The 283,804-nt window shown below is 47.6% G+C and overlaps 14 protein-coding genes and 1 long non-coding RNA gene across 25 annotated transcripts in view; 9 read left to right on the top strand and 6 right to left on the bottom strand.

Annotated features, from left to right (window-relative positions):
- LOC118103160 (zinc finger protein GLI2-like) overlaps positions 1-8,073 on the bottom strand; it is a 22,456-nt gene extending 14,383 nt beyond the window's left edge. Inside the window, exons 1-5 of the mRNA XM_047339206.1 lie at positions 8,069-8,073; positions 7,542-7,606; positions 7,154-7,259; positions 1,698-1,900; positions 339-521 (exon numbers count right to left, since the gene is read on the bottom strand). Of these exons, the coding sequence (XP_047195162.1) occupies positions 339-521; positions 1,698-1,900; positions 7,154-7,259; positions 7,542-7,606; positions 8,069-8,073 (562 nt within the window). The remainder of the gene's footprint in view (positions 1-338; positions 522-1,697; positions 1,901-7,153; positions 7,260-7,541; positions 7,607-8,068) is intronic.
- An 89,007-nt stretch (positions 8,074-97,080) lies between these two features.
- On the bottom strand, positions 97,081-104,872 carry LOC118103647 (inhibin beta B chain). The gene is made up of 2 exons (XM_035150789.2): positions 103,881-104,872; positions 97,081-100,504 (listed from the first exon to the last, which is right to left on the bottom strand). The coding sequence occupies exons 1-2, from the start codon at positions 104,272-104,274 to the stop codon at positions 99,729-99,731; spliced, it is 1,170 nt and encodes a 389-aa protein (XP_035006680.1). The 5' UTR covers positions 104,275-104,872; the 3' UTR covers positions 97,081-99,728.
- A 2,334-nt stretch (positions 104,873-107,206) lies between these two features.
- LOC118103551 (ras-related protein ralB-B) lies at positions 107,207-110,589 on the top strand. Its single transcript, XM_035150627.2, has 6 exons — positions 107,207-107,407; positions 108,137-108,166; positions 108,437-108,596; positions 108,680-108,888; positions 108,974-109,148; positions 109,515-110,589. Exons 3-6 carry the CDS (start codon positions 108,483-108,485, stop codon positions 109,620-109,622), a joined length of 606 nt encoding a protein of 201 aa, XP_035006518.1. The 5' UTR covers positions 107,207-107,407; positions 108,137-108,166; positions 108,437-108,482; the 3' UTR covers positions 109,623-110,589.
- Positions 110,590-111,753: 1,164 nt separating this feature from the next.
- Positions 111,754-113,297, top strand: LOC118103511 (fas apoptotic inhibitory molecule 1). Of its 2 annotated transcripts, none has more exons than XM_035150544.2 (4): positions 111,754-111,944; positions 112,237-112,461; positions 112,582-112,631; positions 112,705-113,297. In XM_035150544.2, the coding sequence occupies exons 1-4, from the start codon at positions 111,797-111,799 to the stop codon at positions 112,849-112,851; spliced, it is 570 nt and encodes a 189-aa protein (XP_035006435.1). In that variant the 5' UTR covers positions 111,754-111,796; the 3' UTR covers positions 112,852-113,297. The 2 variants fall into 2 exon arrangements, with proteins under 2 accessions (XP_035006435.1, XP_035006436.1); XM_035150545.2 differs by having other exon boundaries at positions 111,758-111,944; positions 112,233-112,461.
- Positions 113,298-113,479: 182 nt separating this feature from the next.
- Positions 113,480-198,557, top strand: agap1 (ArfGAP with GTPase domain, ankyrin repeat and PH domain 1). Of its 6 annotated transcripts, none has more exons than XM_035150533.2 (21): positions 113,480-114,235; positions 114,977-115,150; positions 147,829-147,887; positions 147,966-148,053; positions 149,846-149,860; positions 150,645-150,730; positions 151,176-151,317; positions 151,976-152,110; positions 157,523-157,650; positions 158,782-158,937; positions 159,443-159,535; positions 168,904-169,008; positions 172,862-173,030; positions 174,810-174,974; positions 176,315-176,476; positions 180,537-180,614; positions 184,621-184,775; positions 185,458-185,548; positions 185,633-185,855; positions 197,385-197,640; positions 197,889-198,557. In XM_035150533.2, the coding sequence occupies exons 2-21, from the start codon at positions 114,988-114,990 to the stop codon at positions 198,096-198,098; spliced, it is 2,679 nt and encodes an 892-aa protein (XP_035006424.2). In that variant the 5' UTR covers positions 113,480-114,235; positions 114,977-114,987; the 3' UTR covers positions 198,099-198,557. The 6 variants fall into 6 exon arrangements, with proteins under 6 accessions (XP_035006424.2, XP_035006423.2, XP_035006425.2 ...); XM_035150532.2 differs by having other exon boundaries at positions 114,973-115,150; XM_035150534.2 differs by lacking the exon at positions 149,846-149,860 and having other exon boundaries at positions 114,973-115,150.
- Positions 198,558-202,862: 4,305 nt separating this feature from the next.
- LOC118103510 lies at positions 202,863-215,694 on the top strand. Its single transcript, XR_004694887.2, has 4 exons — positions 202,863-202,889; positions 203,227-203,283; positions 203,384-203,431; positions 215,385-215,694. It is a non-coding gene; the product is annotated as an uncharacterized LOC118103510 (long non-coding RNA).
- gbx2 (gastrulation brain homeobox 2) lies at positions 203,861-207,183 on the bottom strand. The gene is made up of 2 exons (XM_035150541.2): positions 206,266-207,183; positions 203,861-205,299 (listed from the first exon to the last, which is right to left on the bottom strand). Exons 1-2 carry the CDS (start codon positions 206,780-206,782, stop codon positions 204,770-204,772), a joined length of 1,047 nt encoding a protein of 348 aa, XP_035006432.2. The 5' UTR covers positions 206,783-207,183; the 3' UTR covers positions 203,861-204,769.
- On the bottom strand, positions 215,004-217,937 carry si:ch211-207l14.1 (E3 ubiquitin-protein ligase RNF126). Its single transcript, XM_035150542.2, has 4 exons — positions 216,943-217,937; positions 215,924-216,148; positions 215,743-215,841; positions 215,004-215,668 (listed from the first exon to the last, which is right to left on the bottom strand). Exons 1-4 carry the CDS (start codon positions 217,225-217,227, stop codon positions 215,561-215,563), a joined length of 717 nt encoding a protein of 238 aa, XP_035006433.2. The 5' UTR covers positions 217,228-217,937; the 3' UTR covers positions 215,004-215,560.
- A 695-nt stretch (positions 217,938-218,632) lies between these two features.
- LOC118103505 (oocyte zinc finger protein XlCOF6) lies at positions 218,633-226,440 on the top strand. Its single transcript, XM_035150540.2, has 12 exons — positions 218,633-218,781; positions 222,807-223,009; positions 223,103-223,171; positions 223,333-223,428; positions 223,633-223,731; positions 223,898-224,021; positions 224,093-224,390; positions 224,476-224,522; positions 224,611-224,735; positions 224,810-225,332; positions 225,480-225,935; positions 226,110-226,440. Exons 1-12 carry the CDS (start codon positions 218,778-218,780, stop codon positions 226,346-226,348), a joined length of 2,283 nt encoding a protein of 760 aa, XP_035006431.2. The 5' UTR covers positions 218,633-218,777; the 3' UTR covers positions 226,349-226,440.
- Positions 226,441-226,665: 225 nt separating this feature from the next.
- f2 (coagulation factor II (thrombin)) lies at positions 226,666-232,056 on the bottom strand. The gene is made up of 15 exons (XM_035150536.2): positions 231,875-232,056; positions 231,183-231,263; positions 230,963-231,042; positions 230,840-230,864; positions 230,355-230,420; positions 230,125-230,233; positions 229,912-230,048; positions 229,451-229,744; positions 228,884-229,000; positions 228,646-228,772; positions 228,385-228,552; positions 228,140-228,313; positions 227,630-227,808; positions 227,293-227,363; positions 226,666-226,891 (listed from the first exon to the last, which is right to left on the bottom strand). The coding sequence occupies exons 1-15, from the start codon at positions 231,942-231,944 to the stop codon at positions 226,751-226,753; spliced, it is 1,839 nt and encodes a 612-aa protein (XP_035006427.1). The 5' UTR covers positions 231,945-232,056; the 3' UTR covers positions 226,666-226,750.
- Positions 232,057-233,449: 1,393 nt separating this feature from the next.
- On the top strand, positions 233,450-237,283 carry fbxo3 (F-box protein 3). 3 transcript variants are annotated; one of them, XM_035150539.2, is made up of 12 exons: positions 233,450-233,640; positions 234,080-234,169; positions 234,400-234,563; positions 234,720-234,834; positions 234,923-235,127; positions 235,223-235,268; positions 235,357-235,441; positions 235,541-235,663; positions 235,745-235,860; positions 235,951-236,058; positions 236,204-236,277; positions 236,364-237,283. In XM_035150539.2, exons 1-12 carry the CDS (start codon positions 233,537-233,539, stop codon positions 236,499-236,501), a joined length of 1,368 nt encoding a protein of 455 aa, XP_035006430.1. In that variant the 5' UTR covers positions 233,450-233,536; the 3' UTR covers positions 236,502-237,283. The 3 variants fall into 3 exon arrangements, with proteins under 3 accessions (XP_035006430.1, XP_035006429.1, XP_035006428.1); XM_035150538.1 differs by having other exon boundaries at positions 233,451-233,640; positions 236,408-237,283; XM_035150537.1 differs by having other exon boundaries at positions 233,452-233,640; positions 236,204-236,286; positions 236,408-237,283.
- Positions 237,284-238,127: 844 nt separating this feature from the next.
- On the bottom strand, positions 238,128-240,670 carry LOC118103657 (chromosome alignment-maintaining phosphoprotein 1). The gene is made up of 3 exons (XM_047339072.1): positions 240,530-240,670; positions 239,490-240,401; positions 238,128-239,403 (listed from the first exon to the last, which is right to left on the bottom strand). Exons 2-3 carry the CDS (start codon positions 240,370-240,372, stop codon positions 239,033-239,035), a joined length of 1,254 nt encoding a protein of 417 aa, XP_047195028.1. The 5' UTR covers positions 240,373-240,401; positions 240,530-240,670; the 3' UTR covers positions 238,128-239,032.
- Positions 240,671-243,508: 2,838 nt separating this feature from the next.
- nhsl1a (NHS-like 1a) lies at positions 243,509-256,957 on the top strand. Its single transcript, XM_047339205.1, is given in 13 exon segments — positions 243,509-244,850; positions 248,058-248,168; positions 248,688-248,836; positions 249,515-249,589; positions 249,939-250,167; positions 250,244-250,375; positions 250,463-250,752; positions 250,833-251,633; positions 251,786-251,840; positions 251,885-252,399; positions 252,402-254,433; positions 254,523-254,610; positions 255,153-256,957. Coding segments are annotated over 13 exon segments (5,778 nt in total). The 5' UTR covers positions 243,509-244,165; the 3' UTR covers positions 255,769-256,957.
- A 5,475-nt stretch (positions 256,958-262,432) lies between these two features.
- On the top strand, positions 262,433-272,836 carry alkal2b (ALK and LTK ligand 2b). 3 transcript variants are annotated; one of them, XM_047339077.1, is made up of 6 exons: positions 262,433-263,456; positions 264,311-264,618; positions 268,258-268,311; positions 268,901-268,981; positions 269,651-269,722; positions 271,347-272,836. In XM_047339077.1, the coding sequence occupies exons 2-5, from the start codon at positions 264,321-264,323 to the stop codon at positions 269,713-269,715; spliced, it is 498 nt and encodes a 165-aa protein (XP_047195033.1). In that variant the 5' UTR covers positions 262,433-263,456; positions 264,311-264,320; the 3' UTR covers positions 269,716-269,722; positions 271,347-272,836. The 3 variants fall into 3 exon arrangements, with proteins under 3 accessions (XP_047195033.1, XP_047195032.1, XP_047195034.1); XM_047339076.1 differs by having other exon boundaries at positions 262,434-263,450; XM_047339078.1 differs by lacking the exon at positions 262,433-263,456 and adding an exon at positions 264,107-264,222.
- Positions 272,837-279,650: 6,814 nt separating this feature from the next.
- Positions 279,651-283,804, top strand: part of sh3yl1 (SH3 and SYLF domain containing 1) — a 9,890-nt gene continuing 5,736 nt past the window's right edge. Inside the window, exons 1-3 of the mRNA XM_035150775.2 lie at positions 279,651-279,971; positions 282,923-283,033; positions 283,318-283,431. Coding sequence (XP_035006666.2) covers position 279,971; positions 282,923-283,033; positions 283,318-283,431 — 226 coding nt within the window. The 5' untranslated portion in view covers positions 279,651-279,970. The remainder of the gene's footprint in view (positions 279,972-282,922; positions 283,034-283,317; positions 283,432-283,804) is intronic.

Raw genomic sequence — 283,804 nt, 5'->3', positions numbered from 1 at the left:
AGCCGCTCGCCGGACACGGAGACGTGGCCCGGACTCTAACCAGCGGACCTGGACCCCCCCCCCCTGGTGGGCTTCTCTGCTGCTCGGGCATGAAACTGACCTGAGGATCGCACACCAGGAGGGAGCAGCTCTATCTCCCTGCTTCAGTTTCATACTTAATATCTGACTAATCAGTTTTTAGTTTGACCTTAATGCTGCGTTTAACCACCGTCGACCAAAGACGAGTCAGTCTCAGCCCATTTCTATTATGAATCAATTAATTAAACCAAACTTACTTGGTTTCATGAAGCAGTAAATGTGTAATATCCCCCCCCCCCGTGTTGGAAGCGGTTACTCACCGTCGATGGGGGTGATGTAGTCGGACAGGTGGGCCCCCGCCGCGGCCCCGGCCCCGTGCATGAGCAGCTCGCTGTAGGGGCTGCGGTGGCTCGCCATCAGGTGGTAGTACTCTGCCGGGCTGGCCCCCGGAGGAGGAGGGGGGAGGCCGAACAGCCCGCGCTCCTTCAGATGCTCGTGGGCCACTGGGGGGGGGGGAAGGGGAGGAGAGAAGGAAGGAAGAAGTGAAGAAGACGAGGGAGAACAAGGGGGTGAATTCCTGCTCCCTCCCACCTCACGCTGAGAATCTGCCTGAATGGAGTGAGGGGCCGGGGGGGGCCACTGATGTGCAACGGCCCATGTAGGCGTCCCCCCCGACCCCCACTGTTCCCCTCAGTCCCACAATAAAACAAGCAGAATTCTATTTCTTTAAAAAGCCGCTGGAGGATAAAGTGAGAGAAAAACAGTTTAACAGTTTAAACCAGTGCTGATTGGAGAAGCTGAACCAGGTGAAGGTGGCGTCACGTGGGAGAAGTCGCCTGAAAACCCGACGGCCTCCATTTCCCAAACCCAACTTCCCGTCTTTCATCGAGCTATTTGCATTCCCCCAGCTCCATCCCTTCTGCTTTGGGCGCTGCGTTATCGCGGCCGGATCTCAGACGCTTATTTAAGTTTAAAAGCGCCGCCACATTAGCGCTGACAGACTGTAACAGAAGATTTATACTCCGTCCCGCCGCCGCGCTCCAATCTGTTATTGTAAGTCACCGCTGAGGAAAGAGTTGTCATCACGTCCTGGTGAATTTGGATTGGGGGGGGGGTCAGAGTATTAACAGCACTGTTGTTTCTTTTATCAGATTTTCTTTCATTTGTCTCCTCGTGGATTTAAAACACGTGGGAGAAAAGGTCCACATCTGATTCATGTGTTCGTGTAGAAAACAGAAAACTCTGATTTAAAAACACAAACTGCTGCGAGTGGGTCACAATAATTATCTTTACTCTTAAATGAGTCTTTAAACAAAAGCTGTGAAAAGATTAAAACAAGTTTATAGAAAAGATGCTTTTAAATGAATTATTATTAAAATCCTGAAGAGGTTAAAAAACATACAAGAATAATTAAATTACGATAAATAAAATCTGTGGAGTGTAGTGAATGAATCTGTGTCAAAAGGGATAAACAAAGTGATTTATGTATTTCTTACTTTTCTCTAATTATATATAAATAGAAATAAAACAATAATTCTCAGGTTGAGCTGCTCACAAATCTTTTCTACACAGTTTTACTTTGAAGGATCCACTAAAGAAACTTTAGAGTCAGAGATTCTTGTGTCACAGAGAAAAACATCCTGCAGCGCGTCACAGGTTAGAACCCCGGTGGTACTTACGGTCGGCCGGGCTGAGTCCTCTGGCGGCGGCGATCATGGACAGCGTGGGGCTGCCGTGCACGGAGCGCAGGTAGTGCTCCATGTGGGGGTTGACGTACGGGTGGGGCGGGCTGAACGGGGAGTCGCCGGTCGCCACGGCGCCGGGCGAGAGGCGGATGAGGGAGATGTCGGAGATGACGGGGCTGCCGGTCAAACCCACCGGGCTGCAGGAGAGAGAGAGACAAACATGATGATGCGTTAAAGCTGCTGTAACATCACAACGTGCCCAGGTGCCCTTGAGCAACACACTGGGCCTCACACATTTTCATATTCCATTTCTCGTCAGATTCATCAAACGCTTCTGTTCTGTGTGTCATTGAATCGGCTTCGCTGACGACCTCACTTCCTGTGTGGCGTCAGGGTGAGTCTCGCTCTGACTCGACCCCCCCCGCTCCTCCGGCGAGCGTCTTCAGTAATCCATCCTCCAACCTGATCCTCCCAGCTCCGCCTCGCCGTGTACACAGAGTGTGAGATCACGTCTAACACGGTTCCGCTGGCGAGCGTTTGATCTGCCGGCGTCAGAGGAAGGGGTGAGGTCGGGGTCACGGGGATGAGTTGACAAGAGAGGAGCGCGGGGGGGGTGTCGTTTATCGTGTTGGCTCGTCTGAAGAGAAAAGTTCAGGCTGGATCACGAGACTTTTGTTGGAAGATGATCAAAGATGAGACGGAGACGTGTTGACGAGCGCCGGTGACTCATCAGACACTTTGTGACGTCACACACATTCTGTGATTGTTTGGTTTATTGACCATGTTCGAATATTTTCATAAAATACGACTTTAAAGACGATTCAATCTTTTCAGTTTTCTCAGATTTCAAGAGATTTCAGATTTTCTTAGTGATTAAAGTTAATTCCTCTGATTTTTCAGATCATAAATCCTCAGATCAACAAATCACTTCTGCCTCAGACTTGGTTTCATCTTTAAATATAAACTTCATCATCCAAGGTTTTATTTCTCAGCCGTCGTTGTTGGATTTCATCACAAGTTTCTCTTTGTCTGAGCAGAGAAGATAAAGACGTGTTTTTCCCCCTGAAACAATAATCAGACAGTTTCTCCGAGTGTTTTTAATAATGGATGCTCTCGCGGTGTAACCGCCTGCAGGTGAACGCCGTCTCCACTTTGTGTTCCGTGATAACGAGCCGCTCCGCCTCGTGTGGAGAACATGAATATTTCTTTACAGCTTTGTTCGGGAGCACAAAGGAGACGCTGCCCTTCAGGAAGTGATGGAGTCGTGTAATGTTCAGATTCTCAGAGAGGGGTCCGGGGTCCGACGCAGCTTCCAGGGCCGACACAATGCTCGACCCTCGGAGCGTGTCGCGTGCGCGCCGGGCAGCGGGATGAAACGGGAGGAGCCGGGGTGGGGGTGGGGGCGGAGTGGATTCACACGCTCACACGTTGAGAATCAAAGTTATTTTCTCACGTTATTTGTTCTAACGTCCAGAACTGAGACGTCTCTGATCTTCTATTTATCTTATCGTTGATCCAAACCTAAAGGTTCCTCGTAGAACAACACAGGATCTGATGACTTCACCCTTTAAAGTGAGAGCGTGTTTAGAGTGACTCAGTCCTGACGTCTCTCACACCTCTGGACCTTCTCCCTCCTCCTCCTTCCAGATGTTAGCATTTTGTTTTTAATGAGGTGAACGACTTTATGATTCAAACACTCACAGAAACACGAAGATCCTCGGTTACAACTTTCTGTGAATATCTCTGCAGCTATTGAAATTATTTCAAGGAAGGTTTTTTAAAATACTGATTCATTTGCCTTTTTTATTTTAAGGTTTTTCAGTTTGAACTATTTTAATTATAGAAAATATTTAATGTAAATCACTGTGTTTAATGGTTTAGTGAAAGTTTTATCTGAGGAGTGGATGTGAGACTGAACAATGTTCTCCTACATACATATGAGGTGTGTTTCTCTTTGTTTGTGCGAGCTGTGTGTGTCTCTCTGTGTGTGTGTGTGTGTGTGTGTGTGTGTGTGTGTGTGTGTGTGTGTGTGTGTGTGTGTGTGTGTGTGTGTGTGTGTGTGTGTGTGTGTGTGTTGTGTGTGTGTGTGAGACACCAGAGATGAATTACAGTGTGACAGTGACTCTCGTCTCCGGTGTCGGGGCTCAGGGAGCTCTCTGATTTAGATAAATCACGCCGTCCGGTGCGCGGCTGAATAAACTCCCACTGTTGGTTTATGAGTCGACTGCGTGAAGCGGACGCCTCAAACTTAACAGGCACCCCCTCATCCCACCCCCCCCTCCTCACCACATCCACGAAACCCCCGAACGCCCCTCCTCCTGCAGAGGAAGAAATGACCTACATACAAACAAACAGATCACAGCGCCGCAAATCATGGCCTCCTTTTAAAAAGTCATTTCATCATCTCGTCCTCGGAGCCGGACGCAGAAGAACTTCTTTAACACGGTCTGAATTTTTCATGCCACCTTCCACGCCGGATCTGAAACACGCTTCTTTTTGATTTGGAGAGGGAGCTTCACAAGCAGCGTCGGCTCGCTGACGTCCACAGATCTGTTCGCTCCCGGTCTCTTTTTATTTTAGAGCCGACGTGTCAGAGATTCAGTCCAAAGCAGCAGCTCGTGATGTCAGAGAACTTCATCTGCAAACGTCTACGTTCACAAAAAGCAGAAACTAGTCGGAGTCTAAACGGTGAACAGAGTATTAACCCTCATATCTGTGTCTGCACCAGAAGCCCCCAAATATTGGCTATTGCCCCAAGAGGTGAATTCATAGTCAGACGATAGATGAAGAACTCAGATATCTCATCGACTCACACAAGCAGATTGTGTAGAAACTGTGTAAATGTGCGTTTAATCCGATGAGCATGAAGCAAACCACAGAAAGACTTGAGGCACCTCTCTGACTTGGTGGTAGATGTTACAAGATGTTGTTAAGATGTTAAAAGTGGAGCTGCTGTTGTTTCTCTGTTGACCGGCTCCTCAGGGTTTGAAGCTTTAACAGCAAAGTTCTCAGAAGTGTTTCGACTTGTGTTTGAACTTCTCTGCAGGGAGCTGCACACCGATGACTCTGCAGTTTGTGAAGAGCTCAAAGTGAAACGCTGAGGACAGAGGAGACTTCATACAACTGTTCGTATTCAGGGTAAATGTTCTTTCTTTGACCTTCATGAAGAACTGACGGCCCTGGAGCTACGTTTAATGTTTTACGTTTAATTCCAAACACTGGAGCAAAGAGACAAACACGACAAACACAGGAGTAAAGAGATTCCTCCATCTGTCTCCTGAAGGTCTAGAGTTTCATCTACGACACTAGAAAAGGTTTCAGGACTCTTGTGTCCAGGCCTGCGACCGATCCCGTCCCCGTCCCGTCCTCGCTCCGTCGACCGAGCAGGAAGTTGTTCCTCTTCCTGGAACTTCCTCGCCTCGCTGTCAGCTCCCGGCGACGGCGAGGGGAGAAAACCCGTCCCCGGTATCCGGCAGAAGAAGAGAAAAGAGGCTTCCCCTCGGCTGCTCTTTATGACAGGCTTGACAAAATAAGCAGCGCTCTCATTACGGTATATGCAAACAATGATAAAGGGGACGGCGTGGAGGTGTCATGTTAGACAATCAAGGAGGGGACCTCTGACACGCTGCCACGGGTGGATAACAAAGTGCCGCGCCAGGCGACAAATGACACCGCACTTAATTTGCTGCGCAATGTTCCCGTAATTAGGTGAATTTGGCACAGGCAGGGGGGAGCGACAGCTAGATCAAGGTCTTGATGAATTAGGGGTCCACTGTCAAGATCAAATCACATTAATCAAGGTGGCCGAGTCCGCAGACAGCCGCCCCCCCCCCCCTCCCCGCCCTGCACTCTCCCAGCCGGCGTGATGAATGGCTCTGCTTCCGCCAGGCGCAAAGTATGCATCACCATCAAATCTGTGAATTTAAATGTAAGACACTATTTGGAGAATTCTATTGACTTTTTTTGTCCGGGCGCCAGTTTTTCCTCTGGTGATAAAGTAACTTTGAACTGCAGCAGGAGCCTCGTCGCTCAGTTTGAAACGTGCAGCGACTCTGCTCACACATGTATATAAATATATATATATAATAATCTGTTTGGATATGCTTTAAAAACTAACTTTTGAAAGATAACAGCACTTTGCTTTTCAACAACATCAACATGTTCTATCACAAAAGTCTAATTTCTCCATATTTATAAGCATTTTAATAAAACTTTCCAGATGAGTCTTTACTTACTAACAAAAAGCATCTGTAGCTTTGACTCTGAAGCTTTCAGTCGTATCAAACATCCTCATCAGCAGCTAATACCCGACTCTACGTCCAAAAACTGAGGTTTAACAGCAAATACAAATCATGTGAAATAATCAAAGCTCCAGTAAATCATAAGAAAGGGAACAATATATATATTAGTTCTGTAAATTGCACGTTGTTCTGTAAACCCTCCTTCAGGGTCGGCGTTTGAATAAAAGAAGAAGTGGATTTTCCAGAGGTTCAGGAATAACAAATGTGTGAGTCGTGTATCGAGCCCTGTTCTCTTTATGTTTCTTTATAATGGGATGGCGTCTCTGAACCCGCAGCAGGTTGAAGCTGGACTCACACCGGCGCCGCAGCCTGCACCGTGACCTCTATACACCGGGAGTTTAATTACCGCACTAGCTCGGGGGCAGCGCGGCTGCACCACACAGATTAGTCCCCACAACAAGCCATTAATGAATATCAAGAGGTGTATTATGTCATCGGTGATGGATCCGGCCCGGCACACGGCTGCTAATGGAGCGAGTCACCGAGACGCGGTTATTTATTTCACCTCTTTATTTACTCAGGAGCAGAAAGTAACTCGGGAACAGAAGTTTTTAATCTTCAGCTCGAGATGTGTTTTATGTTTCTACATCTTAGGAGGAAATGGTTATTTTTTGCCCCATAATCATTTATTTAAAGGTTTATTTGCAGAATATTCAAGATTAAATCATCAGTTTCCATATTTTGGATTTGCTCTCACGCCAGGGCCACGTGTTTGCTGCAGAGCTCGAGAAGATCCTGTTAAGTTTTAACATCTAACTCGTCTGTAACGATAAGTCAAAGTGTGTCTTCCTCTTCCTCATGCTCACAATTCTCACACTTTCTTTGATAAACTGCCTTGCTCAGTGGCACCTCAGCTTCTAAAGCAACTTCAGACTCCTCGGTGCATCCCGGGGGTTTGATCCCCAGATGGTCGGAGGCTTGCCCACATAATCAACCAGGGGCGTGGGGGGGGGAACTTTCGAACCAGCATTGATTATTCACTTTGGACGTCAGCGTGTTGTCATCTGCTTTTCATACTGAACTTGGCAAACGCTCGGCTCTCGTCAGAGAACTCGCGCTCGCAGTTAAAACCACGTCTGTGACTGAATGTGAAACAACCATTTGCAGAAAACTGTGATTCACCCGACAGGATAAAGAATGTCCACCTACCCGTGCATGGCGTGCAGAGCGTGCGGCTCGTAGTGGTAGCGTCCCTCGTGGTGGCGCATGTCGATCGGGATCGGCGTGTGGAAGGTGGGGAACATGTGGTGGGGGGCTGCGAGGAGAGACAAGCACAGAAGAAGGGAGTTAGACGGGCGGGAGAAGGAGGGAGGGAGCAACGTGAGTTTCAGAGTAGCTGAGCACTTTCGTGTAAAGATATTGGCACTATCACACGAGAGAAGTGGAATAAATGAATAATCAAAGTCGTCCTAAGAAATCCTACATCTTGAACATAAAAGATATCCAACCGGGCTTTTGACAAAGACCTGCAGCTACACGCGCTTTGAACTAGACGGGATGATGGACGGTGGAGGGAAGCTGCTGCTCCCACTCAAACCAGGACTGACAGCGCTGGGAACAGCTTCCTGCTCTTTCCTCTTCCTCTTCCCGTCCACACAGGAGCTGCTGACACACTCGCAGAGGACAGACGTACAGACGAGTCCACTGTAAACGTCTGATTCTTGATTTGCTGTTTATTATTCTCCAAACTGAGACTCTCGTTCTGTTTGTTTTAAGGTTGGAGACGCAGCCTTGTTGACCTTCGTCTGTCTGATCCACGGAGGTGAGAACATTACGGGAAAACAATGCAATTCAGGTTTAGCCACATGCTACAGTTTCCATCAGCTTAGTGCATTTTGCAGCCTTGTTCCCAGTTGTTATGCTAAGCTAAGCTAAGCACGTCCTGGCTGCAGCTCCTCACTAACCACAATGATGAGCAAAACATTTTTTGTTTTGTATTAAAAATAGAAAAAAGGCCATTTTAACAGACGATAACTGTATTTTTTTGTTTGGTCCATGTCCCATCTGCTAACATGGCAGAGGCTGTGTTCATGACGCACTGCTGCCGGCCACCAGGGGGCCGACCTCATGTTTAGTCCTCCCGCTGCGCTGTGTCTGCGTCCTGAAACGACGGAGCTCCGGTTCTGGTTCTAATTTAGCTTTAACGAGCTCTGTGTGTTTTCATCGTGCGTCGCTCTGATGCTTTTTATTCTCCAGCGCAGCCTGTTCCTCTTTCCTGGATTCTTCTCGGATGTGGGAACTTTTTACCAGAAACATCCGAACTAATTAGCTGCTGCGATAACACGAAACCACCGAAGATGTCGTGTCTTTGTTCAGCGCCGTGTAAACGCAGCCGTCGGCCTCGCTCACTCTTTTATGGAGTCATGGTTCTTGTTAACATTTTTCTCAGGTTTTTATTTTGGAAAAGCTCCATGAGGGCATCGCCTCACCCTCTCTCTCCCTCTCTCTCTCTCCCTCCCTCCCTCCCTCTCTCTCTCTACAGCTCCGTCATTGTGTCCTCCCTCGCTCGCCCTCGCTGCAGAGCTCAGATCCGTTAATTGTAACCTGGTGTCGAGCTGCCGGATGAAGACGAGAAGAAGGAAAAGCCGGAGAGAGGAGGGAGAGGTGAGCCACCTGATCTCTGGACTGCATTAAAATTCTTCCCAGTCTCACACACACACACACACACACACACACACACACAGACACACACACAGAACACACACACGCTGTCGGGGGAATCTTGCCGGGTGACCTGGGACTTTCGCAGCGGGGGTCAGGGCCACGGATCATTATCTGCTCTGGGCTGAGCGTCGGGAGGGGAGGAGGCCGGGGCCTCCCGGGGCTCCCGGGGGCCCGGGCCCGGGCCCTGAGTGAGTCAGCATTCCAGGCCCATTCCTCTCACTCTGCACCCTGACAGCGTGACAGACGGGCCCTGCTCCCCGAACGCACTCAGAAATAGACCCGTTTATTTGGCTCTCGCTCGGCGCAGCGCCACCGAGGCCTGAGGGGACGAGGCTGGATTCCTTCAGCTTCGTTTCCACGACGCCATCGTTTTCTGTCAGTGGCGAGCGGCGTTCGGTTTGGGAGGAGACGTGATACCGTGAGAACGTCTCTGAATCCTCGTGTTCTCTCTTAATAAGCTGCAGCTTCTCAAACAAAAGACTGAGAATCCGACAAACCGCAGGATTTCAAGACCTCAGATGTTTGATTATCAACAATTTACAAGATAAACTTCTGTGAAACCCACGAACTGGACCGATCGTTTCATCGTCATCAGTTCATCTCGTAACTTCACAGAACTTCAAACGACTTGTTTTAAAAGAAAAGAAATTCAGGTTATTTCAGTGAAAAGCAGCCGATCCTCTCGTCTTCACTGGTTTTACAGTATTTCAGTTTGAATTCCAGCAGTTTGTTCATAAAACTCGTCTGTTGTTTGTTCCGTGTTCTGTGAGTGTTGTCATGGAAAAATCCTCCTTTTTATTTGATCCGACCCAGTTTAATAAAAGAAAAACACCTGAAGTTCAGAGTCTCCGAGCTGCAGCTGTTCACCTTCATTCTGTCGAGAGCTTCACAGAAGAGTTTCAATCTTTAGCTGTTATCTATTCTTTTTATTTCTATGTGTTCAGTTTATCTTTGTCTCTATATTTTATATCTCTATTTCTGTATCTATTTTTCAATGATCTATCAATTTATTTAAATGTTTTTTTTAGTTCTTTGGTTTTATCCATCTCCTTCTTTCCTTCCTTCTAATAAGAAGGAACCAAATCACCTTTCACTGAAACTAACTGTGAGCCGGACAAAGTTATATTTAGTCGTTAACACAAATTAGTGTTTGTTTAGTCAAAGTTTTCTTTGGCTAAGATCCAGTGCATTTATTAAAATCCTGGTCAAACAGGAATAAACGACGTGTTCCAGAGTTTATGTCTCTGAGGTTCTAGTTCAGACATGTGGAACCTGTCGTCCAGGCTGCGGTTCCCTCTGCGGGCCCCGGGCCCCGGCCAGTCAGCCCGGCCCCGGCGTCCTGACCGGGGGATTGACCGCGCAGGCTTATTCCATCACCGAGACAGCCCCATTGTTCTGCCGCCACGGGAAGAACAAAAGGCGAGCGCTCACGAGAGTTCAAGAGGCGCATTTACCTGATTCCGTGGGCCCCCCCGGCCCCCAGCCCCCTGGGCGCACGCCGTGGCCCCGCTTAGGCTCCAGCCATCTATTAGTCTTTGCTTGATAACATTTGTTTTAGCGTCTGGTGGAGCGCTCCCGTTGGCCGACCACAGTTTTTCAAAGTCAGGACCCCCCCCCTCCTCCTGTACGCGCTCAGCAGAAGCCGTGTTTCATCGCTGCGCAGCGTTAGCGGGAAGTTTAGTGGGAACTACATTAAGGCCGACGAGCACAAAGACAATGAGCTGCTGCATATTTTAAAAGTTCCGCGTGAATTCAGTTTATGAGTAGATTCTGGGAAGAAGTTTGTCTGTTTTGATTTAGACTTTAAACACATGAAGAGGCCTCGCCCTGGGAGACGCCATATTGAGGCTCTGCTGGTTTGGATTAATCGCCGTCATCGGTGACGTGAGGCGGCGTTGACACGAAAGCCTCAGGTCCTCGAGATGCGAAGCTGAAACTGCACTTTCTGGTATCTCAGGAATTTCACTGGAATATTTCCAAAGTATTTAAATTTGGATTTAAACTCTACCGGCTTGTACATGATTTTATTCCACATCTGCTCTGTAGTTATCTGTGACGTCCTCTGTGACCTCGACGCTCGGATGATCACATGGTTGCACCAGTAAGTCATCCTGCAGTGGAGTGATTCACTTCTTACTGGACGATGTCAGAATCCAGATCCTGGCAGGAAATTACAGCAGAGAAGTTGACTCACGTCCTGAATACACAGACTCGCACTGAGCTTCTTCACGTGATGACAGTAGAACATCACTTCCTGTTCAGTGGAGGACTTTTACCAGAACGCAGAGACGCTCGTGGTCTTTGAGGACTAAAGACGACCTTTAACTTGACCAAGGACACGTTTGATTTATCTTTAATCAAAAGTATAGCGTTGTGTCTTCATCCAGATAACTTACACATTTCTAAGATCCAAGGATTCCTCAAGTTAAAATGTTTCCCTCTTGTTCACTTGTTCACGTGTCTCCTTTAAATGAAGGTTCAATATATATATACTTTTTAAACCTTGCATAGGGAAACTAACAGGAATGATTCAATAAATTAATTAATAATAGATTAATAAATGTATTATATCTCATTTTTGATCATCCCTCCATCCAGTGTCGCTGTAGTGGCTCCCCCCCCCCCCCACAGCAGAGTCACTGTTATCAGCGTTGGACAGCTTGGCTCAGACCACATGTTAATAACCTCCATGCATCACCGGGCTGAAGGTGAGCGCGGCGGCAGCGGCATTAAGCAAACGAGTCAGGCGGCGGCGGCGGCGAGGCAGCGCTGCTGAAGGGCCTCCTCTGCTCGCCGTGTCGGCAGCGGCGTGTTGTTAGCATGCTGTTTGTGTAATTTAGGTACTTAAAGGACTGCGAGGGTTCAAAGACTGATTGCACCGTCGAGTAATCAGCCACCTCCACCACACGGCTGATTTATCACCCTCCGGCTTAATAGCACTGCTTAACACACAGGTTTGTCCAGATTAAGTAATTACCTTAAAGCAAAAGTTTATTATCTCCTCGACGGGCCGGTGATGAAGGTTCGCTGTCGCGGCGGAGCAGAGAAAGGGCTTGTAGCTGGTGAACGAGAGCGATAATTAAAATACAATGAATTAAATTGTGGCTTCTGGGGCTGTCACCGTGCTCCCCAGCTAACATCCATATTACCCCGCTGGCACCCTTTCCAGGGGGCGCCTGGGATTACGCCTGGGCCCGGACCCGTGCAGCAGCTGAGTGGGAAATTACTCCAATGGGCCATCAGTAAATTAAACAAAGACCTAGTTCTTCCCCAAAATGAGGAGGGAGGGGGGGAGGGGAGCTAAGAATAACACCTGAGTGCACATTAGCTGTGGAAGCTTCTGCTGGTGATGTCTTAATGAGGCGGAGGCCTCTGCAGATACAGATGTTGGAGCGGAGAGACGCCGAACACGGGGGACTCTCCTCTTCCTCCTCCTCTTCCTCCTGGTGGTGATGGATGCGTCGCAGGTGGAAGCAGGAGACGCTCACCTCACCGATCGTCAGCGGGGGGTCGGACCTCCGCTTGGATCTACAGAAATAGATCTCCGCTGTGGCGTCAGCACTCGGCCGCCTCCCGTGTCGATAAACACTCGGCTGCTCGCCCGGCTCAATCTGCTGAAGCAGGACCGACTCTATTTTTTGACCCTGCTCCTCCCCCGGCGCCGCTCTCTCCTAACGGGCTTCACGTTACCGTCGGCCATGTTTGTTTGACATGGTGATGGAGCGCAGGTCCCTGTCGGCCCGCCCCCCCCCCACGGAGGCCTTTGTCTTCACGCTGTGGACTCGGCACAAAGCCCGTCGTCTTCTCACACACTTCAAAATGACCTTTCCCCAACAATCCTCCTCTGCGCTTCTTCTCTTCTTCTCCTCTGAGAAGCTTGTGGGCGACGGCTTGAGAGGAAACAATAGAGAGAAGCAGAGGAACCTGAAGGGAATTGACTTTCTAATCCTCATCAGCACTTTCCCACTGCTGAGGACGTCTCTGCTGCATAAATCAGAGACGATGCAGGTCAGGAGCTTAAAGCACTTTTCAACGTGTTTGACCAACATTTTACTGACATTTGAGACATTTCAACGTCACGTTTTCATCCCAAGTGCATCAGGAAACTCAATCTGCACCTAAAACTGATTTACAGATGCAGAGCACAACGACATCTACAATCTTCTCCTGCAGCTCTTTCTTTGTGCTCTTGAGCGAGGAGCTGAAATTACAAGACCTGGACTGTGATTTGTTTTGACGTCTCTCGTCGCCGAGCTCTCTGCCCCCGCTGCGATGACACGTTATAAAAACGGTCCCGTAAACAGCCTCCTCTGGAGTTCACCTCAGTTTGGTTCTGAGACCTCGCTGCCTTGTAATCCAGCCCGGTGAACCCGAGCGTTTCATAAACAATAAGTTCTGCCGCCGAGGTTCAAACAGAAGGAAAAAGCCAGTGTAGGTGAGATTACAGCCTCTGAGAGTCGGAGCGGCTCTGACTCAGGTTTCTCATAAGAGGTGAAGACACGTCTCCAGCTGTGTCCTCGGACCACGTCCACACTGAGGACACAACTCGGACACTGCAGCCACATCTGCACTGGATTTATGTCCAGAGCAACAACGAGGCGTCTCAGTAAAATCATCTTATTTGTGAATCTTACAGATTAAAACATGCCTATAAGCTCTGTGGGTCGATTTATGAACCACAGCAACGAGTTTGACTGAGTTTTGACTCGAAAGCTTCACGAACATCTGGCTTCTGTCGTCGGTGTGAAAAGTTGTAATCAGCTTTATTCCCAGGTCACATGACTCTGCAGTGGTCACGGCTGTTTATCGGCTGCCGCTCCAATCAGCGGCGACGGAAACACGACGCCCGAGTGGACGCGCTCCTACTGCTGATCTGTCCCCGTTCAAACGTCACTTGAGTATCGTCTAGTTTGAGGTTAAAGATATTTTAAAAACTTAATCTCCGTAACAACAACCATTGACCTGGTGGTTCTGGTGACTTTGGGACTTTGAAGGCGACGCGTCTACTGGCAACAGGGGAGGAGTCAACCGCCTCTTTGAAACGTTTAATTACCTGAACCGATGGAACGAAGATAAGCTGACGGTTGAAAAGCTCAAACTTCCAGCAGGTTTTTCATTTCAGTGAAAGAACAAACAGTTCAACCACAAGACCTTGAAACAACTGCTGGGATCCAATCAGGAGGAGAGTAGAAACTAAACAGGGAACACGATTTCCAGAAGCAGCGATTGAGAGTCTGTTGTTTCGCTCGCTGCCAAAACACCAGATCCTGCTGTCATGAGGCTGTTAGTGTGTGAGTGAAGACAGCTGCCGCCGCGAGGAGGAGGAGGAGGAGGAGGAGGAGGAGACGTTTCACCAGGTTTCAGAGAAGAGCTCCTGATTAAACATTGGTTCTGGACACATTTTCTTAGCAGAGAGTCAAGGAGGCGATTATCCAAACTCCTCTTCCTCCAACCATCACTCAGACGTCACCAGGATCCCAGACGATGAAGATTTCCTCTTCCTCTTTTAGCTGAATTTGTTTCCAGATAGCAGCTAATTCCGGTTCCAGATTTTAGTTTGGAGCCACAATCATAGATATCAGGCTCAAAATATTCCAGATTTTCCTTCATTTGGTACGTCTCGCTGAGGGAATCGAACCTGTGACCGAGCTCCAGAGCGGTAGTGGTCCAACCCAAACACAGCAGTAGTAGTATCAGCTCCTGGTGAGGAGGGGGAGTCGGCCTCTCTCCCTCAGTGGGCCACCTCTGACCTGCACTATTCAGCCGCTGAATGGGGACGGCGAGGGCCACAAAGCCGGCAAACACTGCCGAGTGTAATGATAAAGTGCTCTGCTGGGGGAGGAAGGAGGAGGAGGAGGAGGAGGCCTCACACAATGAGAGCATGGCGCACAATTAAACGCTGACTCTCACCTCGTCCCGTGTCAGCGAATCAGAACGAGACAAAGAGCAGGAGAGAGAAATCCTCGGTTTCCAGCCTCCTCTTCCTCCACCTTCGTCCGCGCAGCATCGCCACAGTGATTAATATTTAACGAGTCTCCTCGTGCGTCGACTTATTAACAGAGAGTCGGTGTAAACGGGAGCAGCGTTAATACACACAGTTTCCTGACCTTGTTTCACGGCCTCGTTCGCTGGATAATTAGCTCGAGCAAACAATCGCCACAGAGACGAAGCACACGAGGACACAATTAGTCTAAAGGAGCCGTTAACCTCCAGAGTCAATTAGCGGCTCGGAGGCGACGGAACTTCCAAATAAACACGTGCATTCTGTACATTTACATCGTAGACGTTACGATCTAGTGGATTATTGTCTCAAATGTTTCGGCACGTGCACGTTGCATTGGTTGGAAAAACACATTTTGACACGAGTTAGCATCGGATAACTTACAAGAAAGAGATCTTATAATATCATAAGATCTGCATTCTGTAAACTATGAGGAATCTAGAAAGATAACGAGCTTCGTGTCGTCGCTGCTACGAGAAAACTACGTCATAATTATCCTTATTTGAGAAATTACGATCAAACCGACTCATATTTAGAGATATATTCAGATTTTCATCTTATGATTGTAAGATGCTTTTTAATGTTCCTCCTCTTGAGAACATGTGATGCTGGAAACGTTGAATATGCAAAGTAACGACGAGGTAAAAAGTAAAATACTGTGAGTGTAAATATTAAAGAATAAAGTCTAATCTGCAGATTTACAACCTCATGCAAACCTCAAGTAAAGACTGAGTTTTCTAAAACCAACTTGATTATGTGTGAACAGTTGTGATCCTTCATCACTAAGTGTCCTGATGGATCCTCCTGACGGCTCGGAGCTCACAGGCGGGGGGGAAACCCTTGATGAGGAAACAGGAGCTCGGCTGAGGGGGGGGGTCTCTGCTCCAGCCCAGTGTGAACGGGGGCAGGAGGCCGCCTGCCGAGGTTCCTCATGTCGGCCCTCGGCCCGGCTCCGGCTCGTGTTACCGGGTGCGTTGTCGGGGGGGAGGCCCAGCAGACGAGCTGTCAGCTGAGATCGAGTTTCCCCGTTTCCACCCACGTGCTGCACGCACATTATCCTGCAGCCTCCTGGCGCTGCTGCACACGCAGGCACAGATTGGATTTGTTCAAACAACAACAACACACACACAGTCTGTGGATCAGCTGCCAATCATCACTGACAACTGATCAATCCCTGTGTGTTTGATCTCTGTTCCCCCCCCTTCAATCATCCATAACCAGCATGGGGCTTCACCCGGAAAGTTAAAACCGTCCTCGTTACTGGACCTGCCGTCAATTAATCAATTAGTGGGTTGATTGTTTGTCCCAATGCACCAACGTAAACACCTCGACCCTCTCGGACCTTAGTAAGTTAATATTAACACAACTCTCTCACTCGTGTGTTTCACTTCTCCGTCTCTTTCCCAACTCGGCGTTGGTCCAGATCTCTGATTTCCAGCTCGGGCTCTTTTACTGCGTCTCTGATCGCTTGGCGTGAGGCGTCTGACGGGGGGACCACTTACTCCAGCGTGTTTATGAGGGGAAACGTTCCTCGGTGAGGTAAAGAGCTCAGTGTTTTAACGGTTGCTATGGGCCGGTGGCGTCGCAGCTCTGAAACCCGACGCCGGTCGCCGTCTCTCAGACCGGAGCTTTTAAAACCCCGAACGTGACGAGCCGACGCTTCGTAAAGACTCATAATTGGCAGACGAACACGGCGCCGTGTGTTTATCCTCACGTGCGAGCTTTGATTTCCACTGTAGCCCGGCTAATTAGCTGTTATTGCTAATCTCCAGCTGCTTTCTGTGATACTTACAAGGCAATTAGTCTGCCTCTTCTCATTTCAGCCGGACTCATTTAACGTGTTGTGGCGCTCAGACGGCAGCTGTGCGGCGTTCCACAGGGCGGAGGTTCTCGCCTCGGGCCTGTCACTACCTCACTCCGTGGCCGCTTCAAATGCTTGGAACAGAATTAGAGAAAGAAACATGGAATCTGTGAGTTTTCTTTGGAAGCGAGAACAAACACAAGCTGTGTCTTTTCATTTCTGTGCACGGGGAGGCAACAGAAGTTCTCGTTGGTTTGACCTTCACCTTCTCCTCCTCCCCAAAGCAAACACTGGGATTATTAACAACTAATTTAATCCCAGTTTCCAGATTTGTTTTGGACAACTATCCAGACACAGATTTCCTCTTCAAGTTCATGTGTTGCTGTTTCGCTGTTTTCAGACATTTTCCAGAAGTAGAATCTGAGTGAGAACTAGAGTCAGCGTCTGTGGCTCCACAGTTTCTGCTCCTGTCAGCTGGTGTTTAGACGAGGATGAAACACTTTGACTTTGCTTCAGCTTTAACTCGTTTAAATTCTCATCATCTCGTCGTCTTCTTCCTCTTCTTCTGCGTGAACTGGTTCAACCTCCTGCTTTGTTCGTGCAGGTTTCAGGACAGAAGTGTGTGAACAGGAGGAGGAGAGAGAGAATGAACCTGACTCATGTTTATGTTGAGGAGGGGGGGCACTTTATGTGGTTGGTATTTGGTTGGCGGGACGTCGGGGGGGTTTCCATCAGCTGGCAGAGTGAGGAGGAGAATTACCCACTGAACCTAACCCAGTGTGTGGCCGCTCCGCTCTGCGCCCGCTCTGGTTAAAACCACAACGAGCTGCTGAAACCAAAACCGTTAAACTCCGGTTTTAAAGTTCCTCGTTTGTCTGAGCTGCAGCGGGAGAAGGAGCCCGAGTGAGAGCGGAGTGATGAGAGGCTCCGAGGTCGGTGTCGCGGTCGGTCGGATGCACTCATCAGATCAGTAGCACATGAGTAGTCAGAGCGTCGGCGTTGCCTCGGCGTCCGAATCCTCTCGGAACAGATCTGCCACCAACCGGGGGACGGGGGGGGAAACCAGTTAACCAGAAGCTGCTGGGATTCTTTGAGGAGACGCTAAAATAACAAACAGGCTAATTTGAGATGACGTTTGTTTTTTAGGACGTCAAAGTTTCTTTTAATGACTGTTTTACTCCCATTTTAATATCGAGCGTTAAAGATCAGATCAGTTAATAAACCAGTCAAACCTGCAGTTCGTGTGCAGCTGCTACAAACTGGGGATGGTTCACTGGTCAGCGGTTTGTTTCCATCCACCTGCAGCGTCTCGTTCTGCTACGAACACGCGTCTCACCGTTTGTTTTACTGGTTTATTTAATCCTCTGGTCCGTGAGCTCATTACGATCTGGCCTCCGCACTGACACACACACTGATCCCTGTGTTTGCTCAGCGGGTCACAAGTTAAACCAACACACACACACACACACTCAGCATTTCCACATGTGCACTGTTTTCATTCTGACTCGTGCACATTTGTCTGGGCAAAAAAATAAAAGTGTCTGGTACCAGCCGGTGTCCCACGGCCCCGAGCTGTTTACACAAGACGCCCCCCCCCTCCCCCCCGTGTTTATTATATTTAAGGCTGCGTTCAGACACTGAACTGAGAGGAAAAGTTCAGGAGAGTTTTTATTTAACGTCAGACTCACTGACATGGAGATGTTAACGGTTTAACACAGTTTGGTCCACGAGTTGTTGAAGTCATCACTTATAAACCGATAAACTTTACAATCAGCTCGAGATAAAAGCTTTAACTCACAAACGCACTTTTTACATTCTGATGATTAACTTTTGTAATTATTTACCAGCCTTTCACAGCCTTTATCTTTGCTTTTCATTGTTACGTGAATCTTGTAAAAAGTTGTTGTTTAAAACCTCTAAAAGCTTAAAAAACCACACATGTTGTGTATTTAACTTTAAAACACAATGAAGTCAGAACTTCACAGCTCTGGAAATGTTCAGCGCTGCATCAGTGGGAAGTGGGAACGGGTTGACTTCATGTGGACGACGTGATTTAACTGCAGCTTCAGGACGCGTCCTGCGAACGCTGATGTCAGAGGCTAATTAACGATACGTGTGGAGCTCACGTTGGATCTGTGTCTCGGAGGAAAACCACCCGACAGATGATTCAGGTCTGAGGTGACGAGTGAGTCAGGATGTGTTTAAATACGTGTGAGTGACTCAGAGGAGAAGTTCTGCTCGTCTTCACGTTGATTAGTGTAAAATGTCTTCATGCTCTGATGTTTAGAAAACTGCCAAAGCCACAACAGACACACAACAGACGCACAACCGGGACGGAAGAGAGCAACAACAGATTAAGTTTCTGCGGTGAAGTGAGACGTCATCTGGGAAAACCAGGTCAAGCCGGTCGCTTGTAAACGATACTCGAATCACGCAGCTCAAGTTAAATCTACCTTCTCGAATGACCTTCTCAGCCACCGTAGTTTCAACGTTTACAGTAAATAAAGGTTTTGCTACGTCACCCTCTTTACTCTTCACTTTTACACTCAACACGCAGCCCTGTAGGAGCCTCGTATGTCTCCTTTAAACACGCCGCCTGTGAACGCGCCGCTCGCTGGAAGCAGACGAACCTGGGAGCTGCCCTCGGCCCTCAGAGGCCAGCTCTCCGAGGGGCGGGGGGGGCTCATTTGCAGTCCAGGAAAGGAGGGGATACCAAATAGAAAAGAGGAGGTGGGGGAGTTTGGGCTTAATCCTCTAAAACATCCATATATCGCTCGCTCCCCACAGTTGTAAATCTCCAGGAATGTAGCCGGTTGTTTTTGGAATCAGTGGCGGCAAACCTTAACGGCTCTGAGAGATTGATGTCTGTAGCCCGAAGCTCGCGGTCGCATATTTCAGCGCCGGGGCGGCTTCAGTCAACCGGGGAGAAAGCTCACTTTGATCCTGGTGAGAAGACACCGACGTCTTCACGTTCACGGAGACAGACAAGGAGGACGTCCACTTTCTGCTCGCGGGCTTCTAGACACCACAGAGATAATATCAGCCCTGATTTGATCCTAATCTCTACTTCTCCTCTTTCTATCACTGTCCTTTCAAACATAACAAACCAGAACATCAGTGGAGCTCAGACCTTCACCAACAGTCACTGAGATCCAACCAAACCTTACAGGTCAGCCAGCGAAACAAAGCTGTACCCAATAAGCTTTATTTACCACTTTTAAATTCACTAGATCCATGAATAATTCCCTGAGGAATCAGTTTAGATCTTAAAAAGAAAATCTTGCAATGTAAAATTCCCTTTGTCCAGATCTGCACTGAAACGTAATTCCTTGACATGTTCCTGACGTGTTCTGCAGGTTCTGTACGTGAGAACAAATTGTTTTCATTGTTTAAAAACGTACAAACTTCCTCTTCACTTAACGAGCAGATGTGTCTCCAGCGTTTAAAGAACTTGTTTGACTGGCGAGTATCTGGGTCAAGTTTCCTAATGACTCTTCTCCAGCCTGAAAACAAGTGCTCAGATCAACCGAGAGCGGACGAGTGTGTTTATCTGCTCATCGCGTCTATAAATACAAGAAATATAAAGAAAAGCATTTTTCCTTTAATCTGATGTGGAGGTTCCAGCAGCTTCTTCCTCTCAGACTTCAGATGAAAGCCGACGAGGGCATCTTGGAAAGTCATCAAGCTAAATGTTTACAAAGAGCAGCAGAGATGTGGGGGCGCCATTAGTCCCCTGAGGGCGTCCGCAGGAGGGTCACATGAGGAAAGGCCCTGGGATTACTGCTACTGTGCTGTCTGCAGGGGCCGAACAGGGGCCACACAGGCCTGAACAGGACCTGAACAGGGGCCACAGGGGGGCCTGAACAGGGACCTGAACAGGGGCCGGACAGGGCCACACAGGGGCCTGAACAGGGACCTGAACAGGACCCAGGCCTGAACAGGGGCCGAACAGGGCCACACAGGCCTGAACAGGGACCTGAACAGGGGCCGGAACAGGGCCACACAGGACCTGAACAGGGCCGAACAGGACCTGAACAGGGCCTGAACAGGGGCGGCCGGAACAGGGACCTGAACAGGGGCTGGCCACAGGCCTGAACAGGGACCTGAACAGGGGCCGAACAGGGCCGAACAGGGGCCACACAGGGGACGGAACAGGGACCTGAACAGGGACCTGAACAGGGCCACACAGGCCTGAACAGGGACCTGAACAGGGGCCGGAACAGGGGCCTGAACAGGGGCCACAGGCCTGAACAGGGACCTGAACAGGGGCCTGAACAGGGCCACACAGGCGAACAGGGGCCTGAACAGGGCGGCCTGAACAGGGACCTGAACAGGGACCACACAGGCCTGAACAGGGGCCTGAACAGGGCCACACAGGCCTGAACAGGGGCCTGAACAGGGGCCAGAACAGGGGCCGAACAGGGCCGAAAAGGGCCAGAACAGGGCCTGAACAGGGGCCACACAGGCCTGAACAGGGACCTGAACAGGGCCAACAGGCCTGAACAGGGCCGCCACAGGCCAGACAGGGCCGAACAGGGCCGGCAGAACAGGGCCACAGGCCTGAACAGGGACCAAAGGGCCTGACGGGCTGCACACATCTGACTTGATTCATACAGAAAGTGAGGGAATCTGAGCAGCGACTGGTCCGAGCAGGTTTTAGAAACGTCTCTTTTCCACCTTCACTCTGCTCCATGTTAACATTCACTGTCGCTCACTGGTTGTGGTTGTTTCCGTTGTGTGGCTCTTGTTGTTGTGTTGTGGCTGTTTACTGTTAACGTGCTGGTGTGAGACGCCTTGGTACAGTGTAGGAAGTGATGTCACAACACTGTACTATGATGCCATAACAGGATGTGTAGTGATGTCATAGTGCAGTGACGTAGCCGGTGTTTTTTACCACGTCTGTTCGTCTAAAAGAAAAAGTATTTAAAAAATGTCAGTCAGCTGATTGTAAATCTTCTGTTAATATCAGGGTCTGTTTTTCTGCTCAGGCCTGATGGAGGCCTCCCTGAGCGGGGCCTCATTTAGACTGAGGCAGGAAGGAGAAAGGAACCGCCCCCTCCTCCTCCTCCTGCTCCTCCTGCTCCTCCTCCTCTTCTCAGGAAGATTAGTGGCGTCCTCTCCGACTCAGAGTTGGAGCCTTTTCTCGGACACATTTTTCTCTGCCAGCGGGCCTGACCCCCTGAGTGCTCCCTGTGCAGCTCGCTGCTTTGCAGCGCATCCAGTCGACATCAATTACTCACTGTCGGCCGGCCGCTGATAAAGAAATCTGTTCTTATCACTAACCCACCTCTTAAAATACTATTTACACAGCCGGGCCTGGTCCCATTCATCTGGAGGAGCTTCACTCTCTTTGTTTCTCACGGACGCAGCTCAGGTCCGACTCACTCAGCTTAATACACTGAGCAGTGGAAACAGGACTTCAGGAAATACACAGGTCCCGTTTAGACCAGGGCTATTTACTGATCCGCTCTGATGGTTCGTTCCTGCACCAAAGATTAACGTCAACATTTTTAATTCTACGTTAACGTGAATAATAAAATTCAAGAGTCTGATTTCCCCTCAAAGAAACACACTCCTCGTTCTCTTCTGTTATTTAACTCTTTGCTTATATATATATTATATATTTATTTTTAGTATTAAACATCATTAATCTAAAGCTAATTTCAGACTAATCACAAATATTTGCAGAAGCAATAAGAATTGATTATTAATTAATAAAGACATTTTTCAATATCTATCATTATTAATCATTAATAAAATAACAGAACTGATAGTTTAATTACAGCTGATGATAAAATCGTATGATCAAATTATTATTCTCCTGAAAGCCGATAAAAACACATGAAAAGCTTATTTGGTGTTTTTGGTTCATTAAAGAACTAAAACATGATTTATTGTTTCGCATCATTGATAATATTAGATATTTGTCAATGAAATAAATTATGGATTAATTAACATTAATTATTTTACCTCAGCCAAGGAGGGTTTTATCTGCGTTTGTTGGTTTGCAGGATTAAACTAAAATTACAGATTTCCACAAAACCAGGTGAAAGGATTCTGTCTGGTTCAGGAAAGATATCATTAAATATTGTTGCAGATTTTAGAATTTATTTCACTTTCTTTCACATTTTTAGACGTTTTCCTACATTTCATTCTCTTCATGTGCAGCTTGGTGCAGATCCTAATAAAACTCTAGTGAATTTAAATGTGTTTCATTGAGGTTTACTTAGTTTTAATGAGATATGAGCGTGACTCTGTGACTCTGGAGGAAAAACACAGTGAGAATCTCCCTTCTCCTGAAAAAGGTCCCTTTCTCCTGGTGTCAGCTGCGACACACCAGTGAATACTGAGGCTGTTTAGGTCCGCCACCCCCTCACCCCCCCACCCAGGGTGCCCTGGGGCGGCCGAGCAGGTCCTAAGTACTTAGGGTCCCTCCCCGCGGACCCGCCGCGCTCAGCAGAAAGACCTGCGAGGCTGCGGGGGGGCGACGGAGGGAGGAACCCGGGGAGGGAGTCGGGGGCGTCGGGCCGCTGAGCACCAAACATCAATCTCCCTCGCAAATGACAAACTCACTCTGGGCAAGATGTATGTCATGAGCCACCAAAGCCAGTTAATCAAATCATTAGCGGCACCCAGCAGCTTCCTGTGGCCTAGTTTACAGACGCAGACGGAGAGAGGGACGCACCACGAGCAGCGGCTCCGCTCGGGGATCCTCTCTGGAAGGAACCGGCCTCGCGACGGGTTGAAAGGCCACAGATTCCTCACGCGCTGGAAATTTGGTTTTCAAATCAGTCGGGATAAGAATAAACCTTTCGCAACATTAAAATGTAAGCACGTGACGCACAGATTTCCATTTGTCTCTGAGCAGCGGAGCGTCTCCTCGCCGAGGTTCAGAGTTCAGAGCGGGAGCTGGAGATCATGTGACCGAGGCTTTAGAATCGCTCCTCAATGGACTCGGACGGAGATCGTTTCCAGGGTCACGAGTGACCTTTGACCCTCGACTCCTTAAAGAGCTCATGAAGAAATCCAGGACAAAGCTGACGGACATCATGTGGGAAAAGCTCCTCAACCATTAACTAACCACACTTTGGATTCATTTATTTATAAAACAGTTCATACTCTGTTCCTGATTGGACGGATGTCAGGAATGTGCGTGACGCTGGGAGCCAATGAGGATCGAGTTGATCTCCGAGCTGTTTCCTGGGCTCGAACTCAAAGAAGAAAGAATTTCTGAAGAGGCAATAACTCTAAATTTAACCAATCCGAGGAAAATCAGATTCCGTGCGAGGCGTGGTGAAAACACGGGGACGCTTTTCTCCTTAATAAAGGGCGACTTCAAACCTCCCAGGTCCAGATTAGAAATTGACACATACATCAATAACAGTCGTCGGATTCTTTTGTGGTTTCCGTGAATTTCTCTGTGATATTTTCGCCCTGAATACGTTCGGTTATTACGGATGGATTTAAAACCATAAAGGTCCCGGAGCCGGTGTAAATCTGAACGCTGAGGCCCGGCCGCCATGAGCAGACAGATGTGGGCTGTCACAGGAAATACAAGCGCTCATTTGAATCTATTAACCGGGCAGCAGCAGCGGCGCCCGGCCGGCCAGGGGGGGGGGGAGCGGGGGAGGAACCGGGCGGCACCGAGGCCAATTCTCCGTAAACGACACCGAGCTCGTGTCCAGAAGTCGTCGTGCCAGAGTTTGGTTTTATTCTAAAGTTCCTTCACTTCCAGAAAACAAGCTGGTGTGAGGATGGACGTGTGGAGGGGGAGGCGGCTCCTTCATCACGCCGCCGCCGCCGCAGATAGCGGCGTCTGGAGCACCTGGGTCCATTCTAATTGACTGGGAGCGCGGCGTCTCCGCGTTTTAAACAAAGTGACTCGCACTTGAGCTTCATTATATGCGCACCCCATTTCCATAGGCCTCTGGGAACGGGACCTGGGCCGCTCGCGTTAAACAAATGACCGCTCCATGATAAATGGTTCTATTAGCAATCCAGATTGTTAAACTGTGATATAACAGATCGGAGAGCGGCGCCGGGGCCCATTCGTTTTCCTCCCTGCTGCACACACGCGCGGCTGTAAATAGCCGGTTTTTATGTGTAAATAACATATTAAAACTCGGCATTAGCCGTGTCCTTTGATAGAGAGGAAATTGTTGTAAATAAATAACGCGGGACGGGAATATAAAACAGGGCGGGCGGTGATGGAGGCGGGTGGAGGCTCAGAGGTGGGCATGACTTAGGTGACAGGGAGCGAGCAGCCAACAGTAAACCATGCTCCGACAATAAAAGGTGCGGAGCCGTATATTAGGGTGTTTGGGAATAAGCTCTCAGGTTCAAGGACCTTGTCTCATCTGCCTCCCGCCGCAGCTGCATATTCACTTATCAGGGGCTGGCAACTGGAATAATAATGCATATTACTGCCATAAGTAATTGCTCTGTCTCCACGCCGTGGCAGACGCTCCGGGTTTGTCGCGCTCGCGCTCGCCGCCGATATCTGATTGGTCGGGACGGAAGCGGGTGGCGGCCGTGAATCGCAGCGTCTTGTTTGCTTAAGATTAAAATACGGCGCCGCTCCGCGGAGCTGATAGGGAGGAAGAGTTATGGAGTCACTTTTTTATTTTAGCTACGGGAAGATTATAAAGTCGGCAGCTGATATTGAGAGTGGTCACATGTAAATGTACGAAATAAAAATATACAACAGGGCGTGGAAGTTAAAGTGAGGTTCAGTCTGGGGTCAAAGCAACACGCCGACCAATCAGCTGCCAGGGAATATGCTCCACTTCTGCTCCTGATTTATGATTCAGAATGTAATCTGCTATTTTTATAATATATAATAATATATTAAAAGTTTTAAAGAGCCGGTTTAGTCACATTCTGCGTTCAGACATTTTTAATCTAACTTTATTACTTTGGTTTCCAAGACAACAAATAGAAACAGAACTCATATCAGCATGAAAAACAAGAAGAGATTTCAGTTTTATCAAATATCCCAACATGACGGTTCTGCCTTTAAACAACATGCATGTTCCCAGTCACATGTTCCCAGTCACACGTTCCCAGTCACACGTTCCCAGTCACTGAGGCATCATGGGATTTGCGCTGCTTTGTTCAAATATTGACGAAGGCCGAGTCCAGATCGTCGCCGGCTCCTCGTGTGAAACCGTCCTACATTGATATTCTCTAATGAACCATTAATGCTCCATTTCTTCATCGTGGCAGGACACCAACTTCTTCATTAAAGAGCCGAGAACTCGCCGCCGAATCAGCCGCTGGATTTCCATTTCAAAAGTGAGCCGTCACTCTGCATCAGTCGCTCTGACGCCGCGTCGCTTTTTTATCTCTCGCTCGTTCACACCTTTCATGCTGGAGGTCTTTTAACCTCATTACACTGAGCTTTCATCACACGTTCACGCTGACATCATAAAACAAGCGTCCTCCTCCGTCGTTAAATGTGGGTCACGGCGGTTTTTTATTCTGATCTGTAGATTATTTGTTTAACGCTGAGGTGGAATAATCTTCAGGTGGAGACGGAGAAGCTGCTTTTGTAGCATAAAGAACAAGTGAATTGTGGGAAAAATGCATTTCTGTTTGTGCTGCTCACGTTTCTTGAACTGTAAGAATTATTTCTGCAAAATCCTGGATTACATTTGTGCTTATGGCAAGAAAACAGTGGTTTGTAAAACTCAATTTCTACAGAAACACTAAACTTTATGTAGAAAACTCACAAAGAACCTTGAACATCAGATAAACTTGACTCTACAGTAGATTGTTGCGTGAAGTGAAGACTGTGATTCTTCCCTTTGTTCACAATCAAGTGTCAACAGAGCCGAATCTCCCTGTAAACCCAAGTTACTTTCTGGCGAGTGGTGGAGTTTCCATCTCTGCTCGTTCTCCATCAATTAATGAGTGTTTCTTTGTACTGGCAGGCCACCAAGTCCTTCATTAATGTGTAAAAATGTCACTAAATCACACGTTTAATTTCCATTTCAAGGGCAGCCCATCACTCTGCGTCTGTGTCAGCCTGTGAAGCTCCGTGTCGTCCTCCCTCCACCAGCCCGACGGCTCCGAGCCTTTATACTCTGGAGGTAAGAACAAGGTCTTTCGGCCTCATTATGCGGAGCTTTCATCACACGCTGGCTGACATCTTTAAAACATGTCTCCTCTCTTTCTGCCTGTCCCTCCCCGGCGAGAGAGGAAGGCTGCTGCTCTTCATTTAGTTCAACAACACAAACACTGGTTCTCACCTGCCCCGGCCCCCTCTCCTCTTGTCATGTTACCTATTCATCAGCGTTTACCAGCTCAAATGGTGCCACACTCCTCGTCTGTCCTGATCCCTGATAGCGAGGCGCCGCGCATTAACCATGCTCTTTTAAGACCCGGCTCTATCACGGATTCCTGTCAGATTTCTACTGTAAGTCACCTCTGACTGCTGCTCGCACCTTATCAGGCCCGAGGAGCCACGAGCAGCCGCTCCCCTCGTGACACCTTATCTTTGAAATGTATATTTCATCAGTCCTGTCGGCTCCCCCTTTGCCCCGTGGCTCAGCACCTAGGAGACCTGTGCACACGCCTGGACTGCACACACCTGACACACGCCCGGACACACACCTGACACACGCCTGGACTGCACACACCCGGACACACACCTGGACTACACACACACCTGACACACGCCAGTCACACGCCCGGACACTTTCCCATCAGCTGCTCTGGAGGAAGTTTTAAAAAGCGCGTTACCTCTCGTCTCCAGCAGGGAAGGCTTCTTCGGGAGGTCTCCGAACCCGCTAACATCCATTTTGTCTTTTTTGTCTCTCGACGCCGAGGTCTCCATGGCCGACGGGTCTGGAGGAGAAGGAACACAGAAGGAGGCGTTAATGGCGAGGGAGTAAAGGGCACTCAGGGGAGAGGAAGAGTTTGGGATGAGGACTCCTTTAAGTGAAATTTATAAAAACAAAAAGCTAAACGATGATTAAACAGATATTTTCTGTGTCTCAGAGGAAACAGATCTAGTTTCAAAGCTCCGTCCCATCGAGGCTCTGAATTGTTTATCTCTCCTGATTCTGTGATTTTATCCTGAAGCAAACTTGTTGGAGGATTTTGTCTTGAAAGACATCTCGCCGTGTGGGGGCTTCCTGTCTTCCGCGAACCGGCGGCCATTCACGACTCAATTTGCTTTCTGACAGCGCGGCGGCGGGGGTCGGGGGAGGAGGTCCGGGGGTCAAAGGGCACGGGATGAGGAGGTGGGGGTCTCAGCTCAGTTTATTTGACTATTGACCTTTTCGCCAGCGCCATTCAGACGAGCTTTGTGAATCCAGCCGTCGGAACAATAAGAGTTTATCTTCAAAGCCCAAACTGGTCAAGAGACTTTTCTTCAGGTTCCTCACATTTTCTCTTTAAGACTCGAAACATGTGGGAACCTGATTTTCTCTCAGCGCAGATCTAAAGACGTAGAATCTGCTCTGAAGCATCGGGCGCCATGTTTAACCACATCAACATAACGATAATAACCTTTATTCATACGAGCAGGTTTAGAGAATTCATTTTAAAACCATCTCTGTCACATGTTCACCTCCACTGGTCATGTGGTGTAAACAGGAAGTAGATTGTCTCCTCCGCAGTCGGTTGCTTAGTTACGAATAATGTGTAGAGAAGTTTTTGATGATGTCACGTTGAAGTCAACTTCCTGGGCGCACAAGTCGGACGTTAAATATCCAAACTGTTGCCAGTTTTCAGAATGAAAAAACAAGTCTCTGATGGCGTAACCATAGCAACAGATACAATGCTCCCTGCACTCTGACGTTTGATGGTTTAAATACATTTACGTGATAATAATTCTTAGTTTTTTTAGTTATTTAATATTTCTAAATTCATTCTTATGTATTTATCACATGTTCACTTGTAGAGTTTTAATTCTAAGAGCTTCACTCTAATGTTGGACTTGAAACCGGCGGCTGGACCGATCCCTGAGGTTCTTCAGGAAGCTGCTGGTTTCAGGCCGGACACAACTCAGCCAGGTCACCCCCTGACTGACAGCTCGGCCTGGTGTCTTTATAGCTGCGGACGAATCAGGGCAACAGGTGTGAGGGGCCGGGAGTGAAGCCTCATGGGAAGCCCCCCCACACACGGTGGAGGTGATATACGAGGCACATAATGGTGGTCTTTCACGCCTGCACTCCTCTGATCTGTCCTCACAAATCATCATTAGTCAGCTCGAACATTTGCCGTTCGCACGTTTAGCCGCTCGGTGATCGGTGTTTGGTGTTCGGTGTTTGTTCTGCGGCCGGAGGTTTGAACGACAACACTCGTCTGTTTCCACGAGGAGCCGGAGAGGACGTGGAGTTTCATGGAGAACAAGGAAACTACTTAATAAGAATAATTATCCATTCAGTTATATCAACGTGCTTTATACTGTTGCTGTCGTTTCCTAAGCTTGAAAGTTACAAACAGAAACTCAGTGTTTAAACTTTAAAGACATCTAATAATAATAATACATTTTATTTCTATAGCGAGATTCACAAGATGCTTCACAAAATATATTATAGGATCAAAGTTAGCAAATCATAGAAAAGCTCGAAATAAAAGAACATTAAAAACAATAAAATGTGAAGTAATTATTGATTTTAATTGATTTTTATAATATAGATAATACTTGTGTTTTGTCCTTATAATAATGATGTAGAATTAATACAATTAAATGTTTAATTATGACTTGTAACTCCTATTTGAATGTGTGATTATATATATTTTACATTTATACTTTATCAGCTTTTTAAACTCTTTTTAAACAGAGTAATGTTAAAGTGTTAATAACACATAAGAGGTGATATTATGATGATGAAGATGATAGATATAGTGCAGAGGACGTGGATGCAGGCGAGTGTCTCTCTCTTTAAGTGAATTGACTCAGAAGCAGCAAGTCAATAGCTCAGTTAGTGTAATTAAGCGTCTCCTCCCACTCCGGCCCGGCGGCTCCTTTCAGGGGCCTCACAATGATTCATTTGAGTATAATGGTCGACAAAGACTTCCTTACAATAAGGTTATTTAAGGGAACTACTTCAGAGCTGAGACCCCCCCCCTCTCATCCCCCCCTCAGCTTTCTGTTGAGTCATTGTTCTGTGTTGATTCTGTCGAGTCATCCCCCGCTCACTTTAAACCACTCGGAGAGAAACATGGACTCTGGTGTTTGTTCAGGAAACACAGTTTAGTTTCCTCCCGTTTCTCTGAATAATTTAATACGTGAACTCAATTTAAAGCTTCATCATAAATGTTTAGTTTTGTTTCTGGAGTCGTTTTAGATTCACCTCCTCTGTTCTTTTAAATAAAGTCCTGTTTCTGTGCAGGGCGGCTGCGGACGCTGACTTCACCGGGGGAAAGCACCAGAAATATCCACGTAAGTTCCTGACACGCTGTAAATGAACCGTACGTTATTCCTTCAGAGGGCCGCGACTCGCAGGAATCAAACGGCGAGCGGCGAGAGGGTTTCCCCCCGCGTCAGGAGAACAAATGGCTCCTCCTCGTAGGTGTCAGGGCTCACAGGGGCGCCGTTTGGCTCATCACCGGATATTACCGGCAGCCACTGTCCCGCTGAATTATTGGAGCCGCTCTTGTCAAGCAAACAAACGACCGTGTCTGGACTCAAAAGGTCACAGCGCAGTGAAATCACAGTCAATTCCTCGCCGCGCCGCCGCTTTCCAAGGGCCACTTGCTGGAATTTATGGTCGGGCCCTGCACCTATTCTCCTTTTGAATAATAGCTATCCCGTAAAAGAAGCCCGGGTCGGTTGCGAGTCGAAAATAGAATGCGGCCTGGACCGAGCGGGGGGGTTGTTTATTGTGCGAGCGGCGAATGCACAAATAGAGGCTAACAGTGACATTTGAATTTATTTATTCGACTTCCAGAGACTTGTTCCTCTTAACTTCAGGGGAAGAGGCAGCAAGAACCCAAATCTACCGACTGAAGATAAAAGCAGAGAGAGAGAGAGAGGACGCTTCCCCACGAGGGACAAAGTGATGAAGACGAAGAGTCTGTCCTCGTCTTCTATTCCTTTGTCTTTTAAATGATTACAAACAGAGTTAAAGTTCAGTTTCTATCCTTCACTCTCTCTGGGCCTGGATGTTCAATATCCTGTGGCTGATCTCACACAACAGCAACCAGATGTGGCGGCGGAGTTCACAGGAGGATCCGGTTTGACCCGGACGGAGGACGCCTCCCACCTGAGCGCCGCACAGAGCCCCGACCCTCTGCTCCTCTTCGTGCAGCAGCAGCACTTACAGGTGAGATGATTTCTCCCTGAACCAACAGACGCATGCAGCTCGGGAAAACTCAGAGGAACAATGAGTCGGACGTTTGTTCTCACACACAGAACCTGCAGAACACGTCAGGAACACGTCAGGAACACGCCAGGAACACGTCAGGCTTCAGTTCACGTCTGAAAACAGCTTTTGTCGATTAATCGAACGGCTGAAAATGTCATGTCAAACTTAGAGATGTACATTTAATATTTTAAACGTTCATGGTTTGAAATGACCGAAAGAGAAATGTTCCATTTAAATTAAATTCCCACTGAGAATAATGTCTGCCTCAGCCGGTCTGACCCGCCACCAGCCGCCGCAGCAGACGTGATTTAAACCTGTGAGGTCGCGGGTTTGATTCCTGCAGTCAGAAGCCTAACACGTGATCCCTGTTCTTGCTGCAGTTGTCTGCCCTCTTCACCACGTGTCCCTCCTCCTCCTCCTCCTCCAGCTCTGCATGCTGGCGGCGTGAAGTCCACGCTGACCGCCGAGGCCCAGCGACCACTTTGATCCCTGACCCCTCGGCCAAATGCTCCGGCTACGGCGCGGCCACTCGCTGTTTTACAGCTGCAGTTTGGAGCCGACGACTTCCTGCTGACGGATCCTTTAATTCCTCGACACCCACAGTGAGTCCTGTTTGTCCCTTTACTCTGTTCTCCCTGCAAACAGCTACAGAACGACCACGGCCTCTCGAATTAGTCCTCATTAAATTCATTATACTTTTCATTAAACACAACAGTTCTCGTGCTGCAGGAAACAGCGTCAGGTTAACTTTTAAAAACATTTCAGTAAAAGGATTTAAAGAAATGATTCGTTCAGAGCTGAGGCCTCTGGTGTGAAATATAGATTTTTACAATAAGTTTCATCTTGATGTCCAGGAAACTACGAAATGAAACGTCAGACGTGTGAACATTGACTTTTCACCGTGTTTAGAACGAGCTTCAAGTTTCTCTGTTTATTTACCGTGACACAAAACAACACTGATTCACAGTTTAGGAGTTTTCTGAGTGTTTCGAGGTGAAATCAGCTTCATGTCATCACGGCTAAAGTGAAGCGTTCAGGGAAACTCCCTGCTGCTCGGAGGCACGGCTGTAGTGTGTGTGTGTGTGTGTGTGTGTGTGTGTGTGTGTGTGTGTGTGTGTGTGTGCGCCTTCAGGGCAAATTCATGACGTGTGTGAACACCTGCAGACAAAAATACTTTGAGTAGAATTTGAATTACACACATCCTGTACTACACTACGACAATATACTACATCAGTGTTTCCCCTCATAGTTCATCCAATCAGCCGTGGTAGTGAGCGTGCACGTGCACACGCATGAGTGTCGCTCTCACGTGCAACAGCTTGTGAGTGACAGGTTCACAGACGACAGAGTGAGAGAGAACTGCACTGAACCTGCAGCTGAAACTTCATGGAGGATTCTGTGGCGTGGACAGTGGAAACAAACAATGACTCTGTTGTTTTTATGAGAAGTGTCAGAAATGTTTTGGTTGATTGTGAAACTGCAGTGAGATGAATTACAAGATGACGGCTGCTGCAGTGGAGATAATTAACTCTGCTGCATTAATATCTGTATTTAAATCTTAATATTAAATCTTAATATTAAAGATCGAAGATTATTACAGAATAAACACAAGTGACAGGATTTAAATCTGTGACTGATGAGAGGGAACTTTACTCATAAAGAGATGAACTCAGACTCCAGCTTCTCAAGGTCTTTACTGTACTTTACTGTACTTTAACTGTTGTACTTTTACTTCATGTGTGAGTAGTTGTATTACATCAAGAACGTGAACACATCAGTAAAAAGAACCTGACGTTATATTATAAATAAACTTCAGCTTCAGATTCCCTGTGAGTAAATAAAGTTCAGAGGAAGTTTTGACTTTGGGACGTTTTCTACGTGTCGGCCCTCAGCTGTCAAACTGCATCAGGGGCCACAGGCTCCTGGGATCAGAGCTAATATCCAGTGACATGGTGGAAACCTGCAGGGGCCCCGTCACTAACAGCGTGTCACAGGCCCTCCGGGGGGGCGGGGGGCCCCGGGATGGAGCCTGTCCCCGGCCCCTGACGGGTACCCTCCCTTCCTGGAGGGAGGGAAGAAGAAGAGGCGAGGGGGCCTCCGGGGGCCAAACGCATTCCTCCTGACCTCCAGGTCTGATTGAGCTCACGGAAAGACGGGGTCGGAGGTGGGGGATTGATTGCTAAAGAATACCACATGGCCCCGCAGGGACGCCACATGCTAAAGGGTTCTGTGCACGGACAAAAAAGAGCAACAGAGCTGTTTTCCCGTTTGTGGCGGCGGACGGTTGATGCGTCTGCGGCCTGGCGGCTTCCACGGCGAGGAAACGACCGAGGCTCTTCATCAAGGAGCAGCCAGGCAGCGCCGGCGCCGCGTGAGGCGGGCGCGGAACACGAGGACGCCATCAGACGAGGAGCTCAGCGGCCTGTGATGACCAAACACAGCCGAGAGACCAGAGGCGCGGTGCTGCAGTGAAGAGCCTCTCCCAGATCTGGGATCATTCGCTTTCACATCGTGTCAAAGTGTCGTCGCCGGCGTCTCTGTGCACAGCGAGGGGCCCCCGTCACATCCTCACACACACACAGACACACACACACACACAGACACACACACAGACTCACACACACGCACTCGGCTGTCAGGCCTGAACGTGGCGTGGCTGCCGTCCCTTCAGGAGTTAATTAACAGATGCATCAAAGCCGATGAGCTCTGTGTACACAGCGGAGAGGAAGAGCCACGGGCCCCCGGTGGCCCCCGGACCTTTGATTTGTCCTGTGTGTGTGTTGCATTAAACACGGCTCTGTTTTCATCATGTGTAATTGCCGCTGCCTGGTCGCTGCTTCCCCCCCGTCAGAGGAAGTTTGTGGTTTGGAAAGTGACCAGAGTTCGTTTCTCTCTGATTTCATGTAACGTTTTTGTGTCGGAACCTTCTGATCCTGGTTTGAACTCCTGATCCACAGAGAACATCTGGAACAGCTGCCAGACACTGAGGGTTTATTTTAAATTCATTACGTCAATCAACTGTCAGATTCTGATTTTTCCTGATGGATAAATAGAAACTTCTCCTCTTTTCATTAAAGCATCTTATTCCTTATTCTGTTTGATTCTCTGGTTCTGGTTTGATTCTATTTCCTCTCGGACGTTTATTCAACAAATTATTCATCCAGACTAATTTATATAAAGATCTTTATCAGGTATATTTAACGGATTAAACCTAAAAACACACAAATTCATGAGTCAATATTTAAAATACGTTTCACTGATAAAATGGAAGTTTGTTTTTTATCCGAGCTTCAGTTTGAAACCTGCAGATATTTATAAGATATAAATATTCACATTAAGGAGAATAAACCTGAACACATGAATTAACCAGTTCAGTAATAAGTGGATTAATTGGATGAACTGTTTCTTTCCTGTTATTCATCTGAACTCGGACTCGGATGTAAACTTTAATTCACCGGAGTCCGATGCACTGTGAGAACTCTTAGTGTGAAAAGCTCCTGGTTCTGCAGGATCCTCTGTGGAACCCTGAAGCCTCTCTTCTCAGCTAGCCCACCAGGAACAACGGCCCCGGGGCCACACGGAGTAATTGGTGTGGACTTGTTGTTTTGTGGGATAAGAGACTTTTGAGTCCTCACAGCAGGACGTCCCACTCACTTCACATTCACACGTAGGGCGCCCTGCGAGCTGCTGCACCTCCTTTCTCCTCCCGGCCCGTCACGTGCACGCTGCAGATGATTCTCCGCTGCGGTCGTTAAACCTGCGGATCATTAACGGACCGGGAGCCACCGGGACGCGGGGGGGGACGGGGGGGTTGTGTGTGAGAGATGACAGCCAGGGAGGAAGGCCGGCCGCTCGGCTCAGGATGAAAGTGACATCCCCATCACAGGTTCTGTGGAAGCCCCCATGTCATGGTGAATAATGTGAGGGGCCCCATTATTCCCTCACACCCCCTGACTGCTGGAACTCTTCATTCTGCACAATGGCAAATGCACTAAAAGTTTTTTTCTGATGCAAATGAATGCAAGCGGCCTTTCACTATTAAAGCTGCTCCTCGGACCGAGAGGGACGTGAGGAGGCTTCGTTCCATTTACACAAAATAACAGATTCAACTCTTTAATCATCAAGAATTAGTTCTAACGTTTTTCTTTGGGAGGAAATAAAACTAAACTTGTTTATTCCTGCTTCTTTTAAAGAAGATTAAAATAAAGGAAATTAAACTTTTAAATCCTGCAAACATCTTCGTTATTTAGGATAAACCCAAAGTTCCTCTTCGCCCGAGCTGCAGAGTTTCAAACGGGTTGGAATCAAAGAGAAGCAACGTTTCTTTACGTCAACACCGAGTTTCTGAACCGGAGATCATCTTTAATATCAGGTTGCAAATTCCTGAGATTCCAGCATCGGTGTGAAAGTCCCAGGAGCTGAAGGAGCTGTGGTTTGTTCTCGATCAGGAGACCCAGGAGTAAGGAACCACACACATCTGAGGAGGACGTGAGGAGATTCAACGAGCAAGTGATGTTTCTAATTGTAAAGAGAATAAAGTCTGAAGTGAAACGGGAGGACCACGGACCCGCCGCAGCTGGGACTCGATCATTAACAGAGTTTATAACAGTTTGTGGAGCACATGGTTCAACTCACCCGAGCGTCCTCCGCGTCCTGAGCGGCTCCTCTTCCTCCTCCTCCTCCTCCTCTTCGTCAGGCGGACCGGGCTTCTCTTCTGTCAGAGGAGAGGAAGAGCATCAGATCCCTCACAGGAAAGTGGAAGAAGAAGAAAGAAAACCATCAAATCCCGTCCGCGGCGCTCGGAGCGCAGCGCGTCAACTTTACACACGTATTCCAGAAAGAGACACGCGTGCGTGCGTGCGTGCTGAGCGCGGGCACGACAAACTCCACGAGGAGGGAAAGTTTCTCTCGTGAACCCGCGACACGCGCCCGAGGAAAAGACGCACGAAGGTCCCGAGAAGTTAGAGGAGGAGGAGAAGAAGATGAGGATCAGTCCACTCCTCCTTCTCTCTCTCTTCTGGTTCTCTATAACTCTAACTCTCTCTCTCTCTCCTGTGTGTGTGTGTCTGTCTCTCTCTCTCTCTCTCTCTCTCTCTCTCTCTCTGTCTCTCTCTCTCTGTCTCTCTCTCTGTCTCTCTGTCTCTCTCTCTCTCTCTCTCTCTCTCTCTCTGTCTCTCTCTCTCTCTCTCTCTCTCTCTCTCTGTCTCTCTCTCTCTGTCTCTTCTCTGTCTCTCTCTCTCTCTCTCTCTCTCTGTCTCTCTCTCTCTGTCTCTCTCTCTCTGTCTCTCTCTCTCTCTCTCTCTCTCTCTGTCTGTCTCTTCTGTCTCTCTCTCTCTCTCTCTCTCTCTCTTTCTGCTCTCTCTCTCTCTCTCTCTCTCTCTCTCTCTCCCTCTCTCTCTCTCTCTCTCTCTCTCTCTGCCTCTCTCTCTCTCTCTCTCTCTCCCTCTCTCTCTCTCTCTCTCTCTCTCTCTCTCTCTCTCTCTCTCTCTCTGTCTCTCTCTCTCTCTCTCTCTCTTTCTCTGTCTGTTTCCTAACTCTCTCTCCCCCTCTTCTTCCTTCTCTCTCTCTCCCCTCTTCTTCCTTCTCTCTCTCTCTCTCTCTCTCCTCTCTCTCTCTCTCTTCTTCCTCCTCACTCTCTCTCTCTCTCTCTCTATCTCTCTCTCTTCTCCCTCTTCTTCCTCCTCTCTCTCTCTCTCTTTTTCTTCTTCCTCTCCTCTCTCTCTCTCTCTCTCTCTTCTCTTCTTCATCTTCTTCCTTCTCCTCTCTCTCTCTCTCTCCTCTCTCTCTTCTTCCTCCTCTCTCTCTCTCTCTCTCTCTCTCTCTCTCTCTTCCTCTTCTTCCTCCTCTCTCTCTCTCTCTCTCTCTCTCTCCTCTTCCTCCTCTTCTTCTTCTTCCTCCTCTCTCTCTCTCTCTTCTTCCTCCTCTCTCTCTCTCTCTCTTCTCTCCTCTTCTTCTTCCTCTTCTCTCCTCTCTCTCTCTCTCTCTCTCTCTCTCTCCTCCTCCTCTTCCTCTTCTTCCTCCTCTCTCTCTCTCTCTCTCTCTCTCTCTCTCCTCTTCTTCCTCCTCTCTCTCTCTCTCTCTCTCTCCTCCTCCTCTTCATCTTCTTCCTCCACTCTCTCTCTTCTCTTCTTCTTCCTCACTCTCTCTCTCTCTCTCTCTCTCTCTCTCTCTCCTCTTCCTCCTCTCAAACCGTTCCCATCATTAAAACCACATGTCCATCTACAGCAGAATATCACGTCCACACAGTTGATCAATAACCTCGTATTGATTATTGATCATAAAATCTGTTGAAGAATCATCTTGGGTGTAAATTTTGAATCGTGTGAATTATCGGTTGTTGGAAATAATTTATTTTCCTTTATCTCAGATTTGTTTTAATGTTTTCCTCTTTTTACAATAACAGCTGATTAAATAATTTGCTCTCGTTGTGTTAAATCCAGTTTTAATGGATCTGAATTATTGATATTCATTCAGTAATTGGCTGATTAATTCCTCCTGATTCGTTTATAACTTTATTTTGATTGTTTCCAGTTTGATATTTGAGATTCATTCACTTTTTATTGCATGAATTAAATAATGTGTGAGAAATGTTTCATAATCACTGGTTTCAGAGATTTAAATTAAAGAGAATGAATCATAAATTCAACTCATGTAGAAGTTAATTAGAATAAAGTTATAATAATATAATTTTGTTTTAAACCTAAATTTAAGTCACATCAATATAACTCATGTATTTATATAATTACAATAAACATATATAATAAAGTTTAATTACAGGTAAATAATAATTAAACTCTGTCCTGAGCTTCACGTGCACGTTCATCATCTGGTTTAAATCTCGTCTCATTTCCAATTGAACACTGACATCTAGTGGCAGCTTCAGTCCACTGCATGCGGACGTCCTGACAGACAGAAAAGAGATGAGGTACAGAAGTTGTGTAGCTGATTTAATGTTGTGTGAATGTGTGTAGATATTGTGTAGCTGTTGTGTTGACTTCTCTGATGATTGACAGCCTCACAAACTTCAGTTATTTACCTGTTACTTGTGGAGACACTTTTTGTTGAGGTGTTTAATGTCCAATCGTTCGCTCTCATATCGTTATCATATAAACAGAAACAGAAATATATGTTGATGTCAATACTTTCTAAAAGGTTTTATAACAAGAAAAGATTTAAGAAGATATTTAAAAAAGAAGCAGTGAATTTAAATGTATTTATTCAGAACATCAGCTTTAATATTTTGTTGAATTGCTCCTGAGTTAAAATGTTCACATACAAGAAAAACATCTACAACGTGTTCTAATCTATGTTCATCAATATAAACCTTTTATATTAATAAATGGTTTTCATTCATAAATTAAAAAACACAGCTGCAGCTGCTTTAAATACATTTAAATATGTATTTGTATTTCATCATCTACAGCTGTAGACTTTAATTTGCATGTTTTCCTCAGTGGCTGAACGAACCTGTGGTGAAGCAAAGTGATCCACTAGCGCCACCTGCTGGTGTGAGGGGGGAGTCTCCTCTCACCAGAAACACTTCAGTTTGATTAAAATAAGTTTTCTGATGAATTCACTCAAAGTCTCAGATGTTGCTTCAGAGTCTGAAGCTGCTGAGACGTGTTAACGAGTCGTTTCTTGAAGAAGAGATGAAGAAGAATTTAAAGATAAGGAACAAGTCTAAAGTTTTCATTTCCTTATCGATCTCTTATTCATCTAATAGTCTTTATGTGCAGATTGTTGCACTTCCACTAATTCAAAATAAACTCATATCTTATCAAATCAACATTAAATAAATGTTTTCATTCTCCTTTACATTCTGAAATCATTTTGTATTTAAAGTCCTACTTTCTGGTTTGTCTTCTGACAAACAGAACGTGAATCATCTGTTCACAGATACAATCTGTGACCCTGAATCTTCAGAGGGAATAAGGAACGTGCAGCAGCTGAAAGCAGAAACGGACCATCTGCAGCCGGGTCATCGACTTTATCAGCGTCAACAATGAAACAAGTGAAATTAAATGAAAATAAAAGACGTAACTTCTATTAGAACTCGTAGAAAACGATGGTATCACCGGTGTCGCCGACATGTGGAAATAATTTCAGCCCAGAGCAATAATAATATTGAATATCTTTTAAAACTGTTGCGTGAGAACAGCTTCCCTCATCTCGCCATCTGACACTGATGACTTCCACAGAGCTGCGTCTGTATCTGTCCCCACTGTGGGAACGAGAGGGGAGTCTGTCTTATTAAGACTTTAACTGCGTCAGAGACAAAGTCCTCAGCTTCAGGTGCAGGAGATCTTCTGTTTCTCATCCTCCAAAGCTTTTCTGACGGGAAACTGCTTCTCAAAGCCTGAGGCCGACGCTGAAACGTCACGTTGGAATCAGACAAAACAAGAAAAATCACTTTTTAAATCAGCAAATTATATGAATAATGATCAGAAACAATGAGAAATGAAAGAAAGAGACAATGAATACATAAATAGAATAACACACAAACTTAAATCAATATAATTAAACATTTTATGATACAGACTAATGAAAATAATAAAGAACAATACATAATATTAGAAATCAAATCATAAACACTAAAATAATGAACTCAGATTAATTAAGATTAATTAGAAATACAAATAAAATACACTCATTCTAATCCAAATAAAAATCGTTATCTTTAACACTCTGGAATAAACTGAGGGGGAAAATAACTGAAGTACGTCAGAGTCTAAGATATGAGCTCGTGTTTTGTGTACTCGTGGTAGTACTCTTAGTTGTGGTAGTACTCTTAGTTGTGGTTGTACTCTTAGTTGTGGTTGTACTCGTGGTTGTACTTGTACCTCGAGTGGGTGTGTTTCAGGATGTGATGGGTTTTCCGAGCCGCTCCACATCTGTGCCACCTCAGCTGTGACTCATCTGCTTTGGTCTTCAGCGAGTCGGCCTCAGAAAACACATGTGGGACGACCCCCGACCTTTAATATCCGCTGAGTTTATTTGCTGCGTCCCCCCCGACCTCCCTCTCCGCCCCGGCTCCGTATTAAATCAGATATGCTCCACCTCCTACCTAATCCCCACTGACCCCAGGTCCTCCTGCGTCTCTGTGCAGCGGCAGAGTCATGTTCACCCTCTGGTCAGAGAAGAGGAGACGAAGAAGAGACTACAGGTTCTCTGAGGTTCTGTAGATCTACTCTGAGGTTCTGCAGATCTACTCTGAGGTTCTATAGATCTACTCTGAGGTTCTGTCTAGAATCAAACCTCAACCTTTCTGAGGAAATCCTCAGAGACACTTTTTAATATCCTTGAATAAACGTCTGTAATTAGATCTTTTCATGTGGTAAAGTTTGATTTATTTGGTCACAAACACCTTCAGCCCTTCATCGTTCTTCATGATGTGAAACTAACAAGTTTTAAACATCACATAGAACCTGTGGCTCTTTCTCAATTAACAATAGATGAGTGTTTGTTTCTCCATTAACCTGCAGGAGACTCGAATCCCTGTCGTCCACCTCCGTCCTGCATTCATCCAAACCAGCCGCTCTGCAGGGCGCCGTGTGTGTCTGTCTGTGTCTCTGTGTGTGTGTGTGTGTGTCTGTGTCTCTGTGTGTGTGTCTGTGTCTCTGTGTGTGTGTGCTCGCTGGCTGCGGGCCAACAGAAGTCAGTCTTTTAGAAACAGCCTGTGTCCTCTGGGACAATGAGTTGGACCGAGTGTCCCTCAGTCTGAAGGAGCTGATGACACAGATTCATTCAGTCGCAGCAGGTCCGAGGACGATGGTCACGAACACGTCTGAGTCGCTCACACACAAACATCTCGTCTCAGAGTTTCTACTGAACTCTCAGGACTTCTGCTCCTTCCTGAATAACACAGAGAATGAAAGTTGATTTATTTCTGCGTTAGAACTTGAAGCTTCTTTACACCTTGATTATATTCATTTTATTCTTTAAAGCAGCTTTATATCACTGATCAACAGTAACAGCGCCCCCTGCAGCCACACCTGCTCATTACTCTGTTTGGCTCCATGTCTGAGCGATGACGTGGTTTTCATGGATCTTTATCTGCTCCGGCGTCTTATCACCGCAGATCTCCTCGTGTTTCCAAGTTGACGTCTTCGTCCTCTACGTGTACGACTCCTCGTCTTCTTCCAGTTCCACGTCCGTCTCGTGTTAGAAACCTCGTCAACACGTCCACTCGCTCACTGGGAAGCTTCCAGACGTGCTCCTGCTGTTTCTCACATGCAGAACCAGAAGTTAAATACATGAACTCAGGATCATGTTTGCATTTAAAGAACCGTGACGACGAGACGGTCACAAATTCAAATGGCTGAAGTCTGCGAGGAGCCGGGGGCCTTTGTGTTTGTGCTTCATTCCTTCATTCTTTGTCTGAGCCTCGTCCTGCTGCTCCGTGATCCGACAGTCTGAAGACAAGAGGTCAATTAGAGGAGCGGCTCCGCCCCCTTCTTCTTCTTACTGTTATTGTCTGTGGACGTTTCCTCCGCTCGTCCGTCTCCTCACTTTGAAAAGGTCCAGCGTGCTCAACGCTTCACCGAGGATCTGCAGACGTTTAACAAGCGGTGAAGTCACTTCCTTCAAGACGTTATTAAAAAGTCTAAAGTTACAAAGCTCTGAAACTCCTTCTCCTCCTCAGGCTGGAGAGAAGTTCACTGCTCAACTGGTTCTTCATCTTTTCTGTGATTCACTTGTGAGTCGTTCTTATAGAAACACTGTTATTGTTTAGAATTATTAATGAACCGATCAATTCCTCCTTCGATGTATCTGCTGCTCGTCCAGAAATCGTACATGTGCTGAGTAACATTCTGAGTTTTCACTTGAATTCCTTGTGATTTAAACAGTTTGAACCCTGAAACGTCCGAGTTGAACTGGTCTCGTGAGTTTAGAGCCGTGAAGCGTTTGTCTAACACGAGGCGGCTGAAGCTGACGTGAGGAAACCATGTTAATCACTAAGTGTGAGTCTGATAAACAGCATTTAGCTGAGAGGAGGTTTGTGTTCTAGTAGATTTCTCCCGTCCTCCCGGTGGTAACGTCCCGGCACTGCGGCCTCCGGCCTCACACATGATCCTGCTCAAGTGTCCTCGAGTTCGACCCGACCTGCTCGGATTGTTCTGTTCGAGAGCGTCGGCCGCATGCAACGCTTAAATCATGTAAATTCCCGTTTGGCTCTGGGGGAACACGAAGACGTGGCTCTGTGCACAAAGCGCCGGCTCCAACGGCCCCTGAGCCGATTGGCAGATAAGTCTCTTTGTGGCTGGCAGCGCCGCAGATGTGTGTTTAGCTCCGTCCGTTCTCATGTCTGACATCGTGTATGGAAGCACTTGTCTCAGCCGACTGGACGCACGTGGCCCTCTTCAAAACCCGGTGACACGCCAACAATGCATGTCAGCGCCGCCGCCGAGGACACGCTGAGCCAAGCCGAGGGAAAGTCACACTCAAGTGATCTGAGAGGAGATGAATGTCAAGTGCAGAGTGGGGTCCCCTCGTGGAGGTCCCGTCACATCTGACCAGGCCGGGGCCCCGTTCTCACAGGGGCCCGTTCGCCTTGCTGCGCCGAAGATTAGTTTCATGTTTAATATGTAAAATACAAAGCTTCATTACAGGAACTAAACTTTCTCAAAAACCGTTTAACTCCAACTTGCTTTAATATATAAGTTTGAGAAGTTTGTTTCCCCTCAGATATAAAATATATCTGTCGAGTCAACAACTTTCTAACCTCGGAGAATAAATCCTGTAAATCTGGTGCCTTCTGAAATGATTCAACCAGACGAGACAAATATGAGAATTCTAAATCTTAAAAACTAGTTTAAATATCGTGATCATCATCTGAAATACGTCAATCGAAAGGAAAGTGACAAACGTGTAACTTTAGCCACTAGGGGGCGTTTAAATCCAGACCATCTCAAAGGGGATCATGGGAGTTGCTGTCGCTACCACCTGATGTTTTATTCTCGTTACAATTAGAAAACGCTAACAGCTAACAGGCTAGCAGCTAAGAGTCGTTTGAAGTTGAAGCACAAAGACGACAACAGGAAACGTCCTGTTGAATTTCAAACATCTAGTATAATGTGAGAACACAAGTCAACAACATATAGAACATTAAATACATTAAATCATATCTTTTAAATGTTGTTGCTGTTCCGTCACCTGATCGACACGTTAGTGCTCGTTACAGGTTTGTACTTTTACGTGTTAGCGTAACTGAGACACGTCTAAATCCAGAAGATCTTGATTATTAGAGAGATCAGTCCTCTGATTACTTTTAATCAGGATCAATGAAGAACCACTGAGCTGTAATTAGAGTCTAACGGTTAATTAACCAGCTCCTCCTCCTCCTCCTCCTGCTCCTCCTCCTCCTCCTCTCACCTGTGTGTTCATACCTGTGTGTGTTTCTTCTTCATGTGTCACACACACACACACCAGCAGTAATCACTGCATTGTGTTGTAATTAGATCCGTGTTCAGACCTTTCATGACGACTTCCCTTCAATCAGGCCTCGTTCTACCAGGACCTGGACTCTGCCGTGTTATTAGCACCATTGTGCCGGCGTGCCGCATGGTGGGCCCTCATTCATCTGGACCCAGGCGGTGAATGGGGGGGGGGATTAGGGCCCCGGGATGAGGAGGTACGGCTCCTTTGTGCTCTGGCGTTGGGAGCGTTGGGAGCGTTGGGATCTGCAGCAGCAGGGCAGCTTCCGCTCATTGATGCTCGTGGAGGGGCCCAGGGGGGCCCAGGGGGGCCCACGGGGGCTGAGGGCCCCCACAGCCAAACCTGCCTGAGGATCCTTACCACCGGGTGTCCCCTGCCTTGTTTCAGTGTCACGGGGCCACACATGAGAGACTGATGATTCTATTATCTTACTGTGATTCATCAAGAGGATGATTCTCACAAGGTCACGTGACGGAAAACAGCCTCTGGGGTTTTAACGAAGATGGAGCAGGAGGTTCAGTCAGAAGGTCACTAGAGAAACGACCAGTACGACCAGTACGACGCTGAGCAGCTTTACTGGAGGAACTGGAGGAACTCATTCTCACAGTTTTCCTAAAGCTCTTCTCGGTGTAACTGGTCGTCAGGCTCGCAGAAAGGTTTCGTAAAGGGTCGTGGTCCTGCAGCGAATCAGGTGTGATGGAGAAACAGACTCACAGTCCAGTTCTCAGGTCGTCGCCTGTTTCCAATGTTCTGCACCTCAGAGGAGCTGAATCCTGACGTTTGTTTGTGTGACACTCAGAGGGCGAGGAAGAGGATGAGGAAGAGGAGAGGATGAGGAAGAGGACCACCTTCCTGCAGTGGGCATCAGTTCTGTGAGATGAGCTCCAGCAGCAGCTTCGGCCACTAGAGGTCAGTAATCAGCTGTGAGCAGGAAACCAGGCTCAGCTCAGATTTAATGACGGAGGACGATGAACTTGGAAACTTCAAACTTTAACTTCTGAACTTGACTTCACAAACGTCCTGGACATTGTCATTAGATTCTTTCATCTCTGAAATGTGCGACAGAAGAAGATAAATTGTTGAAAAAAGATTCTTCAGGCAGATATGAAACATCCTCACATGTAAGAATAAACATAACTTGTCTTTATAAACTGTAAACATCATAAACACGAAGCTGAGCTGCGAGAGAACAACAAAACACACGAGCAACGTTTGAAAATGACAAAATGTCCATCAAGCTGCTTTTCTGGAGCTTTTCTGGAGAATCAGTCAATGGAAGTGTTGGTAACCTAGCAACACTTGGACCTGCTGGGAAATGTCAGTGAACAATGACCTTTGACCTGTTGAACTCTTTCTTCTCCTACCTGAGCGACCCCTAGTGGCAGACGTCTGGAGCTTTGGGAGGAAAATAGTGTTTTTGTCTCTCGATTTCAATTTGTTCTTTTTTTGGAGAGTAAATATTTACGTCTTTGAAGAATTTTAAAATTGCAAATGACCTATAACGACTAAACATGGAGAAGGAACGTGTGTGTGTGTGTGTGTGTGTGTGTGTGTGTGTGTGTGTGTGTGTGGAGGGGAAGGTGGCAGCCTTCACCCCAGGCCACTGTCCCATGTCGGGGGTGTATCACATGGCTGTCTGCCTCATCCATCACTAAGAACGATGTGTGTGTGTGTGTGTGTGTGTGTTGTATGAAATATTCAGCAGACTCTTCTTCACAATCTGCCAGATGTCAACATTTTCTTTTCATTCGGAGGCTGAACTTGTGTTTCTCGTCCCGAACAGCAGATAAATAAACGTGCGCCTCTGTGTGCGGCCGTTACAAGTAACTAATAGTGGAAAGGTCGGAGGTCGGCGGAGGTAATGAAATATCCCTGTGACCCTGGTCAGGTACGATGCTCGTGCGAGGGAGGAAAGAGGAGAAGAGCTGGGCGGAGGTGAAGTGATTTGACAGGAGAGTTCATGATCTCGACTTCTATTCTTCTCTGACTCTGAGGCCTCGCTTCCTGCTGCCGCTGTTCTCGCTGCCGCTCGTTTCTCTCCTCGCTGGATGAATCTTTTATCAGGCCTCCTCAAAATTTGGATAAGTTTAAATATTAATGCTACATATCGCTAACGGTTAGCCGCGGGAGGCGGGGGGGCGGGGCCATGCCCGACCTGCAGGAGGAAACACTAATGTGTTGAACTCAATAACTCACTAAATACAGGCTGGAGATTTCCATCTATAGTTGATGTAAATGTTAGAAAAGAAAACAAAGTACGCGTAGAGAACATTAAACTAATATCTACATGTAAATGATTTTAAATATAGAAAAAAACGCTGACGTCTTCATGTATGTCAGCACTTTAACTTCCATGAATCAATAATAAATATTACAAACAAGGTTTATGTTCTTTGTTGATCTTAGTCCTGATAAATAGTTAAATATCATTAACCCTGTATTTATCATTTATTCATTATCGTTCTTAAATCAACAACACGTCATTTTTCTGTCCCCACGCTGTTTCCTGGTTTTGAGCTCATCACCGTTTCCCGGCTCAGTTTAAAGAGAACAATGAAGAAATAATGACTTTGACTGAACACGATTACAAAAAACATTTGTGTTGCTTCACAACGAGCTGATTCACTTTTAGATTTTAAAAACCATTGTGAAATAAACCACTTCCTGTTACTTCTGGTCATGAATCCTGGAAATAACTGACGACACAAAGTTGTATAAAGCCATCATTCCTCTGAATTTCTGTGAACACCTACGTCCTCCGTCAGTGTCGACGGGTCAGACGCCTCGGGTGCTTCCCCCACGATGACGTACGACTCCGCCGCTGTCAACGTGCCCTCGGGCAAGACACCGAACCCACTGGCGAGCCTGTGGCGCTCCGACTGGCGCCTGCTCCGCTGCCGCCGCGCCATGTTACGGCCTCGCCTTTTGTTCTGGAGACGGGCCGCCGCGAGATCCATGATATTTCCACTCTTTGTTTTCACTGTAACACGACTGGAGGGGGAACGTGAGAAGAGTGTGTGTCTGTGTGTGTCTGTCTGTGTGTGTGTCTGTGTGTGTGTGTGTGTGAGGAAGGAGGACAGTTGTTGTCCTGAGGGAATATTATCGTGTGATATGAGAAGCACATGTTCTCACCTGGACTGAAAAGCGAGTGAAGGCGTCTTTTGACCGAAGTTCAACACGAGGACACTTCTTTAGAATTCCATGTTTTCTGTCCGTCACACTCGTTGTGAACACGATGTCTCAACGAGGCCTCGAGGGAGTCTCTTCAAACTCGGCACCAACGTTCACGTGGATCCAGAGATGAACTGATTCGAATTTGGTGTTGAAAGGTCAAAGGTCACTGGGACCTCATAAAAGCTTGTTGCTTGAATTGATTGGCTGTCTGAAAGATGAACATATTCAAACCTTCCTTCTTGTCTTTGCAGTAAATGGTGACTTCTTGATTGTCGTTGCTGTGGACGAAGCTTTTCCAGGGGCCCCTTCTCAGCTCGGGGCCCCTTCTCAGCTCGGGGCCCCTTCTCAGCTCGGGGCCCCGTTGCCTCCTGAGCAGTTTTACACAATAAATCGATAATAATAACACAATAAGTAGAAATGACAACTGAAGCCACTGAGGAAGAAACTGTATTTCCCTTCACTCCTGACGAGTAGTTGGATGTAATTAGAAGCAGGTGTCTGTGAATATTAAAAATTAGATATTAATTTCTTCCAAATGGAGAAACAAGCAGCAGATGCAGTAAAATACTTCAGATAGTTTCCAGAACAAACCAGAGAAAGACAAATGGGAATTACATCTCATTCTGTAAATATTACGGCTCCAGATTCATAAAGTCCTGTTTGTACAGATGGATTTGAGTTGATTAGAAGAGTTGTTGTGTGTGTGAGTGTTTGAGGATCCGACTCTGACACGAAGAGAAACCGCAGAGCAGCTTAAATCCTAAATCGACATTGTTACAAGCAATTTGTGAAGGTCGGAGGTCGCTTCGACAACAGATGACGTGTGACCCTGAAGCCGCCGCGAGGAAGAGGAGAATGCGACGAGTGAGGAAAAGATTTATTGCAGCTCCGACCAGAGGGACTGGGGAGAGTTAATATGGAAATAATTAGGGAAGACTGGCAGCAGACCAAGTCCGCTTTCTGCTGCCCGCAAATATTTCGTCTCTGAAGTTCGTCCTCAGCCGCCGCAGCTCGGAGCCGGATGACAAACCAGCAGCTTCTGGTCGGCGCTGACGTCTCTGTGAAGAATCCTGACAAGTACTCGCAGAAGTTTCCGACAGAACGTTTCCCCTTTGATTTCTCGTGAAGCGCTCGAACGCGGACCTCGCCGCTGAGTCATGTGTTCCGTCCAAATAAAGACGCTTCATAAACACACAGGGCCGCGATTACAGATCATCTTTATCTGGGACACTTGACCCCGCAGCTGTCCTGTTAGCAGCTCGCCGTCTGAGCCGTGTGATTCGCTTCCTCTGCATTCCAGCCGCAGAGAGGAATCTCCGTCTGAGTAATACCGGCCAATAAAGTGCGGCGCACATGTTTGTGTAAGGAGAGAGGCACCGGCATCATCCATCCACCTGGACGTCTGCAGCAGTTGGCCGCGTGCAGGCTCCGGCGGGGGAACGTGTCTGTTCCAGGCTCCAGATGCGTCCGACCCGGCTCCATAATTCAGCACAGGCCTCGCAGATCGAGGCATTTCCTCTGAACCCCCCCTGACATCCATCCCAACTTTCATTAAAGCCCCGATGTAGCAGAGCGCTCGGACGCTGCCGGCCGAGTCGCCCGGCGGTGGCGTTTTTGGGTTTGACATGTGCTCGCGTCTGCAGGGCCAGGCTGGAATCCCTCGCCATCTGGGGTCGAGGAAATGAGGCAGCGGGACCCCGAGCTGACAAAGGATTGTAATAAGCACGGAGGCCGTACACAACGCCGACGTAGAGGAGGCATATTGTCTCCTAACACAAACAAATCAAACCAATAATGAGCCTTTGATTTTCAGCCTGAAGATAAAGAACTGAAGGAAACTAAAGGATCGTGGGTGTAATGAGCATTTCAGCCTGTGGGGGACGCTATCAGAGCTTTGGACGGTTGTGTTGACGTCTTTGTGGAGGAGTGAAGGTGTGTGTGTGTGTTTGTGTGTGTGTGTGTGTGTGGAGGGAAAGGTCAGTGCGTTTCCTTTGTGTTTCCTCTCCCCTCATCTTTTTCTTCTGTTCCCACGCCGCGGCTGATGAATCACAATCACGCCGCCTCACTTTGAACTTGAGCGCCAGGCGGCCGGCCCTCTCGCCCTCTCTCTCAGATGCATTTGATGACAAGCGGCGCTCCGTTGCGTCCGAGACGCGGCGCTCTGACTTGTCATCGACGTCTGGCCGGCGGCCCGCCCTGTCGCTTCGTTCAGCCGGCGGCAGACGTGCGGCCTGCAGCTTCCTGATTGGTGGCTTCGTGCTCCGGGCCTAAAGGTCACAGCAGCATTTTTTCAGAGCGGCGATAAGCTGCCGTTTGACCTTATCACTGCAGCGGCTTAGACTGAGCTTTGTGACATATGATATGAAAGCTGCGGGATGAAAGAGTCTCCTGGACGCGTCAGAGCCTCCGTTCACCACAACAACGTATACATTACATCACCTGCGGAGCCGAGGTGACGGCTCCTGCACGGACGCTGCACTAATCCTCAGCTTCTCCCAAAAGGCTCACCCCATCCAAACCCGGAGGCTCAAGAAGGATCTGAGAAGTCAACACGGATAAAGTCCAGCAGACTCGTTAATATCACGACGTCTCACATCAAGATCCATGAGTCCTCCTCTTGAGGAATCAGTTCAAACGTCTCAGTAACAGTTTGGATTCACACTGAAATGTTGAGAAAGTTTCTTCTGCCTTTCGGAAACTGAAGCTCTGAGCTCCAGGAAGTGACAGAAAGAAAGACATCACGGGTCAAGAGGGCGAATTGGACTTTCTCCGGGTGTCGGGGGGGACGAGCCGCTGCTCCTTCACGTCCAAAGGACCCAACTGGGCGCCATCCGTTGGAGCTTTTCCAGACACGCCCAGTTCTGCAGAGACCAGGAATGTGCAGAAGATCCCATGAGGAACGTCCCTGATCCTCCAGGAGGAAAGTGTGGACGAGGGCCGTCTGGACCCTGCAGCCTCGGCGACTGCTGAACTGAACCCAGATCAGTTCCACCTCCCACAGTTTAACGACGCGTCACATTGCTTCACTTTACTGCAGCAGGTCAGAACTTAACGGCTGCACGTGGAGCAGCTTGTTTATGAGTCTGTCGTTGTTTTCAGGGCAGAGCGACCTGTGATCGGAGGAAGCGCTTCAGCAGGAAACCACACAACGAGCTGCTCAGCGTGTCTGTGTGTACATTAGAATATCATCCGTGGACAGGTTCCCACTGACGTCCTGTCCTGCAGCTCCACATCTGGACTGATATCAACCTGACGTCCGCCTGGGACGACTCAATCGGGTTCTGGATCAGGAAGCAGCAGCTCAGCTCGAAGATGAGTGTTCTGCAGGAGGAGGGAGGAAGAGACGGATTCTGGGACAGCGTCAGGACCTTGTGAAGTGTAAACAGGTGAAGAGCTGCAGGGACGAACCTGGATCCAGAGAAACCACGACTCGTTATCAGGAACAGGCTTAATATGTAGATCTTCATACTTGGTGCACATCTCATATCAGATTCTGCAGCTCCATTCATTTTACATGGAAATGACAGTGAAGACCTATATTTAATTATCCAGGTGCTTGAATCCCAAACTCCTTCTTTCATTGTTTGCATCTTGTTGTAACTGGTTTCCTGAAGTTGAGTTCAAAAGGTCAAAGGTCATTGAGGCGATGGAGAACACCACACTTCATGTTCGGAGCTCGCTGCAAAATACAAAACGTCCAATAAAACCCTGCAGAAAACTGCTCCTCGCCACAATGAGCCTTTACGACGGCTTTTAAACGCCGTGAAGCACAGACACCGAGGGATCGCGTTTCAAAACCAGCAGCTTCTTCTGCTCGCGCTCCGACTTTCATGTCTGGACGCCACTCAAGTCCACGTCCAAGGCTGCGGCGGGAGGTGTCCAAACAAGCCTGAGTAACCTGAGAGCGCTGACCTGGGCGGCGGGCTGTATCGAGGGGGATCAGCCCTCATCGGGCGGGGTTATCGCTCCACATCTCTGGACCTTTCCAGCCCACTCCGCCTCTGCTTGACCCCCGACCTCGCTGCAGCGCTTCATGTGCCGACGCTGTCCTCGCTCTGCTCTCCGTGTGTGTGTGTGTGTGTGTGTGTGCGTGTGTGTGTGTGTGTGTCAGAATCCCAGACAAGGTGTGTGAGCATCAGATAAGAGCGTCCAGGGTGTGTGTGTGTTTTGTGTGTTAGATAAGGCCATTCAGGCTGTGTGTGTGTGTGTGTGTGTGGTGGATGCCGCACTGCGAGTAGATGGTGATTCAACCTCTGACTAAATGTGTAATATCATCAAAATGAAACACAAACATGTGAGTTTCTGGATGTTTTAATAGATTAAACTCATGAAATACACAAACTAACCCTTGAAAATACACATCAGGATAAAAGTTATTCAGAAACATAAGCACAGATCATAATGAGACATTTCTCCATTAAAAAGAGGAGAAAGTTCAGTAAACTGTTGATAATAACTCTCCACGAACAAACTGTTCAGAATTCCTCAGGTTTTAATAGTTTCCTGCTGAACGTTGGAGATAAACTCTGGTTGTTAATAACTCCTGAGTGTTTCTAACTGATCTCAGTTCAGCTTCACTCTTCAGCTGCAGCTGGTTGTGACAGTTGAAGCTGACTCTCAGTCAGTTCCTCTCACAGGAGATGGAACCCACTCAGCAGAGTCACAGAGAACAGACGTTCAGGGAGAGAAGGAGGAAACTTTCTCCTTGTTCACACTCACACATCACGTTTATTTTTATGCTGCTATTTAAACTTTTACTGTCCAAGAGCTGCTTCTATTTCTGTTCGGGCCCGGAGGAAGTTTCATTATATAACAATGGCTGAAGGTCTTGGCGAGCGGGCGCCACCTGCTGCCGGCGAGAAACCGCGTCCAGCACCAGACAGGAATCACAAGTATCATCTGTGAAGTTCTTCCTCTGATGCAGAACCTGCTGAAGTATAAAATCAGCTGTTCTCAAAGTGAGAAAATGGAAAAATGCGTCGCTGACCTCAGTTGTTAATGTTGAAGCTGCAGAAACTCTTCAGATTCAGTCTGAGCTCGTCAGAGTCCTTCCCCCCCGACACTGGATCGGCTCCCCTGAGTTTACTGGATTTTTATGTCCTCCCATTGGCTCTTTATGATCATTTTTACGGGAATAGAAAACCTCTCCCTCTGCTTATTTTACCCACGACCCTCTGTGACCTCCCCTCGCCGTGCAGGAGTCGTCCGGCCGACGGCCGCCGGCGCTCGCAGCGCGCCTCCCGGGAGGGCTGGCAGGGACTCACAGAGCCGCCTGTCACAATGTTGATGCTAAACGTACAAATGTTCGGCTGCAAAGTGACTTTAAAAGGGAAACATGTGTTTGGGCCCAGGCAGGAATGATGAGGTGGCGCAGATGTGCAGATGCACTCAGCTCGACGAGGACACAAGCGTCCAGCGTAAGAATGTCAAGTATTTTCTTTGGCTTCGCCGGACGCTGTAAACAGAGCGGGGTTCGGCGTGTCGATGCCCGGGAGCTGCAGCGTTTCAGAGCTGCTGCGCTCCACCTTCTGCTTTTTAAGCGTTCGGGCTGAAGCTGCTCTCAGGTCAGCTCGGAGCGAGCGCTCGATTACAATCCCAGCTGCGGAGCGAGGATACGAGAGGAGGACGTGTGGATGCAGGTTTCTGAGCTGCTGACGCAACCAGACGGAGAAACTGAATTTCACTGACGACGAGGATCTGAGATTCAAAACGTTCTTAGAAATGAAAAGTCTGAAAAACAAAAGGAAAAAACCCACCACAGCTCATTTCATGACCTTTTTAATGCAAGTTGGATAAAACTGCGTCCACACACGTTATAGCTTTAAACCTCATCACTGTTGCTATGGTTACGCCTGGCGTTGCTCCTACTTGTCTCCATCGCTGTTCCTCGTTCATCGTATTTTCTGTAACTAAGCAACCATGAGACAATCTACTTCCTGTTTACACCACATGACCAGTGAGGGTTATTACTGATACTCAGATAAAACGCGACAGAGGCTGTTTTAGTTTGAAAATGAAATCCTGCAGCCTCAGTTGTTTCTAATATTTTCATAATGTCCTCAATCTTCAAACGTGTCCTCAGATTGTTTCACTTGTCCAAAGAAAATAATCTTTAACGTGAGAAGGGGAGAAATTACCTGTTAATATGGACGTTATTGCATTGAAACACGATATCTCCGTCTTATTAACTATAGGTTCTGTCTATTATTCAACCCTAAATGTTGTCTTTTAATAAAGCCAAGTGAAACAAACCAGCAGCATCACTTCTCGCTGCTCCTCCTGATCGTCTGAGTGTCTGGAAACAAGAGGAAGATTTACTACCTGAGTTTGTTGAAAACTTCTAAACCCTCTGAGCTCCACTCTGACGCTGATGGATGATCTGTGACGTAAAAGACAACATGTTGAAATCATGTTTTCACAAGTTAAAAACATGGTTTTATGTGATAGGTTGACACCCGAGAGTAAATATAGATGATTAATGGATGAATGAAACCTGTAGATGCAGATGTCATAGATTTATTTAACTTGTTTTAAGGAAGAAACATTCAAAGTAGACAAATAGATTTATTCAGTCAAACCGTCATGTGTCGCTGAGGACAGATCTCAACACAAATCTGTCAGTGACACGGAGACAACCACTAAAACCTTGTGTTGCTCAGAGCCGAGGTTTGAGATGAAGAATACAGGAAGATGAAAAGAATGCGTCCTGCGTTTCCTCCTGAACAGCGAGTTCCCTGACAAGGTGAAAAGGTCATTTTTCATTTGCCTGAGGTCAGGGCAGCGCGGCCGAGGCCACTTGTCTCACACGACTTCCCACTCCATCAAATCAGCTGCGCTCGTTGAGTTCAGTGTTCCAGAGTTGACACGACGGTTTGAAGTGGGGGGGCCAGAGGCCGCAGGACGGCGGGTCGGGCTCGCTGGGCTTTGAGGTCTGGGCGTCGGGGTCTGAGAGGTGGGATTAAATGAAGGGTCGGAGCCGCGCTGGGGGGTTGAGGTGGACTTGAGAGCGTCTGCTTGCCTCTTGAGCGGCGGGCAGCTGCAGCAGGAGGAATTCCTCCTGCTGCAGCCGTCATGCAGCACCTCCTCAAACCGGACGGGAGGATTGCGAGCAGCACGCCCGGGCCTCCGCCTCGGCCCGGCCCGGAGAGGGACCGGCTTCTTGCCACGACTCACCCCATGGATCACTTTTAACGGCGCCGCTGACAAGGGGTCAGGCCCACGAGCAGTTAGAGCTCCGAGATGTGTGTGATGTGGCTGCTGCACATGTCAGGAGAAGAAGAAAGCTCCCGTACTTCCTGCTTCCTCTGTGTTCCTCTGGATGTAAAGAAACACAGTTCTCTGGTTTCTTCTCTTTATGATGACGTTGCAATTTCCTGGTTTTAACAACACACCAGTGAAACACTTTTCAATCATCTTTGTTGCTGTATTTTAACTTCCTGTGGCCGTGAGCTTTTCTCCCAGCAGAACCAGTTCAGTCCTCGGTGTGTGCTCCCAGAGATGTTGCAGACCGATGACCCAGCTGCGGCGGTGAACCCGCACCTTGTGTCTTGCTCAGTGGCAGGCGGCAGGTTTCTCTGAGGTCGGGATCACGCAGCTCAGCTCAGGATTTACTGCGTGTTTCCACAAACTGTAACGTTTACCGGGGATTTGAGATGCTAATCAGTGTTTACGCTAGAGAGAGAGAGAGAGAGAGAGAGAGAGAGAGAGAGGGGGGGAGAGAGAGGGAGAGAGAGAGAGAGACGGAGAGGCAGAGAGAGACAGAGAGAGAGAGAGAGAGAGAGAGGGAGAGAGAGAGAGACAGAGAGAGAGAGAGAGAGAGAGAGAGAGAGAGACAGAGAGAGAGAGAGACGGAGAGAGAGAGAGAGAGAGACAGAGAGAGCGAGAGACAGAGAGAGAGAGGGAGAGAGAGAGAGAGACAGAGAGAGAGACAGAGAGAGACAGAGAGAGAGACAGAGACAGAGAGAGAGAGAGAGGGACGGAGAGAGAGAGAGAGAGAGGGACGGAGAGAGAGAGAGAGAGACAGAGAGAGAGAGAGAGGGACGGAGAGAGAGAGAGAGACAGAGAGAGAGAGAGAGAGGGCAGAGAGAGAGGAGAGAGAGAGACAGAGAGAGAGAGAGACAGAGGACAGAGAGAGACAGAGAGAGAGAGACAGAGAGAGAGAGAGAGAGAGAGAGAGACAGAGAGAGAGAGGTGATACAACTTTTCACAGTCGACTTTCTCGCAGCCTAATGGGATTCCTCCAGATTTACCCTCACTAAGCCCGTGAGACCGAGTTCGGGGCCTGAAGTGACTCGGCTGACGACCAGAGGAGGAAACAAAGAACCAGTGAAACATCAGATTATCTTCGTCAGCTTCAAAACACTGAATGAAGAGTTTAAAACAAACCGTCACTTATCTTCTCAATCGATGGATTTACAGGAAGTCAGGAACATCTGATCCAACCACCTGATGTTTATTAACACAGACGTTCTGCAGTGACGTGTAAGAACAAGTCGTGATTTCAAGAAACGAGAAAAAGACATTTCCTCTTTTAACACTGGATGTTTTCTTTCCTCCTCTTCCTCCTCATCTTCCTCTGTCCCCTTCTCCCTCATCTCTCCCTCTTCTTCTCCTCTCCTTTTATCTTCCTCCTCTGTGTGCAGTGCTACCGGAGGCCTTGCGTCTCCTCCTCATCTTCATCCCCGCTGCTTCTCTTCATCCTCCTCATCCTTTCTCTTCCCTGGTACCACCTCCTCCTCCTCCTCTCTACCTTGATGTCCTCTCCTCTACTTGCACCTTCCTCTCCTTACCTCCTTTTCTTCATCCCTCTTTCCTCCTCCTCTCTACCTTTCTCCTTTCTTCTTCTCACTTCCTCCTCTTAGTTTCTCCTCTCTTCCCTGCACCACCACCCCCTCATCTTCCTCTCTTCACCAACTCCTCATCTTCATCCTCTCTACTTCTTCCAACCCTCCTCATCTTCTCTCTTCTTCCTCTGTCATCTCTACTTCATTAGTTCCTCCTCTTCCCTGCATCATCTCATCCTCCTCTTCCTCTCTTCACCTCCTCCTCTTCCTCATCTTCTCCCCCTCCTTCTTTCTCTTTTCTCCATCCTTCTTTCGTCTTCCTGCTTGTCTACACCTCCTTCTCTCCACCTTGTTCTCCTCTCCTCTCACCTCCTCCTCTTCGTCATTTCCTCCTCTCTTCCCTGCACCACCTCCTCCACATCATCTTCATCCTCTCGGCTTCTTCTCACCCTCCATCTTCTCCTTCCTCCTTCTCTCCACCTGGATCATTACTATTCACCTGCATCATATTTTAAATGTTATATAAACTCATCTTCTGTCCTTAATTGGATTTTTGAGGAAATTGATAGAGAAAAATTCAATAAAATGAATGAAGTCAAACCACTGAAGAGACAAATGAACAAAGTAATGACAATGAAAAACAAACAGTGAGGAGGAGGAGGGGGGGGCAGTGTTTGTAGAAGAGGAGTAAGGAGGCGGGGGCTTCTTCTTTGATGAATTGGTCCAGGGGTCAAGTTCACGAGGTTGGCGTGCGTAGAAATCCGTGAAGCTTATCTCTCTAAAGAGAGACGACGCAGATAGAGGGGGCACTGTGCGTCCATCTGGTACAGAGGGCGGGGGCAGAGGGAGGAGGAAGTGATAGATTCTGTAATCAGGTGAATTTAAAACTTTAACATTCAGGAAGTTCTTCTCCAAACATTAAAACAATAATAAAGATTCATAGTGAAAATAGTGAAAAAGAGGAACTGAAATTCACGTTTATTTTCTCTATTAATTCCTTATTTCATTTCACGTTGTGTTAAAAACAGGACATGAAAGCAAACATTTCTAAACTCTCGGAGGTTTGTGTTGTGTTTTGTGCGTCATCCTGCGACGTGTGTGTAACTTTCCTGATGGTGTGGATGTAGATTCTCAGATGAAGTAACAGAGTTCATGTGTCACTGCCGAGTGTGTGTGAGTGTGTGTGTGTGTGTGTGTGTGTGTGTGTGTGTGTGTGACCAGGAGGTTTTTCCATTTGTGCAGTCAAACAGTTTTGTGTTATTCAGGATGAATCATATCATTAGTTTGCAGAACTCAGTGTGTGATCGTTCCTTTTCATGTTCTCGTGTTTCGACTCTGAACAGTTTAGTGTAACTTTGACTTTTAGGTTTCCCAGCATCCGTTCTGCTGAAGTTCCCCTGAGCAGGACACTCAACCCCCCACCGGTTCAGGTCCTGACCTGTGACCTGTGACCTCCGACCCCCCTGCAGGAGACAGGACCTCACAGTGCAGCCCCTCCACTCTGAGAGCTTATGTTTCATTTACAGTCTGAAGTCTTCTAGATGTCTCATCCTTACTTAGTTACTTCATTGGACAAAGTAATCAGTTCCTCTTCTGGTTCCCTGAACATCAGTCGAGCTTCATCTTTCCGTCTTTGTGAAACGATCTCTCATCGTCTGAACCGTGCGGTTTGATATTGATGCTGTCGGACGCCCTTCCTCCTCGGTGACGGGTCACATGACGTTCAGATGATCAGATGATTGTCTTGATGTGCAGCGTCTCCTGACGGGGGGGAGACCACAGCTCGGTTTGAGGCGGCGGACGCTAACCGAGTCCAGCTGCGCCGCTCACGCAGCCGCACGGTGTCAAAGACAAATTGAATCCTCCTCGTCTGAGTGCGGCGCTCAGCGCTGCGGCGTGGCAGCCTCGCAGGAGATGAACCGCAGCTCTGAGTGAATGATGGATGAGGCTTCTTCTCTCAGCAGGTTGAGTTATAGAGAAGAAGAATGGTTTTTAAAGTGGTTCTTTAAAGGTCATGTTTCTTCACCTCCTCAACCACGTGGACGTTTGTCTCGTTCAGTTCAGTGAGTCCAAACGAAACCCTGTCACAGTTTCATATAAACAGAACCAATCCAGAGGGGGAACGTATCCCTCCGCCCAACAGGGTCGTCTCGTTCCTATAGAAGAAAATCAACAGGAAGTGTCTGAAGACCTAAATCATTCATTTCTTATCAAACATGAAAACTAATTAAACGTTATAACCTGATGAGCCCTGAAAGTGCAGTGAATGTCCATCTCTTAGAATCCTCCTGCTCCAGTGTCCGTCCAGTGTCCAGCTCACGCTCCATGTTTGGACTTTGACCTTGAGCGTCCTCGCTGTCCTGCCGTCCTCTGCGTGTCTCCCTCACACGCTCTCGAGGTTTCTGAGGTTCGAGAGGGAGGCTCATACGTCCCTGTCTGTGTTTCTGTCCCCGTGGAGACGAGGATCTAATGGGATCCAGTCCGTGGCCGTGGAGGAGCAGCGACACCATTACCGAGCTCTCACAGAGGACGTTTGATGGTTTTCCTGGTGCAGGGAGGGGAGCGGGCTTCAAACATGTGGCCAACGTGTGGCTTGAACTCTCTCTGAACCCCCCTTGCCACCGCGCCACTGCATGGGAGTCATTAGCCAACGTTCAGAGAGGCGGCGGGAGGGTGTTTACGTCGCTGGCGTGCAGCGGGACGCTGCGGTGTGTGAACATGGACGGAACATGAGGGTTTTGGCGACTTCAAAGACGTCCGAGCGGGTTTGCCGGTGTTTTCCTGCCGTTTGGAGGCTGATGGACGAGGCAGCGGCTGCGGCTGCGGCAGCTGCAAACCACCAGCGTCAAATCAAACCACTGCTCATTTATTTTAGTGCTTTCTTATTTATTTTAAAGGCTTCAAGGAGAATTAGGCTTTTTTACAACTTGGGTTTTATGTCTTTTGATGATTTTCCCTCTTGATCTGACGTCGTGTTTCTTTATATAAATCAGTCCCGTTGCTTTTAAATTATCATCATGTGGATTTTAAATCTTCAAAATAACAACATAACAACGTTTACTCCAGAAAGATACAGAAATATAAATAACCTCATCAGCAAAACCACCGAATGACTTTTAACAAAATACACACTTTGGTTCTAACCCACAGTGAAATAGTTTAATTCTAATCCTTTCATTTCGAGCAGCCCACGTCATTCTAACCTCATTTTACTAAACACAACATTTAAATCTGTTCCGTCTTTTCCTGTCTCCACTTACTGACGACTTTTCACAAGTCTGGCGTTACCATAGAAACAGTGACGAGGTCGGTAATAGAAGGAAATCGTAACTTTCTTTAAATGAAGAGAAAAGGATCATTATTAAAGATCTAGATGTTTCAGATCCTGGATGTTTTTATGAATCTGATATGAAACCAATCAGCAGGTGGAACAGGTCGTTAACGCTCAGTGGTTTAATTACAGCTTCAAGCAGAGGCTCCTCCTCTCGATCGTCCTGTTTCCTGCGTCTGAGTCAAACCTGACGAAGCAGAATCTAGGTTAAGTTGTTTGTGTTTTTCCTCGTTCAGTTTCCTCCCTTTTGTTTTCATTCGCGCCGCTAATCGATTTACGCTAATCAGCTAATGAATCGTTTAATCCACCAACAGATTACATGAGGCTGGCGGGGAGGCAGCCGCTGTCACCGCTCCATCGTGATGTGACGACTCACTCGTCTGCTTCACGGCGACGTCTCCTCCAGACGAGTCGCAGGAGCGGGACGCCGCTCGCCGCTCGCCGCCAGACGCCTCACCGCTGATTCAGAAGAAGAAATGGAATCGTAACTGTGAGCGGAGATGTGAAACCCGGCAGTAATCGTCCTGCAGCGCAGACAGCTGGCACGTCTGATCCCCACAGATTGGTTTTAGTGGCACAAACAAAGCTGATTAGCACCATGCCGCTAGTCCCGCTAACCTGTCACAGACACCAGAGCCCTCGGGACGCCGCGTCACCGTGCGCGAGGACGCACGTGTAAATATATATAAATATATTTCACCTCTGTTTTCATGTCCGTCCCTCAGGTTTCCACAGACGCAGCTTCGCCAGCGCTGGTTTTCCACTTGAACCCGTCCTCGCCGTTCGTCCGCTTGCCGCCAAAAGGGCGTCTCGTAATGAGCTGAGCGCTGAGGGGGATGAGCTCTTGTGAAAGAGGCGTGGGCGGAGGAAAGACACGGCGTCAATTAGCTGGATAGAAACGCAGATTGATGGTTTTTCTTCCAGTGGCAGGTGGGAGAGCTCAGAACGTCCCCTCGGGGGTCGGCCGGGGTCACGCCCTCGTTTCTCCGCCGCCTCGCCGAGCTGCAGTTACAGTAACTCTGAATTTATTCATGAAAAGCTTTTAACGGCCGAGTCGGGCCTGAAGTGCTTCACTGTGAGAGGAAGAGAGGGGGGGGGGGGAGCTCAGTGGGAAGATTCAGGACGTGAGACAACTTAACAACCTGGTTTTAAAAAGTCCTGAAAGCCAATCACACGTCTCCTGAGGTGATTCTCTGGATATCAGGAGGAACTGGTCTCATCCACATGCAGCTGTGCAGACGCTCGCCTCAGTGTTCGACTCCTCAGGTTGAACCTGAGAAAATACACTTCTCCTTTGGTCCCAGTGTCTGCTGGTAGAATCCCAGTTGGACTGATGTGCAGTGTGTTAATGGAGAGAAGCTGCAGGTTGAGACGTTTATGGACACTTGTGTCTTTTAGTTTAAAGTCTGAGGACGAAGAGACGCACGGGTCACACTGGAAAAAGATGTAAAACTTGAAACCTGTTTTCTCTGGTTTTAGAAAACTTTGTTATTATTATTTTTAAATTGTGCGCTCCAAGAAAAAGTTAATTTCTAAAGTCCCTGGTCTTGCTTGACTCTGCGGGTCGAACGTTAAAGGTTCAGTTCCTCTTTTCGTCAGGAAGCCGCCGCACGTCCTCGAGAGAACAAAGAGGCAACAAGTCAAGAGAAGTCATTTTATCTGAAAGGCAGAAAAAAGACGAAACAAAGGGTGACAGATGTTTCTTTTTTTTTTGAAGTGCACAAACGCTCTCAAGTGGCGTTTGAATCTCGTGGCCTCGCGGTCGCACCAGTTGCATCGCGACCACATCTGAAGCGCTGTGCGACAGCCAGGGATGTTTTTACACCGATCACATTACAGGGTTGGACGTCCCTGCAGTGATCTGTTGGCCCAACACACACAAAGTCCTAATCTGCTTTAAGAAACTCCGACAGAGGAATATCGCCTCAGAGATTCTTCCAGGATCTGAGTATGTTGTGGAGCTGTGACTGGAGCGCGCTCGGCGACCCTGCGCTGGTTTCACCCTCCGCTCACGTTCAAAAAGAGCCGGAGAAAGAAAGTTTGTCCTCAAACTCAACGCGGTGAAAAGGCAGGTATCTGGTGTCCTCACTTAAAAGGTGAAAATCAACCTCTGTGCCTTCAACAGAGCTCGCCATTGTCTGACGCTCTACAAAAGCCACCTTCCTAAGACAGAGTTTAAAGCAGCTCGGAGCAGATCGAGTTACGATGTATCTGCCGCGCCGCTGCCAAGTTTTCAATTGTGTTTCATGTCGGTTTTCAGAAGGAACAAAGCCGGCTACAGTTGAACTGCGGGTTAAGAAGAGAGCGGAAGGGAAGAGATGGACACTCTGATATATTCCTGCTGCATTCTTCACCACTATGAAAGTAATCTGTGATCAAACACACACAAAAGTGACTGGAAGGTGTGTTGTGTGGCCGCTGCAGCTCCGCCCACTTCCCTCGATGACTGCTGACGTGGAACAGGAATCCTCGAGTCCACGGTCCTCTTGTCCTCTGGTCCCCTGGTCCTCAGGGCCTCCGGTCCTCTGGTCCTCCAGTCCTTGAGTCCTCTGGTCCCCTGGTCCTCCGGTCCCCTGGTCCTCCAGTCCCCTGGTCCTCTGGTCCTCTGGTCCCCTGGTCCTTGAGTCCTCTGGTCCTCCAGTCCTTGAGTCCTCTGGTCCTCCAAAGATTTAGTTTGTGTTTCAATCACAGGTTTAATCCCCAAAACATTAATATAAGTTTCAAACACTGTAACTTGCAAATGGTTCAACAGTTCAAGAGTCAGAATGTAAATAGCTGCATGAACTTCTTGTTTCTTTCATTTCAAGGATTAAACTTAAATTCAGAAAGTTAATTTGTGTCTCGGTAAAGGTTTGATTCCTTCAACAGTCAAATAATAAACCTTAAAAGGAGAAAATGGTTTAATTTCTGCAAGTGACATCAGTCTTTTCATGCTAAAGTTGAAAGTAGCTCAAAGAATGAACTGATGTAAAAGTCTTCGTCTCAAACCCTGAAACAGTTTCTCAGTTTCTGCAGCAGCTGAAAGTTTAAAGCTGCAAAGAGTCGAGTTGAACGATCGAACGTTTAGTTCAGAGGATCCGTTCCTGAAGTGGTTCCACCTGTGACTGACTGAAGCTGATCCAAACCTGAGATTCATCCCATTAACACAAGTCATGTTTTAAAGAGGAGGTTTCAACATGTCGATGTGTAACAGTGTGAGTGAGGGGAGAAGGATGAGTGTCTGGACAGACTGACGCCGTCGCTGCTCGAGCTAATCAGGACTTAGGTCCTGACGGCTGGAGGATGAATTCCTTGATAGATGATTAATCTGTGATAAGATTTTAATGGCTTAATGTTGTTCCTATTAATCTGCTAAGAAGCGTCTTTGTACTGATTTGATCAGCAGGACCGACGCATCACTTTAATTAATCACCCCGGGGGTGTTGTCCTGCAGCCATATGACTGCGGAGGACGTCCTCCACACGCCGCTGTCCCCCCGACAAGGACACATCTCAAACTGACCCTCCTCCGTGTCCTCTGCTGGGACGTTGGTTCATCTCATGTCTGAAAACACTCAATCTTTTGTAATAGCAGAAGTGAAATTACCTTTATTTAGTTTTCCTAAAAGGAACTTTGTATTTTTTCATAAGGGTGAAATGTTAAATAAGGGTTGAAATGATTATTTTAGAGAAACATAACTCGCCCACAGGAGGTTGTGCCTGGTCTGGAGTCAGCGTTTAGGACACTGATGTATTGGATGTGCAGTAATCTGGGCCACGGCATTAACCAGCGAGGATTATCTGCATCCAACGACTCCTATGCTTTCACACATGACAACAACCGGCCGCAGCAAACAAACAAACAAACAACGCATGCAGACGAGATTAAATCCCCCGTCTGTGTTTAACGTACAGTTCAGCGTCTTATGTCCGCACCGTCTGCGGCTGAGCTGCAGGGGATTTATCTGAAAATGAAACCAAAACAGACCACGGCCCAGGTTGGATCGTGTTCTGGAGTCGGAGACATTTTAAAATGTAGGGTTTACGTCCTAAGATCACAGGAATCATCTAAATTCACTCTTTGGGTTCAAATCAAAAGATTGAAGACACATGGATTAAATTGGTGATTGTGTGTTAGAACCTGAGGTCAGAATTTCAGATTAAATTCAGAATTCAATCACAATTATGAGCTAAAACTGACTAAAGCCAAAATGTCTTAGAAAAACAAGTCAGACTGAGTTTTTCTCTCAGGTCAAACATGACGTCTTATCTTAATTATTTAATTTATTTAAGTTGTGGCATCGTTGAACGCTCCTCGTTCAGAAAATGTTTTTTAAACGACAACTTGATATAAATTACAGGCTTGAACCTGAGTGAAGTTGAAGTTCTGAGTCTGTGCAGCTGAGATCCACATCAAACTGAAACCACGTGAAAGTGCAACTTGAATACAGAAGCAGACATTGACATTGTATTGACTTTGTGTCGGCTTTAAGTGTGGGTGTGGTGTGTCTGTGTGTGTGTGTGTGTCTGTGTCTGTGTGTGTGTGTGTGTGTGTGTGTGTGGTGTGTGTGTGTGTCTGTGTGTGTGTGTGTCCCCGGTGAGATAAAGACCCCTTCGTGCCGAGCGACTCGCCTCAGGCCCAACAAAAGCCTCTAATGCAGATTTAGATTTTCAATCCTGCTCCACAATTCTGTTTGTGTTGACAGGTCAACAAGCATCCAGCAATCTGTTCCTCCTTTAAATCACTCCTTAGAAGGAGGGAGGAGGAGAAGGAGGGAGGGAGGAGGAGGAGGAGGAGAAGGAGGGAGGGAGGAGGAGAAGGAGGGAGGGAGAGAGGGAGAAGGAAGGAGGGAGGGAGACAAGGCTGAAGGAAGGGATGAGAAGATGGAGATCAGAGGAGGAGAGAGGTGAAGGAGGAGAGCAGAGAGAGGAGGAGAGAGGCCAGGTGATACTGAGGAGAGGAGAGAGGCCAGGTGATTCTGAGGAGAAAGAGGGAGGAAAGGGGTGAAGGAGGGAGGAGGAGAATGAAGGAGGGAGGAGCGGGTGAGGAGCAGATGAGTTGTGGTAATTACTGCAGCCTGCAGACTGTAACTAATCCTTAATACTCCTCTCTGTGCACAAGCAGCTTTTTGAGATCTGCTACCAAACCACTGCAGGTTGTCGGTTTGATTCCCAGTGAGCACACAGTGTTCTTTCCATTGCTCTGACAGGAGTTTACCCGACAACCTGTGGGAAGCTCATCAATCACTAATCTAATCCAATGATATTTGATTAAATTAGTGATTATGAATTAAAATCATCAACTTTAAGTAAGAATTTCAGATTAAAATCATAAAACGTGAGTGAATTTTCAGATTTTCATGATTTAGCTTCAGATTACAAAATAAAATTCACAGTTCTGGAGAGTACAGTTTGCTTGGTGTGACCAGGATGTGTCCAGATGTTGGACAGCTGGATTCAGAGCATCTGAGGTATGGATCTTCACAGGTTCTCAGACAGGTTCTCTGGGATTAGCACAGGATGCTAAGTGATGCTTAAAGCTAAAGGAGTGATGTTTAACAGGAAGTGTGGAGGAGCTTCTTCAACCGGGGAACAGGATCGAACATGTGTCACTCAGGCGTCACTCAGGTGTCACTCAGGCGTCACTCAGGTGTCTGGAACATGGCGGCTCATCATGTGATCATGATCTCACAGCGGAGCAGGAATGAATGTTTCCTTCCTGCAGCTGATGAAGACGATGTTTTTTAATGGGTGATTGGCGTTTCTCTCTCCCTGCTCCTCTCTCCTCTTCCTCTCTCCTCCTCCTGTCTCCTCCTCTCTCTCCTCTCTCCTCCCTCCTCCTCCTCTCTCCTCCTCCTCTCCTCCTCCTGTCTCCTCCTCCCTGACCTCTCGGCCGTCTCCTGGCGCGTTGTGCACAGTGATTAAAACAGCTGATAATCCCTAGTTTCTGCTGGTGGAGTAGATTTCAGCGACGGGGCTGGACCCGGGCCTCTGACCCGCTTGCCGTTCGAATGGCGAGCGGGTCAGAGGCTCCGGGCTGGACCCGGAGCCTCTGACCCGCTCCGCTCGCCGTTCGACCACGAGCTCTGTTATTTCTCTTTCCTCTCTAACCTGAAATGCCCGAGTGTTATGAATGAAAATGAGATTCTGGCATCAGTGAGCCGGCGCTTCTTAAGCCCTCCCTGCTCTGCTGGGGCCCGGGGGGCCCGGGGGGCCCCGCGGAGCCCCTGTCATTCCCACCTGGGGAGAACAATATCCCAAGATCATCTTAGTGTGCTTCCCAAAGGCTTTGGTTAACAGATGGTTCCTCAAATCCCCTGGTTTCCTCCCAGCTTGAACATGTTTGTGTGATCCTGCCCTAAAAACCACAAGAATAGAGCTGTGTTTTGGTCCCGTCCTCGCGTCCTCCCGTCCTCGCGTCCTCCCGTCCTCGCGTCCTCTCGTCACGACCTTCCACGCTGGTTTTGCGGTTCACTGTTCACAGACGAGGACTCGATCAGATTCAGACGCTAAGTGATGTACTTTTTAGGAGGGGGTGGGGGGTGAATGAAAGGGACAACAAAGAAGAATCTGATGACAAATTTGCCGTCATTCTTCAGTTTCCTCCGTAACCTCTGAGGCCAGATCAAACGCTGTGGTTTCATGGTTAGTGACTTGGAGAGCCCGTCGATCGTTAGGCGTCGGGAGAGTCCAAACCCGCCTGTCTTCACTCATCTCTTCAAAAAGCAAACTGACAACAAAGAAGAGAGAAAGCGATGCCAGATCCGACTCCTCTTCTGCTCCCGGCCGGTCCGTCGAGCCGCGGGAGAATCCTGCATAATCGTACATCACGTCTATTGTTGCTGCGCTCGCGGCTCATGATATCACATTTTGAACTGGCTGCCAGATTCTCCCCCCCCACCCCCCCACCGCCGCGGCCTCCAATTATGATAATTCAAACTCCCGGCTCGCTGGAATTTGACTTTGTCTGCCCAGTTTCCCACAATTCACCTCTGCTCTCAGGCCAACACGCAACGTATTGTGCTGCCTGTTTGTTGCTTTTCTTCAGTAACATAAGCTCCGTGTTGTGTATTCTCTCTGCTAATGGACGTTTGGCAGCAGTTTGCTACACAACTGCTCGAGTGGGAAACTGCTGCGAGCGGAGAATTAGAAACCGACACGTCTGAGGAAGCAGCTTTTAATAAAACACAGGAAGTGTTTAGAAAAATACACGTCTGATGAGTTGTGTTCACGCCAGAGACTGAAAATAAAGATGGACGTCATCACAAGTGAACTCAAAATATACGAATATACAAATCTTTGACAGACATTTATTTAACGTCTCCTTTGCTCCATGTCCCATCTGCTAACATGGAGGAGGAGGCAGGCTGACCTATACTGCAGGGGAGGGGGGGGGTGTCCACTTCTCTTCCACTTTAATTATAAACTGTTGTGAAAATTCATTTCTCCAGAAACTGAATCTGTCACGACACCAGTTTATTTTTAACATCCTGAGCCTCCTCATCACGCTACATGTGCCTGGGAACCATGTGAGTGGCGTGTGTGTGTCTGTGTGTGCGTGTGTGTGTGTCTGTGTGCGTGTCTGTGTGTGTGTGTGTACACATATGTGCCTAATGAGCAGTGATCAGGGACAAAACAGGTTGTTGATGATAACTGGATGACGACATCTCCATCAGTGAATCCCTCCTTTGTTCCCGCTGACGACTTAAGAGGCAAAAGTTGCCATTGTGCGTTTTTCCAGGTCACTTCACACATATTTACCGAAGAGGCTGCGTGAAACAAAGGCTCCTGATTATCTGCTCGTCATCGCCGCCTTAATAGACTAATTGTGCTCGGGTGTTGGCTGCGTGGTGATAAGCCCCTCCCCCCCCACACAGCCCTCCCACCTCCTGCAGCCAATTATTTCATTATCAGCGCCGGGGAACGCCACCCACGCTGCTGCCGCTGCCGCTTGGAAAGCTGCCGTCGTGCTTCAGTTTTCCAGCAACACAAAAAGAGCATCAAGCTCCAGGAAAATACAAAACATGTGGAGCGATTTCCTGAGCCAAGAAAAGACCAAGATGCAGAATGAAAATCAGACGTATTCACATTCTGAGTCTGAACGTGTTCACGTTAACTCAGAGCAACGCTGACTCATTAGTGTGATTTCACAATAAAGCACAACAAGTTTTATTTTGATCCTGAACGTCTCAACCTTGAGTTTCCACGTCAGGTTCAGGAAACTGTAAAAAGCACAAATCTGTGATAAATCTTCATGTTCTCATCTGTTCATTACATTTGTGATTGTAGACATGTTGACGTCGGTAGATCGTCTGTGGGTGAAAAGCCGGAGCTCAGGATTTACGCGAGTCTCTGAGGATCAGTCTGAACCCAAGAAGAAGAAGAGGAGGTTCGTCTTCATGATGCTGATGAGAGAGAAACGCGTCATGGAGCTTGTGATGACGTGTGAACATTCAGGAAGAGTCTTAGCAAAGCTGCAGAATTATAGAATTATAAAAAAGTATTTTCAGCTCTAGGTTTGGTGATTATTCTGAATATTTGAACAGAAACGACCGTGTCAAAGATCCCTTCACAACACCAGCTGATCGGTGAAGCTCCGTCATGTGACCGCTCCTCTCAGGTTAAGTATTTCAGAGCATGAAGTTCACTTCAGGCAAATATCAACACGCCTCCTTCTTGTCCTGTTGTGAAATGGACAGGTGGAGCGTGGCGCTGCTGTCAGCGCAGCGCGGTCACAGCCTGGGCCGCCTGGATCTTTTATCATGGCCGCGTATGAAAAGCGATACAGCGAAACCACCAGCGTGAAGGGAAAGACGTGGCAGGTGTTCTGTCATCCCTGACGTCTCCACACCTGCGGGGGCAGCGAGGCACCGACGCCCTGCTCGTCTTTTCAGCGGCGCCTGTCAGCGGCCGAGGTCTTTTCAAAAGCTGCGCCGCTCCGTCCCGACAGCAGCTATTGTTCGGCGCAGCCCACCTATTCAAAGCAGGGTGGAGGGAGCTGCCATTAATAAAAACTGCCTGTCACTGCCTTTAGAGGTGGGACGCAGCATATAGAATTCAACCTACGACCTTATGTGCTGGTGAAAGGGTGGAGCGACCGACTGTAGAACTGACTGATGTTTCCTTCTTCTGATGAGTGAGTTTGTCAAAGATCTGTAAAGTTAAAAAGTCCTGAAACTCCTCGTCCGGCCTTCGGTTGTTTTGTCCAAATCCGTAAACGTTCAGAAGACGAACACAACTACGCAGAGTTCGGACAGAAGGTCAAGAATGAGTCTTAAAGTCAAAAGCTGAGGTCGACATTTACTACACGCATTGGAAGATATTGACCAATCGCAGCAGAGTTGGTTTTGACAGGGGGGGGGGCCTTAAAGAGACAGGAGTGTGTTTGAGACAGAGGCTGAAAAGAGGAGCTGCAGCGATGGACACTAATTAACATGTTTCCTTTAATGGTGTCGGATTTACATGAAGAGACGTGAGGAGACATCTTGTTTAAAGTGGAACAAATACAGACTAATTTGTTTACTGATGCAAAAACAAACAGACGGAGACGGACGAGGCCAAGAAAACATCAGCCAGCGTTTTACAGAAGCGTCTTAATTCAACGCTCTTGAGTTAATTCCAGCTGAAAGCAGCTAAATGTCCCTGATAATTTACAGTAAGTCCAGTACAATACAGTTCAGACAGGAAACGGGAGCGTAAACATCGATTACGACTAAAAGAAGACAGGTCCCGAGCTTCCACAGCGAGCAGCCGCGTGTCCAGCCACAACAAAGACGCGTCCCGTCCCCTGTGAAAGCTGCCACGACCAGGCCAACATGTTGCACTTGGCCGAGGCTCCGAGTCCACACAGACAGAAATTAGTTTTCCGCGGCGCCGCACGACTCGAGTGTGGCCCTTTGTGCGCCCTGCTGCGCATCACCCGAAAAGGCTCAAGCTGTCAAAAAACGTTATATCTCTAAGAGGAGTCGGGCCCCGCGCGCCGCTCTGCTTTCTGTGAATATCCATGGCCAGTGCCAGGCAGCGCCGCGCCGGGAGAGCTGCGAGTGCATGCGCCAGTAATTAGATGCAGTTTATTGTCCGCACAGGGTCAGTGGAGTGAGATTTTGGGGCTTTACTGCTGCTTGAGCGCGTCGATTCACCACTGACGCTGATAGGAACCCAGCAGGGGGCCACTCCAGTGACGTGAGTGTGTGTGTGTGTGTGCAGGAGTACATTAAGAGAGAGACCCCTCACACACACACACACACACACATGCATGCACACACACATTATTGTGCTCCCAGTCATGCGATGTCCCATCTCACAGCATCACTGAATTGCAGTGTGAAGCACAGCGGGGGGGCCGTGACATCCTCCGCTGCCCACAAAGCTCATACTCCTTATTTAGCGTGTGTGTGTGTGTGTGTGTGTCATACCCAAGTGAGGGAGGAAGTGCTAGAGAGTATGTGTGTACGTGTGCGTTAACGCCCCATGAATGTGCTATGAAGGAGTGTCAAGCGTTCACAAAATGCCTGAGTGTGTTGTGTGTGTGTGTGTGTTATGTGTTGTGTGTGTGTCTCTGCACTCTGGTTCCTGCTCTTCACCTCCTCAAAGCAAAAGCTGAGTGGAGCTCGTCAGTGTCCTCACGTCGCCTCGCCCTCTTCCTCACTTCTCTGTGACATCACCACCTTGAGGGGGAGGCCGTGGCGGGGTGGCGGTGGCGGCGGTGGCGGTGGCGGCCACATTCAGCGTCAACACAGACACGCTCCTCTTCTGAGTCACGTGATGTCAGAAAACCAAGATGGCGGCGCCCGTATCCGAGATATGTTGGCTTCATGTTTGTCACTAATGGTCTTTATATACAGTCGCTGATCATCTTTATATAAAGTGAAAAAAGGAACTTTTTCTATTTTCTCCTTGTATAAAACCTTGAATCGTCCCAGAAGCAGCGAATCCTCAGAAACACATTTGTCCCTGTGGACAGATTCCTGACGAGTCCTTGTGTCCTTGTGTCCTTGTGTCCTTGTGTCCTTGTTCGTTCAGCTTCTACATGAACTTGTCACAGATCTGTACACGAACATGAATGCTCGTGTTTGTGTGGCTGAGCCCTGAGCTGCAGGGATCAAACGTCTCTGCTCTGGAACATAAGGAATCTCCACGCAGAGACAATCCAGGACAGTCTTTTGTCCCCGTCTCATTGTCCCCCTGCATGCACGCCTGTTTATTACATTGTCCTCCCAATCGCTTATGGAAATTGGCCTTTTCCAAACACAAAGATGAGCCGTGTTGAGTGAAAGCAGCGCTCTCTGCCAGGACCTTTTCATCCCTTTGTGCGACCAGCGAGGGCCGAAGCAGTAACGGTGAAAGAAGTGATTTTTAAGTGCATCTCCGCTGCCCCCGCGCTTCCCCTCTTCACCAAACTGTCACCGCTGCCAATTCTTTCTTTCCCCGTTTCTCTAATAAATCAGCAGATAACAGGCGTGACCGCTGCCTGTTGTTTTCCCCGGGTAAACAGTTTAAAATGAATTTTAACTGGCCCGGCCTGGGAATACATCTCTTATTATGAATGTCAGCTTTGTGCAGCGGATAGTGGATCGGGGTGCCATGCCAAAGGAGTCCCGGGCAATCAAGTCCCCTCATCGAGCCTGTGGGCCAAACAAAAGCCTGCACACAATCCCGCAGGCGTTAGCTATGCATGCTTTCCAGTTGCCGTGGTTAGGACGGCTCGGTCCGGGGAGGTGGGGGGGGCGGACATGAGGGACGAGTCTCTGAAATGATCTTTGTGTTTCTGACTCTGTTACAGTCCCACCTTAAGGTCTGGAACTCCCCCACATGAGAAGGTGGAAACACAAACAGCTGAGAGGTTCAGGTGCGTTTCATTCCTCCTCGCGTGTCAGCGTTTCTCTTCTTATCCAGTTTGAAGTCACTTCCTCAGTCGTCACACGTCTGGATCTGAAGTTTCCACAGAAACGAGCTGAGCAAACGTTAGCGGCAGCTCGACTCTCAGCCAATCAGAGACGAGTCAGAGAAAGCGTCTGAGGAGGATCCAGATCAAATCCTCCTGAACCATCAACACTGGAGGGAGAAGACTACAACTCCCATCATGCCTCACGGCTGCACCACCGCTGACAGACAGCTGGCATCAAACAGGATTTAATAATCTCAAATACAGATGCAGAAAATCCAAATGTAAAACTTTTCTTTCCACAGTTTATGTGCAGTGAAACGGCTGAAGACAAACTGACCTGTTGTTGAGCAATACGAGTTTCACCAGCTGCTGTTGAAGGTTGTGATGAGTTCGATCCTGACATGTGACATAACGAAGATCTTTTGATTGACAGGACAGTTTGGAGAAGATGTTGAAGCGAACCTGCAGCTGCTGCCTGGACTCAGGTCTCCTCCGCCCTCGTCACCAGCTCAACCAGCAGGTTAATATATTAATATTACATTAATAATCCTCAACCAGAAGATGTTTAGTTTTAGATATTCTTCTGAACCCTGGACTTTGTATTTCTATTTCTTTATTTGTAAAGAGAGTCGTACAGGAGAGAACAGGTTCTGTACTGAGAACCACCTGATGAGTAATTTGTTTTCCAAATCAAAAGCACAGAATCCAATATGTTTCATAAGAAGCTGAAGTGTGTAAAGTGTGTGAAGTGTGTGGAGCTGGTGTAAAACTCCTGGATGACGTCCAGCCTGTTTCTCACGTTGGCTCCGCAGAGTGAAGAGTTCAGCGGCGGGCTGAGTCGCCTGCTGGGCCATTTATTTTTGTCAAATTGTACTAATTGTGATGTTTGTGCAGCCTATATGATAATTCTGCTTTCCAGAACAATACGGCTAATAATGGGTGTAGAGGGGTCATGGGAAAGGCAGGGTCTCTGCCAATTAGTGTGTGTGTTGTGTGTTGTGTGTGTGTGTTGTGCACGTTTAACCCTGTGTTTTCCACGTATTCGTCCCATGTTGCAGCACAAGCCTGAGCAGGAGCCGTCGTGAGGCCGTGCACACAGTGACACCACCCGGGAGGGAGCCGGGGCCGGGGCTGCAGTAAACTTGTAGACCCCTGGTTCGTCAGGCGGCGCACAGATAGATTATCTATTCATCGGACGCTTTATGGTCCCTTTCATGTCTTGTTTGCCCACATTAAAGCGCAGCAATCAGCACCATGTGACGCGTCATTATAGTTTCGGGGACACTTGAGCGCTTGTTGTTCTCTTTCCAGACCGTTGCCTCCTGGATCCATTTGAACTTGTGTCGCTGCAGCGTGTTCCTGTAGAAACCGCGACAAATAAGTTGTTCCGTCCGCGGCATTCTGCGGCGGACATCTGCTCGTATAAACAGGATCAGTGACATGTGCACACGCCCCCGGGGCTCGTCCACAGACCTCCTCTGCTGAGTCAGAGCCCAGCGCTGTGTGTTGTGGTTGCTGCTGCTCAGGGGTCACCTGCTCCGACACACGGAGGTAAGAGTCAAGGAGGGTTTACGTTTATAGAACATTCCACGAGACCTAAACATATCAGACAGGAGGACGTTACAGGCACGAGCACATCAAATACAACTGAGTGAAACGTTCAAATGGATTCAACAAGAAGAGAAACATTATCGTAAGAGCTGGATTTAATATAGTAGAGTTACACAAAGTAGAAAGGACAGAAATATTGATTCAGCAATAAATTAAATTAAATGAAGGCGTCCTCTTCAACCACAGGCTCATCAAAAAATATGAAAATATGTCTTCAGTTGTTTTTAAAAGAAGTTGAACTTAAAGTCTGAGACAAGATGCTGCACAGAATTACTTTAATGGGACTTTGTTCTCAGTAAGACGTCAAACTTTCAGGACTAAATACAGATTCACATGATGCAAGCTGCAGATTTTAATTTAAGTGACTTGTTCAGTAGTTGTTTCCTTCAGTTTGCAAACAAAGCACATGAGGTCTAAGTTTGTGTGTCTGCACGTAGGTGGAGGGTTCCAGACCCTCTGTATCTGCCCCAGCGAGGCCCTGCAGGTCTGAGAACCTCACGTCATGAGGTCGAGCTCCAGAGAAGGAGGGATCCACATTTACAGTTCCTTCTGCTGAGGAGATCTGTCTCTGAGGACCAGGCTCACACACAGAGGACAGTTAGTACAATGTCCACGTGAGTGTAAACAGAAGGTGGAGGTGGACGACTGGTCACGTCTCATTTCCCTCAACATTCAAAACGCTGGTTTAATCCCTGAAGACAAAGACCTTTCTGATCCGCTGCTCATGTTGTGAACATCAGGTCAATTTCAGAGGAAAGATTGTGCTTCCAAATTAAGAGACGAGAACTAAAAGTAGATTTTCAAGTTGCTGAAAGACCAAAGTCTAAATATAAAGTGAGTTCTTTGACTTAGTTCTGTGCAGGAACCTGGACTTTCAAGCTGTTGCAGTTTATTTAGGACGTAACATCATTTCTCTGGAGGATAACGACAGATTTAGCAGATAAGGTCCCAGCTGGGCCTCGTACCTCACGTGCTGCCTGTCCCTGCCTCTCGGCAGCGGCAGGCAGCGGCAGCTCTGCAGTGTGGCAGCGTCCTGCAGGACCGTGGGAGACAGATTCTAAACAAACTGAAGACCAGGACTCAGACGATGTGGTTTTAATTATCAGCCTGGTCTCAGATCCATCTGCATCCCATTGGAACCATTTCTCCCTCAAATCATTATCTGTGGAACATTTAGGAGATATTTGCTGAGGATTATTTTTCCATTAGCAGAAAATGTAAACCCTTCATCGCACGTGTGTGCTTTTATTTTGGCGGTGTGCATACCAGCTGATTTATCCCGTGCAGGAAGCAGAGGTGCGTCTCCGTGTCCTTGAGACATCGACTGTATGTGTAAACCAGGCCCGGCGCTGCCGGCGCTTTCCCACGCCGCAGATGTTTGGACTCCCCCGACCTCCACAACAAGACGATTCTCACAAACCGCTGCTGATTTTCAGAAACAGATCTCAAAACAAAAGGAGCAGAGGCGAGTGTGAGCGTCTGTAACCTTGCTCACTATCGTCCTTTCCTGTGAGAAGAGACCTGGGTCCACAGAGAAGCTGCTTTCCCACTCTGGTTGTTTCTGTGTTTTCTCTTTTGTTTCTCTTCCTCCTTCTCTCTCTTCTGCAGCTTCTCTGTCAGTTAGACATGTCGTCTTCCTGTGTTTTACCATACGGGGATGTTTTAGATTTGTGTTTTCCTCTCTGTTATCTGCTCAGTAACAACGGAGTGCTGCGTTAACCCCTCGCAGAGAGCAGCATGTCATGTTAATCTTTGGAAATCTCCCCCATCTCAGGGTAATTGCTGAGGGGAAACAGTGTGTGCACACTCAGCCCAGCAGTTGTGGTTTGGCTGCGCCTGAACGTGCTGAATCGTTTTGTCCGTTGCCAACAGGTCGGTGATGAACTGCAGAATAATCAGCGCCAAAGAAAAAGTTCAGGAAAGCTTCTCTTAAAGTTTTAAATCCCTCGTTCGATTCTTCTTTCAACTTCTCACTTTATGTGTTGACCTCTGTGACCTCAGCGGCAGCGGCGCTCCGTTTCAACCTGGGCTGAGGTGGTCAAGCATAAAGGTCAAGGCTAATTCAAGGTCAAATAGATGTGACCTGATAATCATCTACCTTGTGTCCGGTGGCGGCGGCGGCGGCGCTGCCTGGCTGCCTTTAACGAGGAGAGGGGCGGGGCCTTCCACTCAAAGGCTTTTATTGTTGTGTTTGCAGAGCGAGAGCCTGAAAGGACGGAGATAACTGGAGAAGTCATCTTTCATTGACTCACTGATCCTCAGCCGCCGCAGAGCGACAGTTGAAGAAGCTTTGATTCCTTAAGTAGATCTCAAGTGATCAATTAAACCCCCCCCCCTGTGTGTTCAGAGGGAGGAAAAGAGTTCACGAGGAACAGCGAGGCCCCTGAAGTTCAACCACATCTCACAACACGTCACTCCTCTAAATGTGATCATCTTCTTTCCCATGAATTACTCTGTAACCTGTAAATCTGTTCAGTCCTGCAGCAAACAAACCGAAGATGGACGACACGTCTCCACTTCGTCCCAATATCCAGAAAGAAAGCCCAAATATCTCAGTCAGCCTGTTTTTATATCATCAAATAACTGATTCAAACCAAACGCCCAAGAAAACGTGATGTTGACCTTTAAACTTACATCTGGACCTGGAAATCGATCGTAACAATACGATGTGGAATCATTAATTCATGACTTTAATTATTTATGTGACACAGGAACGTTCCTGGTTTCGATTGGAAGCTGGTGGTTACGCTGGGTTACCATGGGAACCCATTGTAGAGCCTCTTTATGTGTCCAATGATTCTGCTGTTCGCTGGATGGTCGTCTTTGTGGTGTTCAAGCCTGAGAGTGTTTCTGCCGACGCGGTGAGAATCCTGAAAGAGTGCACGAGGGCCGGGTCAGGTGAGGGCACTTTGTCTCCATTCAGCCGGGCGATAAAGGCCACCGTGTAAAAGGAGAAAGGCTATCAGATAGTTGGGCCCAGCCACCGTGGCAGAAGTCGAGCGCTCCTGAAAGGCTCCGTCTCCACGCTCCCGTCCTCAGCGTGAGAGAAACCCGGCGTCCTGACGGCGAGAGATGGCTTTTAAAAGGAGCCCAGATTACAGCGTCATACGGCCCAGAGCCGCCCGGAGATACACCCTCCTTTCTTCCCCGGTTGTCTCACTTTCAATCGCTTACAACCACTTTTCCGAGCCATGCTGGGCCGGTCCATGCACAAGCTTGTCAGCGCTTCAATAGCCTTTGTCTCAACAAGATAGGCGGCCTTTGACTCCGTCCCCTGTCTCTCCCTGGATAAATATTTCACCTGTCACAAAGCTGAGCACGCTGTGCCGGCCGCTGTAAGAGGGTTTCCAACAGGGAACATAAAGCAGGAGGAGATGGGGGGTTATTCAGGTTCACATGATGCGTCCCTTTCATCCGGAGATGTACACGCTGCAATTTGCATAGTCTTTCATTGACTTTCTCAGCCTGAAATGTCCCCGTGCTCGTGGTAATCTATTGTAAAGACAACTTAAAACGAGTCCCCGCACAAAGCTTCCTTTTCAGCACGAGCTCCCTAATGAGTGACGGCCTGAAAGAGCAGCCGTCACTTTACTGTAGCTGCAGATCAAAGGCTCCGGTGTTTCCAGGCCGGAGCATCAGTAAACCTCGAGTCTCCTCAACAGCAGCAGCAGCAAGTCCGAGCGACGCACATCCTGCTCGGGACAACGCGTCTCATCTGAGACACGGCCCTCGCTAAGTGTCCCAGGTGCCCCGGAGTCCGGCAGAGCAGAGGGGGGGAGCTCAGCGTCCAGGACAGGTGCATTCTGGGAGCACGTGAGGTGGCATGTTTGAATGCTTCACTTTTACACCTTCGTCTAAACACGAGAAAATCCAGTGGAGGATGAGTTCATGTCCACAGATATTATTCTGACCCTAAAGCAGAGGACTGAGGTGGTCTCAGGTGGACTGAGGTGGACTGAGGTGAACTCAGGTGGACTCAGGTGGACTCAGGTGGACTCAGGTGGACTGAGGTGGACTCAGGTGGTCTGACTGAGCCGTGGGTTCAGCCCGGAGGCGAGCTTCATTTCATTACCAGTTTTCTGCTCTGAGCTTTGAGTCACATTTCATCATGAGCTGATCCTGAAGCTGTTTGATGCTTTAATGAAGTAAAGTAAGAAGAAACAACAGTGTAGATTTAATAAGTGTAGATATAATAGTGTAGATATAATAAGTGTAGATTTAATCAGGAGGATTGAGCTCGTGTGTCTTGAGGATTTTAACCTGAAGTCAGTGTAAAACGTGTGGATGTGTATTTGCAGTATTGTGTCATGTGTTGTTTAGTTCAGGAGCTGGAGACGTGTGTGAGGATCTGAAGTGGACCAGCTCCAGAACACGTGGAGCTCGTGTTCCTCTCGTGTTCCTGCTGAAGATCAGCGTCTCCTGTCGGCGTCCAGCTGCAGACACCGTCCCTAACGACCCTGACTTCATTCAGACCTTTTCCCACATTTGCATTTTCGTGCTTGAGCTGATGTTATTACAGCAACCTCTGGTTCCCAGACCGGAGCAGCGGGCTGCAGCAGCAGCGGCGTCTGGGTCGCACTCTCAGCGTCCTGACAATAGATCCGGACCATGATTGATGAAGACTGTATGTGCGGCAGAGCCGTTCCCAAGCTGGATGTGCTGGGATTCATTTGGCCCATTGTGCAGAGGCCTGTGAGAGCGGAGGGCCGATTCCTCCTGGTTGTGGAGGAGGCAGTGACGAGAGGCTGCTCAGGTCCGACGTGTAACAGCTTGAATTAAACACACATTACGTCCACCCACTAACCTGGAGCCGGGCTGAAACCACCAGGACACGCACTGGGACCAGACGTCTCCTGATCACAGGCAGGAAGCAGCGTTTTGTGATTAACCAGACGAGACACGATGTGTTCATCTGAAGAGAATTAATATACCAGATTCTTTAGTAGTTCAAACTGTGAGTCCAGGGTCCAAACAAAGATGGCTGCTCTGTTTCTGTTAACGAGAAGCAGGATTTATCTTTAAAGAATTATATTAATGTTGGTTTTTATTTCACATTCATCACCACTTCTATGAAATCTCTACATTTATGTGTTGACCAGGACTCAGAACGTAGAGTCGACAGTGTGAGACGTCTACGTTTATTTAAAATCTATGAAACTGTGTGTGTCTGTGTGTGTGTGTGTTCATGATTTCACCTCAGCCAAAACTTAGGTGTGAAACAATGTGAGAAACTCTCAAGTTTCATTTTCAGTAATTTAGTTTTTGTTGTTATTTCATTTTGTCCCAAAGTGAAAGAAAGTGTTGCTTGTGTTGTTTCCTCTGAATCCAGGAAGGAGAAGAAGAAGAAGAAGGAGAAGAAGAAGAGAACCGAGGTGAAGCTGTTCCTGATCCTCAGACTTGTTTTTCAGGTCGGGGTCGACAGGCGTCAGCAGCCTCTCTGCTCCGAGCAGCACAGCAGCGGTGGACCGCAGGCAGCCAGCAGAGCAGCTCTGGGATCAGCAAGTAACCAAAAGGCCGCAGCGCAGACGAGTGGGTGTTTTTATTTGACAGAGCTCTGACCTGTGAGGAGCTTTGGTTCGACTTTAACAATCGCACCACAAAACAAACGCCCACGTTAACAAGACGACTTTAACTCAATGAAAACATTGGTCGGGCCTCGTGGAGCCAATCAAATTGTCCTGAACCGCATTTAAACACGAGAGCTGCTTCAATATGTTGTCATGACGCCGTCCTGTACACAGAGAACATCTGGATGCTGCATTTCAGCATCAGAGTTACCAAATCCCTCACTCCTGCAGGTGGGCGGAGAAAGAAAACCTCCAGCTGTGGTTCGAACCCCAGATCTGGAGCAGTGGAAACCTCAGGGTCCAGAGTGCGACGTTAAGCCGAGGATTAACCATCTGACTTCATCGCCGCCCACGGTTCGTTTAGAGAAGGCTTTCGTTTCACGCTTTTGTTTTCTCTGCGCCGTCAGTTATAGCCGGGAGCCTCCGCGACGCCGAGACCACCGCATGTAACCCCAACAGAGCATTGGTCACGGCGAGTCGCGTTTCATACCCGCGATCCCACCGGTGTCACGGTACCTGAGGAGAAAACAAGCCTGGCAGAGAAATGTGTTAGATGTGGAATTAGAGCACAGGTGAAGAATGTTGGAGTCTTTCTGCAGAAACACAAACAGGACACGGTGGAACCGTCCTGAGCCGCAGCGTCAACACGCCTGATTCCATCGGGTTTATTGTTCTGCTGCAGCGGTGGAGCGGTCCTCGCCTAATCTCATTCTGCTCAGACGTTCTCCTCAAGTCCAATCAGTGTTAGATCGAGATGTAATGATCTGATGCTCTTCACGCTCGTCCTGTGACTTGTTCAGGGAAGTCCAGGGTTGCATTGGGTTCCACCGTGCTACCCACTGTACCACTGTACCACCGTGCCGCCCAACACACAGTCATTCAGCACAAATTGTACTTTCTGCTTTTGTTTAAACCCCAGAGTCAGTTTGACGTATAGGTTTCATCATCTGTGCATTAGAAAGGATGTGGAGCTCAACATGTTTGCAGAATAAACACGACAGTATGTTCACCCGATACGTGTTTACCTTCAGCGTGTTGTCTTTTCCTGACAAAGTTTCTCAACAAAGACCGACCACAGTTTCCATCAGATCCAGTCCCGTGGCCTCAGGGTGGAGACCTGAGGCACTGAGCTGAAGGTCACGATCTGGATCTTCTTCTGCTGAACCCCACGCTCCAGATGTGGTGCTGCACAGAATCCTCCTGGAAGATCCAATGGAAACTGTCGGGCGCTTTCAAGATAAGATGAAAACAAGGGAGGCGACCAAGTGTAGGTAGTTGGCAGGTGATTAAATGATCCGTCACGCGAAGCCGGTCGAGAGAAGAGAGAAACCTTCTGTAATCTGACCCACGTCGTAGACCTGACGCTGCAGGAGCTTCTCTAGGAGCTGCCTCGGTTGATGAGCAGCTGCTCATCAGTGCACCTGAAGCTGCCAGGAGTCCCGCCCCTCGCCAGGCTCTGATTGGTCCAAACCTCTGTCCACACACAGGACAACAGCTGGCAGCTGCTTCACCAGCTTGATGTGATCACATGTTCTCTAGAGAGCCGGTCTGGAAGGAGGCTGGTGAGTCCGTCTGTGTCCTGATGATGATACAGAAAGGATCGGGTGATGAAAAGTCAGAATTACTGGAGATTGTGTTTTCTCGTCATAGCGTTAATGGAACCGATTCTTTTCTTCTGACCCGTGTGGTTGGTCTTCTTCACGCCTCCTCCTCTAACCTCACCTGTCAGTCAACAGCTCGGCAGCTTGTCCAGCTCTGAACAGAGAAAACAGCCTGAACCCCAATGGTCATGTTTGCTGCTGTCAACGCCTCAGGGCTTACAAATGGGAACTGGACCAGAAAGGGTGGAGGGGGGGGGAGCTACCACCCAGGAATCACGCAGAGGCTGAAAACAGGACTGTTCCAAATGCGTCTCGGTGGGGAGCGCTCATGTTTGACAGTTGGATGATACCAAGGGGAGAGCTCTCCACCTCCAGCAGGGCCGGTGCGAGGAAGCTGGAGAAACGAGTCCTGGCACGACACGCAGCGCTCGTCAAGCCCTCGCCAGCGCCATCTTCAGCTTCCAGGGCCACGGGTCGGGCCACGGGTCGGGCCACGGAGGGAACGCCACATCGGGAGACACTGGAAACTCAGATTTTATTCTTTAGCAACATGAACAAGGATCAAGCTCAGGAATCTGTGAGTTAAATAACCACATGAAGGCCGACGACTTGGAACAAGAAACGTTCTCCAGAATCAAACCAGGAGCTTGAAGAGCTGGTTGATTTATTCATTCAGTTATTTGAGCACATTTCAGCAGATTTCTATCAAAACTTTGCACCAAGAATCTGATTCATGAAGAAAAACAAGTCAAACCAAAAAATCACAGAGGGAAATTTAATTCTTGAGACTTTTAAAAGTTGATTTATAGATTTTATTGAGCATTTCTTCACACGTGGTTGATGTCTGATTGCACCTGAAGGCCTCCTTCCTTCCTCTGTCCAGCTCCATCAGCTCTGTCCATCCTCCTCCGCCCTGACTCTGCCCCCTGATGTCTGATGCAGACCGACTGGACGCGGCCGCAGCCTGTGGCGACCTCCACCAGCCTGCAGCCCCCGGGTCGCTCTCTCAATCAGGGAACAGAGCGGGAGACAAGCACCATGCTGAGGCGTGGAGAAAGATCCCCGAGGGCGCTGTCACCCCGTACAACCCCCTGTAATCCTCCTCCTCCAGCACCCCCAGAATCCTGCAGGAGGAGGCTTTGGGGACATTATCCTCCACTCACAGGGAACTCAGCATCTTTTTACCCATAATTTATGAAAAGCTCTTTTATTGAACAAGTAATTTCACACATGCAGGACATTCAACCCGCTGTGTGGTGCATGGAGGTCACGTCGGCATCGAACCGCCGGGTTGAGACTGTTCTCATTCATCCTGGTTCAACCCTGAAGTTCAGAATCACTGATTTAGAGACCTGATCGTTTCCCTCCTTCTTTCTCCTTCTTCCACAGCCGCTCTTTTCTTCCTCTCAGCGATCTACAGAGTGAAAATCCCAGTTTGTCTCCGGAGACGTTTGCTGCTGACGCTCGTCTCCTCGTCACTGAGGCGTCTCGGTCTCAAGGTGCAGAGCGTTTCTCTGGGCCTCGTCCTGACGTCTGCTCCTCAGCCTTCAGAGCTGAATTGACTCATTACATCTGAGATGAGGCCCTCGGTGCAGAAGACGGGGATCAGCCGGGACTGGGGGGGTGGGGGTGGGCGGAGCTCGCTGTTAGTGGCACTTCATTCATCTGGCTTGAGGCCCGCCTTTGTCTCCGTGGCAGGTGCTTCTAATCCCGCTGTCAGAATAAGGCTGGACAAGATGTTTGGACAAGCCCGTGCTTAGAAGCCCCTGTTTCACATACAACACACACACACACACACACACACACACACACACACACACATCCCCCACTCCCACACGTGATATGATCCATACTGCACGCTGCATTCATGCCTGATTATCCTGTGAATGAATCTACACTACGTCACTCATCGCTCCATGGCCGTCATTCACATCCGCTGAATCTTTCAAACATGCACCCCCAAACCAAAACAAGGAGAATTAAAAAAAATCAGCTGTTTCACTGTTTGGTTCCACTTGAGCTTATTTTCCACACGTAGAATCTGCTGTGATGGAACATTTTAGTTTGAATTATCACAATGTTTATTCCATTTTACCACTTTTTCCTCTTTTAAAGCTCTTTAATGTCAAATCGAGCTGAAACCAGGTCGATTTCCTTGTTTCTTGAACTCAGAAAATGTCCAGATACTATTTTCCAAACGTTTGTGACCCCCCCGAAGTTTCTGTATGGATGAATGAAACCTCAGAGATACTGAAGGCTTGAATACGAGAAGCTGTGGGAAGCTCAGAGACAAACTGCTTCTTTCCTCTTCAGGAACTGAGCGACTCTTTTCCATCAAGATCCTGAAGAAACAAATGATGTCAAGTATCAGCCCGTTTCGGTCAAATAGGTTTTTCTGTGGCTGGTTTTGAATGAATCCGAACAATCGTGTCTCTTTCTCCTTTCAGTCCATCTTCCCTCCGGCCTGGTTCCTCCGAGGTGCCGCTCCTCGTCCAATCAGGAGCTCAGACTCTTTGACGACATTGTCTGCGTGTCAGCCCGAGATGAGACGGAGTAAAAAGGCCGACTCACCATCGAGCACTTTTACCTCCGCTCCCTCTCCACCCGCCGCTGATTGAATGTCATCTCCTTGTTCCCTCTGATAATGACGCCATTGATTTTGCCCTCAGGGGTCAAGCAATGACCTCTAAACCACCCCCCCTTTTGTTCCGTCCTCAAGGTTGAAAATCACATTCCGAGCTCACGCCTGAATCAGACTGAGCGGAGACGTGGAGGAGACGTGGAGGAGACGTGGAGGAGACGCTACATCCTTGGGAAGTTTCTTCCTCGGTGCTAACCTGGTTTCTGGTGGTGGTCTATTTTTGGGGGGGAAGAGGGGGCCGCTGCTTTATTTTGGATTCCTGGTGGCCCGGCTGCTCAGCCCCAGGTCTCCGATAACCCAATTTGAGTTGACTTTGCCCGTTCAGGGAGAGCCGGGGCCCGGGGCTACGCACTGTTATAATTCAAGTAATACAATGAAGTAGAACCCCGTGCACACACACACACACAGACACAGACACACACACACACACTCTGCTAATTCAGTTCACTTCTAAAAGGCTCTGTTAAGAGCTTCAGGATCGATAGGAAACATCAACTCCATTTATTCTTTTCTATGAAGGATGAAAAGATGGAGACGCCTCTGTGAACACGTGAAGAGAGAGATGATGGGTTCCTTCCTTTATCATAATTCAAAAGTTGATCCAAACACATTTTATCTGATGTGAGTCTAAACGCTTTTTACATTCATTTGTAGTCTTACAGTACTTCTGCTGCTCTCACGTTTCCAGATGTGAAAACCCAGTGAAATAAACAATCACATGAGATTTCAGAGACTTTAACGTTTCGAAATCTGCATTTTCTGACATGAGCCTTCATCCTCACTCTATGATTTGCACGTGATTTCTTTTCCAATGCGACATCTTGAAATAATATTCAAGTGGTGATAATATTCAAGTGAACAATAACCAGATTGTGTGTTAACATTTAGCCATTAAAGTATTATAATAAACAGCATATTGAGGCTCTGACTCAGGTTCAAGCTGTATCTCCGAGGGTTCCACAGCCGGTGTCCTGAAACAAAGAAGAGGAAGATGCAGACACAAAGTCCCGGTTGAGTCACTTGTGTAAACAGAGCAGAAAGAAAAGAAAAGCTCTGGAGCAGTAAGTAATTATATTATTGTGAAACATCAACTGTTTGTAGAATCTGACCCCGATTGTTCAGCAACAGACTGACCTATATGTGAGGAGTGTGAGAGTCTCAGCGGCGACCAACCAGAGGAGCCACGCGATGGACTGATTGTGTGTTTATGTTCCTGTCGTGCTCACAGGAGAAACCAGCGCAGTTAGAGGACGTCTCACTAAAACAAGCATCAGGACGGTTAAACTAAATATTAACTTGATTCTGAATTGCACCAAACACACGGAGCTCAGTGTGTTGACTCCGTGCAGCAGACATAACAAAGTTCCTCCCTGACTGTGACAGCTCGTACTGAGGGTGTAGAGGAGGATCTCTGAGAGAGCGCGATGAAGAAACCTGTGGCTCATGGTCTTCCTCAGCTGATGGAGCAAACGTTTCCTCCAGGAACCACGTTGAGTTCTCTGGGATCTGATCCCGTCTCCATCACGTTTAACTCTTTGTCAGAAGGTGTAAAGTTTGTTTCTTCGGTCCTGGTGAAGTTCAGTGGAACAAATCCCCGTCTGGACCTCGAGTGGTTCCAGGTCTTCGAGGCCTCGACCTTCTACATGTGATTAATTCCATCGCTCTCAGACCTGTGATACGTGCACTTCATCATGTTCACACCGCTCGTCATCCAACAAAGGAATTTACATGCATGTCCCAGTCAATATTGATTAATATCTTGATTAATGGCCCGCGGCCCCGGGGACCTGTGAGTGTGTGTGTGTGTGTTGCATGTGGCCGGGCGGGTCGGGGGGGGGGGCGGTGGTGTGCTGGGAACTTGATGCTCAGTGAAGGGCTGAGATGTGCTTGCTCAGAGCAATAAGCCATTGTTTGACTTGGCACGGCGCGGGGCACCCCGGGGTCTGTGCCATGAAAGGCTTTCTGTTAGATGCCCGAGTGCTTATTGTTGGAAAAATTGTCCCTCAAAAAATTAGCATAGAAGAATCCAAAATGCATAATGTTCTGCAAATGACAGCTGCTTAGCTGAAACAAAGGAAGCAAAATGGCTTTTGGTAGCGCTGCACTTGTTATGGTAATGAACCCCCCCGCCTGCCTCCACGGGCAGCACCATACAAATCAGGGATTCTTTTTTTAGTTTGCATTGTTGTCCTGCACGTTCCCAAAGTTTGTGAAATTCATCTTTTCTCATAAAAAACTCTTTAGAGTTTGGTGCCCTTCAACGTTTCAGGAGACTGATACGATGAAGTTTGATATTTAAAAGATGTAAATCCAGGTTTAACTAAAGATTTAGGAACAAGAATCTCTGAAAGTGAGTTGAGCACAAATCATGTGAGAAACCTGAGAGTCTCTGTAAATAACAGCTTCTCCTCTGGAAGGCTTGTGGTTATGTCTGAGTGACTCACATGTAAACTTGACTTCCTGAGAGAGAAGCTGTGCTCTGAGAAAAGCTTCCAGCTCGTCTCTCACCGCGCTGCTCGGCCGCTGGTGTTTAGTATGCTAATGTATTCGCTCGGCTAATTCACTGCCGGCCCTGAGAAACAACAACAACAAAAAAAAGTGAGCAGTGAAAGGATCGGGTTTCAGCGGCGCTGCGCGGAGCCTAATGACCAGCAGATTAATCATGGACACGTGGAGCGGAGCCGCCGTCAGCGCCGCTGTTGCTCGCAGCTCGAACATCTTGCAGAGCGAGACGTTCGGCCTGTAGGTGGAGGACTGCACGAGGTTCACATGCACATGGAATACGGACCTGAATTCACAATCTGAGCAATCACAGTGGAAACATGAGGACATGAGCGGCTTCCATTCCAGAGTCTGCACGTGCTCCTCAATGTTCTGGAGGGGAGAACACAAATGTCTGAGTGAGAGTTCAGCAGGAAAATGTCCAGAAAACTCACAGCGAGTTTCAGTCTTGTTCACGAGTTCTGACAGAAACAACGAGGTCACGAATACCAGTTCTTCTAAATGAGTTTCAGTGGCTCGGATCGACCTCAGGGTCTGAGTGAGGAGTTCAGACATCCGGAGGAAGCTCGGTGCAGGACAGCTGCTCCTGGGCGCCGTCTGTTGGAGGTTAACTGGACCGGGACCAGGAGGAGACAGGGTGGATCCAGAACTCACTGGACGGACTTCACATCCCATCAGGCCTCAGGATCAACCAGGACAACCTGGATCAGGAGGGAGACGTCTGGGAAACCTTACAACTGGGATAAGAAGTGAATGTTAATCAAATTGATTTATTACCGTTCAGTTCACACAGCGTCAGTGACAAGAATTACTTTGATTTTTATCAGCACAAAGTCTTTAGCTCGTCAAAGTTCTTAAATCAAGTGTCCTCCTGCAGCGATGAACAGGCTCCTCCAGAGCTCAGGACCAGCAGAGGTCGTTCTACTGCTGCATCCCATGAAAAGCTCTTTAAACGCTTGATTCAGCAGCCGGACAGAAACAGACCAGTTGCTCAGGGTTGAGAAGTTAAAACGTCAAGAAGCTGAATTAAAAAATCCCAACAAGCAAAGACAAAGTCCAGACTCTGCTGTAAAAGCCATCAGGGGACGATGTGAATGTGAAACTCGGAGCAGCAGGTCGGGCTCGTCCCAGGATGAAGTGGAGCTGCAGGTCAGATCCATCACTGCCATCGCTGGAGTTCCCCTCGTCACGCTCAGCGGAAAAATCTCCATATGATCAAGTCGTTTCCGCTCGTTAATGAGTCGCACATCCTCAAATCTCCTCTGGAGGCTGCGCTCACGCTCGGCGTCGGCAGAGCGTCTGACACCTGAGGAACCTGACGGCTCACGGAACTGAAGTCTGAGCATCAGCTGGAGTTTAGATGATCAAGTGGGAAAGTTCCAGTGAAGCTCAGCGTCCTGTCGCTGCCTCGTCGGCATGGAACTGGAAATGAACGACTGTGACAGAAACAGGGAAAGACCCAGAGCTCCTCAAACACACATGTAACACGTTCAGCATGAATTATGAGTAAGTTCGTAAAGAACAAGAAGAATTAGCAGAGTTTAGATGTGGCTTTGAAAGATGAAATATGAGACTGACCCCTAGTGGTCGTAGTAGTTATGACATTAGCATAGGAGGGTCACTGTGAATATTCAAATGATATTCTGTGCTTGACATATTAATCTATAAGTATATATAGTATAAGAGGATGTCAGGTGACGTAGTACAAAGAGCAACGAGACTAATTCCACGTGAGGAGCTTTGATTGGAGCGACACTTTGTATTACTGTAACCATGGCAACGAACATGACCCAACCCTGAACACTGACGTACTTTCTTTATCAAAACTACAATCTTTTCTTAAAACTATCAAACTGAAACGTAACCAAACCGCGACCGTTCCATAAGTTGAACTTATTGTAACTACAGCAACAGATGAAGAGTATGTTGCTGTTCTTGTAACCATGGTGACCAAGGTCCAGGGCGACGCACAAACCATAAACATCATATTTCTACAGGTTGGACCATTCAAACACACAATCCAGATGCATCATGGGACCTCAACTGGTTTGAATAGAAGAAACTTGATGGACATGTGGAGCAGGAGCTGAGGACGAGTCTGATAAACGCTTTCAGCTGCGTTCCCAGTCTCTGAAGACGTTCCCAGTCTCTGAAGACGTTCCCAGTCTCCGTTGATAAAGTCGAGCTCTGCAGCAGATTCCTGTGAAACTCGGTGGCTCCGTCTCTGCCACGTTCACAATGTGTCTTTATGTCGTTTAGGCCTGTTGCTCAGCGCTGAAAGAAATGGGCAGCGCTCGCTTCTGGCTCTTTGAAAATTAAGCTGCCGTAGCACACCCATCAGCCCATTGTCCGCCGAGCGGGGAGCCGGGCGCTTGGTATTCCCGGCACAGAGTGGCTCTAAACTTTGGCCTTCGCTGTGTGCATTAGGAACCCGGCCCACTGCCATTCCAATTCTCTCCCTCGCCTTTCCAACTCAATCTCGCCCCGTGCCCTCGCCGCTCGCCCCCTCCTCCAGGAAAGCCATTTGCCTTTCTGCTGGCGATGGCCCCAGAGGACATCTTGTTCCAGTTATGCTGAGATATGGGAACGTTCCAGCGTCCTGACACGTCTCAACTACTGTACATGTGACCCAGAGCCACATGGCTCCTCTCCTGCTGCTGCATGGAGGAGGAAGGAGAAGAGCGCTGGTGTTTTTCTGATGTCGGTCTCAGTCATCAAAGCCGGCAGAGAAGCGTCTCACCTGTTTTCTCATGAAACGTCCCTCTCATATCGGCGCTGCAGCTGGTTTCGGTGCCGCTCTCAGGCCTGATTAGAAGGCTGCACAGGCCGGCTCCCACTACGTGATGGGAGACTCGCCTCTGATGGTGATTTATTTCCTGACGTGACATCTTGTCCAGAGCGTCGGCGGTCGTCGTGGTCGTGGAACGCCTCGGCCTCGTGCGTGCGTCTCCTCTGTAATGATGGAGGACGCCTTGTCTGCATCTGCAGCTCGATTTGACCTCAACTGAAAACTGAAGCACAGAGTTTAAATCTGTACTATCTTCAGACAGGGACATGAGTCTAAAGGTCAGAGGTCGCTGTCATCCTGTTTGAATGGATCTAAAGTAAACATTTTACTCAAGTTCAAGATCATAATGTTCATCTTAAATATTGTTTTATTTAGACTCTAAAGACGTAAAACTGCAGCTTCACCTTCAGGAACATTTGGTTTCCTCTGCTCCTCACGACTCCATGAAGGTGGAGAAATGATTATTCTTAGACGACCGTCGCTCACGTGAAGGACACGATAACAAGCGGCAGTGATTGATAGCTGCTCAGCTGCTGAAACAACAGCGTGCACATTACAGAGTGGCTGCTGTTCACGTGTTGTGTTTCCACGGAGCAGATGAAGACATTCATGAAGACGCCCGGACTTGACAAGGCTCCTCTGTGTCATGAAGCCGTCAGTCATGTGTCGGCTGCAGCTGATGGATGCAGGTCCGTGCACGAGGGAAGGAAAACAGAGAACTTCTCCAGATTTACTCAGAAACTGGATGAAGATGAAGAGTCCTGATGTTTGCTGCTGCATTTACTGCACATGCGTCACGTGACTTCAACCTTTAACACCAGTAGTTTCACCGTGAAGAAACGTAACCAAACACCAGAGAGGAGCCAGATGAGATGAGATGAGATTCTGTGCAGCTTGGTATCTCTCTGGTCGTGTCATCTAGTTCAAGTTAGTTTTTCTACCAAGCTCAAATCTCAGTGTTCTGATTATTTATCATGATGCTCGGAGCTCATCCAGCTCCTTAAACACAACCCTGACTCCTTCTGAAACCTGGAGCTGCAGGAGGAGCAGAGAACTTCTCCTCCTGCAGCTCCAGGTTTCAGAAAGTTGGACTTGTCCTCCGTCACTGAGCGGCAGAGAGAAGCTGCTGAATCATGTTCCGGGTCCAGCTCCAGCCTCTAATTCACGCACCCGGGGGACGGCGAGCTCTGACGGACAGCCCGTGAGTGATGGACAGAGCCCGAGGCGGAGACACTGCCTCAGTGTGTTGAGACCACAGCCGCTCTGTTCAGGCCCCACGGGGGGCCACCGGGGGCCCCAGAGCCCCCGCAACAAATCTCCCAATTGTATTCCCCAACGCTCGGCACAGAACACGCCACATGATCCTTATCAGGCGGCCTTTAAAGTAAATATACACCCCGACATATATTAACATAAATTATCTCAGCGTATTAGACCATGATGGTGATTGCAGCTAAACGCTTTATCCATCACCATGCCCAGTGTGTGTGTGTGTGTGTGAGAGGAACATTCATGCCCCTCGTGGTCGTTGCCAATGTTTGTTCAAGTCCCCTGGAATGAGATGTCGGCTCCGGCCCGAGGTTTGTATGAGGCTGAGGATGATGTCACTCATTGAGCAGCGACTCACATTCACCATGAAGTGAAACAGAAGGAGTAAGCTGCTTTAATAGCTGCCTTCTTGAATCGTTGCCATCTCTCCTGGAGAATACTGCGTGTGTGTGTGTCTGTGTGTGTCTGTGTGTGTGTTACACATGTTAGCACGTGCTCGAACCAGGTCCGTCAGAAATGCCCTGAAACAAGCGAGGTTAAACGAGTTCACTGGATTTTGGCTCCGACGCCTTCTGGCGATGATTCGTTATGCAAATCCATCGATGGTTTTCTTTGTGAGTGTGTGGGAGAAAACACCGAGTTCAATATGCACATGAAGCCGTTCATAACCTACTGGTGTTCATTCAGAGGACTGTCATGTCTTCGTCTGGCTACGTTCAGCTGAAGCATCTTAATGATTCATCTGCTTCTGATCCACAGAACATGAGATACATGTCCTGATTCTCCATGTTTGATTTGTTCCACTCTTCTGTTTCTACCTGACGAACCTGTGAGACTCCTTGTCTGTGTGTCACAGTCGACCTCACCTGACTCTTAAAGAGCGTTTGAGGCTCTGATGTGTTTCAGTCTCGTCTCTTGTGATCGACTCACACTGAGAACGAGCCTGTTGAACTCTGCCTCTTTTTTATTTCCACCATTAAACTTAGAAAGCTGGATTTAGACGTGAGCTCGAACAACCTCCGCTTCTCCTCGGGACATTTTATCTTCCCAGTTTGATTTACGCCGTTACACTGGACCCCGAGCGGGGCCGGCCCGGTGCCAGCAGCCCTCACGTATCCTGAGCATCATGACTCCTGTGATTCCTGGAAAAAAACCACAGCGCTCGTTAATCTTCCAGCTCCTGTTCCTGCAGCCGAGGGATTCGACGTCCAGCCGCCGCCTCGCCGCCGCTCAGCCAATAATCTGCTAAGTGTGTGGTTATACTGAAAAATAATTCAACACCAAATCCGCGTTAAGACCATAATGGCGTTTTGTTCTCCTGCACAAAGTCGTCTAAGCCTCTTAATTATATGAGTTGTACAGTGTTTTGGCGAGTGGCTTCTTAGCCGATGAAGTCACTCATACCAGGAGCTTAACGGACTGGGAGGCGCTGACCTCAGGAGCAGTGGGACGGCTCGCTGTGAGGTGACTGAGGTGAGACCCAGTCACTGTGTTGCTGTCCATGCAGAGACAACAACACAGTCTGTCCAGTGGGGGAGCTTATCACGCCATTAAAAAGTAAAAAGTACACCGTGTGCATGAAACAGGAGAGGAGTGTTTTCCCAGTCTGACAGTTTGACGTGAGGAGGGCTGAGGAGAAGCAAGCAGCAGTGGGTGGGCCCGAGGACTCACCTTGAACTGGGAGATCTCACTGGGTCAACGGGTTCTGGTAGAAGCATCGGGACTGGACCTGGGTGTGATGAAGTCACGACGAGACTCTTCACCTGTTCAGCCTCACGCAGAGGATCCAGATGTGAGGGGCTTTAGAGCCCCCGGGCGCTGTCAGGTGATCTGAACTGTCAGGGGCTGGAACCAGATTCCATCAGTCCTGCAGCTCGGAGGCCGGGAGCCGAGAACCTCAGGGCGACAACAACAGCTCAGTGTGCTCCGACCCCCACCCCCTTCCTGCTCCGCCAATTCATCAGGCCGGGCATGACACAAGAATTGCAGCCCCCCGAATGTCAAGGCAATCAGAGACTCAATCAGAGCTGCAGAGCACAGTGGGAACCACACTCCCAACACATGTGCACAGGAGTACCCCGAGGGCCCCAAATCTGCAGAACTAATGAGAGAGAATATATGTGCCCCACAAGTACGTGCCCCAGAGAGCCGAGCGGCAGCTCAGGGACCCAGCACCCTTAGAGAGGAGGAGGAAGAAAAGTAAATCAGCCTGAACGGCGCTCCGGTAACCACGCTTTAACCCTTTCTTCACAGAGTGGAGCCCTGAAACAAGAGCAGACCTGCCCGGACACGAGCAGCGGAACCAGGAGGGAGAAACCGATCTGCCAGGGCCACAGGATGAGCTGCCCCTCTTCACTGAGCCTGGAGACACGTGGCCTGTTCAGAGAATGGATGGGCCTTGTTTTTGTTTCCTTTAAATTACTGTCAATTACTCAAAAGAAACATTTCAGTGAGAACACAAAGCCTAATTGGGAGTTTCCAAGAAAAGCAAGTGTCCCCCATTGAGCCCTGTGCAACTTGCTTTGTCCCACTTTCCTCAACAATACGTCCCACAGAAGAGACGGAGGAGGAGCCGTGAGGGACACGTTAAAGACACAGGTATGAAGCCATCTGTCAGCTGCTGGTTACAGCGCGGCTCGGCGTGCTCCCTGTTCTCCTCACCATGTCATCAGCCCCCTTCTTGATGCTCTAATGCTTTTGGTATGTCTCCCTGACCTAGAAACAGGGATAAGCATCAGGCTTAATCAGGCAACCAAAATGGCAGCTTGCTCACTGTACACTTATGAATGAGCCTCTCATTATCGGAGGTGCTGCCGGTCGCGGGGGCGCCGTCTTCGCCATTAGATTAGAGGCAGCTCGTGAATATTCATGAGGCCGGCACGTCATTCTCATGAAGCCTCTGTGGTATGAATATTCTAATGAGGCCGGCTCGCTCTCCACAGCTTCTTCTCCTGCTCATGAATATTCACGGCGGCAGGACGCTCGCCGCCGTGCGGGTCAGTTGGACGCAGTGATCCAGCAGCAGCCCCGGCTTAACCAACCATCTGGAGCGTTTAGGGGACACAATGTGCCACACCCCCCCGTCAGCGCCCCAAAAATAAAGTACAAGATGAATTACATCACTGCCGACCACCATCTTTAACCTCCTGATAAGAGATCAGAGCGCCGCCTCCTGTGGTTCACCCCCGTCTTTGCTTAAACCCCCGGTTTCTTACACTGCGGTGCGGGGCCCTGATTCGGGGCCCCTGATTGGCCCCCTGCGCTCACGTCTGTTCTTTGAGACTGAAGTTTGATTCAGTTTCCGTCTCATCAGAGGAATAGAAACTCCTGAATGCTGATAACAATCTGATCAAGATGAAAAGAGAATAAGAATAAAACTCAGTCTGACACGTCTGCACTGAGCAGCCTGGAAAGTTCTTCATGCCACTCTTTGTTCACGTGTTTGAGTCCCACCTGCAGCGCTGAGCGATCCAGGCCGACTTGTTGTCGTGTTCCAGAAGCCGCAGCTTCTTGTGATATTTTCAGACCTTGAGACTATGACTCATGTCTCCCTCTGATATCTGGAAGTGTTTTGGGGCGAGACACCAGTGAACCCTGGTGTCCTGAAGACCAGAGACAGCCGGCGAATGCCTGTCGCGTGAGTCAGGAGGCGTCTGAACAACAACAACACGACGAGGAGGAGGAGGAGGAGGAGGAGGAGGAGGAGGAGGAGGAGGAGGAGGAAGAACCTCTGATCCAGCCGCCGCCTGTGGAACGAGGCACGAGAGAGAATTAACACCTGAGCTGCTCAAAGACTGAAACTGTCCAGCGATGAAGTAACGAGATGGAAATCAACCGAGCACCGAACGGATCCATCTGCTTTTACATGGTTTGTGTTTTATTACAACGCTTTTGTTTTGTTTCCATACAAATATTTTAGCTCCAAAATTCTTAAAAACAGCCTGAACTTATTATTTACATCCAAATATTATATATTTTTGTCCATAGGAATGAAATGTGCTGAAAACAAAGTTTAGCTCAGTAAGTTTATACGGCGAAAAAATACATCAACGATTAAAAACTCACTCAAAATGATTGTTTATCTCAATTCTAAAATATTTAGTTTACTTTGCGAAACTCTAAATTACAAACTTCATCTCAAATACATAAAACAGTAAGTGGACATTATAAAATATGCAGATTCTCTGGTTGAGCGTCTCCCTGAGGTTCCTCCTCTGAACTGAGACGTGGAAACGACCTGAACAACGAGTTCGAGGAAGTCTCAGATGAAGTCGTGGTGTGTTCAGGGACACGAGCGCAGTCGCTGCAGATTCTCCCGACGACAGTGAAACTACCTTTTCATTCCATTAAAGAACAAAGAAACCTCTGTGCTTTAACTGCAGCTAATTCATGACAGAGCTAAAGCTGCTATCTGGAAACACTCAGCGTCACACGTGTGAGCAACAAACACAAAATGCTCCAACACACAGGAACATGCTAAACATGTGGAGCCGCCTCAGGAACCAGACGAGTAGAATCCTCTCAGCACGTAGAGAAACCGCTGCATCATCTGCACAGAAACATTATGAATACAGATGTAACGTGTTTCTGTTTCCATCTCCTGAAAACACTTCAATCTGCAGAGCCACCCGGGTTAAACTGTGACTGACCATCATTAGTTCTGAGTTTGAGCTGTCAATCACCTCCTGAGACACTAATCCCCCGAGGTCGTGCTGTTCCAGGAGCGAAGCGCTGAACGTGTCACGCTCGCCTCCGTTTCGCAGAAGGCTGATAAGGCGTCGGACGGGGCTGCTGGAGCCTCGGGTGAAAGACAAACCTGGAGATGCACGGTGCATATTTTGATAAGTGCAGTGGAACATTCCAGTCATTCTCCACCATAAACTCATGAGAACGAGCGGCAGCGGCGAGCGGTGACGCCCCTCACAACCACATCGCTCTTCTTCTCCTCTTCTATCTCTGCGTCCGGGTGAAGGCTCCAGTCCACGTTATGGCCTTTGATGGAGAAAGTTTCCACATGTCTGAAATGTTAGAAGCCACTTAGACGTGTTTACGTCTCAGCTTTAGTGACTCGCTGGAGTTTAGAAAAATGCAAGATCGCCCAGATCCCGAGGAACCAGCTGAGAGGGAACACGAGCGACTTCACTTGAGACCGGAGGAGAAGAACGACTCCGATCAGCTGTAAACACGTGACGATGTGAAGTCAGGATCCTAAAGACCGAACATGGACGACTCGTCTTCACCCTCCTGAAACCCAAGCATCTCCAAGTGTCAATCAGAGGCTGTGCAGGACCCGCCCACACACGCTCTCCACCAATCAGGAGGCAGCTGTCAATCATGATGTCTCGTGTTTATCTAATAAAAAAGAATCTGATCAGAGACACTGGAACAAACATCAGTGAGAGAAGAACGAGCTGAGATGACACAAACCATCTTTAAACTTTTACTGTGAAGTCCATCCTCTGGAAACCATGAATGTCTAAACGCTATGACGCTCTGTAACAATGCAGCAGGTGTTCAGTCAGCAGATCACGACATACTGAGAAGCAGCACGTATGAGGGGGGTTAGTTAAAGACTTTATAATGCGTGTGCACATTCCAGCAGCTGCTAATGTAACAGCGTAAAGAGCTCGGAGCTTCTTGGAAACACGTCGTGGCCTCAGGTTCGAGTCCTAATGAAGATCATCAGTGTTTGAACATGGAACCTGTCTCTTTCAGGAGGAGCCTCAGGAACCTTCTTTTCACAGAGACGTCCACATCTTGATTTCCACTTGAGTCGCAGCACTTTCTGATCTCGTCTACCTGTGCACGGCCTTGAAATACCACAGCTTCCTGTGGGAGAGCATCAACTCTCCCCCGATTCTCCCTCGCATGGAAAATCCAATCGATATCCTCAACGTGGTGTGTGAACGTGGAGCCGAAGTGGACCGAGGGGCCTCGTTCCCCACGCAGGCGGCCGGCGCTTCCTCTGAGAACCACAGCCTTTCCATAGATTTAAAAATACTTATGTTGTTCCACTGACCCACAATCAGCTGAGAGCGCGCTCCAGACTTCCAGACTTTAGATCACTCGTGGTTTCCAGAGGATGAATTTCCACCAGGAAGAGGATTCGTTTAGTTTTAAAGCTCAATATCCTGTAAGAGTTTATTTTTAATGCCATCGTGACGTCAAAGTTTTACATCTGTTTAAAGGTCGAACAGAAACATTCATGATGCCCAGAGGATGAATCATCTCGACCTCAGCGCCACCTACAGGTTGACACATGATAGAAGCTGAAGTCGAGCTCATGGAGACGTGTCATCGTCTTTATACAGCCAGCCACCAGGGGGCGATGCAGACACAATAACCATGCTAGCTGGTTTTGATTGTTGTTGACAGGAGGCCTCCTCCACTCACATTCCTGGGTTTGGTGCTGGACCTGCTGATGTCGAGCAACAGGATGAAACAGCTCTCGTGTCACCTGACATCGCAGAGTCCGCTCATAATCCACTTAGTACCTGCGCACGCCTTCGTCTTTAAGAACAAGAACGCCTCCTCCTCCTCCTCCTCCTGCTCCTCCTCCTCTGAGGAGTCAGGCTGCTTTATCCTGAAAGCTGCTCCTCCTCATTACTCACGTCAGAAGTCAGAACTTTGGGACATTTTCAATGTGAGAGAAATCCAGAAAATAGATGAAATCTGTTATAAAGGAGATGAAAAGAATTCAAAACACTGAGGTTGATGTTTGGAAGCTGCAGCTGGCGAACATGAAACATGAGAAATAACAAATCACTGCTTCATTAAACTCCAGAGCTGTGACTCAATAAATAATAAAACACTAATTACTTTAAATGTTGTTCCCTCGTTGATCTTAAACTTCTCACGTGTGAAGCTCGAGGCACAAATCCACGTGTTTACATCCAGTTCTCATCACATCATTAAAACCAGTTGTGAAACCAGCAAAGAAGAAGCTGAGAAGGATTCATGTCAAGTTTCTGAAGTCATAAATATAAGTGATGCACAGAAACTGTCAGTCCATTGATTGATGATTGATTGATTGAGACTTTGACCTTTTCTGATCCAGTTTTATTTTAAACATCAGCTGCAGAAACACAACAGGTACTTATCCCCCCCCCCTCCCTCCTCCCTGAGCTGCAGCAGCACAATGTCCCAGTCGACTCCTCCGCTCTTCACCTGTCAGATTAGGAGGCGACTGTTTTCTCCCTGAAACGATTCATTTCACTGAACTCCAGCGTCTCTCACATTGTCTGTATCTGATGAAGGTCGGCGTCGTCCCTGCAGCTCCGGCGTCTTCGTCGGCTTCCTGCTCGTGGAGCTGTTTACGAGCGGTGGACAAACAGAACGAAGACAGAGTCTCCTGATGAGGCGTTTGACCCCAGAGGTCAAACACTTGACCCCTGAGTCCTGCTGGGATGTGTTGGCTGTAATTAGTTGTGTTTGGAGCCGTTGAGTGGGCGCATGCAGACTCTGCTCCTCCTCCCAGCCCCGAGGAAACTGCTCCACCAGCTGCTCCCACAGAAAAAACCTTGTTGTCGTTGGAACGTGCCGAGTGGGATTATGGGATGTCCACTGGAAAACACTTTTCAGGGTCTGAGACCTTCTTTTCATCAGGAATAGGAACCTATACAAACTCTAATCTGTGGAAACCATCATTTAAAAAGTCTGGGTTTAACAAGATGAACAGATCTTTTATCAGTTTCAGAAACACAGGAACCATGAGAACTTTTCTCTGTTTGACTTCATTTATTTATTTATCATTTATTAACTTGTTAATCTGTTTTATTCCCTTTCACGTCGTCCCTCCGTCTGTCTCTGTCTCTGTGAACACGATATCAACTCCTTCAGGGAATTTGTTCTGATTTGACACAAACATTCACTCGGACTCAGAGAGGAACTGATTTGATGTTGGAGGTCAAAGGTCAAGGTTACAAGTCTCTCCAAGTTTGGTGTAAACATTCACACAAAGGTTTTTGCCTCGTGAACACGTCATGTTGAGAGAAATGTATTTTCCAACAATTTATTGCTTCATGTTCACGAATCTTATTTTACTTTTACATTATAAAAATGAACTACTCAAACAATTCCCTCAAATAGATTCAAAAAGCAAACAAATTAAATGTTTGTTTATTCTTTAATCAGGTGTTTATGTTTTGGATTATTTCTAACATTAGACTACTTTTTATTTTAATTATCTTGAACCCACCAGAGTGAAATATGATAAAGTGAATCCTTGTTCGTCAGGATTGAAGCTGCTTCAAATCATAAATCAGTTTTTACCGCCTGTGATTATTTTGTCATCTAAGCGTTTAGATCTTATTCCTGTGTGGATCGTTGAGCAGTTAAACGTTTGGCAGCGTCGGCTCATAAACACACGAGTCTTCACCACGTCTCAGGATCACCAGCGAGCAGCTCGGGGCTGAGCGCAGCTCCGGTGATAAATTCTTCTCGTCTCTGGAATATGACACCAGACGATGTGCAATCAGTTGGGAAAGAGCCTGTGGCCTCGGATAATGAGGAGCAGGGAGTTTCTGTGGCTGTGGTACGTCTCCCGGTGGAATCAGGACAAGTAGAAATGTGTCGACACGTGTGGATCAGCCGCCCACAAACCACCAGAGGTGACGGCTCCCTGCGGTTTCCAGAGCGCCGCTGAACGTTAACTACGCTGCCGTGACGCCCGGCCGTCTTTCTGCAGGTTCCGTCCCCAAGTCACGACACAACAACACGTCCGTACGTTTGGTAATAAGAAATTTATTTTCCAACAATAACAAAGAACAGAATATTTCAAAAGCGTATTCGTATGTTACATCGACTGTACAGGGATCAGATGGCGCGAGCTTCACCCTCAACGTTCTGGAACAAGCGCTAACAAGAAGAAGAAGAAGGTCATTTGATGAAAAAATATGAAATATTCCATGTGAAGGTAGAAAATAGAAAAGAAGCAGATTATGGATTGAGATTATACCCTGATACAGTGTTTAGGCCTCTGAACAAAGTCATTTACAACAACAGCTAAACCTCGTGGCCTCTTTGGTTCATGATTCCGTATAATACATTTGAACAGAGCTCAATTTTTGCTTCTATAAAAATACTTTTTTTTTTTTTATCATTATTCAATGGCAGTTTCTATTTATTTTTATTCTTACTAGTCACACACGTCCTCAGTGCAAATATTCTAACAACCGTTCGCTCTGAAGAACCAGCGACAGATCGGAGTGGCGAGCGAGAGCAGGACGCTGGAGGAGGAGTTTCACCTGGAGAGGCTGGAGTGACTGAGGCTGGAGAGTGTGTCTCAGTGTGTCTCTAAGTGTCTCAGTGTGTCTCACTGTGTCTCAGTGTGTCTCTTAGTGTCTCTAAGTGTCTCAGTATGTCTCGTGTGTCTCTTAGTGTCTCTAAGTGTCTCAGTGTGTCTCTAAGTGTGTCTTAGTGTCTCAGTATGTCTCTAAGTGTGTTACGGTGCCAAACGCCTCTGACAGGAAGTCCACGGGGACCAACCATCACACTGACGGCTCTTAGCCTCTTTCTACTCGTCAGACTTTTCATTTCACCACGACACTAAAACTCTGACAGAAGAAGAGAATAAATCTAATTTACTGCAGTTTTTAACAATTTAAAAATCAATCATTTTAATGGACTCCTTTAATTCTCATCAGAATGTGGGAAACGGATTTATTCTTGTTTTCTACGATGAACAAAACAATGTCCACGTTTCACCTCTTTTCATAAAGGTTTATATCATTTTAAATATTTTTAACAGCCAATAGATTTTTGATTTAATGAAGTTTCGGTCAATCAGTTTTTTCTTGGTTAAATATCGAAGGATTTTATATTTAATGTTAGTAAAACTATGTATGAGAAGAAGTATTTTTCTGTTTTAACATTTTTTAAATTGAATCAGAATTGAGTCGTTACATCCTGACGTACTTGTTTGTTTCATCATTTATCATCTCCTCCTCCTCCTCCTCTTCCTCCTCCTCCTCCTCCGGGTTCAAACCTGCTCGCCACTCGTACGTTTCAAGTATTGGTGATAGTTTGTCACTGCAGCTCGTCCGTGTTCATCCTATACATTGCATAGCTCATGCGGCACTTGTTTCTTGTTGTGAAGGGCCGTGGGCGGCGGCGCCACGTAGGGCTCGTTAAAGGCATCTCAATCTGCTAAGTGCTATCGAAGAGTGCGTCGGGGAAGTGCCAAGCTGCACCGTCACTAAACCCAGCAATATGGCAACTTTTCACTTTCACTGACTGAAATGACAGATGTGGGGGGGGGGCGACTGGAGGGAATCGAACCCCCGGCCCTCGGGGGCTTTAGACATCCAGACCATGTGAAGTCATTCCACCGTCAGAGGAGCGTTTGTTCAGAGTGGACGGGTGGTGTCACATTTAGGTTTGTAAAGAAAGATGGACGACATGACAGCTCCCAGAAGTGAAGCCGAATCATCTGTATCGCCCCCTGGTGGCTGGCTGCAGTGTAGCTCATAAACCTCCATGTTAGCAGATGGGACACGGACCAAATCAAAGTAGACGTTAAATTAATGTTCGTCAAACATGGTTTCGTTAATTGATGATATAAAAATGTAGGGGCGGGACCTCGATACTACTGCTCTGACTCTAACGTCATTGGGGCAAGATGGCCGCCGTCGTATTCAAGACATTTCGGCTTCACTTCTGAATGTTAGGAGGAAGTGAAGACGCGTCGTCCATCTTTATTGACACTACGTGGCTGAGAGAATAAACGTTCTCATACATCGTACGTTCACGTCTGCCTGTAGTCGTACGTTTGGAGGATTGATTTTCGACAGAGACCTCGTTGAACAGTCTCGTCTGAACGTTGTGCTTGAAGCCATTTAATGGTGGAACAGTTTGTGAATCAGAAAACAGAAGTGCTGTACGTTGGTGAAGACGTCGTCAGTGCTCGTCCCGAGTGTTCGCTCACTGGCGTAAGGCTCCCGACACCTTTACGTTGACTGGCGGCTGCTACTCTAACATGGAGGCTGACAGCTTGGTAAAGGCGAGAAGGTCGTGAAACAAAGCAGATCCTCGCTATCGAAGATTTAACGAAGAACTTCAGACGCTGATTGTTTGTCCAAAGTGGATTTTTAGCGATTTGGAAACTGCTCGCGTCCCTTTGAAGGAGACGGAATCGTTTCCACCAGAGAATATAACAAAAATATATCAACAAACATAAATATATATACAAGTTGTTTTTGTGCAGGCATACATGAGGGTGTGTGGATATGTGTGGATGAGGTTGTGTGTGCTCATGTTTTTTCCGTCGTCCATAAATATTCTGTTTCTATATTCATCTTCTGTTGTCATATCGTGAATCGTTTACAGTCGAGTTCTTCAGTTCCACCTTAAATAAACGGGAGTTAGCGGCGCTCAGGCGCAGCCGCACTCCTCCACGATCATGTTGGGAACGTCCCGCTTCACGATGTTGTACTCGTCGTCGAAGTAGAGCATGGACATCGTGCTGAGCTTGGTGGGAATGCAGCAGGAGTTCATGGAGCCCGGGCTCATCCCCCTCATGCGGTACTGGTTCACCACCGCCGTGTGAAAGGACGACGCAGAGTTGGGGACGCCGGCCATGTAGGCGGGACAGTTCCCCTCGCAGTAGTTCCCAAAGTAGCCTGACGGCGCAATGATCCAGTCGTTCCAGCCAATGAGCCGGAAGTCGATGTAGAACTGCTGGCGGCAGCACAGGTTGCTGCTGCCGTCGCACTCCAGCCCCCTCTTGCGGATCCGGTGTTTGTTGTTGGCTTGCCGCGCCTGCACCACCAGGAAGGGCCGGTGGGACTCGTCGTTGTGGTTGATCAGGGCGGGGTTAACGCCCTCCGCCTCGCAGCCCTCGCAGCGCACGTCCAGGTTCTGCCGGCGGTCGCCCTTCTCGAACACCAGCCGCACGGCGTCGGTCAGCACGAAGGTGTGCCAGCCGCTGCGCTTCAGCTCCACCCGCTTCTCCACCAGGTTCCACTTGCTGCTGAGGCCCGGCTCCTGGTAGTACACCTTCACCGTCACCTTCCGCCGCGCACGCACCTCCCCCGGAGCCGGCAGCAGCTTGAAGTAGAGCCAGAGGGTGGCCTGCGTCACAAACAGGTTCTGGTTCCCCTCGCTGGAGATCAGGAAGAACAGGCTGGACTTGGACATCACCAGGTCGTCTGGGGAGGAAGAACACAGCAGAGCCACGGGTTAACCACACAGGAACCAAACTTTTCATAGTTGTGCAACACTTTGAAAACAACAGCTCAAAGTGGGACTCGGCCTCCGTCACAGAACCTGACAGGAGAACGAGCGCTAAGGTTCAGATTCAGATTCGGAGCCTAACTGTGTCCACAGGTCACAGCAGGAGACGCAGCAACAAAAGAAACAGGATCATTCTCAGATGCTGCATCTGCAACCGACTGCAAACCATCAGAGGCTTTTATTTTGGTAACCAGCAGCTGCTCGGAACAAAGATTAGAATCTGAAACTAAATCAGAAAGAGAAGTTTTTATCTGAGCTGCTTCGTGTGTCGATGGTTTGATGAAGCAGGACTGAAGCAACACGCTCAGCTGTTTATCTTGAAACCTGAAACTTTGATTGTGACGTCCTGCAGCTGATTGGCAGCTGCCAGGCGAAGGAGCTTAGAGTCCTTCATCAGGTCTGAACCTCCTGAACTCTGAGCCAAGCCGACTGGGAGGAATTGAGATTGACAGTTAGTGAGAATCACATAAGAGGACCCAGCGGCCAGCGGATGAACTTCACGGCTGAGCAGTTGCGCACCGCAGGGTTTTCAGCGGGAAGAGATGGAAGCTCTCAGGGAGCAAACAGAGAAGTGCTCAGAAGCAGCCCAGCGAGCCGCAGCATGCGTTACCTCATCCATCACGAGACGAGCTAAGCTCCAGCCGTTACTCAGCAGCTCGGAGGTTAGATCACACGCTGCTGCCCGACAGGCCTGCAGATTACAGCATACCGGTCCACAGCGATACAGTTAAGTGGCTGCACAACGCAAACAAAGCTGGAGCTGCAGGTGCACGTTTCATGGGTGGTGCTCGTCCGTCACCACCTTTTCTATCAAGCTGCTAAAACCTGCACTTGCTGGCTGACTCTAAACTGCAGGGATCAAACACGACGGCTCAAAGGGCCGTGATGTGGATCTAAACAAGCGCCCGAGAGCGTCGAGGAGCCGAGTTACGTCTGAGAGGGGATTCGTTCATCCAGCTGCAGCGTCCACCAGGAGCAGATCCTCACGTGACGACGGTGAGATAACCAAACACCACGTTTATCTGCCATCGATAGCAACTGATCAACAGAAAGTCAGCAGCTGCTCGACTTTACACCGAGCAAATATTTATGTCTTGATTTCTCTCTGTGAATGTTTAGTGATAAATAAACTGTGATGCATCAGTGACGAGGTTGTGAAACACGCGAGTCACTTCCAGGGAAATGAATAAATCTGATAGAGAAGGAAAAGAGTCAAGTTCGGCTGAAAGCTTCATGTTGAAAAGCTTCGGCTGCTGCTGCAGACGCTGACTCCTCCTGACTCCCTGTTCTGACTCCTACTCTGACTCCTCTTCTGACTCCTCTGACTCCTCCTCTCTCTCCTAACTCCTACTCTGACTCCTCCTCTGACTCCTCTTCTGACTGCTCTTCTGACTCCTCTGACTCCTCTGACTCCTCTTCTGACTAAACCTTTTAAAATGAGGTTTAAAGATCCATCGGCTCTCAAGCAGTTAATTAAAATGTAATAAATCTAAACTTCAGCTTTAACACACGATCTCTTCACATGTTGAACATTCAGGAGACAAAACCCTGAGACCTGCTGATGAAGCTGCTGAACAGACCTGGAGTCAGTTTTACTGTCGTTACTGAAACCGAACTGACGAGTTCCTGCAGCGTCAGAAAAACAACACAAATCCACTTTCTCCAAATAAGTTCATGAAATTCAGCAACACTGTGACGTGTTTTTGACTGAACCCAACAACCTAACCTTTATGGAGCCTGGAACACACACACACACAAACACACACACACACACACACTCACACACACACACACACAGTGAATTGTAAGGGGGAGCGAGGCTGCAGAGTTCAGGCCGTCAATCTGCATTCAGGCTGCACGACGACCCACACAAAAGCTCTGACCTTATACTGAGGGGACTGATTCAACACAACCCCGTCCTGGACACACACACACACACTAATAACACAGTCAGCGACGTGACAGACGCACAAACACCACAGCTCAATGTAAATGACACATGATGAACACACAGGTTCAGAGAGGAGCAGCCATTGGCGGATGTGGAAAGCAGATGTTTCCGTGGAGCGCCGTCGCCTCAGAGCGAGCGGACGGACGCACGTGGGCGGAGCAGGTGGCGTCGTTGATCATTTTCAGCCCTGCTCCTTTCAGCCTCCCCTGAGTAAATTGTTCCTCTGAGCCTTGACGCCCCGCCATGTCCCCACTGGCAGCCGCTCAGCGCCGGCAACGCAGCCAACTGGCAAACGCACGCCGCCGAGGTGGAAGGTCTGCAACACAGCAGCCACAGAGAGAAACATGGGAAACTAAAAGGCTCCCAGCAGGGAGCGAACCTCCGGCGACACCGGGCAGAGCCACCCGACTTTGTGTTGGTGTGGGGCTGTGTGTTGGGGGGAAGTGAACACAACACTGGGGAAAGAGCCAGGAGTCCCACATGTCGGATTCTCTCTCGAGCACATGAAGGCAGCAGAGCCAGCTTGAATTAAAGTGTAATTTAAATTTAATAAGTTTTAGCTTCGTCTCTCCTCATGAAAACCTCCTGATTCCAAATATAGAAACCTGCTTTCATGAGTCAGAGTGAGAACACAGATTCAACATCAGCACCACACGACTGAACCTTTAAATCCTTTTACTGCACAACTCGTCTCATCAGGGACAAAGTTAAACTACGGAACCATCATGAAGCTCAATGAAGCGTTTAATAGACATGGAGTCAGAGAACAGAGCCGGAACATCTGGGTTCAATCCCCTTTCCTCACTGATCACTGATCCCAGCACCATAACAAACCTGGAGCGGCTCTAAACAAAGCAGGTAGCAGCTACACATGCTCTCGCCTCTTATTTTGGCGGGTTTTCAGGCCCCTGCATCAACATCTGGTCAACATCAGGCTGTCTCTCATTCACACACACACACACACACACTCAGAGCTGGAGTTCACTGTGTGTCCCTGATTCACCAGCAACATCAAACATCACAGACACACTAATGAAGACAAATGTGTGTTAGAACCTGTTGTTCTGATTCGGTCTGATGTTAAATCTGAGTTTAGAATCAAGGGGAAGTTTCTCTTGAAGCAGATTTAGTTTCTAATCTTTAACAAACAAAATGCAAAAGAGGTTTTAATTCCTGTGAATCTTCTCTTCCTGTTGCAGAAGAGTTTGATTCTCAGTTTGATGATTTAAAACAGTTTCTCATGTGACTAGATTGACTTCATTTAGCTGGAATGTGTGTTCTTGATCATGTGGAACTTTGTGGTTGTAGTTTTGAGTTGTGCTTCCTTCTCCTTCACGAACCTTTCTCTGCGAAGCTGATGATCTCGGAGTTCTCCTCCAGCACCTCGTTGCTCATGGGGTGTCCGTCCAGGTTGGGGATCTCCACCCTCCCGTCCTCCCGCAGCTTCCCGGCGTGCAGCTTCCGCAGCGCCGTCACCATGGCCGCCTTGGGCAGCGGGTGCGTGATGTTGGGCCTGTCCCGCATCTGCAGCCGGCTCAGGATGTGCCTCTTCACCGCCTCCAGGAAGTCCACGTTCACCCGGCCCGACTCCGGGTCCTCGGGCTGAGCGATGCCGCAGGACGCGCAGGTATCCCGGGACGCCGCGTGCGCCTCCGCCTCGGTGCCGGGCGCAGCGGTGCAGCGGGGGGGGAGGACGCAAGCCACGAGGAGTAGTCTGAAGAGACAGCTACTCATTTTCTGTTCGAGGAGGAGAAGAATCTGCGTTTCCCTCTCGAGTTGCACTTAGAATCCTGCGATCAGCTGGGAGCAGGTAGGAGATGTGTCCGCGCGTCACGGCGCTGCGCTCGGCTCTCACGCACTGGGATGACGGCACCTAGTTTCATCCAGGGAAGAAGTGGGAGCACGGAACCTTCTCTCACATCGTTCCACCAGTGTCTCTGGTCCTTGTCAGCCTCACTCCTCTTCCTCCTCTCACTCCTCTTCCTCCTCTCACTCCTCTGGACGCGGGAGCAGCAGCAGCCTCACGCACGACGCAGCAGCTCAAACACGAACCAGCTCAAAGTCTCCAGACAGCAACGTTCTCCACAAACCGAGACTAGAATCCACCTGGAACATGTTCCAACTTCAATCCATCACTTTCTGATCCACAGACACGAGGAGCTCATCATCATCATCACCATCATCTTCATCCTCTGGGATTCAGTCCAACCGGAGCTGAGTGGGACTCCCGCTCTGCCGGGGTGCCGGTGCGCAGTGAGGAAGATGAGGAGGAGGAGGTGAGCCGGTGCCAGAGAGCGCACGGAGCAGAGCTTCCATCCTGACGGAGACTCTGCAGCCTCCTCGCGCGCCTCCGCTTTATATCAGGGGTCAACCTCAGGTGGGCGCGGCCAATCAGGGGGGGGGCGGGGCTCCGCGCACTCCCCCAGGAGGGATCTCGGAGTTATTCTGAAATTAATCCAGATTATAATCTGGATTATGATCCTGAAGACAGAAGAGTTACATCTTAGATTATAACAAGTAATATTACAAAGATCCATTACAACAACAGGAGCTCCAACAAGTATTTTATCAAAGAAGAGAAAACAGTTACAGTTTATTCAGATTATTACTTCATCATCAGTTTCTCTGTATTAAACTAAAATACTATAATTACTCAGATCAGTTTCCCTGTAAATAAAAGTTTCATGTTTTCAGATTCAAGTCAAACAAAACACTCATGTTAGTCTGAAAAGTATGTTTCTCTATAAAGATGTATTTTATTTGGAGAAGTTCATAATGAAATATTACGAGTTGTCAGAAGTTAAACTCCTGACACATCATCACTCAGCAGCAGCTCTGAGAAGAATCTTCTCCTAAATGAGAAACAGGTTTAATGTGGAGAAGTTCAGATTATCACTGAAGGATCATATCAGGTCAGAACTCTTAACTCTATTATTTCTACCTTTAGCCTAATTGATTTATATAAAGTGGAATATTTTAATCTGTATCCTAATCCTACAGTTGATTATATATCAGTGTTTTGTAAAGGAGTCAGTGTAATACTGTAATATGAGATGTTACTTCATGTACCTGACACTTAACAGCACATTTACTGCAGCTTGGCTCAAAATGAAACTGTCCAACCTCCTAAATCTCTTTCATTCTTATTCTGTTTGCACAATAAACCCAAATATCTCATAATGATAAACATGTGTCCAAACTCTGAGGCTTCAAACCTAAATAAAGTCCCTTTATTCATTATGATCATTCTTAAAATTCATGTAATCCTGTGTGAGTTACTGCAGACGGAGCATGTGGCCACAAGTATGTGGACACTTGAGCATGATTCCTGAACACGTGTCGTCTGCAGACTTCTTGTTCTGAATGTTTATATATTTATCAGGAGACACAAACTCTTGTCTCCTAATTTTAATCTTTGTGTTCTTAAAGCATCAGTGATAAACACACACACACACAGACACACACAGGAAGTCAGTGGTCCACAGCATTTGTTAGTGAAACGTTCAAAACCAATGAGCTCCAGTGGAGAGGCTGAGCGGCAGCAGCAGGCTCGACCTCTGACCTCTGAGCTGCTGATTATCATAAGACAAAACCACACGAGGACTCGGAACAGGTCGAGTCTGTTGTCTCCCCTCACACGACCCGTTTGTCTGATTTGACTTGTTCCGACTCCACAGATTAATAACACGTGTTGTTTCTGAGTCACAGTCGCTGAGGCCGAATCTTTACAAGCTCAGGTTATTTATTTTATTTGTTACTGACACAAAGATATTAAACACTTTAAACTTGAAATCTTGACCTTTAAAAAGTAAAGTCAGGGAAGTTAAAGGTGAGAATTTGTTTTCATTGTCGAAGCTGAGATCAGCACTGGACAAAGTGATGACACAGCGCCACCTTGAGTCCAGATACAGGAATCACAAGAACTCGGATTGATCCATATGTTGTTGTGACACTAAATAAGTTCTACTATGTTTTTAATTCACTGAACTTTAACTTGTGTTGAGAGATTTTTACAGATTTGGTGTAAATTTAACCTCCTGAATTCATCTTGTGTTTTCTTCCTCTTAACTTGTTGACATGTTTATGTTGCTTTTAACCACATTTCAGTCCCTTTTTTAATCTTAATTTATACATTTGTGTATACATGATTGTTTTCTCACGTTGGCGTAATTATTTATTCATATAATGTTTTCATGTTTTCAGTCTTTCAGCGGAGATGCATTTGTTTTTATATTTGAATTTCATCTGGCTTTTTGCTGCAAATGTGAAATTTGAAGTTTAATATAAATGAATCTGTAAATACATTATAAATACAGCAAATAATTATGATTTAAATCTTTTTTTTAAATCTGTAAATAAACCACAAGTAAATCAGTTTTAATACATTTATTTAATTAAATGTATCTATAAATATTACGGTTTTAAATAAATATAGTTTTAAAATTATAATCCATAAATAAAAAATAAGTAAATACATGTGTAAATTAATGAATTAAATGAATCCGTTTTAACAAATGTATTTTATTAACTGTATCTATGAATAAATGGTAAATAAATAAAGACCGTTGTTAAACGACAGCCCAGATAAAAAGAGGAATTCCGTGACATCACTTCCTGTTAACGTTATCTGGCTCGCCCTGAGAGGAGGCTGCGCAGTGCGAGGTCTCACTCCGACGCTTTTTCCCGTGCGGTGTGAGCGGTTGACCGGTGGTTAACGGGCCGAGCCTCCGCGTGGCTCCTCTCCGTGTCCCAGACGATCTGCGTGTCTCCGGGTGGGGCAGCAGTTTGAACTCTAACTTTAACGCTTCGTCTCTTTATGGAGGATTGTTCCGGCTCCTCTGAGGCCGCAGCGCGAACACGTCAGCGGGTCAGTGTCTCTCCGTGTCTCTCCGTGTCCCTCCGTGTCTCTCCGGTCCCCGTCCTCCGCGGCTCGCGCTCTTTTCACGGTACAGGCGGAGAGGAGCGTCCAACTGCCGCTGCTAGCTAAAGAGCTAACAGCTAGCCGAGCGACGGACCCGGCGGCCAATCACAGCGAGGCCTGCCCGAGGCGTCCTCCTATCAGAGGCGGAGCTCGCACAGAGGGCGGGAACCGTGGAAGTCTGGAGAGAAAACTGTTACTCAGTGACGTCATGTGTTTAAACTGTGTGACGTCATTAATCTGTGTGTGTGTGTGTGTGTGTGTGTGTGTGTGTGTGTGTGTGTGTGTGTGTGTGTGTGTGTGTGTGTGTGTGTGTGTGTGTGTGTGTGTGTGTGTGTGTGTGTGTGTGTGTGTGTGTGTGTGTGTGTGTGTGTGTGTGTGTGTGTCACTCACAGTGATGTCTCATGTGATGTGTTTGAGGACATCAGGTAATTCTCAGGTTCATGTGTGTGTCCTTGTTGTGACCCAGAGCAGTGAAAGGTCACAGTCAAGTGTTGCACATTGTGTGTTTGTACCCGGGCCCTTATCACAGCTCTCAGGGGCCGCAGACAGCACCTCTACACGTTAGATATCTATATTAATAACACATATTTATATCTATACTGTCTTGTGTTACACAGTAAATAATTAATCTCTGTTCTTTGACCTGACTCATAAATTCCCTGTTTGTGTTTCCAGGCTTGTGTTTAACAGTTTGAGAGTTTGAAGGTAAGTCAGTATGTTCATATCAATATTTAAAACAATGTTCTGTCGTAGTATTTCATATCCTAGTATTAGTATATCACAATCATGGATGTGTGTGTGTGATTAAACTGCTCGTGTTTGTATATTGTTCGTCTTTAATCCTCTTCTCGTTCCTCCTGGTTCCTCCTGGTCTCCTCTGGTTCCTCCTGGTCTCCTCTGGTTCCTCCTGGTTCCTCCTGGTTCCTCCTGGTCTCCTCTGGTTCCTCCTGGTTCCTCCTGGTCTCTGGTCCTCAGTTGTCAGTGTGAGTTGTGAGCTGCTGGACCAGCGTAGACCAGAATCATGGCCTCTGGGAAGAACAAGAACCAGACGTCCCTGGTTCTCCACAAGGTGATCATGGTGGGCAGCGGCGGCGTTGGAAAGTCCGCCCTCACCCTGCAGTTCATGTACGACGAGGTGAGACTCCAGCTCCGCCCCTTTCTCCTAGACGCCGCTCGCTACGTGTCGATCCACGTTAAGGTTTCTTCTTCTGGTCTCAGTTTGTCGAGGACTACGAGCCCACGAAGGCCGACAGCTACAGGAAGAAGGTGGTGCTGGACGGCGAGGACGTTCAGATCGACATCCTGGACACGGCGGGGCAGGAGGACTACGCCGCCATCAGAGACAACTACTTCCGCAGCGGAGAGGGTTTCCTGCTGCTGTTCTCCATCACGGAGCACGAGTCCTTCACCGCCACGTCTGAGTTCAGGTCTGTCACGTGACCTCTTCGTGTCACACGCTCACCTCCACTGGTCACGTGATGTAAACAGGAAGTGTGTGTGTGTGTGTGTCAGGGAGCAGATCCTGCGGGTGAAGGAGGAGGAGGCCATCCCGCTGCTCCTGGTGGGGAACAAGTCGGACCTGGAGGAGCGGCGCCAGGTTTCTGCCGACGAGGCCACGGCGAAGGCCGGCGAGTGGGGGGTGCAGTACGTGGAGACGTCGGCGAAGACGAGAGCCAACGTGGACAAGGTGACGACAGTGTGACATCATTATTATTATTCATCTGTTTTGATTCTTCTCAAACTCTTGAATCTGTTTCACACTTTGACCTGAGCATCAACTCGTTTTTAACTAAAACAAGTTTCAACTCAAACATTCACAGGCTCATGATGATAAAACCTCTTTTATTAAATTCCTCCAGAGTCTGAAAAGACGAGGATCAGACCTGGAGGCTGTGACTCTTCTTCTTCTCCTCCTCTTCCTCACTGCAGCTTTGTACTGAAACATGTCTGACGTGTTGGAACTCGTCTTCTCCTCGTGCCTTCAGGGAAACTGTCCTCTCTTCCTCTCAGTTAACTCCTCTCTTCTCCTCCTCTCCTCCTCTTCTCCTCTCAGGTTTTCTTTGACCTCATGCGGGAGGTTCGCAAGAAGAAAATGTCGGAGAGCAAAGACAAGAACGGGCCGAGCGGCAAGAAGAAGAAGAAGCGCTGCTGCATCCTTTAACCTCCAGGAGACAAAGTGCCAAACGGTCCCACCTGCACCGAGCAGCGGCTCCACGTCGATAAAGTGTCGACTCTAAATCTCTGGATGCTCGTCTGCTGCTTTATTTTTACTACATCAAAATCTATTTTTCTCCAAATGTGTAAAATCCAAACTAAACAAAGCGCCAGTGACGAGTTCACGTTTCACTTTCCACCGGAGGATTCTCACTTCCTCTGTCACGTCTGATGTGAAGTTGCTGCTTCCTCTTTCGTCGACTAGTCAAATGGGCCAAAAGTATGCGGACGCATTTCTCTCCAGTTTTCTCACAGTCCGGTTGGTCCCTGAGGTTTCGAGGTCGAAGCTTCCTCCTGGGAAACGTCTGTTTGAGGAGCAGCTGTGTGCACGAGGCCGGCGTCACGTTAACACAGAGCCAATCACCAGAGAGCGTTTAGTCTTCATTCAGAGGTTTGACCGTTTCTGTTCGGCCGGGTGACAGGAGACGTGTCCACATACTTTTGGCCACGATGTGTATTTTTCCTGCAGAAACCAACAATCAAAGAACGTAAAGTCCCAGGAAACCGTTTGTTTTCCACGTGGAAACCAGTTTGTAGAACCTCGATGCAGGTCGACGGAGGAAAACCGATTCTGATGATGTCGATGAAAGAGATTTGTGCCTTAACCTGTTTCCTGTCGTTTAGTTCTTCTTCACCTTCTTCTCTCGTCCGTCAGAAGCCAAACTGTTTGCGTTTTTCTCCGTTTCTGTCTTTTCTCACATTCCTGATGCTAGCGACACTCCGTTTGTATGAAACTTTATCGTCCACTCCCTGACGAACACCAGTGTAATTTATAATCAAAGGGATTCTTCTGTTTCAATCACTTCCTGTTGTGTTTGTGACGCCTGTGGTTTGAACGGACGCTGTGTGTGTTTGTGTTGGTGTGTGTGTGTGAGACCACATTTCATTTGATAATAAAAGAAAAGACCCATCGATCACGGATCTGTTTTATTCCAGTTTGTGAGAATTGTCAACAATTCAACATAAATAGAGAACAAAGGTTTTTTTAAATCCCTGTTTTCATTAGAAATACACGTTAAACCTGAGAAACCAAATACATTTAATATAATTTATAATATTATTCTTTAATTGAAACTTCCTCCATGTGGAATAAAACGAGTGGAGACTAATGCAGTGGTTTACTGTGGCCACTAGATGGTGCTGTACCCTACGTTTTTACGAGCCTGATCACAAACTGTCTTTAATCACTTAAAGTTGTAGTTTCATATTCTGTCCACGTGGTGGCGCTAGAGCTGCAACAATCAATTCATCTGCAATTATTTGGATAAAATAAAACATTTCTTAAATTCTGTGTTGTATTTTGGATGAATATTTTTAATACACTTCAGTTTTCTGATGATTCATAAATCGATTGATCCAGAAAATGACTGAATGAAGAAACTAATTGAGCTGCTGAATCTTTTATTTACTCTCTTTATTTAAATAGTTAACAAGTTGTAACTAATTAGAGAGGGTTAATCAGATAAGGTTTGACCTTTGACCTCTGCGGTTTCCTGGTTCAGGTGTTAAACTGAAGCTCATCAGAGGAAAGTGACAGTTCATGGTCTCGCCGACGCGCTGCAGTGCATCATGGGAGACGACGGCTCTTATCAGGTGGAACTGGTTCGACCTGTGTTTGTTACCTGAGGTCAGGAAACAGCAGATTCACACTATTGATCTGAAACTGATCAGTTATTACTTTATCAGTGTTAAACATCGATCTACAAAATAATATGAATATAATAGATATGATATAATGTATTTATATTATATTCTTATATAAAAACAGCAGAGAAATGGATGTGCAAGTTCCAAAGGGGCAGGAAGTTATTTAGTTATTAATAAAATTCTATTAGAAAATACAACTTAAGTGTTTTAAGAGACTCATGAAGCCTTAAAAAGGTTCTTTTGCTTTTGTCTGGTGAGAGGTCAGAGGTCAGAGGTCAGCTCTGATGATGAGGAAGATGAGGAAGACGAGGAAGATGAGGAGGTTTCCTCTGATCCAAATGGACCCGAGGAACAAACAAACCTCAGCGTGTCCTAATTGTCTGAGATGTGTGTCGTCTCTAAGCCTCTTACCTTAAGTCACCTGCTGCTGAGTCCAGGGGGACGAGTCGTCCTCGTGCTCGGCTGCAGGAGGTGATGAAGACTCTGGGACTGACGCACCGAGGAGATGCTGAGCGGGGACCTGGTGGCCGTGTGGGAGGTGGCGCTGAGCGACGGCGTCTTCAGGATCGGGTTCGCTCACGGCACCACCACCGGGAAACGTGTTGTCTACGTCAACGGGCAGGTCAGACGCTGTTTCATGTTTCATTTGAGGCGTGAAGACGGGAAATGATTCAAATCGAACTAAAGGGAAACTTCTCCTCAGATCTGATCTTAGGGCCCAGGTTGAGGCCCCGAGGCTAATATTATCTTAACCTTTAAGAATACAGTATAAAGTATTTATTGATTATATGAATGCAGTAAAAGTACTTCAAAGTAGTATGTGAGTAAAGTACTTGAGTCTTATACTTTCTGTATTTTCACGTTAGTAGAAGATGTCACAGCTTTCAAAATAAAACTACTTCCTCCACAGGAAGTCATCAGAAGAGACTGGATGTTCAAACTGGTCGGAAAGGAAACCTTCACAGTGGGAGGAGCCAACACCAAAGCCACCATCAGCATGGAGGCGGTGAGCGGCTTCGCCTACGAGTACACGCTGGAGGTGGAGGGCAAGAGTCTGCAGAAGTTCATGGACAACAGGACGAAGACGACGGAGACGTGGCTGCTGCGAGTGGACGGAGAGGAGCGCCGGGTGGTGCTGGGTGAGACGGACAAACACACACTACCTCAGACAAGGTCATCGCATCATCACAACCTCAGACAAGGTCATAACACATATATAATGAGATGATAATGTGAATATCTTCTGCATTTCCCTCAAGAAAAAGACACAATGGACGTTTGGTGCAATGGACAGAAAATGGAGACGACGGTGAGTCACTAAATGATAAATAAAGTTTATTTATCAGTAGTAGTATTATTTATCATCTCTTCTGTGTCCTCAGGGGGAGTTTGTGGACGACGGCACTGAGACTCGTTTCCTTTTGGGGGAACACGAGTGTTGCATCAAGGCGACAGGCAGCAGGAAGAAGAGCGGCATCGTTCATCACTTCCTGTTGGATGGAGAGAAAATATCTGCTCCTGCACAGTAACACTAACACAGAGTGGAAACACTGACTCATCATTTACTTCTCTGTTTGATCATAAATGTAGAAATGAGATTTAAACCACTTTAAAGTGCAGAACTGACTCTGTAGACTGTCCTAGGGCTCGGAGCTTTATTCTGAAGGGGCCCTACTTTTAATTTGTTAATTAGTTTTTGTGCAGCCTCAACACATCAAATATCTTTATGAATATTATGATGTCCACACAGCAGTCGCTGAGAGGAAGTCTGGAGTTTACAAGTTCAACCTTCTTAATGTTGTTGGAGTTGCTCGTGTGGTTTTTCTTGTAAAACGCCAAAAACCTTTGTTCCAGATTCTCAGATTGTTGTTTGTTGTCTTTCTTTGTGTTTTGTTCCATTTGTCAAATGAAACTCTGGGAAACTGTGATGCTCATTGTTTTTAATGATTAATCGATAAAACAGTCTTATATTTGACTTCTTGGTTGAACTGCTGTTTCCAAGGTCGACACAGACGACAGATGTAAATAAATCAAATATAGATAATCATACTGAACAGAACTAGAGGGGCCAGAGGGGCCGGGGGCCAGAGGGGCCAGAGGGGGCCAGAGGGCCAGAGGGGCCAGAGGGGCCAGAGGGGGGGCCAGAGGGGGCCAGAGGGGCCCGTGACCTCAACACATTTCAAGACTCCATATTCAAGATGTTTTATAAAGTTCAAGTTGTATTAATAATCCGGGTTCAGCACTGGACCCTGAGCTCATCCAGTGTTTGAGGTGTGAACATCAGACACTCAGGTGACCCATGGTGTTCAGGGATCACATGACCCCACTCCTCCTCTTCTTCAACCAGAAGCTGATACTGGGTGATCCAGAGGAGCCCAGGGACCTGATGGAGAGACTGGTCTACTAAATATGTTCCTCCAACTTAAAAGAGGAATAAATAAATGAATAAAGACACAGAATGACAAAACAATTATTTTGTGTGAAAAACTGTTTCGCTTCTTCCGGTTGAATGGGTCTGTAGTTTTATTGTGAAGGTCCTGCCGGAAGCGGCGCCGCTGTGCATTGCGGTGGTGACGTCACGGCGGGACCGTGCGGGTCGGATCATGGAGCAGTGCGGGGCGCGAGACGCGGGGACGATGTGCGGGACTCTGTGAAACACGCGCTGCGAACAACACCTGCGGAGCCGCACGAGCGTCCCAGGGAATCGAACAGTGACCGCTGGCACCGGGAGGAGGAGGAGCGGAGGGACGGAACAGCCTCCCCGACAAACACCCACCACGACCCGCAGAGCGAGGAGCGAGCCGCCGCTTCCCCCCCCTGGAAGCTCGTGTCTCCGGCGGAGCAGCGTCTCCTCCCCGGGCTGCGGCTCCGCTCTCTGCCGGTATGTGAGCGGACTCCACCGGAGGAGCGTCGGTGAGTCTCCCTCCGTGCCCCCCCCCCCACCCCCCCCTCCCGCTGCTAGCTAGCGTTAGCCGGTTAGCGTTAGCCTCGTCACAACAAGGCCGTCTCCGCCGCTCCGCTCGGTGTGAACCGGAGCTGCGTGTGAACGCGACCTGAATCCGCACTGACCCGCACTGACCCGCACTGACGCGCTCTCCTCCCGCACACACACAGATGTGCGGGGCGGCGGGTCCCAGCCCCGCAGTGTGGAGCCGGGACTGCCCGGGGAACAGCTGCCTGCCCCGGGCAGCAGCAGCTGCAGCGTCCCGCTCGGTCCCTGGTTCACATCAGTGTGTTTGTGGAGGAGGACATTTTATATGAATTATACATAAATGTAAACATGCTGATGATGCGTTCAGGTTCCAGGGTCCAGAGGAACCGCGTGTGTTACTGTTGTTCTGCTGGAGGTCACAGCCTCTGTCACCTGAACGCACCACTGACCCTCCTCCTCTTCCTCCTCTTCCTCAGCCCGGCACGGTTCTCTTAGGTCCTAACACCCAGGGAGGAAGAGGAGGGTGCTTCACTCCATTCAAATGACCTGTAAACATGTTGGTGATGAGTTCACGTCACCAGGGTCCAGACAGAAAAAACATGTTTTAGTGTTTCTGCTGTTTATCCTCCTGGAGGTCTCTGTCACCTGAACGCACCACTGACCCTCCTCTTCCTCCTCTTCCTCCTCTTCCTCTGCTTGGTTCCTCCGGGACGTCCAGACAGCAGCTGCAGTCATGAACTACCAGCAGCATCTCGCCAACTCGGCCGCCATCCGGTCCGAGATCCAGAGGTTCGAGTCCGTCCACCCCAACATCTACTCCATCTACGAGCTGCTGGAGCGGGTGGAGGAGCCGCTGCTGCAGAACCAGATCCGGGAGCACGTCATCGCCATCGAAGGTAAGAACACGGAGGGGGGGGGGTGGTGGTGTGTGGTGCCTTCATCAACATGTAGGGTTGTCAGTTGAATTCCCTGAATGTGCGTTGTGTAAACGCTCTCTTAAAGCAGGGAGGAGGTTTCTGAGGCTTGTCATCGCCTCTCGGTTCATTTCCTTGTCTGGTGAGATGAAAGACTGTGAACAGCTCCGTGCTTTGATCTTCACAAAGTGAAAGTTTCATCTGACCAGAAGAGGATGTGGAAGAGAACGAGTTCGTCTGCTTCGTGGTTTACAGAGTCTCAGATGTTTGTTTCAGAAGCTTCCAGCTCTGCGCAGGTTGTTATTTCTGAATCACGCTCGTCATCATCCAGATGTTTGTGTGTGTGTTGGACTCAGTGACTGGGACCAGTTGCAGTGTTGTTCCAGTAGCTGCTCGCTGTCACACAGTGAACAATAGTGCGAGCGCTGACTCGTCGTTCCTCTGCTGGATTCTGCTTCCCCTGAATTCTCTGGCCCCCGGTGACTCACTCGCTGCTTTCATCCTGGAAGTGACCCAAACAGCAGCAGCAGCCTGGACGCCGCCGCCGCTCTTCTTCTGCTGCACATCTGGACGCGTCACTCAGCCTCGCGTCATGTGACACAAGCTCTCAGCTCTGCAGAGGGTTTGAGTCACCGTGTCAATAGGTCCTCAGTTCTTCTGGGACAAACTGGAGCCACTTGTCCTTTCAGACGGTTTCTAAGACTCGGCCTAGTTTCAGAGCTGTGACTCACATCTCTCTCCACGCCCCCCCCCCCCAGCGGTGCTGCTGCGGGGCTCATTTGCATGTGAGGTGTGTGAGAGGTGTGTGTGTGTGTGTGTGTGTGTGTGTGAGCTGTGTGAGGATGGATGGAGGTCCTGGCAGCCAGGTGACACTGACCTACTTCCTGTTCGCTGCAGGGCTCCTCCTCCTCCCGCGGTGAACATCACTCAGCTTGTTGTCTCACAGCAGGACGCACACTCTAGTTTATTCATCTGCAACAAACCGGTTCGTCCTCCGAGGTTTGACTCTGTGGTAAAACACACATCGTTAACAGAACAGAGAACCACAGCTTTTATTTTGTATCAACAGGAAGTTGGAGGTTTTTGGTCAGATAATTTCCTCTTTAACGCAGTTTCTCTTGCGTGCGATTGAGTCAAACACTGATGTGACATCAGGTGGAGAAGTTCCTCCTCTCAGATTCTCCTCTGTCAGTGGTTTGAGCAACAGACAGTTTGTTCACTGCTCCTCTGTCTGAGTGTAAACACACGTTCTGTCTGCGGGGGGGCGTGTCACGCTCATTATGGAGATGTGTGTTTAGACAGAGATGAGTTTCAGGAGCTTCAGGGTTTCTCTGTGCAGGAGATCGAGTTCCCTTCACCACAGATTGAGCTTTTTAACTCTGCAGCTACATTCACAGAAAACCTTTATCTCTCAGTAGAGGAGGGAAACACTGAAGATCATGTTCTGCTCCACGTTAGCTGTCGGTATGAGGACATGTTCACACGTGTGCAGCTCGGAAAGTCTAACTTTAGCTTTTTAAAATAATCCCATCATTGAAATGAAGGAATAATAAATGAAATGGTAACTTTATACATTTACACCCAAAATGTTTTTATCTGTATCTTGTTCCGTTTCCTGAGTAAATCCTCAAACTTCACATCTATACTTAAAATCTGAGTAAATGCTGTAAAGAGTAAATGCATGATCAGAGAGGAAACAGTAGATGTCAGTAGATGTCAGTAGATGTCAGTAGATCTAAGTAGATGTCAGTAGATGTCAGTAGATTCAAATATTCATCGAGTGTCAGTAGATGTCAGTAGATCTAAGTAGATGTCAGTAGATGTCAGTAGAAGCAGGTGGAGGGAACACGGAGCAGCTCTGCACCAACACGTCTCTCTTCCTCTCCAGCCTTTTGTCTCCTGCTGCTTTTGTCTGATTTCGGTCGGTGCTGCCGGCGGTCAGTGAACGCACCATGTGACCCAGTTAGCCCTCACCGCCGTGTGTTTGTTCGCCCTCCAGGCTCCCAGTATCCTCTCTCATTTGGCAGGATCGTGCCCACATAATGTTTGTTCTCAGGTTTCAAACCGTTTGTGCCGACTCTGTCTTCTAGCAAGGCAGCGGGCCAGCTGGGTTTGGGGTGGAACTCCCTGTGGGGCCACCTGTAGTAGAGTAAATCCTCCTGTGTCGACAGGGGATGAAAGGAACTCCAGAGATTTCCTACGTCTAACAGGAATCAGGGAGTAAACTGCAGCTCTGCCTTTGTTTACTTTCACGTCTTTGCTTCTTGTGGCCAAAGTTCAGCTTTTCTCTGTGAATGAGTCAAACAGAAGCAGCTCAGGTCTTTGTTTCTGCTTCAAACTTCATGGATTCTACAGAGTCTCAGTCACACAACACAGGCAGAAGGATAAAGAGTCAGGAAACAAATGCAAATCATAACGTTCTAGAATCCAACTTATTGTCTTGAGATTTATTTTATTGCCTCAGTCGTTATCTGGTGTCTCCTCAGGGCTCTGGACTTAAAGCTGCACAGACACAGTCGGAGTAAATCATCCACAAAGCAAAGTTTCTCTGCCTCCATGTTTTCTGTCTGTGTGACGTGTCCTGACGTCCACATCGTCCTGTGAACGTTCAGCTCGTCGTTAATCGCTCAGTTATCCTTTCTCTCGTTGAAGCTGCTGCAGTCGACTCAGGTGAAGACGAGTGCAGTTGTTTCCCGATCTGCTTCAGGATGATGATGATGATGATGTGAGGAAGAGACTCACTTGTTTGTTTGTCACATGTCATCAGGGAGCGGTTATGTAACGTGGCGTCCGTAAACAACAGTGACAAAGTAAGACGTGCTCACGGGGATGCTTTTAATCGAGGGTTTTATCCGTTACGTAAAGCCACCGCTGCCGGCAGCACGCCACTCTGTCTTCAGAAATTACGCTGAGATCTCTGCACCTTTTGTCCACAGCCCCCCCCCCCGTGCTGACTGTCCTCTCTGTAAAGTGGTCGTGCTCTCGTCTTATAGACGTTTTTATTTTAGCCACAGTCCTTTGTTTTCCTGCAGGCCTGTTTTCATTAGGCCTAATGTACGAGGTGAAAAGTCATCATCAAGTACGGGGCTGACAGGCCGGCAGCATCACGCTCTGACACTGGTCCTCTGCATCAGCTGGAATCACCAGCACTGTGACTGCAGAAGCTTTACATGAGATGTGAGACTTTATATCTCCAGCGCTCCCAGTGGCGTCCGAGCCAGCGTCTCTCCTGCCCGTGTGGGTTAGGGTTAGATCATCGTGTTCCCGCCAGCAGCCGGGAGCTGACTCCGCCTCTGGCCGGTGGAAACACCAGACCCGTCTTCACCAGGATGAACCAGTACAACTCTGACATCATCACTTCAGGACCATGAAGTTCCTCCTCTTTACTTCCTGCAGCTAAATGACGTCTGATTCCTGATTGGCTGCCTGTGACATCAGATACACATCCTCTGACGTGTTGAGAGTAAAAGAGAACAAGAAAGAACAGGTCCCTGTCATCCCAGTAGAGTGGAGCTGTAGGTCAGAGGTCAGCGTGTGCAGCCGCAGGTCACACAGAGGTCAGAGGTCGCTCAGTGCTGTTACTGGGATTATCTGCAGATCCCAACTTGTCCTGCTTCTGGGATCTGACACCAGTTACATCCAGATCCAGATCAATGATCATGAATAATCAGGTTGTGTCCTGTGGTTCACTGTTGCTGCTCGTTCTCGTGAGGGAGACGTTGGCGTGTCACTGTCGTCCTGCTCGCGCTGCGTCTGTCCACAGAATCAGATTAAGGAGAAAACATCAGGTTGGATGGACGCGCTCATCGACCGGGCTGCGGAGGGAGCAGCCGGTGGGGGGGTAAATGTCAGAGATGTGATATGTCCGAGTGACAGAGATTCACTGTGTCACTGACGGATTGAAACGTATTAGAGACCAACCAGCTGCTCAGCTTCCTGCAGCTGTTCACATCTGGCTGCTGAAAATGTGCCCGATTCATTTATTTCATTGAATCCCTTTTGTCTTGTTAACGTCACGTTCTGCAGTGTCTCAGCCGCTGGAACGAGAACATCCCTGATTGTTCTCACTCGTTGTAATCGGAGGTGAAGATGCAGCCGCCGCTCCGACTCGTTCAGCCGCCACATGATGCCCGTGGTGCAGGGATCTCTGGGTAACATCTCCTGGCTGCCCCCAGGGTCCCATTAGGGAAATGTTGTGAGCTGCTCCTCTGTGCGTGATGTTGAAACGCACGGCTGCACTCCGCTGTGAGAGCCGTGTCGTCCTGTGGAGCTTCAGGTGTTTCTCTGAGGACGCAGATGATAAAAGACCTTGTATCGTGCATGAGAGACGAAAACACGTGATGATTCCAAACGTGTAAAGAAGACCAGTTTGTATCATGTTCATAAGAAGCATCTGTAAGACGTGTTGTTGAACTGCTCCTTCAAACTGCTCATATCCTTTAAATAGAGTCAGTGTCGTTTCCACCTCAGACCACAGACAGACCACAGACAGACCACAGACAGACGACGCCTCACAGTCAGTGGATGGACGTCTTTGCTCTTTTGTGTCGTGAAGTGACAGATTGTCGATGTTGTCGTCTAATCTGTGTCGTCGCTGACGTCCTGCTGAGTCTCCGCTGTTTGTTTCTAAATCCTCCAGCGTGGTCGTGTCATCCCTGAATCCCCCCCCCGCCCCACTGTCTACAAACCAGACCACAGATTAAAGATTAAAAACCTGCAGCCATGATACGTGTCGTATATCTGATAAAAGCATCTTCCTTCCTGTGATGTCTCATTGTGTCTCAAGTCTCCAGGCTTTGCTTCTACATGTGGTTTGGCGTCTCGCTGCCGATTGGCCGACGTAGTGTCTCCCGTCCTCCTGTCCGATCCGATCTGACAAACGTCTTCTTCATGTGATTCTGCCAAAGCAGAAAATCAAAGTCCGGCAGGAGGGAAACACCAGAGAGAAGGAGATTAGGGGATGTAAGAGAAGAAGCTTGTTAAACCTGCTCCTGTGTTGGATCCCTGCAGATTATTTACCTTCATTGGTCTTTCTCATGAGGTGACGGCCTCGTCCTGGTTCCACAGCGTCCTCGTGGTTCCACAGCGTCCTCGTGGTCCCACAGCGTCCTCGTGGTCCCACAGCGTCCTCCTGGTCCCACAGCGTCCTCGTGGTTCCACAGCGTCCTCGTGGTTCCACAGCCTCGTAGCTTCATGTCAAACGTCTCAAACTGAATCAGAGACGTCAGTGTAACTGAGAGTCTGATGTCTCTCACACTCATTAAGACAGGGGCCGGTCTGGGGACATCTGAAGTTCACTCTTTGATCGTCTAACTGGCCTGAACCGTTTATTTCATCCCTGTTTACGTCCCAGCATCCTTCACTTTGAAGTCTCCGCGTGTTGTGTTTGTGGACGTCTCGTAGTCTCGGCTCCGATTTCTGCTCAGAAAGTGAAAACGGACACCGTGGACAGTGAAACTCAAACTGACTGCGGCTGGTTGTCATAGCAGTTACGTCTAAACAGGGGAAATGAGTCTCTCACTTCCTGATGATGTGATCAGCAGCTCCAGTGTTTAGAAGGTCAGGAGCAACATCTCCTGCCTCAAGGTGAATGTCTCATGATGAAGGTTCATAGATTCAGACTGAACAGGAGAGTCTGCAGGTCTGAACCAGACCAGGTGTGAACCAGTCCTGAATACAGACAGTTTCCAGTGTGTCGATGATCCAGATGCTCAGACTTGAATCTGTGTCGTGGTCCCAGCAGCTGCAGCCCCCCAGCCTCACCCATATCCCCCCGTCTCTCTTTACTATGAGGGGAAGCTCCAGACACTGACCTGAGTAAAACAATAGGTCCAGCACAGATCTCATGCAGGTATAAAAATAGTCTCCCGGCTCTGCGGCTTCCTGCCACTTAACAATAGTCTGATACGTTTTCTGTGTCGCTGGTTTTGAGCAGAAAGACATTTTAAAACCACACGACTCCGATAACGAAGCTCAGACGAGATGCGACAGAAAACCGATTAGACACAGAGGAGATTCTCTTCCTGAGGAAAATCAGAGCGAGTGTAAAGGAGGAGGAAGTGGGGGAGGGAACGCCTCGCTCCCTGAGGTGGCTGATGTCACTTCCTGCCTCATCGATCGCCCTGCTCACAGAGGACCTGACCTCTGAGCCCGGCTGCAGAGCCACGCTGGGATTCTCAGATTCTTTCATCTATCGAGTCTCGTTTGTGCTGCGTGTTTCTGCGGCGAGCAGCAGATGCTCGACAAACCCTGAAGGCCTCGCCTCCTTCGCCGATAAATGATTCAGTGACTAATTAATTTGACTCCGCCAGCGAAGCCTCATTACACCAGCTCCCTGTGACAGTGAAGGGGCTGTTGTGCTGTTTCATACCAGGGTTCACGTCCTTCATCAGCTCAGCTTGAACAGGTTCAATCCCAGACTCCCAGGTTAACGGTGGAAGATGAGCCTCTGTCTGAACAGGACGTGCAACAGGACTGAAGAGGACACTCGTCTTATATCCACAGTGGAGACTCCAAGCTTTATTGACAGTTGGCAGAAGAAAAGCTCAGAGGAAACCAGACACACTCAGACGTGCTGAGACGTCACTTCTCCGAGGTCGTAAACCTGACGGCAGAGAGAGAGTAGTTTGTCTCCCATCTGTCCCTCACTCAGAAAATCAATCCTCCCCTCTTGTCCTCCGAGGTCTCAGGTCACCATCTGTGAGGAGGACGATCCCACCTCCTTTTGTTTTTTTTACTGTTTCTGCTCAACGACTGTGTTTTAACATTCATTCTTCTTCTGGTAAAACACTTGATTCATTTACCAGTTGTGTGTCCGTCTCCTCACATCGTGACAGAACACACAACCTGCTGCTGATGCCTCTGACCTCTGACCTTTCTGTGCTGGATCAATTACAATCACACCGGGACGCTGTTAGTTCCTGGATCCTGCTACTTGTTAGATTAGTCGTTACACACGGACATATAAAGACTTGTACATTTTCCCTTTTATGATATTAAAGCGTTAATCAGAGAAATACAATAATCATCACACTGATCTGTTGACGTGTTGCTTGGTAAACGTGTTCTCGCCTAATTTGAACCTTTAGTCCACTTTCCCATGAGATGTGTCTGCTCCTGTTTGTCCTGCTCCTCCTCTGAGGAGGGTCCTGGGCTCCTCACAGGATAGTCTCAGATGAATCTCTTGGTCTGGTTTGGCTGCAGAGGTTTGACAGCGTCTCTCTCTGTGGGGACAGCGTGTCCCCAGCGGCCGCTCACGTAGACGCTCCATGTTAAGTAAGGGATTATCAATCTGCCTCAGCTGTAGTTACAGAGCAGCGCTGACCCCCACAGCATCGGAGGGCCCCGCTTCCTGGCAACTGGACAGAGTCACTGGCACGAGAAACACCGCTAATGCTGTAAGCTGTTTACACACACACACACACACACACACACACACACACACACACACACACACACACACACACACCTGCTGAGGCAGTGAGTTCCTACAGTCGTTACTTTTCGTCATTGAGTCTCGTTCTTCTTCGTCCATCACTTTGAATCTCCAGGTAACGACGATATATCTGAAAAGTTAAACTCTCAAAATGAATGCGAGGAGAATACAGATTTAAATTTCGAACAGTGTGTTGTCACGGGGGTCAGGCTGCAGGATGATAAGCCCACAGGAAGTGATCTGTCTCTGGACGCTCGGTACCATCTGTCTCTCACACGGAGCGTCTTCATCCCCATGTTACTACATCACGTCCAGAGAACAGTGGCTTTATCTTCTCACGCCTCCTGCACCAGTTGCTCCCTCGTGGTGGAGGTGGTAGATTCTGCTCAGGAAGATGTGTCAGTAGTTCTAACTGTGGCTGTAGCTGTTGTCTGTCTTTAACCTTTGACCTCTCTCCTGCCTGGTGCTCATGATGTCGGTGAGTTTGCTCGGCAGGTGCCTGTGGATTTAAAAAAAGAAAACGCTCCCCTCGTCTTTTCTGCTCCACCTAAATGTCAGAATGTAAGAAGGTCGGCGCCTCATCTGTTTGTGTGAGGGTGGAACCGACTCTACGATTATACAAATGTAAACAGAGTCTGGTGCTGTTGTCGTCGTCAGACTGAGGAGGTTGTGTTTCCAAACAAAGCTGCTCTGTTGTGTTTGAGTGTTCGGAGAAGGAACAGAGCGAAGAAGATGATGGACGAGGATTCAAACTGAAGCAGGCTCTATGTGAGAAAGAGAGGAGGAAAGGGAGCAAGGGAAGGTTAGAGGAAGCATGGGAAGGAGCGGAAAGTGGATCCCTCCAGCGGCGCCTCCATCAACAAAGCATTGTGGGAGAAAAATAAGGCGTCTGTGAAACGCAGCTTGTGTGGGAAGCCCCGAATTCCTCCAGAAGTGCAGAGGGAAAACAACAAGCAGGAAGTGTATAGAACGAGTTGTGTGTCGTGAGCAACTGAGATGTTCTGGATGAATACTCAGATCCAAACATCCAGGTTGTTAAAGCTTGTTTGAGGCCTATTGTATTCATGTGGAGTTACAAGTTTAAATAATAAAGTTACTGATGAATATCTGTGTTTACTAAGTGCAATAAAAAGGAATAAAAATGATTACAAGTCAAGTTGGAATCAATAATAATAATAAACCCTGAAGACTGAATAGAACAGATAGTAAAGATGAAGGGTGGAGACCTGATCTGTGACCGTATGTGGAGGTCAAAGGTCAGGCTCAGATTTATTCTCCAGGAGACAAAGAGCTTCTGTCTCTTCTGGACGACTTGAACATCAGAAAGAAAGTCAGTCCGATTGGATCTGAGTCACAGAGTCTGGATTCTTCTCCTCGTTACTGATGAGCTATTTCAGGAAATATCTCTGTTCCGTCTTCAACTTGAAGCCGAGAAACGACAACAAGGTTCCTGGGGAATAAGAGAGAGTTGAAGAAATCTGAAGTTCACGTGTACATTTTATATTCAGACCTTTCTGCCCCTGATTGATAGGGAGGTGAAGGTAAAGAGTAGAAGCTGGTGAATGGTTTGTAGTGAAGAGTTTTCATTGTTCTCTGGCTTTATTCACAGAACCAACACAAAGACATGAAATGAATCAATGAGGAATAAATGAATTCATGTGTTTTTATTAGTTTCTTCAGTTTGACTCAATAAAAATAACGACAGGAACATGTTCAGTGTTTAAACCAGTCGTTGGTGCAGTGGATTGATCACGTAGAGGATCCACTTGGTGCTGTGGCCTGGTTCATAAAGAGTGTGTGTCTGTGTGTGTGTGTCAGTGATACATCTTCCTCTCAAGGTCACACACTCTCTTCCCAGAGATGAACTCTCTGGGGATGAAGGGGAACTGTACACCAGGCTGGCCTCAGTGTCCCTGATAGATGCTGCACACACACACAAACACACACGGACACACACTGCAGACATGTTGTGTTGTGACTTTCATGTCAAACTGTGTGTTGTTATGTTGGTGGGACATTGAATCCTGGAATCTCCTCGTCTTTCCCTCGACTCTTCGTCTGTGTCTTCTATGTGTGTGGCTCCTCTTCTTCATCCTGAGACCTGAGGATTTAAACCGTCTCTGTGGTGATTCTGTGGACACCAGCGCCCTCTGCAGGCCGGACAGTGAACTGACTTGTGTTTTATAGATCATCTGAAAACCTGGTGTTTCTCCAACATGTGTAAAATAATTAGTTTTCACTTCATATCGAGTTCTTGTTCTTTCTCCAACGAGTTATTGACGTGGGAAACAGCATCGAAGCTTTGTTTTCATGAGATGCGCCACACAATTTAATTTTTATATTTTAGTTTTACAGATTTTTTAGTATTGTTGTTTGTATATTTATATATTTTTGTACTTATATAAATTGTTGTTGCTCAGTTAATCAGGTAGTGTAGTGCTCAATGTTCTACAGCAGGTGGCAGCAGGGAGCTATGGTGGTTTTCTGTATGGAAGGAATGCTGGGAATGTTGTGTTTGTGTGTTTGTGTTATCACATTGTGTTGATGTGAATTACAGTATTTCGTACTGGTATTTTACTCTTTTAATCATGTGACACCTGAATATTAATAATCATAATAATAATGAGGTTCATCTACATTTTTATTTGATTCTTATTTGTTGTTAATACTTTTGAATTGAATCTTTAATTTGGTTTCAAACATTGATATCAATGATCATAATCGGTGTTTGGTCGTCAGTGACTCAGCGTTGTGTGAATGTTGCTCTGACAGTTTCTCAGTTGATCCGTCTCGTGGTGTTAATGTGGATCAATCACAGCTACACACACACACACACACACACACACACACACACACACACACACACCCACGGGACTCTTCACAGACTCTGAATAATGAATGTCTCCCTCTCTCCGCTCTCTAATGACGTCTCAGGAATATCTTGTGTTTGTGTGTACGTGTGTACGTGTGTGTTCTGTATGAGCGTACATATGTTACCATGACCACCCCCGTCACACACACACACACACCTCTCTCTCTCTCTCTTTTGGGTGAAATGTGTTGTGATTGGTGGAGCTGACTTTGATCAGTCCCCTCTCCTCCCTCCCTCCTCACCCCTGTCCTCAAACCTCCTCCTGCGCCTCACTTCCTGGACTCCGACCAATCGGCTTTCTCGATTTGACACACCGCTACTTCAGCAAAGCATCTGTCCTATTGTAGCCAGGGATTAAAGTGTGTGTGTGTGTGTGTGTGTGTGTGTGTGTGTGTGTGTGTGTGTGTGTGTGTGTGTGTGAAGAAATTCATGAATTCACAATCAGCTGATCACCATCTGTGCTGCAGCAGAGACCAGGACAAATAAACAAAGAAAAACCTTATCATTATTATTTTCAGTAATAAACACTCACTTTCCTTTCCAAGTTTAATGTGATTTAAGTTTCTTTCCACTGAACAGAACATGTTTCTTGTTGCTGTCACTTTGTAAACTCAAGAGAACAAAGACATGAAACCTGATCAAAGGAGCCACAGACACTGTGATGAAGAAACATGAACTCTGTTAAAGTTGTTAAATGATTCTCCTGCGTTTTAAATATCAACGTGTTTCTGTGTCACTCACGACTCAGTGGTTAGTTTGTCCTGATGGGACCACACACACACACACACACACACACACACACACACACACACCCATCACGTGCCAAGCCAGCCGTGCAAGCCCCCAACCAGTCACCATGGCAACAGCCCTGAGTCTGGAACACAGGGTGGGGCAGGGCATCTTCCTCTCCTTTCTCCTTCTCTCCTTTCCTTCTTCTCAGTTTTACCTCGTCCTGTGTGAACGCACACACACACAACTCACACACACACTGATTAGCCTCACACAGACAGGTGACCTTCAAGTGTTAATGTAGATAGGTGTGTGTCTTTGTTACTTGTACACACAGACACACACACACACACACACGTTGCCTCCTGTTGTATTGTTTCCTAAATGTTGAACTGAACTGAAAACACTTCCTCCTGCTCTGCAGCGGCACACACGTGTTTTACATGATCCAGGTGTTTCTACATGTCGTGTTGTCGTGTTGTCGGCCTCTCACGAACACGCTGGGTTTCATTTGTTCGTTTCCCTGCTACTTTGAGACTCGATCAATAATCTGATCACGTGATTGGTTGATGATGTTTCGGATGAGGAAGACTCTTGTGGTTTTGAGTGTGTTAGCTTAGCTTTAGCCTGAAGGAAACTGAATGTGTGTGTGTGTGTGTGTGTGTGTGTGTGTGTGTGTGTGTGTGTGTGTGTGTGTGTGTGTGTGTGTGTGTGTGTGTGTGTGTGTGTGTGTGCGTGTGTGTGTGCGTGCACATTTTGTATTCTCCACCTCTCATGGACTCGTGTGTGCATACAAATGACGTGTGTGTGTGTTGTGTACACACGTCTGAGGTTTACAGTTTTGTTGTGTGTGTGTACGTTTCTCCTCCTGCCAGCAGGGGGCTTCATGTTACTCCCCCACACCACCACCTCACCTCCCCCCCTCCCTCCCACTCCTCAGCCCTCTGCTAACTGACCCATTTTCACTGTCTCCAGGGGGGAGAGAGTGAAGGGGGAGTCGTACCTCCTCCCGCTCCCTCGCTCTTTGGTGCAGAAAATAAACTGAGCAGTAAGAGGAAGATGAGGTGTGTGTGTGTGTGCGTCTTTGTGTGTGCGTGTGTATGTGTGTGCGTCTTTGTGTGTGCGTGTGTATGTGTGTGCGTAAGTGTGTGTGTGTCTTTGTGTGGTTGCCATATTTGATTAAAGCGCTCCCCACTGGGTGTTTGCTAAAGACGACTGTCACTGTGGCTCCTGTTTAACCTGTTGTGCAGGTGGGTGGGTGGGTGTGTGTGTGTGTGTGTGTGTGTGTGTGTGTGTGTGTTATTTAAATGATGTTCAGACTGAGAGTCTCCTCTGGATCATTTTAATTTCTTTAAACCAATTACAGTGGTTCAGGGCGGAACTAAGTCCAGGAATCTGTATATTATTGGGCGGGACTGGTTTAGATGGAACATTTACACGTTGGCAGACGATGATGATGATGAAGAAGAATCCGCTCTAATAAAACAGAAGAAGAAGATTGTTCAGGATCACTGATCCGATTCATGGTTTCTATGAAGATGAGGCTTCCTGTAGATCCTGTTTGGATGATTTCTTCTTCTCTTCCTCCTCCAGTTCAGTAACAATATGAATTTATTTAGTTAAATTATTCATATTATTTTCAGTGAACGTTGAATATTCCATCTAACGTCCGTCCACTCGTCTTTATCGCTCGGTCTTTTCTTTTCCCATCTCAGGTGGTTGAGTCTCCACCTGCCGGCTGCAGTTGACCTCATTTAACCTCCTGATTCTTGACTGATCTGCAGCTGCTCTCGTCTCAACATCGTCTCAGTGATGATGTGATGATGCTCCCTCTCTCTCTGAGGATGATGGGGGGGGGGGCAGGCTGCAGGTCCTGATAAGAACCTCAGTGTCTCCAGAGACCTGTGGACCTCTGTGCTCGCTCCATTCACTTTGAATCAAGCTTCTTCACGCCTCCTCCAGGGTCTCAGTCCATCTGCACCTCATCATGACGCTAGTAGCAGTTAGCATTAGCTTCCTCTCAACCTCAACCTATTGATTCTCTACCTTCACCAGCACCAACCCTCAGGTCTCGTGAAGTTGATCCAATGAAGCTGCCTCTTGTCAATCATCCATCTCCAGTGTGATGATGAAGTTATGACTCCGAGAGTCGGCTTCAAATCCAGCGTGAGGATTCACTGCAGTTCTGCTTGTGGATTAGGTTCCTGACAGATTAGAGATTATTAACCAGCTCATTAGTTCATCACCTCACAACAATCTGCTGCTTCTCCCTGATGGATTCATCTCACACGTTTGAACATCAGATTAGGATCAGACTCGACTCTCCGTGAAACACAAACTGACTCAACTCAATCCTCTTCACGGCTTTCACACCTGGTTCGGTGAACATATGAAATGTGTGCGAAGTGAGTTTCCAGATTCAAGTAGTTTATATTATTCATCAGGAAACTCTTCCTCCTCGTTATCAGTGACAAACTCTTCAGTGGCTGTAACATCAACCGCAAGACAACACCACGATGTGCACCGGATCAAAGGCTCCAGGTGCGCTTGATGTTGCAGTGGCGGTGCAGCAGGCGTTGGCGTCTTCCATCTCCAGTAACCCCCCATCTGCACATCTTTCCTTATCTCCGTCCAGCTCCTGTAACGTGTTGCTGTCGTCAGGTGACATGTTGTGAGGGTGCGTTTGATGAGGAGACAAACACATGGACAGAGGAAAGTGTGTAGCGGTGAAAAGAGAAAGTAGCTGTCGGCTTCTTCTCTAATCTTGATTAATCCCAGTAATAATCCACGAGGCGTCGGGGGGGGGTGTAATCTCCCCCCGCTACCCCTCAGAGAGAGAAAACGTTTCCTCTCTAAAGTTCGATCAGAGACGAATAACTGTGAGATGAAGAGTTTATCACTTCCCATCCAAAATAAAAGTATGATGGGATGTTTGTTCTCACAGCTTCAAGTCATCATGTGTGTGTGTGTGTGTGTGTGTGTGTGTGTGTGTGTGTGAAGAGCTTGACAGGCAGCGCTGAGGCTCCTCCCCCTCCTGTAGGTCCCAGTGCAGACAGTAAAACCTGGACTGGACCTTCTCCTGGATCGTGTTGTGACGTTAACGTCAGAGAACTGATCAACAGCTTTTCTGCTGAGTCAGTTATTGATTGAAGGACAGAGTCAGTCTGAGGAGCCCTCATCACCAGAAGCTCTGGAACCTCCTCGTGTTGACGTCTTCGTCTTCTGCGTGTTCGGCTCCTCTTCTTCATCCTGAGATCTTTGTGTTTCACGTCCGTCTCGTGTTAGAAACCTCATCAACACGTCCACTCGTCATGTGACATGTGTCTTCAGGAGTGTTGGTGTGGACGGAGAACACAAACCATACTACTGATATAAAGCTTGTATATTAATTATTCAAGTTAAACCGTGTCAGTACGGACGCAGCCTGAACTCCGAGGCACTTTGACCTGAGTTTTACTTCATAATAATATTTTCTCTTTTTAAAATCCTATTCCTCCAGAAGGTCTTTGAAAGCATCTCTTACTGAAACCTGACTTCTTTGCTCTCGGGTCTGATTTATTTTAACTTTCTACAAGTTAGGCTCATAAAACATAGTGTGTGTGTGTGTGTGTGTGTGTGTGTGTGTGTGTGTGTGTGTGTGTGTGTGTGTGTGTGTGTGTGTGTGTGTGTGTGTGTGTGTGTGTGTGGTGGCTCCAGGTCCGAGCTGTGCATTGACTCCACTCCGTGTTTTCCCACCGTCCCCCGCTGCTGTGTGTGTGTGTCTGCGTGTGGTTGTGTCGTTGTGTGTGTGTGGAGCGCAGAGCTGTGGACCGGGGAATGGGACCGTGGCTGCGGAGCTTTGTGCGCGTGTGTGCGGGTAGAGAGCAGAGTTACTGGGGCCGGTGTGTGGAGGACGGACCGGAGCCTCCTCTGTGAACCCAGCGAGCCTTCAGGCCCAGCGGAGCCGCAGAGAGGAGCCGTTCCCCGGCGGACTGCTGCGCTGCGCTGCGGGGGATGTGCACACACAATGGGAGACGACGCGCTGGCACCGTGCGGGACGCGGCTCTAGAATAACATTCACCCGCGGGTTGTGCGTGATGAGACCGGAGCTGTCGGCCGGACCCCGGGCGGAGGAGTCCCGGTGCTGAGGACTCGCTCTGTCCGCTGGAGAAGTGATTCTACCCCGGTACACAGGCTGCCTGGAGCCGGGGACCGCAGCGGAGGAGCCGCCTGCTCGAGGGTCTGCTGCCGGTTCGATTCCGCTGGGACGGACACGGAATGTATTTCCTGCGTCAAAGAGCTGTTTGCACATCTGGATGAGAGGGAAGTCCATGTTTGGTGTTGTGTTGTTTAAAGTGTTTTAAAGCTGAGGTCAGCTTCTTCATGAGGATTCACACAGAGCAGCTTCAGGATTAAAGTGGGTCTTCATCAGACACCTTCAGGTCGGTGTTATCTGCTGCAGACACTGAGAGCGCAGCAGGAGCATGTACCTTCTGGACAGTAGCTGCACTGACAGGATGGACAGGGGCACGCCTCAGAGGAAGACCGTCTACCGCATCTCCCTCACCCTGGTGAAGAGGGAGAGTCTGGACGATGAGGATGGAGAGCAGGACCCCCGGCCGGCGGAGAACCCCAAGGTGGGCGCCTTCCGGCGGGAGGGCTCGGTGGAGGTCCAGCGCGGCGGCCTGCTGGAGCAGCTGAAGGAGGTGGAGGACGAGAACGACGACTTGTCCTCGTCACACAGATACATGAGGAACTTCAGGACGTTCAGCACGGGGCAGCTGGAGCTGGGGAGGCTGAAGACATCCAGGAAGCAGAGGAGCTGAAGGAGAAGGCCACCAGCCCGTTAGCAGAGCAGAGCAGAGAGGCCCCCGAGAGCAGCGAGGCCCCGAGAGCAGCGAGGCCCCGAGCAGCGAGGCCCCGGAGAGCAGCTCGCCTCAGAGGCAGGAGGACGCTCCGAGCGAGAGCAGGCAACAGGAAGCCGAGGATCCAGAGAAGATTTCCTCTGAAGCTCCTCAAACAGACGCTGCGCTGGAGAACGGCAGCGATCAGAAGAGGAAGAGGCTCCTGAAAGCAAAGAGCGTGGAGGAGAGGAGCAGTGACGCGGCTCTGAACGGCGATGGGACGATGTCTCACTCCAAGAGCAACGGGAAACCAGCTAAAGTTACGTCTCCTGAGACCCCCCCTCCGAAGAGACCCCCCGGTCTCCTGCGGCGCAGCTTCAGCTTCAGGCACTGGACGGGCGGCGAGCTGCTGCGACTGCGGGCGCTGTCCAAAGACAAACACCACAGCAGCTCCGGCTGCATAGAACGTGACACCGGGCCTGATGGCGGCGAGGTGACCCCAGAGGCTGCCGCTGTGCCGCCACCTTCTCGCCATAACGACCTCACCAGAGAGAAGAGCAGGACCCTGGAGGTCGGAGCCGTCCTGAACAAGACGGACTCCATGACCGAGCTGAGCCGCTGGGAGAGAGCTCGCGGCAGCAAGAACCGGACGCTGGACAACAGCGACCTGCAGCGCCTGGCGGCCGAGAAGGACGCATCAGGTGGGGGGTTCCTGCGGGGAGGAGGCGGTCGCTCCAGTGAGAGGCGCCTGGTTCGCTTCTTCAGCGGGATCTTCTCCAGGAGGGACGGGGCGTCCACTTCCACGCCGGTGGGCAGCCCCAGCACCAACCGGTCCCTGCGGCGCAGCAGGAGGGCGGGGCTGTCCCAGTCCAGTACGGAGAGCATGAACGGAGGAAGCACTGACGGTAAAACCACTGATCTCTGTCTGTGTTCGTCTGTCAGCTGCCAGTCGGGTTTTAACCATATTTCATTCACAGGGAGGAACTACTGAGGTTGATAGTGGTTTTCGTTTTGGCCTCATTTAAATAACTCGCATGTGGCCCCTGAAAGCTCAGCCCGGCCCCTCGTCATCACTGCGAGTTCAGCTGGTTTCATCTTGAGACACGTGGACGTTTCCTCCTCTAATTGTCTCCTGGCCCCTGAGAGGAGTCGAGGGCCACGTCTGGGCCCCGGAGCCTCAGGTTGGACTCAGTGACTCAGCTGCTCAGCTTTCTCCTTCAAACACTGAGGCAGAAACATGAAGTGATTTTAAACTGAGTGGATTCACACAGAGAGTTTGTCAAGGTTGAAACAGCAGGGCTCAAGGAGCAGTGTGTGTCTGTCTCTGTGTGTGTGTTTGTTTGTTTGTTTTGGACAGCAGGGTGATGTTTGGTTGTGTCAGTGACGACCACACGCTGCTGTTTGTCTTTCATTACCCTGAGAATGAAAAGGACTTCAGTTCTTCTCTGATAGCGACGAGAGCGACAAGTGAGCTGAGTCACTTGTTCGTGCGTCTGTTGAAACCTCCTGAAACACAGAGAGACGAGCGAACAGGAAAATGTTTTTGAAATAGCAGCGAGGAGGAGACGTGAGAGAGAAGCAGAAGTTTGAGTCTGGAGACCAGGACGTTTTTTATCTTTATCCTAAAAGGAAGGTCGTCTGGTCATGTGGCTGCAGCAGCTTCAGTGAGGTGCGCAACACACGTACACACACACACACACACACGCGCACACACACACACACACACACACACACATATACACACACACATATATACATGCATATTTGCAGCAACACAAACAACACACCCTCAGCATCCTCTTTCCATTTAGAGGGGACGAATGGAAAACATGACGAGAGAGGAAGTGGATCTGTCCAGACAGAGGGACAGAAAGAGGGGGGGATAGACAGAGGGACAGACGGAGGGAGGGCCAGACTGACAGATAGAAAGACAGAGGGATGGACAGACAGACAGAGGGATGGACAGATAGACAGAGAGAGGGGCAGACAGATAGACAGACGGACAGATGTGCTTTCCTGTCACTTTTCTCTCCACCAGCCTCCCTCCAGATGTTTGCAGCTGCAGCAGCAGTTTCACACGTTGTCACCTCTGCAGCAAATCAAGTTCATTCATCCTGCTGTGTGTGTGTGTGTGTCTCTCTCGCTCTCTCTCTCTCTGTGTGTGTCTCTGTGTGTGTCTGTGTGTGTCTGTGTGTGTGTGTGTGTGTGTCGCTGCCACGTCCTGAAGTAGAAACGACACATTTAGGATCTTGTGAAACTCTGCAGTGAAAGTTTTTCTCTGGGTCTGGTGAAACTGGAGCCTGATGTTTGTGGATGATTTCAGACGTTGGTTCATTCTGTGGTTTATAGAAGACGGAGTCGTCTGCACATCTGTAGCCCCACAGATGTGCAGGTGAAAAGGAAGAAGTACATAAAGTAACGCCACCTGGAAGCTCAGCGACCTGCTCCACCTTCCTGCTTGGAGAACATGGTGTTTGAGTCCCAGTTGGTGAAGAGAATCTTTATTCTTTGTCCTCAGGCAGGTTCCTGATCCCGGAGGTCGACTTACAGGTTTAACTGTCCTGTCGGGGGGTTATGGGCGGAGGTGTGTGGTTGTGGGGGGGTTGAACTGCCACATTGTTAGGATTCCTGAGTGCTGGTCACAGCAGAAGGATCCTCCAATGAGCTGCCAGGTGACGTCCTGTGACAGGTCGAGTGTTGAAGAGATAACCTGTGTGTGTGCTGCTGGTTTATAAAACAAACATTAGGCCTTTTCTTTGTCGTCGTCTGTACATTTCTGCTTAAAGCTGCAGGAGAGTAGATGAACTATATAAGAGCTCGTTAAAGACAAATGATTTCAGTGTAGAGACGTTCGGAAAACGCCAAAAAGTCCAAGTTGGACATCGGCGAGGAGCGATGAAGCTACCATGACGCTCTTTCCCCACAAATCACTTCTTCTTCTTCTTCTGTGCCGATAGTTCTTCTCTTTGTCGGTGGACGTGTCTGAAAATAAATATCATGGCAGCTACTGTTCCGTGTGTCGGTCGAACTTGGAGACAAACGTCGTCACCTTGACAGTGAAGATGTCAGTTGGTTGAGAAGTTAATCAGCAGATCAACGGATGAAGAGAATAATGTGGTTTTATTCAGAAGATCGTCAGACACACAAACAAACACACACACGTCAACCAACCACACCCATTCACCCTGACCTCACTGTGTGTGTGTGTGTGTGTGTGTGTGTGTGTGTGTCAGCGAGCGGCCACAGGGAGTGAATGTCAGGGAATGTGTGAGTGAAAGGGTGTGGGTGTGTTTTAAGGGCGGACGATCTGTATATGCGTGTGTGACCTATATCCACAGCCATGCAGAAGTAATGTGCACGACATGTGTGTCAGAAGACACACACACACACACACACACACACACGGTTCCCAATTACTTGTTCTGGGTTTGCATCAGTTTATCCTCTCGACTCTGAGAAAACACTCCCTCTCTATCTCATTCTCACACACACACGTGCACACTCACACTCTCTCACACACACACTCACACACTCACACACTCATCAGATACTTTGACTTGCAGCGCCTTTGCTCCTGCAGATGAAGCGTTGGTTAAATCTTTTGATCCTCTCTGCTTTCCCATTATACATAAACTAGGTCTGCACACGCGGTGCATCTCTATCTCTGTGAGGACCCTCACTCCTTAAACTCACTTTGTTGTTTACCCTGAAAGTGACGAGTGGATAACGTGTCCTCACGTAGAACTCACGTGTGTCCCCACAAAGACGGAAGAGCCTGTGGACACACAGCCTCAGATACTTGAGTCTCCAGTACAAAAGATATAATAGGGAGAAAATCCTATTAGAGAAATGCTGCAGGGAGAAAAGAGATGGAGAGGTGACCCTCCTCCTCCTCCTCCTCCTCCATGTTTACCTCCTTTTCTTTCCTCAGACTCGCCTCAATCTCTCCTTCCTCTTTCCTCCATGCTTTTTATTTCTTTTCTGTTGCTTCTTCCCCTCCTCCTCCTCCTCCTCCCTTCTCTCATCTGGATTCCTCTCCTCGTCTTCCCTTCACCCTTATGATTTATGTATGCATCCTTGCTGTTTTCCTTCCCTCTCTCTTCTCTGTCTCCTTACTTTCTTCATACTCTACCTTCCTCATCTCCATCGTTCCCCCTCTTCCCTCCTATGAGTCAAAGCTAAAGCATTAGAGTGCGTCACAGGCCCCCCCCCCATGAGCATTGAGTGCAGAATAACATCTGGCTGCAACTAACTGTTCTTTTCATTATCGATCATTTAAGCAGCGAAATTCTCATCAAACCATCAATTTATTTCCAAATGATTATCTGATCATCAAACTGGTCTGCGATTGATTTGAGTTAGCACGATAGCATTAAGCTAGCAGGTGCAGATGCTAACATAATAGAACCGAGTTTGGTTTGAGCTCGTACAGTTTACGACGAACCCTAAAGATCAGTGGAGGACACACTCTGGAGTTCGGTCTCCAGGTCGTAGAGTCCAGGAGCCGAGGATTGTGGGATTTCACAACTGGGCCAAGGACTGTACTGGTTCTTTAAGTGTCCGACTGGGACGCTGTCTCTATTTCTGTCCGTCCACCTTTAATGCTCCGTTTAGACTGGGTCAATATGACGGGGAGTTTCAGGGCCAGTGGGGGGGTGTGTGTGTGTGTGTGTGTGTGTGTGTGCGCACTGAGCAGCAGTGTGTTAAATCGAGCAGACCACAGTGTGACTGTGAACCACAGGCTGAAAACAGCTGACTGAGGAAGAGGAGGGAACATGAGCTGATTCACCAGATGAAATGTGAGGATTGAACAAATGAGTTTGACTTTGAAGGAATTCTCCAGAGTGTGTTTCACATCTGAAGTACAGGAGAACTCGCAGCACTGACCGGTCTGTTGTGTTTCTATCCCTAAACATTCAGTGTCAGTCGTGCCTGTAGAGTTCAAGGTGCTTCTCCTTCAAAATGCAGACTGGAAGAGCTGGTAATCGAACCACCAACCTTCGTGTACGACCCGCTCTACCTCCCGAGCCACAGCCAGAAACAAACCAGTGGCTCAGTGTCAGTTTGAAGCGTTTCTTTGTGCTGAACATTATTCTGACTCTGTGGCGTCGGCGTGTCGGAGCGTCGGAGCGACGCCTCCACATTCGTCCCGTTTCTCAGTCCCCCCCCACCCCCCCGACACTAGCAGGGTTTTATAGGCGCTCGGTTCTCATTAGCCGGCTGCCGTGTCACCCCTGTGCCAGAGGTCGTTCTGGGGTGAAAGAGCATGTGTGGGAGGTCTGTACGTCCTCACCCTTCTCCTCCCCCATCCTCTGCTCCCTCCCTGTTCCTCCTCACTTCCTCCTCCTCCTCTGTGTGTGTGTGTGTGTGTGTGGGGGTTTGCAGGGATGTGCTCCCTTATTTGAACAAGCCGTTGGAAGCAGTGAAGTATCACCACACACACTCTGAAACAGCAGCAGTGTGTGTCTAAGCCTTTCTGCTTCATAGACGACGCCTCTGTAACATGACAGTGTGTGTGTGTCTGTGTGTGTGTAGTGTAGTGTTTGTTCGTCTTGTGAGGACACACGTGTTGAGACATAACTCAATAGAGTTTTGGGTAGAGACTTGTTTTCGGGTTCAGCTCAGGTTGGTGTTACATGAGCAGATGTTTTTAGTGGGTACGTTTCCAGGAATCGAACATGAGGCCACGTCCACATTAAAACATTTCAGTTTTAAACTCATCCCTGTTGCTGTGGAGCATCGGAGCCTAAACGCTGCTGGTCTCAGTTCAGTTTGAGGGCTCTGGTGTTTTAGTGGAGACCAGTAGAAACTGAAGCTGCGTCCACATTCCGAGAACTCGTCCTTCAGAAGACGCCTGGTTCTCGTCCTCCTGATGATTTATCAACATGGTCCTTTTCTGTCTCTTTCTCCAAACGTGTTGAACATGGATCAGAAGCTTCGTCGCCGTTAAAGAGAAGATGAAGATATTCATCTGGTGTGAATCTGGTGTTGATTAGAATCGTTGTCGTCACACAGTAACTGTTCTGCTCTAATATGAAGCTACACAACATCTACACACAGTTGTGTTTCCACCTGTGTGTCATGGCTTCACCTGTCCATCATACTTAGGACACGTGAGTCATCCGCTGTGTTTAGGGCTCCTGAGTGATTTGTAATAAGTCAGTAACAACACAGACCTATGCTAACTGTGTGTGTGTGTGTGTGTGTCTGTTTGTGTGTTTGTTTGTGTGTTTGTTGTCCTGGTTACGTGTTAGCTGTACATCCTGTAATCCACTGCTGGCTGAGCGGTGTCACAACTCTCTGCACCCCCGCTGCTTTAAGCTCTTACATAAGGATCAAATCCATCGCAGGGCGGATGACAAGGACACTGACTGATGCAACACACACACACACACCCACCCAGACACACACACACACAGACACACACCCTGAACCCTTTGATACCCAGAATCCACCAGCACCAAAGCAGCAGAGTGTCACTGAGTTTAGATTTTAAAATGCACAGATTTCTGATGCAGGACGGCTTTAACACATGATGTAAGCAGGCTGAAACACACACACACACAGAGACACACACACACACACACACTGTCATGTAGCTGTCCTCCTCCTCCTCCTCCTCCTCCTCTTCATCATGTTTCCAAGCAGAAGCGGATGTTAGAAGAACAAAGGGAGCTGTAATCAGAGAGGAAGCAGAGAGAAGCTTCATGTGAAGATGCTAATAAACCTGAAATTAACCTGAACAACACTGTGTGTGTGTGTGTGTGTGTGTGTGTGTGTGCGTGTGTGACAAACAAAACACTGCCACATGTGTGTCCTCAGCTTCTAAATTAATCCTCAAAACTGCTGCTGCCTCAGTTTTCATCCCTGTTATGATGTTACACCTCATCAATCGTTCTCCAGATTGTATTCTGGATTCATCGATTGTGTGAACTCCAAAATGAGGACATATGAGATGATATAGCTGCTGATGATACATTTATTCTCTGCGTCCTGATTGAAGGATCTTTGTTGTCGAGGGACATCAGACACTGAGTCTTATCCCTTCACAGGCTCAGAGACACAGTTGATTCACAGCTTTTCTTCAGTAGAAATAGAAATAGAGACCAACAGAATCACACTCAGGCTTTGTGCTTCGTTGTGAGGAGTTCAAATCAAACTCTGCTGCCGAGGTTCTCAACGAGGTTGTGATGAGACTCAGCAGAAGAGGAGCAGTGGCTGACTGGTCGTCGCCTCACAGCACGTCTATATCCTCAGGGTCCCAGTTTATTCACGTCTTTGTCTAGTATCTATGTTTCAGGTCAAGAACACAGCGTCTCTGCTTCACGTCAGCTTGTGTCTGGTGAAGTTCTTCTGTTTGTGTCACTCAGGAAACAACACACTTCATCCTCTTGTTTTCTACCACAGCTGCAGACCTTGTTTCTCTTGTTTAGTTTGAGCAAAACACCTGAACCACAAATAATCATTTTTAATTAGTTTTCAGTGTGAAAGTCTCTTTTCATCTGAGGCTGAAACCTGGTTATTCTTCTAAATTATGATTTATTGACGTTTAGAAGTGTGTGATACGACGCACACACATTATTAAGACCATCAGACATCTAGTTGTGCTGCACAACTCCTAGTGTGTGTCTGTGTGTGTGTGTAGATGATGAACCAGTCAGGAGCTGGTGCTGTGATGGTGCTTTTATTTGATTTGGGCGAGGATGAAAGCTGCTGGCAGGCTGCCGACACACCACCACTGTGTGTGTGTGTGTGTGTGTGTGGTGGGGGGAGGGTTGTGCGACTGATTAAAAGGCTGATATTTAGGTCAGTGTGTGTCCTTGTGTCAGTGGTGTGATGTGTGAGTCTGCAGGGACGAGTTGTTATAAACAACCCACACGTGTTGATTAGCTGTATCGATGAGCACTTATTGATGACGGCTCTTCTTCTGGTTTGGCTGCTCAGTTTTAGTTTATGTAGAGTTATATGAAAATGAAGTTTCATTGGTTCATTTCTTTTAGCTCCGCCCTCGCTGACGTCTTCCATCTTCCTCATTATTCACTGTCTCACACACAAACGTCCTCTTTCTCTCACACCTGCTGCCGTCGGACCACTGAGAGTCGCCTCAGTCCTCCGCCCCTCGCCGCCTCACGCCGCCCCTCGCTGCCAGCGCCTCCGGTATCGGGGAGGCGTCCTCTCGCCGTCCCTCCACCTCCCACGGCCTCGGGACCAGCTGGGTCGCCTGCGGACGCCTCACACAGGCCCCGCTGTCGAGGAGGACGTGGGAACGAGAAGCTCTGCAGCAAGTCAGGATTAGATGAATGTTTGACTCTCATGGGAACGTTGGTGAAGAGAGGATGAGCTGAACTGGGGCCAGTTAAAGTAACACATCAATAACTTTATTTATAGTGGATCTTTCTGACGTTAATACAGCTCAGATGGGAGGAGAGAGATTCACTCGTTCAGTTTTTTACAGTGCAGATGATTCTGTGACAGAATGACAAAGTTGACCTCCCGCTCTGTTTCTGTCGTTGTCACTCGACTGCCCTCTCACTCTTCTCTGGCGTGTCAGTGTGGAGCGCCTGCAGGTCACGTGTCGACCTCCGGGGGGCCTCCTGTTGTAATTGCCGCTCTCGCTCTGGATGTGTGCATGTGTGTGTTCATTCAGCTCCACAACGCGTGTGATGTGAATACTAAGCAGCCAGTGAGGCCAGACGCACATCGCCCGCCGGGGTCAGAGGTCGACTCCATCGACTCCATCTCACCCCGGTTACGATCCTGCAGAACGGAAACGTGACCCTGAGACGTTGCTGCACAAAGTCAGTCACTGGAGTTAAAGCGACAGGAAGTTCCAGAGAAAGTGTGTGCAGTGCATGATGGGAGTTCTGTTCAGGTCTGTGCCATCAGAACTAACGGAGCGAGGCACTGAAACAGAGGCAGAGCGGCACACGTCCGTCAAACCTGCGACAACAGACACACTAACGAGGTTCTGTGTGAAATCCGATCAATCGAAGCTTCTCTGTTTACCACCTGGTCACATCGGCCAATCACAGCACGGCGCCTTTGTCTCTGCTGGTGCACGGTTGGTCGCCTGCCATCCTCTTCCTGCCTCCACTTCCTCAGGCGGCTTTAAACTGTGTGTGTGTGTGTGTGTGTGTGTGTGTGTGTGTGTGCACTCTTCACACACACACATCTGGAGGAAATACCCACAATACCAGAGGATCATATTTTTTAATAAAACCCCTCAGTCATCAATCAGAGGTATGAGGGAGCCATCTTTGTCTCTGACTTCTCTTTCTTCTCTTCCTCTCTTCTCTTCCTCTCCTGTTTTTAAACTCTCTCACCTCCTCTTCATATCCTCTTTCTATCTCTCCTTCCTTAAGACCTTTCATTCTTTCATCCCTTATCCTCCCTAACTCCTCTTAATGTCTCCTTCTCATTTTTATCCCTCCTCTCCTAACCCCAACCCCCTTTCCTTCTTCCTTACCTCTCCTTGCACCTCTTGTCTATCTATCCTTTCTTACTTCCTTTCTCTACCCTCCTTACCTTCTTTCCTTCCCAGAGCGATCTTCTCTCCTCTCTCCTCTCCTCTCTCCTCCTCCAGACGATGCTGTTTTCAGTAAATTACAGTTTCCTGTTACTGACCGTGTGTGTGTTTGTGTGTGTCTGTGTGTGTGTGTGTGTGTGTGACCACAGTGTAGTTATTTTAAACACAACACTCAGTCACTTCTGCTTTGTTCCAGAAACAAACTATAAACATGAGAAATAACTGACTGTGTGTGTTTGTATATATATATATATATATATGTGTGTGTTTGTGTGTACGTGTGTGTGTTTGTGTGTCGTTAACTCGTCAAACAGGTTTAATTAACAAAGTAAAACAACAGAAATCAATAAAATGATAATAAATACAAGTTAACACCTGATATTCTTATTCTTGGGCATTTTGAATCAATCTTCAGGACTAACGAGTTTAATTTATCTAATTACACAAAAAACAATGAAGTGCAAGAAAATATGATGAAGAAAGAAAATGTAAATAACAAAGTGATCGTTAATGTTTTAAAATTTGTTAAAGGAGATTTATTATCATTATTCAATTCACACAATAAAAACTTAAAGACTTTGTACAAAGTAAGAGAAATAGATGTCAGTGTTGTGATGAGGCTGAGGAGCAGAAAGACGAAGACGAGTTCAACGAGGGGAGAGATGTGGTGAAGGGCAGAGGCTGAGAAGATCTGTTGTCATGTGACTGAGGAGGCAGCGCCGCTCTGATTTGTCACAGACACACACACACACACACACACACACACACACACACACGTATACACCACCTTGCCCCGAGGGGTTGAACCGCCACGCGTTACCCATGATCCCACAGAGTGTGTGTGTGTGTGTGTGTTCAGACAATAGTGTCACTGCAGCTGTCTGAGTGTGTGTTCTTACCAAAGATCATCCATTTAAACCTGCCACCGCATCACCCAGGGCTGTGTGTATTTAAGTGTGTGTGTGTGTGAGTGTGTGTGTCTGTGTGTGGTGTGTGTGTGTGTGGGGGGGGGGGTTGTCACAGTTGACGTTTTCTTCTCATTTAGCAGACGCGTCTCGACCTGCTGGCAAAAACAAAAACTGATTTTCTTCTATTTCTGCAACAAAGAAAAAGTGACTGTTGATATTTAACATATTTTAAAAAGTTCAGCTCCTTCTCATCATGTTAATATAGTTATTCTTCATATAGTAATTGTTAATACAGTAATTGTTTAGAATATGAACCTGAATCGTGGACGTTGTGCGGCACTGAGCAGTCGTAGGGTTTTTACCAGATGTGGTCTCTTTGCTCTGTGACCTTCATTAACCCTGTCCTCACTCCAGGGGGCGCTGAGCTGCAGCCAGTACAGTGTATTCTACTTTATGATCCAGTGGAAGTGAACCACTCACAACAGGAAGCTGTGAACGTCTCCTGCTTGTTGTCAGGATGTTGTCAACATGTCTGACGACTGACAGATATTCACTTTGTGTCCCGTCGGCTAATTGACAGAGAGCGCGTGAACCAACCTGTCGTTAGGACCCGACGAGCCAAGATGGAGTCACATCCCTGAGCTGTCACACGTGGAGGAGGAGGCGTCTCCATCAGCTGTTCCTCCATCAGATCATCAAAGATCAATCAATCTGTATCTTAGCTGTGTGGTTAAAACTTAGCTGGTTTGTCATCATGTCCGGAGTGAAGTGTGTTTTCTTTGAGGTGTGTTTGTCAGAGCAGACGTATTGTTCTTGTTAACCTCCTCGGTTGAGGAAGAACCAGTTTCCTGACGGCGTCGCTCTGACGCTCAGGGATTCCCAGCATGCCTCAGGACACGGGCCGGAGTTGTGGTGCGACGGTGGAACGTCCGCTGACGTCACGGTGAAGTCGGTGGGACTTGTTGAGCAGCATGCTGGATGAGTGCGTGGTCATGTGACACGTGTGTGAAGCCTCACTTGTTTATTTTCATGCGTCAGCTTCTATGTCCCAGACGAACTTCCCTTGGAACGTCCTTGAACCCTGAAGACGCAGCGTGATGATTGGCAGATGGGCGTCGTGCTCCGCCCCCTGCCGGCTGCACACCGCCCTCTTTCCATCACAGATCAGAACACAAGCCGTCAGCTCGTCTCTCTGCCGCCGCCGCCGGGCAGCGTTCTGGTGCCAGCGTTCTGGTGCCAGCCTCTCGATGCCGGGCTCCGGTCCAGAGCAGCGAGAGGCCGATCGGGTCCAAACCCCCCCGCAGGGTGTTGGTGTGCGTTTGCAGTAATTACCAGCAGCTCGCCAGCGAACCGGGGCGGCTGATTGGCTGCGGCTGCTCACAGGCCTCAGTCGTTCAGAGGTCGACTCTGACTCAGACTCAAACTGCTGCAGAAAACTGTGAAGTTGTATTTCACACGCAGCTGCTTTGTATTATTCACCTCCAGCTTTATGATCCTCGGGGGATTTAAAGACTCGGGAACGACCGGCTGCTGTTTTTCTTTTCACACCTTTGACCACTTGTACAAACACAAAGACTCTAATGACGGAAATTAGGCTTTTACAGCGAGAAAGAAAATAAAGTTAGAGCCTCGAGTAAATCTATTAAATCACTTACGAGGCAAAAACAACCAAACTTCTGTTTCCTGCTTTGTCAGTTTGAGTATGAACGTCACCGAAGACATTTCATTCGCCAAATTAACAGTTTATTGACATAATAAAAGTCTGGAAACTGCATTAAATAGATTCAATAAAAAGTCCAAACCACAACTCATCCAAGTAGTAAAATATAATAAAATAAAACTATCACATTAGAATGTGTCCAGTTGAAATAGTAAATCAGGAATTACTTATCACTTCATTTACATGTGATGTGAGTATATCTTTACAGCTTTTATTGTTATACATTTACTTTATTTCTTTACTTTCCTCAGCAAATATCAGAAATCATGAATTATATTTACTGCACAGAAACATTGAATTTAGCTTCTTGACTGATTCCGTCTGTGTCTCTCCTGCGGTGTCCAGGTCTGATTCTCCTTCTGAAGCTCCAACGTGAAATTAAAATAAATCTCAGTTGTGTCGTGACTCAGAGAAGAAGCATTTAACCACGAGAAAAGAGGCGTGGCTGTGTTTGATCATGTGATCGCTGAGTTCCCACAGTGTAAACACAGATTCAGTCGAACCGGCTTGGAACGTGAAGGTTTGTTGATGTTCGGTCGAGTGATGTCATCGACGATCTGAATCCACACCTCGTTTATTCTTTATCTTTTTCTGTCCCTCCACTTTCTTCTGAACAGATCAGATGGAGATCTGAGGATATTTTAGTTTTTAATACGTAAATATTCAGTTTCACTGGAGTTCCAGCTGCTTTTATTTTGAAAGAACTGAAGCTGCAGCTGTCTCATCAACCTGAGAACTTACAGAATAAAAGTCCACATGTTTAAAACATGAGTATTTTAACATACCACACGTTGAAGCAGGAGACGGAGCCGTTGACATTTTAAATCCCAGTGAGGAAATGAAACTTTCACTTGCATCCTTTCATCTTCTTTCATCCCTCACTTCCCTTTCTCTCCTTTCCCCACATTCCTCTTCCTCCCGTGTCACTTACCCACAATGCACTGGGTGCAGCAACACGCTGTTTCTCGTGGCGTTTCAGGGTTTGAACCTGATGGAACTTGAACGCAGCCTCCAGCTCAGACCTCGTTAGATCAGGTTGTGGGTCCTTGTTGTCGTGTTTGTTGCTGTGTGTGTGTGTGTGTGTGTGTGCGTGCGTGTGCGTGCGTGCGTGTGTGTGTGTGTGTGTCGTCCAGCTGCCTTCACATAAACACACACTCTTTGTGGCCACAGAAGAACACAAACATGTCAGAGAAGTATTTGGACGCTGTTGTAACAGGAGGATGAGGACAGGGGGCGTTTGATTTATTCACCAACACGTCTTCAGGTTCTCAGTTTTCACATCAGGGCAGTTTAGATGATTGCTGTTCAGGATCTGGAGAGTTTTCATATCTTTTGGTTACTGAAGGTTTGTAAAGATGTTGAGTTCAGTTGAACATATTTAAATGTGTCTCTGTGGAAACAGGCTGACGATCCTCTGGTGACGAACACAGAACAAGTTCCTCGTTCCTCTGAGGAAGAACCAAACACAGAAACAAATGAGACGCTTTACTTTGAAGGCCTCCTCCTCCTCCTCTTGTCTTCCTCTCCTCCCGGGTTCTCTGCGTTGGCACCGAGGGATGAAATGATGGAGGGATGGATGGAGGAGTGTTTTCACTCCCATGATGCGCGCTCTCATTTCCATGTTTTTTGTCCCCGAGCGATGAAGAAGTGGAAGAGCTCCTCTTCTCCATCTTCTACCATCTGTTCCTGTTCTCCTCCCTGCCCTGGTTTCCTCTCTTTATTCTTCCTCTCCATCACTCTCTCTCTCTCTCCCTTCATCTGTTGCTAGTTGTTCTTGAGTGAATCTTCTTCTTTCCTCCGTCCACGATGTAAAGTCCAACGAAACCGATTCTTGTCTTTTCACCTTTGACGAGGACCTGCCTCCATTTTCCTGTCGACATCCTCCTCCTTCAGAATAAAGACAACAACACAGAGCTGTGTGTGTGTGTGTGTGTGTGTGTGTGTGTGTGTGTGTGTGTGTGTGTGTGTGTGTGTGTGTGTGTGTGTGTGTGTGTGTGTGTGTGTGTAGTTGTGTGTGTGTGAGAGAGTTGACTGAGTTCAGACGTGTCGCCCACACGTTCCCAGATGTTTTCTTTTCTCCGGTGCTGACTCGACACAGTTTGGTCCAATCAGCGTTTCTGTTTGTCTCTCTTCATCCTGACGCTCAGCGAATCGCTGACTCGGCTTCAAGTCGGAGCTGCAGCCACACAAGTGTTTCATATGAGTGATGATCTGAACACACACGTCACGTGACCATGCACACACACTGGTCATGTGACGCAAACAGGAAGTAGATCGTCTACTCTGCAGGTAGCCATAGCAACAGGGATGAGAACCCTTTAAACCTGAATTACCAGTCTGGTTAAACCGTCGACCAGTGGGCGATGATGCCAGGGGCTCGGACTGGGAACCAGCTTATAGGGAAACCGGAGGGGCCCTGAAAACAGGAAGCAGCTGGATCAACATCCTGCCTGGCAGGGAGGGAGGGGCCGGCCCCCGACAACAGGCTCACGTTTGTAAAACCCTCAACAATGTCCCCCTGTGTGGGTCCGCCGGCCAATAGGGACGCTCCTCTGGATTCTTTCCAGACAGATACCATCACACACACACACACACACACACACACACACACACACACACACACACTTCGGATGTATTAATGGTAGAACAGAAACAAACACGTTGTATTTTTACTCTGTATCATAGCAACAGAAACATCTGTCTGCCAGTTTTTATATTTTCAATGTGAACATGATCAGATGCGACCCAAACGTCACAGGTTTGATTCCCGGCCTGGTGTATATGTATGTCTCTGACAGTCCCAGTCAGAAGATGGAGGAGCTGTAGGTTGTAATGGGTCAATGGAAAGTGGAGCAGCTTCTTCTGGCCTCAGGCTTCACCAGGAGGGTTTTGTTTCTCCAGTTATGTTTCACTTGTCCTCAATATATTTTAATTAACCACAGTTTCTTCTAGAAAGATTTTAAACCAAGTCACTTAACAGAGAAAGAGCAGAAAGTTAAAGTCACTGGAAGTTGATTAAATCTAAAATCTAAGAGGAATTTCATTATTATTCTTCTCCATCTTCTCTGACGTCTTCGTCTTCTACGTGTACGGCTCCTCTTCTTCATCCTGAGATCTTGTGTTAGAAACCTCATCAACACGTCCACTCGCTCTCTGGGAAGCTTCCACACATTGTCCTGCTGTTTCCTCACATGGACTCACTCTGACGTTTGTGAGGAACACGTCAGGAACACGTCAGGAACACGTGTGTGGTTCCCTTCAGGACGATGCACCAGGAGAAAGCAGATAAAAGCTGAATTTAGTTTCTTCTCTCTCTGATGCAGACGTCAGGTGGCTCAGGGCTTTTAGCTCTTCCCTCCTCTCTCTCTCTCTCTCCCCCCCCCCTCTCTGGTGGACAGACATGGCTCCAGTGTTCGGTCTGACACAGATTGCTGCTGATGAATTAGTAACCAGGGGCTGAGGGCTCTGAGTGGATGTGGCCCACTGGCCTACTTACTGCAGGGAGCAGCAGGGTCAGCGGTGGGATGGACGTGAGCTGTTCACTGGTCCTGGATCAGACTGTGGTCGTCTCAGAGGCTTCGTCCCATTGGTCGAAGAGTCGCTGGTTCCAAGTTGTCGTTTAGCAGGTTTTAGTCGTCACTGGTGATTAAGTTAAAAAGAAAAGTTTGTTCCTTGGAGCAGGTTTGATTCTTAATGTGCTGCAGAGTCGATGAGTAAGAAGATTCAGATGTGAGGATGTTTCATGTGACTCTGCAGAAACTCATCGATAACTTCTGCCTTGATGTTCTTGTGTGTGTGTGTGTGTGTGTGTGTGTGTGTGTGTGCGTCTCTGGACAGAAGGATGACACCTCCCTGATAACACTGACACACTATCACACTTCAATAACACACTTTGACAGTCTGAACAAAAGCTGACAGTAACTGTGTGTGTGTGGGAGGAAAATCATTTCTCCCCCCCTCATTTCCCATGACCTCTCTGCTCTGGATCTTAAAACAAACACACACTCAGAAAGTTTCTTCATTCAAACCACTTCATGTTGTTTTTAACCTCGTCTGTGAAGAGTTTCTCTGAATCAGTGGAAACATGAAGCAGATTATTAAACCTCTCACTGAATCTTCAGACCTGTGATCATCCTCTTGAGACCTTGAATCTGTCAATCAACTGAGGAGACGTGTTGTCATGACAACTTGACTTGTGCATCACAAGCTGTCAACTTCAGATCTGCAGTTGTATCTTCATCAGTCTTCATAAAACCTGAAGATTATTCTTCTTTAAACCATTAACCATCGTCTTCCTGCTTTGTTCAACTCTTCCTCATCGTCCTCATCCCTCATGTCCTCCTCTTCCTCCTCTTCCTCCTCCTTGTCTCTGTCCTCCTCCTGGCCCTCTTCCTCCTCCTTGTCTCTTTCCTCCTCTTCCTCCTCCTTGTCTGTGTCCTCCTCCTGGTCCTCTTCCTCCTCACCCTCCTCCTCTTCCTCCTCACAGTGTACTCTCTAGTAGTGTCTGGTTGCGTTGAGCAGGTTGATGTTTGATGTTGACTGAACTCTTGACAACAGAAACTCTGAGTGTAACCTCTCAGGTGAACGTGCTGCAGCTTCAGCTCCACAGCTTCAGTCCAGCTGAAGGTTCTTGTCTCTCTGTTCCAGATGCGTTTGTGAACAGTCAGGAGTGGACGCTGAGTCGAGCCGTTCCTGAGCTGAAAGTGGTGAGTTCAACAGATTCAGTCTCTAACATCTGGACACGTTTTAACATCCACCATTAACTGACTGCTGCTCCCCTGCAGGGCATTGTGGGTAACCTGGCCAGTGGTAAGTCTGCCCTGGTGCACAGGTACCTGACGGGGACGTACGTCCAGGAGGAGTCGCCTGAAGGTAAGAACATTACTCTCTCTCTCTCTCTCTCTCTCTCTCTCTCTCTCTCTCTCTCTCTCTCTCTCTCTCCCTATCTCCCCCCCCTCTCTGGATCTGTTCATTCAAACGTTCCACATCAACGTTCTCGTGACAGATTTATTCTCCCGCCTCGTTTGAGGAGAGAAAAGCAGATTACGTCACTTTTATAAAACTGTAGTAATAATAACCAGCGGCTGGATTAAAATAAGACGTGAACAGCCTCCGTGTCCCGGACGCAGCGGCTCCAGGACACGTCCCGTCCTCTCCACTTCACTGTGGCTCCTCAGAACAAACACATGTGACCAGCGGAGCAGAAAGGGAGGAGACGTCACGCACCAGCAGCTCCAGACCCCCACTCAGGGTAATCTGCATTTAGTGAAGAAACCTCCGGCTCATGAGTGAGATGAGTGAAGTGGGATTATTAATGTTTGGTTTTCTACCTGCAGCTCAGGACCACTTGAATCATACATAATATAGTATTTTATAAAATACTAATAATTAAGTTTAAACTATATCTTCTCACTGTAGGTTTATACTACATGTTCATACATGTTCATACTCTACATTTATTCTATATGCTCATACTGTACGTCACAGTCGCCTGCAGTGATGACTCCTCATGTAATATTAAAGCCCCCCCACACATTCTGCCGTCTCCCCAGGCAAAGACCTTCTCCTGCTAAACTCCTTGTTCCTTTAATATTTCACCAGCAGAGCTTCTCTTCTCTGGAGAAACGTAAAGAACTGGAATTAATAAAATGAACCTGAGAAAACCAAGAAGGAAGAAAGATCCTAAATGTTGACGGGATCAGCTGATAAATCTTCTTCAGCTGTGACGGCGCTCTCCTCACAGCGCCCCCTGGGGGTCAGTGTCCCCGTCAGATGCTCAGACCTCAGCTCTGCCAACAGCAACAGACGAGTCGGAGCTAAACAACGGCTCAGAATCGTCTCTGATGTGATGCCTTGGCTCCGCCGCTCGAGGAGGAAGTGGTGGTTCCACGCCAGATGAATAAAAAAAGACCTCTTTGAATCGTTGCATAACCACGAGAAGTGAAAGGAGGAGAAGGGAAGAGAAGAAAGGAGGAGGGAAGCTGATGTGTTGTTTGGAAATTCCTCACATCTAAAAATACGCTTCAGCCCCGTTTCCCATGGCGACTGATTGGGAGCCGAGTCGGTGGCTTCTCGAGCGGCAGCGCGACCACGAAGCCACAGACCAGAACTATTCTGATCCTGCAGGACGGAGCCTCGGCTGCAGACGCCTGTGCTCACACCGGCCGCCGCCAACAGTCCGTCGGCGTGCAGCGAAACTCAGACATGAGCTGAAGAGAGAAATACTCCGACAACTTCTTCAAATGGTTCACTGAGGATTTACGGATCTTAATCAGCTGATTAGTCGAGTGACAGAAAACTCTGTTGATAATCATCTTCAAAGTAGATTATTATCGATCATCACAGATGAATCTAGTTTCTTTCCTTGTTTCATTAATAGGGAGACGATGAGAAAAAGCATTAAATTAACTTTATACTTTACTATTTAATATAAAAGCTGGAGTTTGAGTGAACATGTCCGTCCTGTGTGGTTTCTCTCTTCTCTGCTCGGGTAACTCTCCTCCTCTTCCTCCTCCTCCTCCTCTTCCTCGTGCCGGTGGTTCTCTGGGGTCTTGATGAACTCTTGCTCTGGTTGTTGGTTTGACTGCTCGTATTAACTTTGGCTGCATCTTGTTTTGTTGCTTTTTGTTTCCTCTCTTCTTTCTGGGCTGCTCTTTAAAACTAGCTGACGTGGACGCAGGTAACTATTCTCTCTCTCTCTTCCTCTTCCTCTTCCTCATCTGATCATCCCTCCCTCCATTAATCTTCTGGTTTTCACAGCAGCTCTTTGACGACATGTCGGGTTCAGAGTTTCGTCTCCTCACAGAAAAACACGTTTCTTTATGAGTTCAGAAGTAGAAACGAGTCCGAGTCTGACTTTTCTTTCCATGATAATGATTTTAAAACGTAAAAATACTGAAAACACACAAGTTAAAGACACGAGAGTGAAAACGTTCTTCAGGAAATGAATGTCTACGTGTTTCATCATCGTACGATAAATACTAAACCAGCTGATCAATAAGTTTCCTCTCCTGGTGTCGTTGAGCTGAACCCTCGTCTTCCTCTTCGATGAAGATGAGTGAAGTGTAAACAAACGACCCCCCCGGCTCCTGAAGGTCGTTCGGAGTCTGAACCCGATCAACTGCTGACGCTGAACATTTAGCTCCGTCCTTCATGTGTCGTAGTCTTATTTTGAAATAGTGTTTCACTTCCTGTCATATGCTGTTGTCAACAACACATCATCGTCTGCGTAGAGAAGAATATTAACGTCTGTCGTCATGGTGATTCTCTTTAGTTTCACATCTTTCATCCTGGTGAATCATTTTATTCTCTTTCAACGTGTTGGTGATTTATTAGTATTAAGTTATTTTATTTCTTATTCATATTTAATCCTTCATCAAATCAGTAAAGCTCAGATCGTCCTGTAGAGCAGAAACTCGACTCTTCTCCTGCGTCTCCTCTGACGTCTGCTGCTTTTTCCGCAGGAGGTCGTTTCAAGAAGGAGATCGTGGTCGACGGTCAGAGTCACCTGCTGCTGATCCGAGACGAAGGAGGCCCCCCGGAGCCTCAGGTGAGAACTGCACTCAGAAGGATTCTCCAATCTGTCATTAAATGATTCATATATTCAAAAACACGTCATAACAAATACACATTATTTTATTTTAACAAATCAAGCTTTAGGATTTAGATTTAGAACATTAGTGCAGAAAATAACTGACACTGTAATTTTTATTAAAAACTCCCGTGATGTAAAAATCCTTCAGTGAAATGATGATTTTCATTTTTCTTTATTTTATGTTCGTGACAGAATGTGGGTCGAGGTTTTTCTCCTCAAACTGACCAAATGGATTTTTATAAAGTGACTGAGTCTAGACAGAAAACAGATGAATAATTCACTGGCTCTTCACTTCTCTGCCTCGTCTTCCTCGTCTTCCTCCGTCTGTTCCTCCTGTCGTCCTCGTCTGTTGTCCTGCTGAGTCGGTTGTTCATGAAGTTTTTAAATATCTTTTGCACAGTTTGCGTTGTGGGTCGATGCCGTGATCTTCGTCTTCAGCCTGGAGGACGAGATCAGCTTCCAGACGGTTTATCACTACTTCAGCCGCCTCGCCAGCTACAGGAACACCAGCGACCTGCCGCTGGTGCTGGTCGGCACGCAAGGTGCGACACACACACACACACACACACACACACACACACACACACTCACACACACACACACACTCACACACACACACACTCACACACACACACACACAGGGGAAACTGTGTTTTTCTACAGCTCTGCCACCATCTAGTGGTGTAACGTCATAATCACAGACTGAAATGAAGCCTGATTCTGCAGAGTCACTGATAAATAACTTGATAAATAACTTGATAAATAACTTGATGAATAACATTAATTAACCAATTGTCCTAAAGTCCAAAGAATCGATGTTTAACGTCTTTGAATGTTTTTGGGACCAACAATCACAAAACCCCGGAGGGAATGAGGTGAACACACTGGGGGTTCTGGGCCCCTGCTGGTGACTCCTCATGGTCCCTGAAGGGCCACGGACCAGAGAGTGAGAAACACTAGAGATCCTGCATCAGCTCCCATCGACCAGCAGAGGGCGCCATAGTGTTACTTTCATCTGTTACAGCAGCAAACAGCTGAAGAATCAAATTTTAAATTTATTACAGGTTTTTATACAATATAAATAATAGTATATTTTTATTTAAAATGTTTGAGGTGCTCCAGGACTCAAAAGCCTGTAAAACGAATCCCTCGGTGTAAAGAAGTAATTCCGAGTTTCCTCTTTCCTCGTCCTCGTCTCAGACGCCATCAGCTCGGCGAACCCCCGAGTGATCGACGACGGCCGCGCCCGGAAGCTCTCCAACGACCTGAAGCGCTGCACCTACTACGAGACCTGCGCCACCTACGGGCTGAACGTGGAGCGGGTCTTCCAGGACGGTAAGAGTCCGTGAACCTGGTCTGGGGTCAGGAAGCGTCCGGTCCTCTGGGAAGGTCACGCTGTTCCCCCGCTCAGCCATCAGCCACTGCACGCTGTTAATCACTCGTCAATTACAGACTCAATGGACCCGCTCGGCTATTTAGCTCCAACCGGACAGCAATTAAGTTTTATCATAGAGAGAGAGAGAGAGAGAGAGAGAGAGAAAGAGAGAGAGAGAGAGAGAGAGAGAGAGAGAGAGAGAGAGAGAGAGAGAGAGAGAGCTACAAAAAGAGACGATTCCCCGACAGGATTAATAAACGAGTGAGACATTACAGGAGGAGGAAGGAGATGAGGTGAGGAAGAAGAGGATAGAGATGAGGTGAGAAGGAGGAGGAAGGAGACAAGTTGAGGGGGAAGGAGATGAGGTGAGGAGGAAGAGGAGGAGGAAGGAGACGAGGAAGGAGAATCTGAACGTGTCTGTCCTCAGATTGAGTCGCTGTCTGACCTTGAACTTCAACAGTGTTTAATTTAACTACCTGGATCTGCCAGTCGGGTGGAGTTAGGACAGTTTAAACCATCATTTATCTTATATTTTATTTTATATTTTCTATATTAATATCGGGATTAAATCAGTTATAACATTTTGTAATTCCATCGTCGTACGAACGTTGTCTTCTCTAGTTTCACCTGGAATCAGTTTCAAGGTGATGAAGATAAACGATGATGATGATGAGCTCCTGTTTCCTTGGACTACATGAGGTCAAAGGTCAACAGGAAGTAGAAGAGGCTGTGACCGTCGTGGCTCTTGATTTGACACGTGACTGTTGAGGTCAACGACAGATTCTTGTTGAAAAGTTACAAACAATAAACCGTGAAGCCGGTTTTTCATCGTCTCACGTGAACAAGACGTAAAAGAAGCGTCCGCTCGGCAGGTTGAAGGTTAACAGACGGAATTACAGACAAATACACGACTCGGCCTCAATCTGTGTTTACAGGTTTTTATTTTCTATAACTGTTACCATGGTTTCATCCTCACATCTCTGAGGAAACACATTTGAAGTAGTTGATGGGGACTACTTTCTGCGGCGTATGAATCCACACGCTTGATGCTGCAGCGTAGTTCGGTGCGACTCGTATCTGTCACATGACCTGAACGTGTTTGTCCTGAAGGGGGCAGCACAGGGCAGAAAGCAGCTGTGAACTAATGTGACAGTCTGTGTAAATATCAGTGGTAGAAGAAGAGAAGAGTAGTTTGTGTTGTGTGTGTGTGTGTGTGTGTGTGTGTGTGTGTGTGGTGTGTGTGGTGTGTGTGTGTGTGTGTGTGTGTGTGTGTGTGTGTGTGTGTGTGTGTCTGTGTGTGTGTGTGTGTGTGTGTGTGTGTGTGTGTGTGTGTGTGTTTGGCAGCAGATCATAAACTCTCGGCCCAGGAGGAAACTTTCACACTAAACGCTGCCTTATTATCCTCTAATGATTCCACTGTGTGTGTGTGTGTGTGTGTTGTTCTCGTCGTCATTATCACAAATTAATCAGTTTTTTAATCATCCAGCAGAACGATGAGTTTAATGTTTTCTGTCGACGCTTGAAACACGACAGCAGCCTGCAGCTGTGTGAGTCTGTGTGAGTCTGTGTGCGTCTCTGATTGTGCATCTTCATTTATTTATGTCTTGTTATTATTAGTTTAGATGTGTTTGAACATTAAAAAATCTATTTCTCCTCCAGTACAACAGTTACTGTTATATATGATTATTCATATTTAATATTCACTGATATTGATCAATTAATACAAATTCATATTTATTGAGTGATTTAAAGAATTAAGCTCCAACATCTGTTAGAAATGAATAATCTGAGAATCAACTTCCTGCTGTTTCTACTGTGAACACGGACATTTATGTAATTCATGTTTATTCTTTACATTTACGAGGGTTAGGAAATAACTATTTTAAAATTTTATCTTATTTTGAAAGAATTTAAGAATTATTTTAGTGTGTGTTAAACCCTCACACTGTGTGTGTGTGTGTGTGTGTGTGTGTGTGTGTGTGTGTGTGTGTGTGTGTGTGTGTGTGTGTGTGTGTGTGTGTGTGTGTGTGTGGAGACATGTAATTAGTTGAATGGGAAGTGAAGCCTCGTCCAGTCGGGGGGGGAGTGACCTCTGTGAGGGATAGTGGGGGTGGGGGGTGACAGTGCTGCGCTCCCTCGTCCATCAGACACTAATTTAATTAGCCTAATTACACTGACACGACACCCCCACACACACACACACAACACAACACACACACACTCTCCTTGTTTCTAATGTGTGTTACACCGACTCGACCTCTCACACAATTAATGTTCAAACAGACGGAAAAATATCGAATTAAAAAATAATAAGAAAACAAACTAATAAATAAAAACTAAAACAAAGTTTGTTCATATTCACGTTTAAAGCTGACGTTTCTCTGGTTGGACACTAGATGGCAGCGTGAGACCTGGACACCACAGTTATATATTAGTTTATTAAAACCAGTTGTTGAGATTATTATGATCATAATAACCACAATACTTTATTATTAATATTATTTAGATTAATCATTTTATTCTGCAGCTGCTCTTAAGATAAGATGAACTTCATTAGTACAAAAACATGAGATTAGTTCAGAAGCTTAAAGACAAACAGCAAATATATAAAATCTGAAAAATACTAAGAATAAAATCATTTCAGGAAAATTTAAATTCACTAAGACTTGTGGGTTTTTATATAATTTGTGTAATTAAGAAAAACAAATGACCACAAATGTTGTTTCTATTAATTCTTTACAGCTTCATTTTACACCGACACGTTTCTTTTGTGTTGAAACTGTCGATCGTCACATGATCTTCTTGTAGAAATATAAACTAAATGATTTATTCCTCATAAAACAAAGAAGTTTTTCATAAATCTGCTAAAAACAAACTAAAGATCATTTCTCCGGTGATAACTTGTGTCTGAACAGTTTCTGTGTTTACGTCCCAGAAGAAACTCAAACCTCACAAAGCTCCAACTTCTCGTCTGAGCGACGGGAGCGACTTGTTAAAAAGCTGTGATTTGTTTTGAGAGGATAAAGAAACCTTGTGATGAAGTGACTCTCCAGTGGAGCCCCCCCCCCTTTATGTCTCACCCCGTGCGGCCCCGTCATAAATCTGATCAGCGGCGACACGTTTCCATTAGAAGAAGTGGCAGCTTCTCAGAGCAGAACTGAGATTGATGGATAAAGTTAAATTGCATTAACCGAGCAGTTTAAATATTTAGCGCGGCCTTATCATAACTGTTCTTAACACTTAAAGTAAAATACAACCTGCCAGGTGCAGCACGGTGACATGTATGTGAGCGGCTCGGCGTCTCGCGGCCTCCGTACCGCACCCGGCTCCGACGCGCGTTCGAGTCCGGCCCGCAAAGAGTTAAGACTTTAGTGACTCCATTATCTCTGTTCCAATAAACACAGGCCTATTTCCCTCGCTCGCAGATGAAACCATTGTTTTAATTGGGCTCGTTAAAGCCCCCGGCTTCGTTAATGAGGAGCCAGTCGTAAACATTTACCTCCAGGTGACACGTCGCCGAGCCAAGGGCAGCGAGGGAGACGAGTTCAGAGCCGGAGCCCCGGCGGAGCCGCGAGCAACGAAAACACCGTGAAAGAGAAGAATCACATCCTCACGTTTAACGTCTTCCACGAGTTCGTCTCCGTACAACAAGGACTCGTTTCCTTCAGTCACGATAAACAGCAGCAGAGTCCACGCCGCACGCCGACAAGTCGGTGGCGTCAACTTTAAACTTCAACGATACCTCAAACTCTTATTTCTAAAGTTTCTATTAGTGTTAACTTCATCTAAAAGGGCTTTGTCACATTTACGTTTTAATCTACAGCTTCTTTTTAAACCACTAGTTTTAAACAGTCTCATATCTTCATCACCGTCTCTGATTGATATTTGCTCGTTAGCATCAAAGACAAAGTAACGCAAAGGCTGCTGGGAAGGTTTCTGTAGATTTGTGTGAGGTCATCGTTGGCTGCTTTGCTTTGTTCTCGTCGTGTCGGCAGCAGCAGGAAACTAGTTCCAACAGGAAGTGTCTCTGCAGGTGGAGACCAAACACGGAGCTCAAACACTTCATTACGTGTTGATCGGTGGAGACACTAAACCAAGATGGAGGACGGAGTCACTTCCTGAAACGTGAAACAGTTGAACTTCATCAGTGTGATAATGCTGAGCTCGGCCGCCCTCATCCTCCTCATTCTGTGATTCATCTGTCCTGACGACACACACACACACACAGAGACACACACACACACACACACACACACACACACACACACACACACACACACACAGTCACACACACACATCGATCAGCGGCAGTGATTATTCTCCCATCATTAGACTGAAGGGGAGGATGGAGTCGGTCGGATCAGGAGCTAAAAGGTCCAAGTCAATCAATGCTGGCACACCCCCACACACACACACACACACACACACACACACACTACCTCACACCACCCCCCACCCCTTTATGAGCAGCCAATCAGAGGACAGGAAGTTCACATGGGCTCTAATTGTATTGATCGACGCTCTGTGGATGATTTGATGCAGATTTGAACAATAAGAAAACATCGGGAGAAAAGATGTGAAGAGGAAACAGGAGAAATAAAGAATCCAGAGTTTTGTCTCTCGTGTCAGAAACGGATCAGAACAGAACGTGAACCAGTTCACTACCAGTTCGTTACCAGTTCGTTACCAGTTCGTTACCAGTTCACTACCAGTTCGTTACCAGTTCATCTGACGTGTTTTCTTTCTGTGATTAAACGCTCAGGCTGTAAAATGATGATTCTTCACTTTTCAGACACTTAGAGAATAAAAGTCTCTTCGGTGCAGAATCACTGCTCAATAAAACCCGAGCTGCACGTCCACATCTTTTATGTCTTTGTTTAAGATGCAGAGTGCAGAGTAATGTGTCTCTGCAGCCTACAGGGGGCGCTCCTCATACCTAACCCGTCAACCTGTGCTCAAATGTTTGTGACTAATGAAAACACTTCAGGTGATTTATGATATAGATAAATAAAGTTTTAAATGACTTACAAGACTTAAATATTGATGTTTTTAATTTGATCCTTTGTGTCAAAAATCTAAAATGTTTAATTCACCTTCGTATGAATGAAGAAAACCAGGAAATATAAATATATTAATGCTCTTATGAATGATCACGTTATACTTTAAAATAACATTAGAATTAAATCAAATGTGATTTATAACATAATTGTAGTTTCTGGTTTTTCCTCACATTATACATACAGTACTTTAACCTGAATAACTGTGACATTGGTATTAAATTACATCATTTATCATATTTATTTTCCTTGAGTATTAATTAAAGGTAATTAATACGTGTGTAACTCACCTGTTGATGTGATCGTGTGTCACAGTGGCTCAGAAGATCTCGGCCACCAGGAAGAAGCAGCAGTTGTCCATCGGGCCGTGCAAGTCGCTGCCCAACTCCCCGAGTCACTCGTCCGTCTGCGCCACGCAGGTGTCGGCCGTCCACATCACCCAGGTACACACACACACACACACACACGCAGACACACACAGACACACACAGACACACACACACACACACACACACACACACACACACACACACTCTCTCTGTCTCTCTCTCTCTCTCTCTCTCTCACACACACACACACACCTACACAAACAACATGTACAGTATAATGTTTTCAGGAATATGCAGTGTGACGTTCTTTAATATTTAAAGTCTCCATGAAGTTTGTTTTTGTAGATAATTAATATATATATATATATAATATAAATAAAAGTGACCTGAGCTTCAGAGAAACTAAGATTTATTTGTTCTAAAACAGATTCATGTTTTTATGTGACGTCAGTAAATGTAGTTTAATCTTTAGTTTCTGCAGTTTTTCAGTCTTATGACCTAATTTATAAAGTCACAGTTTTTTCTGGAGCTTTAACTTTTCAACCCACTGAGCTCCGACTGGACAGGATTTTTATTTTGACAATCTCGTGTTTCCTGTGTCAGAATAAACTTTTACTACTTTTTTATTTTCTAACGTTATTAACGTCTTCATATAAAATCCAAACAGACTCGTGCACTGACTTCAGGTCAACACACAGATGCACACATTGTTCACGTGCACACACACACAGACTCACTGTGAAGTACACACACACACACACACACACACACACACACACACACACACACCTCTCTCCCTGTGCGAGGCCGTTAAGTTCTTCGATCCTCATCCTTCAATCCTCCATCGATTTCTCATTAAAAAGCCATCGCTCAGCGTGTCGCAGCAGCGGCGCCACGTCCCCCGAGAGCCGTGTTTATCTTCCGCCGCCTCCGCAGAACAGCCCTCGCTGCATCTTTAGCCCTCGCTGATTACTGTCAAGTGTCGGCCGCCTCGCCCGGCGCCCAGGAAACGCCTTTTACACTGATGAGACGTTAGAGGCGACTCGTTAGAGACACGAGCAAACTTCTCTGCTCCGGAGCCAGAAACACTCGCACACAACACAAACAAATACAAACAAAGAGCTTGTGTGACGCCATTTTGAATTGACAGACTTTTATTGTGACATTTGATGTGACGCTTTAAACCTCCTGTTTGTTTGTGAAGCAGTGAGAAGGATGTTGATCACATGGTTTGTGTCCGTGCAGACGAGTAACGGCGGCGGCAGCCTGAGCGACTACTCGTCGTCGGTGCCGTCGACGCCCAGCACGAGTCAGAAGGAGCTGCGCATCGACGTGCCGCAGACCACCAACACGCCCACGCCCGTCAGGAAGCAGTCCAAACGCCGCTCCAACCTCTTCACCGTGAGTTCACACCACGAGCACCTGGACGTCTGGAGGTTCACACAGGGAATCACAGATCTGATCCTGATCCTTATACTGATTTTAATGCTAATCCGGATTCTAATCCTGATTCTGAAACTGAAATCACACAATGTGGACAAAACAATCAGGAGAATCTTAGTTAGTGATCCTGATCCAGAAACAGATATCGATCCTGATCCAATTTGGATCCTGATCCTCATACTGATTCAGGTTCTGATCCTTTTATTGATCCTGATCCTTGTACACATTTCTATACTGATCCTGATTCTAATCCTGAACCAGATCCAGATTCTTTAACTGATCCAGATTCATATAGTTTTTACTGAATCACTCAGAATGTGGACAAAACAGAAACAAACAAAACACACAAATAATCAGTGAATTGAAAACATGATCAGCTGATTGATGACGGCCAGACGTTAGCAGCTGATGATGATGATGATGATGATGATGATGATGATGAAGGTCTGTGTCTCATCCACAGTCGAGGAAGGCCAACGAGCCGGACAAGGACAAGAAAGGCCTGGAGGCTCGAGCGGACAGCATCGGCAGCGGGCGAGCCATCCCCATCAAACAGGTGAGCCACTTCCTGTCTGTCCGCCCGCTCGCCCGCTCGCTCGCTCTCCGCGTGTTTGATGCCTCGGCCTTGATTAACAGTGAAATCACACACTTGACATCAATTAGAGCGAGGGGCTCTCCCGGGTCCTCCAACCACATCATTAGGAGACGAGAGAGGGAAGGGATTTCACTGTCACTCCCTCCGTCGCTCTCTTCTCCTCTTCTTCTTCTCCTTCTCCTCTCTCTTTACTCCGCCTCCTCCCGTCCCTCTGTTCGTCCACTTCACGTCTCACTTCACGTCCTCTTCGTCTCTCTTTCAAAGCTGCTTCCTCTCCTCTCGTCTTCTTCTTCACCAGCGCTTTGATCGCAGCGTCGGCGGCAGCGTTTTAGAGGAGCAAAGGAAGAAGAGGGATGAAGGGAGGCAGCGAAGAGAGGGAGAGCGCCACCGTCTACACACACACACACACACACACACACACACACACACAGACACACACACACAGAGACTCCTGCTGCGATGGCGAGCACCTGAATTGGCTCCTAATCTGTCGCAAACAAGCTCCGCTCATGTCGGAGCAGCGGCGGGTGAGGGAGGGGGCAGGCGAGTAGGGGGGTGAGGGATGGGGGGGCAAATCAGGCAATTAGTGAGCGCTAATCGTCGCCTCTTGTGTCGACGCCGCGGCCTCGTTTGTAAACTGTTAATGAACAAATCGCATCTGTGATTAGGGGCCACCTCGCCAGGAGAGCGTGGGCGAGCGACACAGAGACACAGTGACAGAGCAGGAGAGAGAGAGGGAGGCGTGGGCTCCTGGTTGAGGAGACGCTCTCACACAGCAGAGCAGATCCTAATTGCTGCTGAACGCCATCGTGTGGAAATCGCTCTCCGGCTCCTGACGGCTTCAAACGCACTTCTTCTTCTTCTTCTGTGGTGTTGATGCAGCGGTGGCGCTCAGAGGGCGGAGCTCCAGCTCTGTTAATTCACTGTGAGGAGCAGGACGAGTCGTCATTAGCTGGTTAATCATCTCAAAAAGAAAATTACAACCTTTAAAATGCTTCTGCTTCATCAGGTTCCACTTTAAAGACTCAGGCTGCAGATTGGTAATATTCATTAAAACATGAAAAACTCCACAGTGAAGATGTGAAGTTTAAGATGCACACATACGTGCGTGTGACAGGAAGAGGAGGAGCTAATTATATATTAAAGTTCTGATGAAACGAGGTAAAATCACAAACATCACTAGTTTCTGCTCAAATCATTAAAATCCTGCTCAACAAAATCCCTGCTGATCCCAGTCCTGCTCATGAAGGCAGACACGTAGTTAGCCCGACACACACATTACACACACAGACACACACACACACAGACACACACAGGAGCAGAATAAAGCGGAAGCGGCAGCGCTGTGAGGCACAGCCTCCTCCTGTTGTATCTTTTGGAAGTGGAAGTTAATTGATTTGATGGTTCCCTGTGGTCGCTCTCTCCTCGTCTCTCTGTCGACTCCTCGGTGACCACGACGGCTCAGCTCACCGCAGACCTGCTGCCTAATTACACTGTGTGTGTGTGTCTGTGTGTGTCTGTGTCTGTGTGTGTGTGTGGCTGTGTGTGGCTGTGTGTGTGTTTTACAAAGACTGTATGTGGGTTAAAAGAGATCACACTTCACATTCAAGGTTCAACTGCCTTTTCCCCATTAACGCTCCATTTACACTCTCCAGTTTGTGTGTGTGTGTGTTTCTGTGTGTGTGTGTGTGTGTGTGTGTTTTCTGTGTGTGTGTGTGTGTGTGTGTGTTCCCACTTGTTTCTAATGAGTCGTTGCTCTGCCTCTTTTTAACGTAACAACAGAATCGATTATTCTCTTACGATCATTCAGAGAAAGGTTTCAAGGTTTAACTCTGACTTGAGGAAACAGAATCTCTTGAATAATCTTCTCAGCAGATTCTCCTCGTGTTAGAATCATCCTCAGGTTCCAGGCGACGTGTTTACAATCATTCAAATGTAAAAGATGGTGGTTTAATATTAATGGAGCTGCTTGACTCACTAATGAGTGTTAATCAGCTCACAGCGTGTTTTTAAAATGAGCTCAACCTGTCCAACACAATCACTTTAACATTATTTACATGTTGAGATCAAACTCTTGGCTCTTTGTGTGTCTTTGTAGTAATTTGTGTCTTTGCAGTTGTGTTTACATGGATAATATCAGACGTTAAAACAACATATTCAACACATGATAAAAAGCAAAGTGATCCAGTTCCGTCAGCGCGTTCAGGAGCCGACGCCCTCGGCCACAAACCTCAACCTGTCGTCGTTAGCGTTAGCATCGTACCTCGGAGGACGGAGGCGGCCGGGACGCTGACCTAACGCGCTCCGACATCTGCCACAGAGATTAGCGGCGTCACGTTGCTCGTCACCACGCAGCAGAGTGGAGTCGGGTTACACGTCCTGCAGACACTGGAACACGTCCACAGAGTTTAGAGCTTCCAGTCGTATGAAGATAGAAATATGAAGATTAGAATATGAAGAAAAGACTTTCTGTTAATTAGATTTTAATGGTGGCTCTGGGCTTCTTCTTCTTCATGTCTTCTACCTGCGTGGTGTGTGTGTGTGTGTGTGTGTGTGTGTGTGTGTGTACGTGGTTGTCTAACCCACTTGTTGGCTCGTCACTCGTCCTGATCTCATTACAGCGTCTCTCGGCCTCTCGAGGTGACGGAGGTTCACTTCTTCTTCTTCTTCTTCTTGAGGAAGAGGAACGCCTTCGTCCGGCGCTCATTAAAACACAGGACGTCTGTGGATTTACACACAGGAACATTAACACACTGATAAACATCACCGAGTTATAGTGAAGTTATAGAAAATCAGTCAAATTGAATTTGTGCTGATTAACGTTTTATTCATCAGTTTTAGAAATGGTGCGTTCAGGCTCCGTGTTGTCGACTCTGTAAAAACAGCTTTAATGAAGTGGCTCAGATCCTGTTTATTACAACTGACTCAGTTTATCTCCACCACCTGAACCAGGAAACACACGTGGAGTCGGAGCTCAAACTTCCTGCTGAGACGCAGAGGAAACCGGCACCTCTCCGCTCCTCTTCCTCTCCTCTTCCTCTTCCTCTTCCTCCTCCTCTTCTTCTTCTTGTGGCGGATGCGTCCAGCTTTGTTTACAGAGGCTGTTGACGGCGCAGGGCTCCTCCGACATCTGCTCCACGCCGCTAATTAGCCGCTAATTACCGGAGAGAGAGGCAGCGGCTCTCCCGTGTCTCCGTCAGGCGGCTGACCGAGGAGCTTTGAAAACCAACAGTCTAACAAATTAATTTCCTCCGACACGGCAGCCGAGCCGCTGAGACCACACACACACACACACACACACACACACACACACACACACACACACACACACACACACACACACACCAGAGAGGTTTTGATTTCTTCTTCTAAACCTTTATTTACTCAGAGGACAAACAGACGCTGGGTGCTGGTGACCTCTCAGCTGCAGCCGCTCAGTCAAGGTCAACACGAGATAACGAGAACAGGAAACAGTCACCAACACATCAGAGAATCTGACCTGAAGTCAGTTTAATGTCCACACGCTCACATTAGAGGTTTACATTTATTTATTAGACGACTAATTGTTAAGACTCAGAATAAAACAAATTTAAGGAACAAATTTCTTCTTCAAAAAAGAGATTTAGTGCTTTTCACTCCACTTTGGTCTGATGTGGTTAAAGTAAAGCACCAGTTTCTATCAGAATATTACTACTGTCAACATGTTTTCATTAAGTTGAGTCCAAGTTGATCCAGAACCAGATCAGGACGTCTCTACTTTCCAGTTTCGACTGTTCAACCAGAGAAGTTAAAACTTTGCTCTGGTGTTTGAAAGGGAGTCTCCTCAGTCGTCTCCTCAGTCGTCTCCTCAGTCGTCTCCTCAGTCGTCTCCTCACTCTCTGCTGCTGCTGCTGAGTGTTAATCGAGTGTCTGACCTCTGACCCGTCGACCTCCTGCTGTAATTGAACATTTAGTCTGTGACTCTCACTCAAGTCTTAAGGCTGCGGACGTCCTCCTGCTCTTCCTCCTCCTCCTCCTCTTCCTCCCGTGAGGAGCTGATTAGTGTCGTGGTTGTAATTGCCTCTCCGGGTCGCAGACGAGCGCGGGGCTGGGTGGTTTTGACAAGTCTACTCGTCCCCCCTCGGCGCCGGGCGTTTGGTAAGGAGTTAAATTGGATGGTTAATTCGGGTGTTATTTACCCTGTAATTCATTAGTGTCGCCCCCCCATTGGCAGCGGGCAGGCTGTAATTTCACGCTTCGCAATAAAAGATGTCTCATAATCTGCTTCATTTAGCAGCCAAAGAATTTAATGAAATTAACTGCAGCCCTAATTAAGACGGTGAATATTAAAGACCTGCTATCAAGGCTTTAACGAGGGTGACACGATCCGCCTTCCGCCGGGTTGGGGAAATATCATTTCCCTGGGAAAGGTTGTCACCGCTCGGAGCCATTTTGGCCATGATGACATTTTTGTCATGCACACTAACCCCTGGAAATGAGATTTTTCGGCGGTGGGGGGGGGGGGATGTGTCGAGGGTTGTCTCTCCCTTTTTAGTTTGAGAAATAATTAAAACAACGAACACACGCGTCAATCAAAGAGCATTTTTAGATTGTGCTCATTACGCCTCGGCGCCGCGGTCTCCACGGAGCGCTGCACGGCTGTTGTTTGGAGCGGGGGTGTGACTGCGAGGAAGTGTCCCTGTGGTCGCTTTGTTGTTTCACGTCACGTGCGTGCGTTTGTGTGCGTTTGTGTTGTGATGATAAACCGGACCAAGCCAGCTGACCCGAGCGTCTCACTGCGGAAGACGAGTGTTGTTTCCTTCACTTCCTGTCTCCGGGCGCCGAGCGACGGCTGAGGTGTTTTATCCACTAATGAATGGAGACTGCTGAAGTAAGGTTTGGATAATTGAGTTTCTAATTAATTACCCAGAACTCTTATCAGATAAATCAGAGCTCTTCAGCCCCCCTCTTCTTCTCTGGTGTTTTATTTGATCTGGTCGGCGTCCTGCTCCCCTGGGCCTGCCCTTCGCCGTCCTTGCCTCATCAACGCCGACCTTGTCCCTGAGACGGAAGCTGCCGAGCGTCTTGATGTCGAGTTTCTCTCGTGTTTACCTCGACTGTTTCTTTTTTTAACATCGGGCGACAAATTAGATTTTAAGAAAACCCTCGGTGATGAAACTCAATTCAGACGTTGGACTTTAGTTTGATTCACAAACTGGAGGAAATAAAGGAAACGAACATGAAACACTGATGAACCACTGATGAAGGCTTGTGACTCATTTCTCACGGTTTTTCATCAGTAGAATATAAAACATAAAGATCCTAAAGATTCTTCATGAAGAAACATGATCGAAATATTTCGGAACTCTCCATTTGAACTATGAACATTTTTGAGATATGCGCCCTGTGCCTGAAGGGGGCGCTGTTTCCAGACGGTTGAATCCGTGACTTGTTTATTTGATACAAACTGAAGCCGAAACATTCGTCCACTTGTAGAAAATGTTTAGAAAGTTCAGATGTTGCTTCGTAGTTTCTGGAACGTGATTCCACTTCTTCTTTATTGGGTTTATTGGCGGGTGGCACCATCATCAGGGCGGCTCCTCCTCCTCCGCCGCCGCCGTCCGCTGCGTCCGATCGGATTCCTCTGGAGATAACTCGTGACTTCACCAGCGTTGCCTTTGATCCTGTGATGTTTACCTGCAGTGCTCGCTCCTCTTTGTGTTTCCTCGCCACCGATCGGGACTCGATACAAACCTCCCTCCTGTGTCTGCGAGGATGATGGATGACCTGCGTCTCGGCTCAGGCTGGATCAGATGGCCGCCACGATAGCGGTGGGATCGCCCGGCTTCTCTGTGGCTCGCCGTCACCCCCCCGCTCTGCTGTCTGCAGGGGGTGACACCTCTAATTTAACCTCCTGCTCTCAGGGGACGTTAAAGAACAAAAGGGCCGAGGCTCATCCTGTTCTGTGGAGGGGTCGTCCGCAGATATCCCCCCCCCCGTATCTCCTCCCTGATTCGCTGTCAGTGTGTTGAAGAGGCCGCGGGAGAGTCCATTGTCTGAGGCGGAGGGGTGATGGAGTGATTAGAGTCTGGACGAGCAACAAAGTCTCCGTGGTCACATCCACACAAAGAGACTTCTGCTCGTAAAGAGTTGATTTCAGGATTTATTCCCTCACCTGTCGTCTGAGGAGAGAAAAGTCGTCAATTCCAAACCAAATCCAGTTTCTGCGTCTCAATGATTCAGGGCCGTGTTCCGTGTGGCGCCCTCAGGTACGAGCCCTCAACGGATCCACGGCTAACGAATGACCTCATCTCGTCTCCCTGCAGCGCCGACCTTTTCTTAACGATACTTCACGAGTCTCCGAGTGAAGAGGAACTGTGTCCGCAGGAGTTTCCACTTCCTCCTCCACTTCCTTCCTTCTTTCACATAAAGCCTTCCTGGCCTCCTTCCTTCCTTCTTTTGCTGCCTTCCTTCCTTCATTTGCTTCCTTTCTTTCTTTGCCTGCTTCCTTCCTTATCTCTTTCCTTCCATCTTTGCTCCCTTGCTTCCTCCATTTCTTGCTTCCTTTGCTTCCTTCCTTAATTTGCTTGCATCCTTGCTTCCCTCCCTCCTTTAGTTGCTTCCTTCCTTTCTTCCTTCCATGCTTATTTCCTTCCTCCCTCCCTCCTTCCCTCCCTCCTTCTCTCCTTCCCTCCCTCCTTCTCTCCTTCCTTCCCTTGTTTCCTCTCCTCAGGAACAGAACATGGCCTTTTCCTGACTCTTAGTTTTGTCGTTAAAAGAAGGAGAAGTCGTGAACCTCTCTAACGCCCTTGGACGTTTTTCGGATGCCTAACAAATGACTCCATCTCCTCGCCCCCCCCCCCGCCCCCCCTCGAGCTAGCGACCTTTTCCGAGCACTACCCACGATCCTTCAGCGGGGCGGAGCAGTGCCTGGGTACAGCACAGAGTATATGTGAGGATGTATTTATCTCTCCACATCTATTTTCCCATGTGGAGACCTTGTGAGCTGTCATGGCTGCCGCCCCCCCACCCCTCGCCCCCCCGCTGAAGGTAAAATAAGAGGCGACGTGTGTCCCGCCGCCCGGGGAGGTGAATAATGAAAGATATTACCCATCAGGAGGGCTTCGACGCGGCGTTCAATTAGCCTCTCCCTGGTGCCAACTGATCACTTGTCATGGTCAGGATGGATGAGCAGAATTAATCCGCTGACGTCTCGCTCCCAAAAACCACGTTCAGGCGCAGAAGTGGAAGAAATATTGGTTCAGACCTGCAGAGATCGACCCTCGACTTCCTGCTCCCTCGGCTCTGCCTCGGTTTACCTCCATCGCCTCCTCTCACCTTTTCAAACCATTTCATTCAAATACATGGAACCGTCTTTCTGAGGATCAGGAAATAAACCCATCCCAGTTATTGAGGCTTGGATCTGTTGGTGTTTGTTGTCAGAACAGATTCTAGTGAACAGGATCGAAGGATCTGGATCCAGTGGATTTACATGTGGGATTGAGTTTCAGAGTAAACAGTTCATTTCCTCATTGAAATGTGTGACTGCAGCTTCATCGTTGATTGATGAGAGTTGATCAGATCTCATGGAAACACTCGACCTCTGCGCCTGCAAACATGTTGCTGCTCGCTCACTAACAGGCTGCAGCGGACGATCAGCTGCTCTGACAGCTGCACGGCTGCCGGCAGCTTCACTGCAGAGCAGCAGGAAGCTCGTCAGTGCACACACACACACACACACACACACACACACACACACACACACACACACACACACACACACACACACACACACACACACACACACACACACACACACACACACAGAGACACACACACACCTCATCATCATCATGAGCTCAGATTAAATCACTACAACATCATGGAGGAAGCTGCAGATGTAAAACTCTCCATCTCTATTTTATTTAAGAAATATTTTATATAATGTATAGATTTTATTTTAAATATATATTTATCAGGAAATTTATTTGAGAAAAAAATGTGTATATATATTATATTTAAAATATTTATATAAAATCATACTCGGTCACATAATTATTGAGATTTTTAACTTAAGTATTAGATTTAATTTCCCTCTGAGTGGAGCTGTGGTCCCGGGCCCCCTGGTGGCCCCCTGGTGGCCCCTGAGCATTGAAGGGCCCCTCCTCACTGAGGTATTTGAGTCGTTCTTCTTTGTTTCACGCCGTCTCGCTCTCCACGCCACCACGGGCCTCATCCCACTTCCTCTGTCACTCTGCAGCGTTCCTCCCTGTCGTCATGTCAACGCCAATTACCCCCGAACGTGCCGTCAGCGGCGGCGGGGGTCACCCCGGGCCCGCCGCCGTGTCCCAGCACCACCGACCACCTTAATGAAAGCTGAGCGGTCAGGGCGGCGGAGAGCAGGCTTCTGTCCATCAGCGGGCCGTCCCCCGTCCCCCCCCCCTCGCCACTGGACTCTATTAATATCCTCTGTCGGAGTGTTAATGTTGTCGAGGTCCAGTGAAGTGACACGCGTGGCAGCGCCGCTGTAATTGCTAATCAGTGGACAGTTTTATCCCCCATCTCCCCCCCCACCGCTGCTCTCTCTCTCTCCTCTTTTTGATCCTTCTCTCTCTCCCTGGTTTCGATCGCTCTCTCCCTGACCTTCTTGCTCTCTCTCTCCTTCTCTCACCTAATGAATCCAGCTCAAATGAAGTGTGGGCGGCGAGCGGGCGGGCGGTCGCTCGGCCTAAACGGGTCAGTCAGCCGCAGCTGAAGTGCGTAGGAGAGAGAGAGAGAAGAGAAGTCACACAATTAAATAACTGATTATTTCCCTCCATCTTCTCTCGCTGCTTTAAGTCGAGCTCCTCTCGGCGCCGCTGTGAATTTCCCAAGTGAAACTGTTGTTGTGGGAACGAGTGAACTCTCGTGTCATCGCTCTCCTGCGTTCAGCTCGTTACCGTCGCTCCACGGACTCGGAGTCATTTAGTCCGATGTGCACAACGACCACGAGAAGAAGAAGAAACACAAACTCAGGGGCCGAGCCTGTGTGGCCAAAAGTACGTGGACGGCCCGCCACGTGTTGGTGTGAAGTTCTGCTGATGTAGCATCGGCTTCATGTAGGTTCAGGGTTTTCAGAATAAAAGCAGCTGGTGGAGACCAAACACAGAGATAAGAGCGAGGCAGTGATGATCTCCATCACATGACCTTCACCACGCTGGTCACGTGAACAGGAAGTAGCCTCCTCTGCAGTAGGTCGTCAGGGGTCCACTTACTTCAGCTCCATCTTGAACACACTGGTCAGCGACACGACAACATGGAGGTGATGAAGTGTGTGAGTTGTGTTGAACATGTTGTCGTTGTGTTTTCAGGGAATGTTGCTGAAGAGAAGCGGAAAAACCCTCAACAAGGAGTGGAAGAAGAAGTACGTGACGCTGTGTGACAACGGACTGCTCACCTACCACCCCAGCCTGCACGTAAGAGACACAAGCACACACACACACACACACACACACACACACACACACACACACACACAGTCATTACAAACCCTATTAGACTGCAGCACAGTGCCAGGCTGCTCTGACCTCATCTATCTGCAGCTCTTTATCTTCCTCCTGTGTGCATGTTTCCACAAACTGCTTGTCCATAACACACACGCACACACACACACACACACACACACACACACACACACACACACTCTGGTGATGACTTGTGTATTAATTAGTGCTCGTCATCTGTTTGCCCACGCTGGCATTGATGATGTGAATATCAGCTGTAATGTCTCTGCTAATTGTCCCGGCTCTCTGCCCTGTTGGCACAACATCCTGCCCCGACACAGCTTTATTATCACACACACACACACACACACACACACACACACACACACACACACACACACACACACACTCTGACGTCTGTATCAGATCAATGTCACCACAGTTTGTCCTGAAAATTGTGATCATCAAACGTATTTTTCCCCAATTATCAAATGAAATCTCCACATTTATCGTCTGTTTTCTGTGGAACAAATTAAAATATAAAAGGTTCATCAAACTAAAAGAAACCAGTCGATCAGTTCAGCTCAGTGGGTTGTCTGTTAAAATCCCAGCTTTGTTTTGATCCGTCCCTCTGAGCAAGGCACTCCTGCAGCCAGGAGTTGTGGGTTTGATTCCCCGCGGAGCCGCCGCTCGCCTGAGACGTCTCCTCACTTTGAAGTGCACACGTCCGTCAGCGATTAGAGCAGCTGATGCAGTAAATTAGTGTTAAAACTCATCACTTAACACATCAACACACACTCCAGTACAAACACACACAAACCCCCTCCAGCACCAAAACGCCAGGTTTTCCTGAGCGGCGTGCATCTGCAGCTCGGGCGTCAATTAGCGTGTTTGCGGAGGCTAATCGAATGAAACTCAATCAGCGCCACTAATTGCCCGACTATGTGCAAAGAAATCACATTAATGCCGCTAATTAAGTGGATGGCAATAGATGCCACCTAATTGGCAAGAAAAGTCTCGTCTACAGAGAAGTCGACGAGGTTCGGGCCAAAAACAGGCGAGAGAGTAATTAATGTCCTGTTGTCGTGGCGAGCGAGAGCGGCGAGCGAGACCGGCGAGCGCGTTTCCCTCAGCGCTGGAGGCGCAAGTCATCACAACAGGAAGAGAAGGTTCTGTGAAATGTTTCTGTGGGAACGTCCTCAACCGTCTGAGGGTCCGACTTGTGAAGAGGACGCAGAGCCCCCTCAATGATACACTATTAATAATACAAATATTATTTCATCAGTTGTTAAATTACAATGATTTATTAAATACGTGTTAAACTAACACATCCTCTGGTCCTCATCAGAGAACTGAGACATTCAGTGACGTGATATCAATGTTACATAAAGATAAAGATATTTAAACTGTAAAATAAATGAGAATTATACAAATTAATGATTCAACACAATTCAAAACATTAAAGAAAACATTACACTTTTTTTTACAGCTATTAATCATAACAATAATTTAACAAAACATCTTCAGGCGTAACTTTAACGTCGTCGAGCGTTTCCTTTTAGTTCTTATTGTAGAAAAATGAAAACACGTTAATCTGTCACTTATTATTTATATGAACAGATAAATCAAAACCACTGAAATCTGATCAGTAAACATACATTTTAATTTTACACATTTTTAATAACTGTTGTGAACTCTATTTGGACGTCGCGTCTCCATGACAACCGTTAGATCCATAAGGTTTCGACTCCATCTTTTATCCATCTCTCCTCCTCCTCCTCCTCCTCCTCCTCCTCCTCCTCCTCTTTAACCAGCGATCATGTTCAGACCAGCTCGCTCTTTATGGATTCTTGTTTCCCTGCGTGTCAGCACGATTCTGCTTCCTGTTCATTTTCCTCCCTGACGACAAGTGAACACAACACACACACACACATTAACATACAAACATACGCACACTTAAACACCCGAGCTGCTGTAAACACACTTCATTTCTTTGACGTTGTAATCTGATAAATGCAGATACATGTTCTGTTACACACACACACACACACACACACACACACACACACACACCACCTGCTGTGTGTGTGTTTGGTCTCCTCCCTCCTGGACGGCGCTGCGTGTCGAGAACGATCGGGCCGACGATGAAAGCTCTCCAATGCAAATGGAGACTCAATTACTGTGGTCAATCTGTCGGAGGTGTGAGAGAGAGAGAGAGTGTGTGTGAGAGGTGTGTGTGTGTGTGTGTTCCTGTGTGTGTGTGTGTGTGTGTGTGTGTGTGTGTGTGTGTGTGTGTGTGTGTGTGTGTGTGTGTGTGTGTGTGTGTGTGTGTGTGTGTGTGTGTGTGTGTGTGTGTGTGTGTGTGGAGGGTTTACCCAGCGGGCCCCTGGCTCGAGGGCTCTCCGGTGGCTTGTTAAGACGCCGTCGAGAGCACTTGGCTTTGAATTGGCCTTTTGTCAGCTGAGCTGCCAGAGGGAGGCGGAGTGTGTGTGTCTGTGTGTGTGTAGGTGTGTGTGGAGGTGTTTAGGCTCTTCTTCTATTTCTGTGAGGACCAGTTCGAGTTTTGAAGCTGTTTTCCAAGTTGACGTCTTCGTCTTCTACGTGTACGGCTCCTCTTCTTCATCCTGAGATGTTTGTGTTCTTCCAGTTTCACGTCACGTGTTAGAAACCTCATCAACGCGTCCACTCGCTCACTGGGAAGCTTCAGGACATTGTCCTGCTGTGTCCTCACATGGACTCACGAGGACATGTTACACACATTTTACTAGGAGGCTGCAGGAGAAGATCCAGAACATGTCCAGAGACACTGACCTGCAGAACATGTCAGGAACATGTGAGGAACATTTCAGGACTTCTGCTCCAGTGAAGACGTCACAGATATAATGAGTCTAAAGTCTAAAACTTTAAAGACAAAAATCTAAATCTAAAACGTCTTTAACTTTATAAAAACGTCTTCACGTCCTTTCTGAGACGACTGGTCCTCACAAAGATGGAGGAACACGTCCACACACTCGGGTGCGGTTGTTTAAATCCGACCCAGCGGGCAGCGGGAGCTTTGTGTCTCCTCCTCTCTTCATGTTGAAGAGGACGCCGACCTCCCACAATGCCTTGCTCCTCACAGGTCACCGCCGACACTCCACCCTCCTCAGAGGGGCGGCGGGGGTGGATTTAACAAGCGCCTCTCGATGGTCATTAACACTGATCGGAGGAGAGTTCATCACCGGAGGTCGGTCGAGGCGTCTGGCGGCGCTCCGTCGTGTTTCGGGACGTGTCGGCCAACGGGCGAAGCCAATCAGAGGCCGAGTGGTCGACCACTTCAGCGCCGCTTTGAGGGATTAGAGCGTCTTTGTTTCCTTTGTAACATTTAGAGGTTTAGGAACTTTATTATCCAGAGTAATCCTCACCCACCAGAGAACCACACACACACACACACACACACACACACACACACAGACACACACACACACACACACACACACACACACACACACACACACACACACACACACTTTACATCCTGTGAATTAAACACGAGGGTTTTCAAACAGTTTTAAAGTTTTTTAAATGTCTTGTCTGTCTGATGGAGCTTTTTATATTTATCATTCAAAAGTTTGAATCCTCAGTTTTACGTGAATGAAAATAAACATGAATCTGGATTTTGAGCTGAATCACGTGATCGCACCAGAACTTCATTTTGTTAATTCACCATTTTTAAAAGAGTCGTTTTAAAAATACATAATTTCTTGTAATCTGTAAAGATGCAGAAAACCAACAGATGCTGGTTTCACCTTGTCTCCGTCCCTCTCGTTGTCTCGTCCTCTCTCAGGACTACATGCAGAACGTCCACGGGAAGGAGATCGACCTGCTGAGGACCACGGTGAAGGTCCCGGGGAAGAGGCCGCCACGCGCCGTCTCCACCTGCGCCGCCGTGCCCAGCCCCAAGACCAACGGGCTGACCAAGGACATGAGCAGCCTGCAGCTGGGACAGACTCCAGGTCAGAGCTCCGCCCTGAGTCAGGAGCCGTGTTCACCTGAGAGCAGATTCAGATTCAGTTCATTAAAGTGGTTTCCATCACAGCCGGAGGCCTCAGATCAAATCAACAGGGAATCTGTCACTTTGGGATCAGAAAACACAGATTTGGGTCAAAACCAGATTTATTTTCACTGAATTTAAAATGTTCAACCTTCACAGTTCAGAACAAATCAAGATCAGTGTTTAAATATTAATATTACAGATTATAAATGATTTATTCTTTAGTTAAAAACAATAATAGAGAGATGTGATATTCACACACAGGCATTACAATTAAAGTTATTCAAAAATAACCCATGAATATTTCTTATTAAATAATAAACTTAATGAAATTTAAAAAATATCAATGTTTTACGTACAAACTGAATTTTACCCACAGATTCTCAGATTTGCACAAATCTAAATTAAACTCAAGCTTCTGTGGAACAAACAGAATAAACTGAACACAAATAATTAAAGATAGAAAAGAATTAACAGAAATTAAAGACAATTGTTATTTGAAATGTTTTTGGTGTAAAAAAAAAACCCACATTTATGATAAAGCTTTACAACTAATAATAAGTCTTAATATTTATTTATATCACAGCTAACAGACACAAGAGAGTAAAAATAAAATCATATAAAAACATGAATGAAATAATAAATATAATGTAGTATTATAATAATAAAATCACACGTGTTAGAAGAAGTGTCTCATGTCTTATATCGATATTTTAATATTATAAATAATAAAGACAATAAACGAATGAAGTAATTATTGTCTGGTGTTAATGGACAAGGATCAGATCATCATTATTATTTTTTAATCTCTGCTGTTGTTTCTTTGAAAACGTTTCAAACCCTGAACAGAGATGAAATAAAAAACACGAGTTCAACCTCGAAACCCACAAAACGCTTCTGTTCACCTGAAGAGAGACGTCGTAAAACAAAAGACACACACACACACACACACACAGACACACACACACACACACGGGGAGCACACAGGAGGCCCGAGCTAATAGCATGAATATTCAGTGAGCCGTACTCCATGTACTAATTATTGTCATGAATATTAATGTAATCAGAGTCCTGGGCTCCACTCAGCCAGCTCCGAGAAATGAGCTGTAATGAGAGGGTGAGGGGGGTGAGGGGTGAGGGGTGAGGAGGGGGCTGAGGGAGGCTGAGGGTGAGGGAGGGAGGAGGTGGGGGGATGATTCAGTCGACTGTTGGAGCGTTCAGCCTCTCGTAACTCAAGGGTTTGATTTAAACAGCCAGCTTGTGAGAGGCTGCCTTTTATGTGCTTGTGTGTGTGTGTGTGTCTGTGTGTGTGTGTCTCTCTGTGTGTGTGTGTGTGTGTGTGTGTCTGTGTGTGTGTGTGTGTGTGTGTGTGTGTGTCTGTGTGTGTAATAAAAAGCAGAAAAACCCTCGGTCTTAACATTGCACCTCATTCTTAACGAGACAGTTGTAGTAAAATTAAAATGGAATAAATCACAGACGATAACTGTTCCTCTGTTTTATTGATTCATTGATTATTGATTCAAAACAAATGAAATGTGAATCATCAGAATTGAGTCTTTTATTTTTATGGATCGAACTTCCTGTGTGCGCAGCTCGCGCAGCTAACGGCGCTCGTTAGCTTCCTCGTCAGTTCTGATTGGTTCGGCTCTTTAACGTCTCCACACGGTTCGATGTGGACGAACCTGCGTTGACAGGAAGCGGTTTGATTCGTGATGCTGACGTCACTTCCTGTCTCTCTCAGGCACGGTGACCACCAGCACGTCCGTGTCCCAGATGGCGAGCGGCCCCAGTCTGGTGTCCTTCAACAGCCGCGGCATGGAGGGGATGCACCAGCGCTCGTACTCCGTCTCCAGCGCCGACCAGTGGGCCGAGGCCACGGTCATCGCCAACTCCGGAGTCAGCACGGGTGAGTGACCGGTCACATGGTAGTTCAGAGCCAGGTCCTCACACGCAGGAGGCCCCACTGTGGAGCTCCGTGCTGGAGCCTATCATCACACACACACAGACTGACAGCTGTCATTATGTGTGTGTTGCCGTGACAATAAGTTTGACTGACAGCTCTGCAGTCTTCATCAAATAACGTTTAAAGCTGTGAAAAGCTTTAACTCGACCCCGAGGGACGACGCCTCCTCCATGTTAGCAGACGGGACCGAACTGAACAATATAATACATGTAAAGATAAAATATAAAAACAGACTGAGACGTGATTGACAGCTGAGGCCGACTCCTGATTGGTCACGACCCTAAGACGTCAGCGTTGGTATCTGAGATATAGAAGTGAACTCATCCTCATCACATAGGAAACGTTTCTACTGAAAGATCACGACAAGTTCTCACAAGCTTTATTTTCCTGTCGAGACTAAATGAAGTCGTCGTCTCTAGTCTGGTTTTCCTCGCCGTCAGCGTGTGGACGTTCCCGTGGTGAGAAGCAGCCGGCGTCCAAACTCTTGATGAGTTTGAGTCGAGGGAAAACCCACAGAAGGGAGGGATGTGGAGGAAGCAGGAGGAGGTGGAGGTCTGGAGGAGGTGGGGGGGGGGGGCTGACGTGGATGGAGCGCGGCGTGCAGATGGGACGGCCGTTAATCCACGGCGGTTAATTGCGCGCTCGGGGATGGCATCTTGTCAGCAGAGATAAGTTGTCACATTTTCCACTTGAGCTGAGACTAAACGATTGTAAAATAAGTTATGGCCGTCCTTGGGGCTGTCTGCCGTTTGGGACTCGGCCGCCAACGAGCGCCTGTGTATACGTGTGTGTGTCTGTGTGTGTGTCTGTGTGTGTGTGTGTGTGTGTGTGTGTGTGTGTGTCTGTGTGTGTGTTGTGCACATGTTTCCATCTCCACTCACACCGCGCCCATGTCACTGTCACCGCCGCGCTGTGGTGATATTGATGGAAGCTGAATGTTATTTTATTCTGCCGCTAGTCACAGCTGTCAGCGGGCGCCGTGAAGAGAGAGAGGCTCCTTCCTCTGATCGCCTCGCTCGCCCTCAGGTCCAGCCCCTCCCCCTGCACACACCTCCATGTGGAACCAGCTCCTCAGATACTTTCCCCAGATCTCATCTCCCTGATTCATGTACAAGCTTCACATCAGATTCTATTCCTATGAATGAAACATGAAAATATTGTGAAGGGATAAACTTTCAGTTAAAAACCATCGGACGTTAGATTCACATTTTCTTCTTAGTGTGTTGTCAGGGTCAAGGGGTCAGGGTCAAGGGTCAGATTCACGTGTGTGTTTCCGTTTCCAGACACGGGCCTCGGCGACTCGGTCTGCTCCAGTCCCAGCATCTCCAGCACCACCAGCCCCAAGATGGAGCCGCCGCCGTCGCCACACGCCAACCGCAAGAAGCACCGGCGGAAGAAGAGCACCAGCAACTTCAAAGCCGACGGCCTCTCTGGTACTGCGGAAGGTAACGCCATCTCCCCCCCCCTCGCCTCACACTTTCCCTGCCCGGGTCCGACTGCTAAATCCTTCCTCCGGAAACAAGAGTTTCGATATCTGAAGAAAAACTTCTAAACATCACGAATACTTATATCCCTCCAGATATAAAATGTATTAGGTGATAAGTTCTGAGCGACCGGGTCGGGAAAGGAAGTCATGTGATCGTCTGAGCCTCCAGACCTCCGCTGAGGGACGGATCTCTCCATCTCTCATTCCGTCAGCCCTTCATCTCTTCATCTGTGTGTTTGGGTTCTACCCTCATGTGGATCAGTTTGTAACATAACGTCCTCGGGGTTCTGTCTACGATAAACATCAAGTCGTACGATTAATAATCTGAGCTGATGGTGATCGGACGTTGAGCATAAATCCTGAACTGAGTTATTTTAAAGGGTGTCACACACGGGGGCAGGAGATGAACAAACAGCAGCAGACACAACGTATCCTGGTGTTTCGTCTTATTACACATTTAGTTTTTCATGAACCGTTTATTTTCATAATCTAGATCCTAATTTAACGTGGTTTGAAGTTTTCTTACAACTTTTTTCCAAAAGCCCCGATGTTCGTATTCGTGGTCGTTTCCTGGAGTTTAGAAACGAAGCTTCTGTTTGGAAACAGGAAGTCATGATGTTTTGACGAACGTCCCGTGTGACACAGTGATGTCACTGCGTTGGTCTGATGATGTCACGGCTTCATCATCAAACACAGACCTGAGGTCAGGTGTGGGGTTCTGGTCCAATCAGAGCAGAGAACTGCAGCTGTTCTCTTCTTCCTCTTCGGCTGATTTCCTCCCTGACGCACTCTCACACACACTCACACACACACACACACACACACACTCACACACTCACACACTCACGCTCTGTTGATGGTGGAGCAGATGTGGCGGCGGCAGCAGATGTGTAATGTTCGTCTCCATCACGGACGCATCAAGCCACTGACAGGACAAGTGGTTGTCAAGGTGACGGATCGACGCCACCACTGCTTCCATCTCTCCTCCTCTTCTGTCGTTTTTATTCTCTCACTCTCTCTCCTCACCTTTGTTTTCCTGTTCTTCCTGTTCGTCCTCCTCTCATCACATCTCTTCACCTCCGTCAGTTCTCTGTCCTTCCTCTTCTTCATTCTTCCTTTACTGATCATATTTCATCCTCCTGTTTCTCACGTGTGTCTCATCATCTTCTGTCTTCCTCGATCCTCCCTCCTCTCGTCTTCTCCTTTAAACGGTTCTCTCCATCCTCTTCTTCTCTCCTCCTCTTTGTCCACGTTTCCTCAGACGCTCCCTGACTCCTTCCCGTCGCCGCCCATTACTCAGCCGGAGAGGTTTAAGTGAAATATTATAAATAATCCACCGTATTGAAATCTTTTATCAGCTGTGTCACTTTCATTATTCAATAAGCGATTAGTAACAGTCTTCCCAATTTAGCCATTAAGCACCGAGCGCGCTCCGCCGGCTCGCCGCCTGTCACGCCGGGCGAGCGGGTGAAGTATCTCGTGTCAGTGCGAGACCCGAAGTAATTCATGAGGGGGAACCGCCCTCTGTGGCCGAGCTCCCCCAGGTAGGACCACACCAACACACACACACACACACACACACACACACACACACACACACACACACACACACACACAGAATCAGCTGTGGCGGTGGAAGCTTTTAAAGATGGTGGCGCTGTTCAGGGCGCCGGTTAGCTCCACCTTCACCAAAGGTTCTTGAGACACTTCCTGTTATTTCAGCCTCGATTCGTCTGTCGGACATTTTGAATGAGTCGTAGTTTTCACCTGGATTCAACTCGTTATCTGCTCAACCGCCCCCTGGTGGCTGGCTGCAGTACAGGTCATAAGCCCCGCCTCCTCCACGTTAGCAGATGGGACATGGACCAGATCAATGGAAGGAATCTGAGACATGTCGGCCATCTTTGTTTTATACATTTTATAAACAAAACATATCTGAATATTATAAGAGAGATTTATAGAAAATGAAGATTGACAGTTTATTAGATTGATCGAGCTAAAATTAAATACTACCGACATGCAGTCCAATTAATTTAGACACAGTTTCACTCACACACACACACACACACACACACACACACACACACACACACACACACTGTGGCCTTATGATCATCAGCCCTGGTTCTCATTAACAAGCCACTGTTTGATTCTCTCCCTCCAGTCTGAAGCTTTGAAAGTTGACCTGACACACACACACTCACACATACACACACTCTCTCTCTCACACTCACACACTCACACACACTCACACACTCACACACTCACACTCACACACACACTCACTCACACTCACACACTCACACACACACAGCTCCACCTGTTCTGCAGAGTTTACCGGTTGATGAATCAAAGCCATCGGCAGAGTTTCTGCAGGAATGTGGTCAGAGGTCCTGCTGTGGTACCTGTGAGGGGCCACTTCACGTGTGTGTCTGTGTGTGTGTGAGTGTGTGTCTGTGTGTGTGTGCACTCAGGGTTGTGTTTGTCGATCACCTGTCAGCAGGACGATGCACCTGCAGCGTCGTCTCTCACTGGTTCATTGTGAACATGAATTCTTTTAAAGTCGAGGTTAATCAGCTCCGCAGGTCAGTGTGTGTGTGTGTGTGTGTGTGTGTGTGTGTGTGTGTGTGTGTGTGTGTGTGTGTGTGTGTGTGTTTGTGTGTGTGTGTGTGTGTGTGTGTGTGTGTGTGTGTGGGGGTCAGACAGGTGGAAACAAAGAGTCACTGTGGTGAAGAGTCCAGGTGGTCCAACGTCGACATCTTCATTTTAAATTTAAATTAAATTTCGTTTCTGTTTGATTCTTTCTGGAGCAAAGTTTTAAAAAACACCTCCTGATGAATTGAAGTGTCCAAATTACAATAAGATAATTATCTTCCCTCGTTCCAGGTCTTTCAATTTAAAGGCTGGGAAGTAAATAAACATACAAATATCTGTACGATCTTTAGAGGAACATTGATATAATTTCTCTTCTTAAATAGTCTAAATTAAAAATCAAATCCAAGTTGATTTGTAAGTTTATTCCGCTGCTCTGTCGTGTCTGATTTCAAATAAAGATCAGTGTCGTGGTGTAAACAGTAAAAGATCAACAGCAGAATCTGAGCGTATATATCCACAGAATGACCCTTTGACCTTTCAGCACAAACCCTGATTCATTTTCACACGTTGGGAGATTTAATCTGTGACTCGATCAAACCTTCGCTTATCGCCGTCGCCTCCCGAGGAGCGAGCGGAGAAACAAGCAGAGTAACATTTAAAGTCTCCGTCTCCTCCGTCACGACTGCATTTCACCGTCTGCACATGTTGTTTGGTGCAAATGCTCCCAGTCGCCTCAGGGCTAAATACCAATGGAGCGGAGGTCAGAGGTCACACGGCTCTTTGAGTCTTTGAGTCGTTCACTTTTCACAGGTTTGATCTCGTCACGTCTTTATATCCCAATATCGGAAATTATCTTTTTAATGTTTAATGATTTATTTAAAGATTAAATAAATTCCTAAACAGTGACCAGTTTTATTTAAGATCTAAATTTATATAAACAACTTTTATTTGATAATGATCCACATTTTTTAACCGACCAATCGCGGCTTGTTTGATTCACATATATTTACATTTTCTTCTTTGCTGTTTTCTTGATCAAGTGTCAGAGAAGCTCAACTCTTTCACATTAAAAGCTCTCTGTAGAATTCCAGGCTTTTAATGTGAAAAATGTGGAGGAAGTGTTGAGTTTCTTTGACAGTTGTTAAAGGATGCAGACGTTTATGTAAAATGATTTTCACTCACACTGTGTTTTAAATTCTTTCTTGGTTCTATTTACATCACGTGAACCAGGTTTAACGAGTTTTGTGCCAGAAATCTGAAGAATCATCTTTTCGACGTTTGTTATGTTTCAAACTTCTCACCCCCCCGTCGTGCTCGTTGGCCCCTCCCACCCCCCCACAGACCACGCCCCCTCAGAATGTGTTTTCTTGCTGTTTTCTGGAACGTGTGGTCAGCCTCCCTCTCTTCTCTCTCTTCACATGCAGCCAAGCGCAAAGCGTGGAAACTAAATCGTGTCGCTAGTCTGCGAAGCATTTACGCCAACAGTCTGCACAACTCCGAAGGTAAAAGACCGAGCCCCCTGCCGCCGGGCGGCGGGAAAAGACATCACCCACAAGCCACTGCTCTGGTGATCGGCACGGTCAAAAGACGTCATTTTAATGAAGATGATCAATTTAATAAGATGATTGACATGAGACTTTAATTTCTCTTGTGATCAATCCGACGTTTGTCATGAACCCAGTTTGTAAAGTTTGAAGTGTTGCAGAGGAAGTTGGTTCTGTAAATATTCTCTGAAATGTCTTCGTCCAGATTCAGTTCTTTGACTAAATACTGTTTGTATATTAATCTTCATTATTGAACCTGCTTCATATTAATACTTGTTAATAGAAACAGAGATTCAAGTCCTGACGTCTTCTGACCTGTCAATCACCTCCTCACTGTTCACTGGGTTCTGTCACTTTGTGTTTGGTGGAGAAAATATTCATTTCCATAATGAATCGTCTCCTCCCGGCCCAAACCCCCTGACCTGTGCCCCCCTGTGCCCCGCCCTCCTCACCTGGGAGGGTCCGACCAACAAGCGCACCCGGCCTGCAGGTAGGAGACACCTGGAAGCATGCGTTGTCCCGCTGCGTTGTCCCGCTGCGTTGTCCCGCTGCGTTGTCCCGCTGGTGGTGATGTGAGTCTCTGTGAGATCTCAGGTGTGCGTCCATGATTCAAGTTCCTTCCTCTTGAATCTCGGCTCCTTGCTGCCTCCACACACTTGATCTGGAGAACACACATGTTTCTCTCAGACGTCAGAGAGTCGGCTCAGATATTTTCCAGGTTATTAATGTTGTAAAAGGCTGCGAATAATATGAGGAGTAATGACCTGTGTCGCAAAGCAATACTGTGTGCGCTGACATTTCAGGCTTTTAATTTGTGTTTCCCGAGGCCCCCTTTTGTCTCCCTCACGCCTCCCCTCTCATTGCACCCACCGTCCTGCCTGTCAACACCCCCGCTGGGCGGTGTCGACACCTCACACCCTGGATGATAGGCCTGTATGCACGCCCCCCCCCTCGTCTTGTAAATGCTGTATATTGGGTTTGTTCTGTTTCTGCTGTTAAAGGTTGCCGGTGTCAGAGTTCACAAATTGCCTCGGCGTCACCTCTATCTGTGTGAATGTCGCACACAGTAGCCGAGAGCGCCGGCAGTAATTACCCACACAGCGGCGGTGTGTGTTTGTGTGAGTGTTTGTGTGAGTGTTTGTGTTTGTGTGAGTGTTTGTACTCTCATGCATACGTTTAGTGGAGCAGACGCTGAGCAGGTTCAGGTGGTCCGCAGAGTGCAGGGAAATCAGCCAGAGAGTCTTAAAGAAAACATGTCGCCTCTTGTATGAAGAGTGTTTTCAGATCATAATCAAAATCAAGAAGTTTCTCCGATTCAGGAAGTAAAGTCTTCATTTCTTACAACAAATTAAAACAGTACATTTTTCATAAAGATCCTTTTCTTCAACCCAGTTTGCCGGCTGATAGAAATTCTGTCTGAAGTAATATTTGTAATAATATTCATCTAAGTCCAGTGTTGATTCTCTGGTTGTTGACTCATCGACTCCTGATGTGTCTGTTCGGTGTCGACAGGTCAAATGTTCTTCACCAGAAAAGCTCAAAGGGTCTGAACGTCTCAGTGAAGAATCCTTCTTTCTAACCATGATCCACTTTTCACGTGTGATCAGATTGTGCATCTTTAACGCTCGCTGCTCCTTCAGGAGTCGCTCAGGCTCAGGTGGGGGTTTCGAACCCGCGGTGGGAGGGGCTCTCTGGTTGCACAGCCTAATGCCCCCCTCATTTTATTCATTAGCCGCTGCAGCGCGCTGGGTCAGCACGCAGCATTTAAATCCAGAAACAGCATTTAATTTACGCCGCGGAGAGGCAGGCCCTTTCTGGATTGTTGGTTTCCATAATTGTCAAGCAGCCAAACAGCCCTCCCCGCTGGAAGCAGAGAATCATGGGAATTTAATTATGATGGGATTCTTGCTCTTGACCCTGCAGGGCTCGGCTCCGCTCGGTGGGTGGGTCGTTGTTTAGAGCGAAGACGCAGCCGGTGCAGACCCAGGAGACCGAGAATACTCACCTCACTTTCTGCTTCATCTACACTTTGTCCTTCATTACACACATTTTCATACACTTCTAATCTGTGGCCTCCATCAAACACTTGACTAATTCAGTGAGGACGCAGGAAGGAGAGAAATACTTCAACCAGCAGGAGCTTCTGTGGCACTTTGATCAGTAGACGCATCAGTTGAGGTCACAGACATCTCGGGTTTCTGAGACGCTGCAGAGACGCACGAGTAACTTTTAACAACGAGTGAAAGAGCTGCAGGTCGTCATCTGGATCTGTGCTCGTCAGGTCTGTGGTTTGAAAACAGGTTGAGAGTCGGGACGGATCCTGAATCTGTTGATTTCATGTTTAAAGACATGAAAATTACGTTATTATGTTAAATTGGAGCCAGATTACGTGAAGGTCCACAGACTGTGAATAAAGATGATGGTGGTGGTGGAGCCACAGTATCGAGGTTTACACCGATCGACACGTTTCAGGATAATTTACCTCTAATTACTTTCTGTCACGTTTCCATTCATGTGCTATAAGAACACAATCTCTATTTTTATTTTTGCACATGTCTGCGTGTTGGAAGTGAAAGTCTGGTTTAACCTTGAGCCGTTAACCAGTCCTGGTAAACAGTGGTTTTAATTAACTTCAACTCCTCGGCCTCGTCGGGAGCCCAAAGCAGCAGAGACATGAAAACCGTCCCACGTTTCTCCAGCAAAGGAAACTTTGGTCGGTGAAGGTGTTTTCAATCTCTCCAGCCGCCGTCTGGCCTCGGGGGTTTTTCCTTCTTCCCTCACCTTCCGTCCGTCCTCTCCTGGGACGAGGCCATTGATTATCCCGATCCCAGCCGGAGGGGAACTTCAGCTCCGCTGCTCTGAGACGCTCCCAATTAGCCAAATGAGTGGAGCTGAGGAAGCGCAAACGGCCGTCCCCTCGCGGGCCGGCCGTGACCGCTCGCCGACTGATTAAACCTCATCTTCTCTCCGCTCCCGGAACACGTCATGAAACTGCTGCTTCCAGAAACACTGGGCTGAAGTGTCATGAACGATTACCGGAGGAACCTGATGGGCCTCCTCCTCCCTGCTCCGGGTTCCATCTGCTCGGTCAGAGATTAGAGATGAAGCCTCCTCAGAACTTTGGATCAGACTCAAACTACAGAATCAGAGTTCTCATCTGAAGTCACGTCCTCCTCCTGCCTCCAATCGTAAACACCAGTTGTTTTGTGATGACACCCTCCTTCACCTCCACTTCCCATCGTCTCCGTGTCACAGACAGTTTCCAAATGTGCTCGAGTTACAGCATCAAACCTCTGAGAGCGTCGAGTTCCTCTTACTTCCTGTTCACAGCTGCACGTCTCACAGTGGAGTCGGACTTTAAATCTCTTCTAAAGACACACACACACACACACACACACACACACACAGATTTGCAGTAATTGATTCCTGATTGGCCCATTAACCTCTGAGGGGTTCTGGGTAATGGATCCATATGTCCCCCTGCAGCGGCCCCTGATTGTAATGACTGACCTCTCCCACTGACAGGACAGCAGAGGGTCTGTTGGGCCCCAGGGTCGGGGGTCGGGGTGGGGGGGGGGACACACAGGGGCTCTTAATGTGGGTGACATCCTGGCTTGAGGGGGCGGGGTCATGTAGGTCAGCAGTGGTTGGTTCAGGAGAGCAGGTGTCCGTCACAGGAAGAATCAGTTTCTGTTCAGTTTGGTTTCTATTCTCTCAAGTTCTTTTTGTTTCTACGTTACAGAAAACGTCTTCTGTCACTTTCCACACTGACTCCGTCTGTTCCCGACTCAGCTGACGTCCCTCCATGGGTTTTATTTAGTATCAGAGCGGAAACGTCCTGAGTTGGAGACAGAAAGACGCCGAGCTGGTCGTCTTCTCCTCTGGATCACAAACAGCTGCTGTGGAAGCTCCAGATGTTCTGAGTGACGAGTCTCTGCTGACGACAGTTTCCTGTCTCCCACAGAACAAGAGGAGAACTTTGAGTTCACCATCGTGTCGCTGACGGGGCAGACGTGGCACTTTGAGGCCACGTCGTACGAGGAGCGAGACTCCTGGGTCCAGGTGATCGAGAGTCAGATCCTGGCCAGTCTGCAGTCGTGTGAGAGCAGCAAGAACAAGGTGAGGCTCCGGCACCCCAGGTCTTATCTGAATACAGCTGAGAACACACGGAGGAACGTTCCTGTTTATAGATATTATTATTATCAGCAGTAAAAACACACACACACACACACACACACACACCCTCACACACACACATAATTACAAAATACCAATTACTGTTCTTCACTTTCAGCCTCAGCGTTGCCATTTTCCACCTGAACATGCAGCAGGCGACTCGCTCGGCCCCGTGTTTACGCCTCAGGCTCCCAGCCTTTCATACACACACACACACACACACACACACACACACACACACACACACACACACACACACACACACACACACACACACACACCTAAAACACCGGCCTCCCCTCCCTCCTCCTTCTATTTGTTTGCTGTGTTATTCTTTCATTCCTCTCCTGTCACTGGGTTTAAACGCTCAGACTCACATCTGTCCAACGTCTGCACACACCTGTAGGACACAAGTGTGTGTGTGTGTGTGTGTGTTCTCATCAGTCTGTGTGTGTCTGTGTGTGTTTAACAGTAAAATGTTTAAACTCTGAGACCTGAACTCTGAGGTGTAGTTTGAAGCTTCAGTCTGAACTCTACCTCTCAGTGTTTAAACAGCGCTCAGGTGTTGTTGTGGTTGTGTAGATGAAACACGACATTGTGTCTGAGTTGTGTGTTTCTCTCTCAGTCTCGTCTGACCAGCCAGACGGAGGCGATGGCTCTTCAGTCCATCAGAAGCATCCGAGGAAACGGTCACTGTGCCGACTGTGAAGCTCAGAGTGAGTATCAGCTGATCCGTCTGTTTTATAGAAGAAGAAACATCGTGGTTCTGATGCTTCATCGTGTCCGTCGTTCTCCTCCAGGCCCCGACTGGGCGAGTCTGAACCTCGGCGCCCTGATCTGCATCGAGTGCTCGGGCATCCACAGGAACCTGGGCACCCACCTGTCCCGGGTGCGCTCTCTGGACCTGGACGAGTGGCCGCTGGAGCTCATCAAGGTCATGTCGGCCATCGGCAACGAGCTCGCCAACAGCGTGTGGCAGGCCAACGCTCAGGGGCGCCTCAAGCCCGGGCCGGACGCCAGCAGGTAGGAGACGCACACAGCACGCCACCACGACAGGAAGTCAGCTTCCAACATGAAGACACATTTCTTCTGTGTGTCAGTGCACTGCTGCCTGCTGCAGACAGGGGGCAGTGTTTCAGTGTTAGAGACACAGCAGGGTTCAGAGAGGATGATATTGACAGAAGTGTGTGTGTGTGTCTGTGTGTGTGTAGGTGTGTGTGTGATAGTAACAAATGGCTGAACTTTAGCGTGACGTGTGTGTTGGTCAGTGTGTACCTGGGTGTGTTAGTGTGTGTGTGTGTTGTGTAATTATCGGCCGCTGCAGCAGCCATCATAACAAATTAGAGCTGACTGCCGTCCGCATAAAGATCGACTTCCCCGTCCTCCCCCTGCACTCACCCCCCCACCGCTCATTAGTCAACAGAAGCACCTTATAATTACTCCCCACACGACCCCCCCGACACACACACACACAGAGGGACACACAGCGTGTACAGATACACACACAGATACATGCGAACACACAATATGGAACCTGCACTCACACGCCATCCAAGGTAAAGTAATGATTTAAAAAATAAAAGTCCTGAGCAGTGGCTTTTCAAATTAAAACTACTGATATTAGATTAAATATAATCCTGAGTGAAGGGAGAGAAATAGTTTTTATGTATAAAGATAATGTGTAGATGATAATATCCACTTTACAATACTGATTTAATAAAGACGTATGATTACAAGTCTTTATACACACACACACGTATTTTTTAATAAATGACAAACAAAGGAAATAACGCACAAAGTTTTATTAAAACATAGAAACAACAAAACAAGAAATAACAACAGAATCCAAATTAGATACAAGAAAATAATAATCACCTGGGTTTGACTTTACACCAGAGGATCATTTGAGTTATATACATTTTTAATTGATCCCTTTAGAAAATGTATTATTGATGTTTTGAAGGAAAAAGATAATCGACATGTTATTTAACACACAAATAAATTAATTAAAATATGAACAAGTAAAAACAAGCTCACATTCAGTTGTTTGTTTTTATTTGATTTGCTCATCGGAAGCAGAATTTAACCAGTTTGTTATTTGATGGATTAAAATGTAAAATGAAGAGACGCAGAGTTCTCCTCACATCAGTGACACACTTCCTTCATTTCCAGGTATTCGAACAGTATTTAAACGTGAAGGTTTATTCAGACCGGAGGTTCAGTGGTCCTCTGAAGCCCGAGCGTCACTAATCTGATTCAACAGCAGCTTTGATGAAGAAACATTCATTTATGAAGCAAAGGAAATGAAATGCGTGCAGAGGAAATTAAAATAAAATCACTTAATGTTGCTGTTTCGATGGTTTCGGTCAAATAAACTGTCGCGTGGTCAGATTGTAAATGTATGAGGATGTAATATGTGGACACACACACACACAGACACACACACACACAGACACACACAGAGTATTGACGTGCCATTAGCCCTCCTCCGTCACAGCACTAATGCTTTTATTGTTGCTCATGTTTCTATTTATTTATGAATGTGAAGCCTGTTTCCCCCTGAGGAGATTAGAGAAGGAGGTCAATATTATCTCAATTAACCCGCGACGCTCCACTGCTCCTCCATCTCTCTCCCCCGCTCTCCGTCCTGTCCACAGTATTTATCAGTCCATTCCTTAAGTAGCTCGCCGTTTGGCGTTTCCCCTCCATAAATCCCTCCTTCCTCTCTTCCTCCCGTCATCCCTCGCTCTTCGTCTCCTTCTCTTTGTCGACTCCTCCGTCCGTCCACTCTTTTTTCAAACTCGCAGATAAAAACCAGGACTGAGGATTTGTTCAAATCCATCAGAGGTTTTATTTATTGTTAATATTCGTCTGGTAAACGATGTTGGAATCAGACACGGATTAAAGATAAAGTTCAGTTTCACTTGATCTTTGGTTAAAGAAATATCAGTAAGATCATAATTCATTATGAGCTGAAGGGATTTAAAACTGTAAATATGTTCTAGTTTTAACCTTAATTCAATAATCAAGTCTGTTAATTATCTGTTTAAGATAAAGATCAAAGTCTAAACTAAGTCACATCGAACAAAACAGGCCTTTGAATTTCTCATGTGACGACTCAAGTTCATCTTTTACATTTACATTCTCTTACATTATTTCATCTTCTTTGTAAAAGACAGTGAGGAGCTTTTTCTTTCTAACACAAAACTACAGACACATTGGTTATAATGTTCAGATTCATGCTGTGTTATGTGTAATTAACTGAGTAATAACAGTTCAATGTAAATGTGAGTTTTCTCTATTTACTGTTGATGTCTTGAAAATAAGATTTTATTCTTTATCTGGTTAAGAAAAGGAAACAGAATCTACGTGAAGTTAACTGATGGAAAATATTTCCCTTGAGCCGTCTCTGTCTAACTGTGTGTGTGTGTGTGTGTGTGTGTGTGTGTGTGTGTGTCAGTGGGAGGAAGGCGTCAGGTTTATTGCAGCTTTATGAAGTGTCAGTGATGCTCTATGAAATAATGTGAAGAAGCTGTGTCACTGAGGTTCCTCTTAAATTACACATCAGCCTGAGAGACGACGACAAGTTTACACACTTTCAAAAACACACAACTCCTCGTACACAACAACAGAAAATCACTTCCTCAAACCGAGCAGCTTCACGTTAAGAACCAGTTTCTCCGTCTTTTTATTAAAGATAAAATCTGCCTCATCACTTTAATACCTGGACCTGACAGATCACATGTTTGTGTTTTAAATCTTTATTTACAATATAAACCAGGAAGTCACGTTCACAGAAACCTGCAGAGAAGCAGAAGTGTGGGAAAAGAAGGAGGGAGGCTTCACCCAGGCTGCAGGAGGGAGAGAGAGGGGGGGGCTGATGGATGAAAAAATGCCCTCCCCCTCGTGGTCTCTCAAGTGAGTAATAGAGGCCGAAATTTCATTTTGCAAGTGGCTGATTTAATGATCCAAAGGGTAATTAATGGCCTGATTATCTTAATGTTAAATATGGCCAGCAGCAATTACACTGACCTCCTGTCTGTCAAGGTCTGGCCCCCACTCTCCTCCCAATTAGGTCCTGTTCAGAGGTGTGGGGGGGGGGAGAAGGAGGGAGAGAAGGAGAGATGGAGGGATGGAGGAAGAGAAGGAGGGAGAGATGGAGGAAGAGAAGGAGGGAGAGATGGACAGAGAGAAGGAGAGAGAGAAGGAGGGAGAGACGGAGGGAGAGAAGGAGGGAGGGATGGGGGAGAGAGGAGAGATGGAGGGAGAGAAGGAGGGAGAGATGGACAGAGAGAAGGAGAGAGAGAAGGAGGGAGAGATGGAGAGAGAGAAGGAGGGAGGGAGAGAAGGAGGGAGAGATGGAGAGAGAGAAGGAGGGAGGGAGAGACGGAGGGAGAGACGGAGGGAGAGACGGAAGGAGGGAGAGAGTGGAGGGAGGAAGAGAAGGAGGGAGAGATGGAGGGCTAGAAAAGGAAGGGAAACGTAGTAGAAAGAGAGATTTGAAGGAAGAGGTAAGAAAACGAGGGATATAGAAAAGGAGGTGTAGAGAGGGAGGTGCATTTCTTTGGCCGTCAGTCTTCAACACCTCCGTCCTCCTCCCCTGGACCTCCTGCTCGGACCGGAGGGAGGAGTTATGTTGGGAGAGATCGCACCCCCTCGTGACAGGGCCTCGCCAGCTCCCACTGTTGTCATCATCTCTTTATCTTTTGCTGTGGTTTGAATCCCCCGCGCTGCCCCTCGCCGCTCGTCCCCCTCGCCGAGCGTCTGCCCTCGGTGACGGGCGCTCCAGGTCTCATTAACGTCAGGGACTTGGCGAGGGGGGGGGTTCTGTCGCTGCTAATCGTTTTAGGGCTGGAGCTCATCACTGCAAACACAATGTCTTGCCACGCCTGCTCAGCAGCACAATGCTTCATGATGAGGACAGATACTTGTTGACGTCCCTCAGTGGCGAGGACGGGGGACAACATGGCGCCCTGCAGCTGGGGGGTCGCAGTGTGGACCAACACCAGCCGTGCCAGCTCCGCGCTGCCACAGGGATCCTGTTGGTACCAACCATAAAAAGACTGGCCGTCCTCTAAACGCTCCCATTAACCCTGGGCTGCCCGCGGTCAGCCGTCATCACCTCAGCTGGCACGGGCGCCCGGTGCCGCGCCCCAGCTGATGCCACCGCTGAAGGGGCTGCTAAGTTTGGGCACGCTGCCCATCGCGCAGCACCCACGGGGGCTCGGGGGCTCGGCCGCGGCAGCACCGTCCTCACACAGCTCATTGTTTTAATTATCTGTCGAGTGGCACATCAACACCAGCACCCAGGGCCGCGCAGGCCGCGCTGCACGCCGCGCGTTAACAGGCCTGAGCGGACAGCGAGTGACAGCGCTGCTAATCCGGCTGCTGGCCGCCGCACTGGGGAGGTGGTTGGCGGCCATGTGCCTCCGTCCCCTGGGCGGCCTGTGCTCTGGAGCCCCTCCCCTGCCGCCGCTCCTGCCAAACACTGACCTTTGGCAGTCTGTCGCAGAGGGTCAGCATCTTGGCCTGTGTGCGTTCTCTCACTCCGACTTCCTGTGGTAGCGCCCTGTTGTTCTGCTGCGGTTCTTCCTACTGGGACCAGGAACTGACCAGTGCAGCGTTTGTGGGGAAGTCGTGGAAGTTACTCAGAGTCACAGAGGATTCTCATCTTCTGCTTGTCTGTACAAATATAGAATATTATTATATAACGTTTTAAATCAAGACGTTGTTTTATTATTTACTTGAATTGGTCCTGAATGTGAAACGTCCCAGACGTGTCGGTGGAGACCCGTCTGGTGGAGGCGTGGAGCAGGGATGGCGTCGTGGTCGTTGTGCAGCGTGAACAATAGGAGGAGGTGGAGATTTGTCGGTACTGAGACGTCACACCTTAATTAGACAGCAGAGAAATGAGCAGGAGCGAGGGCGGCTAAAGGATGAGCGGGGCTGAGTATCACCGCCGCGCACTTAACACCGGGCCCCACATGACGAATGCTCGGCCAGTAATAATTCAGCAGCAGGTCGGTGGGAGCTGGGAGCCGGCAGAGGGACAGGGTAAGGGCCCTTTATGGGAACAGATTAGTCTTGTTCCCCCCAAGAAAAGGCAGCGCTAACAGATTTAAAATTAGACCAGGGGCTTTTAATCTGGGCCGGGGTGCAGGTGCGGCGAGCGCCCGACACGACGGCGGGATTGGGCTCAGGGGAGCAGATGGGGCGAGCGGGAGGAGAGGGCGGGCAGGGGGCCCACATCACAAGGTAATTGCCCCCCAGGGTCAGAGGGAATGGTGGGGGAGGAGGGGGGCAGCCCTGCCTCGTACCCCATAAAAACTGATCACACACACACACACACACACACACACACACACACACACACACACACACACACACACACACAGCCTGAGTGTGTGATGCTAACACAGATTGGACTGGTGCGATGTGAGATGGACACGTGTCACATCAGAGGCGTCGATCAGGGAGGAAACATCGTTAACGGACGTGACACCGGACGATTTAAAGTCTCGTTCATCGTTATTAAAGACGTGTGTGTGTCTGTGTGTGTGTGTGTGTGTGCGTGTGCGTGTGACGTGGTCTCAGACGTGTGTTAGTTTTCTCTCGGCTTACGTTTTCGTCATGAAACTAAATCTCTGCTCCAGAATTTTATTTAAATAAGAGAAACATCTGTTTCACTGGAGATTTAAATTGTTCACTGATTCTGTTTCTGTTTTAATTTATTTATGATTTATTGATTAGTTTTCTCTTTAAGATGAGTTTTATTAACCTGTTGATTTGTTTCCAAACTGTGGATCATTGACCTCAGTCACAAATAAACAAAAAAACTGAATTATCCTTTAGATTCAGTCGGAGTCAGTGACATATTTTATACATCAGCGTGTGAGTAAAGATTAAAAAAGTAAAGGTTGATAAAAGATACTGATAAAGGTTTTAAATGCAACATGATCAAAACTCAGATATTAAATGATCCTCAAAGTGTGACGGAGAAATGATTCAATATTATATATAATATATATTAAATTCAATAATCAGGTTAAATGTCTGAGGTGAGACGACGTCTTTTTATGAAAAGAACGTTTTTAAGATAAATAGAATCATGTTTTTTATAAATAACAAATTTCCTACGATATCAGACTCCTGCACAGTGTGTGTGTGTGTGTCCCTGTGTGTGTCCCTGTGTGTGTGTGTGTGTGTGTGTGTGTGTGTGTGTGTGTGTGTTCAGTCTGAGCCGAGCTCTGTTTCATCTGCATCAGTTAACTAGCTGATCCCGCCTGCCATCATCTCCTCGCCATTATCTGCAGCCCCTGCTGATACGAGTCGCCCCACGGGCTGCGTTTCCAACAACACACACACACAGTGACACACACACAGTGACACACACACAGTGACACACACACTCTCCTCCTGACAGGCAGTGCCAGTGCAAACGTTGAAAAATAATTGGCCCCTACATTCTAATTCATCTGTAAAAGGGAGGCCTTGATTAAATTAGTCCTAATAGACATTATTTTGTACATGACTGCTCGCCGCCGCCCGCCGCCGCGTCCCCCCCGCTCGCCTAACAAGCCCTCCAATTTACTATTGACATTAAGCCGGCTGACACGAGCCAATCACCGGGCCATTCATTCTTTGTCATCGCGGGGAGGTTATGCTAATGAGAACTAAAAGCACAAACTAAATGCACATTCTTTATGCCTGAGTCATCAGATTAACCCCCTTTATTTTAATAATGAAGAAATAAATAACGCTCTCCACATGCGTGACTCCGTCCCTGCTCGCCGGCTCGGCTCCTGCTCGCCGTCGGCCAGCGGCTCCTGGAGCAGGAATGAATCTGCCGGCCGACGGCCCCGCCCCCTCACCCTTTGGCTAATTGGCTCAGTCGGCAAATTGCTCACAGACTAAAGAGAAGGAGGAAGTGGACGGCAGAGCGGTGTGGTGTTTGTGGGTAATGTGTTTGGATGGAATGGGTTCACGGCGAGCGGCGGCCGGCTGGTGAACACTAGAAACCTTCAGACTCACAAACAGCCGCTGCTCTTCGTGAGGAATCCTGATCGTCCACCAGCGTCTTCAGCCTGGATCTGGTTCCTGAGCTGCGCAGACGACAGAGTAGTCCGACACGTTCTCAGATCAGATCTCAGGCTCAAAGCTTCCTGCATGAAAACCTACATTTCATACAGTGTCTGGTTCTTAAAGCAGAAACGTTTCAGGTCGTTCGGTCCAAACAGGAAACGCCGCAGCGTTAGAATCTGAGACGCTACAGCTTCACGTCTTTATCGAACTCAGTGGGACTCAGTCGATTGTGGGGATTTTACCGTCTCACAGACTCTTTCCTCTGATTTTTAAAATCTCCCATTTCCACCTTTTAACTCCTAATTAATTTGTCGACTGCATTTTCTGACTCTTTCTCCGTCCCTGAGGTTTTACACATTAACCCAGCCCCCTGCAGTCAGACAGGTCCACTCATCTACGTCCAGCTCATTTAGTAGAAATGTCAACGTCTCCTGGGGCCACGAGGTCGGGGCCGTCGGGGCCTCGGAGACGTTTCAGTGCGATGACTGAGACAGAGGACGTTTCCAACCAGAGGTTCAGATACGATCGGGGGGTTTCTGATGTTATACGTCCACCGTCTCACTGGGGCTGATCTGAGGCTTCTGACTCAGGATGAAGCTCAGGGGATTTCCTCAGGGACCAGGAGCCTTTAGAGGAATTCAGGAGGTGGATCTGTGTCAGGATTAGGAGCCAGGGTTAAAGGTTCCAGTGGAACGAGGGTCGGACGACTTCCTGTCAAGTTTGAAAGAAAAACCAGAGTAAACCAGAGGAATTTGATGTATTTGTTCAGTTATGAGTTTATTTGTTTCGTCCTGATTTCCCGACGCCGGTTCCAGAACTTCTGGATTCTCTTCTTGTTCCTGTTGTTGTGAACCGAATCTCCAGAAACACAAACTACACAACATGTCCAGACTCTGTCTCACAGAGTTCATGTGTGGACACAGATTTAACTTCTGTCCCCGGAGACGCTCCAGCCGTTCAGAATCAGTTTATCTGAGTCTGACCTGGGTGGTAAAGATGCTTTAAAGGTTTTAGATTAGAGGAGATGTCGTCCCTCTTTCTTCACCTCCTCCTCCTCCTCCTCCTCCCTCTCTCTCTCTCTCTGAACCTCCCTCTTTGTATCTGTGCGGCGTTGCGTTGCGTCTCAGTCCAGAGGTTTGGTCCATTCCTCCTCCACCTTTTCTCTCACTCTTCCTCCTCCTCTCATTTGCATTGTCTCTCCCTCCTTCTTTCCTTTAACCCCTCCGTCTCCATCTCTTCCTCTTCCTCACCCTCCTCACCCTCCCTGTAATTATCTGTGCTCATCCGAGGGCAGCTAACGACCCGCTCACACAGGCTAATTGATTTCAGCCTCTTCTCCTCTTCTTTCCTTTTGTCTCTGCGACTGTGAAATAAAAGAGAAGGAGTGATGCAGGTAGTTCTGGGTGAATTTCACACGGACTTTCCTCCTCACCTTGTTAGAAGGAGCGTGTGCCGGTGATTCATCATGAGCTCGGGCAGTTAGCTGCTGCTGCTCTTATCCTCGCTCTATCTATCTATTAATCTATTAATTAGAGGGCTAATTAGGCCAGAAGAGGAGCCACTGACACCACGTCACTCTTAACCCTGTTTCCTACCGCTCATTACCTCCACTCCCACTCACACACCACACACACACACACACACACACACACACACACACACACACACACACACACACTGTAATTAATGACTCTAACAGCCGTGTGTTGGCTCATACATCTCCGCTCGAGGCTCAGAGAGAAAATCCTCTTTTTAGTCTGAATTATACTCAACAACACTCAGGTGATTTTATTTTGAAAGGAATCCAGGTAAAATTCAGAAACTTCCTCTAAATAAACAGATGAATGTCCTCATCACGTTGTTCACGTGTATATTCCTACTTCCTGTTTCTCTCGGTCCACACGTGTCAAAGGTCATGAAAGTGATTTCTCAGTTTTAAATAGTCTTTAGATTTTAGTCTGGTTTGATTCGTTCAGAGAAAGAAAAATAATAAAAAACAAAAGCAGTTTGAAAATTAAAAAGTGAAACGAGGCGTCAAATTCAGTGAGTGTCTTCAGGTCGTTATGCTAATGAGCTGGTGTGATGATCAGGGTGTGTGTGTGTTGTGTTCAGCTCCATGTCCACACTCTGTGGACAGATGACCTGACACACACACACACACACACACACACACACACACACACACACACACTGGTCAGAGGGGAGCAGCTGGTGGGACGTCCAGCAGGTCAGTCAGTCGGTTCGGACAAACACCCTCAGCCTTTGGACGGACAGGAAACTCAGTGTGTGTGTAAACATGAGCACACAAAGCAGCCGCTGAGGGGGAACGTCCACACACACACACACACACACACACACACACACTCACAATGAGGCCAAACAACAGGCAGGAAATCAGAGAAGCACAGTGGGCCCAGTGTGGCTCCCTGAGTGACCCCAAACAAAATCACATTACGCCCCAACGTTTCCAACAGGGACCGCAAACAGCAGCTGATGGAGCTGTCAATCAACAGAGACGAGAGAATATGATCCAATCAAAGAAATCCTGTAGAATCAGTGGAGACAGTTAAATCACTACGATCAGTACGATCACAGTCGAATTGTGATGATGAGACAGAAGAATCAGAATCTGAAGAATCAGAATCAGTAGAATCAGAATCAGTAGCATTAAACTCTAGAAGTCATAGAATCAGTAAAATCCCTGAATATTCACTCAAGTTAGTTTCAGTAGAATCATTGTTCATGTGTTTGTTTCCTCTGGTTGTTGTAAATTTTATCTTCTAATTTAAGTGACACATTAAAACCCTCTGGGCTCAGTGTGTGTGTGTGTGTGTGTCTGTTTGTGTGTCTGTTAGTGTGTGTGTGTGTTTCTATCTCACCAGGACTCATGTTTAATTATCTACCCAGCATGCCTCAGTGCTAAAGCACAGCACTTGGTCTAATGGGATGTGAAAAGCGACACACACACTAAATATGAGTGTGTGCATTCAGTAGACACATGTTAACACATACTGCCTCACACACAAACACACACACACACACACTGTGTCGTTAATTAGTGCAATTAGCCTCTCCAGTGTCCAGAGCTGTGATATCAGGACTCGTTAGTTCATGATGACAGAGAGTCACTGTTTACTGCAACACACACACACACTAGATGTACACACACACACAACCAGAAACACATGGACAACAAACTAACACACACTCGACTCAGCCTCTTAGCAACTCCAGTGGTGAGAGAAGGAATGTGTGTCCTGGGTCCAGTGGCCTCACATTTCCTCTCCGTCCTCTGGAGGACAGAAGAGCAGAGCCCCGCTGAGCGCACACACACACACACTCACCCACAGACACACACACACACTCTCTCACCCACAGACACACACTGAGCGACACCTCCAGGCTTTGTCCGGGGGCTGTCGGCCGTAGTCTGGTGCCCAGCCTCCCTGCTCTCTCTCTGGGTCGGGGCAGGAAGGAGAAGCCCCCGGGACATTCCGTGATGCTAGCCACTGCCCACCACACCCCCCACCCCAAAACACACACACACAGACACACACAGACACACACAGGTCTCCAGGAAGAGAGTTAATGAGATTCTGCAGGTTGTCTGTGTGTCTTTTCCCACAGTTTGTGTCTGAGCGTTCTCAGATTCCGAAGCTGAGAGAAGCTGAAGTTTAAATTGTGCCGTTAACGGGTTGAAGCCGGAGGAGTCACGTGAAAGTTCTACGTGAAAGTTCTGCTAAACTTTAAATATTCAAAAGTGTCTATGAAGGAAGTTTGGTTTATTACGATGTGTGTGTGAGAATCCTCTTGTGTCCCCCAGAGGAGCTGTGGTTATTTAGTTGAGGGAGCAGAGGGAGGGGGACAGCTCAATATCTCTCCCCGGGTCGTCCCCCTCCCTCTCTCCTGCTCTAATCCCTGCTCTCTGAATGAGCTGCTGTTTACATGTGGGGGGGATGAGCTGAGATTAGAGTGATAAAATCTGTGGATTAGACACATCAGCAGTTCATGACACTCGATCTGTGAACAATGTGTCCACGTCCCCTCGTCCGTCCCTCTTTGTCACACTGTGTCTCATTCTGCACCGAAGGGGGAGAAAGTGGATTGTTGGACGTCAGGAGAACCTGCGGCCGCCGTCAGTCACGTGCTCTTTCACCGCCTGGTGTTCTGTCTGTGAAGAATCAGCAGGAGAACACAGATTTATGTGAGAACTCAGAGAATCCAGATAATCAAAAGCTCCACGGGTTGAAGACAGAAAGCCTGAAAAACAGAAGTTAAACATTTCACTTCTTTCTCTGAGTTACATCAACTAAAATACTAAATCTTCACTCTGAATGTTCTGAAGTGATAGTTGACAAACTCGACTCCTCAGTCTCAGGTCAGGTCATCTCTTGCCGTCAGGAGGTTTTATTGTGAAGCAGTCCACTTCCTGTCAGTGTGTAACCTCTCCGTCCCTGTGTCGTCTGTCAGGGAGGAGCGAGAGCGCTGGATCCGGGCGAAGTACGAGCAGCGTCTGTTCCTGGCGTCGCTGCCGGGCACCGACCTGTCTCTGGGCCAGCAGCTGCTGAGGGCGACGGCCGAGGAGGACCTGCGCGCCGTCGTGCTGCTGCTCGCCCACGGGTCCCGACAGCAGGTCAACGAGACGTGTGGCGAGGGAGACGGACGCAGCGCCCTGCACCTGTCCAGCCGCAAGGGCAACGTGGTCGTCACGCAGCTGCTCATCTGGGTAAGAGACGGAGTCGCTGCTGGTCTTTTATTGTGAAACATCTGAGCAGGAAGTTTGATTCAAATGAAGCAGTAACAGATTACACTTAGTAATGTGGTGTGAGGGATTACAATCTAAACTTCAGTTACTAATCCCAGAGGAATACTCTATTACTTTGACAGCTGGTTGGTGCTGTGTTTAAAGTAATGTGTGATCAGTAATCGATTACAGTACTGAAGCTGACGCCCTCTCTCTCACCTTCTCTCCAGTACGGCGTGGACCTGATGGCGAGGGACGCCCACGGTAACAGTGCGATGGCGTACGCTCGGCAGGCCAACAGTCAGGAGTGCGTGGACACGCTGGCTCAGTACGGCTGTCCTGACGAGCGCTTCCCGCTCATGGCCACGCCCAACCTGTCCCGCCGCAACACCAACCGCAACAACAGCTGCAGCAGCAGCGGCAGCACCGCCCTCATATGACTGCAGCGCTCGGACACGTGGAAACACACTCACACACATTTGGGAGAATCCTCATCGTTTATTTTGGGAACCACTACCTGTTGTGACTCTTGAGCCCCGCCCACCTCACCTGACGACCACCTGACGGCTCGTCCAGACTGATTTAAAGGTGACGCCATGTTTGGGAGAAGAAACCCAAAGCATGCTGGGAAATGTGGTCCACGGGTGGCTCGTCATTGGCTCATCAGAGCTCCTTGGGAAATAATCACATGACTTATGGCGTCCAATCAGGGCGCAGTCTGAAGCTCTACGGACATCATACCTCATCACACTACGCGGCCAGTTCCTGTCAATCAAGAATCCTCGAAAGACTTGTCCAGCTCCACAGCCAATCAGAATCCACGCCCCCTTTCCCGCCAAAACATATCTTCAGTGAGATGAAGACGATATCAAGGAATCGTGGGAGGAATCCCCCGAGACTCCGCCTCCTCCTGCCGCTTCGTGTTTTTTATTTCATGTGAAAAATATCTAGATGTAAAACTTTTAAAGTAAAAACACAAATATCGGATCAGTTGTTAGAGTTAAAAAGAGAAAGTGATAGATCGCATGTCTTAGTCACGTTTTCTAGATCGAAGACGTTTCCCTGGTTGTGAATATTCTCTCCATCAAAGCGTCTCCATGGCGACGGGGACGTTTTGTTTTCTGGGTGTATAAAGTGTACAGAAGCTTCGTCAGGCTCAGGGACCAGAGACTGTCCGTCATCCACCATCTTCCCCCCCGAGGCTTTGATCCACCACTTTGCTTTTACACGTTTTCACGTCTTTCAGTTCAGAACTTAATGAAACTTTGAGACAAATTCTCACATGAATGTCACATCTGGAAAAACTCTAATCACCTATTTGCAGAATATTCGATGAAGAAAGTTTTTTTACTTTCTGAAATTCACAATTCCTCCAAAAGAAATCCAGCAAATTCACGTTTTATTTAAATCTGTCTTCAAAATATCTGCAATTTTGTTTTCTGTTGAAGGACCCGATGAAAAGATGAAGAATCTTTTTGTACGTTTTAAACTCAAACCTGATTCAGGTCAAAGGTTTGATTCCCTGAAGTTTTAAAAAGTGGAAAAGACGAGGAAGCAGCTACGAAGCGAAAAGTCACACGGAGCAAAAAGGGAAATGATCCGCTTCTTCTTCTTCAGGTGTTTTATTTTTTGATCCGCCGATGAAACATGGACGTCACGATGTAATGTTTCTGTGTATAAATATTTATCTGTTGTAACTGTTGACATCACAGCGGCTTCCCTCTCAGTCTGTGTCGTCCAATCAGACGCCTGACCTGCTCAGCGAATCACTAAGAAGGGCTCCTTATTCTTCTTCTCTCTTGTAAATAGTTTCCTCTTCCCCTCTTTTCTTCGTCACTTCCTGTGTTTCGTCATGTATTTAGAGAACCCGTGTACTAACCGTGTGTCGGGTTAGAAAAGAAACATTGACTGAATGTTGCGTGTTTTGGTTCAGAGCAGGAAACCAGCGTCTCAACCAGTGGTCCCTTGACTTCAGAGAACACCGCCCCCTAGTGGGCCGCAAGGTCAATCTGAACTAACACCATCTCCTTTACGAACGTCACTTAAAAGCTCAGGAAAGTTAAAAATAATAAAAACACTACACAATAAAACGACTTAAAGTCCAGAATGCAAATGCGATAAGTTATAGTCAGGACGCTAAACGTTTCCGTATCAAGGTGCCAAAAAGGGAGGAGCCACCGGTTTAAAGACTTCAGATGAATTGTGAATGTTGAAAGTTGATTTCAGGTGTTTTCACATTTAGACAAAATTGTAAAAAAAGAAGAAAAAAAAACATGGATGTAGATGTGACTGTTTTAGTTTTTTTTCGTAGCTGGATGTAAAACGTGTCGACTGAACGCTAACGATCAGGAAAGAAGCTCCTTAACGTCATGTGACCTTTACTTTAAATCTTTAAACTCAGCTGCTGCTTCGTCCCCGAACGTTGTCGTGAAGCAGCGGCTCAACCCGACTTTGTATCCAAGCAATATTCAACATTCACATCGTTGCAACGGCGACACTGACCTCGCTGCAATATTTACATTGAACACACTGCGTGAACAAAGTCAGTCGTCAACGTAAACACTAGCATTTTCCTCTTTATGCCTTTTTTATTTTACGCTCCTGCCTTTATGTCCCAGCTTCGTCTCGTACGTGCCACGCCCCCGTTTCCCACAAGTCGTCTCAAAGATGGCGTCGTATTTACTAAGGGGCTGAACTTTCTTTTTTATTTTGTGTTTTTGTGTCCGACATGTCCCTCGTCTGTCCTCAAGAAGGACGGAAGACAAAGACGTCCGTTTATTTATGACAGAAATGCACTAACTCTGATTCAGTCCGTCTTCACCCGAACTCTGTCCACTACACTTTCCTGTTTTTTGATTTTGACGTTTTTTAAGCGGCTGCAGCTTCTGACGATTTCTTCATAACTGATTTTTTTTTTTTACGCTCCGGACTTGAAATTCTCAATGAAGCAGAAAAACTTTAATCTCTGTTTTAAAGCTAACTACAGCTAGCAGCTAACAAACTAGCATGGCAGCCGTTTCCTATTTGACTTCAAACATGAAGAGATGGAGAATGTTTAGAGAATCAAAACATCCATTGAAGTTCTAACTGTTAGCATTCGTTAGCTCAGCTAGCACAACTGCTCGACAGTTTTAGTTTAGATGTTTGTTTCTCTTCACATTATCTGAGAATCTGTTTATTTAATCTCGTCGCAGCAAAGAAACCTCGGCCATCTTGGTTTTTAACTGTTTTCAGGTACAGAAGCTGCTGCGTCATCTGAAGCTAACTGCAGTTAGCACTTTAGCATTAACGTAGATTCAACTTGCTAGCAAACATGACATTCTGTGTTCGTTTCTCTTAAACTTGACACAAACATCGAAAGTTGAAAACGTTTAAGACTTGAATCATCCTATCGCCAGCTAGCGCCCGTTAGCTTAGTTTAGCAACAGAAGCTACGTGTTAATGCACTTGCAGCATTTTCTTCACTACATGTAATTTGTCCATGTTTATTTGCTTTCACACATTAGTTCGGTAGAAACTACGACTTTCTCTGAACTGATTTGTTTTTACGAACCTCTTAGAAATCCAAACTTAATCAAACTTTACTTTAACTTTACTTTCCCCGAGTCATGTGACCGAACTCTTTGTTTTCCTCAAACTAAAACCAAACGTGAAAAGTTGAAAAATGTTTTGAGACTAAAAACCTCCTGTGAAGCTCCGGGTGCAGCTAGCGTGTGTTAGCTAAACTAAGCTAATGGTCATTAGCGTGTTGCAGTATATTTTCTAGCTGTTAGCTCAGATAAGATTGAAGCTTTAGATTAGAACGACTGAAGCTGCGTGTAAATAAATCCCGTCTGTTTCAGAAGACGCTGCGTAAACGAGGAAACCGCGTTGGCGCTACTCTCGCTGCTCGTCTGCGCCGCGCGTCGCCTGTACATAAACTACAAAACCACGAAAACACGACTCCGTGTGGTCAACATCTGGTTTGTCTGGTTGTGTTACCTCATGTATACTTTACCTTGAAGCCCCGCCCGCCCGGGCCGCCCACCACATTATTTATAAACGCACCTAGCCAGGAAGACTCCGCCCACTCTAACCTATGTTTTTGTACTTTTCTCTCTGACCCTTCGAGTCCATCCATGTTTTACTAGAATCCTTTATCATCCAGACACATTATTGTTATTCTAATTATTATTATTGTTATTATTGACTTTTGTTGGCTGTACAGTACCGTTGTTGAAAAATTTTACCTAATACAGAGTCTTCTACTGTAATGTGTCTCTTTTCAATAAAGACGAGAATAATGCTTCGTACGATTTTCTCTCTTCTGAACGTTTGTCCTCATTTTCACGTTTGTTCTGTTTGGTTCAGAAGGTGAAAGAAGAAAGTGACTTTAAAACCGTGGAATCACTTTCAGATCTTTGTTTATAACGAGTTACAATAATACAATGTTTTTGTGCGTATTTTTGTGTAGTTGTGTCATTTTAAAAGAATCTAAATTAACTAAATCTTTATTTTTGATTTATTGAACAAAAGTAGAATTGTCTCCTCAGGTAAGTTGAACCGTTTGATTGAGAGAAATGATTCTGACATGTTTGTGTGTTTCTGCTGTTATTTGTGTGGATGATGAGATGTTTTCATGACTTGACCTCCAGGAGTTAGAGAAACTGCAGAACTCTGTTTCTCCGTGTTGACATGTCTGACACCACAGAAGAAGAAGAGGAGGAAGACGACACTGAGGTTTTCTGGATTCAGGATTTCTGTTCATGTAGGGAGGAAGAGGAGGAGGAGGAGGAGGAGGAGAAGAGCCTCAGCTGATCCCCTGGGTCTCAGTTATCAGATGATCCCACTGATTCTAACGTGTAACAGAATGAAGTGTAAGTCACCGACTGTTTCCTCTTCTGTTCTACGAGGTGATGACACCAACACTTTATATATGTTTATAAATCACCAGGCTCCAGAGATCACAGCTGTTCATCTCTGGGGTTTTACTGCTTCACATTTTGTTCAACTAGGTTTTTTAAATTGTCAAAATCAAATTCTGAAATCTAATAATAGTTTCCTACATTTCCCACAATGCAGCACGGTGTCATCTATCATTACAATTAGGGAAATAAAGTTTGTTTTAATCCAATAAAAACTGAACTTTAAAATGATTATTATAATTATTCATTATTCTAAAACAACTTTTAAACTTTTACTTTAACGTCATTTCCGGTCAGTATCCGAACGCCGGCTGCGTCATCACTCAGGTGTGTTGGGTCATTCTGTCGCTGACGAACTTTTCTTTAATTTTAACGTCAAAAAACACGTTTAACAATCAATTTAACGACGGGACGCGCGTGCACGTTGTGACTTTACCGAGTGAACCTTTTTAATTCTGCTTTAAAAAACGTGTTTTTAATTTGTCCGGAGGATTTTAACGAACTGGACGTCGAACAGGAGGAAGTGTGTGTGTGTGTGTGTGTGTGTGTGTCTTCAAGTGCGTGTTGGTCACTACTGACTGCGTGTGTCTGCGTGTTTAACGTTTGTTTCTCACGTGTGTGTTTTTACATTTGTGTGTTTAACGTGTGTGTGTGTGTCCGTCAGCTCCACATGGACCACAGGTGTCGCGGATTGCGTGACGTCACAGGCCGCAGCTGACAGGTAACTTCTGTTTGGATTTTTCACTTTTTCTTATTTTGAAAAATGAAAATAATAAATAATGCTAATAAATATAATGATGCTGATGAGATGTGTGTTTCAGTGTCTCCTCCTGGTTGGTCGTCACGTGTCACTGAGCCGCAGCTTCCAGGTATTTAAACATTTATTTCACTTTGATTTTAAACCTTTTATTCGCTGCGTCTGATCCTAATTTTTTCTGTAATAATAAATATAACATGAATTAAATTAACAGTTAATTCACTTTGTTTTCACCAAAATCTGTTTCTCAAATAGAATTAAAACAAAAACCTCAAAGTAAAATAAACTCGTTTAGCCTGAACAAATATCTTCATCCGGTTATTTATGTAATTTAAAGACATTTAAATACAACAAATAGATTCTATCAACATTTAAAAGTTTTCAAATGATTCACATGTGAAGGTTTGTGGCCTTTCCGAGAGTCAGGCCTTCAAAATAAAACCCTGACTCCTTCTAAAGAGTGCCCAGATGCTTAACATCTGGAGTTTGATTCTCTGTGAAGTTCTATTTATTCTGACGGGAGGAGAACAAAGTGCACATGTTCACATCTGCTCAGGCTTTAATTCACACCTTCATCTTCAGGAATGTTAGTTTCATGACTTCAACACAGTTTCATATAAATAAATTAGCAGCGTCACTTTGTCCAGAGGAAAAGAATCAAACTGAAAGTGAAGCCGTTTGAGGAAAGTTTCAAATCTTCAGACTCGAGCTTCGTTAAAAACGGATCCAGATCCACGACGTTTCAAATGACGTCATGTGCTCAGTTTGGTCCCGCGTGTATTTACATGAGGGAGGGGTGCTGTCTCTTCTTCATCCTCCTCTTCGTCTTCACGCGCAGTTTTTCACGATGACACTCTTCTTTCTGCACGCGCACTTCCGGGTCAAGAGTCTCTGTCTCGTGCTGACGCTTTTAATCTGAGTTGTGATGAAGAGGAGGAAAAGGCCCGAGCTCGTGCCCGAGCTCGTGCCCGAGCAGAGAAACGTCCGATTCCAGCTGGAGTCTGGATCTCTGGTCTCAGCTGTGAAAACCAAACCGCGGCAGGAAAAGGTTGAATTTAAAAACGTCTCGGTGACATTTGGGCCATAATTAAATCGTCAGAGTCAGAAATGTAATTAAAGCTTCGTTAATGTGATCTGTCACAAAACGTCATGTCTCTAATTGAAGCCACGGTCCTTCGGGGGGGGGGGGGCATGTCAGTGTCTGTAATTACAGGAGAGATATTCAATATGTGGTCAAAGCTCTTTGTTTGAGGAGTTTACAGATTTGATCTGGTTTGAATCTGGAAAAGGGTCAAATCGGTGAAAGGCTCTGGAGCCACGTGAAGCCACGTGGGTGAATCCTGTGAACACAGTTCGAATCCCGCGGGGCCACATGTGAGGAACTGGTTTCTGACCCAGTGGATCACTGGTGATTATTAAAAGCATCGGCACGGGACGGGCTCTTCTTCTTCTACGGTCGGTTCTGCTCCATCTGCTGGTGCTGACTCCTGATGGCGAAGCGGCTCACGTGCACGGGGATCGGCACCACGATCTTCGGGTTCCGGGACGGTTCCCCGGACTTGTTGTTCACGTTTCCGGCCTTGACGCGTTTCCACTTGGCGCGCCGGTTCTGGAACCAGATCTTCACCTGCACCTCGCTCAGCTTGAGCGCGTGCGCGATCTGCGAGCGCTCGGTGAGCGACAGGTACTTCTTGCAGTGGAACTCCTTCTCCAGCTCCAGCAGCTGCTCGCTGGTGAACGCAGTCCTCCGCCGCCGGTTCTTCCCTCCGCCGCCGCCGCCGCCCGCCCCGGAGCCCCCGGAGCCGGAGCCGTGCTGGTGCGGGGCGTCCTCCAGACCTCCGCCCCCGTCCCCGTCCTCCTTGTGGCTCAGGGAGGTGAGGTTGTCGTCGGAGCTGTAGTCCAAGTCACTGTCCATGGAGAAGGTCTCGTCCTTCCGCCCGCTGTCCTCGTCTTTCGAGTCGTCTTTACTGAGTCCTCTGCCTGGGACACAGTTCACCAGTTAGGACACAAACAATACGAACATACTAACCATAAGTACAGGACATTACAGCTGTGTGAATCAAACCAACAGAGAAACACAGAATAAAGTGTGTAGAAGAGAATTAGTTATTATTAAACTGGTGCTGAGTGGAACATGAACCCAGAGGTGAACGTGTGTGTGCGCGTGTGTGTGTCCGTGTCCATCATCATCATCACATCAGTGTTTGGATCACAGCGGAACACGCGCTCTCCACGGAGTTTTATTTTTCACGCGTAATTACGCACGGCGCGTCTCCGCGCGGCCTCTTCTGTGAAACGGAGACTCCGCGTCTGTCACAACGAATAAATCCACGAACACGCGCCGCGTGATTTATCATCAACATGTTCGAGATCAATAAATAACTTAAATTATATAATATATAATAAATACGGTTTTTATCATTTAACTGAAACTCTGATTTAAACTTGATTCAAACGAGATTTACTGAATCATTTTATTTATGAAGATAAAACCTTCCGCTGTTTTTCAGATTCAAACAAACTGAAGCAGAACTTATTTAAATTCACTTGTTTAAAATGGACAGAAGTTGTTTTAAAAACGAAGAAATTATCAACTCATAATTTAAGTTTTTCTAAGATTTGTCATTAATAAGAAATAAAAAGATGAAACGACATTTTCTTAAATCTTTCTTCATCTTGTGAGAATTAGTTTTAAATTAGTTTCTGTTCAAATCAACGAGAGTCAAATAATTTTCATTTATTCATTTTCTTCTAAATAATAAAAACCTGAATGTTTTTTCTAAATTAAAAACAGATTATTTAAAAACGAGATTTAACGGAACAACGATCCGTGAGGTTTCAGATTCAAGTGTCTCGGCTCCGGTTGTTCGCTCCGGTCGTGCTGTCACACTGCAGCCGGCCCGGGAGCGCTCTCCCCGGGCTGACGGGGAGCAGGGAGCCGCCTACCTGTGGATGTCTGCACCGGCTCCGCGTCGTGGAACCCCTGCAGCGACTCCTTCTGCAGGAAGCTCTTCTCCTCCGCCTCCAGCCGCAGCTCCTTGTCGAAGACCGCGTGAAGCGCCTGGGAGCCGAACTTCCGGGCCGCCTCCTGGTGCTGCTGGGACGGGGAGAATCCTCCGGGCAGCGACGCCATGAGCGTGGAGGTGAGCGCCATGCCCTGCGCCATGCCCTGCGCCATGCCCTGCGTCAGGCCCTGCGCCAGGCTGGAGCAGAAGCCGCCCTGCAGGCCGGGGATCTGCGGGTGGTGTCCGGCGGGGAGAGCCTGCTGCAGGGCCGGGGGCGGCGGGGGCGGCGGCTGGAGCACCACCGACCGGTACGGCATGAACATCGGGTAGCCGGTGTACACGAAGTGTCCCGGGCTGGGCTGCGGGGGCCCCCCGATCAGAGAGTCGATGCTGAAGGCGGTGGTGCTTCCAGGTGGCCGCTGCATCACCATGAAGGACGAGCTGAACGCTGCGCTCATAGGACCGACCGCTGCAGCCGGAGGAGACCGGGGAGGAGACCGGGGAGGAGAGCGGGCAGGAGGCCGGGCAGGAGGCGCGGCGGGCGGCTGCGGACAGACAGGAGGCCCGGTGGAGCCGCCTCGGTCTGGAAGTTCACAGCTGCGATAATCCGGTTAAAGTGAAACATTCCATTGGGTCCAGGGCGCAGGGAACTTCTTCTTCTTCTTCTTCTGCTTCTTCTTCTTCTACCAACAACCAACACGCACCGCACCGCACCGCACCGCACGCTCTGGAGAACCGAGCGTCCCGCGGCTCCACTTCAACTTGACCGGACTCCGGTGTCTGAGCAGCGGACACTTGTCCCTCTGTCTCCCGCTGAGCCCGTGTGTGCGACGTGTGTGTGTGTGTGTGTGTCCGCTCTGCGCGCGTCCAGATGTGTTTGGATTTAAATTACGCTCCTGTGCGCGTCTGCTCCTGGAGAGCCCCGCCCCCTCACCGCGCTCCGGCCCTGATTGGTGGACGGGGATGACGTCACAGGTCGCCTCTAGTCCCCTGACCTACAGAAATACTCTTACTACAAAACTACTCTTACTACAATACTACAGAAATACTCTTACTACAAAACTACAAATACTACAGAAATACTCTTACTACAAAAACTAAACGAAAATAAATAAACGAATGACAGGAAATGAAGCGGCTTCATTTTGATAATCATTTAAATACATCTCAAAGTAAATATGAGTTTTCAGAAGGTTTCATTGTTTCTGACAAACAGTTGAACGTGAGAACTGTTGCTGTTGATTCACATCAAGGTATTAAATCAATTTAACTTTTATTATGTTACACGATAAAATGATCATCTACACAAGATGAGGAGAAAATGTATTTTCACTTCGTTGTAAAGGAAACTTAAAATAAACTCACTTCAGATAACAGAAGCACCGTTGACTTGCAGTAACGTGTAACTTGTGTATTCACAGTAAGTAGTAACTCTCAGTATATTTACAGTAACTAGTAACTCTCAGTGTATTTACAGTAACTAGTAACTCTCAGTATATTTACAGTAACTAGTAACTCTAAGTATATTTACAGTAACTAGTAACTCTAAGTATATTTACAGTAACTAGTAACTTGTGTTATTTACAGTAACTAGTAACTCTCAGTGTATTTACAGTAACTAGTAACTCTCAGTATATTTACAGTAACTAGTAACTCTCAGTATATTTACAGTAACTAGTAACTCTCAGTATATTTACAGTAACTAGTAACTCTAAGTATATTTACAGTAACTAGTAACTGTCAGTATATTTACAGTAACTAGTAACTCTCAGTATATTTACAGTAACTAGTAACTCTCAGTATATTTACAGTAACTAGTAACTCTCAGTGTATTTACAGTAAGTAGCTTCTTCCCTGTGAGCAGGTTTTATTATCTGAGGTTAAATCAAACTTCCGTTGTCACAAGAAAACCACTTTAACGTGTTTCACTCGTGTTGAACTCGTGTTTTGTGTTTTAGTGTCATCGCCCTCGTTCTGCTGCAGAACCTTGAACAGGTTGCGTCTCATCCACCTCTGGAAACTTCTGAGTCTCAGTCTGTCACTGAGTAGAAGCTGGTTTGTGTTTGGTGACAATTGTTCTGAAATAACTTTATTGAACAAGACTGAGCGATTACTGATTATTGATGAATTAATGACTTAGAAACTGTTGCTATGGATACGGGTGCAGATCAGTTCTGATGGAACCTTGATTATCAAACTGGTTCTGTCAGATTATTTAATCTGTTGACTGGTTACTGGTCAGATTTATGTCTCGTGTGACTGTTATATATATTATATATGTATGTGTGTGTACCTGTAGTTTTCAGTAACTGGTTCTTTAAACACGCCCTGTCCTCGCCCACGGACACAATGTGACTGGTGCTGTGTGTGAAGGTGAAACTGGGATGCTCTGTATTGACTGGTAATGAATGCAGCTGTAAAGAAATGGTTTTACGAGCAGTTTGATGTGGGACTGTTGATTTGCGGCGGCGTCTCGGCCCCGGCTCGTGTTTTGGTGACTCATGATGAGGTTTGAAGTCGTCTGTGATTATCCTGCGATTCATCTCCTGCGAAGAAGCTTTAAATCACAATATTTGCTCCTGCGTCGGCATCAAACTCCCGGTTAATGAATCCTCTAATGGCTTCCTCATCAATTCATACCGGCCTCGTCCACGCCACCGCCGTCGCAACACATCATCGACGGAGACAGGGACGTGACCTCTGACCCCACTGGATCTCCCAGTAGACCCACCCCCCCTCTCCTCCTGGGCTGAGTCAAGGGCACGCATGGATACCCCCTCAGGGTCACTGGGACACGATCTCATTAATGGCGTCCTGATCTGCGAGTGCGATGCAGACATTAAATAGCAGTATTTTTCAATTAGCGCTGACAAATTCAATCAAAATTCCATAGATTAGGATGAAATGAGGCATGGGTCATTTACAAGGGGATTTAATTGCACGGCCATTAGACAAATAGTGCAGCGGCCTCTGTCTCATTATCAATCATGCAGGGGCATCAATAGTAAAAGGTTGTAAGGCGGGGTGAGTGTATGTGTCCGTGCACGCTCCCCGTGCACGTTACTGCTCTGCCACAACCGCAGAGCAGCTAATAAATACGCTCTTTTGTACTTATAAATTATCCAGTTTAATTAACAACATGGATTATGATTGGACTATGATTTAATTAAAGCTTTGCTGCACGCAGGCCGAGCCGCCATCATCCATTATGAGCTGGGGGGGGGAGGGGGTGGGGGGGCAGCTGGGGTGTAACACTGCTCTAAATGAGGCTTCCTCTAATGGAAGCTGCTTACCTGCTAGCATCATCATCGCTACAACACGCCGCCATTATGGGCGTCTGAACGACTGGTTTACAGAAACAAACCAAGAGCCCCCCCCACCCCCCCACCCCCTGGAGTTCACGTCTGAAATGACACGTGTGCGAGAGTTTGCTGATTCTGTCGTCATGTGTTGTAAAGTGGAGGGGATGTGGCGGGAAAAGCAATTTACGAGACGCTCGCCACGGCCGAGGAGCCGGGGCAGGAACAGAGGGTGGAGGGGGCGGGGGGGTGCACGTCGCCCCGGGCCCCAGCGCCGCCCGACACCATTCAGTCAGAGCGAAGCCGCGTGGCGGTATCAACCTTTTCATCAGCCTCTAAATGCCAGAACACATTTAGTCCCAGAAACACGGTGACGTGCTGGAAAACATGTGATGTTTCAGAACCGCTTCCTGAGTCACAGAAACGTGCGTCATGTGACCCCGAGACGACGCCCGGGGTCACGGCTCGGACACGTTTACATGTTCCCCACCTTTTAGACGTGTTTTTCTGTCCGCCATCTTGCATTTCTGTGGTGACTCATCGTCAGACGCGTGAAACGAGCAACACAGCGCCCCCTGCAGACACACGCACAAACAGACATTTGAAACATCAGAGGAGGAAGATTTAAACCTTAAGTCTTGACAAAACTATTCAGATCTATTCATAACTTTTTCCAGACGTTGTGAAGTCAAATATTAATTTATGACCTCAGAGAAAAGAGGCTCAGATATTTCAGAACTTGTTCCTGCTCCAAACACCAGACCGAGCTGCTTTTGTCCCAAAGCTCCGATCAATTAACATTTAGAGCAGCGATTGGATTTTTGATTATCGGAGCTGAAAGGGACTCGATTGATTGGCCCCTGATCCAGTGAGGACGGCTGATGGGATTGAGTTTCTTAAGTATGTTCTGGCAGCAGAGCAGCGAGCGGATCGATCACTCTGCGGAAAACCTTCGTCCCAACAAGTCATTTAATCTTCCTATCGAGTCCGATAATCAGATTCTGTTTGAACCAGTGAAAAAATCCACTGGACGACTCGTTGTTTGTGGAGTTAGTCGCTGAAATTCACAGGAAATGGAAACTAAACTCAGACGCTCGGCCAAAGCTTCAAAGTCCTGCTTCTCTTTAAAGACATGATGGTTTACAGGACTGTGTCTCTGTCCAGGACTCTGACTCTGTCCCTGTCCTCTGACTCTGTCCACAGACGGGTTCTCTGAGAACAGTCTGTGTCCGGACGTGGTTTACGGGGACGTTCCTCCTGATTCGAGGACACATTTCTGATGCACTCGTTTTTATTTGTATTTCAGTGAATTCATAAAACCCAATGATCATGTGACTGGAGAATTACAGACTCGTTAAAATTACTGTAACCTGACAAAACTTTGAGCCGTCTTTATTGTTCACGTGATAAAATGAACAACACGAGGGAAGTGGTTTATTTCAAGTCCTCAAATCTGCAGCTCGACATTTACAGAATCGTTTTTACGTTGATTCTCATGAAATGTAAATTATTGCTCGTGTGCGACGTAAGAGTGAAAATCTTCTAAATAAAAGATCCGTTTAGGATGAGGATCCTAATGCAGTCAAATCACCACCAGCGCCCCCTGGAGGCCAATAAAACCACTCTGCTAAATGTGGAAAGAATGAAAAATGTGCTGCTCAGACATTTCCTCCGTCTCCGTTTGAGGACGTCGAGGATTCGGTGATTGTTGAGGGACTTTGGGGAAACGTGTCGTCTGAGCTGGACCTGAACATTCAGATGAGAGAGACGAAGCTCTGAGAGTCCAGCTGTGATCTGTCTCCACATCTGGGTGGAATCAAGCTACACACAACTGTACTGATTCTAAAACCTCAGATGGACTAATACTAGGTTTTAAATAATGTTCAGATCAGCAGCAGCAAAACGTCTCGTAACAAATCTAACACATTTCACTGTTTGACATGAAAACATGAAGTAAAAGAGAAGTTAGTCTTTTTTAAACTCTGCTTTAACCTTGACTCCTCCTGCTGCGAGGAACCGTTCACACCTGAAGTTTAGCTTCAGACTGAAAACTCAAAGATCTTAAATCATTGAAACCAGATGGAATCTTCACGGTGAAGAAGCTGGAACAAGAGAAGGTTTTTATATTAAAAGACTCAATGATCCACATTGTATTGTATTGTATTTTAACATGTTTGTAGGATGTGGTCGTGTTCAGCTGAATGAAAGTGAAGCACAAAGTTTTGAGCTTCACGTGTTGGAACAGAAATCAGTGAAATATTGCGTCCAGCTGCTCGTGAGTCGTCTCCGTAGAAACCAGGTCAGATAATTGAGTGTTTAAAATGTGTCACTTTCTGCTGCTCGGCTCGCAGCAGATGTTCCTGCAGCTGGAATCACTGTCATTACTGCACACAGCAGCCCCCCCCCCTCTTTAGGCCAACAACATGAGAGGCCTCTCAGCCTGACCTCTGACCTCGCTCCATAAAGACACGCAGGTAAATACACGCTCTCCGCCGCGGCTAACCCGGGGAATGAGAGACGTCCTGGGCCGGGACAGACACGAGTTCAGCGCTCCAGACGGTGGAGGGGGAATCAGACGGCGAGCTTCAGACGAGCTAATTAGATCTGGCGAGATGTTCGCGTTGTCTCCCACACAGACGCTAAAGGAGTTATTTCATTATTACAGCCTGAATCACTGCTGGTACAATCACCCACACAGGATGCAAGGAGACGGCGGCTACAATTGGGTTAGAGCCGCCTCGACGTGCCGGTTCCTCTGGGTGAACGGTGTCGGCTTCCATTAGCAACATGAAGGCTCGACAGCGCGGGAACGAGGCGAGCGAGAGCGCCGCCGCCCGAGACGCTTCACATGAATGAACGCCTTGTCTGTAGAAAGTTTTCTCACGTCTCACTTTCCTCCGGCTGCGTCGTCACTCGCCTTTATTACCTTCATCAGTTTCCTTTGACCCGTTTCACCGTCGTTCTGGGACCTGACGAGTTTCTTCTTCTGTCTCGTCACTGAAATCACATTTGTCCTGTTTAAACCTCCTGTCAGACACGACTCTGGGTTTTCTGCCTCATCGAGAACGAACAGGAAGTTTCCTCAGTTCCTTCTTCACCTCAGCAGCTAAACTTTACTGTCACTGTATGTTAGTATCTACTAGTGGAACTAGATCTATTAGACTTGTATATTGTTACAGATATAAAGGAAGAAATCTAATGTGGATCCGTCTAATAATTCATAACACACTGTAAATAAAGATGGACGACGTGACGGCTCCAAAATCTGAAGCCAAACCATCTCCATCTCCCCCTGGTGGCTTGTGTCATAGACCCTCCTCCTCCATGTTGGCAGACGGGACCAAACTAACCAATCGCTGGCCGTTAGCTGTTCGGTTGAGTTGAAGTGTGAAGATAACCTCAGGAGGAACCAGTGCATTTGTTGGGGACTATTTCCAGCAGTGGATTGATCCACGCTCAGGATGTTGTGACTTTGTTACAAGAAGAGAATTATATAATATCACGGTAGATCTGTGGAGTTGTGTTTTTGTCCCTAAGACTCATGGGAGTAACCCTAACCCTGTCGTCGGTTTGTCTTCAGAGTGAAGTCGTGTTTCTTCCTTTAAACAGATTTTAAATATCCGTAGACGTGAAGTTTGATGACTCGACTTGTTTTTCGTCTTATATTTTTCCTGTCTTTGATGAATCGGATCGTTTCTCGCGGCGCCGATGAATCAGGTTTTATCTGAAGGTTTTGAAGAGAAGAAGAATCCTGGGATCTGAGATCGTGAAGTTATAAACCTGCTTCATGCTAATGAGGCCGCGGCGGTTTTTGATTCCGAGCGAAAGCGCTTCAGACGCAGAAGTCAACAGCCACGTTAACCCCTGGACATTCAGACGTTTGATGGAGCGGCGAGCGCTGGCCTCCCCTCTCCACGGATCCAACATCATTATCCAGGAGAGAGACAGTATGTTTCGCCCGCTCCGCCGGTAATGAGCCCTCGCCGATCATCCCTCATGCCGTAATTAGCGGCGGGCCCGGCACTCAGGCCCCCTGCTCGCCGCTAATGGAGTGAACAAGGCAGAAAACGAGCACTATTAAGGCTGGACATGAATTCCAGCTCGCCATGTGAAACTCTGGAAACATAATCGTCTTCATCATTCAGCGCTCAGACTCCGGCCTCCTCCCGATCGCCGCCTCGTCTTCTGTGTCCAATCAAAGCAGGATGGACGGCGAGATCGTGTCCCGGCTCCTTGTCTCCGTCTCCGGGGGCGAGACTTCGAATCCGAGTCTCGTTAATTCACGACAAACACGGAACCACTTGACCCGACTTCGACTTCAGTTTGTTGTCGTTGGTTTTATTCTCGTCAGATCAAATTCTTCATTTTCTACGTTTGATGGTTCAGAGGAGGTCGTTCAGGGGTCAAAGGTCAAAGCCAACACGCCTCAGTCGTGTGTGAGGGGACAGAGGGATTCTGGGAAAGGCAATAAGAGCAGCAGTTGTGAGCGCTCATGAGTGTGTTTGATTTGTTCATGCGTGTCACTCGTATGTGATGAGTGACGTGGGGGCGGGGGCCAGTGACGGCCGCGGTTTGCAAGGTCAGCGAGGTGATTGGTTGTGTGATCACGGCGGGGTTAGAGAGGCGGGATCAAGGTCGGGGCTGATGACAGGAGGCGAATCATGTTTCAGCTTCACAGGCGTCCTTGTGTTTGTAAGACAGAAAAATTATCTGCAACAATTTTAAGATTTAATTCATTTATCCCCAAACAATTCAACTTTCACTGGTTCCAGAGTCAAATGAGGAATAAAATAAATCTTCAATTATAAACAAAGTAAAATTTCAGAAACAGCAATTTAAAGTTTTCCTGTGATTTTAGATCCAAAGATAAATCAGAAAAAAACTGTTTCCTATAAATACAACAAATGTTTTTTATTGAAGTCGACGGCTGTGGTTCACGTCTCTAACGTCACAGGTTCAAGTAACAACATCAGCAAATGATTATTAAAAACTGTCTTCACACAAATACTGAATTCAACATGAGCAGCAGGTAACAGTCGTGTTGAAGATCATTTCAATCATCTTTAACTTTTCACACGTCTGAAGTTCACGAAGCAGAAATCTGACCGACTGTGTTTTCTACAAAACGTCGTGAAGGATCTTCAGTAAATACAGAAAAATGTTTTATTCCTTCAATCGGATTTTATAAACAAACTAAATAGAAATAAACACAGTTCAATTCATTTCAGTTTTATTTGTATGAAACCAAATCAAAATGTTCATTATCTCAAAACTCTTTCAATTCGCAAGTGGAGAAATAATAATAATATTATTATTAAAGTTAAAACTACACAAAGTAACTCAAACTAATCAAATCTCAGAGAAACAACAATTCACACAGTTTCTGAAACAAACTTCATTTTATTACTGATCAGATTTTATTCACATTTTGTTAATAATAATGCTGCTGCCCCCTAGAGGTCAGAGCCAGGGTCGCAGGTGAAATTCATAATTTCCCTCTCTCTCTCTCTCACACACACACACACAACACACACACACACACACACACACACACACACACACACACACACACACACACACACACACACACACACAGGTGAGGATTCTGTGGTTGTACGTTAGTATAATAATTGGTCACGTATGAAGTTATCTAATGTTAGTGCACGTACGTGTTACACACTTTGTAGAGAAGTAGATCAGCTGATTATTTATAGTTATATAGTTTTGATATATTGATCTACCTGACATGTGTCTCTCACAGTTTTATGAGCTGATGATGTCACCGTCCTCTCCTGGTTGAGGTGCAGACAACTACGATGATGTCCTAGTCCCCTGGGGGACATGTAGAGGACTACACTGAGGTCACCGTCCACAGCTGGAGTTCAGGAGTGACACGGCCCACATCTGGATGCATGCTGGGAGTTTACTGACGTCCTCTTACGGGACTTTGACCCGGGTGGAGCTCCAGTAGACGGGCTGAGGCATCGACACCTGAACGTGACACGTGGGACACGACTGCTTCCTCCACAGACGCTCCTCGATGCACTGCAGAGAGAGAGGGGGTCAGGGGGTGACTGTGTGTGAGACTGTGTGTGTCTGTGTGAGACTGTGTGTGTCACCTCTTTGTGGAAGGTGTGTGTACACTGCAGCTCTCTGGTTCCACCACTTCCTCCATGTAAGTCGTTGTGACAGATCAGACACACACTGTCTGCGTCGCTCTGTAACACACACACACACACACACATGCTTTAGTGTCACAAACGAACGCTGGTGACCTTTGACATCGGTCCTCTCACCCACCAGCGACATGACATTGCGTCTCCTGAACTGGCCCCTCCTCTCGGGCGCGATGGCCTCTGGGATTGTGGGTATGAGGGAGGGTCTCCTCTCGGGGGCGGGGGTGGGGGCTTCTTGCTGCGAGGGCAGGAGGCGGCGGGAGGAGGTGCGACGCAGGAGGACTCTCGCCGTCACCGGAGCCTGAGTGGACGAGTGGAGACGAGACAGCTGCATGGCCGAGAGAGTGGCCTGGACAGGGAGAGAGAGAGTTAACCAGTTAACAGGTTTAACTGGTCGCCGCCTCCTGAGGAACCAAATATAGAAGATGTTAAATCCATTAGATCCAACTTCACACACATGCTTTGATTCATCAGGGAGAGTTGATCAGGTTAAATCACTTCATCCCATCACAACAAGCAAAAATACATTTTAAATCCTCATTAGTTTCTTCTCTTGACTCTGGTTTCTAAAAATGGACGTGGAGTCGCTCTGAAGCCTGAAGCCTGATGTGGCTGCTGGAGATGTTTGGTGACAGATGAGGAAGAAGGAAAGAAACGCTGTGAACATCCAGTGTCAGACTCCTTGTTTAAAAAGGTTCGAGTTGAAGAGATCCACAACAAGAAGGTGGCCGTTGTCCTGGAAACCATTTATAACATATACGAGTTGTTAGAATGAAACCAACCAGCGACTCCACCAGTTTGAGTCGCATGTCAGCTGCTGGTTCTCATGATCCTTCACCTGCTGCTCGACACAAAGATGCTGACTCCAAAAGCAAACGTCCGTCATCTGCAGACAGGTCTGACGGCCACTAGGGGGCATCAGTCCATCATGTGGGAGTTATGGGGGTCAAACTATCTTCGCACGTGTTGATTGTGTAACGTGATCTTTCTCACACGATAAAGCTTGTAAAGAACCCTAATGGGAATGTGCCTGAAATGCTACGATACTAAGACAAAACTGTAAATGAATCAGTTTGTGGTCAAATCTTTAGTCCACGACCAGTTTCTGACGGGTAAATACATCTCGATGCTAGCTTCTCTTACCGGACACGGCAGCGACGCCCGGCGGTCGAGCCTCATTCCGACCAACGGCTCCAAACTGCTCCTGCTTTCAGTCCTTCCTCCTTCGGACTCCACATCCTCCTCTTGCTCCTCTCTGGTCTTCTCCTGCTGCTTCCCTCCTCTGTACCTCTGCATCCAGGCATTGAAGATCCGGGCGTCTTCTTCCACGTCCTCTTCCTCCTTCTCCTCCTTCTCCTCCTCTGGTTTCAGAGGAGTCGGGACTTCTGTGCCTGAAAACACCTCAACTTCTTCTGTGTCTGGATCCATTGAAGCTTATTTTAAAAGTTCAATTAGCTGCTAAAGATAAAGCCAGACTAGGCTAATTTAGCTGGATTACAACCAGGCTAATTTACTTCTAGCCTCATTCACTACCAACTATGCTAAATTACCGCCAAACTAGTTTCATTTAGGCTAATTTATAGTCAGGCTAAACTAGGCAAGTTTAAAGCTAGAACAACTTGCAACCAGGCTATATTAGAGCGGTTCGACAGCAAGCTTGATTAGCATGCCGAGCCATGCCAGGCTAAAAGATTAGATCCACCCTAAATGAAAACTAAGAAGCAAGGCTAAGATTTAATCAAGTTAAATTATACAGGATAAAAAACACAAGGTTCATTTGGAACGAGGCTAAATAACGTAACTGACACCGATGGTTTACGCAGGTTAAATAAAAACATCGGGAGTCGCTGGGTCGCTACAGCTGCTCGGATGGTTCACAGTTGGCCGACAGACAGAGAGGAAGAGGAGGAGGAGGAGGTGGATGAAGAAGTGATGGATTAACGGAGCAACAAATCCTGACTGTCGGTCTCTCTGCTCCCGGTGGATCCAGACAAGGAGAAATCAAGTTTCCCAGACCAGCTCGTCCACTCGTCCACTGGCTGCTCTGGCTGCTCTGGCTGCTCTAGTTGCTGTTTGCTCGTCGTGTTTCTGGCTGGTTCTGTGCTGTGCTCACAAAGTTAATCCAGTTTCCCAGAAGGAGGAGGAGAGGGATTACACCTGCAGATTATCTGTGTCCAACCAGGGGACGAGTGAGGCTGCTCAGGCTCCAGGGGACAGTCACAGGGAGACGACTCAGGAGCTGATCTTCACTGGGGACATTTCAGCTCCTGGAGGAAGACATTTAGGTTTGTGGGGAATTTCCAACTTCCAATTCCATGGATGTGTTTGGATGTGGGAAGAAACCAGAGTACACAACAACAACAATAATACAATTTGAAATTGTCAATAAAAACCTTCTTATCACATATATATTGTTTATGTATTATAAAAGTCGATATTTGACAAACCAAACAATGTGAAACTCATCTGACATTTTCACTTTACAGTTTGTTCACATCTTGTCAAAACTAAAAAACACTGAACTGATATCATGATAATAATACTTATGAGTAGTAGTATTAGTAATAATGTTAATAATAATAATATTGAGTTCTTCTGCACATTAAACTTCTGCATCAGTGCAGAATCAGAGATGGTTGTTTGTCTCCATCTGGTGGTTGATTTGATTTACTACAGCTACATGATTAAAAACCTTGATAACCTTGTAGTGGAAATACTCTGAGTATTGTTTTACCTTCGGTAGTAACTCCTTACCAATAATAAGTAATTATAAGAGTATATTTATCTCTCTCTCCTTCTGTCTGTCTGGAAAGCGGAAGTGTTTCTCTCTCCCGTGGTTTAGCTTCCGGTGTGTTAGCTTGGCTCCATGGTAAACAGCGCTAGCCGTTAGCTGTCGGTGCTAGCGGTGCTAACGGAGCTAGCGGTGCTAACCCGAGCTCCAGACAGGTGGAGAGCAGGTGAACTTCGCCAGGAGCATTATGGGTAAATCCTGTTCGTGTTTATTCATCACTACCTGTTTCCCTCAGCAGCTGTTAGCAGCTAACGTTAGCTAGCTAGCTAGCTAGCAGGACCGATACCAACCAGACTCCGTTCAGAACTGTCACAGTTTACATTTACTTTGGTTCAAAGGGAAGTAAATACTCAGTAGAATATATAATACTACAGCTGTAATAACTCGGCTATACTTACTTATTACTTCGGCTTATATTTGGCACATATAAGTGATTATTGTACGTAAAAGAATCATAAAACGCAACGTTGTGTTGTGTAAGTGAACTGTTTTCACTGTCTCCTGTTGGCTTTAAAGAGATAAAAGTTAATATATATTTAATAAAACTCAATGATGATATTCATCCATCCATCAAAGTTCATTCAACGTCACATTTTAAACACAGGATTAAATGAAATGTTGCTGATGGACCAGACAGATCCTGGATTATAGACCGAGTGTAGTTCATCATGTGTCAGATCCAGTTTGTTCCTGCTCTTTGCTCAGTGTCCAGACACACAACATGACAACCTGGCAACCTGACAACATGACAACATCACAACATGACAACCTGACAACATGACAACCTGACAACCTGACAACATGACAACATGGCAACATGGCAACATGACAACCTGACAACCTGACAACCTGACAACATGACAACTGACAACATGACAACTACAACCCCTCAAGCTGACAACTGACAACATGGCAACCTGGCAACATGACAACATGACAACATGACAACCTGACAACCTGACAACATGGCAACCTGACAACATGGCAACCTGACAACATGACAACCTGGCAACATGACAACATGACAACCTGACAACATGACAACCTGGCAACCTGACAGCCTGACAACATGACAACCTGACAACCTGACAACCTGACAACATGGCAACGCTGACAACCTGACAACATGACAACATGGCAACATGACAACCTGACAACATGGCAACATGCAACCTGACAACCTGACAACATGGCAACCTGACAACACTGGCAACTGACACGCCTGACAACTGACAACAGGCAACGCAACATGACAACTGACACGGCAACGCAACTGCAACGCAATGACAACGACTGACGCAGACAACCTGACAACATGGCAACCTGACAACCTGGCAACATGACAACCTGACAACATGACAACTGGCAACCTGACAACCTGACAACATGACAACCTGGCAACCTGACAGCCTGACAACATGACAACATGACAACCTGACAACCTGACAACATGGCAACATGGCAACCTGACAACATGGCAACTGGCAACATGGCAACATGACAACTGACAACATGACAATTGACAACCTGACAACATGACAACCTGACACTGACAACCTGACAACCTGACAACATGGCAACATGACAACGGCAACCTGACAACATGACAACATGGCAACATGACAACCTGACAACATGGCAACAGGCAACATGACAACCTGACAACATGACAACCTGGCAACCTGACAACATGACAACATGGCAACATGACAACCTGACAACATGAACATCAACCTGACAACATGGAAAACAACTGACAACGCAACATGACAACCTGACAACATGGCAACTGGCAACATGACAACCTGACAACATGACAACTGGCAACCTGACAACCTGACAACCTGACACATGGCAACGGCAACTGACAACCTGACAACATGCTGACTGGCAAGACAACCGCATCCACAACTGACAACAGACAACGCAACCTGACAGCCTGACAACATGACAACATGACAACCTGACAACCTGACAACATGGCAACATGGCAACCTGACAACATGGCAACATGGCAACATGGCAACATGACAACCTGACAACATGACAACATGGCAACCTGACAACATGACAACATGACAACCTGACAACATGACAACCTGACAACCTGACAACATGGCAACCTGACAGCCTGACAACGACAACAGACAACCTGACAACATGACAACCTGACAACCTGACAACATGGCAACCTGACAACCTGGCAACATGACAACCTGACAACATGACAACTGCAACCTGACAACCTGACAACATGACAACCTGACAACCTGACAACCTGACAACATGACAACATGACAACCTGACAACCTGACAACATGGCAACATGGCAACCTGACAACATGGCAACATGGCAACATGGCAACATGACAACCTGACAACATGACAACGGCAACCTGGTGACAACCTGACAACATGACAACCTGACAACCTGACAACGGCAACATGACAACCTGGCAACATGACAACCTGACAACCTGACAACAGGCACCGGCACAACAACAACCTGACAACATGACAACCTGACAACCTGACAACATGACAACATGACAACCTGACAACATGACAACCTGACAACCTGACAACATGGCAACCTGACAACATGGCAACCTGACAACATGACAACCTGACAACCTGACAACATGGCAACATGGCAACATGACAACTGACAACATGACAACCTGACAACATGACAACCTGACAACAGGCAATGACAACATGAACGACAAGCAACGACAAGAAACACAACGACACACGAGCTGCAACGTGACAACCTGACAACATGACAACCTGACAACCTGACAACCTGACAACATGACAACATGGCAACCTGACAACATGGCAACCTGACAACATGGCAACCTGACAACATGACAACCTGACAACATGACAACATGGCAACATGACAGCCTGACAACCTGACAACATGGCAACCTGACAACATGACAACCTGACAACATGGAAACCTGACAACCTGACAACATGACAACCTGACAACCTGACAACCTGACAACATGACAACATGGCAACATGACAGCCTGACAACCTGACAACATGGCAACCTGGCAACATGACAACCTGACAACATGACAACCTGACAACCTGACAACATGACAACATGGCAACCTGACAACCTGACAACATGACAACATGACAACCTGACAACACACAACCTGACAACAACGCAACCTGACAACATGACAACATCTGACAACATGGCAACATGGCAACTGACAACTGACAAGGCAACATACAACTGCCAACAAGACAACCAACCTGACAACACAACCTGGCAACTGACAACTGACAACATGACAACCTGGCAACCTGGCAACATGACAACCTGACAACATGACAACCTGACAACATGGCAACGGCACGACAACGACAACCTGACAACCTGACAACATGACAACTGACAACACAGCAACTGACAACATGACAGCAACCTGACAACATGACAACCTGACAACATGGCAACATGGCAACCTGACAACATGACAACCTGACAACATGACAACCTGACAACATGACAACCTGACAACATGACAACATGGCAACCTGACAACATGACAACTGACAACATGACAACCTGACAACATGACAACCTGACAACACTGACAACATGACAACCTGACAACCTGACAACATCACAACCTGACAACATGACAACCTGACAACATGACAACCTGACAACCGACAACCTGACAACACTGACAACTGACAACATGACAACCTGACAACATGACAACATGACAACCTGACAACATGACAACATGACAACATGACAACCCACTGACAACCTGGCAACCTGACAACATGACAACTGACAACATGACAACCTGGCAACGCACGACAACCTGACAACGACAACCTGGCAACCTGACAACATGACAACCTGACAACATCTGACAACCTGACAACATGACAACCTGACAACATGACAACCTGACAACCTGGCAACCTGACGTCTCCTCACGGAGCCTCACAAGCTGGTCTCATTCAGACCTGGTTCAGTTAGAGCTCGTTCTCTAGTGTTTACTGATGTTTCAACTTCAGCCAAACTCCATGTGGAGAATTACAAACTTTCTGGTTTATTCTGAAATATTCTCACTAATATTAACACAACAATCCTGACATAGAAAAGTGTTTATGTGATTGAATTGTTCATGTTAAACATATGACTTTTTTCACGACTGAGTGTCCCCCCCCTCAGCCTCCCCTCTCCCCCTGTCCTCCCTGCGGCTCCTCGTCCCCCCCCTCCGCCTGCTGACGGCGGCCATGTGGCAGGTCGCTCAGCATCAGAGCGTGAAGCACTACGGGATGCTGGAGGACTTCGTTTCCATGGTGACCGAGGCGGTGCCACAGCTGCTGACGGACAGACAGAGGAGCCTGCTGCTGGCGGCTCTGAGGGCCAAGGTGTGTGTGTGGACGCCAGGCGTAACCATAGCAACAGTGATGTGTGGATGCAGATGCTGACTGACACCCCCCCTACTTCCTGTTTACCTGCAGGTGACCCTCTCTGACTCTGAGGACGTGCACACTCACCTGGACAGGATCCGCCCCGTCTCCCAGGCAACGGTAAGAGAGGAAGTTCAGCTGTCGAACGACTAATCGTTGCAACTTGAACTCATGTTTGACCTGTGACCAGACTGCAGTGCATTCTGGGAAACGGAGGATGTGTCCTCCAGATGTTGGAAACCCAGCTGTCGTGGTGACGGTGTGTTTGTCTTCTGTCTCAGCGGCAGGACCACGAGGCGGACGACTGGTGTTCGGCTCTGTTCACGCTGACTGACAAAGTGACACAGAGCCCTGCAGACAGACAGCGCCTCCTGCAGGTCAGTGAGCAAAACAGCACAAAACGAACGTCTGCGTTACATAAGATAGTGTAAATGATGGTTTTATTGGTCATGTGACCCCTGAGCTGATGACAACAGATCAGTGACGTCATCAGGTCGATTGACATCATCACAGAAACATGTGACATGTGACAGTGGGGGGGTCACAAGCTCCAGAAGTGACCGTCTCTCCGTCTGTTTCAGGAAGTGTTTAACCAGAGTTTTGACTCCGCCCTCCAGTCCCTTGTGTCCGACTTCCTCTCCAGGATAGAGCAGATGTTTCCTGTGCCCGACTTCAAGCAGGTGATCCCACCCCCCCACCCCCCACACACTGAATTTCTGAGGCTCTGCAAGGTTTAATTCTCAGACATCGAACATTTATTGTTGACCCAGGAAGAGTTTTTGTGTTTCGTTACAAACACACATTTAAAAACAAGGAGATAAACATAAATACATGTCTGTGTCTCAGTCCGCTTCCTGGCTCGATGCTGCCCCTGCTGGTGTGGAGGGCTGTCTGCAGGAGGCGCAGCGTGAAGATCTGAGGAAGCTGCTGACCAATCAGAGCTGTTCTCTGGGCCGAGCCACCACCACAGGTACGAAGTCACTTCCTGGTTCGGGTCACGTGACTTCAACTGTTTTTAATGTTGACGTTGTTTTTCCTCAGTGAGTCGAGACTCAGAGAGGATTCTTCTCTCCGCCTGGTCCCACCCACTCTTCACCAAACTGACCAATCGTGAGCCACCGCCTGCTGACACTCAAGAACAGTCGCACGCCGTCACCGGTGCGGTCGGCTGTTCGCAGCTGGACGCGGAGCTGGTGAAGGTGGAGGTGGTGGTCATGACGGAGGACGAGCAGGAGGAAGTGGAGGAGGCCGTGATTGGTCAGACCGTGGAGCCAGTGGAGCAGGAAGCGGCGGGTGGCGAGGAATGCTCCGAAACACCCGTGATGCTGCAGGTGGACGGGTCAGACGCCGTTTATCTCTCACACTCATGGTCATGTTCAGCTCGTTTCTGATTATAAACTAATCATGTGACATGTTTTCTGCAGGTTAAAGGACTCACCTGGAAACTCTGCCGACCAATCAGAAGACACAGGTAAAACGCACACACACACACACACACACGCACACACACACACACACAGAGACCAGTTTATATCATGAGCTCCTGCCTTTCTCCACAGTCGACCAATCAGATCAGTCGTGCTCCGAGGTCACAGCCAATACTCTGTACAGCATTTCCCATAATTCTCAGCGTGTGGCTCACAAGTGTCCTCAGTGCAGCAAGTGTTTCATCTACCGCTCTCAGGTGAGTGTTCTCCGTTCTGACACTAGAGGGCGCTGTCGCACACGCTCTGTCCTCATTGTAGCGTCTGTCCACAGGTGATCCGTCACCTGCGCACCAACAAGTCCTGCGGCGCCACCTTAACCACGGCGGGAGTCGTGAACCTGCCGGATCCACCGGGCGTTCGTGACGAGGAGCCTTGCCCCGCTGAGCCCCGCCTCCCAGAGCCCCGCCCCACCAGGACCCTCTCCTGCTTCCAGTGTAACGCCGTTTTCATAACCAAAGCCGAGCTGCTGTCGCACCAGCGCAGCCACCGGGCGCGACCCGTGTACCAGTGTGGTCAGTGCGACAAGGAGTTCCACCACCTGTCCAGCCTGACCAATCACAAGCAGACTCACCTGCACCAGGGAGGCTTCACCTGCAGCCGCTGCGACAAAGTGTTTGAGTCGCCGAAGGAGCGAGACGCCCACCGGCTGCAGCACCGGCTGCCCGACCTCACGTGCACGGTGTGCGAGCAGACGTTCAGCTCGCAGACGCTGCTGCTGCGCCACCTGCAGACTCACTCGGTGGAGGGCGCCAACCCGCGCTACAGCTGCCGCTTCTGTGAGCTGAGCTTCTCAGGTAAAACTTTCTTTCTACTGAGCTTTGGTAACGACAGAACCCGGTCGTCAGCACCGATCAATGACACAATCATTTCTAATCAATGTTGTCCAACGCTGCTCCGTCACTTCCTGGACTCCTGATGCTGATGTTGGTCATGTGATCCAGGTGTGACTGAGCTTCGTATCCACCAGCGCACGCACACGTTCCGCTCCTACCAGTGTGACCAGTGCAGTAAGACGTACAGCTCGCTCACCGGCCTCCAGTCTCACCGGGCGAGCCACAGCAGCGAGAGCCGCTTCCTGTGTCCGCAGTGCGGCAAACGCTTCAAGACGCGGGACGGGCTGGAGGGTCACCTCAGGACGCACACCGGCGAGCGGCCCTACCGCTGCCCCTACTGCCCCAAAGACTTCACTGCGCTCGCCGGCCTCAACGTGCACGTGCGGCGGCACACCGGGGAGCGCCCGTACGTGTGCAAGGTGTGTGGTAAGGGCTGGCCGTCCGGGGGCGACCTGCAGAAACACATGAGGACGCACACGGGAGAACGACCATACGTCTGCCAGGACTGTGGGAAGGCGTTCTCCATTTCCTGTCACCTGACCGAACACCGGAGAATACACACAGGTACGAAACACAACTTTATGTGTAACTATATCTGACAGACACACACGTTTGAGTTGTATCTATTGTTTTTATTGTGTATCCATTATGTCTGTTAAATCTGATTTGTGTGTGATTCTGTTGTGTATTGTCTGTGCCTCGTGTGTGTCATGTTCTTTGTGTGTGTCTGTTGTGTAGGAGAGAAGCCGTTCTCGTGTCCAGATTGTGGTAAATGTCTGAGGAGGAAGTTCGACCTGAAGAAACACATGTTGTCTCACAGCAGCGTTCGACCCTACGCCTGCGTCTACTGCGCCAAGAGCTACACGCGCAAAACTCACCTGAGCCGCCACCTGCTCACACACAGCGCCGCCGCCGCACACGTGGAGGCGGAGCCCAGCGACCACGACTCAAACACGCCCCCTGCTGTCTGTACATGATCCTAAATACAGTTTTTATCATTTACAAAGTGATGAAAACAAGTGAATCATTGTGAATTAAAATGATAAAAACGTCATCTGCTCCACATCAACATTAATGAAGATGTATTCCCTTTGTATCTGAGCTGAACTATTGATTATTGATTGATTGACAGTTTGTCTTCTTCCTCCAACTTGAAACTACAAATGTAAAATGTTATTTTCTGGTATTTCTCAGTAGGAACTGATTGTTACTGTTTGTGTTGCCATGGAGATTCTGTGTGATGTTAAATATCCACATATTTTTACAGGTTTTGTATTCAGACCAGAGGCGAGTGTCATAGACAGGAAGTGAGCTTTATTAAGCATGGTGAGAACAGGAAGTGTGTTAGTCGACTCCCCCCCCCCTGATGGTTCCCCTGCTCAGCCTGTACTCTCGATGGTTTTCTTGATCCACCTGCTCAGCCTGAACAGGTGAGTGTAGAAGCCGTACTTTCCGTCTCGGTCGCAGCCCTCGCCCCACGACACGATGCCCATCTGGTACCAGCGGTTCTCCGACGGGTACTGCCCGGGGAAACACAGACCGTCAGTTGATCTTTAAATCATCGACTCGTCACAAACTGCTGCGACTGTTCTGTTCTAATCCACCGATAAAACCAAACCTTTCAGAAATGTGCACTGTTGTCATCTAGGTTTATTGTTTCATCACTTGTTGGACATTTCACAGACCGATAATTCATCAATCAGGTGAATCAATAGTAGAAATAGGGACTTGAATTGCTCCTGTTTGTATTAACAGTGAAGAACTGGTTTCTAAATCAGATCCCAGTGGTTTTATTAACAGAGTTAAACTCAGCTGGAATCATATCATCTGTATCTATGTAATTTAGAATAAACTTAAATGTCTTATAAACCAGTTCTTCCATGTTGAAGATATTAAACAGATTCAGTATTGGGAATCAAACCTTCATCACAAACGGCCCACCGCTGTCTCCCTCACAGGCGTCGCCTCGCTCAGCGTCCTCGGGTTTAAAACCTGCAACACACACTTTACTGTTCAACAGCAAAACGTTGACCTGATGGTGGCGCTACACGAAGACTCCTTTAAAGTATTAATACTTAAATTAATCAATACATTGACATTTCCTGCATTCAAAATTATAAAAGTGTTGTATATAGTTTTATTGGAAAGTTTAATGATGGATTCACTTTTGTGATTGAGGAAACTGTGTTTTGATATTAAAGTTCCAAATGTGAAATCAGTACTGAAGAGTTCAGGAACAAATGAGGAAGAAGAGTTACCAGCACAGAACATGTTGTCTGTGATCCTGACGCTTGTGGAGCTCATGCAGATGTCCTGGTCCACGATCGGTAGATGGATCTGCTGGAGGACGCCGGGGAGGCTTCTGGACGATGGTTTCCAGGATTCCCTCAGGTTCCCCCAGCCGGTCACTCGGCCCTTATAGCCCTCGGACAGCAGACTGAAAAACAACGTTCAGATTAAAACACGAACCCTCGGGGTCCCACGAAGGAACGAGCTACATCCGACCACGTCCAAAGGGAAGTGTTCCTGTCCTCTAAAGTCCGTCTGAGGGAGTGTTGGGTTTTCACCAAACTACGAAGTGCAACAACATGAACACGGACCTTCTCCCATTGGGACAATTCCTCATGTCAGCAGACTTTCCAGATAACCTTTGACCTTCAGACGTGTTCGGACAGCAGCTCGTGGAATCATGTGACTGAATATCAGGCCGTGCCCTTTGACCCAACTTGTGGAAGTTGGGTTTTCCCAGTAAAGCCAGTTTGTCTTACTCTATGGCGACCTTCTTGTTGGGCAGGCAGATGGGGGAGATCTTGTCTGTGAATGCGACGGGCCGTCTCATGTGCAGCAAGGCGATGTCCCGGTTCAGGTTCGACTTCCAGTTGTACTTGGGGTGGATGATGATTCTATCGATGGGCACGATCCTCTCAATGCCGCGCTCATATCTGGAGGTTTGAGAAGATGTTTGTGTCAGTCCATGGGAAGACATGTCAGAGAAAAGGTTCAGTTGTCCTACATGGTTCTGTGGTGTTTCCCGAGGCGGACCAGGATGTCGTTGGTGGTGAAGTTCTTGTTCCAGGGCGGGTAGAGGATGCAGTGAGCTGCCGTGAGGATCCACTGGTCACTGATCAGACTGGCTCCACACAGCAGCTCCTGGGGGCTTCGCTTGAACAGCATCACCTGCCTACAGGACGGGTTGGAACCTTTAACCTTCAAATAGCATTACCATGTTTTACAGTGTGGTAACCATGGTGACAGCTTGGGATAGGTGTGTTACCACGGTGCCGAGGCCTCCTGGGCGCTGTCGCCCCCAACGATGCGTTTTTCCATGTACGACTCCAACAGCTCCTCCTCCTTTTGGTCCTTTATCCCCTTCAACTCAAACAGGGGGCGCTGTCCACACTCTGCAACACAGCCCAGTTAACCAATGAGGTGATGACGAGCCGAGCACAGAACCAATCAGACGCTCAGTTAGTTAACCAGCTGTTAAACAGGTGACCAATGAATGGACTCACCACTTTCTCCCAGTCCGAAGGTGCGAGGATTGAAAATGTTTTTCCTCTTTGGAACTAAGACGGAACGTTCTCTCTCACCAGTCGCTGGCGTCTCCAGCTGGCTCAGCAGTCGGTCCTCTGAAGGACAGACAGGTGAGAGACAGACGGGTGAGAGAGAGACAGACAGGTGAGAGAGAGACAGACGGGTGAGAGAGGACAGACGGGTGAGACAGACAGGTGAGAGGAGAGAGACAGGTGAGACAGACAGGTGAGAGAGAGACAGACGGGTGAGAGAGAGAGGTGAGAGAGGAGAGACAGACGGGTGAGAGACAGACGGGTGAGACAGACAGGTGAGAGAGAGAGACGGGTGAGACAGACAGGTGAGAGAGAGACAGACGGGTGAGAGAGACAGGTGAGAGAGAGAGAGACGGGTGAGACAGACAGGTGAGAGAGAGAGACAGGTGAGACAGACAGGTGAGAGAGACAGACGGGTGAGAGAGACAGACAGGTGAGACAGACGGGTAAGACAGACAGGTGAGAGGTGGGTAACCCCTGTGCTACACCCTAGTACCGATGCGTTGTAGTTACCACAGAGGTCCAGGTCACAGAAGTCCACCGTCACATTTCCAGAAACCTCCACGTAGCACCAGGGCCCCTCTGGGTCGTTGTCAGGGTTACGGCACTTGTTTCCCTGGAGGGTGACCTCGGGGATGAAGTCCTTGTCTCGGCTGAGTCCCACGACCTGCGGCGAGGACCACTCCAGACAGGTGTGGCCTCCCAGGGTCACGTGCAGGTCGCCCTCGTAGTCTACGCCATAGCTTCTTAGACACGCTCCGGTTTGGACCGGTTCGGGGGCCACGGTTGACGGGACAAAGTCCTCACCTTCACAGAAAATAGACATTCCTTCATCTCAGTCAGAACTTTAATGCTCGTACAAGATCATTAGCTGGGTCCCGATTCCGGGGGGGCGTCCACCAAAAGAGACGTGTCTGTGAGGCGAAGACGAGCGCTTGTGTTGCTGCGTTTCACGGCTGACTGAGGACACTCACCACATGTCGGGACCCTGCAGGCCTCCTTCTGCACCGTCGGGTCCTTGGTGAAGCACCAGGGGCCCTCAGCACGACTGTCGGGGTTTCGACAGAAGTTCTCCTGCAGGTTACTGTTCGGCTCCGAGGCGTTAAACTCCCTACAGACAGGTCAACAGACAGGTCAACAGACAGGTCAACAGACAGACTGGTTGATTTAGGTCTGTGCTTGGTTACCTCATGATGGGATGTGGGAAGTTGCTACTCCAGTACTGACATTGTCTCCCTGATTTTGTGATGTTGACATTTCCTTCATAGTTAAACCCCTTACTGAAAATACACTGACCTGAACACACACACACACACACACACACACACACACACACACACACACACACACACACACACACAGTGTCAATGTACTTGTACATTTGAACAGGTTAAAGTTTCATTTTGTTTGTGTTTACCTTCTACACACTGTCTGATCACATCGATGTTCTGTTGTGTTCTTGTCATCTGAGTTCCTTTACAGTCTGGAACACACACAGACAGACATTACACACACACAGACACACAGAGACGACAGTTATACACACACACACACACACACAGACAGACAGACAGTTACACACACACAGACAGACAGACAGGTGGTGTTTGTGTACTCTGAGTTGTGTCTGTTTGAGCTGTGGACTTTGTTCCAGTGTTTTTCAGCAGCTGAGTAAACTAAAGTTACAAATCTTTGTCAGAGTGATTGTTATACTTCATGTACTTCAATCTCCACAGTAAAAGTACTTCATGTACATTTAGAAAACTCTTGTAATGTAACTATACATTATGTTAAAGTGAATGAAGTCAAAGTAATGTGACCTAACCTCAAAGTAAAGTAAATATAAATAAAGGATGGTAAATGTATGTAGCTGTCAAAGTACAGTGAAGTAGCAGTACTCACCCAGGTACTTCATCCAGAAGTTTTCCTGAAGGGAACAGATGACACGGAATGAGAAGTGCTCTTAATGTTATTCTACCTGTTTCCATGACGATGACAGAGTGATAATTGAAAGTGGAGTCGTACTGTTTTCTCCGTCTGTTCGAACACCTCTCGGGCCTCTTCATGGTCGCACACCTCCTCCACACACTCTCTCTCCAGGTTCCCTACACAATCACACAACCACACAGATTCAACGAGATATAATCCAATCTGTGGATTCAGTATTTACACGAAACAGGTTTTAAGTCGACCTGTAACCTCTGCTGTCGTCATAACAACACTTGGACCCCACGAGGTGAGTTACCTGGTTTCATCTCCTCGAACAGCTGATTGGCTCGTCGGTTCCGGACCAGAACCTCCGACGCTCGCTGGCTGTTGAGGAAAACTACGACAACGACACGTCAGAGCTTTGAGAACATTTTGATTAGATGTTAAAGTCAGATGAGATTAGACTCAATTAGTTTTAGATACATTTTAATTTGCTAGTTTGATTTGGTTTATTTAACTGCAGAAAAATCTGATCTTTATTTGAAGAAATAATCTTTTACGAAACTAAAAGTATCTGCACTGTTTTATAAAAATAACACATTAAAGGTCCAATACCTGCATTGAAAAAAGTATCATCAGTACAATGTCACTAAAGTATCAAAAGTAAAAGTACTAATAATTCTGTATTTGAATGTAGTAGTACATGAACTATCATGTATACAGTACAGTTAGAGTGTACTAATGCACAAGAAGTACTACCTCACAGATGTACTCGAGCTAAAGTACGTAGGTCAGTAAGAAATACATTCAACACTTTTTTTACTTGAAAATAGAAAGTAGAAAGTGAATATATGTATATTATTGACATGACTATTTTATAATCCAGCGTTTCTACCTGAACTCGAGTTATTGTAACGCCCCAGTAAACAGTTATAATCAGTTATAATCAGTTATAAACAGTTATAATCAGTTATAATCAGATATAAACAGATGAGTCCATGTTGGTACCATCGTCCGCTCGGCAGCTGTGCAGCAGGAGCAGCAGTAGAACAGCAGCTGGTTTCGATGGTTCCACCATGATCCAAACGTCCGAACCAGATCCAGCAGTCTCCCTCTTCAGCCTGTCTCCGTCTCACTGTCCCTGTGGGGGGGTATTGACCAAAGGGTCAAAGTATGAGTTGCTCACGATGCTGAGTCCTGAACGTGTTTACTCTGAAGTTCAATACAACCAGGCCGTCCCTCCACAATAAAGCTCCAGAGGAATCCGAGTGAGCAGAACTTCAAGTCGAATCCTCATGTTTAAAAGTTTCCTTCAGTATCACAGTTCATCACTGAGCTCACTGGTCCCAGTTCAGCTGCTTTCATCTGAAAGAACAGGAACTGGTCCCAGTTCAGGGGCTTTATTCTGAAAGAACAGGAACTGATCCCAGTTCAGGGGCTTTATTCTGAAAGAACAGGCGCTGATCCCAGTTCAGGGTTAGGGCTAGGAGTTTTGTTTGCGATTTTTAGTCATTGTACGTTAACAAACTCCTCCCACATAGTTAATGAGACTTCGTACGATCTGGAAACCTCCACGATGAAAAGTCATTAATAGATTGATCGTTGAGGGGCGTGGCCTTGAACCTGGAAACAGGAAGTGGTTGTATTTTGAGTGAACATATTATTGAAGACATATTATCCATGACTATATACATTCGCAGTCATAGCGCCACCTACTGGGGACAAATACCTGGAGGTTTTTATCTTTTCCACATCCAGAAGATTCCTGATGGTGACGCCAGAGGTGAAAGGTCGGCGGCGCACAGAAGTCATGAGGATTGATTTGACCGCAGGAACTTTAGCTCTGTTTGAAACTCTGAGTAAACAGACGCGTTGGCCCTGAGCCTCTAACAGGTCCAAACTACACACAGTGAAGAACATGACGAGGCTGAAGCTACGAGGACAAGAGGAAAGAAAGTGCAGGTCTCTCTGAGTCTATTGATCCGTGGGACTCAGCTGAGTAAATATGTACTTTACAGATACTGAGGTCAAGGTCCTTCACACTGAAAGTCCTCGTGCAGACTCCTGCTTTTCTCTGACCACCTCCATGAGGTCTGGTTCCTGCCAATGGTTCCACCACAGTATCTAGTTCTCACCTTCCGTCTGTTCTCTCCAGAACCAGAGGAACCTGTTCTTTACCTCGTTTCTATCCTACACCTGGGACCGGTCACACGTCAGTGCTGTCCCACCTCACATGTCCTCAATGTGGGACCAATACAGGGTCCTCCTTTCTCTCTAGGCCTCCACGCACACTTACTTATATCTGTTTATATATATATATATCAGAAGAAAGCCTGAAGACAATCCTCTCCAATCTGGTCCAAGCTGTCACTTGGACTCGAGGATGAAGAAGGTCAAAGGTCAAGGTCACTGTGACCTCCTGTTCTTCTGAATGTGATGAATCAGAAACAGTAAAAGGAGAATTTCCTCACATCTAATACAAACACTGGATGAAGCGATCAGGAGGTCAAAGGTCACCGTGTCCTCTCCTGTGACGGGCCGCAGTGCAGAGCCGCCTGCAGCAGGGGGCGCTGCAGCCGCGAGGTGAGGGCGCTGCAGCTCGGAGGAGAAGAAGCAGGTGGTGGGTGAAGGCGGAAGCAGCAGCCGCAGCAGCCGCAGATCTTTGTAACCATGGCCGCCTCCAGCCCCGAGTCCCCCGTCGTGCTGGTGGACGAGCTCCCGTCAGACCCGCTGCTGCACGTCCTGTCCTTCCTGAGCTTCCGGGACCTGATCCAGTGAGTCCGCTGCTCCGCTGCACAGCCCCCGGCTAGCTGCGGGCTAACGGCTAATGCTAACAACACCGGGGACCGATGAAGGGACATTGGAAACGACCTGAAGCTAATGTTGCTACAAACACTCAGTGTGTAGCAGCTCGTTAGCTTAGCATGTAGCCTGTGTGTTTGTCCTGACCTCTGCTACAGACGCGTTTCTACCGACAGCTCTGCACAACAACAGGTTCCGGTCTGAGCGGGTTTCACGTGATCATAGAGTTCAGAGACACGAACCAGTGCTCTTTACTGGGGAAGGACATGGAAACCTGTCCAGGCTGGTTTGACTACCGCTCCTGTTTCTACAGCTGCAGCTCTGGTTGTGTGTTTGATCAGTAACATATTGAAATAGATTAATGTGTGTGTCTCTGTGTGTCTCTGTGTCTGTCTGTGTGTCCCTCCACAGCTGCAGTTATGTCAGCAGGAGGCTGAACGAACTGTCCAAACACAACCCTCTGTGGAAGAGTCACTGCTCCAAGCACTGGCTGCTGTCAGAGTGAGTCCTGTCAATCAGACACCGTCACTGATCTGTCATTTAGGATCAATGCACTTCATATTCATATTTTGATCTTAGGTTTGGAGACGTTTTCTAATATTTCTTCAGTTTTATTACGACACTGTTTTTATATTGTTGTGAAGTTGTAAAGTTAAAGTGTGTGTGTGTGTGTGTGTGTGTGTGTGTGTGTGTGTGTGTGTGTGTGTGTGTGTGTGTTTGTGTGTGTGTAGTGCGGACCGGCTGCAGAGTGGGCTGTCCTGGTTCTGTCTGTTCAAACAGAACTACAGAGACCTGGGTCGCTACATCCAGTTCTACCCGGAGCTGAAGAGAGCGTGGGAGCAGCTGAAGAGCTTCCTGCAGCAGAGGTGTCCACGAATGATCGCATCCCTCAAAGGTCTCACACACAGACACACACACACAGACACACACACACACACACACACACACACACACACACAGACACTTTCAGGAACATGTGAGAATTCCGCTTCACAGAAGAACTCGTGATCTTCTTCTGTGACGTTATCCCTTGTTTCTGTTCCTCCTCCAGAGGGCGCCACAGAGGTGGAGCTTAACGACATCGAGGCTCAGATTGGCTGCAGCCTTCCTCACGACTACCGCTGCTCGTACCGCATCCACAACGGACAGAAACTGGTCATCCCCGGGTCGGTGTCCGTCCAACTGAGCCCCACCCTCTGTCTTACCTCTTCCTGTCTGTCTGACGACTTCCTGTCTGTGTGTCTGTGTGGTCAGGCTGATGGGCAGCATGTCTCTGTCCAACCACTACCGCTCGGAGGTCCTGCTGGACGTGGAGACGGCGGCGGGCGGTTTCCAGCAGAGGAAGGGGATGAGACGCTGCCTCCCGCTCACCTTCTGCTTCCACACCGGACTCAGTCAGTACATGGCGCTGGAGCCCGCCGAGGGACGCAGGATGTTCGAGAGCTTCTACCCCTGCCCCGTGCGTGACCTTCCTGTCCGCCTGTCCTTTCAAAATAAAGGTGCTTCACAGAGAGGAGGAAGTTGAAAGCTGAAAGTTGTTTTTCTGCGTTTCAGGACCAGACGGCTCAGGATCCCTCGGCCATCGACATGTTCATCACAGGTTGGTTCACTCGTCTGGGCTCTGATCACTGTCAATTCAGCTGCTTTTACTTTGAAAAATGTATCATTACATGTGTGTTTGTGTTCAGGTTCCTGTTTCGTGGAGTGGTTCACAACCTACGTCCACAACGTGGTCACAGGAGAATATCCAATCATCAGAGACCAGATCTTCAGGTAACACACACACACACACACACACACACACACACACACATACATACATTTCCTCCAAGTTAAGATGTAAACTTGACTCGTGCACATTTGTGTCCACAGGTACGTGCACGATAAAAACTGCGTGGCGACCACTGGTGACATCACCGTCTCAGTTTCTACCTCTTTCCTGCCGGAACTTTCCTCCGTCCACCCGCCGCACTTCTTCTTCACCTACCGCATCAGGTACGTGTGTCCACGCCGGCGCCGGCGTGTGTCAAACCGCTCCTCGGGTTTCATCTTTTAATCTGTGTGACGTCTTTTCAGGATCGAGATGTCGAGCAGCGCTTCGCCCGAAGCCGCCTGTCAGCTCGACAGCCGCTACTGGAAGATCACCACCTCCGACGGCAACGTGGAGGAAGTTCAGGGACCCGGCGTGGTCGGTACGCTGCTCTCATCGCCTGACCCCGCCCCTGTATGTCTCAGCTGTGATTGGCTGAGATGAGCTGCTGACTGTTTGTGTTTCTGTGCAGGAGAGTTTCCCGTCATGACGCCTGGAAAAGTCCATGAATACGCCAGCTGCACCACGTTCTCCACGCCATCAGAGTACATGGAGGGTCACTACACCTTCCACAGACTCGGTAACTGTACTGTGAAGGAGCAGCAGGGCTTTTATTGTGAAGGAGCTGCAGTTCTTATATTGTGAAGGGTTAAGCTTCTGGTCTTTTAGTTTGAAGATCTGTTTGAAATGACCCCCCCTTGTTTTGTTGTTTGTTTGTGTCGTAGCCAATAAGGAAGAGGTTTTCCACGTGGCGATCCCTCGCTTCCACATGGTCTGCCCCCCCTTCAGGGAGCCTGTGGTACGAACGGTAAAATCAGCTGTTTGTTATTATCATGTAATACTACACCTCCCATCATGCACCTGTGGAATGTTTTATTGTGACAGTTTGTTGTAGATGACTGTTTCCTGCTTGGGTGTCGTCCCTGCAGCACAAACCGTCAACCAGCTTCACACCTCGCCTCGACGACCACGACCCTGACGACGAGTACTGCGACGGAGACGGCGACGACTTCGGTGACCTGAGAGGAATCAACATGGCTGCGCTGGAGGGGGCGTGGTGTCCCCGACACATCTGACCTCGGACCCCCCCTCACTGCAGTGTGATGAACTTTATTCAGGCCTGGTTGGTGATCGACTCTGTTCCGTGCGTGGAACAGAGCGGCGGTCGGACGCTGAGGTGCAGTTTCCTTCTTTTCTTACAACATTTCTCTTTGTGATCAGAAACTGTGGGAGGAGAAGGACGACACGATGATGTCATCGTCTTCTCCTCCACTTAAAGGACGTCGTCCATCAATCAGCTGACTTCCTGTTCAGTGTCGATGCGGCACCAATCAGGAGCGAGTGGGAGCTTTTGGTTTTTGTTTGTTCCTCCGTAGAAAGGTTTGGTTCTTTATTGTTTAAGTCTTTTCCACTGCAGGAGCCGAACTCTGTTACTCGGCTGCTTCGGCCTCGTTATGGATTAGTTCATCACTGGTCCATCAACTGGTTTCTCTCTGATTTAAACATGAACTTAATTGGAACAGAACCAACAGGATTCACTTTAGGTCCCTGATCCGTTTGACTCTGATCACTGTTATTGATCAGTGTAAGAGCGCCCTCTGCAGGACTACAGGGCAAACTACGTACAGCACAAGATGGAGGCTTCCTCCACACTGACCCTTTTCAGTTAGAACTCTAATCACTGTTGCTATGGTTACTGCAGATAAACACAGAAAGTGAGACTTTAGTAAACGATGACTCAGAGAGGTTCTCTTCCTGATTGGTTCTCTTCAGTCACATGACTCGACTACCAGCGGTGAACACAAAGCGTCGCTAACACTTCCTGTCAGTAACAGTTCCACCTCGTCGTCGCTCAGAGGAAAGAAATCCCTGCTCCGACTCTTCAGCTTCACTGCTCCTCTGTTACTAAGCAACCGACTGCAGAGGAGACAATCTACTTCCTGTTTACATCACATGACCAGTGGACGTGACACGTGTTTAATTTGAAAATGAAAACATATCAGTGTGGACGGAGCCTCAGAAGCTGAGAACAAGTTAAATAAACAGGTCGTCATTATGGGCTCGGTCTTTACAGTAGAATCAACGTCATTCTTCTTCTCTTCATTGGCTTGTTTCTCAAAACATGAAATCTTCTTCCTGACGTTGACGCTAACGAACAGTTTGATATAAGCTCATTTATTTACCTCATGTCTCCGCACATTAAACCAACGATGTTACGACGTATTATTTTGAAAGGTCGTTTACTCAACACGTCACATTGACTTCCTGCAGTGGAAAAATAATCAGTGTTTCTGTTTCCTCGTGTTTTCTGAAATCATGTGAGGAACAAACTGGGCTTTTATTTTGGAGGATGCTGCGTCGTCATGTTTTTGTTCTCGGGATGTTTTTCCCTCCTCGCGAGGAGGCGTCGTCGTTGTCACGCTCTGATGTGATTGGTGGGTTTGTTTTTGTATGTTTTGGTTAAATAAAAAAGAAACTGACAACTGTTACATCATCCTGAGCTTTCGACCACGCCCATTAGCTTCATCAGCTGGAGATTGACAGAAGAAGAAGAAACTCTGCGTTCACGACAGGATGCTCTGAACATCACACTGGGCTGTTTCCTGTCTTTGTTTCCCTTCACAATAAAACCAGACATAAGAGCAATCACACAGATTAAAAACAGACTTTTATTCTTTAGTCAAACTCACTGACGTCAACACGCTTCTACATGTAACACTAGTTTTTATTAAAATCTTCAGAAAACACAGAACGTAAACCAACACGTTAAGAGTGTGTGTTCCGTGTTTTGTGTGTCTTGTGTGTTTCGTCCAGTTTGTGATCGATCCTGAGTTTCAGGTTGAAGATGCAGCTTTGATCTGAAGTGTTTTCATCAGTAATAAATTGATCTTTGATCGATGACTCATCTCAGGAAACGAGCTGTTCTGTGACCAACCCACAACAAATAAAACTAAAGGTTTGTTTCATGTTTTTATGAACATTTAAAAAAATGTTGAAATGTCTTTTTAAAGTTTCTTATTCAAGGAGTATAAAAATGTGTGCATTTGTTAAAAGATAAATGTGACTCAACAGGAGATTGGCTCCAGGTGAAAACGTGTCGACCAATGAGGACGTCACAATTCAGTGGCTGCATATGAAGACTCCCCGGCCAATAGGAAGGGTTCTAACAGGTAACCCCTCTTGGCCCAGCCTATCCCAGGAGTCGCTGCACTCCGGTCACAGCGCTGACGAGACGTCGGAAACTTCAGTGACTTCACGCTTCAACCAAACATGTTCAAAAACAAGAGACTTTAAAACCAATGTCCAACTTCACTTTGTTGTTACTAGGCAACAGGGAAAAGGGGCGGGACTAGTGACCAGACGGCTCAGGGGATTTGACCTTTGACTTCCTCTGCAGCAGTAAAACAGCACCTGACTGGAGAATCAGCGCCACCTGCTGTTCGTCTCATATTCACTTCGTTTGTCAGTTAAAAATGATGATTAAAAATGTTCAGAACCAGAACCGGGTCGACATGATGATGGAGTATGTGGTTCCTGGTCCTGCCCCCCTCCCTTCATTCATCCTCCTCCTGTTCTTCTATCACCTTCCTCGTCATCCGTCGTTTCCTCCCCGCTCTGGTCTTTTTCCCCTCCTCCTCTCCCTCCTCGTGCTCCTCCTGCTCCTCGTGCTCCTCGTGCTCCCCCACCCTTGCCGCCCCGCCCACCTCCCCCTCCTCCCGGGCGTTGCAGCGGCTGCAGTGCCTCCTGAAGCCGCCCAGGTAGTGGGACCTGAAGCAGCAGAAGGGGCAGGCGTAGCGTCCGGGCCGATGAGCCGTCCTGACGTGCTGCTGCAGACGACTCGGCAGGAAGAAGGAGCTCGAGCAGTCCTTACACCCGTACGGACGCTCCACGTCGTGGCAGCGCGCCACGTGACTGATGGCGAAACCTGCAACACACACACAGGTACATGCACGTCAGCTGACACACTCTCACTGTCTTCTACGAATCATTCATCGATAACTCAGACGGGACCTTTCAGTTTGGTCTTCCAGCCACAGATGAGGCACACGAAGCGGTTGGAGGTGAAGTGCACCACCTTGGCCGTGGCCTTCATCTCCTCGTTCAGCAGCTCTCCGGTCATCCCGGCCTCCTCGTCCTCCTCTGGCGTGCTGCTCACCGTCTGTCTGAGCGTGACCACGTCTCGCCTGATGGCCTGGGAGGCGTACGCTTTGGGGATGTCGTGTTTCTTCATCACGTGGTTGACGCTCACAACTTTCAGCTTGTTCTTGCAGCCGCAGATGAGGCAGCGGTAAATGCTGCCGTCGTACGTCAGAATGTTTTCCTCTCCCTCGCCGTCAGGTTTCTCTGACTCCAACTCCCGGGGGGCGCCATCCTCATCCTTTCCTTCCTCCTCACTGCTCCTCTTTCTTTTCAGAGCCTCCTCCTCGCCTTCCTCTGGCATCTTCTTCTCCTCCTCCTCACCTTCATCTCCCATCTTCTTCTTCTTCTCCTCACCTTTATCTCCCATCTTCTCCTCCGCCTCCGCCTCCTCCTCACCTCCATCTCCCATCTTCTTCTCGTCCTCCTCCTCACCTCCATCTCCCATCTTCTTCTCTCGTCCCCCCGCCTCCCTGTCGTCCATGCAGTGTTTGGAGATGATGTGCTTGTAGAGCTTGGTGAAGTCCCTGCAGGTGAAGAAGCAGACGGAGCAGTGGAACAGGCGGGCGGTGCTCTGGTACGTCAGGATGTTTCCGAGGCGACCCACCACCTCCTCGTCCAGGCACGTGGGGTGGGACGCCGCCATGTGGGACAGCTGCTGGGCGTGGCTCTTGGAGAAGTGGCCGCAGTGGGAGCAGTGCAGGTGAGCGGCCACGCCCCCTCCCGCCTCGCCACGCGTGTGAATGATGACGGACATCACACAGGCCGGACAGGAAACACACCGGACTGTCAAAGTAAAACACGTCCCGGGACAGTAAACACGAGCTGCTGCTGTAACGAGGCACCGCAGCTAACAGGCTAACTGGATGCTAACTCCCGCTTTAAAGACCGTTACACCGACTTTCTGCACCGACCTGTTTATCTGTAAAAAGATCCTGAACCAGAACCGACATCCAACCGACCCGGGAGAAGAGTTTAACCCGGGTTAGGTTCGTGCTAGGGTCGAATCCACTGAGCAACCGCAGCATGCTCAGCTTCCGTGTTTTCCTCCCGCACAGCCAATCAGCGTCGTTCACCCGCCTGACGCTTGACCAATCATACTTGCCTATTAACAAAACATTCAAAATAAAAGCTCAGACATTTTATTTTGAAAGGACAGTTATTAAGATGGTAATAAATGTTTTGACTTTAATTATAAAAAACAACAATAAAGCCTGAATAAAAATGAATTTAGAATAAATTGATGGTTTGTTTATAGGAGAGAAGGAAACATCCCAGATGAGAAGTTCATCCTGAGATGAATCACTTTCAGCTTTTTGAATCAGATCTTTTGAAAATTGACTTCTTGACTTTTTCTGAAGTGAATTTCTCAGATGAGGAAGCACATAAACTCAGATTGATGGTTTTCAGAGTAAAAGCTTTCACTGTTGTAAATCCAACGATATTTAATGTACACATAAAAAACACAAGTTGAGTGGCCTGATCTTTAATCTAAATTATTAATAATTCATTCATTAATTGTGTTAATTAATTTGCCTATAAAGTGATAAAAGAAAGTCTTGACTCAAAGTTTCCATGAAAACGATGTGAACTTTGTTATATAAGAACAAACAGAGTATTTTTAGAGGTGATGAATGTACAGCTGAGTAACTGGGTTATTGTGTGTGTGTGTGTGTGTGTGTGTGTGTGTGTGTGTGTGTGTGTGTGTGTGTGTGTGTGTGTGTGTGTGTGTGTGTGTGTGTGTGTGTGTGTGTGTGTGTGTGTGTCAGACTAATGTGATTAATGAAGCTATTTCTGTCCATAGACGCAAATAAAAGCTGCTGAGGAGAGAAGAGAGGACTACATCTCCCATCATCCACTTCAGTATGACATCGTCAGGTGTGTGTGTGTCTGTGTGTGTGTGTGTGTCTGTGTGTGTGTGTGTGAACTTAACGCCACCAGGCAGCCGTCTAATTGGCTGCTGGGGAGATGCTTGCCCATTGGGTTGCTTAGTGACCATAAGAAACTTTAAATCACCGCAGCCAATAGGTAAAGTTAGTTCAAGAAGAACTTTATTGATACACTCGCTGATCAATAAACTACAATAATAATAATAATAATTATTTAGTTCTTCTTCAGTGATTTCCAGCAGCGCTGCTAAACTCTGGTGACACCCGGTGGCCGTAGTCTTCCGTCCATCCGTCCGTCTCATTCTTGTGAACACGATATCTCAAGAACTTCTCGAGGGAATTTCTTCAAATTCGGCTCAAACGTTCACTTCGACTCACAGATGAACTGATTAGATTTGGGAGGTCAAAGGTCACAGTGTTCTCATATGAGTCAGGATTTAATTTGTAATTGACTGAAACTGAACTGGTTTCTGGAGATTTACAGCCACAGGCCAGTGGTTCTACTTTAATACGTAGAAGAAGAAGAATTCAGTGACCTAGTTACTTTTACAGTGACGTCGAGTGGAAACACAGAGGTTTGATGGAGGCTGAAGACAAAGAGTAGAAAGAGTCAGCTCCCAGGAATAGTACTGAAAAGTAACTAAAGTAAAAGTACTCAGGATGTTTTCAGCCTCGGTCAGGGTGGAGCGAGCATTGGTTCGAGTGGGGGAGAGAGAGGGAGGGGGCTTTTATTATGGTAGAACGAGGGAAGAGAGAGAGAGAGAGAGAGAGAGAGAGAGAGAGAGAGAGAGAGAGAGAGAGAGAGGAATCTGTGTTTGAACTGGTGTTTTCCTTCAGTCTTTGTTCTCACACACACACACACACTGAACGACAGCGGGCGAGCGAGGTCGACATGCTCTGCTTAAAAGGTGAGTGAGCGAGAGATGAAGAGGATGCATGGAGACGAAGAGCTGCAGGTGTGTGCGTGTGCGTGTGTGTGTGCGTGTAGATGTAGGTCACGTTGTTCACACACACACACACACATAGAAAAGGTTATGGAGATAACTGTGTTTGTGTGTGTGTGAGAGATTGGGGGGGGGGGTCGAGCAAGCTTTATTTTGAACAGAGAGAGAGAGACAGGAACGTGTTGTAAAATATGTTCCAGATTACAGCAGCTGCTTTCTGTAACTGTTACTATGGTTACGACCACTAACAACTTCTGCATCAACACTCATCCAACACATTCAGGACCGATACACAACTTATACTTCTGTTACTATATTACTGCTGAAGTTCTCCTCACTGTCTTTCTGTGGTGAAAGTGGAAGTGTTGGGTCAGGAGGCATGTGTGTGTATGTGAGTGTGTGTGTCTGTGAGTGTGTGATTATAGTGTGTGTGTGTGTGTGTGTGTGTGAGTGTGTGATTATAGTGTGTGTGTGCAGCACTCACAGCCTGTTGAGGCAGGTTGAAACATCTCATTCAGCCTCTGAAACACAGCTGTTCTTCTTGTGTCCGACACACACACACTTTTAATGGATCAGAAGCTGCAACACACACTTTGTTATTATTGATAATTGACTATTAATATTTTGTTTGTTATTAATTGATGACTTTCACTGGTTTTTGATGACGATCAGTCGACAGATGCATACTACTGAAGTCGTGAACCTTTAAAAACACGTCACAAGTAAATCATTACATTTTCTAATCATCTTTTTATTTGTCAGTGACTATTTGTTTGAATCTGTTGACGTTAAAAATACAGAACGAGAGATTTCAACTGAAAAGTGTCAAATTAAAAAAAGAAGTGACGGACGGAGCAAAGGTGACGTTTGTTTAACGTTGAGCTTTTATCAGATTCTTTAATCCTAACACAGATTTACCACTATCAACATGTGGTGTGTGTGTGTGTGTGTGTGTGTGTGTGTGTGTGTGTGTGTGTGTGTGTGTGTGTGTGTGTGGGTGTGTGTGAGTCTCCGACCATCTGCAGACCTGGATAATCCCTGTTAGTAGATTAGAGTCGGAGCGAGCGCAGAAGAAGAAACTCAGCGTCAACACGAGAGAAGAAATCGATCAGTTTCTCGCTGAATCGTTTCTGGACTCGAATCTTTTCTGGATTCTTGGAGCTCGGAGAGTTTTGGGTTTTGAGGTCTGAGGTTTTTTACTTTGAAGGAACGAGAGGAAGTTAAGATGCTGAACGTTTTAATTGCAGCCGACGCTTCTGAACCTGAAATCTCTTTTACTCTGAAATGTGTCTGAGCTTTTATTGTGAAAGATGGACATTTTTAAGATGTTTTCTAAAAGCACATCTTGCTGATACTAGTTTGTGATTGTTCAGTGCTTTTATTGTGAAAAGCTGATATTTTTGGAGATTTACTTTGAAGCTGTTAAAGACTTTGATGAATGCATTTGGAAGAAAGGACAGAAACTTCTGGACTGATGGATTTTCAAAGGACTGATGGATTTTTTTACTTTTATTTTTGAATTACTAAGAGGGATTTTGAAGGATGAACTAAACACTATTTCTTTACAGATTAAGAAAATAACTTTTTTCCTGTTGAGACATTTATTGTAAAGAAAACACATTTCATGATGAAGGGTCGGAGGAGTGTTGGGATTCGTCTTTGATCTGTTGTGAGGGCGGACCCCATCACCAAACAGCAAATCACCTCTCAGGACAGAATGATTTCGTATGTGGAGTGTCTGAGTGGCGAGGGGGCGGGGCCTGGTGTGGGGTCGCGCTGTTGGAACGCGGGTCCTGATGAAGAGCTAGATGAGCTTCTTCCTCGCAAGATGGCCGCCCTGCAACCAAAAACAGAGGGCAGCCTGCGGCGCCGCCTGCTCAGCGCCAAACTCCACCAGCATCACGACGCCATCTGGCGGCTGAATGCAGGTGGCGTCGCCGGCAGGCCGGGGTCCCCTACAGGTGACCAGAAGCACCACCCACCCCAACTTATCTACTCAGGCAACGGCCCCTGGTTCCACCCCCAGCACCTCCCAGCACACCCCCACATCCACCCTTCCTTTACCCCAGAGGCTCATGGGAAACTATTCCTTACTCCAGAGATTTATGGAAAACCCCACCCACAGACCGTACCCCTTCAGTTGCAGCGCCCTACGTGCCCCATCCTCACCCAGCGGTGCCGAACAAGCTCATGTCCCCCCACGCCTGAACCCCGCCCCGGCTACACCATGTCCGTCCCCTACCCTCACAGCGCCCTGCCCCCCTTCAGGGAACCAGAGGTGCCGCCACAGTACCAATATCAGCCCAGCAGGAGGCGCAGGACCAACTTCTTCTGCTTCAGACGGCGCCAAGGGAGGAGCTCCAGGCTGGAAGCCACCCAAACCACGCCCCTTCTACACAGAGGTACTGCTAGGAATCATGGGTACTAGGAGAACTTTTTGAACCATTATTGAAAGTACTAGGACGCCTCTGTCCCCACGACCTTCTGGTCCTGAATGGTCCCCTGTAGCGTGGACAGTTGAATTAATGAGTCTGACCTTGTTATTCTTAGTCCAGTTGGTCCTAGCTAGTTTGATTTGGCTCTGCAGAGTCATGGTTGATCCTGATTTGGCTCAGTTTGGTCCTCAGTCCTACCTCCTACTCCTGTGTGACCCAGTTGGACCCTGGATGGCCCTGGATCTAAATAGCCCTGATTTACTCAATTAAGTCTTGAATGATCCCAAGTGTCCTGGTTTGGATCTGTTGGGTCCTGAATGGTCATTAGAACCCGTTTTGGTCTTGATGGTCCTGGTAGTCCGGCAGACTCGGTTGGCCCTGTTGTTTATTCAACTTCAGTCTAGTTTGGTCTTGAATTTGGCCCCAGTTAGCCTGGTTGGGCCTGACTCATAGTTACAGGTTTCATCAAAACATCAATGATTGTGTGTGTGTGTGTGTGTGTGTGTGTGTGTGTGTGTGTGTGTGTGTGTGTGTGTGTGTGTGTGTGTGTGTGTGTGTGTGTGTGTGTGTGTGTGTGTCAGAGCAGGGATTAGCCTCAGCTCCACACGCTACGCTAATGTCTAATTCCTCTAACGGCAGATGAACAGGCTTCGGCAGCAGCTGCTTCCTGTTCGCTTCGACTCCGCCCTCCTGACCCACACCTGGATCCCGCCCCCTCTGCCTCCCTGCTCTCTGATTGGTGACTGGTGGTTGACACGTGACTCTGCTCCTGTTTCTGATTGGACAGCAGGAACAAATCAGAGCGTTTCTGCTCCGAGTGTTTCAGCTAAATTTACTCGCAGTGTGACATGATGGTGGCGCGGCCTACTTCCTGTCTAATTAATGAAACTAATTAAAGTGTGGCGAGGTGAAGACGGAGCGACGGACTGTCAGTCGTGATACTGAAGTAATGAGCTGCTCCACTGGCCCACATAGTCGACACACTTCACACTGGCCCTGTCCCAGTTTGTCACTGGTGCTGAAGGTCACAACATGTCTGCTCGTGTTACCATGGAAACATGATAACACAAACGCTTCACTCGATTAATGGGGATTTTTAGGGCCGATGATATTAAGGTTATATACTAAGATGTTCTTATTGAACCGACATGACAAGAAACTTTATTATAAATGACTATGAAATAAAAATAAAATACGACTATTTTGAGAAAATATACATCGTTTATTTTGGAAGATAAAAGTTTACTTATTGACATTTAAGAAAAATATTCAAACATAGGATCGCTCCAACACGTCACAGACACGCGTGTTTATTTATACAAAGATAGAAACACAAGAATAGAGAGAATCACAGAGGACTACACACACACACACACACACACACACACACACACACACACACACACACACACACACACACACACACACACACACACACACACACACTTTAAATTCTCTTTCTTCAGCCCCTTCATCTACAAAGTGAGTGTGTGAGTGTGTGTGTTAATGCAGCATTCGTGGGTAACCTTCATCACCTGGTCACACACACAAAGGACACACACATGTGTGGGCCTCCTGCCAAATTGTGTGTGTCTGTGTGTGTGTGTCTGTGTGTGTGTGTGTGTGGTGGGTGAGCAGCATAGAAACAGAGGCTGGAGAGAGAGAGAGAGAAGTGGGAGGAGAGAGAGGCGTCGCAGTGAGTCGAGCTGCATTACTGCTGCTGCTCGCCCACCCTCTCACTCTCTCTCTGTCTGCTGCAGCCTCAGGAGTGTGTGTGTCTCTGTGTGTGTCTGTGTGTGTGTGTGTGTCGTCGTCGTCATGGTTCTGATCGGAGCTGCGATCAAATCCGTCCTCAGATTTCTGAACAAGACTCGAGGTGAGTGGGACGATGTTTGTACGGGCGAGCGAGCATCACTTGTACTTGTAGAGAGAGAGTGTTCATATGATCATATAGTTCTCATGACATCACATAACCCTGCCATCTGATTGGCTGACAGGAGTCAACACTGCTTTACGGTTCGACCTCTTCGTCAAATCATGGCTTAAGGTGTTTTAAACAGTAGGTAACCATAGCAACAGTCCGTTAATTTCCTCAAGGAGACGTTCACCCGCCTCAAAGACCTCAGGACTCAAGGAACCTTCTCAAGAAACGTTTTCCTCTCCGGTACCAAACAAGGATACATGGAACCAGCTGAAGGACTCCATGTACCTAATAAAGAACTCATAGAACCCCCTCAAGCCCCTCTGGGACCTCCTCACTGAAGCCTGGAGCCTTCCCAAGGACCTTGGAGACCTTCTCAAAGACCCAAGTAAGGTACTCAACATAGAGACATGGAACCAGCTGAAGGACTCCAGATACTTAGACCTGGATAATCCCTTCCACACCTGGTGGTCTCCACAAGGAGTCTCTTCAACTATACCTGGAACTTCCTCTGGGACTATTTATGTCTGGTACTTCTCATGACAGCTCCAGGACTCCGAGAACCCACCTGGGGATCTCCTGAAAACCCACTTGGCTCTCCTGCAGGATCTTCTGTGGCTTCTCTAGAACCCTGGGACCATTTGAGGAGCTTGAGATTCTTCTGGAGACAAAGTTCAGCCAAATCTTTTGGGTTCTGTGACCTTGAAGTCGTCACAGAAGCATCTCGACCTCCGTCCCACGTTCTCGTTTCTGACTCTTCAGGTTTCATTTGAGCTTCAGAAGGTTCTGTGGGTCCAACAGAACTCAGTCCGCTCCATTGGAGACTTGATTGATCGTAGGTGTGATTGGTTGTTGGTCCCTGTGATTCGCTGGCTCTCCAGGTTAAACTCCGCCTCTCACCCAATGTCAGCTCCTCCTAATGTCTGACACAGGATCAGGCTGAAAATCTCTAATTCTAAAGTTCAGTTCACAAAAAGGATCAAACTGATGTTGAGCGAGGAGACACGGGTGTGACACGTCAGGACAGGTGACGATCAGGAAGTGAAGGAAACCAGGGAACTGTGGGTTTCAAAATAAAACAGATAGCAAGGCAACATGCAGGAGAAAATGGTGACAATAGTGGTGCTGCTCCTTCACAATAAAAGCCTCTGGAACTGTGTGGGTCTGAGGTCACCTTGAGGAGGAGTGCTGCACCACCAATCATCACTGTGTGTGTGTGTGTGTGTGTCTGAACTGTGTTTGTGTCTCTGCAGCAGGGGACAGGGACAGTAAGTGGTCGGTTCACTACACTACCCAGAAGCCTCAGCAGGGTCTGGTCTTCATCCCGGGGAAGAGACGCTCGGGCAGCGTGGACGACCTGCGAGGTGAGAGGTCAAAGGTCGACTGCTTCCTGTCATTATTAGAAATTAAAACATTATTGATTAGTTGTTTAATCGACTGATCTCTTTGTTTAATACTGAGGACGAGCCACACACACACACCACACACACACACACACACACACACACACACACACACACACACACACACACACACACACACACACACACACACACACACACACACACACACACACTCTGCTGCAGACTGCATCACAGCCGCTGCAGTGTCACATGTCACCTCCTCCACAAGCTGCTGCTTTCATCTGCTCTGATATCATTTCATTGTGGATTGATTGATTGATTGATGGATTGAGAGTCAGCATCTTTATCTTAAACCTGATTCATAGATTTTATGTTTTTATTTCTTCACTGTGATAGTTTACATGTAATGTTGATTGATTGATAAACTCTTATTGATTATTGATCATATGATGATCTTTCCCATCTGTTCTCTTTAATGTGTGTCTGACTGTGTGTGTCTGTGTGTGTCTGTGTGTGTAGTGTGTAACAGGCTGACTCAGCATGGCTACAGTGGACACGCCAGCTCACACTGCCGCCAGCAGAGCCCCGCCTCCCCTCCGTCCTCTGCTGGCCTGGACCAATCAGAGGGCAGCAGGCGCCGAGGGTGGAAGGACAAAAGCAGGAAGATGGTTAGTGACACACACACACACACGCACACACACATGCACACACACACACACACACACACACGCACACACACACACACACACACACACACACACGCACACACACACCTACACCTACAAACACACACACACACCTACACACACATGCACACAAATCTGCTGTTAACTCATGAATATGAATGATTATTCATATTAATATTCATATTATTCATATTATTATTATCAGGCAACAGTGGAGACTTGGTATATTTTACTGCCACCTGCTGGTCAAACTGGGATAATGACACATTTATTCATTTATAAAGTGTCACATGATTCACTTTGATTTATCTTCTGTTCCTCATCTTTATCTCCTCCTATCCTCACCTCCTCTTCCTCTCCTCTCTCCTCTTTCCTCTCTCTTCTCCTCCTCCTCTCCTCCTCTCCTCTCCTCTCCTCTCCTCTCCTCTCCTATCCTCACCTCCTCTCTCCTCTTTCCTCTCTCTTCTTCTCCTCCCCTCTCTCTCTCTCCTCCTTCCCTCCTCTCTCCTCCTCTCCTCTCCTCTCCTCTCCTCCTCTCTCCTCACCTCCTCTCCCTCTCCTCTCTCTTCTCCTCTCCTCTCCTCTCCCTCCCTCTCCTCTCCTCCTCTCTCCTCTCTCTTCCTCTCTCTTCTCCTCCTCTCTCCTCTCCTCTCTCCTCAGAGATCCAGATTCTTGGACTTCCTCTCTCAGTCTTGTTTTTCAGTTTGTTTCAGGTTTTCAGTTCGGAGGAGAAAGGTAAACTCGGGTCAAACTAGACTAGTTTAGTTTAGACTAGTTTAGTTTAGACTAGTTTAGTTTAGACTAATCTAGTTTTCTCCTCCTCCCCCCTGAACACACGTCAGTAGATTCCACTAAGTTAAACTCTACCATCGGCTCCATTGGGGTTAAACCAGACTTTACCCAGTTCAGTTAACCTGAGTCCAACTAGACTCTGGTTTAATGAGATGCTAATTGAACAGAACCAGAAACCAGCCGGGTTACGTTAACCTCATTAACCTCATTAAACCCGACGTCGTTAGTTATGTACGTGACTCGTGACTGGTTGAACAGTCGTGAATGTTAAAGCTCGTTGTTTTGTTTTCAGTCGTCGACGTCATCAGAAGAAGACGAGAGGTTGATCCTGAACAACACTCGACCTCTGACCCCGCTGGTCCTGAACCCCGTCACCTCTCGCTGGGACGTCTTCTCCCCCGACCACGAGCCCACAACCTATTTCGAGATGGAAGCGTCCTCTCGGCTTCCGACGCCGGAGGAGAGGATGAGGCAGCAGGCGGACGCCATTCCCGCTGATATCGTGGCCATTAATATAACAGGTAGAGGAGGGAGGTCCAGACTCTCTGACACCTCCTCCCAAAGGTGAGACGATAACGTTCTTCTTTCCTTCTTTAGGTGAGAGTTTTGATCGTCAGGCCAGTTTTCGACGAACCGTCTCCAACTGCGACTCGTTATCCCACCGACCCCGAAGCCTGAGCCGCCGCAAGTCTGCGACAGGGATACCTGATGATGTCAGCAATAACCTGGGTATAAGCTCCACCCTCTCACTCCTGCATCACATCTGCTGTCAATCACTCCATCAATGAAAGTCTGAGTTCCTCCTTCTGTCTCCAGACTCGTCTTTGGCGTCCTCTGATCTCCCTGGTCAGCTCTCTCCCTCTGCGTCCTCCTGTGGCTCCGCCCACGAGCAGGAGGAGGAGCTGGAGGAAATCAGGAAGGATTCAACAGTGCGAAGGATCCGGGCCCCGAGAGGAGCGGGGTTGTCCAGCCTCATGGCCTCCCTCACCTCCTCCCCCTCACCAGGGCCTCTCCCCAGTCTGGCAACCAACTCCTCTCTGAGCTCTGAGGCCAGCTGTAACAGCGCCTCCTGCAGGACGCTCAGTGCCTCCTCGTCTTGCTGCCAGGTCAGTTTAGCAGAAATTATTCACACATCGAAAAACGTCGAAAACAAAAACTCTGATTATTTTTCTTTCTGCCGTCACAGGACCTACAGGGTTTCCCCAGCGACCAGCAGCCTCTGCTGCCCTTTGACCCCCCAGCCAGAGTCGTCCCACTGTCCACCTCCTCCCCCGTCTCCTCCTCTCTTCCCAGCTCTCCCAGCCATCCCCTGGCCCCAGAGTGGTCGTACCCCAGCGCCGAGCCGCTGAACGAGGCTCCTCATGTCTCTCCTTCCTCCTCCCACTACCTCTCCTCCTCCTCCATTACAAACTCAGAGTTCAGTTACTTGGCTCTGGACGAGCAGGGCGACCCACACTCCTCCTGTGATGGTGGTTCGTACAGGGGGAACCGATGGAGCTACCAGCCGCTCTCCCCCAGCTCCAGCCTCCTCAGTGGTCAGACCGGGGACGAGTGGGCCGACGTCAGCCAGGAGACGAGATGTGTTTCTGGGGAAGGTTGGAGCTGTGACCCCCTCCTCTCCTCTGGTCGCTCGTCTCCAGCGTGTTCAGAGAGAACAACGTCCTCGCCGCTGTTAAACTGCGAGAAAAGAAGGTCCAGCACTTCCTCCTCCAACTCTCGCTCCATCACCCGCAGCATCTCCCTCCGCAAGTCCAAGCTCCCGCCTCCCCCGCCATTTCGTTATGACTCCCTGCGGCGCCGGCCGTGTCGTAGTAAATCCTCCCGCTCCTTGTCCAGTCCTCGCCAGCAGTGCGGCCCCCAGAGCCCGGAGCACGCCCCCCAGAGGACGCCCACCTCGTCCCCAAAGAGCTTCCATGACCCCTGGGTTCCCCGGACTCACACCAGAAGGCGTCAGAGCGGTCTGAGCTGCGGGACGGTCACGACCTTGAACCCTTAAACCTCCAGACAGCGAACTCTGCCGACTCCCCTCCCCCCAGCCCCCCCGCCGCCCACGTCCTCACCCCCCGGTCTCCAGGCTCGGAGGAGGAGGGGCTTAGATTTACTCTCAACCCTCAAACAGTTGCTCCTTCTGGTCTGCAGCGCCTCGCGTCGCCCTCTAGTGGATACTCCAGCCAGTCGAACACCCCCATACCTGGCACACCTGTGTCCTCCCCCCTCTCCCCTCCTCCCCTCTCACAGCGAGTCCTGGAGCCTTTTCCCCCCCGACCTCCCCCTCCTCCTTCTTCCCCCGCTTCTCGCTGACCAGGAAGGAAGGAAAGTCAAAACCTCCCGTACCGGAGAGGAAGTCGTCGCTCATTTCCTCCCTCTCCTCCTCCTTTTCTTCCACTTCCTCCCTCTCTTCCTACACTTCCTCTGAGTCGTCTACCAAACATCTTCTCCTCCCTCCTCCCCCTCCTCCCCCTCCTCTCCCAGATTCCTCCTCTCTTTCACCTTCTCTCGTCTTCTCCCCGATTCGTCATTCTTCTCCTCTCTATCACTCCCTACCTGCTCCTCCTCCTCCACCTTCATCTCTTCCTCCTCCTCCTCCTCCTCCTTTCCTCTTTCCTCCCGTCCTCCCCCGCCCCTACTCCTACGTTGTCCGGCAGACGCCTCATCAAGCTCTTGTGTTCACGTCATCGTCACCAAACTTCTCTCCTCCATCTTGTCCCCACCCCCCCCCCCCCCCCCTCCTCCTCTTCCCACAGCCCCTGTGACCCCCCTCCCCCCAACAACACTTATCAGGTCTCAGAACCGTCGTGTCAACGTGGCCACACCCACTTGTCCCCTGGTCACCGCCCAGGCTCTGCAGGGGGTCAAGCTTCGCTCCGTCAGGACCCAGGAAGCCTTGCTCAGTAGCACTGTGCTAGCCAATGCTAACAGGTCTCATGCTAACCAACCAAGCAAAGAACCTCCACTAGACAGGTCTGTGCTAGCCAATGTTAACTTAGCTAGCACTGATGTGAAGCTAGCTGAGAACGGATCACAAAACACTGGTTATAACCTTCGAGGTAATGAAGACAAAACAACTAAAGACTTCACAGCTCATGCTAATCTTGCTAGCCTGGCGTATGCTGATGTTAAGCTAGCTGAGAATGCACCACAAAATGCTGTCTATTATCTTGCTAGCAATGATGCTAAAACACCCAGTGCATTAATGGCTAATGCTAGCACTCCTAGCCAAGCGAACACTCAATCAGATCACGATAACTGCAACCAAACAAAAACTGAGACGATTACACTCAACAACTCAGCGTTCACTCGTCTTCAGAGCCCACAACGTTTTGTTTGTAGCACAGCAGCCAATCAGAGAAGCTCTGGACCTCAGGCGACCACTGCTCAAGACGTCCTGACCAATGAGAGGAGCGATTCAGACCTGTACGCTACGCTAACTAACAATCAAGTCCCCAGTCCTGATATTCCCTGGGTCAAGATGTCTCAGGGTACCAACAAAAACCCCATCGACTCAATTACCCAACGTCCAACTGATGCTAAGCTAACTGAGCCTGGAGAGAAACAAGGAAACATTGAAGATTCTTCTTCTCGTTCTCCGTCTCACACAGGAAACAGAACGTCAGAGAGAAAAGATGTCGTCTGGAATGGTTCAGACGTGTTGAACCACAGAGCAGCTGATGGAGATTCCTCAGAACTTCGTGATTTACAACTGAGAAATAACGTCTTAACGATACGAAGCCCACAGGAGCTCCGGTCCCCGGAGAAGCCGTTGCTGCCGAAGAAGCCCGACCTTTGCATTCTGGGTGTCATGGCGTCTCCTGAAGCCCGACGAGGACCAGGTGGACAAATCACCTCGTCCTATTCTGGGCTCGATAAACAACAACAGCAGCTTCCTATTGGTGCATCTTCACCAAAACTCTTTATATACACAACAGCTGACGGAACAACTCCTGACAAATTGTTGACACATACAACAAACACAGCTGCTGGTGACATCACTGCAGGCTCACCTGACCACTCCCCTCCGAGGCAGGAACCACCGGTTCTACACGAGAAGCCAGATGTTTCATCGACGTCTTCCAGAACAAAACCACTTTGTGCATCTCAGAATATGAAGGAGGCGTCTGAAGGAGCCTCTGAGGCCTGTGGCGCTCTGGATGTCACTGGGACGTCATGGACCCAGAGCTCCAGCCCAACGGGGGTTATCGGCACCAGTGGCTCTAGAAACACGCTCAATGGGACCGTGGGGACTTTGGAGGACTGTGGTACCTCAGGGACCTGGAGAATCATGGAGTCGTCAGGACCTCCGACCCAGACCGGAGCAACAGACCCTTGTTGTGCTTGGGTCACGAGGACGAGACTTGATAAGGACGAGAAAACCGTTCACAAGAGGATGATGAGGTCGTCGCTGGCTGAAGATGAAGAGCAGGATCACAAGGTGGAGGAGAGAGTGATGAAGACAACGATGATGATGGCGTCCTCCACGAAGAAAAAAGTAATGAAGAAGAGGAGGAGGAGGACAGGCGGGCAACTGCTTATGATGTCATCAACAAGGGAGCCGTCCCCCTCATCGTCTTCATCCTCATCATCATCTTCATCCTCATCTGGAGATGAAGATGTGATGAGAGAGGGAAAAATACAAACAAGGGAGAAAGTGTCCTGTGCTCTGATTGGTCAGAGCAGGTACTCCCTCAGTAGCGCACTGTCCTGTGACAGCCTGCAGGGGGAGCTGTGGCTTCCAGACCTCCTGATTCAGGAACCAGAGCTGACGAAGGAGGACGGACGACCTCAGGACGGTGAGATCACTTTATTTACATTCAAGAAAAACTCAATCCACAGAGAAGTAGAAGTTTAAATGAACGTCCATCTTTGTTTTTCTGTGCAGCTGATTTGTTCGTGAGTGTTTCAGCAGATCAGATGTTCGTCTCTGGTCGACCACGAACCACCGAGGATCTGTTCACCGTCATCCACAGGTAGGAAAACGCTGTTCATCACATTGTTCATCTACCAGCGTGTCCACCATGTTCTCACCAATCTGCTGATTCTCCCTCTGCTGCTGTGGAGCAGTGCATTATGGGAAGGCACAGCATGAAGGCCTGGTGGGCGGGGTTTGGCTGCAGGTAAAGATGTGATTGGTCAGTGAAGGTGTAGTTGATGGAGTGAAGGTGGTGACCGTGGTTCAGTAATTAGCACCCAGTTGTCTTCATTAGCTTCTTCTACAACTAGAACCTGTTTGTTTGTCCCACAAAGAGAAACCTCTCGTTTCCTTCCTGAACTCTCCTGGGTGAGTATCCTCTAGTGACCTTCTGTCTTCTTCAAGGTTTCCATCGAGTGTTTCCCTTTGCTCTTTAGCTCCGTGACGACCACAGTCCTGGACTCACAGAGAAGAGCAGCTTCTTGTAGAAGTTCAAAGTAAACCACTTATCACCGTGGAACCTTGAGGCCTGAAAGAAAAGAGCTGACGCAGCACGTTCATGAACTGAGAACATTCATGATGTTTTTCTGTTTGTCTCAGGTCCAAGAGGAAGATGTTTGGAAGAAGAGATTCAGAGGACGACACACATTACTCCTCCTCCTCCCCCCCGGTGACCCCCACTGACCCCTCCCCCCAACCTGCAGCATCTAGAGGTCAAAGGTCGACGAGAAGCGAGAGCTTCAAGGCGCTCTTACTGAGGAAAGGTAGTCGTTCTGATTCATCTTCACGAATCTCTGCTGTCGAGCGGCTTCGCAAAGTTGCTTCTCCTGCCGCTGGTACTGACCACCAGGGGGCGCCGGCACTGCCACAAACACCACGCCAACCCCGAAGTAACCCCACAAACTCGTCACACGCCTCCGACACACATGACGTTGACATGGCGTCTCTCACGTCTCCGTGCACGAACTTGTCTGTGACGTTTTGTTTGAGACACAATCCCCTCCTCTTCACCTCCTCCTCTTCCTCTTCCTTCCTCTCCTCCTCGCGACCTCGCTCCCTCACCCCTCCCTGCTCCAGCAGCCGGCGCTTCGCCGCTCGCTGCCGCCTCTTCGCCGCCCCCATGACCGCCATATTTGAGGGCGGGAGCGAGGAGGAAGTTGAGGACGATGAGGTTTTCCAAGTAGAACTGAGTCAGAGATTGGTGCAGACTTCCTGAAAGGTTTGTAGACGCGGACGTGGATTTGACAGGAAGTGAATGTTGATGAGGATCTAAACTGTAAGGACAGGTTCAGGATCAGCGTCCCAGTGTTCACGTGTCGATGACCTGAGCCGGATCTTTACAAACTGAATGTAAATCACAGTCTGGAGTCGACGTCACAGACCTACAGCAGCTGTCAGTGGTTCTTCTCCATGTGTCTTCTCATGCGTGTCGGGATCTGGAGGATGAAGAAGATGATTCATGAAATCCACAAAAGTTTCCTCCAGATCAAATCGTGATAAATGTTAAACGATAATAATCATGTATTTCAAGTTTAGGATTCAAGTATTTCAACTGAGCAAAAAATCATTTCAACAGATTCAAATGATGTTTGTAGAAAAATGAATAGAATCGTTCAGCAGGAGCGGTTCAAGGGACTTTGGGGGCCCCGGGCTGAAGGGAGCTCAGGGGCCCGACCTGAGTTCTGACGATGGAGCCGTTACAGTCTGTTACAGACGATGGTAGAAGTTCAGGGTTCTCACAGAAGGACCCTTCTCTGGGGCCCCGGCTCAGTTCGGGGCCCCTGGTGGTTTCCTGTGTGTTCTGTTTACAGACAATATGAAAAATATTGACGTAGAAATGATTTTGCAGTAAAATTGTCTTTAAACTTTAAACCCTCATTAATATTTGAACATAACTCTAAAAACTTATTACATTTGTATTTATGTGTAAATATATAGAGAAAAGTGTCTTGATGACAGTTTGATGAACTGAAACAAACTAATTCAACTTTCTAATCTTTTTAATATTTAATGTAACTCATCATCTGAGACTGAAGTAAAGTAGAACCATAGAAAGAGAGAAAATGAAGAAAATAATAAAAGATGAGGAATCAGATTACCTGCATGATAATCTGGTTTAAATGTATAATTATTATTATTGACATTATTCAGCCTGACTGACGCTCTAATGAATAAAGGATCCCGTTGTAAATACAGTTGTTCTTCTTCCCTCTCTTGAAGTAGTGGTGGGGGGCATTATCATCGTCTGTGTGTGGAACGTTCAGATTTATTCTATTAACTTTAAAGATGAAATCCCAGAGATTATAAAGAGAAAACGAGAATAAAGAGGGAAACATTTCAATGTAAATCAAAGAAACTGTACGAAACAAGGCAGAAATAACAATAAAGGACAATTTCAAGAGTTATTTGTTTTGTTTCTTCACTATTAAACTTTTTATACTAATAAAACAGTTTGAACTCTTTTATTTTGAAGGTCTCCTGCTCTTCGAACTCTCGCCCCCGGCCACTGGGCGGCGCTGTGGTCCTGGTTTGTGCGACAGCTCCGACTGGTTGAATGTGGGTCCGTCAGGGGCCGTCTGGTCTCCACTGGTTTACGCTGTGGGAACTTGTGTTGGGTTGTTGGTGGTTTGCTGGAAGCTGCAAATGTGTGTGAGACGGATCCTCGGGTTCCTGAAGCAGCTTCGGGCCTTGAGAGGTCTGAGAGGGATTTTCCAGAGGTTTTGATGAGGTTTCAGCAGCTGTTCCGCACATTTCACGCTTCTTTAGGAGATTCAAAGATATTTCGGGGAAGTTCCAGCAGAGGTCTGACAGTTTTCACGTTGTTAAGGAGGTTTTGACGGATTCAGATTACAAATTTTCTTGTTCGCTGCTTTGAGACGTTCCAGAAATCCAAATGTTCTCCAGGAGGTTCTGCGAACAGATGTTTGAGACGTTATGGGAACGTATCGGGAAGCTCAGGAGGTGGGATGGACTCACATCACAGTGGTTCTCTCAAAAGGTTTCAAAGGTTCAAGACTTTCTTCATGAGGTTACTGAGGTGTTAAGAGGACAGGAGCAGATTTCCAGGGTCCTTAAAGAGGTTCTTAGGACTTTCTAAAGGTTCTTGTGAGTTTCTGAGGGTCCTCGTCCTTGAGGTGTCGACTACAAGGTGGTCGTGGTTCTCTGTGAAGTTCCTTAGGTCTTTTAAGAGATGGAGAAGTTCCTTCAAAAGTTTTGTGAATTCATGAGGAAGTTTTGAAGAACCATGAGTAATTTAGAGAGTTCTTTGGATGTTCCTGAGGTTCTTGCTCAATGGTTCCAGGAGGAGGTTCTAAAGGTTCTCAGAAAGGATCGAAGGGTTCTCTTCAGGTGTCGACTGGGAAGTCGAGGTGGTTTCAGGTGATGTTCTTTCAATCTTTGCGTTTCTTTATAATGGTTTGTGCACTGATTGGGAAGATCTGGAGATCCTTGAAGAACTTTGAGGGTTCTTAGAATCTTCTGGATGTTCCAGAGGTTCTTGATTGGGCCCAGTGGGTCCGTGAGGAGGCTCCAAAGGTTCTTCAGTAGGTTTAAAAGACTGCTTGTCTTTCAGACGCTCATGAATCAGTCCTGGAGGCTGTTGAAGGTTTTTAAAGATTCAGAGAACGTCTGAAGGTTCCACAGGTTCTTCGTCCCTCATTCACTTGTTCTGTAACGTTCTCTCTAAACTCTTGTTCTTGATGGGGGGGGCTGTGCCAACCGATGAGAGGAGTAGAGTGTCATTAATGCAGGAACATAAAAAGCCTTGTTGGTGCCTGAGACGTGCAGAGAACAAGTGAGTGTGTGTTGGTGCGAGCGCCGGCAGCTGAGTGTGTGTGTGTGTGTGTGTCGCAGGAGTCAGATGAAGCAGTCGCACAAACATCTGTATTGTCAGGGCGATGCAGCCGAGCGAGTCCCGGAGGAACCGCACAATCTGAAATGGTTGTTATTGGGATTTTTATGCTCTTGCCTCCAAACTGGGGGAGAAAGACACGAGGCGTTTTATTTATGTCAGCGCGGCCGAGGCCTGAAACCAGGACACGTGTGGCCGCCGGGCGCAGAGAGCGAGCAGCTGCGAGGACGCCGCACGCACAACGGGTCGAACACGTTACCGGAGTAAAACGTCTGTGAGGTCAGACGTCTCCATGACGACCCCGTCTGACCTTTGACCCCCGTCTGTGCAGGATCTGTGTCCCCAGCTCTCGTCTCTATTCGTTCAATATTAAATATATTCAATATCACTTTCCATCGTAACGTCAACACCAACACTTCAGTTTTTACACTCAATCAATTCATTGAGTAAATATTCATCAATGTGTCTCCACGGTTCAGCTCAGATTTAAATGATTCAATTCTTGATTTATTCTAAAGCTTCTGGATTTTATTAATAACATTCAGGGGATGATGGTAAAAATGTCAATGTGATGTAACCATAAAGAATAATTAACCCTAACACACCACATCCTCTCGTCTGACAGCATCTTACGTCTGTGTGGACGATTATTAAATCAAATGAACGGAACATGAATATTATCATGAGTCCAGTCAACCTCCTCGGGGGGGTAACCACCACTCACGGAGCCATTTAGCTCGTTTGTGCAAGAAGAGCATGTGACAGGAAGTGAGGTCACACAGAAGAACCCATGATGATCACAACTTGCTGCGTGTTGTGTTCTTAACTCTTAGAATAAATCAAAGATCTGGTGCTTTGATGGATTGACCCAGGAAAACTTTGTTTATTCATCATGATCATAAAACAAGTCCAACCTTTAAACCTTGTTCTTACATGTGTGTCCCTGATAATGATCTAAAGGTCAAACTCACTGAGACATCAGAAGTTCAGGATGCTGATCCAACATGTAAGAGGAATCCAGTGTTAACTGTTGTTTTGATGAACTTCCTTCAGAGTAGTTCTGTTCCATCACTTATCTCCAGGACCAATCTGCAGGATTCTGTCACAGTGACACACTCTGACAGGAACAGGAGCAAACTGGAAACATTACAAAACTAATTCTTAGAATCTTTTCACTGTCATGCTTGAGTCTCAGTCCCACTCTCCTCTGACTGGAGCATCAGGTGGTGCCACTGGTGTGTGTCGGGCAGAGTAAACACTATGTTCATAAAGAAATCAAATGTGGGACAAACTCTAATCTTCTATTGGAGAGAAATCACATAGTTTTAATAGTTTGTGCACAACATGTCAAAGAAAACAAAAAGGATCTTCAGCTTATTCTGTTCTTTACTGCAAAACACACAGAAGTTCCATTTATACAGGAAGAACTTCACACAGCCTTTGATCCTGTTATCGATCATGTTGTAGAATAAAGGTTCAAGAATCAAAGTTCCAGCTGAGCGAAGCTTTTACAGACTCCAGGTTTCAGGAGGATCAGAGAAGGTGAACCAGGCACAGCTGAGAGGAGTTGGTCAATCAACGCTCCTGATTCAAGAGACAGCAGGAGATCTGCTACAGGAGGAGAAACAGGGGGAGGAACAGGAGGAGAGACACAGGAGGAGGAGAGACACAGGAGGAGAGACAGAGGAGGAGAGACACAGGAGGAGACACAGGAGGAGGAGAGACACAGGAGGAGAGACAGGAGGAGGGACACAGGAGGAGAGGCAGGAGGAGAGACACAGGAGGAGAGACACAGGAGGAGAGACAGAGGAGGAGAGACACAGGAGGAACAGGGGGAGGAACAGGAGGAGAGACACAGGAGGAGAGACAGGAGGAGGAGCAGGAAGAGAGACAGGAGGAGAGACAGAGGAGGAGAGACAGGAGGAGAGACACAGGAGGAGAGACACAGGAGGAGAGACAGGAGGAGGAGAGACACAGGAGGAGAGACAGGAGGAGAGACACAGGAGGAGAGGCAGGAGGAGAGACACAGGAGGAGAGACACAGGAGGAGAGACAGGAGGGGGAGAGACACAGGAGGAGAGACAGAGGAGGAGAGACACAGGAGGAGAGACAGGAGGAGGGAGACACAGGAGGAGAGGCAGGAGGAGAGACACAGGAGGAGAGACACAGGAGGAGAGACAGAGGAGGAGAGACACAGGAGGAGAGACAGGAGGAGGAGAGACACAGGAGGAGAGGCAGGAGGAGAGACACAGGAGGAGAGGCAGGAGGAGACACAGGAGGAGAGGCAGGAGGAGAGACACAGGAGGAGAGGCAGGAGGAGAGACACAGGAGGAGAGACAGGAGGAGGAGAGACACAGGAGGAGAGACAGAGGAGGAGAGACACAGGAGGAGAGACAGGAGGAGGAGAGACACAGGAGGAGAGACACAGGAGGAGAGGCAGGAGGAGAGACACAGGAGGAGAGGCAGGAGGAGAGACACAGGAGGAGAGACACAGGAGGAGAGACAGGAGGAGGAGAGACACAGGAGGAGAGACAGAGGAGGAGAGACACAGGAGGAGAGACACAGGGAGGAGAGACAGGAGGAGGAGAGACACAGGAGGAGAGACAGGAGGAGGAGAGACACAGGAGGAGAGACACAGGAGGAGGAGAGACAGGAGGAGGAGAGACACAGGAGGAAAGACACAGGAGGAGAGACACAGGAGGAGGAGAGACACAGGAGGAGAGACAGGAGGAGGAGAGACACAGGAGGAGAGACAGAGGAGGAGAGACAGGAGGAGAGACAGGAGGAGGAGAGACACAGGAGTGACGCTCATGAAGGAGCAGACACGGAGCTGAAGCTTCACACAGCAGCAGAACCTCCAGGTCCTTTGAGGTCGAGTTGTGAGTTGATGTTTGATCCGTGTCAGTGATGAAGAAGCTGAAAAGCCCCTGGTTGCTCTCTGGCTGCGGGGGGGACCCCGGTGGTGTGGTCTGTACAACACAGGGTTCTTAAGGAGGTTCCACAGGTTCCAGAGAAGTCTTCACCAGATGCTTGAGGAGTGAGGAGGAGCTCCTTGTTGGTTCTAGTGCTTCTCCACAGACGAACGGCCTTACAGACGTGACAGAGGTTCCTGGAGACGGTTTTTATATCTGACACAAGTCCAGACTTGTTTTCTATCGTTGAATCTATAACGATAAATAAAAGCGTTTACAGATGAGCAGGGTCAGAAGAGGTTCTCCAGGGTCCAACAGGGTGACAGCTCAGGTTCTCTAAGAGGTTCTTCTCCTGGAGGAGAACGTCTGACAGGAAGCTCCAGAGGCTCCTCGGGGGCCTTCAGGGGCCGACCATGGTAAAAGGGTTTGAAGTTTCTTAAGGACGAAACTATGGGACGATCAAGAGGTTGTTGGAGAGGTTCCAAAGTGGGCGTGTGCTAAATGTGAGAGAACCGTGGAACAGGTCGGGATCTGTACGAGTTAATGGCCGTGAGAAACCTGTCGGCCCTGAAGTGACCTGCATGAATAAACAGCCTCGGCTCTGAGATCCAGGACCTGCTGCACTTAGGTCCGGAGAGATACAGCTTTCAAAAGCATCCACGTGTCTGTGTGTGTATATGTATATATATATATATATATATATATATATATATATATATATATATATATATATACACAGACACGTGGATGTAATACAAACACACATGACCAGACACACACAGTCCTGATAATTCCTGGTAAATCACCATTCTTACAAACTAAATGTGAAATGTGTTGACATTTCCACACACACTCTCATGCGCACACTCACACACACACACACACTCTCATGCGCACACTCACACACACACACACACACTCACACACTGAGGGAAGCTGAGTGATTTGATATCTGATGGAGCAGATGAACAAATAAGGGTGGAACTCTGAGAACAGAAACTCTTTCACATCAAACGGAGGAAATGTGTGTGTGTGTGTGTGTGTGTGTGTGTGTGTGTGTGTGTGTGTGTGTGTGTGTGTGTGTGTGTGTGTGTGTTTTAGTCTGAACTTTTGACATCTGGCTCGTTTCCAGTCGTCATTACTCTGTGAGTCCGTCATTGTGTAGTGTTGTCGTACAGTGTGTGTTTGTGTTGCACTGGGTTGTCTCATCATGTTTGAGTCGTGACCCGTGTGAAAGAATCCGTTTTAAGGAGGTAGAACTCAGAAACTGTTTTTGAAATAAAGAATATGCCAAACTTTTTAAACCCTAAAATCCAAAGCCGGCTCCTGAATGTCCCTTTGAGCTCATGGAAGATCTTGTTGCACCTTCTCAGCCTTGATGACCACAGGAGCCTCCTCAGAGACTCCTCAACCTCCTGGAGGAACATCCCAAACCCCAGAGAACCTCCACAAAACTCCTGAAACCTTCTCTGAGACAACAGGAGACAGCTCCTGGAACATCTCAACCACCTGTGAGGAACTCGGCCCCAGAAAGCTGCTGGTTTTGTGAAACCTGTTGCGACGCTCCTGCTCGAACTGGGAGAGTTTCTGATGAGTCGAGTTTCTAAAGTTTGTTTGTTTGTGGGAAAAAGTTTTAACGTTAAAATGATCATCATCGTCCTGCTGCTGCAGTTCACCGTTCGTCCACTAGAGAGAGCGCTGCGCCGCGCAACAGCTGCTGCAACATCTGGCAAAGTTCACCTACATAAGCACGCACGCGCCTCCCTCCTGTATTTCCGTGTGAGAGAAGCAGCGCGTGAGGATGAGGTTACTCCTGCAGAGGAGGAGCAGGAGCGCGCATCGTACACGGAGCTGAGCAGGAGAAACACAAGGAGCGGCTGAGGAGGAGGAGGAGGAGGAGGAGGAGGATGAAGGCGCTGCTCAGACCCGACACCGTCTAAGATGCCACCGGACCCCGGAGCTCGGCACGCGGCTCGGACCCAGAGTAACCCGGGATAACTTAACACAACTACACAACTACACAGCAACTACACAACAGCGAGGAGTCCCTGACCGGGACGAGCCGGAGGGAGAAGCCGGGATCAGCGCGTCCTGAGCGGCCAGAGGAGCGCGCAGAGCCGCGGAGAGAGGAACTCAGGTAAAGGTCTGTGAGCTGTGTCAGAGTTCTATACCCTCTAGTTCTATACCCTCTAGTTCTATAACCTCTAGTTCTATACCCTCTAGTTCTATACCCTCTAGTTCTATAACCTCTAGTTCTATACCCTCTAGTCCTATACCCTCTAGTTCTATACCCTCTAGTTCTATACCCTCTAGTTCTATACCCTCTAGTTCTATACCCTCTAGTTCTATGTCATCACTGGGGTTCGTTATCTTCTTTAGACTCTGAATTTATTTCTGATGAAAACACAGAAACTTTAAACTGAACAATGTCTTCAACTATAATCACATTTAATCTGATTATCATCTTTCTCTCTATCTCTCTATCTATGATATTGATGTATATAATATGTAGAAAAAGTGTAAATAACACATTTAAATTTGAAATGTTCTTATTTGTGAACCTTTGTTTATTGTTTACTCAGTTTATGAGACGTTAAATCTCTCGAACAACAAACCTCCATGAATGTGCCACACCCCCTCACATGCCCCCGACATGTGTAGACGAAGGACAGAGTTAGTAAGCGTGTGCTACAGCTAATGCTGCTAGCTGTATGCTAACGTTAATATCGCAACATATTTTTATCCTAATAACTTTTCTTACCTGTGGTCATCACTTCTCGTGTCACTCCATCTAGTGGTCAGGTGGGGGATGACAGGAGGTGTAAACACAATGAAAGGCTTTAATTCAGATGAGAACCTGGACCTTTCCTTCACATCACATGATCTTCATCAGAGAGTCTTAGGAGGAGGTTAGTCGTGATGAAGGTCCTGTGAAGTGATGAAGAGCTCCGACCCGTCCACTTCCTGTTGTGTTTAAGTGTGTTTGTGTTTCTTCAGGTCCTCAGCCATGATGCTCCCCCGGCCCCAGGTCCTGTCGGCGCTCCTCTTCCTGCTGCTGGCCGCCGGACGCTGCACGGCGGCCGCTCTGCTCAGAGGCTCCAGCACCAGGGCGGAGGGGCGTGTGGAGGGCCGCAGCCTGGTGGAGCTGGTGGGCCGGCCCCCGAGGGCCCGGACCGAGACCAGGACCGAGACCAGGACCGAGACCAGGACGGAGACCAGGACGGAAACCAGGACCGAGACCAGGACGGAGAAGACGGTGGGACTCGGCGGGAAAGAGAGAGTGAGCGGATCACAACATGGACTGGGTCAGTAATAATAAAAATAATAATAATAATGATAATAACCCTATAGCCGTACGTTCTGATAGGATCTGCAGTGAACAGGTAGATGATGTCACCGTGGTTACTCTTTGACACAAGGAGGTTATGAGTCACTAACAAACGTAGAAAAACAAAATGAGATCCTGGTTGAACTTCCCCTGATGCTCGTTAATAAAAAGCCAGTGAGTCACTAACGAGGCGCAGGTTCATCGATCAGTAACTTCACTGATCTCATACAAATATCGGAGTTGTCAAAGTTCAATGAACTTGTAGAATGAGCAGTTTTCTTTTGACTTGTTGAGTCAATGAACTTCTGAGAGTCGACTCAACAAGTTTTCACAGAAACTCTCTGAAACTTATTTTTTATATTTTGTGGTCGTTGAACATTAAAGCACACGTTGTCATGGTGATGAGGGTGAAGGCGTGTTGTTCGGACTTTGAGGCGTCACAGCTGCAGCAGCTGTTCATGTCCTGAATCGTTTCCATGACAACCAACGTTAAACAAGTTCATCGTCTTTTCAGTTACACAACGTTGTAACGGATGATGTGAATCAATGTTGGTTTAGACTTGAACAAGGAGTGAATTTGTCCTGATGAACAAACACTGAGTTTATACAATAAATAAACAAACTGTCACCACAATCAGATAAAACTCACAAACAGTGAGTCTGTACAAAGAAAACACAAACCGGCTCAGATCAGCTTCACAATCCATGTGAGAGGGTTCGTAAAAAAACAACAGTGAGTTTATATAATAAAGAACAAACAGAATTTTAAAGGTATGATGTTAAATAAACAGACGATGAGTTACAGAATCGTCGCCCTGAGACTCTGAGACTCTGTTTTCAAAGATCCTTCTTCTGTCGTCTGGATCATTGAGTCGAGCTCCAGTTCGACTCTTCACCACGTTTACACTCACGCTTCGTTAACGTCGTCAGCTGATGACAAACGGTTGCTTCTGCTCGGGCGTCTTGTTAACGTGAGCCTGTGGACACAGCTGTCCATGTTTTTACCTCAGTCTCTGGCTCAGCGTGAGACATGCGTGTCGTTCCTGCAGCTTCAGCTGAAACATGAGGAAAACATTTAATTCAGAAGTAACGTGTCGTCAGTGAGACTCAGGACAGAGAGCACATTGATGCTGCCTGATTACACAGCTATAAAAGAAATGATCACTTCAATGCAGCAGGAAATAAGCTCCTTTGTTTCCAGCGTCTGACGGAGATGAAGATGTTTTACTGTTTGTTCTTCAAACCTCCAACTTCTGTTCATGAGTTTTCATGAAGAGGAGATATAAGAGAAGGACCTGGAACCTGAACTCAATCTTCTTGTGCTCACACGACTTCTTCTCCTGACGTGAGCTCTGTCCGTGGTGCTGAACCTGAGACCAGGGGGATGAGGAGCTGTCCGAGGTCCTGGTCATCATCGGTCACTTCCACGACTTTTCTTTGTAACATCTTTTCATTATTTAATTCATCACAAATTAAAATAGCATTTGAGAAACTACTTTAGTTTAATTCACATCACGATGGTGAAAAGATTAGAAAGTGCAGGTCAGGAGCTTCAGAGCTGAACTGGAGGGGGGGGTGTTGACGATGTGATTGGATGATCAGAGTGAAGGTTACAGCCGATTGGTTTCACTCCATCAGTCGTCTTGACACTGTCGCTGAACTCTGAGCTGCTCGACATTCTTACCTCATGATTTTCTAGAAATATCCTCCGGGATTTGATCCGACACGGAAGTTAGAAAGTTTCTGCTGTGACAGAGTTTCACAGATTTGACCTCCTGGTGGTTCCTCCTCGACCCTCTGCAAACATCTGCTGAGATTTAAACGACATTTCTGAGTAGTATTTATGAATCATCGACGCCTCTAATTGTTCCCTCAGCTTCAAACCGTTTGACTTGAGGGAACCGGCTCTGACAGTTCAGCCGTCCTTTCTGACAGTGCGTTCTGTTCCTGCCTCAGGGGTCGTCAATCCACTGAAACCACATTAAAGAGCCCACCTCTGTCAGAGCAGCGTTCCACACCCAGCTCCTGACTGGCTGTGTAAGGACACAGTAGAATATATCATATACTAATGTGAAATATGGAGTCCCCCAGGGCTCTGCTCTCGGTCCTCTGCCGTTTTCTATTTGGATTTCACCTTTTGGCCAATTTTATATAAACTCTCCACCGTTACGCTGATGATACTCAGCTCTATGTGTCCAACGAGGCTGACGACTCTTCCCACTTCATGAATGGAAAGGTCTGTTTGTATGTCACCGAATTTTCTGCTCCTAGGGTATTGGGGGGGGGCTGTCAGATGACTCCTCGTCTGACAGCCCAGAACTTTGTGTTACATCTGATGGTTCCCTCTCTAAATCCACCAACCAACCAAATAGTCAACCATCCAAAAAGGATATTAATAACAGCAGGTGAGACAGTGAGACATGTGTGTGTGTGTGTGTGTATATATATATATATATACACACATGTCTCACTGTCTCTCTTTTACCTGCTGTTAACATTATCATTATTTTATTATCACTTTACTTCTCTCTGTTAAATACACATTGAAGCCCCCCCCCTTAATGTCCGCCCATCCTGCCGCCGCCCCACGTTTTCCTTCCTCTTGGCCGCTGACAACTCGTGTGATGGAGGAATTTGTTCTTTATGTGAAAACCATGAACCCAGCACAGTCTAGACCGGCTCCATATGAAAAGTGCCCGAGGAGAACTTCACTTAGGATTTGGCGCCATATGAATAAAACTGACATCAAAGGAACTGTGCTGTTAGAACAAAGGCGTCAGCGAGTCGCACTGAAGACAGACAAGAGGTCGAGAGTCAACCATCACACACCTGAACGGACAAGAGGACTCAGGTGAGGACGGCTCTTTGGACGCAGGTCAAACCACCTGACCTGCTGCAGAAAGAGGAAGCGTCTGGCCTCCCGGACTCGAGCGGACCTGGATCTGTGCTCCGTGAAGCTGCCGTGGCTCATGAGACAGGTTTGACCTTTCGTGCGGTGGATGAAGAAAGCAGCAGCTGCAGCGTCGGACAGTGCAGGTTCTGTGCCTGTGTTCAAAACAATGACACTGTTGTGGAGACGTTTCATCGAGCAACATGTTTCCTGACTTTCACTATCTGCTTCCTATGTCACAAGTCGGAGCCTCGGGAGGTTTGACATTATTTAATTCTTCATCTGATGTTTTCTCGGTGTGTTGTCGGAGAGAATGAGCAGCTGCTGGTGGATGTGAACCACGGAGACGCTTCAGGCTCACATCTGTGTTCTGTAAATGCTAAATGCTCTGTATTCATATCGATATAAATCTACACTCTATAGTACAGTTTGCCATTCGCCCATTCACACACAAACATGCAGAGCATCTATGGGCAGCACCTTTTCTATGAGGGGCCATTCAGGCTTCAGTGTCTTGCCCAAGGACACTTCCTCTATAACAATAAACTGATCTCATTCACAGTCATTAGTTCAATTTAGTTGAAAAACTATTCTGAAACTGAAACTACAAAACCAACATCTGTGACCTTGTGTCACGGTAAAGGACGAGGCATGACATCACATGGTCGTGCTTCATGTGATCGTTCTGTTGCTGCTGCGTCTGATCAGAGTGTGTTTTCATTTCAGAGAATCATCCTCGAGATCCACGGCACAAGGAGAAGTTCATCAAACACCTGACAGGTACGAACCGCTCAGGACCAGAGGAGAGAAGCTGCAGAACGTCCCTTTAGAACGTCCCTTTAGAACGTCCCTTTAGAACGTCCCTTTAGAACCTCTTTAGATCTCCAGAGCTCAGTCGATCTCATGTGTTTCCCTCAGTGTCACAGTGAAAGTTACTGGACATGAGGGACACGCTGCTAATGACTCTGCTTTAAAAGTGACGGATCCAGTGTGAACAAAGAGATGGTGAGGAGATAAGTTGAGACTACCTGAAGCTGCTGAAGCTCCTGAAGCTGCTGAAGCAGACTTTATCAGGAGGGGGGGTCTTAAAGAGACAGGAGCAGAAAGCAGGTGTTTGAGACAGAGGCTGAAGAGAGGAGCTGCAGCGATGGACAGTCTGAGGACATTAGAGCATGTGAACATTTATAAAGTTAAATCACCTGAATATGAACATGTCTCCTTTAATGTTTTTCACTTTGACAACATGAGATAAAATCTGAATTAAACAACTGGAGCAAGTTTCTTCATCATCAACATTAAACTCATAAAATGTAATTGTGTAATTAACAGATACTTATGAAGTGTGTTGTGTGTCTGTGTGTGTGTGCAGGTCCTCTTTACTTCAACCCTAAGTGCAAGAAACATTTCAACAGACTGTACCACAACACCAGGGACTGCACCGTACCTCTCTGTGAGTGCACACACACACACACACACACACACACACACACACACACACACACACACACACACACACACACACTAAATCAGGTCAGATATTTCACTGGTCGTCGGTTCAACTCCCCTCAGTGTTGCTGGAGGAGTGTGTTTGAGATCATAAACAGGATAAGACTTGTTTAAACACACACACACACACACACACACACACACACACTGAGTTACATGCATGATTTAAGATCATAAGAACTGCTGCTGTTCTGACACGATTTCACTGATAAAACAGTGACTGTGTGTGTGTGTGTGTGTGTGTGTGTGTGTGTGTGTGTGTGTGGTGGCCTGTCCATGCAGGCTCTTCAGTTGAAGGTGTAAACTGGTCGTATTAACTGTCACCAGCAGCTCAGAGTTGTGTTGATGTGGTGGAACATGAATGATCCTCATCTTCTTCATCTTCATCATGAATCCTTGCATGTCTCTGCTCAGCGTCACATGATCAGAGTGAAACCTGAGCTCCTCCTGCCGGGACATTTTGTGGTCGTTGTATTTTAAGAGCGTGACGGAAAAACAAATTCACATAAGAAGAATTGTCCAGAGACGCAGACGTCTGTCTCCAGAGCATCGAGCTCGACTGGACCTCCTGACGCTGAGGAACCTTCTGATGTGTGTTTTCTATCTGCTGCAGTTTACAGAAGATGTGCTCGTCTGCTGACTCAACTGGCCAACAGCCCCCGCTGCACGGAGAGGTAGACACACGGTGAGACAACACAACAACACACACAACAACACATCTACACAACAGCCCCCGCTGCACGGAGAGGTAGACACACGGTGAGACAACACAACAACACACAACAACACATCTACACAACAGCCCCCGCTGCACGGAGAGGTAGACACACGGTGAGACAACACAACAACAACACACAACAACACATCTACACAACAGCCCCCGCTGCACGGAGAGGTAGACACACGGTGAGACAACACAACAACACACAACAACACATCTACACAACAGCCCCCGCTGCACGGAGAGGTAGACACACGGTGAGACAACACAACAACAACACACAACAACACATCTACACAACAGCCCCCGCTGCACGGAGAGGTAGACACACGGTGAGACAACACAACAATAACACACAACAACACATCTACACAACAGCCCCCGCTGCACGGAGAGGTAGACACAGGGTGAGACAACACAACAACAACACGCTACACAAACTACACACTCTTATACATTCCACAAATTCATCTACACACGTGGAATGCTTCAGAGAACGTCAGCATGACGTAAAAAAAATTCTTTCAGGCGATTTTTAAAGAAAATGTTTTTCCGTCTGCGTTCCATCGCAGCGCAGAGAACATGACCCAGAGTTCCTCAACATCATCATCCAGCCTCACTGAGGGCGGCGGCAGCTTCATCGCAGAACACAGAGGAACAAAGACACGATTGTTGAAGGGAAATGTATGACCGACGGCGAAATGAGATTTTATCTGGACGTCAAGAGAAGTGGAGTTAAATCAGAGTTTACCACAAGATGATCCTGACGGAACCACAGAGACTGAAGAACCAGGAGAACCACAGGGACTGCACAGAGGGCAGAACCAGTAGAACCTGAGGAACCACAGGGTTTGCAACACGTGTGGAACTGGAGGAGAACCTGACAAGTCTGAAGAACCTGCAGAAGCTGCAGAGTTTAAGCTTCTAGAACCAGTGGAACCAGTAGAACCTGGATCAGTGGATCTTGTAGATCCTTTAGTTGTGTAAACATGAACCTGTAGAACCTGACAAATTGTCTGATGCTTGTCTGGAGAACATCTGGAGACTGTAAATCACACCGACAACGTGAGCATCAACAGAACCAACAGAACCCATAGAACCCGTAGAGTTGAGATGCATCTTGGGAAATGTAGTCTCCTCCTCTGATTGTCTCGTCCCTGTCTTCAGTTCTTTAGTTTTGGTCTTTTCAGAGTATTTGGACGAATGTTAATCCAGAACCGTTCTTCAGGGTTCTTTGACAGCCTGTGACCTTTGACCCTGTGTGGTCCTCGTTGCCGTGGTGATAATCCTGACAGCTCGGCTCTGAAACATCTCCGTTCTCCTGCTCTGACATTCTGCTCCACTCATGTTCTGGCACGGCTCCTGATTTATCTTTGACAGCATCAAACACGATGTCTGAACACGGGACATGTGCAGACTCCCCGTTAGCGTCTGCGCCGCTGCAGGCGCCGCCGCCGCCTCTTAAAGGGACAGGACAGTTTGTTCTGTTTTCACCTGAAATCCTCATTTTTTAGTGTCACCTCAGTGTGTTGGAACAAGCTGGAGCTTTTTGATTTGTAAAGCTCTGTTTCCTCTGTCTCACTTACAGCCTCCGGACAGGTCGTGTTGCCGTGGCAACGAGGAGGGTGGATCATCGTAACGTTTCCCAATGAGCAGCGGATGTTCCCCGGCCAATAGAAAGTCCTCTGAGGTCATCACCTGCAGCCAATGAGCTCAGAGATCATCTGTTTCCTCTTCTGTTCTTCTTTGCTCTGCTTCTCTCGTCATCACTCGTTCATCTCACTCGACGCGATGCTCTGAGTCCGACGTGTGTTTCGTTCAGTCCAGAACAAAACCTGTCAAATCAATGTTTAATGTGAGCAGAAGAAAACAGTTAGAAGTCCAGAGGGGGAGGAGCCTCAGATGGAGGTTTGTTCTGTTCTTCGGACCAGATGTTAACGATGATGACTCATGTCGTCCTGATAGTTCCGTCACGAAACCTTTTCCCTCCACGATAAAAACCTCCTGCATATTTTTATATGGACGCAGGGTTTATGCCATGTACTGCAGTCAGCCACCAGGGGGTGATGGAGCTTTAATTTCATCCATCTTTATTTACATACAACACGTTGTGTGCATGTCGTGGATCCACATGTGTGTAGATAGTAATCACACGTGATTTATGCTCAATAGTAACTGACGGCTGCCCTCTCCTTCTCTTTTGTTAAACGGACACAGATGAGTAGAGGAAGTGACGTGAGCAGGTCAGAGGTCAGATCTCAGTGTGGACAGTCTGTGTGTCTCTGTGTTTGGTCTCCTCCTCCTGAGGCTCTGCAGCTGCTCCAGATCCACTGTGTTCTCCAGATGTCCGTTAGTGGACAGAGGCTGTTTACAGATGTTTACAGATGTTTACAGATCAGACCTGAGCTGAAAGTCGCTGCGTTAAGATTCAGACGATGATTCTCTTCAGCTTCATCCCATTCCCTCTTCTCTTTGCTCTGCTCTCTGATCTCTTCTCGCTTCTACTCGACTCGACTAGATTCTCTCTCCTGTGGACGTCAGCCACACTCACCTCAGCTCTGCTGGTTTCTACTGGACTCTACTGGTCCCAACAGGAAACTGATCTGAAGCCTCTCCAGCTCGGACTGAGCCAAACATGGATTTGTATTTTTCTGACGTGAACGCTGGTCTGGAGGATGATTCTACTGGTTTCTATTGGAGTGTAAGCGAGTTTCGGTTGCTGCTCTGACATCAAGAAACAAAGTTGAAGCAGAAACGTTAACGTGGACGAGCGTCTCCTTCCTGGACAGAGTTTCAGTTTTGATGGAAACGTAAATAACTTTGAAAGTTGACTTTGGACAAATCCTCCGACTGGAGCACAGCTCTGCTTCTGTCGTCCTGTGGCAGAAACTCCCGAGATGCTGAATGTATTTTATGTTGCATGATTCATAGCAATAATAATAATAACATGAATAATAATAAAGTTGCAGTGTATTTATACAGTTGAAGCTGCCGTCACGTGTGCAGAGCAGAGCCTCCTGCAGCTCTGTGTGAAATATGTACATACAAAGAGGAATAAAGTCACACGTTTGATATATATTGATTTCATCTTCTCTTTAATATGTTGAACACTTATAATCATAAAGAGACAGGAGTTTGAGACAGAGGCTGAAAAGAGGAGCTGCAGCGACGAGGACAGTGATCTGAACTCTGATTAAATGATGAACAGAATATGTCTCCTCTACCTCCTGACTGGACACATCTCACTTGGTTTTCACCTGAATCATTTCACAATAAGAGTTTGACACGATGCGGAGCCGAGCGGGGACGCCTGATTGGTCCTGACGCTGGTCAGACGTATAAAGACGGAGTCAGGTGTTCGCAGGTTTGTCTCCGACAGGGTGAACCACATAGCTGCTCTGTTGACTTTGGCTCCGGTTCATGTTGAAAGTGAATATTTCCTCTGTGAAGAAACAAACTGATCGACCTCTACACTGCAGCTCTTCTACAGCTGCAGAGACATGGCACAGTTTCTATAACGTTTCAAACAGTTTGAAGTGAAGACTGAGTAAAAGTCAGTGAAGTCCACAGTTAACACAAATAATAGAGATATGATTCCATGACGTTAACAGAACGCTGTGACCTCAGCTGGTCTCAGGTCTTGATCAAACCAGTTCCCAGCAGGTTCAGCCATGTGAGTCCAAACAGGGACCTAGCATCTAGCTCCTGTTAGCTTGTTTTAGCCTGATGCTGCATTCAATATGACCAGAGTGGGAAAAATCAATATCACCCATTAATTCAAGTTAGGTAGCATCAGTGCTAAGCACATACACAGTCAAAAGCAGCTAGCTAGCTAGCTTAGCTTAGGCTGTCAGAGACTCCAAATGTATTATTAGATTTAAACAGCCTGAACAGCATCTACATCGAGGAGATCAACTCATTGATTCACTTGTGGTACAAACAGTGAAACAAGCAGGAGGTCACAGTGGCTGCTGGTTGGCTCTCAGCTGCAGCACCATGCTGTTCAGCCTCACTGTGTGTAGCTTCTGGTTATGGTGATCGCACACGTGTCAGTGACAGCTCATTACATTGAACAATAGAGGAACATGAGGACTCTGCTGTGGTTTTGATTGAAGTAAGTGAGGAGCTCTGAAAAGAGACGGAGCAACAAGGAGGAGCAGGTGACTCACACCTGAGGCAGCCAATGACTAATCTGACATGAATGACACCTGAGTCCAGTCTCCTGTATCCTCCACAGGCTCTTTAGATAAACACATTCTTCTCCGTAGTTCTGTTATACACGCGCTGCATGTCCCACATACCTGGGCGTGGCTGTGTGATTGATGGCTTGGCGCTGTGGCCGGCACGACCCAGACTGGAGACGTGAGGTAACACTGTGGTTTCATGTCAGCCACGTTCGTTAACAGTCTTTCACTAATTGGCTCAGATACCAGATGACAGCATCGCTCGTGTCCTGATTTGCCCACTGAGACAATAAAGTTCAGATTTGATCCCTGACAACCTGGAGAGGAGGATGAAGACTGAAGCTCCTGAGGATGAGGAGGGGACGAGCCCACTGGGAAACCACTTCACCACCAGGTTGTGTATCACATGCAGCATCATACTCTGCAGAACGGACCACCACTGTACGACTACCGCTCCTAAAATCTCTCGGCTGCTTCTCCCTGATTATCAACGGCCACAAACTACAAACAGAACAAGTTGTGAGGTTTTTAAAAGTTCCTGGTTTGCAGCAGTGCTGCAGAAAACGATGGTTCACTGGACCAATCAGCCGTGTCCTGTGTCCTGAAACCCGCTGACGCAGGACCTCTGTGCAGGGACTCCGTTGGGCTGGGCAGTAAAGACGGCCTCGGGTGGAAAAGGAACAAATGACTTCTTCAATTTGTTCCTTTTCCAGCAGGAAAATTCCTGAAATTCATCAAAAGTAAAAGTTAAAAAGGCATCAGGACTTCTCTGATTGGACGACTGGGAGGATGATGCTGAGAGGACTGAGGGGATTGGATAAAGACCACACACTGTAAATATATAAATAAATATAAATATAAAAGACGTCATGATTGACAGCTGAGACTGATCCTGATTGGTTTAGAGCTTGTATGGGCCGGACCTCGAGACCGTGGCTCCGCTCCACGATCACTACAGAACAGACGCCGACTGACATGATGTCAGTGTTTGTTCGGTTAGAATATAAACAGTTAGGATTCATGTTATAAAACATGAGGAGAAAATAACTTGAACTGGACTTAGAGGAGACTGGAGGGCCTCACACACACACACACACACAGACACACACACACACACACACACACACACACACACACACACACACACACACACACACACACACACACACACACACACACACACACAGAGGAAACACATTAACAGACAAATGGCTGCAGCAGGATTGATGTTTATCCAGCAGTCTATTTAAAGAGAGCAGATTATTGCCAGGAGTGATTGAAGAAAAGATAAAGACATGAGAGAAAGATGAGAACATGGAAAGAGAGACAGAAACAGGGGGAAGAGATGAACGGAGAGATAAAGATTAATGAGAGGAGAAAAAATAAACTTAATATATGATCACTTGATAAAATAATGGTTTTATTTATGTTCTCGTCTTCTCCTCAAATGTGTCGTCTCTTGTTTTTAAACCTGTAATCATGAGTTTGACAAGTTCATCATAAGAAGTTTGACTGTATATAGAGTTATAGATGAAAGGTTGTTGTTTGGAGCTGAGCTGTCGACACAGAAGGAAGCTGCAGCAGATAAGAGCCGGTCAATAAGAGTCAGCTCCTGGTGGTGCGAGCATCATAAATACCAGACTGAGAGAGAGAGAGAGAGACAGAGAGAGAGAGAGACAGAAGGAGAAGAGAGAGAGAGAGACAGAGAGACACAGAGAGACAGAGAGAGAGAGAGAGAGACAGAAGGAGAGAGAGAGAGAGAGAGACAGAGAGACACAGAGAGAGAGAGAGAGAGAGAGAGAGAGAGACAGAGAGAGAGAGAGAGAGAGAGAGAGAGAGACAGAGAGACAGAGAGAGAGAGACAGAGAGAGACAGAGAGAGAGACAGAGAGAGAGAGAGAGAGAGAGAGAGAGAGAGAGAGAGAGAGAGAGAGAGACAGAGAGAGAGAGAGAGAGAGACAGAGAGAGACAGAGAGAGAGAGAGAGAGAGAGAGAGAGACAGAGACAGAGAGAGAGAGACAGAGAGAGAGAGAGAGAGAGAGAGAGACAGAGACAGAGAGAGAGAGACAGAGAGAGAGAGAGAGAGAGAGAGACAGAGAGAGAGAGAGAGAGAGAGAGAGAGAGAGAGAGAGAGAGAGAGAGAGAGAGAGAGAGAGAGAGAGAGAGAGAGAGAGAGACAGAGAGAGAGAGAGAGACAGAGAGACAGAGAGAGAGAGAGAGAGAGACAGAGAGACAGAGAGAGAGGGAGAGAGACAGAGAGAGAGAGAGAGAGAGAGAGAGAGAGAGAGAGAGACAGACAGACAGAGACAGAGAGAGAGAGAGACAGAAGGAGAGAGAGAGAGAGAGAGAGAGAGAGAGAGAGAGAGAGAGACAGAGAGACAGAGACAGAGAGACAGAGAGAGAGAGAGAGAGAGAGAGAGACAGAGAGACAGAGAGAGAGAGAGACAGAGAGAGAGAGACAGAGAGAGAGAGAGACAGAGAGACAGAGAGAGAGACAGAGAGACAGAGAGAGAGAGATCTCCAGCCTGGTCAACATCATCCTCTCGCAGGAGAATCATTAACTGAATTCACGCTCACCACGTTCAGAGACGTTGAAACACAACACTGACAGCAGCATGAAATGAAAATGATAAAATGTGGCAGATGAAAGCAGATGTTTCTGGAGGCGTAAAGTTCCAGACTGGTTCCTCCTGAGACCAATGGGATTGTCACACTTGTTGTTTCTGGCGTCATCAGCTGAATGTCATGTCAACAGCCACCAGTGCTGTGACTGAAGCACAGAGTCACCACATGCAGCAAACACAACAAGTCACTGCACACATCAGGGTGAAGACTCCGTTACACACCAACAGCCCACAGCCACTGGTTACTACACTTTGTATAGATGCAGGAAAACCATGCAAAGCAGAGATATCCCATAATACTTGTACTCCAGCACCCCTCCCTCCTCCTGGATTCTGTGCACAAGAACCGAGCTTCTATTCCAGACTGCAGCTGTTCTCAGACCTGTGTCCTGCAGGTGGGACCATGTGCAGTAGAAGCTTCAGGAGCAGGAAGTTGTGACCTCTGCCTCCAGAACGTCCCTCATATTGGTTTCAGTCAATGAGACATATTGAGTTCCTGTTCATCATCACAGCTCTAATGTTCAGAACCACCGTCCTCAGCCTGTCCATCTCCGCAGCTCGCTGTCCCTGGCTCTGTCAGGGGGCGTGTCAGACTGGTGAAGTCGACTCGCATCACACGTCACACTGATGCGTTCGGACTGACGCGCTTCACTCATTCACAAAAACACACTGATGGAAAGACACATCACGTCTCTGGTGGAAAGACACATCACGTCTCTGGTGGAAAGACACATCACGTCTCTGATGGAAAGACACATCACGTCTCTGGTGGAAAGACACATCACGTCTCTGATGGAAAGACACATCACGTCTCTGATGGAAAGACACATCACGTCTCCTTTAAATTACTTTTACTGTCTAAAGTGTCTTTGGTCCCAAACACGTCTCACTATGGATTCACCTGGTGTGACCCCCCCCCCTCCCGGTTCAAGCTTTCACATCATTCTTTATTTACAGTCAAACATCATTTTGATCTGATCTGATCTTTCTGTTTTCCTGCTCACGTTCCTTCATCGTATTCACATTTTATCTTGTGGTTGTATTTCTTCTTTATCACTTTATAAACGAACTGAAGCTTCTTTATCCACTCAGACATGATTTAATAATTTTAAATTTTATGCTCATTTTGTGAGTAATTTTGCACATTCCTGATTTAAAGTGAATTAAACCATATGATCAGCAGCTTCCCTGATGTTAAACAGGGATTCACCACGTGTTGAACTCTGCTCTCTGGTGACCTCCGCTGGTGGAACCTGTCACCTGCTCACACACAGTTTCCACTTGGACTGAACATCTCCTCCTCCTTCTCCTCCTGCTGATAAAACCACATGAACATCTCCTCCTCCTTCTCCTCCTGCTGATAAAACCACATGAACATCTCCTCCTCCTTCTCCTCCTGCTGATAAAACCACATGAACATCTCCTCCTCCTTCTCCTCCTGCTGATAAAACCACATGAACATCTCCTCCTCCTTCTCCTCCTGCTGATAAAACCACATGAACATCTCCTCCTCCTTCTCCTCCTGCTGATAAAACCACATGAACATCTCCTCCTCATTCTCCTCCTGCTGATAAAACCACATGTCCCAGTGTCTGGGTCATTCAATCTACATGTTACCTTTATCTCAGCTTTATCATTTTTATTATAATGTGTCTCATGTCTTAAAATTAAAAGCAAAGTATAAACCCATCATGTTTATTTTATTATATTTTAGCTTCACTTTAAGGAGCTGTCATGTCGTCTATCTTTATTTACAAAATCTAAACAATGCTGATGTTTTACTTAGCATACTAACAACTGGAGTTAGCATGCTAACAACTGGAGTTAGCATGCTAACAACTGAAGTTAGCATGCTAACAACTGGAGTTAGCATGCTAACAACTGGAGTTAGCATGCTTATCAGCTAGTCCTGGTCCGTCGGCTCACTGTAGCATCAAGTCTGCTGCTCAGAGTCGTGGTATCATTTCTGGTTTCATAAACATAATGATGACTGAGTTCAGCAGCAGAGAAAATCAACACATAGCACCTAAAGCTAAAGTTTAATTTGATTTTGTCTTATACGTTGAACCAACATCTGTTAATCTCTCTGATTCTTTTCTTTCTATTCTTGTAAATAGCCGTCCTATCACTGTGCTGGGACCAGGTCCCACAACTCAACACTGACTCCACGCTCACTCAGCCAGCGTCACATTACTGAAGTTTCCTGATTTCAGTGTTTGCACTTGATGTTTTTCTTCTCTGCTCCACAATTGCTGACTTGCTTCTCGCAGATATTATCATTATTACTGTTATTATTCTAATGGCAGTAACTTGAATGTGTCTCCACAGGTTTTATTTTCGAGACGTCTGTGTGAAGGAACAAATAACTGCTCCGTGAATCCCTACAGAGTCGTTCCCTGGACTCGTGACCTCTGACCTCCCCGAGGAGCGCAGCTTACTTCGCTGCTGAGGGATTCACGATAACCCGTAGCGTGATGTGTTAACTGTGAGAACTGGACGATGGTCCGGACTGAGGCCAAACATGGGAAGGTTCTCACCGTTTAGTTCCTGAGTAAATAGACGTTCCAGAGGGAAGTCTGGACCTGGAACATTCCTCAACTGATTGGCTGTAATTGGCGACCGTTTAACGGTTTCAGCAAGAGGGCGCTCACGAGTCACTCCTCTATGAACTGGAGTTCACTCACAATTCACAATAAAGAATCAGGCACAAATAATTACGTTTTGTTTTCAGTTTAAGAAATTAGAAAATATCTTCTTCTTAGAACAAATAAGTGATGTATTTAAGGATAAATATGGTTAATATGACCTCATTAAATATCAAGGTATATATTTTTTGAGTGATTAACTGTTTCCCTGAGCACAGACTGACAGGCATCATCTCAACAAGTACAAGTTCAGAGCCTGACGGACACACAACACATACACAACATACACATACACTAAAAATGTATTAATGTATTGAATTAATAAATTAATTGCACAGATAACTTGCACTTTTATCTAACGCACAGAACGCGTTAGATAAAAGTCAATACCTGCCTGACAGACTGAACTGAGGGCACGCCGTCACCTCGGGAGCGCGCCCCGCCGGGAGCGCGCCCCGCCCTGAGGGCTGTCCGCGCGCCGCCTGTCTCCCTGACATCATCAATTCTGATCACGTGTTTGTATCGATCATCATCATCGATCAGCTCCGCCCACCTGCCCCTCCTGTCCACGTGACCTCCACTCGTCACTACCCATGTTTCACGACAGGTGCGTGATTTCCGGCAGCGCGGAGGGATCTCGCGAGAGTCAGGTGAGGCGGAAGTGAAGTGACGACAGAGTCCCGCGGCGGTTCACCTGTCCGCAGGTGAAGAAGAGAGAGAAGGAGGAAAAGAGGAGGAAGAGAGAGGGGAGAGAGAGAAGAGTGAGTACAGCTGATGTTCTGTTGAAGAAGGTTCTCCTGTCTCACCTGTCCTGTGTCACCTGTCTTCTTCCTGGTTCTCCTGCGCCTCAGTTCCAGTTCCACAGGATCCCCCGGTTCCAGCTGCGCGTTAACACGTCACATGTACCGAGAACCTCCAGGGACTTTCACTGAGGTTCTGTGGTCTAATAGGTTCGAGTTCTGGTTTTACTGAGGTTCTACCTGTGCTTTGGTTTCCAGTCCTCTATGAAGAGGTTCTGTTTGTTAGTGGTCTGTAACAGGAAGTGAGGTTCTAGTTGTATTCTGATGTGTAGTTATCTGTGGGCTTTCATTTCTTTTTATTAATGTCTCAGTTGCTTGTGGTTTCCTACGATAAGGATGAATTTGTCTTTAAAGAGGTTCTGGACTTCCACCGGGTCTTTGAGGAGGTTCTAGTGCTGTGACTCATTTGGCTCTGGGGTTCTATCTGAGGATGTTCTTGTTCTAGTGGGGGTTCCCAGGGTTCTAGTGTTCCATCTGGCTCTGCTCAGGGTCACAGCGCTGAGGTGTGGGGATGAGACCTGGTCACTTCTAGTTGACTTGAGGAAATGAGATTTGGAGCATGTGGTCCCCCACTGGGAGGTTCTGTTCTCAAGAGGAGGTTCTATGGGTCTCTGAAGAGGTTCTAGTTACTGTGGTTCCTGACACTCTGTCCCTCTACGCTGGGGAACTAATATAACGATGGATCACTATCTGACAGCTCGTTAGTGTTCACCAGCCAATCAGCTCTCCTGTGATTGGTTAATCAGTCAGCAGGTGACAGGCCTGGGGCGGAGGGGCGAGCCGTCGCCATGGTGACAGAGATGACTTCATTAATTGACAGCTCTGAGTCAGCTGCTGCTCGATTCTGTCGTAAACATGAATGACCTGTAATTAAAACATTTCAATGAAGTAATGAACCATAAGATCTTTTCAGTGATCTTATTGGCTGATCCACGACTGAGTCATGCATCACATGACGGGGACGACCACGTCCTCATAGACGCTCAAAGATCTGACTGGAACTGTCCTATAGTTATATATTTATATCTATATAAATACCTAATTGATGAAGAGATGAACGTCTCAGCGACGACTCTACGGTTCCGTCGACTTTCCTCCGGCACCAGAGTTTCACATTTATTGTCTGGGTTATGATGAGATATGGTTCAGCGCTCATGCTGCGCTCATGCTCCCCTCAGGATGAACTGAAATGACTCTGATGAATGAAATGTGGCCCAGACGTTCATGTTCCCCTCAGGATAAACTGTAGTAACTCTGAGGACCTTTCATCCAGCGCCGCCACCTGGTGGACGTGTTGATTGATTTATTCGCGAGCAGCGGCCTGTCGGACTTCAGACTGAGTGCAGAGCCTGATCCTGAATCAGCGGCAGCAGAGACCAGTCTGCCAACATGCCTCCTGCTGCAGCCAGCACATTCCTGACCCATGACACCACGACACACTGAGCGTCCTCCTGCACTCAGCTGCAGCACGCTGCGCCCCGCGGCCACAGCACACACAGCAACACAACACAGCAACACAACATATGACACAAAGCCTCAGTAACCAACACAATAACCATGATGTTCACATTAATACATGCAGAGAATACACGTGGTGACGAGAGGACAGAGGCCGATGAAGCAACTGAACAAAACAGAGACGATCTGTCAGTAAATTGATTCGTTCATCAGAGGGAAATTTAGATATTTAGAAAATCAATTAAATCATAATCTTCTAGAAAATGTCAGTTTGAGCTTTTGTACGAATGATCAGTTTTTTTAGGTCAATTTGGGCAAAACCAGACGTGTGAAAATGTCTTTAGCATTTGCACAACTTTATAAACAACACGATAAATCATTTAATCAAAAGAGGAGTCAGAAGATTCATGAAAAAAGTCGTAGACACAGATTCTTCCCAGAAGGAACGTTCACCCGAAAACTTCGTCACACTGAAACTGAATCAGAGCAGCATCAAGTGGCCGTCAGAAGAACTGCAGCTTAAAACACCAGAGGCAGCTGATTGGCCACAAGTACAAGTTTGAACTTGGCTAACAAAACTGATTATATATCTTATGATCTATGACTGATTTACTTTATTCCATAACCGTAAAAACTGGGACTTTTTGACCTTGAAGTAGATAAAAAAACCTCAGAAATTATCTGAAATTAAATAAATAAGATTTCAGATCACACCTATTTATCCTGCATGACATACACTAGATTGTTTTCCACTAATAACCAACCACCTGATTCTACACAACCTGTCATCACGCTTCAACATTCAGATGTGTGTAATCACAGTTTAACAATAATCAATCAGAAGAACTAATCAAAGTGTTTCTTTACACCGAAGCTCGATTCTCCTGATCCGTTTTCAGGTTGTGACTCTTGACAGAACAAGACGTTGAAGAAGATCAAGACGTTGAAGAAGAACAAGCGTTGAAGAAGGCGTTGAAGAAGAACAAGGCGTTGAAGAAGATCAAGACGTTGAAGAACAAGACGTTGAAGAAGACGTTGAAGAACAAGACGTTGAAGAAGAACAAGTCGTTGAAGAAGACGTTGAAGAACAAGACGTTTGAAGAAGACGTTGAAGAACAAGACGTTTGAAGAAGACGTTGAAGAAGAAGATGTTAAAGATGTCACTTCGGACTCTGGGGAAACTGGGGCAGACTTTTCAAGTGTTTCACAGACGATGATCAGTCAGGATGAAACTGCTTCTTCCGAACAAGGCGCTCACAGTCGTTAAGGAGCAGAACAGCCTCTTTTAGCTGCGATGCAGATAAGATAAGATCGACTGAAGGGAACAAGGAGCTCATTGACCAGCAGTGTGACTGAAAATCAGCAGGAAGGCTGAAATGTTCAAGTTTTGGGGAAAGAAACCTCTGAATGAGCTCTTGATGTTTTAATGAGGCATGTAATTTGTGTGTTTGCAGTGAGTAACCCCATCCCGTCCAATCTGAAGTCAGAGGCCAAGAAAGCTGCCAAGATCCTGACGGACTTCACAGAGATCTCCAGCAGGATCGGACCAGACAAGCTCATCCCCCGTAAGAGCGTCTGTTAACTCACATTCAGCTGTATCAGATATACAGGCTCACATTAAACTGTATTAAATAAACAGTGAGTAAACTCAAATGAAAACAGTTAAATAAGATAAAATCTGATCAGATCTTCAGGCACGGAGCTGGACGACAGAACTGGTCCTGACTGACAGAGAAATAGTTCAGCACTTTGGGGACGACATTTCCTTGACTTCTGAGCTTTATGCTAAGCTAAGCTAAGCTAACTCTCTAAACGTGTTTATTGAAAAGTGTGTTTCCGTGTGTTGCAGCTCATGTGATAGCGAAGGCCGAGGGTCTGGCCATCATCTCCGTCATCAAGGCCGGCTTCATGATCACCGCCCGAGGAGGAAGTGGCATCGTCATCGCCCGACTGGCCGACAGACGTAAGACCTCTGACCTCTGACCCCTGACCCTGTCCGTCTGTCTTTACATTCAGGGTTTCTCTTCCTGTTTGTCTGGGTCTTCGGTTCCACTCTGACCTTTTTGTTTTTGCGGGTCTTTTTTTTGACATGCTGCGTTTCCTTAGCAACAAGCAGACACAGTGGCTCAGATGTGCCCTCGGCGCTGTGAGCAGTCATCTGATGGGCTGTGTCTTCGGTCACGGATAATAATTAACTCGTCTGGCGGTGGCGGCTGTCACATTTCCGTGGCGGGTGTCAGAGTTTGTCGTTGGGCCAAACCCAGCGAGGATCACACGGGCGGAGCTGCAGCTGACGCCTGCACTTCCTCTGCAGGCGGTTTGTTGCTTTAGTGTTT

This window comes from Hippoglossus stenolepis, chromosome 24 (genome assembly GCF_022539355.2).
Source record: "Hippoglossus stenolepis isolate QCI-W04-F060 chromosome 24, HSTE1.2, whole genome shotgun sequence".
Classification (NCBI taxonomy): Eukaryota; Metazoa; Chordata; class Actinopteri; order Pleuronectiformes; family Pleuronectidae; genus Hippoglossus; species Hippoglossus stenolepis.
Note: the sequence above shows the minus strand (reverse complement) of the source record. Positions and strands in the feature narration are given on the sequence as shown.

Bases quoted from the DNA above. Each gene is read 5' to 3' on its own strand.
- LOC118103647 (XM_035150789.2), bottom strand. From the start codon at position 104,274: ATGAGTAGCTGTCTCTTCAGACTACTCCTCGTGGCTTGCGTCCTCCCC. The intron at 100,505-103,880 runs GTTCGTGAAGGA...CTTCCTCCCCAG, and splicing joins CATCAGCTTCGCAGAGAAAG to ACGACCTGGTGATGTCCAAG.
- LOC118103551 (XM_035150627.2), top strand. From the start codon at position 108,483: ATGGCCTCTGGGAAGAACAAGAACCAGACGTCCCTGGTTCTCCACAAG. The intron at 108,889-108,973 runs GTCTGTCACGTG...TGTGTGTGTCAG, and splicing joins ACCGCCACGTCTGAGTTCAG to GGAGCAGATCCTGCGGGTGA. The intron at 109,149-109,514 runs GTGACGACAGTG...TTCTCCTCTCAG, and splicing joins CGAGAGCCAACGTGGACAAG to GTTTTCTTTGACCTCATGCG.
- LOC118103511 (XM_035150544.2), top strand. From the start codon at position 111,797: ATGAAGACTCTGGGACTGACGCACCGAGGAGATGCTGAGCGGGGACCT. The intron at 111,945-112,236 runs GTCAGACGCTGT...CTCCACAGGAAG, and splicing joins TTGTCTACGTCAACGGGCAG to TCATCAGAAGAGACTGGATG. The intron at 112,462-112,581 runs GTGAGACGGACA...ATTTCCCTCAAG, and splicing joins GGAGCGCCGGGTGGTGCTGG to AAAAAGACACAATGGACGTT.
- agap1 (XM_035150527.2), top strand. From the start codon at position 131,311: ATGTCTCACTCCAAGAGCAACGGGAAACCAGCTAAAGTTACGTCTCCT. The intron at 131,933-147,828 runs GTAAAACCACTG...TCTCTGTTCCAG, and splicing joins GAACGGAGGAAGCACTGACG to ATGCGTTTGTGAACAGTCAG. The intron at 176,477-180,536 runs GTAACGCCATCT...CTTCACATGCAG, and splicing joins CCTCTCTGGTACTGCGGAAG to CCAAGCGCAAAGCGTGGAAA.
- gbx2 (XM_035150541.2), bottom strand. From the start codon at position 206,782: ATGAGCGCAGCGTTCAGCTCGTCCTTCATGGTGATGCAGCGGCCACCT. The intron at 205,300-206,265 runs GTAGGCGGCTCC...ACTGTGTCCCAG, and splicing joins GCCGGTGCAGACATCCACAG to GCAGAGGACTCAGTAAAGAC.
- si:ch211-207l14.1 (XM_035150542.2), bottom strand. From the start codon at position 217,227: ATGGATCCAGACACAGAAGAAGTTGAGGTGTTTTCAGGCACAGAAGTC. The intron at 216,149-216,942 runs GTAAGAGAAGCT...CTCCCTGTCCAG, and splicing joins GGGCGTCGCTGCCGTGTCCG to GCCACTCTCTCGGCCATGCA. The intron at 215,842-215,923 runs GTGGGTGAGAGG...TGTGTGTTACAG, and splicing joins GACGCAATGTCATGTCGCTG to AGCGACGCAGACAGTGTGTG.
- LOC118103505 (XM_035150540.2), top strand. The intron at 223,732-223,897 runs GTGATCCCACCC...TCTGTGTCTCAG, and splicing joins CTGTGCCCGACTTCAAGCAG to TCCGCTTCCTGGCTCGATGC. The intron at 224,736-224,809 runs GTGAGTGTTCTC...GTCTGTCCACAG, and splicing joins GTTTCATCTACCGCTCTCAG to GTGATCCGTCACCTGCGCAC.
- f2 (XM_035150536.2), bottom strand. From the start codon at position 231,944: ATGGTGGAACCATCGAAACCAGCTGCTGTTCTACTGCTGCTCCTGCTG. The intron at 231,264-231,874 runs GTACCAACATGG...TCGTTGTCGTAG, and splicing joins CAGCTGCCGAGCGGACGATG to TTTTCCTCAACAGCCAGCGA. The intron at 230,865-230,962 runs GTACGACTCCAC...TGTTCCCTTCAG, and splicing joins TCGAACAGACGGAGAAAACA to GAAAACTTCTGGATGAAGTA.
- fbxo3 (XM_035150537.1), top strand. From the start codon at position 233,537: ATGGCCGCCTCCAGCCCCGAGTCCCCCGTCGTGCTGGTGGACGAGCTC. The intron at 233,641-234,079 runs GTGAGTCCGCTG...GTCCCTCCACAG, and splicing joins AGCTTCCGGGACCTGATCCA to CTGCAGTTATGTCAGCAGGA. The intron at 235,861-235,950 runs GTACGCTGCTCT...GTTTCTGTGCAG, and splicing joins TCAGGGACCCGGCGTGGTCG to GAGAGTTTCCCGTCATGACG.
- LOC118103657 (XM_047339072.1), bottom strand. From the start codon at position 240,372: ATGTCCGTCATCATTCACACGCGTGGCGAGGCGGGAGGGGGCGTGGCC. The intron at 239,404-239,489 runs GTCCCGTCTGAG...TGTGTGTTGCAG, and splicing joins CTGGAAGACCAAACTGAAAG to GTTTCGCCATCAGTCACGTG.
- alkal2b (XM_047339077.1), top strand. From the start codon at position 264,321: ATGATGCTCCCCCGGCCCCAGGTCCTGTCGGCGCTCCTCTTCCTGCTG. The intron at 264,619-268,257 runs GTCAGTAATAAT...TTTTCATTTCAG, and splicing joins CGGATCACAACATGGACTGG to AGAATCATCCTCGAGATCCA. The intron at 268,312-268,900 runs GTACGAACCGCT...GTGTGTGTGCAG, and splicing joins GTTCATCAAACACCTGACAG to GTCCTCTTTACTTCAACCCT.